At 44.4% G+C, this 288358-nt stretch overlaps 2 protein-coding genes across 4 annotated transcripts in view; both read right to left on the bottom strand.

The window, feature by feature from the left end:
• Window positions 1-12887: 12887 nt before the first annotated feature.
• Window positions 12888-213856, bottom strand: cds1 (CDP-diacylglycerol synthase (phosphatidate cytidylyltransferase) 1). Its single transcript, XM_070871063.1, has 13 exons — window positions 212790-213856; window positions 115997-116139; window positions 109521-109617; window positions 107462-107559; window positions 75852-75991; window positions 72654-72712; window positions 61937-62019; window positions 61394-61481; window positions 44070-44138; window positions 39572-39724; window positions 37680-37799; window positions 35583-35686; window positions 12888-17043 (listed from the first exon to the last, which is right to left on the bottom strand). The coding sequence occupies exons 1-13, from the start codon at window positions 212844-212846 to the stop codon at window positions 16911-16913; spliced, it is 1344 nt and encodes a 447-aa protein (XP_070727164.1). The 5' UTR covers window positions 212847-213856; the 3' UTR covers window positions 12888-16910.
• A 48991-nt stretch (window positions 213857-262847) lies between these two features.
• The window catches only part of tmem175 (transmembrane protein 175), a 70969-nt gene continuing 45458 nt past the window's right edge, over window positions 262848-288358 (bottom strand). For all 3 annotated transcript variants that reach the window (XM_070871064.1, XM_070871065.1, XM_070871066.1), the window contains 5 exons: window positions 286231-286314; window positions 281223-281387; window positions 277477-277555; window positions 275323-275452; window positions 262848-264545 (listed from right to left, as the gene is read on the bottom strand). In XM_070871064.1, coding sequence (XP_070727165.1) covers window positions 263849-264545; window positions 275323-275452; window positions 277477-277555; window positions 281223-281387; window positions 286231-286314 — 1155 coding nt within the window. In that variant the 3' untranslated portion in view covers window positions 262848-263848. The remainder of the gene's footprint in view (window positions 264546-275322; window positions 275453-277476; window positions 277556-281222; window positions 281388-286230; window positions 286315-288358) is intronic.

Consider the following 288358-nt stretch of genomic DNA (forward strand, 5'->3'; position numbering starts at 1 on the left):
CAGTTTTCCGAGAGTAAAGGGATAAATACCAACGCATCGGCCCGCATCCAGAGATGGGCGCTCACGTTGTCTGCATATAACTATGCCATCCGCCACAGGCCAGGCACAGAAAACTGCGCCGATGCTCTCAGTAGGCTGCCATTGCCCACCACGGGGGTGGAAATGGCGCAGCCCACAGATCTAACCATGGTTATGGAAGCATTTGAGAGTGAGCAATCACCTGTCACTGCCCGGCAGATCAAAACCTGGACAAGCCAGGACTCCTTATTATCTCTAGTCAAAAATTGTGTGCTTCACGGGAGCTGGTCCAGTGTCCCAGTGGAAATGCAGGAAGAGATAAAGCCGTTCCAACGGCGCAAAGATGAAATGTCTATACAGGCAGACTGCCTTCTGTGGGGCAATCGAGTAGTGGTCCCCAAGAAGGGCAGAGACACCTTCATCAATGACCTCCACAGTACCCACCCAGGCATCGTAATGATGAAAGCGATAGCCAGATCCCACATGTGGTGGCCCGGTATTGATGCGGACTTAGAGTACTGCGTTCACAGATGTAATACATGCTCGCAGTTAAGCAATGTACCCAGGGAGGCGCCGCTAAGTTTATGGTCTTGGCCCTCCAAACCATGGTCTAGGGTACACGTCGACTATGCAGGCCCGTTCTTAGGTAAAATGTTTCTTGTGGTTGTAGACGCGTACTCCAAGCGGATTGAATGTGAGATAATGTCGGCTAGCACCTCCGCTGCCACCACTGAAAGCCTGCGGGCCATGTTTGCCACATACGGCTTACCCGATGTCCTGGAGAGCGACAACGGGCCATGTTTTACCAGTGCTGAGTTCAAAGAATTCATGACCCGTAACGGGATCAAACATGTCACATCTGCCCCATTTAAACCAGCGTCCAATGCTCAGGCAGAGAGACAGTGCAAACCATCAAGCAAGGCTTGAAGAGAGTAACTGAAGGCTCACTGCAGACTTGCCTATCCCGAGTCCTGCTTAGCTACCGCACGAGACCACACTCACTCGGTGGGATCCTACCTGCTGAACTGCTCATGAAAAGAGCACTTAAGACAAGGCTCTCGTTAGTTCACCCTGATCTACATGAACAGGTAGAGAGCAGGAGGCTTCAACAAAGTCATACTATGATAGCGCAAATGTGTCACATGAGATTGAAATCAATGATCTTGTATTTGTATTAAATTATGGACAACGTCCCAAGTGGTTTCCCGGCACTGTCGTGGCCAAAGAGGGAAGCAGGGTGTTTCGGGTCAAACTTTCAAAAGGACTCATTCACCGGAAACACTTGGACCAAATCAAACTCAGATTCACGGACTACCCTGAGCAACCCACCTTGGACTCTACCTTTTTTGATCCCCCAACACACATACCAGTGGCAACCAATACCACGGTTGACGACGAAGCAGAACCCATCATCCACAGCAGCCCAGCAGGGCCCAACACACCAGGCAGCCCAGCAAGGCCAGCTGCACAGCAGCCCAGCGAGGGCCCAACAACACCAGCTTTCACACCGAGATGATCAAGAAGGACCCCAGATCGACTCACATTGTAAATAGTTACACTATTGACTTTGGGGGGGGGGGGGGGGAGAGGAATGTTATATATGTGGACTTGTATTTACTCTGAACAGCTACCAGAGGGCTCATTCCCCGGAGTCCCAAGGGATTCCATAATCCCTTGGGAGCACAGGTATTTAAGAAGGTTTCACAGGTTGGAGAGGCACTCTGGAGACCTGCAATAAAAGACTAAGGTCACACTTTACTTTGAGCTCACAGTGTTCAGTCTGACTCTTTCTCCACACACAACAACCCCATTTCCACAATCATTTCCAGCAGCCAGCAGACATTTCTTGGTGGTGGTATGGGGGTGGGGTGGGGGGGGAAGAGGGGGGTTGTGGGATGGGGGGGTAAGAGGGGTGTTGTGGGATGGGGGGGCGGTGGGGTGGGGGGGGAAAAGGGTGGTGGGTGGGTGAGGTTGGGGGATGGACGGTGAGGTGGTGGGGGAGAGGGGGCGCTTGGCAAGAACTTTACTGCAGCGAGGAGAGTTTCTGACTTGATCATTTTCTTAAAAATATCATCTATATTACAAAACCGTATCTTAAAAAAACATGTTCTGTAATTATAATGCAGTATATTCAGGACATACATTTTACATTAGCAGCAAACTTTGACCAAGAAAAAATGGTTTCATATTCTTGAAGTTTATTCTAATATTTTTTTAAAAGTAGAATGATCAAGTTTATGGTATGTACTGAGTTACTATTTTCTCTCAATTTTTGATCATTTAAAAATGTACAACATACATCAATAATAGACAATAAAAAGTGTGGTGGCAATTTTATAGTCAAAGCTTTCTTACTGCATAATTGAAGTGTATTTAACACTACCAAGCTTACAAGAGCAGATAACTAACGCTAAACATAGATAGGATAAAACTTTAAACATCAGACATCCTAATTCCTGGATAATATTGATGTAATCCTTCTGACATTTGGTTAGTCCCTGGCGATCTCATTCAGTTCTAATATTGCTTATTGTTGCTGCTTTCAATGATTTACAATCATTCCTAGCTAACAGGACAGTCTTAAAGTGAAACACATTCTTTCAAAATATACATTAAATGGTCCATGCTATCAAGAGTTTGATTTTCAGATGCACATGCTCCCAGGTTCTATTACATTCAAATGTCGTTATATCACATCATTACATAAGTTACTCAGAGAGCAGCCAGCCCTGGGAAGTTCAGTTAAATCAAACCAAACAAGAGCACAAGTTTCCTATAGAATTTTGCAAGAAAGCCTCTCGCAAGAATTTGATTCAAGCAGAGTAGTCATCTAATCATAAAAACATTAATGTGGTAAAACAGTAAAATTCAAACAAATAGATCTTCATGCTGAACAAAATCCTGAGACTGTCCCTCCCTTGCCATAAACAAAGATGGCTCATGTCAAACCTTTCCCCTTCACAAACAAAATTCTCACTCATTGATTCAATTCAGTGTCTGCTGTTGTGTGCAGTTGTTCTGCGCGCCCCCCCCCCCGACCACCATTTGCTGAATTCCCAACTGATTACAAATATTTCCTTTACTTTTAACCTGATCATCCATATATTTTCAAGCTTCTTTGACCTAAACTCAAGAAAAATATTAGACCCAGAAATCAGAAAGCCTGTGTATCTACGATATTCTACAAATCAGAAAATAGCAGCCTGGGCTTGCTGCTCAGTGGAAATGAGCTAAATGGGTAGGCCCTCTGATGACTGATTTTCTTTCTAGTGCTGAATGTTTACTTGATCATAAAATAAATTAAAATGTAAGCTCTGAAGACCATTTTGTGTTCCTTACAATCATTTGCACGAGATATTACTTGAAATGTCAATTTAACAAAGGTTTCCTGTGAAGTCACTTCTCAAGACTGTGCTGCAGTCTTTAAAATTACTTGGACAAGATCCAATTTCCCAACTGATTATTGCAAATGTTTTTCAGCTGCCATTACTGAATATTGCTAAAAGTACAACTCTGTCAATTTGTGATCAAATTTCAAAATCTGATCGAACATATTTGAATGCAGAGAGAAAGGCACTATTTATATAACGCCTTTCACAACCTTGGGACAACCCAAAGTGCTGTGCATGCCAATTAAGTAGTCACTGTTGTAATATAGAATATATTACAACCAATATGCACACAAGGTCCCACAAATAGTAATGAGATAATGGCCACATAATCTGTTTTAGTGATGTTGTTTGAAGAATAAATATTGGCCAAAACATCAGGGGGAACTCCCATGTTCATCTGCGAATACTGCCAATGGGATCTTTTATATTCACCCAAGAGGGCAGATGGGAAATCAGTTTAACGTCTCATCCGAAAGTCAGCACTTGTAATAGTGTAACACTCCCTCAATACTGCACTGAAATGTCAGCCTAGATTATGTGCTCATGGGCTAGATTTTCCACTTTTGTGCAGATCACCCAAAACTGGGCGTTATTTCCAGCTTTGGCGGTAAATATGGGTTTTGAGATCGCCGGATTATCGCCCATTTTCAAAACCCCAACTTTACATTTTATAAAATGGGCGTTACCACGAGCTATATGAAATGGGCGTTAGTGTTAAATTTTTTTACCTTCTGCCGTAAAGTGTCGGCGTCTAGAGCAACGGCATGGCAACGGTCATTTCCTGCATTTCAGGAGGTCAGGGGTCACCAATACATGCGCAGAAGAGGAGAGAGAGAGGGAGCAGAGAGGAACTGAAAGCGTGTGTGGGTGTGTTGTGTGCTTGTTTGGCTGTTGTGAGAGGTAGGAGGGAGACGCAGCAGCAAAAAGATGGCTGAGCACAAAGAACATTGTTCCCACCGAGTTTTTGGCAAAAAAAACATTTAAATGGAAGGGATGGAGGAGGCAACACAGCACGCTGCGGAGACTGAGGACACTGGCAAAAGCAGTGAGGTGGGAGAGGAACAATTGGGAGGACACAAATGAGTGAAGAAATTCTCCGACGAGGCAAATGCCTCCCTCCTGCAGGAGGTTGAGTCACGCTGGGGTCAATTGACGCAGGGTGGGCGTCCCAGTCTACCAGAAGATATGGGCTAACATAGCCGAGGTGGTCTCATCAGCGACCAACGAGGTGCGTGAGGGCAACCAGTGCCGCAAGCGCTGGAATGACCTTGTTGGATCCGCCAGAGTAAGTATTACATTTATTTACATCTACTTATATATTTATATAATTTGAATTGTAAGTGTAATGATTGATTAAAATCAGATGTGATGTCTTATACAGGGAATGTTTCATCTGCGTTTACGATGTACGTCTTTAGGTTAAAAAATGATAATGATCATAATAATCATGATTACATCTGTCGATTATGTGTTGTATCAGTCTCTGTTGACAGTACCTAGCAATGATCTCACGCAATGATCTCATGCCATGTCGTGCTGGTGTTCCCTTTTGTAGAAGAAGCTTTCAAAGAATAGTGCTCGAGCAGAGGCGGGTCACCAGTCATCATTGAGCTCACCGACATCGAGGAGCCGGTGCTGGCACTAGTGGGGAACCACCCCTGGTCGGCCACGCATGCAGCTGCAGAACCTGATGTGATGCCCCATAAGTAAAGTATTCACCATTGCGTGATGTAAAGTCAATAGATGCTACACCCACTCATATCCGACCAATAATATATGATAGATGATTGATAAAAGTGTTCTCTAAATAATGATGGCCTCATGAGAATCATTGCAATGCAGAATTTGGTGATGGTCATGAAATGTGATGTATGTGATGATTTTGATAGCGGTAGTGCTTTTGTCGTGCATATGCTGTGTGTAGCGCTGGAATCACCTTGTGACCCTAGCACCCTCTTCTCCTCTAACAACCTCATTTATGTTTTGTAGCTCAGCCAGCAGCGCGGCCCCATGCAACACCACTGAAGCCAGAAGCTGGGGGTGCAGGGCTGGACTCGCCGAACGATCATGCATCTTATGCTGCGGAGCCCCAATTCTCGCCCGTGGAGCTGCAGGGTGGGTGCCTTCTTCAGGGATGAGAGTGCGGACTTCAAGGAGCCTGCCTCGCCAAGCTCCATAATGCAGTCGACACCCATGACATCTAGTGCTCCCGTGGCCATTCCCTCCTCCACTATGGAGGTACCGGGCCCAAGCACTTGGCCGCAGGGCACCCAAGGTGTCTCCAGGACGGCGCCGCGATGAAGGTTCGAAGCAGCAGGTCTATTCTACGATTGGCAGATCTGAGCAGGGACATGGTACACTTGTCCAGGAGGAGTATTGACATAGGTCAGCAAATCCTATAGACAACGGGGGACATATCCTACCAGCTGGCCAGCATGTCCGCCACCACGACAAGTATGTGCCGCGGATGGCAGAGGCCCTGGAGGTGATAGCCAGGAACACTGGTGGCAGAGGCCTCCCAGTGGTCCCAGAGCACGGCATTGGACTCCAAGGTGCCGCACCCACATTGCCAACAACATGAGCGCCAGGAGGAAGATTTTGCTTCTGGCTCGGAGCATGTTCCCACCTTGGGACCATCCTCTCCCGTATCCATCCAACCAGCGGTTTTGCTGTCATCCCCCCCAATGAAGCAGCACCTGAGGAGCTCCTCGGCCAGGCGGCTTGGAGTCAGGAGGGGAAGGGGACAGGGTATATGGGGGGATGAGAAGCGGAGGGGGGAAAGGAAAGTGAGGTGCATGGCCTCAGGTGTTGTCTGGTCACAGTATTTTATGTTGCTGCTATTTTGTTGGGAGGTTTGGGGGAAGCGGGGGGGGGGGGGGGTACCTTGTTTTTTTGCATTTGTGTTCTATGAAGTGTTGTTGGAAATGTTAAACATTTAATGAATTATATGAATTTGTTGTGGGGTGGGGTGTGTTTTACAGTTATAATTATGATTTTATACAAATGTTCTCATTAAATGTTTTTTATTTAACATAATTGCATTGTCTCATAGCTGCACCGTTACACATTGGTGATTCCTTAACATGAAAGGGGATAATTCAACATCACTTGAATCAACTTAAACTTTAACCGTCACCAAGGTAATGCACACCATTCATGTATGAGCTGCAGACACAGCAGTCTTGCAGCTTTGTAAATACGACCAACATTATTTCAAGCTAAGTGCTCATTTATGAGCTGCTGACGCAAGAGTCTTGCAGCTATGTAGCCACCACGGGCCCTTTCCTGCAGTCTAGAGGGGAGCGGGGGTATGGTTTCATCAGCCTGATTGTCTGGCGCGAAGTCAGCGTCCACTTCCTCGTCCTCCTCTTCCTCTCTCTCCTGAGGTGGACCGGCAGTCCCTTCTGACAATTCTTGTCCCCTCCTGATAGCCAAGTTGTGCAGCATGGAGCACACTACCACGAATTGAGCTACTTGCTCAGGGTGGTATTGTAGCTCGCCTCCGGAGTGGTCCAGGCATCTGAAGCGCTGCTTAAGCACTCCAATAGTATTCTCGACGATATTGCATGTGGCACTGTGGCTCTCGTATCGCTTCTCGGCTTGTGTGTGGGTGTTACGCAGAGGGGTCATCAGCCAGGTGGTGAGGCCATATCCTTTGTCACCAAGCATCCAGCATTGACCTTGTGGATGACTGGTAAACATGTCAGATACAGCACTCTGACGCAGGATGTGAGCATCATGGATGCTGCCCGGAAATGTTGCATTTAGTGCCATTATAATTTGCTGGTGGTCGACAACGAGTTGTACATTCAGGGAGTGGAATTCCTTTTGGTTCCGAAAATCCTCTGCATCCTGAAAAGGTGCGCGCATGGCGATGTGCGTACTGTCTATTGCTACCTGCACCTTGGGGAAGTTTCCAATTCTGGAGAATCCTAGAGCCCTCTCAGTCTATGCCTCCCTGGTCATAAGGAAGCTGATAAAGTCCATCCTGCATGCGTAAAGGGTTTGTGACCTGTTGAATGCAGCAATGTATGGCATGCTGAGATATAGCGCAAATGTCACCAGCTGAGGCCTGAAAGGAACCTGATGCGTAGAAGGCAAGTGCCACAGTGACCTTGACCTCAACGGACAATGCGGTCCTGATGTGCTGGCAGGCTGTACATCGCCCCTGATGAGCTAGCATATCTCACTGATAACCTCTTTCCGGAAGCGCAGTCTCCTAAGGCAAGTTATCGGACAAGTTCAGATAAGATCACTTCTCTCTAAGTGCGTGGGATGTAAGGTCTCCTCCTCCTCAGCAGTCTGCCACCTCTTTGATTGGGCACATACTGCTGTTGAATATACCTTCTGCCATCTCTAGTCTGCAGCATGTACGTAGTCATCAAGACAGGCTGAGAAATTACAGGCCCCATTACAATCACACTCATTATTATACCTATTGTTTACAAACAATAAATTTACCTACTAAAACACCCAAAATAAATTCAAATTGGCCACACTATAAGATGTTTGTTCAGATGTTCAAATCACCTTAAAAGAACTCCAGAGTACATCAAAACTCCCCAGAAGTTGAAGCAGCTTTTTATATGAACCGACTTCAGATTTACAAAATGGTGTCCATACCGCTGGGTTTAGTTCAGGTGAGAGCAACTTTTTCTCAGCGGGTTTCTCGGTGAGCGATATTTTCGGCGATATGTGGGCGAGGTGCCGAAAGTAACGCTCAGCGATATTATAGGCATTAATTTCACCCATTCTGATTTTTACCCCCCAAAAAGTGGGCAGGCGGTATTATTTCTCAGCATTAACTACATGCCGAAAGTAATGCTCGGCAATAAGTGAGCGATACATGGGCGTTAGTTTCCATTTTGTTGCTAAACGAGCGCTATCTGGGTGTTATACCTCATTTCAGCATTAAAATGGACGTTAAGTGCGCGGTATCGATGCAAAAAAAGTGGAAAGTCTAGCCCCATGTCTCTGGAGTGGGATTTGAACCCACAACCTTCTGACTCAGATGTGAGGATGCTAATAGTGAGTTAAGGCTGACAGCTAAAGCCTTGTGTATCTCAAACAATTTTATTATCGTTCAATTTAACATCTCAAAAACATGATATTGCATGATTAAAAACACATACTCATGCATAATATATATATTTTAATTCTTCTCTAACTGGTGGTGTTCATCTACCCTGCAAGATCATCGTGGATTATGGATTATTTGTTTCTAGAATACTTGTTTTATAATCTTATTAGAGTCTTATAATAATCAGTAATGGATTTATAATCGTGAGTACAAATTACATGTTGAAGTCTGTAATCATCAATTGCATGCAATGATAACCTGAATTATATATGACATGTAATCCTTTTGCTTATAGTTAAAAGTCTAAGTGTAACCCAGATAGTGCAGAGTGAAAAAGAGGACTGTAGTTGAATAGTGAAGCTATTAGATGAATTGATGAAAAATGGATATTAGCCAACAGTAAGGATGAGGCATAGAGTGGAGAATTTCTAGGGGAACCAAGGTCAGTTGTGGTTGTATCCGTCTTGGATATCTGGCAGTGAGCTAAAAACATGGGCTTCTCACAGGACCATCAAGGGCGCTATATCTTTACAGTATGAAGACATGTTCTTTTGTGATGCCATAACTACCCCAGATGAGAGTTTTGATGCTCAAAAACAGATTATGTAAGGGGGTCATAAGACTACAGCCTGAGTAAGTGTTGGATTTTGGGGAATTGGGTGTCAGCCAGTGATATGTTCAGGAAGGCTCCATAGGTTTTGAATGAGAGTAAGGGTATACAAAGGAGGTTTTAACATCCACAAAGTGTAGAAGATTTCAAAAAGGGTAGAAGATTTCAGGAAGAATCAGAGACACCCGAGAGACAAAGAGACAAGAGATACCGGTGCAGCCTACTCAGTCGCGACTTCTACCCAGAGCGTATACAAGACTCAATTATACGCTCTAAACTGCTGCTTAAATATTGCAATGTATTAAGTCTTGCTTGTGCTGAATAAAGTTTAATCACAGTCAACTTTTGGAATCAGGGTCCCTCTGGGATCTTACAAGCCCCTCTATTTATTTCCAATTCTATTTGCCTTTCACTCTTTCTCTCCCTTCATGCAAGTCCCTCCTTGCCTTTTCTCGATCTTCCTCGTTGCAATGCTCCACCTCACACTAAACAAACTTCCCGCTGGAGTGGAACTAAACTATAGAACCAGTGGGAACCTGTTCAACCTTTGTCACCTCCAGGCCAGATCCAAGACTGTCCCATCCTCTGTCGTCGAACTACAGTACACGGACGACGCTTACTTTTGCGCACATTCAGAGGCTGAACTCCAAGTCATCGTCAACATCTTCACCAAGGTGTACGAAAGCATGGGTCTTACGCTAAATATCCATAAGACAAAGGTCCTCCACTAACCTGACCCCCAGTCATCAAGATCCACGATATGGACCACTTTCCATACCCCGGGAGCCTATTATCAGCAAGGGCAGACATCGATGACGAAGTTCAACACCACCTCCAGTGTGCCAGCACAGCCTTTGGCTACCTGATGAGTGTTCAAAGATCAGGCCCTCAAATCTGGCACCAAGCTTATGGTCTACAGGGCTGTAGTGATACCTGCCCTCCTGTATGGCTCAGAGACATGGACCATATACAATAGACATCTCAAATCGTTGGAGAAATACTACCAACGATGCCTCTGCAAGATCCTGCAAATCCCCTGGGAGGACAGATGCACCAATGTCAGTGTCCTCGATCAGGCCAACATCCACAGCATCGAAGCACTGACCACACTCGACCAGCTCCGTTGGGCGGGCCACATTGTCCGCATGCCAGACATAAGACTCCCAAAGCAAGCGCTCTACTCGGAACCCCTACAAAGCAAGCGAACCCAGGTGGGCAGAGGAAACATTTCAAGGACACCCTCGAAGCCTCTTTGATAAAGTGCAACATCTCCACCGACACCTGGGAGTCCCTGGTCAAAGACCGCCTTAAATGGTGGAAGAGCATCCGGGAGGGCGCTGAGCACCTCGATTCTCGTCACCAAGAGCATGCACAAAACAAGCACATGCAGCGGAAGGAGCGTGCGGCAAACCAGATTCCCCACCCACCCTTTCCTCCAACTGCGACAGAGACTGTAATTCCGGTATTGGACTGTTCAGTCACCTGAGAACTCACTTTTGGAGTGGCAGCAAGTCTTCCTCGATTTTGAGGGACTGCCTATTGATGATGATTATAGTTTCTCTTCTGACATCTTCTGCTCTATTTGCATACCTTCTCACAGATTTGGTCTTTCGCTCTGCATCGCCTTCTGTACACTTAATACTCTATATGTGTTCCACACAATTTCTTTTGTCACTGCTACGTACCTGTTTTTCTGTATTCTTCATAAACTCTTCTTTCATTGACCAGAGATCTGGAGACAGACCCGGAGCTCCAAACCAACAAAAATTACCTTGTCTGGTATTGATGATGGTGTTGTCTGTTGCTTTTGCAAGAGGGAGCTCATGATCAGGGTCGAGGTTGGGAGAGTGTAGCAATAGGTTAGATAGGTGGCTGAAGGAAGTGGGGAATAAAAGGATATGGGAACAGGGCAGGCTCATGGATTGGGACTACTGGTTATGTGGAGAATAAACTTGAACACTGATTGGTTGGCCCAAATGGGCTATTTTAATGTTGCAACATCTATGTCATTCCACATAAGGCCCCAGAAACAGAGACTGAAAGTAGAAATGCACGGGATTCAGCTCTGGATGTATTATCATTGCTGCGTTGTATTTATTGTACAGCAGTTTTATTTATTATATATTACTGTGCTTAGTTTCACAATTCTATTTCATCAGTAGTAGAATGGACTGCATTTATTACGGTGTGAATTGTCTGTAAAATAATTCCATTATTATTGCTGTTCGGGAAGTGCTGGGGCATGGGTCAAATCAGCCTGTTCCCGTGGGCTAGGAATTGAAGAGGCAGCGAGGTCAAGTTGTAGCTGAGAACCAGTGAGATTGGGGACTGTGAGTCAACAATAAAATCAAGAGTTTATTCACTGCAGATTCACTCCTGTGTATGCACATACCAAGGCTGACATTGGTTATTTGAAGAAAACATCCTCTGCTGTTGTGTATGAATTAGAACTCAGGACAATTGACTCCGGGGAATGTAGTGTTTAATATTGAAGACAGACAGGCATATTTTGAGTCTCTGAGCATTGGCAATCAGTTGCCCAAGTTGAGATCGTGAAGTGGGAGGGATGCATTGGGGGAGGTGGGTTCCAGAGTCCAGGATGCTAAGACACCTGGTGGAGGGGGTTGTGCTGTATGGAAATAGGGTGGAATTGATGGAGTCAAGATTATAGGTTATACATTTTATTTTTTAGAGGTATATATGAGGGCAGAAGAGGAATGGTCCCTGCAAGCCTTTAAAAAATATATAGGTAGAGTTGTTTAATGCAGTTGATTTAGTCACAAAGATAATCAAATAGAAATGACGTAAGAGATGAATCAGAGGTCTGACTGGTCCCTAGTTACATTGCGTTGATATCAGATTAGTTGAAAAGACCAATATCTCTCAACTAGAGCAGCTTGAACAGTAAATATTTTTTTAAGAATCTTCATAGTTCTTTTAAGAAATTGAAATTTTGAGGAATGGAATTGAAAAACAGAAGTTACATTAAAATTAAACAGAACCTTGGTTAGACTACATGGATTAGTGTACACAGTACTAGTCTCCATATTACAAAAAGGACATAGAGGCACTGGAGAAAGTGCAAAAAAGATTTACAAGGATGATACCAAAACTGGCAAATTATAACGATCAGGAAAGTCTGAACAGACTGGGCTCTTTTCTGTAGAAGAGAGGTTGAGGGAAGACCTAATAGAGGTCTTTAAAATTATGAAGAGATTTGATAGGGTAGTCATAGAAAGACATTTCCACTTGTGGGGAGTTCAAAACTAGGGGTCACAAATACAAGATAGACCCTAATAAATCCAATAAGGAATTCAGGAGAAACATCTTTACCCAGAAAAATGGTCAGAATGTGGAACTTGCTACAAGGTGAATAGCATTTAAGGGGAAACTAGATTAAGTACATGGAGGGAGAACGGAACAGAGGTTATGCTGAAAGGGTTAGATGAAGTAGGGTGGGAATAGCCTGTTTTTGTGCTTTAATTTCTATATAATCCTATGTACTTTTCAACAGCTCTTTAATGAGTTTTCACAGCTAAGCCTGATCCTGTTCAAACACACTTTCCAACTGGATAGCCAGTGTCTCAATATATGTGCAAATTCCTTCAAAAAGTCTAGAAACAAGATTTTGTTACAGCAGAATAGAAGTCTTATGTAGGGCACAAAAGTTATAATAGAATTTAAACATGGTGCACTGAAACAATCCTCACCCAAAAGAAACAAGCAAAATGCATCAAAATAATAATTTCCATAAAGTTTTAAATAGAATTTTTTTTTTTACTGAATTTATAAACATGCATACAGAAATACTTAAAATCAAATGCAGGTTCACCAATCTGGACAACACAAATAGACAATTGTAATAGATTTGACTGAGAATAGCTGAGCTACAGATATGGGTTTTAATAGGTGCAAGAATCAATTTTTAAATGTTGCACTAGGAATGCATTATATTTTTCTTTGGTAAATTAAGATTGTGCTATTTAGTCACTGTGCAAAATTTATATTTTACACAAAAAGTGAAATATTTGCCGTTTTGGTGCAATGTTTAAACCTTTAAACAGCTAATTGGCTACTATAGTACGGGTACGTGGTCATTCTTTTTACTGGTGTTTGTACACAGTGGTGGTATTCACAACACAATCCAACAAACATTCATAGCTTGTTTGTCTGTAGTCCTCAGCAAACATGCTGCTATAGGCCTCAATTCACAAGCCCCTGCACTGAGATATTGCTGGAACTAGAACTTTTTCTAAGCAATTAGATGGAGTTGCTTTATGCTAGGTCTGAAATGATGGTCCTCGAACAAGTCACTTCAGATTCGGCCGCTTGTGCATATGTGTATATCAGGGGGCTAATTTTCCAACTTTGCTGGGGAACCTCACCCACTGGCAGTATATATTGAAAAAGTATGCATTGTGAACACTCAAATTTCCAATATGTGCTCCCACCAGGTAAGGTTGCCTGTCAGGATGAAGTCAGAAAGTTCCTCTGATGTACTTACTAATATTTTGTCAAGACTCACCGGAAATGACTCCACAAAAATTAACATGGTTCTACAAAACTCAACTGCAAAAATTTGTATCACAACAGCTATCTCATCTATTGCATTGAAGACATTCATATAGCACCGTTTCATCCTCAAGATGTTCCAAAGCTCTTCACAGCCATTACACGCAGCAAAGTACCACAAACAACGCTGAGATAAATGACCAAATAATTTGTTTTAGCAGGCTTAGCTGAGCAATTAATGTTGGTCAGTACACCAGGAAAAGTCCCCTGCTCTTCTTTTACATTCACCTGAGGAGGAAGACTTGGTTAACATCTCAACCAAAAGATTGTGAACTTCCCTATAAACCAACATAGTGGCACATGGAAAAGGTGATTTCAAGAACCGTGCATGTCCAACATCTCCCTAAAAGGTGGATGACATCCCAACTTAGCAATTACACATACACAAAGAGCTTCTACACATTAACTAGCTTTTTAGCTAAATATTCTTATCCTGTTCTCCTGAGGTAGTTACGCAGGCACCGAGCCTCCTGTTACCCCCATTCAAATGACTATTCTTCACCCGTGAGCCAGTGAAACCAATGCCAACTTTAGGATTCTTATTGCCTTCATGATACCTTTAACAAATGAGCCAACAAGTTAACTTGGCCTTCCATTGGTGTCTTTACACAGAGTCTCATCAGTGTCCAATTTTGTTTACAATCGACAATACTGATGAATGTTCTCTAACCAAAATGTTTATATTTTCTCTTTTCAGTGATGTGTATTTCTAGCAACTCCTGTTTTTACTTCAGAATTCCATTTGTTGCTTTTTTCACCTCAAAAAGTCACAATCATTGTTAGCTGACTTCATTAAAGTAATATAGAAGCTGCCTTGATAAGTGTATATAAAATAAACCATGAATTTGCTGCATCTCTTTCGGTGCTTAAAAGGATCAAAAATTAAATATAAACTGATTGATTTGCTAGCGTTCTCACAAGATCCCATTTTTTAAAAAGTGAAGAAATACTTAATCCCCAGAAGAAAAAAAGTGTTTACATTGCCATAAAAGTTCCAGAAGTAGATAAACTGTCCAGAAGCTGTTGCAGTGCGAGAAAAACAGGTCTTTTTAAAAATGTGTTAGATTTCCCTTGAATATAGAAGATTAAGAGGTGATCTAATTGAGGTGTTTAAGCTGATCAAAGGAGTCGATAGAAAAGATAGAGAGAAACTATTTCCTCTGGTGGGAGAAGCCAGAACAAGGGTGCATAACCTTAAATTGAGAGCTAGGTTATTCAGGGGGATGTCAGGAAGCATCTCTTTACACAAAGGATAATGGAAATCTTGAATTCCCGCAAAAAGCTATTGAGGCTAGATTTTTGTTACGCATGGATATTAAGGGTTACGGAACCAAGGTGTGTAGGTGGAGTTAAGATTCAGATCAGCCACAATCTAATTGAACGGCGGAACAGGCTCAAGGGGCCGAGTGGTCTACGTTCCTAAAAGTGTAATGGACGCCTGTTAATCCACCCTGATGGAAATACTCACCTCATTTGTTAGATTATCGCCATTAAGCAAAGTTTCTCAACCCTGATTTAAAGTAGCTCAACTTTTTTAGACAACTTGCAAAAGTTCTTAAATTATTTTAGACAATTACATACACTATTTATACAAGAATAACTGATCTCTACTTTATTTTTTAAATCGAGATCTTAAAAACATGCAATTTGCATCAGTGCTTTCGAGCCTCATGTAGTGGGGTTCAAGCTAAATGCCTTCTGAATGACAGCAATTTATATTTCTGTTGCCGCAGCACATCATCTTTTACTGTGCAAAGATTTAAAACCTGCATAATGTGAACAGACTTCATAGAAAAACAAACAATTGAGAAACTCTGCAATGATATAACACTATCAATAAAACTAAGGAAAGAAACTTTCAAAAATAACTGAGCCACCAGAGTTTCCTTCATAATTCAATGAGGATTAATAATTAATAGAGTTTAACAGAGTTGCATTATACAGTAAACACATTCTGCATACTTTTATATTGCAGCCTAGGTAGATCAATGAAAGGTATACTGCCTTGCTGAAGTACTATAAACTAAATAAACAAACAGTCAATGGTGGTCCAAATATACATTTCACAGATTATTCTGCAATATATTTTAGTAGAGTCAGCACAAAAATGCTTGGTTTTCAAAAGGCACACTACTTCAGTAGTTCACTATAGGGTGACTCGGTGGTTCCATTCTATCAGCGGGGAGTCGCGGGTCAGAGAATCAGGGCTATAATGTTGTAGCCATATCTGCAACTCATGCACCCCATGTGCACGGTTTCTCCCCTGGAAGCACTGGATCACAGAAACATTCCTTATTTTGTACATTCCAGTTTCACATTGTGAATATTCACCTGCATCTATTACTTGGCAAATTTATACATGCGATATAAAATTAAAAATCTTCTCAACTTTACAGCACAATCCAAATTTAAATTGTTCTTCAATTTCTTAAATACATTCAAGTTTATAAATGATTACAAATTGTTACATACTTGCAACTACATTTATATATATATATATATATATATATATATACTTAGATTATATACACTTAGTGCCATGTTGCAAAAACATTCAAGCTTTTTTTTTTAAATATAAAAGTTGTACTGTAAGTCTCATTCCAAAACACATACTGCAGTTGAATTTCCTCACATCTTGCAGTAGAACCGACTAGAGTTGACCAATACTCTATTCTGCAGCCATTAAAAATAATTTACATTTTAAAGCTACCCGATATTAATACCATTGCTACAAGTATAAATTCTGATGCAGTTACATTACTAGACCATAGAAGTGTCTACAACTTTCCCAATAGAGTTGTTCATGCTCAAAAGGAGTGAAAATATCTGTATCATGTATTCCTGATACTATGGTACAGATACTGAAATTAGTATCAGTCCCTGCATAATACATTCAAGTTCAGCCCCAACAGTCAAAATTGTAAAGATTATAAATTGGTAACATGTTACATTAACAATGAAGAATTTAGTTTGGATCAAATATTTAATTTAATAGCAGGATATTTAATTTTGATTATATTACTGGGTATATTTAAATCTAAAGACTGCCAATTATATGACTCTGTACCTGCATTGTTATTGGCAGGTTAAAGCATTACAGAGTATAAGTAGTCTGAGCCACAGAGGTGCTGGGCATCGTGACTAGCATGAATAACCTTAAACTGTGTACTTCAGGAATTCCAAACGTCTTGGACTCGTGCAGTTTTCAGCACTCTGATGGAGAAAAGGTGTCAGGGTGCTACTGCTCACTTATTGCTGGCTGAAGCGTCCCTTTCTCTATTAAATGAGCTTTCAGGATGTTGTAGATATATAGCTGCTGTTCTGGTTGAAGTATTAACAGTTGCTGTAAGACTTTGCTGGGACTTGGACCTCTGCAAAAGACCAAAATGAAACAAAACATTAGCCTCATACACTACTAATATATATATGTATAAAAAATTGCATTATAATTTTGTTTTCAAAATACTAATTTGGATTACTCAGGAGAGGGAAGGGGAGGAAGGAGGATGAGATTGTGTTGTCTATTCCCTTTCTGCCTTCCTCCGCTTCGGAGTTGTGCTACAGGAGGCAGCATTGCTGAAATATAGGGCCCAAGTTTCCACAAGAAAAAAAACGGGCACCCCTCCGAGCTGGGCGCCCGTTTTTCGCGCCTAAAAAAATCCTCGGTAGTCTGCACCTACTTACAGGTCCTCTGGCCCTTGGCGCAGTCAGCACGAGCTATGGGGGGGGCGGAGCCAGGTCCCGACGCTGAAAACAGTGCCGGGACCTCTGCACATGCGTGCTACAGTCGGCACGCAAGTGCAGTAGCTCCAGGTGCCGAACTGTGTGGGAGGGGCCGAAAGAACGCAGCCACTAGCCCTGGCCCAATGGCCTCACTGGGGCTCCTCCCACGGCCAGCTCCTGCTCCCCGCCTGACCAGACCCGACACTCGCTCCCACCCCCCCCCCACCGCCACCCCCGCCCGCCGACCAGACCCGACCCGACACCCCCCCCCCCCCCGACGACCCGAGACCCGCTCCCCCCCCCCGACTGACCCGACCCGCGCTCCTGTTCCCCGACCCGACGCCCACCCCTCTCTCTCTCCCTCCCCTCCCTCTCTCTCTCTCCCCCCTCCCCCCCTCTCTCTCTCTCCCCCCTCTCTCTCTCTCCCCCCCTCCCCCTCTCTCTCTCACCCCCCCTTCCCCCCTCTCTCCCTCCTCTCCCCCCCCTCCTCTCTCCCCCCCCTCTCTCCCCCCCCCTCTCTCTCTCCTCTCTTCCCCTCCCCCACTCTCTTCCCCCCCTCTCTCCCCCCCCCCTCTCTCTCTCCTCTCTTCCCCTCCCCCACTCTCTTCCCCCCCCCACTCTTTCTCCCCCCCCTCTCCTCCCCCTCTCTCTCTCCCCCTCTCTCTCTCCCCCTCTCTCTCTCCCCCTCTCTCTCTCCCCCTCCCCCCCCTCCCCCCTCCCCCCCTCTCTCCCCCCACTCTCTCCCTCCCTCTCCCTCTCTCTCTCCCTCCCGCTCCGCGGCACGAACGGCTGCAGAATTCTCCCTGGCTGAAGCACTTTCACACAGGTATGAAGATGGTTTATTTAATCTTTTCGTGGCTTATAAATGTTTATTCAGGTTGGATTTATTTGTATAATATTTGTAGAAGTATAAATAAGGATTTATTGTCGAATTTAATGAGTTCCCTTCCCCTCCCCTCCCCCCCACCTCGTTCTGGACGCCTAATTTGTAACCTGCGCCTGATTTTTTAATGTGTAGAACAGGTTTTTTCAGTTCTACAAAAATCTTCACTGGCTCCATTCTACTTTAGTTTGGAGTACATTTTCACTGTGGAAACTTTCAAATCAGGCGTCAGTGGCCGGACACGCCCCCTTTTGAAGAAAAAATTCTGTTCTAAACTAGAACTGTTCTACCTGACTAGAACTGCAGAAAAAAAAATGTGGAGAATTGCCATTTCTAAAATAGTCCGTTCTCCACCAGTTGCTCCTAAAAATCAGGCGCGAATCATGTGGAAACTTGGGCCTTACAGCTTGACTTTTTCTTTCAGCAGCAGGGAATTCAGAAATAAACTTAGGCTGCAAGAATTCCTGATTTTTAAAAATTATTTCCCTTGCTGGATGTATTATTACAGTCTCCTAATTGTATTAAGCTGCAAACTACAAAATAAAGTTAAGCATGCCTATGACTGGGAGACAGTAGGAAATCCAAGGTAAAGAACACAAGCTCTGGAAATGGAGTAGAACATAAGCTGCAGTATATGGGAAAGAAAGTTGCAATAAAATAGGCAATTTTGAGCTTGTTTAATTATTTCCTCAAGAATAATGTGTGATGCGTATAATTTTTTTATGCCTATATTGTCAAATGGTTCAAAAAATGAAAAGTTCGAAAATGCTTGAATCATTTGATTGGTTGTTTTTGTGATTGTTGCTGGTAGTTTATTAGCAGCTATTTAAATCTAGCTAGTTTTCACTTTATTTTAGAGAGGGTTGGGAGTTGTTTATGCATATTTAAAGCAATCAGCTTTAAATATGCCTGAGTTAAATGGTTTTTGATATTTTCTGAGCATGATATCCTATTGAACAATTTTTAGTCAATGGACACATGCAATCGTGATGGACAGTTTAAAAAAAATTTGTTCTCGGGATGTGGGCGAAGTGACAAGACCACATTTATTGCCCATCCCCATTTACACTGAGGAGGAAGGAAGGAATGAAAGAAGGGAGGGAGGAAAGAGCAGACTTGCATTTATGTAGCACCTTGAACAATCTCAGGATGTCCCACAGTGCTTCACAATCAATGAATTTGTTATATATGTAAACTTGTATATACCTTGGGAGCACAGGTACTTAAGGAGGCCTCATAGGCTGGAGAGGCACTCTGGAGACCTGCAATAAAAGACTAAAGGTCACACTTTACTTTGAACTCACAGTATCCAGTTAGACTTTTTATTCATATATAACTGGCGACGAGATACAGATGACGAACCTAACGATGTAGAGAACAGTGGGCATTCTGGAGAAATTCTCGGAGGGAGATGATTGGGAAACCTTCCTGGAGCGATCTCCGCGGCTAACGAGCTGGGAGGAGAAGCGAACGCTACCAAACGAAGGCCGATTCTCCTCACCGTCTGCGGGGCACCAATGTATGGCCTCATGAAAAATCTGCTAATTCCAGCGAAACCCACGGAGAAATCGTACGATGATTTGTGCACACTGGTCCGGGAGCATCTGAACCCGAAGGAAATCGTTCTGATGGCGAGGTACCGGTTCTACACCTACAAAAGGTCTGAAGGCCAGGAAGTGGCGAGTTATGTCGCCGAGCTAAGACGCCTCGCAGGACATTGCGAATTTGAAGGACATTTGGAGCACATGCTCAGAGACATTTTCGTACTTGGCATTGGCCACGAAACGATACTTCGCAAACTTTTGACTGTAGAGACTCCAACCTTGAGTAAGGTCATAGCGAAAGCCCAGGCGTTCATTGCCAATACTAAGCAAATCTCTCAGCACACGAGTGCTGCTACAAGTACTGTGAACAAAGTGATGTTGTTTTCAAATCGCATCGCAGCTGCACGTCTGCAAATGTCTCAGAGTCCACATCAAGGGTGATGAATGCAAAGCCATTAACACCTTGTTGGCGCTGCGGGGGTGATCATCGTTTCCATTCATGCCACTTCAAAGGGTACGTTTGCAAGTGCTGTGGAACAATGGGACACCTCCAACATATGTGGAGGCGAGCTGCAAACTCTGTTAATCCTGAAAACCACCATGTTGCAGAGGAGGACAGATCCACGGCGGATCATGACGAACCAGAGCCTCAGACCGAGGAGGCAGAGGTATATGGGGTGCACACATTTACCACAAAGTGTCCCCCGATAATGCTGAAGGTTGAATTAAATGGACTCCTGGTGTCAATGGAGCTGGACACGGGCGCGAGCCAGTCCATTATGAGCAAAAAGACTTTCGATAAATTGTGGTGCAGCAAGGCCTTAACCAGTCTTGACTCTCATTCGCACTAAACTGAGAACTTACACAAAGGAACTGATTCCCGTAATCGACAGTGCTACTGTAAAGGTCTCCTACGATGGAGCGATGCACAAGCTACCGCTCTGGATGGTACCAAGCGATGGTCCCACGCTGCTCGGCAGGAGCTGGCTGGGAAAGATACGCTGGAACTGGGACGACGTCTGAGCGCTCTCGTCCGCTAACGACACTTCGTGTGCCCAGGACTTAAACAAGTTCCCTTCTCTGTTTGAACCAGGCATCGGGAAGTTCCAAGGAGCAAAAGTGCAGATCCACCTAATTCCGGGGGCGCGACCCATCCATCACAAGACGAGAGAAGTACCATACATAATGAGAGAAAGGGTAGAGATCTAGCTGGACCGGCTGCAACGAGAGGGCATCATTTCGCCGATCGAATTCAACGAGTGGGCCAGTCCGATTGTTCCAGTCCTCAAGCGAGATGGCACCGTCAGAATCTGTGGTGATTACAAAGTAACTATCAATCGTTTCTCCCTGCAGGATCAATACCCACTGGCTGACGACCTTTTTGCTACGCTGGCGGGAGGAAAGACGTTCACGAAGCTGGACTTGACATCGGCCTACATGACGCAGGAGCTGGAGGAATCATCGAAGGGCCTCACCTGCATCAACACGCACAAAGCTCTCTTCATTTATAACAGATGCCCGAGTTTGGAACTCGGTCAGCTGCGGCGATATGGAAAGCTTACTGAAGTCGGTCCCGCGCACGGTGGTCTTCCAGGGCGACATCTTGGTTACAGGTCGGGACACAGTCGAGCATCTGCAGAACCTGGAGAAGGTTCTTAATCGACTCAACCACGTGGGGCTCAGGTTAAAACGCTCGAAGTGCGTTTTCCTGGCGCCTGAAGTGGAGTTCCTAGGGAGAAGAATCGCGGCGGACGGCATCAGGCCCACCGATTCGAAGACGAGGCAATCGAGAACGTACCGAGGCCACAGAACGTGACGGAGCTGCGGTCGTTTCTAGGACTCCTGAACTATTTTGGTAACTTCTTACCGGGTCTCAGCACACTGTTAGAACCACTGCACACCTTACTGCGTAAAGGAGACAAATGTGTATGGGGCAAAAGCCAAGAAAATGCCTTTGTAAAAGCTAGAAAATTGTTATGCTTGTGTTGTACGATCCATGTAATGCGTCGTCGTATGGCGTCGGATGTGTATTGCAACAAGTTCATGAATCTGGGAAATTGCAACCGGCTGCTTATGCATCCAGAAGTATGTCTATGGCTGAGAGAACCTACAGCATGATTGAAAAAGAAGTGATAGTGTGTGTCTATGGGGTAAAGAAAATGCATCAATATCTGTTTGGGCTAAAATTTGAATTGGAAACTAACCATAAGCCACTAATATCCCTGTTTTCCGAGAGTAAGGGGATAAATACAAATGCATCGGCTCGCATCCAGAGATGGGCGCTCACGTTGTCCGTATACAACTACGCCATCCGCCACATGCCAGGCACAGAAAACTGTGCCGATGCTCTCAGTAGGCTGCCATTGCCTACCACAGGGGTGGAAATGGCGCAGCCCGCAGATTTAGTCACGGTTATGGAAGCTTTTGAGAGTGAGCAATTATCCGTCACAGCCTAACAGATTAGAACCTGGACGAGCCAAGACCTCTTACTGTCCCTAGTAAAAAATTGTGTGCTTCACAGGAGCTGGTCCAGTGTCCCAGTGGATGTGCAGGAAGAGATAAAGCTGTACCAGCGGTGCAAAGATGAAATGTCTATACAGGCAGACTGTCTTCTGTGGGGTAATTGGGTAGTGGTCCCCAATAAGGGCAGGGACACTTTCATCAGTGACCTCCACAGTACCCACCCAGGCATCGTAATGATGAAATCGATAGCCATATCCCACATGTGGTGGCCTGGTATCGATGCGGACTTAAGAGTCCTGCATGCACAGATGTAACACATGCTCGCAGTTAAGCAATGCACCCAGGGAGACGCCACTAAGTTTATGGTCTTGGCCCTGCAAACCGTGGTCCAGGGTCCATGTCGACTATCCCGTTTTTGGGTAAAATATTCCTTGTGGTTGTAGATGCGTACTCCAAATGGATTGATTGTGAGATAATGTCGGCAAGCATGTCCGCTGCCACCACTGAAAGCCTGCGGGCCATGTTTGCCACGCACGGACTACCTGATGTCCTTGTGAGTGACAACGGACTATGTTTTACCAGTGCCGAGATCAAAGAGTTCATGACCCGTAACGGGATCAAACATGTCATATCTACCCCGTTCAAACCAGCATCCAATGGTCAGGCAGAGAGAGCAGTGCAAACTATCAAGCAGACCTTGAAGAGGGTAACTGAAGGCTCACTGCAGACTCGCCTATCCCGAGTTCTGCTTAGCTACCGCACAAGACCCCACTCGCTCACTGGGATTCCACCTCATGAACTGCTCATGAAAAGGGCACTTAAGGCAAGGTTCTCGTTAGTTCACCCTGATCTACATGAACAGGTAGAGAGCAGGCGGCTTCAACAAAGTACATATCAGGATAGTGCAAATGTGTCATGCGAAATTGAAATCAAGATCCTGTATTTGTATTGAATTATGGACAAGATCCCAAGTGGCTTCCCGGCACTATTGTGGCCAAAGAGGGGAGCAGGGTGTTTCGGGTCAAACTTTCAAATGGACTCATTCACCGGAAACACTTGGACCAAATCAAACTCAGATTCACGGACTATCCTGAGCAACCCTCTTTGGACCCTACCTCTTTGACCCCCCCCAACATACACACCAGTGGCAACCGACACCGCGGTTGGCCACGAAGCAGAACCCATCACCCGCAGCAGCCCAGCAGGATTCACCACACCAGGCAGCCCAGTAAGGCTAGCTGCACAGCAGCCCAGCGAGGGCCCAACAAACAATTCACCGAAACCAGCATTTACACCGAGACGATCAACCAGGGAAAGAAAGGCCCCAGATCGACTCATCTTGTAAATAGTTACACTGTTGCCTTTGGGGGTGGGGGGGCGGAGTGTTGTTATGTATGTCAACTTGTATATACCTTGTACAGCCACCAGAAGGCTCATCCCCTGGAGTCCCAAGGGATCCCACAATTCCTTGGGAGCACAGGTACTTAGGGAGGCCTCACAGGCTGGAGAGGCACTGTGGAGACCTGCAATAAAAGACTAAGGTCACACTTTACTTTGAGCTCACAGTATCCAGTCAGACTCTTTATTCATACACCACAGAATTATTTTAGGAATGTAGTCACTGTTGTAATGTAAGGAAACATGGCAGCAAGGTCTCAAAAATAGCAATGAGATAATTGACCAGATATCTGTTTTAGTAATCTTGGTTGAAGGATAAATCTTGGCCAGAACTCCCCTGTGTTTTGTGCCATGGGATTATTTATATCGAGGGGCCGTATGGCCTACTCCTGCTCCTAATTCTTATGTTATGAGGAGATAGCCTTCATCGCGGACTACCCAGCCTCTGTCCTGTTCTTGCAGCACGGTGTTGATATGACTATTCCAGTTAAGCTTTTTTAAAAAATTCATTTGCAGGATGTGGGCATCACTGGCAAGGTCGGCATTTATTGCCCATCCCTAGTTACACTTGAGAAGGTACTGGTGAGCCTCCTTCTTGAACCCGTTGCTGTTCATGAGGTCAATGTACTCCCACAGTGCTGTTAGGTAGAGAGTTCTAGGATTTTTGACCTCGCGATAATGAAGGAACGGCAATATATTTCCAAGTCAGGATGGTGCATGACTTGAAGGGGAACTTAGAGATGATGGTGTTCCCATGCGCCTGCTGCCCTTATCCCTCTAGGTGGTAGAGGTCGCAGGAGTAAGACAAAACAGATAAATTTGACACCAAGCCACATAAGAAGAAATTACGGCAGATGGCCAAAAGCTTGGTCAAAGAGGTAGGATTTTAAGGAGCGTCAGAGAGGTGGAGAGGTTTAGGGAGGGAGTTCCAGAGCTTAGGGCCCACACTGCAGACACGGTGCGCCGGTGGTGGAGGGAGCGAATGTTTAAGGCGGTGAATGGGGTTCTGACCAAGCGGGCTGCTTTGTCTTGAATGGTGTGGAGTTTCGAGTGTTGTTGGAGCTGCTCTCACCCAAGAAAGTGATCAGTGGTGAACCTCACGATGTTGCTGGTGCAAGACTTGGCAATGGTGGTGCTTAAGGTCAATGGAAGGTGGTTAGGCTTTTTCTTGTTCAAGATGGTCATTACCAGCAATTGCATTGAATTGCATGGAATGTACAGCATAGGAACAGACCATATGACCCAACTGGTCCATGCAGGTGTTTATGCTCCACACGAACCTCCTCCCACCCCTCTAATCTAACCCCATCAGCATAACTTTCTATTTATATTTATGGCCCCAAGTTTTGGTCTCCCCAGAGTAGAAACACCTTCTCTATGTCTACCCTATCAAACTCCTACAGAATCTTAAAGACATCTTTAAGGTCACCCCTCAGTCTTCTCTTTTCTCGAGAAAAGAGCCCCAGCCTGTTCAGTTTTTTCCCCAATAGGTCTAACCTCTCAGTTCTGGTATCATCCTTGCAAATCTTTTTTGGACCCTTCTCTCGCACCTCTATATCCTTTTGATAATATGGAGACCAGAACTGTGCACAGTACTGTAAGTGTGGTCTAACCAAGATTCTATACATGTTTAACATAACTTATTTACTCAACACATCCTTTATTATCTCATAACTCAACTCACACTCTGTCTAAGCACAGGCATTAACACTTTCCTTTCCATGGCTGTAATCGTGTCATTAAGAAGGCTATTCTCTTTTTCCTTCCTCATCTCTCTCAAAAATGTATAGCTATTTAGTTATTTAGTTGCTAATCTCGTCCCAGCTAAAGCCAATTTTCCTTTAAAGCTACAACATCATGTCACTCCATTCTAATTAGTGCCTCTAAAAAGACTTGCATTTATATAATGCCTTTCATGACCTCAGGATGTTCCAAAGCACTTTACAGCCAATGAAGTACTTCTGAAGTGCAGCTACTGTTGTGTAGGAATATAAATAGCAGCCAATTTGCACAAAACAAAGTTCCATAAATAGCAATGAGATAAATGACCAGATAATCTGTTTTAGGAATGTTGGTTGAGGGATAAATGTTGGCCAGGAGACTAGGTAAAACACTGCTGCTATTCTTCGAAATAGTGCCATGGGATCTTTATTGTCGGCCAGTGAGGGATGACGGGGCCTCAATTTAGTGTCTCATCTGAAAGACAGCACCTCCAACAGTGCAGCATTTCCTCAGTACTGTACTGAATTGTAAGTCTAGATTATGTACTTAGGTGGCGTGAATGTTACCTGCCAGTTGTCAGCTCATACTTAGACGTTATACAGGTCCTGCTGTAAAGTGATATGGGCTGCTTCATTATTGGAACAGCTGTAAATGGAGCTGAGTGCAGCAGAATCGTCAGCAAACAGCCCCACTTATAATGGAAGGAAGGTCAATGATGAAGGAGCTGAATTTGGTTGAACCATGACATTTCCCCGAGGAACTCCTGCAGTATCGTCCAGGGCACACAATGCTTAGCCTCTGACAGCCACAACCATCTTTCTTTGTGTCGGATATGCCTCCAGTCACTGGAAGGTTTTCTCTCTGATCTTTGGTGAGCTTAGTTTTGCTAGGGCTCCTTTCAAGTCCCACACTTTAAAAATGCGATGGGCAGTTTTGGTTTTGTGCTATACTTCCCCACACCCAATGAATATGCAATGGACACGAGAGATATAAGACTGCTAAACACAGATAGGTAGATTATTGTTTCGTTTTAACCACTGCAAATGATAATGCTCTCAACAGGTCATTCCTGGAAGCTAGTCTTATAGCTTTTCGGCAGGGTCCTTCCCCATCTAAATTGTACTACTCTTGTTTACTCCTACATTGGTTGCAGAATGCTTAGATGAAGGTAGATAGATCACATATATTGTAGGGTATATTTCATTCAAATGATATGCATTTCCACACACTACCACCATCCGTCTGTTCCATCAGTCTCTGCAGGCAACTATGCTTTTGAGTTAGGAGAGTAGTCATATGTCAGGTTTAATTTCAAGTCAAAACAAACTGGCAGGACTATAATTGTATAATTAAACAGAAGAGTGGTGAAGTGATAGTTATATATTCGTTCCATTTATAAATCTTTAAAACACGTGATTACTGTTATGTCTGTAAACATTGTAACTGTAAGATTTGCCACCAGAGGGCGCAACTGTTGGAGGCCCAAGGGTCACCTGCACATCTCGTGCAAGGGAGTATAAAAGGTTGACTGCCATGCTGCTCAGGCACTCTGGAGTTGTATTAAAGAGACTAAGGTCACATCAGTTTTGGCTCACAGTACTCAATCATGTGGAGTTCTTCCACACTTAACAATTGGAGACGAGCAACAGATTACGAACTTTCACGCGGTCATGGCTGCCGTTGGTATTTGAGATTTGTAGAACATGCTGGATTGGGACGATACAGTGATCAAGCACAGAGTGAGTCTCTTCACTGTGTGTGGGTCCACAATATATGACCTCATCAAGAATCTACTAGCACCGGAGAAACCAACGGAGAAGACATATACAGAGTTGTGTACGCTGGTTCGGGAACACCTCAAGACAAAGGAGAGCATCTTAATGGCCAGGTATAGTTTCTACACGCACCACCGCTCCGAGGGCAGGACGTGGCGAGTTATGTCGCCGACCTGAGACGCCTTGCGGGAACTTGCGAATTTGCTGGATTTTGGGGGGAAATGCTGCGGGACTTTTTTGTGCTTGGTATTGGCCATAAGGTCATTCTTCGCAAGCTGCTGTCCGCCGAATCCCTAGACCTGAGCAAGGCCATCACGATAGCCCAGGCATTCATATCCACGAGCGATAATACCAGATATCTTCCCAGCATCGAAGCTCACCGGCAAGCAGTGTGCATAAAATAACGTCGCTAGCAGGCAGAACTGCATATGGCAGGGTCTACACATCTGCAGCTGCAAGACCTAGGATGACTCTGTCCGTCAATGGGCGTGAATGCAAATCCATTAGCACCATGTTGGTGCTGCGGAGGTAATCATCGAGCCCATCAGTGTCGATTCAAGTACTACGTGTGTAAAGGCTGCGAAACAATGGGACACCTCCAGCGAATGTGCAAGAGTGCTGCGACTCACCACATAGAGTCGGCAGAGGATGATCGATCTGGCGCGGATCAAGCAGAACAAACAAGAGAGGCAACTCAACCCGAGGAAGAAGTATATGGGGTACACACCTTCACCACCAAGAGCCCTCCTATTATGCTGAAAGTCAAATTGAACGGTATTCCGGTATCAATGGAGTTGGACACAGGAGCGAGTCAGTCAATTATGAGCCAGAAGGTTTTTGAGAAACTGTGGAGCAACAAGGCACAAAGGCCCAAATTGAGCCCGAATCAGACAAAGCTGCGCATCTACACCAAAGAGCTCATACCAGTCATTGGCAGTGTGGCAGTTAAGGTATCGTACGATGGAGCTGGGCATGATTTATCACTGTGGATTGTACAAGGCGATGGCCCAACGCTATTCATCAGAAGCTGGCTGGGAAAGATTCGATGGAACTGGGACGACATCAAAGCACTATCTTCAGTGGATGATGCCTCATGCGCCCAAGTGCTGAGCAAGTTGCCGTTGCTATTTGAACCAGGCATCGGCAACTTCACAGGCGCCAAGGTGCAGATCCATCTAAGTCCCCGATGCAAGGCCCGTTCATCACAAGGCTCAAGCGGTTCCATATACGATGAGGGAGAAAGTCGAGATCGAACTGGTTAGACTTCAACGAGAGGGAATCATATCACCAGTCGAGTTCAATGAGTGGGCCAGTCCAATTGTTCCGATGTTGAAAAGCGATGGCACGGTCAGAATCTGCAGAGACTACAGGGTAACGATCAACAGTCTCGTTACAGGACCAGGACCCGCACCCAAGGCAGATGACCTGTTCGCAATGTTATCAGGGGGGAAGTCGTTCACCGAGTTGGACCTAACCTCCGCCTACATGACACAGGAGCTGGCTGAATCCTCGAAAAGATTGATGTGCATCAACACTCACAAAGGACTGTTTATATACCACAGGTGCCCTTTTGGGATTCGCTCAGCTACTGCCATCTTCCAGAGGAACATGGAGCGTCTGCTGAAATTGGTTCTGCGCACCGTTGTGTTTCAAGACGACATCCTGATCACCGGTTGTGGCACCACCGAACACCTGCACAACTGGAAGAGGTTCTAAGTCGACTAGACAGAGTGGGACTCAGGCTGAAACGCTTCAAGTGTGTTTTCCTGGCACCAGAGGTCGAATTTTTGGGGAGAAAGATTGCAGCAGACGGCATCAGACCCACGGACTCAAAGACAGAGGCCATCAAGAATGCACCCACACCACAGAATGTGACGGAGCTGCGTTCGTTCCTGGGACTCCTCAACGATATTGGTAGCTTTCTACCCGGGTTAAGCACTTTACTGGAACCGTTGCACATGTTGCTACGTAAAGGTGATGACTGGGTTTGGGGTAAATCTCAAGAGACAGCCTTTGAGAAGGCCAGAAACCTACTTTATTCTAATAAGTTGTTTGTACTGTATGACCCGTGTAAACGATTAGTGCTAGCTTGTGATGCATCATCGTACAGGGTCGACTGTGTGTTACAGCAAACCAATGTATCGGGTAAACTTCAACACGTTGCATACGCATCTAGAGGTCTGTCTAAGGCTGAAAGAGCCTACAGTATGGTCGAGAAAGAGGCATTAGCATGTGTATATGAGGTTAAGAAAATGCACCAATACCTATTTAGACTTCGGTTTGAGCTTGAAACCGACCACAAACTGCTCATTTTGCTGTTTTCAGAAAGCAAAGGTATAAACACAAATGCTTCGTCCCGCATCCAAAGATGGGCACAAACATTGTCCGCCTATGACTATGCTATCCGCCACAGAACAGGCAAGGAGAACTGTGCTGATGCCATCAGTCGGCTACCATTGCCCACTACCGGGGTGGAAATGGCGCAGTCCGCAGACTTGCTTCTGGTCATGGATGCTTTTGAGAGCGAGGGGTCACCCATCACTGCTCGCCAGATCAGGACCTGGACCAGCCAGGATCATGTGCTATCACTTGTAAAAAGTTGCGTCCTCAATGGGAGCTGGTCGGCTGTTTCCGGGGAAATGCAAGATGAAATTAAGCCGTTTCATCGATGCAAAGATGAAATGTCCATCCAGTCGGATTGTCTCTTATGGGGTAATCGCATGGTTTTGACAAAAAAAGGCAGGGAAATGTTTCCACGCGACCTACACATACCCACCATAGCATAGTCATGATGAAGGCTATAGCCAGGTCGCATGTTTGGTGGCCCGGCATTGACTCGGACTTAGAGTCACGTGTACAACACGTGCTCATGACTGAGCAATGCATCAAGGGAGGCTCCATTGAGTCTGTGGTCATGGCCCTCCAAACCGTAGATTTTGCTGGCCCCTTTCTCGGAAAGATGTTTTTAGTTGTAGTGGATGCTTACTCTAAATGAATTGAATGCGTAATCATGTCATCCAGCACATTCACTGCCACCATTGAAAGCCTCCGGGCTATGTTCGCCACCCATGGCTTGCTCGACGTCCTTGTCAGTGACAATGGACCGTATTTCATCAGTTCGGAATTCAATGAGTTTATGACCCGCAATGGCATTAAACATGTCAGGGCTGCCGTGTTTAAGCCCGCATCCAATGGTCAAGTGGAATGGACAGTCCAAACTATCAAGCAGAGCTTGAAACGCGTGAAGGAAAGTTCCTTGCAGACCCTCTTATCTCGAGTTTTGCTCAGCTACCGGACGCAACCCCACTCGCTCACTAGCGTTCCCCCTGCAGAATTAATGAAGAGAGCACTCAAAACCAGGCTCTCCCTAGTCCACCCGGATCTAAATGATCATGTGGAAACCCGGCGCCACCGGCAAAACATGTATCACGATCGCGCGGCTGTATCGCGTGACATTGATGTTAACGACTCTGTGTTTGTCCTTAATTACGGTCATGGTCCTAAATGGGTTGCTGGCACTGTCTTGGCCAAGGAGGGGAATAGAGTGTTTATAGTCAAACTACTGAATGGACAAACATGCAGAAAACATTTGGATCAGACCAAACTGCGGTTCACTGACAACCAGGAACAACCTGAAGAGGACATCACCATCATCGATCCACCAACACACACCCAACCAGCAATCGACCTCGCTGTCAATCAAGAGGATAAACCCACCATTCCCAACAGTCCTGTCAGACCAGCCACGCCGCAGTGCAGCAATGGTCCGACCAACTCACCCATGCCAGAGTTTGAACTCAGACGATCAACCAGGGTGTGTAGGGCCCCGGATCGTCTCAACTTGTAAATATTTTGTATCAAAGACTTTGGGTGGGGAGTGATATTATGTATGTAAACATTGTAACTGTGTAAGGCTTGCCACCAGAGGGCGCAACTGTTGGAGGCCCAAGGGTCACCTGCACACTTCGTGCAAGGGAGTATAAAAGGTTGTCTGCCTTGCTGCTTAGGTACTCTGGAGTTGTATTAATGAGACTAAGGTCACATCAGTTTTGGCTCACAGTACTCAATCATGTGGAGTTCTTCCACACTTAACAATTGGAGACGAGCAACAGATTACGAACTTTCACGCGGTCATGGCTGCCGTTGGTATTTGAGATTTGTAGAACATGCTGGATTGGGACGATACAGTGATCAAGCACAGAGTGAGTCTCTTCACTGTGTGTGGGTCCACAATATATGACCTCATCAAGAATCTACTAGCACCGGAGAAACCAACGGAGAAGACATATACAGAGTTGTGTACGCTGGTTCGGGAACACCTCAAGACAAAGGAGAGCATCTTAATGGCCAGGTATAGTTTCTACACGCACCACCGCTCCGAGGGCAGGACGTGGCGAGTTATGTCGCCGACCTGAGACGCCTTGCGGGAACTTGCGAATTTGCTGGATTTTGGGGGGAAATGCTGCGGGACTTTTTTGTGCTTGGTATTGGCCATAAGGTCATTCTTCGCAAGCTGCTGTCCGCCGAATCCCTAGACCTGAGCAAGGCCATCACGAAAACCCAGGCATTCATATCCACGAGCGATAATACCAGATATCTTCCCAGCATCGAAGCTCACCGGCAAGCAGTGTGCATAAAATAACGTCGCTAGCAGGCAGAACTGCATATGGCAGGGTCTACACATCTGCAGCTGCAAGACCTAGGATGACTCTGTCCGTCAATGGGCGTGAATGCAAATCCATTAGCACCATGTTGGTGCTGCGGAGGTAATCATCGAGCCCATCAGTGTCGATTCAAGTACTACGTGTGTAAAGGCTGCGAAACAATGGGACACCTCCAGCGAATGTGCAAGAGTGCTGCGACTCACCACATAGAGTCGGCAGAGGATGATCGATCTGGCGCGGATCAAGCAGAACAAACAAGAGAGGCAACTCAACCCGAGGAAGAAGTATATGGGGTACACACCTTCACCACCAAGAGCCCTCCTATTATGCTGAAAGTCAAATTGAACGGTATTCCGGTATCAATGGAGTTGGACACAGGAGCGAGTCAGTCAATTATGAGCCAGAAGGTTTTTGAGAAACTGTGGAGCAACAAGGCACAAAGGCCCAAATTGAGCCCGAATCAGACAAAGCTGCGCATCTACACCAAAGAGCTCATACCAGTCATTGGCAGTGTGGCAGTTAAGGTATCGTACGATGGAGCTGGGCATGATTTATCACTGTGGATTGTACAAGGCGATGGCCCAACGCTATTCATCAGAAGCTGGCTGGGAAAGATTCGATGGAACTGGGACGACATCAAAGCACTATCTTCAGTGGATGATGCCTCATGCGCCCAAGTGCTGAGCAAGTTGCCGTTGCTATTTGAACCAGGCATCGGCAACTTCACAGGCGCCAAGGTGCAGATCCATCTAAGTCCCCGATGCAAGGCCCGTTCATCACAAGGCTCAAGCGGTTCCATATACGATGAGGGAGAAAGTCGAGATCGAACTGGTTAGACTTCAACGAGAGGGAATCATATCACCAGTCGAGTTCAATGAGTGGGCCAGTCCAATTGTTCCGATGTTGAAAAGCGATGGCACGGTCAGAATCTGCAGAGACTACAGGGTAACGATCAACAGTCTCGTTACAGGACCAGGACCCGCACCCAAGGCAGATGACCTGTTCGCAATGTTATCAGGGGGGAAGTCGTTCACCGAGTTGGACCTAACCTCCGCCTACATGACACAGGAGCTGGCTGAATCCTCGAAAAGATTGATGTGCATCAACACTCACAAAGGACTGTTTATATACCACAGGTGCCCTTTTGGGATTCGCTCAGCTACTGCCATCTTCCAGAGGAACATGGAGCGTCTGCTGAAATTGGTTCTGCGCACCGTTGTGTTTCAAGACGACATCCTGATCACCGGTTGTGGCACCACCGAACACCTGCACAACTGGAAGAGGTTCTAAGTCGACTAGACAGAGTGGGACTCAGGCTGAAACGCTTCAAGTGTGTTTTCCTGGCACCAGAGGTCGAATTTTTGGGGAGAAAGATTGCAGCAGACGGCATCAGACCCACGGACTCAAAGACAGAGGCCATCAAGAATGCACCCACACCACAGAATGTGACGGAGCTGCGTTCGTTCCTGGGACTCCTCAACGATATTGGTAGCTTTCTACCCGGGTTAAGCACTTTACTGGAACCGTTGCACATGTTGCTACGTAAAGGTGATGACTGGGTTTGGGGTAAATCTCAAGAGACAGCCTTTGAGAAGGCCAGAAACCTACTTTATTCTAATAAGTTGTTTGTACTGTATGACCCGTGTAAACGATTAGTGCTAGCTTGTGATGCATCATCGTACAGGGTCGACTGTGTGTTACAGCAAACCAATGTATCGGGTAAACTTCAACACGTTGCATACGCATCTAGAGGTCTGTCTAAGGCTGAAAGAGCCTACAGTATGGTCGAGAAAGAGGCATTAGCATGTGTATATGAGGTTAAGAAAATGCACCAATACCTATTTAGACTTCGGTTTGAGCTTGAAACCGACCACAAACTGCTCATTTTGCTGTTTTCAGAAAGCAAAGGTATAAACACAAATGCTTCGTCCCGCATCCAAAGATGGGCACAAACATTGTCCGCCTATGACTATGCTATCCGCCACAGAACAGGCAAGGAGAACTGTGCTGATGCCATCAGTCGGCTACCATTGCCCACTACCGGGGTGGAAATGGCGCAGTCCGCAGACTTGCTTCTGGTCATGGATGCTTTTGAGAGCGAGGGGTCACCCATCACTGCTCGCCAGATCAGGACCTGGACCAGCCAGGATCATGTGCTATCACTTGTAAAAAGTTGCGTCCTCAATGGGAGCTGGTCGGCTGTTTCCGGGGAAATGCAAGATGAAATTAAGCCGTTTCATCGATGCAAAGATGAAATGTCCATCCAGTCGGATTGTCTCTTATGGGGTAATCGCATGGTTTTGACAAAAAAAGGCAGGGAAATGTTTCCACGCGACCTACACATACCCACCATAGCATAGTCATGATGAAGGCTATAGCCAGGTCGCATGTTTGGTGGCCCGGCATTGACTCGGACTTAGAGTCACGTGTACAACACGTGCTCATGACTGAGCAATGCATCAAGGGAGGCTCCATTGAGTCTGTGGTCATGGCCCTCCAAACCGTAGATTTTGCTGGCCCCTTTCTCGGAAAGATGTTTTTAGTTGTAGTGGATGCTTACTCTAAATGAATTGAATGCGTAATCATGTCATCCAGCACATTCACTGCCACCATTGAAAGCCTCCGGGCTATGTTCGCCACCCATGGCTTGCTCGACGTCCTTGTCAGTGACAATGGACCGTATTTCATCAGTTCGGAATTCAATGAGTTTATGACCCGCAATGGCATTAAACATGTCAGGGCTGCCGTGTTTAAGCCCGCATCCAATGGTCAAGTGGAATGGACAGTCCAAACTATCAAGCAGAGCTTGAAACGCGTGAAGGAAAGTTCCTTGCAGACCCTCTTATCTCGAGTTTTGCTCAGCTACCGGACGCAACCCCACTCGCTCACTAGCGTTCCCCCTGCAGAATTAATGAAGAGAGCACTCAAAACCAGGCTCTCCCTAGTCCACCCGGATCTAAATGATCATGTGGAAACCCGGCGCCACCGGCAAAACATGTATCACGATCGCGCGGCTGTATCGCGTGACATTGATGTTAACGACTCTGTGTTTGTCCTTAATTACGGTCATGGTCCTAAATGGGTTGCTGGCACTGTCTTGGCCAAGGAGGGGAATAGAGTGTTTATAGTCAAACTACTGAATGGACAAACATGCAGAAAACATTTGGATCAGACCAAACTGCGGTTCACTGACAACCAGGAACAACCTGAAGAGGACATCACCATCATCGATCCACCAACACACACCCAACCAGCAATCGACCTCGCTGTCAATCAAGAGGATAAACCCACCATTCCCAACAGTCCTGTCAGACCAGCCACGCCGCAGTGCAGCAATGGTCCGACCAACTCACCCATGCCAGAGTTTGAACTCAGACGATCAACCAGGGTGTGTAGGGCCCCGGATCGTCTCAACTTGTAAATATTTTGTATCAAAGACTTTGGGTGGGGAGTGATATTATGTATGTAAACATTGTAACTGTGTAAGGCTTGCCACCAGAGGGCGCAACTGTTGGAGGCCCAAGGGTCACCTGCACACTTCGTGCAAGGGAGTATAAAAGGTTGTCTGCCTTGCTGCTTAGGTACTCTGGAGTTGTATTAATGAGACTAAGGTCACATCAGTTTTGGTTCACAATACTCAGTCTTGTGGAGTTCTTCCATATTTAACAATTACCTTTAACACATTATGTAAGTGTAGAAAACTGTACATACGACAGAGTGGAAAGAAAGCAGATTTACCTGATAAAACTAGTAATGTAAACATGAACAAAGGTAGCCATCAGATATTGACAATCAAAGCGGTCCATAATCCCACCATGTCCTGGAATAGTGTCAGCAAAATCCTAATGAAAATACAACAGTCACACTTACCCGACAGAAAATAATAAATATTCCACACATGTTAATATTTCATTCTAACAAGTTGTTAAATTTGTCACAACAGTCCAAATCTTCCTCACTACATTTTTTTCATAGGATAGACGGCACAGAAATAGGCCATTCGGCCCAACCAGTCCATGCCAGCTTTTATGCTCCATTCGAGCCTCCTCCTGTCTTTCCTCATCTAAATCCATCAGCGTAACCCTCTATTCCCTTCTCCCTTATATGCTTATCTAGCCTCCCCTTAAATGCATCTGTACCATTTGCTTTAACCACTCCCTGTGGTAGCGAGTTTCACATTCTCACCATTCTTTGGGTAAAGAATTTTCTTCTCAATGCCCTACTGGATTTCTTGATGTCTATCTTATATTGATGGCCTCTACTTATTCTCTGCCCCACAAGTGGAAACATTCTCTTTGTATCCACTTTATCAAAAACTTTCATAATTTTCAAGACCTCAATTAGGTCACTCCTCGGCTTTCTTTTTTCCAAGAGAAAAGAGACCTACCTTGTTCATCCTTTCCTGATATGTATGCCCTCGCATTTCTGGTACCATCCTTGTAAATCTTCTCTGCACCCTCTCCAGTGCCCTCTTTGTCCTTTTAATAATATGGGGACCACTGTAGTACTCTTAAGTGTGGACTAACCAAGGTTTAATACTGGTTTAGCATAACTTCTCGACTTTTCAAATCTATACCTCTAGAAATAAACCCTAGTGCTTGGTTTGCTTTCTTAGGGCCTTGTGGCGCAACTTTGTGATTTGTGTGTTTGTACTCCGAGATCCCTTTGTTCCTCTACCCCATCTAGACTCGCACCCTCCAAGTAATAAGTGATCTTCCTATTCTTGTGTTGAACTTCATTTGCCAATTATTTGCCCATTCTGCAAGTTTATTAATGTCTTCCTGTAATTTGTTAGTCCTCCTCAGTATTGACTATCCTCCCCAATTTGGTGTCATCTGCAAATTTAGAAATTGTGTTTTTCATTCCAAAGTCTAAATCGTTAATGTAAATTGTGGACAACAGTGGTCCCAGCACTGATCCTTGTGGAACAACACTACCCACTACTGTGAATAACTACTCTTTACTCCCGACTTCTTTCTATATAGTCATTTACTAAGATTCTATGCAAACTTTTTAAACATCTCTTTAAATGTACCCATCAGGTTCCTCTTCTCTTTAATCGCTCCCAACTCTCTCCAACGCCACCCCCATCCCCATGCCATGCAACATGCTGAGATCAAGACAGAAGGAAGCTGCATAGCTGCTCAAGATTCTTTCAATACTGCTTAAAAACTAACCTCAAAGTTTCTTTTGCTTTCCTTTCAGGGAAACATTGTGCTTTAACTCAGCTTCTTCTATCATGGCAACCAGCTTACTGGAAATTCATGAGAAACTGGTTCATAGTTTTAATTCAGCACTTCATTGGTACATTAACACACCCCACGACCAAGGCACTGTCATTATTTAATATATAAACCTAACTTTGAGAGTATATAGACTTCCAAAAAAAATTTTAAACATGAGTCAATCACAAACTTAAAAATCATAGAGAAAACTAAAAAATCTTACATAGCTCAAATACAAATATGGCTTAATTCTACTTTAGACACCCACCACACAAACAGAATTTTGATTAGGAAAGGTTTTACTGCTGACAGCCACATAACCTTATAAAGTCTGGTGCTGCACTAAGAATTGCTGAAATGAGACAAAAGTATCTTTTAGACAATAGCACTTTGTAGATATCTTCTCAATGTTGGAAAATATGCACAAATGCTTAACTGAACTACTGTGATCTTCAAAGCAGAATGATCATTTGTAATGCTTTGAATGCATGTACACATAACTTAGAACAGTTGATCCTTTAATCGGCTCCTCCTTTAAAATTATTAGTCTTAAAATAATGTGCATTATAGCAGAGCTACAATATACAACTAATCCAATTGCGATACTTACTTTGATTTTGAACGCTCGTTTGAATCCACTAGCGAAAAAGCCCCCAAAAGGCCCAATTAAGGACGCAAATGTGGAAAGAGCGATGCTGTGTATCTGGAATGGGTATAGGTGCACTGTTTTCTGTGTGGGGAAAAAAATCAGGACAAGCAATTAGAAAAACAAAATGTGAACTTGTTGGTCTCAGATTTAAAATGATCAAACAGGCAGGTTGCCTTTGCTGGATTTATCAAGGTCACACTGGAGTGTACGGGGTCTGCCATAGTGCACTTTTGCCGATAGGCTTGGATTTCTGGGTATGCTTAGCAGGATTCTGCTGTATCTCCAGGGTCACTTTAATTCCATTTATACAGGCAGATGGCACAGGTAGTAAAACTATTCACCTAAATAATAGGAATTAAGGCTCCATGGAACGTGTTAAGAATAGGGTTTTCCATGAGGTTAAACTTTATTAAAAAAAATTCCCCCCAAAGATCTGGTTTCTATTACTAGCTTTTTGCCAGCAACAGACATTAGTGTCAATATCATCCTTAATTAACTGTGTACTAAAAATTAACTGATTGGCCCGAATGTCTATTGCTAGAACTAGCTTGATCACCTCAAATAATATCAACACTTACCCTCTGCAGTCAAATCTTCTTATTTCTCTGGGGTCATTCCTCAAGAGCATTGAACAACCTCAAACTCTCTTTCACAAACTGCCTCCTTCTGACCGTCCTTCCGTGCGCCCTCCATTTTTAGCTCCAATATTAAATACAGACTACTTTGTTTCTAAAATCCCAACATCAATCCTAGTACTCCCTACTCAGCTCCCACTCCCATACTCTGAAGCTCATCTCCTCAACTCCCTACTTACTTAGCTCCCAATTCCCAGCCATGTTTGCCAATGCCGTCGACCTTTCCCTCTTCAGGCACTGTTCCCACCCAATTGAAATCCAGCATCCATCTCATTAAAAAGCCCACACTTGCATCATTTATTTTCTAAAACTGCCGTCTCATGTCTAACCTACTCATCCTCTCCAAAGTCCATAAATATATCACTGCCATCCCTGATAAAGTTCATCCAATGTGATTTCTGATCCATCCAAAACACCGTGATTCAATGATTATTAGTTAGTTTTCACTGTGACCATCAGCACACCATCTCTCCTCATCTGGTTTACCTCCTTTGACATTAACGACTATTCCATTCTTCTCCATAGTCCATCTCTGCACACTATTCCTTAATTGTTTCACACCTATCTGTTCCAATATAAGACTACATATCCTCAAATATCTCTTCCTCCTGTGCCCATACAGTTACTTTCAGTGCACTCCAGAGCATCATCCTTTATCCCTTCTTATTCATCATTGACATGGTACCTCTTAGCATATATGTGGAAGCTGACTGTGTGCTGACAACATGCAACTTTGTCTCTCAGCAGTAAAAGAATGCAAAGCTATTGCTGTGATAGTCGACTGGCTTTTCAACATCAAACCTTGGATAAGTCAAAATTTCTTCCAGCTCAAGGTCAACAAAACAAAATTATCCTGTTTGGTTCCTGCATACTACGTGCCTCTGGGCTCCATGCCATCAAACTCACAGACTGCATGGTCAGGATAAATTCAATAGTAGCAAAAGCTTGATGATCTGTTTCACCCTGAGATTAGCTTTTTATCCACATATGATTTGTAGCTAAGATCAGCTTTGACCATCTTTCAAATATTGCGCACTTACAACCTTGCTCACTGCTGTTTTAATTGTGCCCTTGATTTCCTCTTCAATTCTTTCTTTAATGCGCAGTATTCACATCTCCTCCTTACAAAACACTTAGGCATTATTTTTTTATGAAGAGCACTACATAAATTTAAGTTGTTGCTAGAAACATTTGTAAACTTAAAAAAACACTCCTCACCCATCCAAGGACAGATTGCAGTAGAGATGGAAGTGTATATTCCTGCAGATGGAACAGGAGTGAAGGTTCACAGTCAACAATAAAGCTGTTGGTTTCACTGCTGTAATCCACTGGACAAACAAAGTAATTGTAGCTTGACAATGCATAGGCAAACTAGAAAAAGATAAATGAGAATCAATTAAAAAAAAACGGATCCAAATATTTTTCATAAAAATAATTACTCTTTAAAAAGTCCATTAAAATTGCTTTTCTTCTCAAAATCATGTGCACATAATTCAAATATAGACTCATGATTGTTTTAATACACAGATTTGTGAAAGTTTTCCCTTTAGAATTATCTTTAAAGATTCAACATGGGAAAATCAAACTATCCCTGAAATAATCATGATATAGAAACATAGAAAATAGGTGCAGTAGTAGGCCATTCGGCCCTTCGAGCCTGCACCGCCATTCAATAAGATCATGGCTGATCATTCCTTCAGTACCCCGTTCCTGCTTTCTCTCCATACCCCTTGATCCCTTTAGCCGCAAGGGCCATATCTAACTCCCTCTTGAATATATCCAATGAACTGGCATCAACAACTCTCTGCGGTAGGGAATTCCATAGGTTAACAACTCTCTGAGTGAAGAAGTTCCTCCTCATCTCAGTCGTAAATGGCTTACCCCTTATCCTAAGACTATGTCCCCTGGTTCTGGACTTCCCCAACATCGGGAACATTCTTCCTGCATCTAACCTGTCCAGTTCCGTCAGAATTTTATATGTTTCTATGAGATCCCCTCTCATCCTTCTAAACTCCAGTGAATACAAGCCCAGTCAATCCAGTCTCTCCTCATATGTCAGTCCTGCCATCCCAGGAATCAGTCTGGTGAACCTCCGCTGCACTCCCTCAATAGCAAGAACGTCCTTCCTCAGATTAGGAGACCAAAACTGAACACAATATTCCAGGTAGGGCCTCACCAAGGCCCTGTACAACTGCAGTAAGACTTCCCTGCTCCTATAATCAAATCCCCTTGCTATGAAGGCCAACATACCATTTGCCTTCTTCACCGCCTGCTGTACCTGCAAGCCAACCTTCAATGACTGATGAATCATGACACCCGGGTCTCGCTGCACCTCCCCTTTTCCTAATCTGCCGCCATTCAGATAATATTCTGCCTTCGTGTTTTTGCCCCCAAAGTGGATAACCTCACATTTATCCACATTATACTGCATCTGCCATGTATTTGCCCACTCGCCCAACCTGTCCAAATCACCCTGCAGCCTCTTAGCGTCCTCCTCACAGATCACACCGCCACCCAGTTTAGTGTCATCTGCAAACTTGGAGATATTACACTCAATTTCATCATCCAAATCATTAATGTCAAGAGCTGGGGCCCCATCACAGAACCTTGCGGTACCCCACTAGTCACTGCCTGCCATTCTCAAAAGTACCCATTTATTCCTACTCTTTGCTTCCTGTCTGCCAACCAGTTCTCAATCCACATCAGTACACTACCCCCAATTCCATGTGCTTTAACTTTGCACATTAATCTCTTGTGTGGGACCTTGTCAAAGGCCTTCTGAAAGTCCAAATATACCACATCAACTGGTTCTCCCTTGTCCACTCTACTGGAAACATCCTCAAAAAATTCCAGAAGTTTTATCAAGCATGATTTCCCTTTCACAAATCCATGCTGACTTGGACCTATCATGTCATCTCTTTCCAAATGCGCTGCTATGACATCCTTAATAATTGATTCCATCATTTTACCTAGTACTGATGTCAGGCTGACCGGTCTATAATTCCTTGTTTTCTCTTTCCCTCCTTTTTTAAAAAGTGGGGTTGCATTGGCTACCCTCCACTTCATAGGAACTGATAAAGAGTCTATGGAATGTTGGAAAATGACTGTTAATGCATCTGCTATTTCCAAGGCCACCTCCTTAAGTACTCTGGGATGCAGACCATCAGGCCCATGGGATTTATCGGCCTTCATTCCCATCAATTTCCCCAACACAATTTCCCGACTAATAAGGATTTCCCTCAGTTCATTCTTCTTACTAGACCCCCCGACCCCTTTTATATCTGGAAGGTTGTTTGTGTCCTCCTTCGTGAATACCGAACCAAAGTACTTGTTCAATTGGTCTGCCATTTCTTTGTTCCCCGTTATGACTTCCCCTGATTCTGACTGCAGGGGACCTATGTTTGTCTTTACTAACCTTTTTCTCTTTACATATCTATAGAAGCTTTTGCAGTCCGTCTTAATGTTCCTTGCAAGCTTCCTCTCGTACTCTATTTTTCCTGCCCTAATCAAACCATTTGTCCTCCTCTGCTGAGTTCTAAATTTCTCCCAGTCCACGGGTTCGCTGCTATTTCTGGCCAATTTGTATGCCACTTCCTTGGCTTTAATACTATCCCTGATTTTCCTTGATAGCCACCTTCTCTTTTTTATTTTTACGCCAGGGATGTACAATTATTGTAGTTCATCCATGCGGTCTCTAAATGTCTGCCATTGCCCATCCACAGTCAACCCCTGAAGTATCATTCGCCAATCTATCCTAGCCAATTCACGCCTCATACCTTCAAAGTTACCCTTCTTTAAGTTCTGGATCATGGTCTCTGAATTAACTGTTTCATTCTCCATCCTAATGTAGAATTCTATCATATTATGGTCACTGTTCCCCAAAGAGCCTTGCACAACGAGATTGCTAATTAATCCTCTCTCATTACACAACACCCAGTCTAAGATGGCCTCCCCCCTAGTTGGTTCCTCGATATATTGGTCGAGAAAACCATCCTATGATCACATAGCCAATGGAAAAAAGAAAATATTATTTAATGGGACCAAGGCTTGGATCATATAGATTGAGGAAATCACTGAACTTCAAAGGTGGCTGCATAAATACAAATTCCTCTAATCTAGTACAGCCATCTCAATATCCAGTTGTAGTATGTTAATGCACGTTTGAGTCAGCATTAATTCCATTTAAATGGTCAAAATCCTGGAACTCCCTCTCTAACAGCACTGTGGGAATGCCTTCACCACACAGACCGCAGCGGTTCAAAGTAGCGGCTCACCACCACCTTCTCAAGGGCGATTAGGGATGGGCAATAAATGCTGGCCTTGCCAGCGACATCCTCATCCCAGAACGAATTTTAAAAAAGAAACTACCAAAGAACAATTGGGATTCCTCTACAATTTTGTTTTTAAACCATGCAGCCTACAGTTGTTTGAAATCAGGGGTACAAAATGTATAAAATTGACATGAAGGATACTGTATTTAAATCGTTGTTTTGAACTGGAGATGAAGTGTCTCCTCAGAATGGTATTAGATGCTTAGAAATGCTAATGTTTTGGTACCCTGCTGAGATATTATAGCATTCTGCACAATGACAACCATTATCTGTTGTTATCAAGTTAAGACTTCAGCTTTGTTTATGTATCTTTAAGCCAATATGTATAGAAAGACTGAGAATGGATGGAAGTGGAGAGAGCTAACATACACATTTGCTACGTCGTAAAGAAGATAACGACTCTGAAGGAGCAGTTTTCTGGTTTGGCCTCATGGGATCAAAGAAGAGATTAGGGACAAAAGAGATAAACTCTGGAAGCACAAACAGGAAAGATATGTGGCCAAGGTAATTTAGGGTGGGCTTTGTTTCGAGAATCAAGACAGAGAACTTGAAGTCTTATTGGATATTGAGTTTTTTGGGGAACCTCTATAGGTCAAAAGGTCTTGTCAATATCCTAGGTCAGGCCCAGCCCTAAAAAGAGAGAATAAAAGTAACACTTAGAGATCTTTTCAACACAAACGGTGTGAGGGGAGAGAGAAATAGAAGTTGGGCTGGTCGAACACTCTTCGAGTGATCCCATGTTTTACCAAAGGAAGCTCTAGACAAAGAGACGACTGCAAGCCATAGAACTGCTCACATGCGCCAGCGGTTTGTCCGATCGGGATCGGTATCAACTATCTGTTACGGCCGTATGTTTTTGCTATATAACTAATGTGCTATATTCCATCTTAAACTCTGATTAAACACAATATACCTACCAGATTGGTATACAGTCGATTCTGAGTATTAAAGTGACCAGAGATAGCCTCAAACTTGGCTATTTCTAACACAGTTAAGGAAAAACAAGTATCGAGAGTGATCCACACTATTGCTCAGCTGAAAAGATGGATAAAAATTTGGCGATCAAGCCTCTGCCAAAGCAGCTATGCAAAGCTGCCAGGTGGTGCACTTGAGTAACCTGGCTGGGCTTTTCCTCATGGTTCCTGATAAACTAGGCAAGATCAAAAATTGACCACGTGGGGATTCACACACGCACCTCAATGGTCTTCCCACTTAGTGATCAAGCATGTGACAGAATGCTGGTATGTCACATATCCATCAATAAAGAATTTTTAGATTTAGTGAGGTAACAAGCCAGTGTTCATGGACAGACTAGCTGATAGTAATAAGGTGTATCGCCCATCTCTCACTTGTTACAAGAAATTAAATAAATGCAATCAACATACCAGAAAACCAAACACAACAGTTGCAAAGAAGCCACCAATGAAACCTTCCCAGGTCTTCTTTGGAGACAACTGTAAAAGAGTACAAGTTAAACATGTTAGGCCACCTGCTACAAATGTATCATTTCATTTAAAGTGCCTACATAGCATTCAATTTCTGCTCTCGCTTCCAGCATTTCTTGTTTACCATTCACTGTTCCTTTCAGTTCAGTAACACCCAACTGAGTATTAATGAAAATTACAACAGTATGCAAATTTTTAATAATCCCCAATATTTCATGTATGCTGTCATTGCCCATTTGTAATTGGCTGTCATCTTGAGAAATCGGAGACTGGGAATGGAGTTTTAAATTCCTGAACCTATCTTAATCGCAAATGATAATTTATTCATCATCAAATCATGTGAGTAGTATGAATGTTTTGTTCTGCGATCAAGATTTTTTTAAATGCTCCCAATTGGCTACTGTGATTATTAAATTTCATGCAATAAACTGCTAGTAATATGATTTTTGTTCCTCACCAAATTTCTACCGCAAAGTGATTATCTGAATGAACATTTTCGTGTCCTTCCAGACCCACCCGTTTTCGCGCATGCGCACCCCATCCCCTTCTGCCCATGCATGCTGGCACCGAGGTCTGGCCGCGCATGCGCAGTACCCCAGTCGCGGCTGCAGTGCAGCATGGGGCTGGGCTTTGTTCAGCTCCGTGGGACAAGGCCTATGAGAAGTTTGGATTGGTAGGGAGGGAGGCTCAGAGAGAGAGAGAGAGAGAGAGGGAGAGAGGGGGGGGGAGAGAAATCGGAGGGAGAGAGGGGGGATCGGAGGGAGAGAGGGGGGGGATCGGAGGGAGGGATCGAAGGAGAGAGAGGGAGGGATCGAGGGGAAGGGATCGAGGGGGAAGGGATCGAGGGAGAGAGGGGGAAGGGATCGAGGGAGAGAGGGGGGATTGGAAAAGGGGGGGTAGGTGAGAAGAGACGAGGTCTGGAACTCAGTGGGGCGGTAAAGAGTACAGAGAGAACAGTGGGGATGGCGGAAGAACATGATCCAGGTCTAAAGGAGGGCGGGGGGGGGAGGGGTGTTGAGAGCGAGAACGTGATCCAGATGGTAAAGCTGGACGAAATCCAGAAGTCATGACATTATACCCAATAAACCTGTTAATAATCTGTGACCCACACACAATGCCCTATCTATGGCCAGGGGGTGGGGGTTATGTGGAAGGGTCAGGAACTTGTTTAGGAGGGGTAAGGAGGTGGTCATGAATCCATGGGAAGGAGGGGCGATGGGGGTAGGAGGTCAGGATCTTGGGTGTGGGGGGTGGTGGTGAGGGGAAGGTCAGGAACTTGAGGGGGGTTGGGGGAGGGGAGGTCAGGAACTTGGGCGGGGGAGTGGGGAAGGAGGTCAGGAACTTGGGCGGGGGGACAATGTCAGGCACTTGGGCTGGGACGGAGGGGGAATGTCAGAACTTGGGGCGGGGGGGGAGGAGGAAGGGGGTCAGAAACTTGGGTTAGGGGGAGGTGGTCATGAACTTGGGAGTGGGGGTAGGAACTTCTTTGGCAGGGTGGGAGAAGGTCTTAACTCGTGAAAATGAGCCCTGTCTGTTCCAAGTGAGCTCTGTTCTGTCTAGAGTCAGCAGTCAGAATGACTCGAAATACACTTTGCTTGGGTGTGTCCTATCCTCCAAGGCGACCAATCAGCAAACAGGATTTGTCATCAAGGGGGCCCAATCAGAGCTTTAGGTGTTGCCAATTAATGCGTGCAATTTCTCTCCATGCTCCTGAAGACATCAATGGTTCCACCAACACATTTCAGTACCTCCAGTGACTATTATTCCCGCGTCAGGCTTGGTAATGAGTATCAGCAAATTATTTGACAATGAGAGACATGAACCTACCTTGTCCACATAAAAACTCTTCTAACATACATCATTGTATATTTCCGTTCTCAAAACGTGACTATGGAGGTGAAATGTAGCAATGACACTACTACCCTGGCCAAAATCAGCCAACTCAACACCAATAAGGGATCAAACCTAGGATGTTCTTGATCTGCACGGTTCAGCTACTCACTGAATAAATTCACTGAGAGGAGCATTTCTTAGAAGGTTTACTCATGGCTCATAGAGAGCCTCAACATAGCAAAACTTGGAGAAGAGTTAAACCTCTATATAACATTATTACAAATTTGGGTATGGTATACTTTTTTGGGTTCAACAGCATCAGGCGTGCCTATAAATGCCTTACATTTATGGGAGTTGACTCATATCTACTTGAACAACGCATAACCTGGGTGAAAGTTAAAACTAGTATTCTGTTGTGAGCTAAACCGGATACTCATAGGAACAGGAGTAGGCCATTTAGCCCCTTGAGCCTGTTCCGCCATTCAATGCGATCTGCAACCCAACTCCACATACCCGCCTATGCCCCATATCCCTTAATACCATTGGTTAATAAAAAGCTATCAATCTTAGATTTAAGATTAACAATTGACCTAGCATCAATTGCTGTTTGCAGAACAGAATTCCAAACTTCTACCACCCTTTGCGTGTAGACGGGTTTCCTAATTTCACTCCTGAAAGGTCTGGCTCTAATTTTTAGACTGTGCCCCTCTAGTCCTAGACTGTCCAACCAGCAGAAAGTTTCTCTCCATCTATCCTATCTGTTCCCCTTAATATCTTGAAAACTTCGATCAAATCACCCCTTAACCTTCTAAATTCCAGGAATACAACCCTAATTTGTGTAATCTCTCCTTGTAATTTAACCGCTGGAGTCCAGGTATCATTCTGGTCCCTCCAAGGCCAATATATCCTTCTTAAGGTGTGTGCCCAGAACTGCTCACAGTACTCCAGGTGTGGTCTAACCAGGGTTTTGTATAGCTGCTGCATAACTTCTACCCCCTTGTATTCTAGATATGAAGGCCAGCATTTCATTAGCCTTTTTGATTATTTTGTGTACCTGTTCATATGACATTTTAATGATCTATGTACCTGGACCCCCAAGTCTCTTTAGCTTTTAACCATTTAGAAAGTACCATGTTCCATCCTTTTTAGGTTCAAAGTTGATGACCTCACATTTGCCTACACGGATATCCATTTTCTACAGTTTTTCCCATTCATTTAATCTATCAACGTCACTTTGTAATTTTATGCTTTCATCTACACTACCTACAATGCTGCCTAACTTTGCTTCATTGGCAAATTTGGATATGTGACGTTCTATCCCATCATCCAAGTTGTTAATAAATATGGTGAATAGTTCAAGCCCCAACACAGATCCATGCGGGACATCAATAGTCGCATCCTGCCAATTAGAGTACCTGACCATTATCCCTACTCTCTCTGCCTCTCTCCTGCCGGTCAGCCAATTTCCTAACCAGGTCAATAATTTTCCTTCAATTCCATGGACTTTATCAAATGCCTTCTGGAAGTCCATATAAATAACATCCATACACTACTGTCCACCACTTAGTCATCTCTTCAAAAAATATAATATGGTTCGTCAGGCAATAACCTACCTTTTACTAATCCATGCTGGCTCCCTCTGATCAGCTGAAAATTTTCAAGGTGTTCACCTATCCTGAATTATAGACTCTAGTAATTTGCTTACAACAGCTCTTAGGCCAATTGGTCTATAATTCCCTGGTTTCCCTCTCTCACCACTCTTAAATAGCCGAGTGACATGCACAATTTTTCCAATCTAAAGGAGTGGCTCCTGGATTGAGATAACTTTGGAAAATTATAGTTAAGGCACCTGAAATGTGCTCATCTACTTGCTTTAAAACCCTGTGATGGAAACTATCTAGTCCTGGGGATTTATCACTCTTTAGTGTCATATTTTCTTCATTACTGTTATTTTGTTTATGTTAATGTTGTTGAGTCCCTGTCCCTGATTCAATGTTAGTTTTCTTGGGATTTCCGGCATGCTCTTCTCTACTGTAAATACTGACGCAAAGTAATTACTCAACATGCCCGCCATTTCCTTATCAGACAATATCACTGTTATCAGTTTTCAAGGACTAACATTGCACCTGACCACCCTCTTTTTCCCAATAAAATTGTAAAAAATGTGTTGATTTTGATATCCATTGCAAGTTTCTTTTCATACTCCCTTTTGTAACTCTTACTATCTGTTTTGTCACCCTTTGCTGTTCTTTGTATCTTTCCCATTCACCAGGATGTGTGCTATTATTTGCATTTCTGTATGCTTTTTCTTTTAATTTTATGTTGTCTTTTACCTCTTTAGTTGTCCATGGCTGCTTTTTCTTTGGCAAGTTGAGCTCTTGCTCCTTAGGGATATAAACTCTGTTCTGTATCACATTACATTATTTGTTGAACACCTCCCGCTGGTGATCTACTGTTTTGCCCATTAATAGATTTGCCCAGTTTACTGGGGACAGTCTCTGTTTCATCGCATTGAAGTCAGCCTTGCCTAAATCTAGAATCTTAGTAACTGTTTCGCATTTCTCCCTTGCAAACACTATATTGAACTCTAGCATGTTATGATTACTATTAGATAAATGTTCATGCACCATTAGCCTGTTAACTAAATCTGGCTCATTACGAAATCTAATAAGACACGTCCCCTTGTTGGTGCTGGGATATATTGTTGCAGAAAACTATTCCAGACACACTCAAGAAGTTCACTACTTTTCTGACATGTGCTAATCTGCTTATCCCAATCTATATGAAAGTTAAAATCCCCCACGAAAACCACTCTGCCTTTGCTACATGCTTGACTAATCTCTGCATTTATATAATCTAGCACTACACAGCTGCTACCAGTGGCCCTATACACAACTCCCACTACAGTCTTAAATCCTTTCCTATGTCTTAATTCTACCCATAAAGTCTTTATTGCCTGATAACCTCTTATCATATCCTCTCTCATCATTGGAGTGATTTCATCTTAATCACCAAGGCTACTCCTACCCCACTATCATATTCCCTATCCTTCCTGTAGACATAACCTGGCATATTTAGTTCCCAGTCCTGGCCATCTTGCAGCCATGTCTCAGTAACAGCTACCATGTCATACCCTCCAAATTGAATTTGTGCCTGCAGTTCATTCAATTTATTCCTTATTCTCTGCGTGTTTGTATAATGAACACTTATTTGGGCCACATACCCTAACCTGTCTTTCAGCTCCAATGTTTTTTATTTCCCTCTCCTGGTTTAATCACTTTACATCTTTTAGTTTTCCCTTTATGTGTAGTGCCTAAAGCACAATTTCTGACTGTTATTCTACTCTCTTCCTTTTCGTTTGTTTTTGAACTATTTATACTACATTTCCCACCTGAGCCGTCCCTCCAGCATTTACTAGAAGTCCTTGTGACCGCCCTATTTTTCCGTTCAGGTGGAGCCTGTCCCAATACTGGCGCCAGTGCCCCATGAAATGGAACCCCTCTTTCCCACATCACTCCTTCAGCTACGTGTTCACCTCCCTAATCTGCTTATCCCTACACCAATTTGCACGTGGCTCAGGTAATAATCCAGAGATTATAACCTTTGAGGTCCTGTTCTTTAACTTAGCTCCTCGTTCCTGGTACTCCCCAAAAGGAGCTCTTTGCCTACTCTTCCCTGTTGTTCGTCCCAACATTGACCACAACCACTGGACCCTCCTCCTCCCCTTCAAACCAGTTCGAGATGTGCCTCACCCTGGCACCAGGTAGGCAACATACCATGTGGGAATCTCGACCTTGCTCATAAAAGATGCTATCTGTCCTCCTAATTATTGAATCCCCTACAACCTCTTACTCTCCAACCAGCATTCAGTACTGAATACTGCTGAGGGCGAAGGTTCCTCTGAGGAATACTGCCAGAGCCAAGTCCACGGTACCATGGGTGGCTCAGCTGTAAAGAGGGGGAGGAGGAAGTTAGGGAAAGCAATAGTGGTACGGGATTTGATAGGGGAAACAGAAAGGCATTTCTGTGGTGGCAGTGTTGGTTAAGGAAAATGTTACAGTGCTTGGAGAGAGGATGTCCTGGAGGGAACAATATAGACTGGGATAATTATAGTGTAAAGGGCAGAGAGGGGGAAGAATTTCTGAAGTGTGTTCAAGAGAACTTTCTTGATCAGTATGTTTCTGGCCCAACGAAGAAGGAAGCATTGCTGGATCTGGTGGGTAAAGTGGAGCAAGTGTCAGTAGGGGAACATTTAGGGAACAGTGATCATAGTATCCGTAAGGTTTAGATTATCAATGGGAAAGGACAGGGAGCAATCTGGAGTAAAAATACTTAATTGGAGGAAGGCAAATTTCCATGGGTTGAGAACGGATCTGGCCCAGGCAAATTGGAATCAAAGATTGCCAGGCAAAACTGTAATCGAACAATGGACTGCCTTTAAAGAGATGGTTCGGGTAAAGTTGAGGTACATTCCTACGGGGGGAAACGGTAGGGCACTTAAAGCCAGAGCTCCCTGGATGATGAAAGAGGTAGAGAGTGAGGTGAAGCAGAAAGAGAGTGTCTGACAGACGTCAGGTTGAAAATACAACTGAGAATCAGGCTGAATACAGAAAGTTCAGAGAGGAGAAAGAAAATAAGAGGAGCAAAGAGAGTATGAGAATGGATTGGCAGTTAATATAAAAGGGAATTCAAAAGTCTTCCATAGGCATATAAATAGTAAACGGATAGTAAGAGGAGGGATGGGGCCCATTAGGGACCAAAAAGGAGACCAATGCATAGAGGCAGGGGGCATGGCTGATGTACTAAATGAATACTTTGTATCTGTCTTCACCAAGGAAGAAAATGCGGCTAAAGTTATAGTGAAAGAGGAGGAAGTGGAGATACTGGATGAGGTAAAAATTGATAAAGAGGAGGTACTATAAAGGCTGTCTGTACTTGAAGTTGATAAAACACCAAGACCGATGGGATGCATCCTAGGATGCTGAAACATAGAAAATAGGTGCAGGAATAGGCCATTCGGCCCTTCGAGCCTGCACCACCATTCAATATGACCATGGCTGATCATGCAACTTCAGTACCCCATTCCTGCTTTCTCTCCATACCCCTTGATCCCCTTAGCCATAAGGGCCACATCTAACTCCCTTTTGAATATATCTAACAAACTGGCCTCAACAACTTTCTGTGGTAGAGAATTCCACAGGTTCACAATTCTCTGAGTGAAGAAGTTTCTCCTCATATTGGTCCTAAATGGCTTACCCCTTATCCTAAGACTGTGACCCCTGGTTCTGGACTTCCCCAACATCGGGAACATTCTTCCTGCATCTAACCTGTCCAATCCCATCAGAATTTTATATGTTTCTATGAGATCCCCTCTCATTCTTCTAAATTCCAGTGAATATAAGCCTAGTCGATCCAGTCTTTCTTCAAATGTCAGTCCTGCCATCTCGGGAATCAGTCTTGTGAACCTTCGCTGCACCCCCTCAATAGCAAGAATGTCCTTCCTCAGATTAGGAGCCCAAAACTGTACACAATATTCAAGGTGTGGCCTCACCTGTACAACTGCAGTAAGACCTCCCTGCTCCTATACTCAAATCCTCTCGCTATGAAGGCCAACATGCCATTTGCCTTCTTCACCGCCTTATGTACCTGCATGCCAACTTTCAATGACTGATGTACCATGACACTCAGGTCTCATTGCACTTCCCCTTTTCCTAATCTGCCACCATTCAGATAATATTCTGCCTTCCTGTTTTTGCCATCAAAGTGGATAACCTCACATTTATCTACATTATACTGCATCTGCCATGCATTTGCCCACTCACCTAACCTGTCCAAGTCACCCTGCAGCCTCTTAACATCCTCTTCACAGCTCACACTGCCACCCAGCTTAGTGTAATTTGCAAACTTGGAGATATTACATTTCTTTGTTCCCCATTATACATTCACCTGATTCTGACTGCAAGGGACCTACATTTGTCTTCACTAATCTTTTTCTCTTCACATATATATATATATATATATATATATATAAAGAAGCTTTTGCAGTCTGTTTTTATGTTCCCTGCAAGTTTACTCTCATACTCTATTTTCCCCCTCCTAATTAAACCCTTTGTCCTCCTCTGCTGAATTCTAAATTTCTCCCAGTCCTCAGGTTTGCTGCTTTTTCTGGCCAATTTATATGCCTCTTCCTTGGATTTAACACTATCCCTAATTTCCCTTGTTAGCCACAGCTGAGCCACCTTCCCTGTTTTATTTTTACGCCAGACAGGGATGTACAATTGTTGAAGTTCATCCATGTGATCTTTAAATGTCTGCCATTGCCTATCCACCATCAACCCTTTAAATATCATTCACCAGTCTATTCTAGCTAATTCACGTCTCATACCATCGAAGTTACCTTTCCTTAAGTTCAGGACCCTAGTCTCTGAATTAACTGTGTCACTCTCCATCTTAATGAAGAATTCTACCATATTATGGTCACTCTTCCCCAAAGGGGAAGATTGCTAATTAATCCTCTCACATTACACAACACCCAGTCTAGGATGACCAGCTCTCTAGTTGGTTCCTCGACATGTTGGTCTAGGAAACCATCTCTTATACACTCCAGGAAATCCTCCTCCACCATATTGCTACTAGTTTGGTTAGCCCAATCTATATGTAAATTAAAGTCACCCATGATAACCTTTATTGCACGCATTTCTAATTTCCTGTTTGATGCCATCCCCAACCTCACGACTACTGTTTGGTGGTCTGTACACAACTCCTACTAGCGTTTTCTGCCCTTCTGTTGCATCCTGCATCTCAGGAGAGCGTGGTCGACTTCTCCTTCCCCTCACCCTGGGTCTGTTTCAAGGAAGTTAAGGAGGAAATCGCAGAGGTACTGGGCATAATCTTCCAACCCTCCTTCGATACTGGGCTGGTGCCAGAGGACTGGAGAATTGCAAATGTTACACCCTTGTTCAATAAAGGGTATAATGAGGATAAACCCAGCAACTACAGGCCAGTCAGTTTAACCTCGGTAGTGGGGAAAATTTTAGAAACAATAATCAGCAACAAAGTTAACAGTCACTTTGACAAGTGAAGAAAAGCCAGCACGGATTTGTTAAAGGCAAATCGTGTTTAACTAACTTGATCAAATTTTCTGATGAGGAAACAGACAGGGTTGTGGAAGGCAATGCGGTTGATGAGGTGTACATGGACTTCCAAAAGGCTTTTGATAAAGTGCCTCGTAATAATCTTGCCAGCAAAGTTGAAGCCCATGGAATAAAAGGGACAGTGGCAGCATGGATACAAAATTGGCTAAGTGACAGGAAACAGAGTAGTGGTGAACCGTTGTTTTTCCAACTGACAAAAGGTATACAGTGGTGCTCCCCAGGGGTTGCTACTAGGACCACTGCTTTTCTTGACATATTAATGACTTGGACTTGGGTGCATAGGGCACAATTTCAAAATTTGCAGATGATATAAAATTTGGAAGCATAGTGAACAGTGAGGAGGAGAGTGACAGACTTCAGTAAGAGTTTCTACAGTTACATAAAAAGGAAAAGAGTGGCGAAAGTAAATATTGATCCCCTAGAGGATGAGATTGGGGAATTAATAATGGAGAACAGGGACATGGCAGAGACGTTGAACAAATATCTTGCATCAGTCTTCACGGTAGAAGACACTAAAAACATGCCAATAGTGGATAATCAAGGGGCTATAGGGAGGGAGGAACAATACAATCACCATCGCTCATGAAGTAGTACTTGGTAAAATAATGGGACTAAAGGCGGACACAAGTCCCGTGGACCTCATGGCTTACATCCTAGGGTCTTGAGAGAGGTGGCTGCAGAGATAGTGGATGCATTTGGGGTTGTAATCTACCAAAATTTCCTGGATTCTGGGGAGACGGATTGGCGAATTGCAAATGCATCGCCCCTATTTAAAAAAGGAGGCAGACAAAAAACAGGAAACTATAGAGCAGTTAACCTAATATGTGTCATTGGGAAAATGCTGGAGTCCATTATTAAGGAAGCAGTAATATATTAGCATGGATAGAGGATTGGCTAACCAACAGAAAACAGAGAGTCGGGATAAATGGGTCATTTTCCGGTTGGCAAACAGTGACTAGTGGGGTGCCGCAGGGATCGGTGCTGGGTCCTCAACTATTTACAATCTATATTAATGACATGGATGAAGGGACCAAGTGTCATGTAGCCAAGTTTGCTGATGATACAAAGATGGGTGGGAGAGCAAATTATGAGGAGGACACACAATATCTGCAAAGGGATATAGATAGGCTAAGTGAGTGGGCAAAAATTTGGCAGATGGAGTATAGGGCTCAAATTTGCCCAGGAGTTGCCCCGCTTTTTTTGGAGCAAGTAGCTTTTTTTGGAGTAACTTAAAAATTGCAAATTTCCCCATTTAACATGCTCCAGTGTAAGTCAGTTAGTTAGGTTTTTTTTTAAGTTTAGTTTTTTTTCTCCAAAAGGGGGCGTTACCAGCCACTTATGCATCTTTTGGCCATAGAAACAAATTTGGTCAGCTCAAGGTTACTCCAAACTAATTTAGGCCAGTGTATGTGACCACTTTTGTAGGCACAGAAAAACCTTACCTACATTTAAAAAATCAGCGCACGTAGCCAGAGATAGGTGAGTTAGAGGATTCTAAAGCATTAAACACCTTCACAGCATCAGTACAAATCACAACATCTTCCGCACAACATCTTCACAACTTCATCAAAAATAAAGGAAAGATAAATCAGCTACTGAAAATAGAGCAGTCCTGCTTGCCGACTGCAGAACGCACCGGCTAGCCCTTCGGCTGGGGCAAGGGGTGGCAGGCACGCATGACTGTAGGGGTGAGGGATTTTTTATTTTATTTTATTTTTTTTAAAACAGTTGTTCCTAAATGTTGTGTGGTGATAATGGAACATGATTCAGTCTTAATGCCAAATATCTTTTATTGTAAAGTTTACAATGCACTTCAACAACAACAGCAAAGAAAGGCTGCAGCCATCCCTCACCCACATCTTGGGGAAAGTGCACTTCCTCATAGGGTCAGTGATGGTGGTGGGGGCCCGACTTGGGTCTCACCGGTGCCTGGATTGAAGTGGGAGTGGCATTTGAGTATCCAGCCTTTGTGCCCTTATTGCAGCAGTTGGCTCCCTCATGGCATCTGCCATCATTTGCACCCTCTGAAATGCCCGCCCTCAGTTCCTGTCTTCGTGCTGACATTTCTCCCGACAGTCTCGCTACCTCATCACGCATCGCCACGAGTGATCTTGTAAGGGCATTGGTCTCCTCACCCAAAGACATAACCTGATTAACATCTGATGAATCTGAGAGACTGGTCGAATTCTCCTTCCCCTCGCCATGGGTCTGCCTAGTGACACCCCTCCAGTGCGAGGTGCAGGCTGGGATGGTGGGGCATTGGGTGTTCCAACATGCAATTCACCACCGCCACTAGGACCCGCAACCTCGGATGGTGTGAAACAATGGAATGTCGCCGCGGAGCTCATGGACATTTCTGGCAGTGTGATGCCCTATACTATGGACTGATCCATATCATAATCAGCATTCTCCCGTGAGTACATTTCCATGGACCCCTCCTCCCCCCACCCGCCTTGGTCTGGAGCGCACGCATCTGGATCTTCTGGTGGATCTTCAGGATTGTCATCTTCTTCTGCAAAATACAACAGAACAGTCAAATGGTTAGCAGCACAGGAGGGGGCAGGATGGGTGGCATGAGTTGTCTCACATGTAGCAAGCCAGTCAGCAGGTTGATTTGAAGGGCGACGATGCATTTTAATGACTCACTCTCATGTGTGGGTCCAGCTTGTGCAGAGCTGATTCTTTTTCTGCAGGTGCGACTCAGCAAGGCCGCAACCCTCTATTTCAGGGGTGATAGTTGGTGCAGATTTGGCGGCCCTCCTCCTGTTCTAAGTCTTTCCCTTTTGTTGTGGGCCAATTTCTTCTGCAAAGATGAAAATATAACTTTTCACACATGGTGCGCTTCTGATGGGAGGGACATATACAGATGGTCACATTTACAATTCCATTTAAAGATGAAGATATTACTTACATTCTCTACTTGACCAACATCCTGCCATTTCTTTTTGCACTGGCTTCCAGATCTTGCGGTATTCACCCCTGCGGAGTATTCTTCTGCAACTAGGTTCCATCGTCTCATTTCTTTGGGTGGAATTTTTGTGGGATCACTCTTACTGATATCCAGCTCCAGCCATTTGTCCTCAATGACTGTGACTAGTTTCTCCACTTCCTCATGGAAAGAAATTCTTTGTTCTTATTGCACGCTCTTGTGTCATTGGTGTATTGGACTTACACTCAGGTTATCTTGAAAAATCACAGTTCTCACTTTTCTTCCACCTTTGCAGTACTCCTTTCCACTCGCTCAACCACCCAAAAATCACTATTCACACCTTACCTTTATATATGATCCATTGCCAATGCTGCTGAGGCACTGAGGACGCTCTCCCTTTAATTGGCCAATTTCCAAGCTTCCTGCTCCAGCACGCTGAAACGTGCATTGCGCACACGCTGAAACGGACATGTGTCCCCCCTGCTGGCACTCGAGGAGACACAGAGCCCAAGCCCTGCATCCCCGCAGGCTCTGCAGCGGCATACCACGGGACCAAAACGATGAAGGAGCGCCCAAATTAAAAGGTAAATTTTCGTCACGTTGGGGGGCCGAGTGCGACCGGAGTGAGGGGCCGAGTGCGGCTGGAGTGAGGGGCCGAGTGCGGCTGGAGTGGAGGGCCAATATTGAGAGAAAGAGGCTGGCGGGGTGGGGGGAGAGAGAGAGAGAGAGAGAGAGCGAGAGAGAGAGCGAGAGAGAGAGAGAGAGAGAGACTGGGGTGGGGACAGAGAGAGACTGGGGGGGGGGGGGGGAAGAGAGAGAGACTGGGGGGGGGGGGAAAGAGAGAGAGACTGGGGGGAGAGTGAGAGGCTGGGGGGGGGAGAAAGAGAGAGTGAGGGAGAGAGAAAGAGAGAGGGGGTGGGGAGAGAAGCGCTGGGGAGAGAGAAGCTGGGGGGAGGGGGTGGGGAGAGAGAGGCTGGCGGGAGGGGGGGGGGGAAAGAGAGAGAGGCTGGAGGGGGGCGGGGGGGAAGAAACATAGAAAATAGGTGCAGGAGTAGTAGGCCATTCGGCCCTTCTAGCCTGCACCGCCATTCAATGAGCTCATGGCTGAACATGCAACTTCAGTACCCCATTCCTGCTTTCTCGCCATACCCCTTGATCCCCCTAGTAGTAAGGACTTCATCTAACTCCCTTTTGAATATATTTAGTGAATTGGCTTCAACAACTTTCTTTGGTAGAGAATTCCACAGGTTCACCACTCTCTGGGTGAAGAAGTTTCTCCTCATCTCGGTCCTAAATGGCTTACCCTTTATCCTTAGACTGTGACCCCTGGTTCTGGACTTCCCCAACATTGGGAACATTCTTCCTGCATCTAACCTGTCTAAACATGTCAGAATTTTAAACGTTTCTATGAGATCCCCTCTCATTCTTCTGAACTACAGTGAATACAAGCACAGTTGATCCAGTCTTTCTTAATATGTCAGTCTCGCCATCCCGGGAATCAGTCTGGTGAATCTTCGCTACACTCCCTCAATAGCAAGAATGTCCTTCCTCAAGTTCTGTACACAATACTCCAGGTGTGGCCTCACCAAGGCCCTGTACAACTGTAGTAACACCTCCCTGCCCCTGTACTCAAATCCCCTTGCTATGAAGGCCAACATGCCATTTGCTTTCTTAACCACCTGCTGTACCTGCATGCCAACCTTCAATGACTTATGTACCATGACACCCAGGTCTCGTTGCACCTCCCCTTTTCCTAATCTGTCACCATTCAGATAATAGTCTGTCTCTCTGTTTTTACCATCAAAGTGGATAACCTCATATTTATCCACATTATACTTCGTCTGCCATGTATTTGCCCACTCACCTGGTGGTTGGGGTGGGGGGGGGGGGGGGGTCGGGAATCGGAGGGGAGAGATGGAACTGAGGGAAGATGATCACGTTCTTCCAACCTCCTACAAGGGACATCGTTGGAATGGATGATATCCTGAAGTCACAACACTGTCACTATTCACTTCATACCCAATAAGCCTGTTAACAATCCGTACACAATGCCTGCCCCATCTATGGTGGGTTGGGGGGCGCGGGGGAGGAAAGAGAGAGAGAGGATGCACGTACGCTGGGGTAAGGCACACACTTGGACTGGGGTAAGGCATTTTGGCTGGGGGAGGGATGTACTTGCACTGGGGTGCAGGACTTTGGCTGGCCCTTGCTGTCTTCTGGGGAGCTCTGTCCGCTGTCGCTTCAGGAAGTCAAAGTGGATCGAGTTACAATTTCCAAAAATTTCAGGGTGTGGCTTATCTTCTAAGGGGACCAATGAGAAACAAAGGGTGGAGCATGTTGGCCATTTTGGCAGTACAAATAAACGCGTCCATAAACTAAAGGGTACAATCCTAAAGGGGATGCATGAACAGAGAGACCTCGGGGTGTATATGCACAAATCGTTGAAGGTGGCAGAGCAGGTTGAGAACACAGTTTAAAAAAGCATATGGGATCCTGTGCTTCATAAATAGAGGCCTAGAGTACAAAAGCAAGGAAGTTATGATGAACCTTTATAAAACAGTGGTTCGGCCTCAACTGGAGTAGTGTGTCCATTCTGGGCATCGCATTTTAGGAAGGATATAAATGTCTTAGAGAAGGTGCAGAAAACATTTACAAGAATGGTTCCAGGGATGAGAGACTTCAGTTATGTGGATAGACTAGAGAAACAGGGCTTGTTCTCCTTGGAGCAGAGAAGGTTGAGAATCATAAGGGGTCTAGACAGAGTAGATCGAAACTGTTCCCATTGGCAGAAGGGTCGAGAACCAGAGGACACAAATTTAAGGTGATTGGCAAAAGAACCAAAGGCAACATGAGGAAAAACTTTTTAACGCAGCGAGTGGTTAGGATCTGGAATGCACTGCCAGAAAGGATGGTGGAGGCAGACTCAATCATGGCTTTCAAAGGGAATTGGATAAGTACTTGCAGGAAAAAAAAATGCAGGGCTATGGGGAAAGGGCAGGAGAGTGGGATTGGCTGGAGTGCTCTTGCCGAGATCCAGCATGGGCCGAATGGCTTCCTCCTGTGCGGTAACCATTCTATGATTCTAACTACCACATTACGCTTCCCCTCCTTCTCTTCCTCTTCCTCTTCCTCTTCCTCTCCCCCACCCCCCACCCCCCCCCCCCCCCCCAAACTTTGGACAGCCTCCTGCTCCAAGATCCGCATTCTGGCTGTCCTTCCGACAGTCTTTATCCTTATCCTCACAGGTAGCAAGTACATTGTACCTGTTGAATAGGATCAGCTTCTGCGGATCCTCGTTTTCCATCTCATCTGGGTTCCCCTTACTCTGCACACTATCGGTCACACCAAGCCCGTTCTGAACCTGCATCTTTCCACGAGGTGTGACCAAAGCCTGGATACTGCTCTCCCTCCCTAATGTTTCAGAGGTCTCCAACTTATACTCCAGCTCAAATGACTCTGAGCCAGAGACATCTACTGCAGATGTGTTCGTTCAGGACAGTCTCACTGTCCACAAACTCCCACATACTACAGTCCAGACACACAACCTCCTCTGCCTTATTTTAGTCTAGATTAGTTATAGCTACTCGTGTTTTTCGTATGTATCTTCAATCTCTCTGAAGGTAGACCGAGCAAACACTTGATCCCAAGGCCAGATGCAAATGATTAGGTTGTTTTATTTCATGGTACAGGTTGGACCTCTCTGGTCCAACACCCTTGGAACCTGACCGGTGCCGGACCAGAGAATTTTCCGAACCACGGGAGGTCAACTGGTGACAACGTTGCTGACAACGACCCGGACGTGTTCTGTGCATGTGCTGCGCAGAAGCCTACTGCGCAGCAGTTAGTCGTCCAGAATCACTCCAGTTTTTAAAAATCCACAGGCCCAGCTTCGGCACCTCAGTCAGCCACCTGTCCTTCCCTTTCCTTGTTCGGCCCGCTTACCTCAATGAACACCAACACCTCAAAAAACCACATACACACAAAAAAAGCTAGAGATCAGAGATAATGTGGAGGATAAAGTCAAGGAGAGACGCCGACCCTTACCCACGATCCTACTCCCGGTGCCAGGCCATGTGTAAGCCGCGAGCAGAGCCTGACTGGTGGAAGTGGTAGCTTCCTCGCACCGAGACACACACACGCAAACAACACCCCCCCCCACCCCCCGAGACCAGGGGGAGGGGAAAATGATGGCTCAGCCCTGCAGCCTTCAGAGCATGCACGTCCATGTCAAACCACAGCACCAGCCAGTGTGTAAAACGTCCAGCTGGCCAGGGCAAGGCTATCAAGATTTGTCATACGAAATGCATCACGCGTACATTTAACATGTGGAGCCACAATTTTTGTTTTTCAATGGATGCCACCCACGCTGGGATGTTTCTGGACTAAAGAGTCCCGGACTTGAGAGGTACAACCTGTATATGAACATACCAAGTACCAGTAGTAATCATAATTCACATTTCACTCAGCTTCATGTCACTGCCTATATATATATATATATATATATATATAAAAAACACAATGAATTCACCACATTATTCTATACTGGTGAAGCGTCTTGCTTGTATTTTCCGAGTTATTTTACCTTCTGTTGATACTGAAACGCTGCATTTTGGCTTCCAGCCCAGGAAAGAACCTAACTCTTCCTGCAGTCTCTTGTTTTCTTTCACCAGTCAACCCAATTCTAGTATCAGTTACCCCCATCGCCCCCTATCCACCAGTCTAACTTGGCAATGACTCCACTGAGTTTGAATGAAGAGAGTTATTACAGGAGCAATAACTGTGCACGATCACAAGAATGTTAAACTATACTGTCCATAGCATGTTGTCTCAAACACCCTGTCTGAATATCCAAGAATTGCTGTCCTATGAAGTGAACACCAAGATCTAAATTTAGCTCAATAGTAACATTAAAATAATTACACTAAGGTTTCTCAGTGGTGGCATAGTCATAAATCTCAAAACAAAACAGTCAACCTATTGTGCAATACATTTTGATTTAAACTGAAGTGTGACATATTACTGTTATCAAAATAGATGTTCCATAGAAACAAAGAAATTACAAAAGTTTAATCTCATACTATCTTAACTGCAAATGAAATCGCAAAGTGCTCTCATAGTATTTGCATTCAAGATCAAACCCCAATTTTAAAAAGTCTATTTCAAAGAAGCATAGATGTTTGATTTTTTTTTAAACAATAGGGATATCCTCCCCCAACCCCATCCCAAGTAAAATAGGACTTTAAGTTGTTTGAACCATATAGATTTGTATAAGGTTTGCTATTACTCTTTACTGTAAGATGCAGGTTAAATTGCAACATTGACAAGCCATTTTCCACAGGATGACTTACCTTAATTAATGGAGTTCTCCCAAAGAAGAAACCAAACAGGTATGCCATTATATCATTGCAAATTACAATTGAGATTGGAACAATAAACCTGAAATAAAATGTTAAAGAAAATGGGTTCATTCGTTGAATGCAAAGCAACTCAAAGTCTTCACAACATTTTTTTTCTCATTCATTTTCTGCTGAATAGAGTGACATCTACCATAAACAAGGAGGTTGCACAATTTAGTTTATGACTATATGATATGGGAGAGCAATGTCCATGTGCCAGATTTTCACATTTACATAGCTAAAACTATGCTTCCGAAACTGATCAACTATAAAGTAGTAATCAGAGACACTGATCATGAGTTGGGAAAACATAGTAAAAGTGGAAGAGTCTGCCCTGCCATAGGACAGTGTTAATTCATGATACTATCTTGAAGAGGGGCGGGGGGAGGGGGGCGAAGAGAGGAGAAGTTGAAGACAGAAACCAAGATAAAAATTAATGCACACTTACTTTAGGGAAACAAAAAAATGCAAGGAGACTGATCACAATTCACTTACCAGATCATGCCTTCAAATAAATTTTGGATCACCAGATGAGACTGAGTAACAATGATTAGCAGTGTTACATGAGTCCAGCCAAACTGTAAATACAATCAAACCAAAATTATTTGTTTTGTAAAATATAACTGATTAAAACATAATCTTTCACATTTCACATTAGCATCCTACTAGATTGATTAAGCAGATTCATGCACAAGGCAATAAAACCCTGGTCATAATTATGTTACTATACAATTTGATATGTTTTAGTTCCTAGTTCAGGAAGCTATTTAGCTCTATTGAAGTACACTTGCATTTACTTTCTCATTTTTGATTCTGTAAGTCCTATGATATGAGCGCTCATTCTCCACATACATATTTGATATGGACATAAGCATCAGGGAATATCACCAAAATTGTTGATAAATTAAAGGGGGCATGGAAAAATGAAGAATTCAGGAGACTGCTGGAGAATATAGACAGGTTAGGAGAGTGGGCAGCTATGTGACAAATGCAGTTAGATGCAGATAAATATAAAAATGTGTATTTTAGGAAAAAGAACAGAGAATGGAGATAGACTTGAAACTTTCCCCAGCTAAAACTTGGGAAGATCAAAGCCAGCATCTTTGACCTCCCCCCACCCCCCACAAACTCCAATCTCTTGCCACTAATTCCATCTCATAAGAACAGAAGAAATAGAAGCAGGAGTAGGCCATACAGCCCCTCGAGCTTGCTCCGCCATTCAACAAGATAATGGCTGATTATCGACCTCAACTCCACTTTCCCGCCCGATCTCCATATCCCTTGATTCCCCGAGACTCCAAAAATCTATCTATCTCAGCCTTGAATATATTCACAACCCTCTGAGTGAAGATATTTCTCCTCATCTCTCTCTTAAATGGCCTACCCCATATCCTGAGACTGTTCCCCCTAGTTCTAGAGCCTCCAGTCAGGGGAAACAACCTCTCAGCATTTACCCTGTTAATCCCCTAAAGAATCTTGTATGTTTCTATTAGATTACCTCTCATCCTTCTAAATTCCAGAGAGTATAGGCCCATTCTACACAATCTCTCATCATAAGACAGCCCTGTCATCCCAGGAATCAATCTAGTGAACCTCCGTTGCACCATCTCCAAGACAAGTATATCCTTCCTTAAATAAGGAGACCAAAACAGTGCACAGTACTCCAGGTGTGATCTCACGAAGGCCCTGTACAATTGTAGCAAGACTTCCTTACTCTTAGACTCCAACCCCCTTGCAATAAAGGCCAACATGCCATTTGCCTTTCCTGTTGCTTGCTGTATCTGTATGCTAGCTTTCTGTGTTTCTTGCAAAAGGACACCCAAATCTCTCTGAACATCAACATTTAAAAGTTTCTCACCATTTAAAAAATATTCTGTTTTTATATTCTTCCTACCAAAATGAATAACCTCACATTTCCCTACATTATACTCCATCTGCCACCTTACTGCCCACTCACTTAGTCTATCGATATCCCTTTGCAGACACTTTGTGTTCTCCTCACAGCTTACTGTCCCACCTAATCGTCAGCAAAATTGGAAACATTACTCTCAGTCCCTTCATCTAGATCATTAATATAGGTTGTAAATAGCTGAGGCCCCAGCACTGATCCTTGCGGCACCCCACTAGTTACAGCCTGCCAACCTGATAAAGACCCGTTTATTCCTAGTCTCTGTCCGTTAACCAATCCTCTATCCATGCCTCCAACCCCATGAGCCCATAGCTTGTGCAATAATCTTTTATGTGGCATCTTAACAAATGCCTTTTGGAAATCCACTGGTTCCCCTTTATCTACTCTGCTAGTCACATCCTCAAAAAACTCAAATAAATGTGTCAAAGACAATTTCCCTTTCATAAAATCGTATTGACTCTGCCTAATCATGTTATGTATTTCTAAGTGTCCTGATACCACTTCCTTAACAATGGATTCCAGCATTTTCCGACGACTGATGTCAGGCTAACTGGCCTGTAGTTCCTTATTTTCTCTCTCCCTCCTTTCTTGAATAGCAGTGTTGCATTTGCTACCTTCCTATTCACTGGGACCGTTCTAGCATCTAGGGTATTTTTAAAGATTAAAACCAATGCATCCACTATCTCTGCAGCCATCTCTTTTAGAACCCTAGGATGTAGGCGTCAGGTCCAGGGGATTTGTCAGCTTTTAGTCCCATTAGTTTCTCTAGTACTTTTTCTCTACTTATATGAATTACATTAATTTCCTCACCCTCATTAGTCCCTTGGTTCGCTACCATTTTAGGTATGCATTTTGCATCTTTTACTGTGACGACAGATACAAAATATTTGTTTAACATTTCTGCCATTTCCTTATTCCCCATAATAATTTCTCCTGCCTCATCCTTGAAGGAACCAATGTTTACTTTTGTAGAAGCTCTTACAATCTGCTTTTATATTTCTTGCTAGTTTACTCTTTGACTATTTTTTCCCTTATAATCAATGTTTTGGTCATCCTTTGCTGGTTTCTGAAACTCTCCCAATCCTCAGGCTTATTACTATTCTTCGCAACATTATAAGCTTCTTTCAATCTAATGCTATCCTTAACTTCTTTATTTGGCCACGGATGGATCACTTTTCTTGTGGAGTTTTTGTTTCTCAATGGAATGTATTTTTGTTGAGAATTATGAAATATTTCTTTAAATGCTAGCCACAGCTTACCTTTTAATCTGTTTTTCCAATCTACCTTAGCCAACTTGCCCTTCATACCTATGTAATTGGCTTTATTTAAGTTTAAGACTCTAGTTTCGGGCTTAGCCAAGTCACTCGTCATGTGAGATTCTATCGTATTATGATCACTCTGCTCCAGAGGATCCTTTACTATGAGATTGCTAATTAATCCTGTCTCATTACACAATACAAAATCTAAAATAGCCTGTTCCCTGGCTGGTTCCATGACGTCTTGTTCTAGGATCTCCCTCCCCAGCCACCGTCTCAAGCTGAACCGAAATGTTTGCAACCTCAACATTCAGTTTGACTCTGAGCGGAGTTCCCAACTCAATATCCTCTCTGTCATGAAGACCACCAACTTCCATCTCCAGCATTACACAGATCACCCTTACTTTGATGATGAACCCTTATACATGCATTTGTCACCTCCAAACACATTTGCTCCAATATTCTCTGTGCTAGTCTTTCCATTCATCACCCTCCATGAACACTTTGCTGGTCATTTCCAAACCTGTACCCATCACTATTCCACTCCTGTCCTTACTGACCTACATTGGTAACTGGTCTTTGAATACCTCAAATTTAAAGTTCTTATCCTTCAGTTTAAATCGGTCCTTGACCTCACTCCTTTCTATCTTTCTCCAGCCCTGCAACCCCATCCCAAAAAAATCTCTCCATTCACCAGACCCCAGCCTCTTGTGCAAGCCCTTTATCTTTCACCCTGGGTAGCTGTGTCTTCAGCTGCCTAGATCTCATTCTCTGAAAATATCTCTCTAAACCCCGATGACAATATCTTCCTTAGCTGGTCATCCTTACACTTCCATGAAGCAACTAGGGATATTTTTCTACAGTAAAGGCACAAAATAAATACAAGTGGTTGTTTTCTCATCCTATACATTCCTGTGTTCCTAAGGAGGTAATTCGGCACAGCATGCCTCTGCTGGCTCTCCAAAAGAGGTTTCCATTTAATCCCATTCCACAGCCCTTTCCCATATACTTTTGAGTATCACTTCAAATTAATGTGAACATTGAATTAAACTTTACATGTTACCCATTAGGCGTCTAAGTAAAGGCTAGTAGAGTACTGGGATGTATTGCTAGGATGTTCCAATATAAAACAAAAAGCATTATAATATCTGTGCAGATTACCTCATCTAGAATACAGTATCCAGTTTTGGTCTCCTCATGGTGAGAGGTATAAAAGTCCTGGAAAAGGTTCAGAGGAGGCTCACTATATTAATATCTAGTTTAAAAGCCCTTAGTTATCACAATAATCTTCGAAAGCTGGGTCTATTGACTCTAGAAAAGAATCACTTTGGTGAGACTTGAGATATTTAAAATACTTAAGGGGAGGGATTAGACTGTGGATAAACTATTTGAATTAAATAGGTCAGGAAAAAACAGGGAAGAGGGGTAAAAGATATGTAAGCACAGAACTAGGTTGGATGTCAGAAGGTTTTTCTTTTCATAGAGGGTCACTGACCTCTGGAACAAGTTGCCAGCCTGTGCAATGAGTGCAGATTTGCAGCAAACCTTCAAAAGGGAGCTGGATAAGTTTCTGACTAACACGTATATCACTGTGTACAAAAGATACGTGCGTAGAAACATAGGAGCAGTAGTAGGCCATTCAGCCCTTCGAGTCTGCACCGCCATTCAATATGATCATGGCTGATCCTCTATCTCAACACCATATTCCTGCTTTCCCCCCCATATCCCTTGATGCCTTTTGTTTCTAGAAATCTATCTATCTCCCTCTTAAATATATTCAGTGACTTGGTCTCCACAGCCTTTTGTGGTAGAGAATTCCACAGGTTCTCCACCCTCAGTGAAAAAATTTCTCCTCATCTCAGTCCTAAATTTCCTATCCCGTATCCTGAGACTGTGACCCCTTGTTCTAGACTTCCAAGCCAGGGGAAATATTCTCCCTGCATCCAGTCTACCCAACCCAGTCAGAATTTTATAGGTTTCAATGAGATCCCCTCTCATTCTTTTAAACTCTAGTGAATACAGGCCTAGTCAACCCAATCTCTCCTCATAATGACAGTCTTGCCATCCCAGGAATCAGTCTGATGAACCTTTGCTGCACTCCCTCTATGGCAAGCATATCCTTTCTTAGGTAAGGAGACCAAAACTGCACACAATACTCCAGGTGCGGTTTCACCAAGGCCCTGTATAACTGTAGTAAGACATCCTTGCTCCTATACTCAAATCCTCTTGCAATGAAGGCCAACATACCATTTGCCTTCCTAACTGCATAGTTAGGTGATATGCCTAGTGGTCACTGTAGCTCCTGAACTCATTTTGATCACCTTGCGGGTTAGAAAGTAATTTCCCAAGTATTTTTTTCCCTGAAAAGCCTAGGGCTAGAAATTGATCAGTCTACCGCCGTGTTTCTTGGCGGTATTTCCTTGTTTTTGGCTGGTCTTTCATTCGTTGGGAATTTCATCAGGACCTCATGTCGGCGGTTTTGAAATACCACTGGGGAACAGACCGCCAGCGTGCAATGCTGGGAAAACCGTTCCCGCCCGAGTTTGGTGGGAGTGGTGATCCGTACTTCTGCAAAAAAAAATGCGCAGTTGGAGCAGCCTTTCGATGGACAGTAGGTATGAAACCGTGCAAAAAAAGTAAGTGAATGTTTTAAAAAAATTATTTTGCAGCGATTCAGTTAAAAAAGCTTCTTTAAATGTTTTCCGATGTTTTATTTTTTGAAAAAATATTTTTCGTGTTGTCCCCCCTCCCTAGGCCGACTCTAGCCTCGGACTTAATTTGACCAGGACTGCCGAGAATCCATGTGCAACGCTCATTTTTCCCGCCAGGCATTTTTTTCTTCTATTTTTTGATAAATTTTCCGTCGGCGTTAATTGCAGAATCGTTCTTTTGGCCAGTAAATGGGCAGTAGTGGCCTTTGATCAATTTCTAGCCCCTAGAGTTTTTCTTTCACCCCTAATAGGCCATTACATGGCTGCTGATGGTTGAGAGTATTGGGAGTCATGACGCTTAACTGCAACATGAATGTATGGGAAAGGCTCAATAGATCAGATGGTCTTTTCTTGTTCATAATTTTCATATGTTTGTAAACAACTACACAACCCATAAAGACAAAATGTTTGGGCATGCCTGTCCTAAATAATCAAATTCTCAGTAAAGGAACAGAGAGATATAGGGGTGAAGACTGTCAGTTTTCTAAAAGCAGCGTTGGATGTGTAAAAAGCAGGACATTGCATACAAATCCAGGAGTGATGATGAACCTGCACAAGACATTGGTCAGGCAACAGTTGGAAGGAAGGATATTGAAGCCATGAAAAAAGTGCAATTATAGAATCAGGAGGATGATGGAACTATATTTACTCAACCTTTCTAACAAGAGACTTGAAAAACCAGGGCTATTTTACTGAAGCAGAGAATCCAATAGAAGTGTCCAAAATTATGAAAGGTTTGACAGGGTAAATAATGAATGATTATCTGTAGATGATCAATGGATCAGTAACAAGGGGTATACATTTTGGATTAGTATTAGAAAAATATAAGAGAAAGCTAGAATACTTTTTCCCCCTCTTGGAAGCGTTATTCAAATATGAAATACATTACCACAAGTGGCTACTGAAGTTAAATCAATTACATTAAAGAAAATTGGAAAAATATGAAGAAATAAATGTAAAGGGTAGGGGGAAAACTGGAAATGAAGTTAGAGTAAATAGCTTTGTTACAGCACCAGCACAGGTACAATGGGTCTCACAGCCTCTTTCTGTGCTGGAATTTCTGATTTTATTTTCTGACCTATTTGTTTACATTCTTTTTTTCTCAAAGAAGCAACCACTGTATATACTGCAGGTCAATTAATGCAAACATTTAAAAATATACAAATAGGGCTTAATTAATATAAAAACGAAGAAAACATAACTAAAATATAAAAACTACAAATTTCTCAAACATTATTTAACTAAAAATCTGAAATATACATTGTGAATAATGGCACAACCACTTTTGCTAAATGAACTTACATGCAAGCTCATTTGTCTATTTTGATCTACTTGATAAAAGCACTCCAGCATGATAGTCTCTTTTAATATTTACTGCCAGGTACACCAACCTACCAGCCAAAGGGGTCAGTGTATGTTTGCTGATTAGCTTCAATGCATGTCATAATGTGATAGAAACATAGGAATTGCTTGATGAAAAAAAGACCACGGTCCAATTAGTTCGCCTTCAACCACCCTTGTAGTTGCGTGATACAATAATGAAGTTGTTAACTAATCTGGGTGATCAATGATCAATTAGTCTACAACAGACCCAGATACGAGATGAGCAAACCCCCAGTGGTGAAAAGCTGTGGGAACCATAGGTTCAAAGCCACCTGTTCCTCCTAAGCATGCTACACATACATATATCATGCCTCAAATTACTCATAACTGTATCACAAAATATTATTTTCTAATTTACATTTAAATGAATTAATACTATCTGCTTCCACCGTCTCCCTAGGGAGCCTATTCCATAGATTTACCACTCGCTCACTGAAATAATATTTCCGCAGATTAGTTTTGAATTTACCCCTCCCTTCAAGAGCAGGCCAACCTCTCTGGTTCTACTGCCCCGGACAAGGTTAAACAGCTGGTCATGGTCTACATTATCTAGTCTCTTTAGATTCTAAAAACAGCTATTGTATCGTCTCTCGAACTCTTTTCCAGTGAGAACATAATCACTCCTCATAATACCATCTCTTGATCATTCTGGTTGCTCTCTTCTGTATCTTTTCAATAGCTGCAATATCCTTTCTGCACTACAGTGACCAGAACTGTACACAGTATTCAAAGTGCAGTCACACCAATGATTTGGAAAGTGGCAGGAATACCTCACTATTTTGGCTCAATAATAATCTTTCAATACATTCTAACATCTGTTTTGCTTTACTCATTGCCAACGGGCCCTGTTGTGATAACTTCAATTTATTGTGCACATTCGATTTCACTGCAGCCAACTGTTAGAAATCAGGGTGTCCAAAATATATATGGTTATGTGAACAAAACTGTGACGCGAATAATACTGTGTTTAAATGAGTGTATGTTTCTAGCTCAACACAAGTAAAGGGTTAAAAATAAGTTATGTTTTACCTGAGACTGCTTAAGTTTTGTTTTCCTAGGAAGATTTGCATTAGAATCGAGACAAATTTTAATGAGTTAGATTAGAGGATGCATAACATTCCACGAGGGGGCCCACAGCATGATTTGGCCTTGTCTGTCATCTGTAAATTTAGGATTTTGGCTTAGTCTTTAATTTGGCCAACTAAGGCCAACCTATAACCATATTATAATGCTAAGGTAGAACTTGGAGTTCGTTTAACAGAACTGCCTGTGAAGATAATTAAAAGTTAATTAATATAAAAGACATAGAATGCACCGACTGGACCAGGGAGGACAAGACAGGATGAGATAAGAGACAATGGACTGGATTTTACGGCCCTTTGTGCTCCGGGTTTCCCCCCAGAGCGGCGTGAAAAAAGGCGGTGAGGTCCCCAGCGCCCAGCTGCGATCTTCCGGTCGGGTTTTGGGGTGGTGCTGAGCAGCACCGCCAGGAAATGCTGCGCCGAGTGTGCAACACCCATGGTTGCGACACTAGCGTGTGTTTGAGCTCCTGCCCGACCTGTCTGCCCGGAAGTGCGCCCGCAATGACCGCCTGGGAAATCAGAGCTGGTGGCGGAGAGGAAAGTAAAGTACTGCAAAAATAAGTGCGAGTGTTTCTTGCTTTAACTTTTTGTGTGATTTGTGTTGCGGTGTTTTAGGAATGTTTTTGTGGGGTTTTTCTTTTAGGTCTCCCCCCCACAGGCCTCTCCCAGAGCGCGCACGGCTGGCACTTTAGCTTAGAAATTTCCCATCCTTGCGCCAAGAGAGGTGTACAACGCCTCCCTTAGTGTTGCGCCCCCTGACGCAAGGCCCAGATGCCCAAAATTAAATAATAAAGCGTAAACTATTCCCGGCCGCTAACTTTCCCGCCCCGCCGCCATTATCGCCTTGAAAACAGAAAAGTCGAAAATCCAGCCCTATAGCTTTTGGGGGAAAAACAGAACTGGATTATTTGGGGGACTTTGATAATTCAACTATGAGTAATGGTGATACAACTACCATAGGGTCACTATCCATGAGTTTAGGGTTAGAACAAATGAAATTGTTTAGATGCTCAATCTTGATCATATCCAATAGAGGTACACATGTATAGACAGAGGATGAGAACAGGGTCAACTCCGTTGTAATGGGTGAACAGGCTGAAAACATATGCAATCCAAGCTTACATATTGTGAATTGCTGACTGGATGACATACCAGGCTGACTGTTGGTACCATTAAATTGTACCACAGCATCAATCATTACCTTCAGAAGAGTGAGATTAGAGAAAAAAATTGCAACAAAAATGCATGCATGAACGCCAGATGAGGATGATAATCCTCAGCCTCTGCTGTGATGCCTCACGAGCAAATAATATGCCAGCAATTGTCATTAACCTCACACATGAAAGAAGTCACTTCAGTTTGGTAACAGAGTGTTGCTGGCACAGTGGAATAAAGTACAGTACCAACATGAGTTACCACCTTTAAGAGAAGGGATTGAAGAAAAAAAACTGAATAGAGAACCTAGAAGAGACATAAAATGTTCTCAAAAGAGCTTGAAGCATCAATGCAACATATTTATAATATTCAAATATTGATGCATGCCCGATCCACATATCTATCTCCTATTGTGTACAAATCAAAATCTAGCACATTTAAACTCGTTTGGTTTGTGCTTCTCAGCATATGAAATCAGACCCTGCAGGATCAAATTTAAAGAACACATGCATTTGATACAAAATTCAAATGAGTTGTGATCCGTATTGCCAAACTATAATATTCTTTCAAGATTCAACCACGATATGCATAAAGGACCTGATAATTTACTGAAACATACAAGATCAAAAAATATCTTTTGTCAACTGTAAATTGGGTCATAAACCGGCTGGACAGGTTCTCAATGTTAGAACAGGCAACACAATGGAAATCAAGCATGTAGTTGGTGATTTTTAGTGATCTAGTTGCTTGGCTGCAGTGTTCAAATCAACCTTTTACCTGCACAATAGAAGATAGATATATAAGGACTGAACTCCCCCCACCACCTTAAATCAAACAAGGTGATCTGACTCTAATTTCTGAAAAGGTACGTTATAACATAGGGAACTAATTTTAAAAATTATTTTGCTATATTCTGTGCTCATTGGAATCAAGGATGTCAGTACTGTGAAATGGAATACTTTTCAAATCTGATCCAAGTGTCAGAATGATGCGTTCCCACAGGGCACTTGGAGAATCACCACCTTTTGCCAAGTTGACAACTGAGCAGAGACAGGATACAAGTGGGTCAGGAGCTAGGATCATGGTTTGAATTCTCATGCATTCTTTGTTGTGAAATTTAATTGAAAACCTGAATAACTAATGCTTCCATGTTATAAGTCACAAAAGGGGAGAAAATAGACTTCTTTTTAATAATAAACTTTTGGTGTCGGATTTATGTTTTAGAAATTTACAATTAACCTGGTCTAAAATGGGACGGCTGGCAGCTGCAGCCAATATAACACAATCAAATTGTCTCTGTCTTCTTCAACAATGTGCTTTAGCTTCAACCTCATTAACAGCATCCTGATAGCACTGCACCAATGTGAACTCTTCCACTTTCCACAGGATCCATCCTTACGGCCTCTGAATTAGACTCCCAACTTAGAACTAACTTTGTCCAAATCAGCAATAATGTTGCGCTGTGAGCCTCAATTTGTCAGGAACTGGGATCAGATTGTTCAAACTTATTTCACTTAGGATTCTTAATGTTGGCATAAAGAGACTTTTCTGTTCCAGTCTTAAACCGTGTAGGTGCTAGAATTGCTCTGTGCCACTAGTCACTATTTAAATCATCTAAACCTGGTTGGTCATTTACTGCAGAAAACATTTTTAAAACTTGTAGCAATATGTTTCCACACTTATGTTAATAACCACAAAGAAATATTGGATACACACCATGTAAAACTGCAGTCGGTAATGTTTCTTCACTAAACTCAGTACAAACATGCAGAAGCCTGAAAAGTGACAGCAGGAAGTATATTAGCCTTCTCAATACGCAACAAAAATACATACACGAGTTATGGTGAAAGCTATTCTAATGCACCACCTCATGCAACCCTCTCGGGTACATGCAAATTCCATAACTTTACTACTAGTTATTATTGGTCACCCTTAAACTAAAACCTAGCTGTAATAAGGCCTGGAAAGTTTTCATAATAGAAGTTAAATCATTTAGGAATTAAAATTTTAATAATACTATTTAATTTGTAGAACATATAGCAGTATAATATATACGGATTCTCTTAGAATATCTAGGAGGAAGAAAGCAATTTCTGTTCATCTATGATCATAGCTAACAATGGAAATCTCTCTTTCTCGCTCCTCGGTCCCCCTGGAAATTCTACAGTCAAATTCTATTATTTCTTAATTATTTACAACAATTACATCACAAATTGATAATCCAGCATTGTGAACACCATAGGCAAAAATGGAACCAAAACTGAATTTTCTAAACCCATTTAAACACCAATATTCTGTGGAATGAAATTTTAGCACAGGAGTTCATGCTTGTAATTCTCCACATAGCAAATTTACAATCTCAGTTGTGAAAATGCTCATCAGGGGCTTGGTGCTTTCTCTACAGGGAAGCAGGAAAGGAACTGGAAAAGAAACAAACTGTAAAGTGAAAAGGAGTCACCCGGGTCTGCTTTCACACACATCCAAAGCACCACTGGAAGCTGCTCAACCATCTGCCCAGTTGTGCATGGCACCAGTTTCAGAGAAGTATGGTAGATGCACAGGTGCAGCTTATTTGTCTATCCTTCAACTGTCCACAATACAAGCAGACCAAAGAAAATGGAAGTGGAGAAATCATTTAACACCTGTAAAATTAACTGATTACACTGAAAGATTCTGGAGTGCACTTTTGAGCCCTGGAGTGAATACTGGAGTTCAGAGAAAGGTTATAAACCCATTAAATTTCAGTCTCAGAATTTAGGACAATTGCATACTACTTTCGAATTAAACTGCAGCTCTGCAATCACTATCTGGTGTTCATTTTTATATAGTTTTCATAAGAGATGTTTAAGTATTTTGAAGAGTCTAATTTTAAAATAAAACCTTATTTGAAAAAGTCTATTTAAAAAAAAATGGAATAGCCAATAATGATAAACAGACAAGAGAAAACCTGATCCCAAATAAACTGAGATGCGTTGGTATTCTGGAAGGATGAGATCAAATTGGCTGATGGCTCCCTGTCATCCTCATGATCTTGTGAACCTATACTGTTTGCAAACAATACTCTGTCGCATTTACTCCAATATCTGCCCTCTGAAAAATGTATATGCTGTATAAATTACAATAGCAATTGTGTTCTAGAGTTTTAAATGTTTTCTGTATTACATAAAAAGTCAACTAATGTACAATAAATCAGAGTCTAAGAGGGTTAATGTAACTGCAACTCAAAATTTTGACACCTCAGTGTTGAAATTCAAACAAACTTTCCAATCACAATGCATGTGCAAACTAGCTCCAATCAAAATGAAAATTCTGGCTCAGATTTGTTTATAACCCCATTTATCAGATTACTAAATTTCAGAGTACTAATGTATAATACTGAACATTTCAATGCATTACCTTCATTTACAGCTGTTTGCACACACATTAGAGGCTTGGAGGTTAGATGAGTTTCAATTTCTGCTTATTGGTTCTACTCAAGATTGAACAAATGGCTGAATTGGTCCAGAAATAAATAAACATAAAGTCTGAAATATTAGTTCATGGAAAGTGCCAATTATGTACTCCTAATTCCAGGTCAATGTTGGTGACAACTACTTTCTTTAGCAAGAACGTTTTATTCCTGCGAATTGTTATCAGCAGTAAGATTGTTTCAGGGTCACATCTTCAAACCATATATATGCTTTGCGAAAGTCTTGGCAAAACAGCTAAGCTGCCTGGAATTGGAGAAATGCCCTATCCTAAAATACAAATCTAAGATTTTCTTTGAATCTCATGAAAGACAGGTTCAAAAATCAAAAAAATGGATACAAGCTATCCTGTTTACTAATCTGTCATTTGTTTTCAGTAACCAGTTTTCACCTTCTAAGATCGTTAGAATGGTCAAATAGCAAGTGGCGATGCAAGACTTTTACTGCTCATCTGGACCATATTTCATTTTTCACAAAATAGTGATGTAAAAATTAAAGATCATAATTAAAATATTCTGAGCATGTAGGAATATGCTATTCTTCCAACACATTCCTAAAGAGAGGGGTTAGGAGAATTAAAAAAAAAAGTTTTGCAGCATCGAAAACTTAGTGATAGGGTGTGGTTGAGACCATTGCATCTTTTAAGGGTTAAGTGGATAACTATTTGAAGGAGGGAGAAGATACAGGGATAGGTGTTTGGGGGGGGGGGGGTGCGGGGTGGAGACAGTAGTGCAGTGAAATTAGTTCTGCACTGCTGTGGCAAAGATCCGTCAGACACAATAGGCCTTGTGGCCTTCTTCTGTGTGGTAAACCTCTATGGTTCTATGTATAAGTAATTATTTTCAAAAGACCAAAAATCCTGACCCATTTTCCCTTTTTTAACCCAGGGCTCTCCTGTTGCCATTGCTGCAAAGATCAGCTCACTAACCTTGTTAATTTCTGGTCTGTATGGCTGAACTACTCCAAGGATAAACTCTGGGTTTGAGGGGAAGGGAGCAAAGTCCATGGCAGAATGATCTTTAAAAGATAAGCTTGAAGACCTCTTGTGTTTTGATAAAGGCTACACTCTCAAAAAAAATCATAACCTACCTTTTCTCTTTATATATGCTGACTGACCTGCCATGTATTCAAGCATTCCCTGATTTATTGCAGACCACTATTGATATCATCCAATATTAATATAAATCAAAATAAAATACTAAGAATTGCTAAACAATGTCTATGTACTTATCCATACTTTGGCTGCCGTACATACTACTGCAAGTGGAAACAGATAAAGGCAAGCATGTTGGATCAAAGATAAATGAACTATGATAACTGGAGGAAGTGGTTTACCCAAGTCTTGTTTCACAAGAAACAAATTCAGATTTATTACTTACAGTAAAAAGATTTGAAGTAATTCAAAGACCTACAACACTTTATGAATATATACTAAACTTTTACTCACCTGTTAGGTACATAGCAAAGGAGATAAAGCGATGATAACGGACGAGGAACTGAAGTGGCACGTCCCTTCGCACCAGACCACCAAAGTAATCAGCAACTGTTTCTCCATAAAAGAAATAATTTACACACAGAAGAATGTACCTACCAGAAAGAATTTAAATTAGGCAATAAATTTACAAAAATGCTTTTATCTAAAAATCAAAATGATGTTTGGTTATTTTAAGTTGGGCAATATTTTCAACTTGAATTTTGTATAATTTCATGCATTGTGTGTAAAAATTAAGCTACATGTATTGTATTGCACCCACAGATTGACAGTGATTTGTATTTTAGGTTGAAAACCTCATATCCAATATGACATTACATAAAAAAAGATTGAAAATGTCTCCTTTTCTCCTCTTCTAGTCTCAGCATAATTAACTGAATAGGTGGGGTTGGAACAATGGCACTCTACAGAGGGTTGTCCTCCAATTTTCTCTATATCCCCGTGAGAAAAGAGATGATCTCCCACCAAAATGCAATAGCAAATTACAGTGGGGAATTATGACCAGAAAACAGAATCCTGCCACTTTGTGGTATAGTCCATGGGAGCATCACTGAAAGATAATAGGACATACATACCTTATGATCCAGCAAAAGGGAAGTCAAAGTTTAACATCCAGCCTTTGGATATTTTATACATTAGAATCAAATTTACACATTCCTATCAAGTTGTGCCCTGTTCATAGTTGGGCAGTTTCATCAGATAGTAAGAAGGGGGAAGAAATCATATTTAAAAATTTAAAAGTAAAAAAATTAAGACAATTAGACAATGTACGCATTATATTTCTTCCTTCTTCAAGAAAGGTAGATGGGTGAAAATGTGTGTAAGGCACCAATTAACTTTATAAAAAAGACAAAAATAGACTCCGGTGTAGAGCCAATTAATTTCATTTCTACTCAGAGCTTTAAATTACCCGAGTTTATACCAAGGCCCGAGCTAGCTCAGGGCCAATTATGATCAAGACAGGTTAGGTGTGAATTCATTTATACGCTATTTGCATCCTGAACAAGGCAGGTTTCGGCTCAGTTCTTCAAGGACATTTTTTTTTTAAATGGAAGGTGGTGATGTGTCAAGGTCCATGTTGCAGGATACCAAGGTTGATAAAAAACTACATGGGGTAAATTAGAAATCGGTGTTGCCAAGTTTGGGTTTTAAGGCTCTGAGGATTGTAGCAGAAAGGAAACATTCAGAGGAGTAAAAGAATAAGTTAGCAACCATGCAAGAAGTCTTGAATTCGATAGTGAGGATCTGGGGGGGGGGCGGGGGAAGGAAAAGCATATTGGATTACATATCTGCGGCTTAGAAGGAACAAGTGAGGACATGTTAAAGCAGTACTGAAGAGACAAAAAATGTATAATGTAAAGACAAAGGACAGGAAGGTTAGAAAGCACAGGTAAGATATTAGAAGAATCTTGTGGAAATATCAGAAAGAATTCACGATTAATAAGAATTTAATTCATGCTTGAGGGTTAAACCAGTAGACTCAGCGTCTCTTGAACTGAAAACAACAAGCACTTCAAAGGAGACGAGGATAAAAGCTGCCGAATAGTAAAGTCAAATTCAAAGGAGTCACCATGTGTAAGATAATGTGTGTGAATAAGGAATGTCAGTTAACAGGGCCCCTACAAACACTAGTGAACGAACAAAAGGTCAGTTGCAGGAATAATAGATGTAGGCCAAATGGCAGGGGAAGTTACCTTAGCAGAAACATGCTGTAGGAAACAGCAGGGGGTGGGAAGAGATGAAAAGACCAAACTGATCAAGATATGGACACACACAATAATGAAGACAACAATTTGGTAATAACTCATGGAGGCAAGACAGGGTTACGATAACAGAAGGATGTATATGTACAAAGATGAAATGTCAGCTGAATCTGTCGAAACCAACACGTGTTTAGCTGAGGGAAGAAAGGGTATAACTAGACACAAGGTTTTGAAGGAAGTTAGCAAGAACCTAGGAACAACACGCGACAGCAGGAGCAGGAACCTGGGGTAGAATCCCTAAACTGAAGTCAGACGGAGACTGATCACCTCGGACCGAATCGGGTAATATCTTATATAGGTTGTGAGTCCTATATTCTGTAATCCATATAGGTTAATCCATATTCTGTCGTAACTAATGAGCAGTGTTTGTTAAAGCATTTATTAAAGATAAATTGGCTTGTGAATCTAGTGTCAGTCTTTTGTTCAGGTTAAACTTACTGTGGGAACCTTAAAAGGAAAATTGCGAACCTACTTGTTCGATCTTTCGAACATCTAACGAATTCGGCGCAACAGTCTCCTCAGATTTTGGAGCAATATTCAAGTCTTGGACAGACATGGAAGATTTAAGAGTTACTGAGGGGTAAAGTCTTTGACACAAAAAAACAAGCTTCGTGGAGGCAGCTTTAGCAATGGAGTGAAAGATTATACTACTCTAGACAGAAGTTAGTGAGAACAAGAATGTTGACAGATGATGGAGACTATCAATGAAATCAAAGGCTGGAGGTGATGGTTGTTAGGTATACAAAACAAGAAAATTTTTGATACGTGAAAGCAACATTATTTTCATAGTCCGTCACAGGAAAGAAATCAAGAAGTAGTGATCGAGTTATTGCAGTAAGTGAAGTCATGTGCACTAAATGCATGTAATTTCAAGTAAAGTGGAATCATCAGGTTGAATGGATAGGGCTAGATGAGGATTCAGCCTTTGGGAAACACGGGACAGGGTGAGGCAATGATAACCATGAATAAAGGTTTACAAGACAACTACATAATGACAACTTGTTTAGAAGTGCACAGTACCAGAGCTTTTCATAGGAATTGGAAATGTCCAATGAAATCACAAATGATTCACCAATTTGTTCAAGATCAGAGCTCCAGAGGTGCATAACATAGGCAACCGGATCACTAGCAGAAGATCACAGATAAGACCAGACCTTCCAAAATGATGGATAATTTGAGTGTTAACACCTGCTTTCATAATTTAGAAAGTTTCAATGCAAGTGCAATAAGGTATAGTTTGACAATATCAGCCAGTTTGAGACTGCTGCAGGACTATGCTTTGATGTCAATAATGCATACTAACATATATGCAAAAATTGTGTTAATTTTCAGCTACAACACTGTACTATAACCTCTGAATATTTCATTGTGCCATACACCTATTCTTGCTGTACTCCTTGGATTGCTGCATTTTCAGCTCATTACTAATTTACCGCATTTTTATGGTTTGTATATTCTCAACTAACCTTTTTTACAATTATCAAACATTACCATCATCTACTTCAGCTTTTAACAGTTATTCAGACTTTTGTGAAGCTTTTCTGATTTATTATCTAATGTGGTATTTTGTGATGTAATTGAATGGAGTGCTTAAAAATTAATCTATTTATTTAGCATATAATAGCAGCTGCATTTCAGTGCAGCGCACCCACAATCTTGCACTATCACAGATGCCATGTTGCGGATGAGACATTAAATCAAGACCCCAGTATGCCTACTCAGGTGACACGATTCAAAGAGCAGAGGAGTTCTCCCAATATCCTGGCCAACATTTATCTGCTCCTTTACCTTACTGCTGTTTGTGGACTGGTGTTGCATAACTTCAAACTTTAACTAAACTTCCAATATTTCTATTACTTAATCTTCTTCTACCAACACAAGATGATGTTTAGAGATATGCTAGTTGATCTCCTGTAGCATTTTTCTGTCAAAATTGTGTACATTTCTCCTTGTAACAACATCTCTGCTCATCTCCCACTCTTTTCTGTATGTGTCTCATTTTATTTTGCTCTCTAAGACTCTCACACGTCTGGTGGTCACTGTACCTTTATATTATCTCTTTCTACATGTTTCTCTCTCTCTCTCTACATCTCTATGTGACTTTCTTTCTTTCTGTACATGTCACTCTCAGTTATGGGACAAGGCAAGGAATAGGAAACAGAAGGGAGCAAGAAGTCTGGGAAGAAGTGCAAGGTCAGGATGCATCTGTGGATTGTTTTTCTTTTATGGCTCACTGGATTTAGTGCAATGAACCGTTCAGTACGAGTACATTCAGATGCTACTACAACATATGCAGGCAAGAGAGAGAAACTGGGGTCCTGGAGTTTTGGATATAAAAGTCAAGAGGCAGCAGGGAAGCCCAGGATCTGCACACAGTTGGGAGGCTGGCCAGGGAACAGTGAGCAGGGCACTCACATCCAACTGATCCTTGGCTGACACATGCTTATTGTGTATTTCCCCATCATTCATTGTAAAACCTAATCTGGTAATACCGCACATGCAAAATAATAAAATTGATATTCCACTCAGAATCAGAAATAAACGTACACAATTCTGATTTTTCAGCTTTGTTGGCTTCCAGCGAACAGCTGCTGTTTCACTTGCTGTCCAGTGACTCGTTCTACTGGTTTTCAGCTTTGCTGGTCATGGCTTGTGGCTTTACATTTTCTCCGCCGCTTTGATCTACGGTGACCTCCAACTTGCATCAATTTCACCATCATCTGTCTGCATCGCAACCAACACTCATTCCTATGGCAAAAACCTCCATCCTCGAACTTTCTTCCCTTCAAATAGCTTCTGGACTTCACTCGCTTGCTTTGGACAGCAGTTTGTCGATGCTCCGTGCTGGCTTAGTCCTTCTATGGGACCTTTGACTTTGACCATGGTGTCTCTACTATTGTCTCCAATCTATTCCCTGCTGCCAGGAAATATGTATCCCATTATTACATAACCAGGCCTATGTAACCTGAGCTTTTCCCGGTGTCCATTTGTGTGCGCACTTTGGCTGCCGCTCCGGACATGGGTCGTTCATTTCTTTTTCCACTTTTTCTCCCCCTTTTCCTTTTCTCTCTATCCTTCCCTGGTTGCTCCCTCCTGTCGTTAGCCTCCTTTCATCTCTCCTCTCTCAGACACTCTGCCCTCCCAAATACTTACGCCAATCCTTCATTACTCTTCGACCTTCCGACTCTCCTGCCGCTGTCCCAGGCTTGACTTCCTATTAGATAAGCCTACAGCTTCCCTCTGTGCCTCTCTTGGCATCCTACGAAGGGCCCATTGAGGCACTTGTCACTGCCTCCTTACGAGTAGCAATCCCAACTGCCCCATCCTACTCTCCCGTCAACCTTCCTGCCCAAGGTGCCCATCGGGGACTAATCTTGCCAATCTCCTCCCCGTTCAACTCACCCCTCCCAGTGCTGAGCCTGTGGATGCTGGCAGTGGATCTGCCATCACCTACCATCTCCACATCTCCCTCCAGAATGTCCGTTCACTTGCGAACAAGGCCATTGCCATCCATGAGCTTATCATCGTGGATGATTGCAGCAACATTATGTCCCTGGTTGAGGGGTGATGATACCTTACCTATAAATGAAGCCTCCCCACCTGGCTATACCTTCCACCACTCAGAATGATGTGGCGGCTCTTCTCACTAAATCACACCTTGGTCTGTCCCTCTACTCCTCCAGCACTTTCTCCTCCTTTGAGCATCTCAACTTATTCCACCCCCTCACCTTTCACTTAAAATTCCCATTCACTACCGCCCACCCAAGTACCATAAAATTTTTATTACCGACATTATCTTTACAGCTTTCCTCCCTCAGCACCAAGCGACTTCTCATCATCAGTGATTTCAATCTCCATCGCAATTCATCATGCTCTCTCCTCTGAGTTCACTAGCCTCCTATCCTTCCTTAATCTCTCCCTCCACGTAAACTCCCCAACCCATATTCACAGCCACCTGCTCGACCTTGCCATCTCTCGTGGCCTCGCTACGCCCACCTTGTCAATCACAGATCAAGCCATCTTTGACCACTTCCTCGTATCTACTCACATCCCCCTTCCCCCAACCACCACCCCTGCCCCTCCCCAAATCCTACTTCCTTCTGTGTCCACCAATGGAAAAAACTCTCTCCCAACTGCACTTACGAAATTCGAACTATTCAGCCTTTGGCCTTCCATTCACCACGGCATTTCTGCAGCTACCGATCTGCTCAACCATACCCTCACCACTATCTTTGATGCCATAGTCCTTATTAAAACAATTACTCTCTCTCACCCTGTCTGTTCCCCCTGGTACGGCCCTCACCTTCGCTCCCTCAAGTTCAAGGAACGCAGACTTAAATGGATATGGCTGAAAACTGGTTTAGGCATTCACCACCAGATCTGGTTGGACTACATAAAGCATTATCGGGTCCTGCTCTCGTCTGCCAAAATTACTCACTTTTCTAGAATCATTCTGGAATGCAAAGATAAACTTTCACCCTCACCTATGACAACAACTGTGAGGAGCTTATGGAATATTTGTCTCTAAGATTGAGACCATCCATTCAGCTGCCTTTGCCACTTCCCTTCCTTCCCGAAGCCTACCGGGCCAAACTTGCTCTAAGGTTCCCCCCCTGCCCTAGCCCTGAACTCGCATCTTTCTCCAGTTTCTCTCCGATCTCCCCTCATGACCTCTCCGCGCTCAGCTTGTCCACGAGACCCGACTAAATTGCTGACCACCCAACCTCCTTTTCTGGCTCCCATATTAGCCGACATTGATAATGGTTCTCTCATCAAGCACTGTCCCGATCTCCCTCAAATCTGCCATCACCCCCTCCTCAAAAATTCAACCCTTGATCCCTCTGTCCTTGCAAACTACCGCCCCATCTCCAACCTTTCTTTCCTCTCGAAAGTCCTTGAACGTGTTTTCGCCTCCCAAATCCGTCCCATCTTTCCCTCAACTACCTATTGCACCACTCCAATCAGGTTTCCGCCCCTGCCACAGCACCAAAATGGCTCTCTCATCAAAGTCACAAATGACATCTTTTGTGACTGTGACGAAGGTAAACTATTCCTCCTCATCATTCTTGACTTGTCGGCAGCCTTTAACATGATTGATCACTCCATCATTCTCCTACACCTCTCCACTGTCGTTCAGCTCGGTGAGACTGCACTCGCCTGTTTCCATTCTTATCTATCTAATCGTAGCCAGAGAATCACCTGCAATAGCTTCTCTTCCTGTTCCTGCATAATTATCTCTGGTGTCCCCTAAGGGTCTATCCTTGACCCCCTCCTATTTCTCATCTACATGCTGCCCCCAAGCAACATCATCCAAAAACACAGCATCTGTTTCCATATGTACGCTGATGACACCAGTCCTACCTCACCACTTCTCTGAACCCCTCCACAATCTGTACATTGTCAGACTGCTTTTCCGACATCCAGTTCTGGATGAGCAAAAATTTTCATAATTAAATATTGGGAAGATCGAAGCCATTCTCCACAAACTCTATTCCCTAGCCACTGACTCCATCCCTCTCCCTAACACCTGTCTGTGGCTGAACCACACCGTTCGCAACCTTGGTGTCATATTTGACCCGGAAATGAGCTTCCGATCACATATCTGCAACATAACTAAGACCGCCTATTTCCACGTATTTAACATCGCCTGTCTCCGCCTTTGCCTCAGTTCATCCACTGCTGAAACCCTCATCCATGCCTTTATTACCTCTTTACTTGACTATTCCAATGCACTCCTGGCTGGCCTCCCACTTTCTACCCAATGGAAACTTGAAGTCATCCAAAACTCAGCTGCCGTGGCCCAACTCGCACCAAGTCCCATTCACTCATCACCCCTGTACTCGCTCCCGGTTAAGCAATGTGTCAATTTCAAAATTCTCATCCTTGTTTTCAAATTCCTCCATGGCCTGGCCCCTCCCTATCTGTAATCTCCTCCAGTCCCACAGCCACCGCCCCCCCACCCCCCCAAAGATATTTGCGCTCCTCTAATTCTGCCCTCTTGAGCATCCCTGATCATAAGTGCTCAACCACTGGTGGGAGTGCCTTCCATTGCCTCGGCCCAAAGCTCTGGAATTTCTTGCCTAAATCTCCCCACCTCTTTGACCAAGCTTTTGGTCACCTGCCTTAATTTCGCCTTATGTGGCTCGGTGTCAAATTTTTTGTCTTATATTACTCCTGTGAAGCACCTTGGGAAATTTTACTACTTTAAAGGTGCCATGCAAATACAAGTTGTTGTTGCTTGATATGAAAAATTATTAAAAAGAAAAATCTTAATGGGCTAGAATTTACCATAAAAATAATGGTGAGGTTAACAGTACACACCGTTATTTATGCACAAATAAGCCCAAAAAGCGGCGCTCCTCTGTAAGCTGCATGAAAACAGCATCTTGCTGTCTGGCTCCCCATTTAAATGTATTGAACAGTATGAAGTTCCTGTACTTACATCATAGATACTGACTAAACTCATCACAGAAAGTCCGGACTTGTCCTTTTCAGTCTAAGTACCCTTTTTAATGGCGTGATGAGTCTAAAGCCCCGAATTTCCACATTCACGCTTTCTGGCGCCCATGTACGATAACATACGTTTTTTCCCCACCCCCGTTTGTGCAAAAAAACTCATCACTTTTCACATAGCAGAAGTTATTTTTAGCGCCGAGCTACCCAAAGATAATTCTGGGGGCGGAGCTTGTAGTGTGTGTCGAAAAATCACTGCGCATGCGCTGGAAAAAAAACTCACTGCACAAGCGCTGGAAAAAGAAAATCACTCACTAACTGAAAATACTATGGACTGAAATAGTATGAAATTGACACAAAGTTGCATTCAATTTTGTATTACGGCTACTGGATTGATAAGGCTCTTCTGCAAGTTTAACAACACCTCAATGTATGCTGTGAATGACATTTCCTTATAATAGTGCAAATTATTTTTCAATGTGCCTGGAGTATGATTGTTGTTCAGTCTGGCACAGAAGCTCTAGAACGAGCGTGGAGGACCTTCGGCCAAGGATTGCAGCGGACTAGGTGCGTGGAGAGGACCTTCAGTCAAAGATTACAGCGGGCCAGGTGCGAGGAGTACCTTCGGCCATGGATTGCAGCGGACCAGGTGCGTGGAGTACCTTCGGCCATGGATTGCAGCAGACCAGGTGCGTGGAGTACCTTCGGCCATGGATTGCAGCGGACCAGGTGCGTGGAGTACCTTCGGCCATGGATTGCAGCGGACCAGGTGCGTGGAGTACCTTCGGCCATGGATTGCAGCGGACCAGGTGCGTGGAGAGGACCTTCGACCAAGGATTACAACGGGCCAGGTGTGTGAAGAGGACCTTCGGCCAGGAATTGCAGTGCGCCAGCACTGATTTCCTTAACTTAAAGTAGGCTTTTTTTACAACGGTGTCTAAGGTGTCTCTCTGCCGGTTTGAAAAAAATCATTGCTGGGGAAACTAGCATAAATAGCCAAAAACAGCACAAAATCCCTTTTCAATGCAGACCAGTGCCAAAAATCTGGCGCTGACAGTCGGCGCCGGCACCAAAACTTTGGGGAAAATTTCAACCGACCGATTATGCCCACCCCCCACAAAAATCGGCGGCCGCCAAAGAAACGGCGCCCAATGATGCTGAAAACTGCCCCCTTAATTACTGCCAAACAACCTCTCTGACACTGAAAATTAACTTTTACAAGTCTTAAGGCTCATTCCTTCAGATTTTAATTGTTGCTCGAGATTAAAAAATGTTAGTGGGAGTTGTGTACAAACCTCCAAACAGTAGTAGTGATGTTGGGGAGGGCATCAAACAGGAAATTAGCGGTGCATGCAATAAAGGTGCAGCAGTTATCATGGGTGACTTTAATATGCATATAGATTGGGCTAACCAAACTGGAAGCAATACGGTGGAGGAGGATTTCCTGGAGTGCATAAGGGATGGTTTTCCAGACCAATATGTTGAGGAACCAACTTGGCGGGAGGCCATCTTAGACTGGGTGTTGTGTAATGAGAGAGGATTAATTAGCAATCTCATTGTGCGAGGCCCCTTGGGGAAGAGTGACCATAATATGGTGGAATTCTACATTAGGATGGAGAATGAAACAGTTAATTCAGAGACCATGGTCCAGAACTTAAAGAAGGGTAACTTTGAAGGTATGAGGCGTGAATTGGCCGGGATAGATTGGCGAATGATACTTAAGGGGCTGACTGTGGATGGGCAATGGCAGACAATTAGAGACCGCATGGATGAACTACAACAATTGTACATTCCTGTCTGGCGTAAAAATAAAAAAGGGAAGGTGGCTCAACCGTGGCCATCAAGGGAAATCAGGGATAGTATTAAAGCCAAGGAAGTGGCATACAAATTGGCCAGAAATAGCAGTGAACCTGGGGACTGGGAGAAATTTAGAACTCAGCAGAGGACGACAAAGGGTTTGATTAGGGCAGGGAAAAAAAGAGTATGAGAGGAAGCTTGCAGGGAACATTAAGACGGACTGCAAAAGTTTCTATAGATATGTAAAGAGAAAAAGGTTAGTAAAGACAAACGTAGGTCCCCTGCAGTCAGAATCAGGGGAAGTCATAACGGGGAACAAAGAAATGGCAGACCAATTGAACAAGTACTTTGGTTCGGTATTCACTAAGGAGGACACAAACAACCTTCCGGATATAAAAGGGGTCAGAGGGCAAGAAGGAGGAACTGAGGGAAATCCTTATTAGTCGGGAAATTGTGTTGGGGAAATTGATGGGATTGAAGGCCGATAAATCCCCAGGGCCTGATGGACTCCATCCCAGAGTACTTAAGGAGGTGGCCTTGGAAATAGCGGATGCATTGACAGTCATTTTCCAACATTCCATTGACTCTGGATCAGTTCCTATCGAATGGAGGGTAGCCAATGTAACCACACTTTTTAAAAAAGGAGGGAGAGAGAAAACAGGGAATTATAGACCGGTCAGCCTGACATCAGTAGTGGGTAAAATGATGGAATTAATTATTAAGGATGTCATAGCAGCGCATTTGGAAAATGGTGACATGATAGGTCCAAGTTAGCATGGATTTGTGAAAGGGAAATCATGCTTGACAAATCTTCTGGAATTTTTTGAGGATGTTTCCAGTAGAGTGGACAAGGGAGAACCAGTTGATGTGGTATATTTGGACTTTCAGAAGGCTTTCGACAAGGTCCCACACCAGAGATTAATGTGCAAAGTTAAAGCACATGGGATTGGGGGTAGTGTGCTGACATGGATTGAGAACTGGTTGTCAGACAGGAAGCAAAGAGTAGGAGTAAATGGGTACTTTTCAGAATGGCAGGCAGTGACTAGTGGGGTACCGCAAGGTTCTGTGCTGGGGCCCCAGCTGTTTACATTGTACATTAATGATTTGGACGAGGGGATTAAATGTAGTATCTCCAAATTTGCGGATGACACTAAGTTGGGTGGCAGTGTGAGCTGCGAGGAGGATGCTATGAGGCTGCAGAGTGACTTGGATCGGTTAGGTGAGTGGGCAAATGCATGGCAGATGAAGTATAATGTGGATAAATGTGAGGTTATCCACTTTGGTGGTAAAAACAGAGAGACAGACTATTATCTGAATGGTGACAGATTAGGAAAAGGGGAGGTGCAACGAGACCTGGATGTCATGGTACATCAGTCATTGAAGGTTGGCATGCAGGTACAGCAGGCGGTTAAGAAAGCAAATGGCATGTTGGCCTTCATAGCGAGGGGATTTGAGTACAGGGGCAGAGAGGTGTTGCTACAGTTGTACAGGGCCTTGGTGAGGCCACACCTGGAGTATTGTGTACAGTTTTGGTCTCCTAACTTGAGGAAGGATATTCTTGCTATTGAGGGAGTGCAGCAAACGTTCACCAGACTGATTCCCGGGATGGCGGGACTGACATATCAAGAAAGACTGGATCAACTGGGCTTGTATTCACTGGAGTTCAGAAGAATGAGAGGGGATCTCATCGAAACGTTTAAAATTCTGACGGGTTTAGACAGGTTAGATGCAGGAAGAATGTTCCCAATGTTGGGAAAGTCCAGAACCAGGGGTCACAGTCTAAGGATAAGGGGCAAGCCATTTAGGACCGAGATGAGGAGAAACTTCTTTACCCAGAGAGTGGTGAACCTGTGGAATTCTCTACCACAGAAAGTTGTTGAGGCCAATTCACTAAATATATTCAAAAAGGAGTTAGATGAAGTCCTTACTACTCGGGGGATCAAGGGGTATGGCGAGAAAGCAGGAATGGGGCACTGAAGTTGCATGTTCAGCCATGAACTCATTGAATGGCGGTGCAGGCTCGAAGGGCCAAATGGCCTACTCCTTTCTATGTTTCTATGTAATTTTTTTTTTTACTTTTGTCACTTTTCTCTCTCCCTCTTAATCCAATCTTTCTTTCTCTCTGTACCTAATTTGATATTGAATTCTCTATTCTAACTTATACTTCCTGGTTCAGACTCTGTGCTGTGCATCAATAGTACTTCAATCTGATTGGTTAAGGAGGCACACAGTTTGCTTGTCCTGTTCACAGGTCCCAGATGCCCTGTAGAGGGTGCCGCGCAGTTTGGATCACTAACTTACAGCAACTTGCCGTGCAAAAGGTCATAGAAATTAAATAACAAATGGCATGCGTCGTTCTTTCACTGGCTACAGTAAATTCTGTCCCAATAAGTCTGGTACTTTGTGGGTAACACTGGCATGCATGTCTCGCACTGCCACAAGAAACCCTATAATAATTTGCCTGATTTGCAAAGACTGGCCACCAGAAAGCTGCATTTTTACTGAATCTTCTCACTCACTAGCCTTAGCAAATTCAACAATTTTAGTCTAGCATTTCCTGTTGGCTATGTGAGACTTATGCAACAAAGCTGGAAGCCCGAGCATCCCACTAAACTTAATATAGAAGCAGATTATGTCAGATGTTTATTAACATAGAAACATAGAAAATAAGTGCAGGAGTAGGCCATTCGGCCCTTCGAGCCTGCACCGCCATTCAATGAGTTCATGGCTGAACATGCAACCTCAGTACCCCATTCCTGCTTTCTTGATACCTTAGGATTAAGGATACCTTATGGCCCCAGAACTTTTTAAAATCCTGGAGTGGTGGTTGAATCCATAACTTACTGCCTGAGGCAACTTGAGTTATGCAAAATTGATACCAATCAAGTCAAACGACAAACCTCAAAGATGAAGGGACCTGTTCTTCATCAGTTTTTACTAAAGAGTATAAAAAAGTCAACACTTCCTTAGAGAGTAAAAAGAGTAACACAGATACAGTAGAAAGGGAGAAAATAATTGATAAACTAGCAAAACTAAAAGAGTACAAGAGTCCAGGTCCAGATGGTATGCACCTACGCATACTCAAGGGGCTGGATTTTCGTCATTTGTTCGATCATTTACCACAGAAATACCACCGGTGGTAAATTCATCAGTGATTTACCACCAGTGGTAAAAAAATACCATCGATCTTATTTTTTTCCTGTTTTTATGACATTAAGTTTGCAACACCGAAATACCACCGAAAATTGCCACCAGAGGTGAACTCATCAATACCACCATTTTTACCACTAGCCCAAATTACCACCGAGAAAAGTGCAGTTTTATCTGATCTTATCTGATTGAATCCAGTGCTACGGATGCCATTTTAAAAAATGGAGCTGCAGTCCATTCCACATGAGAGAAGGCAGAGTTTTACAGACACCTTTATGTGAGTTCAGAGTTAGATTTTAAGATTATTTGACGCTTTTAGTGAATTATTTGAGTAAATTGGAGGACAATTTAAGAATATCTAAGAAATTTGGAGGATATTTGAGGAAATTTTGAGAACATTGCAGGACATTTAAAGGAATGGGGCCTAAAATATCTCTGCCAATATTGCTGACTACTTATATGATGCAGATTATAGCTGGAAGGTTTATTCAAGAGTATGTCCCTACTGTGCCCCATGGCCCTACAGTGTCCCCATCCCCCAAGGGATGCCATGGCTGGGCCGGACCAGCTGACCGAAGGGACCGAGTCAGCAAGGGTGCAGGGGAGCAACGCCCTTGGCGGGTGGGCTTCATAAGCACCTATTGTAGGTGGTGGGGAGGGGCGGGTGGGGAAGATTGGGAGAACTTGGGGGAGAGCACGTTGCCTTGGCCTCAGAGAGAGAACCGGAGATGGTGGGGAGAGGAGGAGCGGCCGGCCCAAGGTGAAGCCATGTCGGGGAGAGGAGGAGCGCACGGGTACTGATGAAGCATGCAGAAAAATACCCCCCATTTTACTTTGTGTTACACATTGAAAAATATGAAATACAGTTAGCCCTACCGCCGGTTATATTTGATGAAAATAGCGTCTTTTGAGTGAGTGGTACTAGGACCACTGCTTTTCTGGATATATATTAATGATGTGGACTTGGGTGTACAGGACACGATTTTAAAATTTGCAGATAACACAAAACTTGGAAGTATGGTGAACAGTGAGGCGAATAGGGATAGACTTCAAGAGGACATAGACAGGTGGTGGAATGGCTGGACACCTGGCAGATGAAATTTAACACAGAAAAGTGCAAAGTGATACATTTTGGTAGAAAGAACGAGGAGAGGCAATATAAACTAAAGGGTACAATTCTTAAAGCAGTGCAGGAACAGAGAGACCTGGGGGTATTTGTGCACAAATCGTTGAAGGTGGCAGGGCAGGTTGAGAAAACGGTTTAAAAAGCATACGGAATCCTGGGCTTTATAAATAGAGGCATATAGAGTACAAATGCAAGGAAGTTACGATGAACCTTCATAAAACACTGGTTCGGCCTCAACTGGAGTAGTGTGTCCAATTCTGGGCACCGCACTTTAGGAAGGATGTGAAGACATTAGAGAGGGTACAGAAAGGATTTATAAGAATGATTCCAGGGATGAGGAGTTGCAGTTACGTGGATAGACTGGAGAAGCTGGGGTTGTTCTCTTTAGAGCAGAGAAGATTTGACAGAGGTTTTCAAAATCATGAGGGGTCTAGTCAGAGTAGATAGAGAGAAACTGTTCCCATTGGCAGAAGGGTTGAGAACCAGAGGGCACAGATTTAAGGTGATTGGCAAAAGATCCAAGGCGACATGAGGAAAACCTTTTTTACGCAGTGAGTGGTTAGGAACTGGAATGCACCGCCAGAAAGGGTGGTGGAAGCAGATTCAATAGCGGTTTTCAAAAAGGAATTGGATAATTACCTGAAGGAGAAAAAATTTCAGGGCTAAGGGGAAAGGCCAGGGGAGTGGGACTAGCTGAATTACACTTGCAGAGAGCCGGCACGGGCTGAACAGGCCTAATAGCCTTCTATTGTGCTGTAACGATTCTATGATTTGTACTTCAGAACAAATAACACAATATCAGAATTTGCAGATGATACCACTCTGATGCTTAGCTAACACTGAGGAAGAATGCAATATAATACAAGAAGACCAAGAGGACATTAAAAAAACTTGTAGACAAACTTTAACAGATAAATGTGAGGTGATGCACTTTGGTAGGAAAAATAGCAACATCAACTACACCTTATACAAGAAGAAACTGAATGGGGTAGAAGAACAAAGTGATATAGGGAGATAGGTGAACAAATTATTAAAAGCAGCATCTCAGGTTAGCAAAGCAATTAAAAATGCTAAAAACACTGGGATTTATTTCTAGGGGTATTGAATTCAAAAGTACTGAAGTTATGTTAAAACTTGTACAGGATTCTGGTCAGCTTGCAATTAGAGTACTGTGCATAGTTTTAGTCTCCAAACTATAAAAAGGACATAGAAGCACTGGAGAAAGTGTGGAAAACATTTGCAAGGATCGTTCCAGAACTGAGAGATTACAGCTATTGGGAAAATTGAACAGATTGGTGCTTTTTTCTTTAGAAAAGAGAAGACTTGGATAAGATAAGACCTCCTGATAGAGGTCATTAAAATTATCAATGGGTTGGACAGGGTAGATGTTGAGCGAATGTTTTCACTTGTAGGAGAATCCAAACTAGGGTCCATAAATACAAGGTGGTTACTAATAAATCCAATAGGGAAATAAGGAGAAATATCTTTACTCAGAGTGGTTAGAGTATGGTACTCGCTACCACAGGAAGTGGTTAAGGCAAACAGCTTAGTTGCTTTCAAAAGGAAATTGAGGGAAAAGGGAACAGAAAGATATGCTGAAAGGCTGAGATGAGGCAGATGGAATGGGAGGAGACCCATGTGGAGTATATAAACACTAGCAGAGACTAGTTGGGCCGATTGACCTGTTGTGGGCTGTATATTCTATGTAATTCTAGTTGGGAAAAACTAATACTAAAGACAATGAAGATAAAAGAATATAACCCAAACTTAAGGTGTTTTAAAACAGATCTACTCCCTTGATGCTTATTAAATGTCAGTTTTTGAGCTTTCTGTTTTGCTTATAAAGAAGCAGATCCTTTTGTAGGAAGCAATTCAATTAGCCAGTGTACCAATTTAACAGCTGCAGTAATTTTCAAATTATGGGCTCAATTTTCCCCTGGAGTTTTTCTGTTTTTTTTGGGAATAGGCTGCTTTTTCTGGCCTAACTTAAAAATCCCCAGTTTCCCCAATCAATTTGCACCAGTGTAACTGACTTAGTTACGTTTTTTTTTTAGGTATTTTTTTTCTCAAAAGGGGGCGTTACATAAGAACATAAGAAATAAGAGCAGGAGAAGGCCATACAGCCCCTCGAGCCTGCTCCGCCATTTAATACGATCATGGCTGATCCGATCATGGACGATCCGATCATGGACTCAGGTCCACTTCCTTGCCTGTTCTCCATAACCCCTTATTCCATTATCATTTAAGAAACTGTCTATTTCTGTCTTAAATTTATTCAATGTCCCAGCTTCCACAGCTCTCTGAGGCAGCGAATTCCACAGATCCACAACCCTCCGAGAAGAAATTTTCTCTTCATGTCTGTTTTGAATGGGCGGTCCCTTATTCTAAGATTATGCCCCATAGTTCTAGTCTCCCCTATCAGTGGAAACATCCTCTCTGCATCCACCTGGTCAAGCCCCCTCATAATTTTATACGTTTCAATAAGCTCATCTCTCATTTTTCTGAATTCCAACCTACTCAACCTTTCCTCATAAGTGAACTCCCTCATCTCTGGAATCAACCTTGTGAACCTTCTCTGAAATGCCTCCAAAGCAAGTATATCCTTTCGTAAATATGGAAACCAAAACCGCACGCAGTATTCCAGGTGTGGCCTCACCAATAACCTGTACAACTGTAGCAAGACTTCCCTGCTTTTACCATCCACCTACGCCAGTTCTGGCCATTTAGGCAACTTTGGCCAGCTAAAAGTTACTCCCTTTCTACTTAGGCCAGCATATGTGGCCACTTGAAAAAACCCTTGCGGAGAGTTAAAGAAATCGGCGCAGCTAAGTACATCGGAGGCCTTTCGGCCTGGGATGGGGGGTGGGGGCGGGGTGGAGCAGAGAGGACCTGGACCTGAACCAACCAAGCCTTAGCAATGTTAAAAAAATCAATGCGGAGTGCATCAATTCACCTTTATTCACTTGGCCTGGGAAGGCAGCGGGCCGGTGCGGGAAGCCACTCGGCCTGGGCTAGGGGCGGGAACGAGCAAACTGACTGGCACGGGGCCCACAGAGAGGCTGCAATTGAACGGAGAGACTGGGAGGGGTGGGGTGGGGGAGAGAACAAAAGACCTTTGGGTGTGGCCCATCCATACAGAACCTCGAGGGAGGAGGAGGGGGAAGAGGAGGGGGGGGGGAGGAGAGGAGGAGGAGGAGGGGGGGGGGGGGGGGAGGAGGAGGAGGAGACGAGAGAACTGCGAACCTGTGCTGCCTGCTTTTCTGCCGTTTTGAGCTTCTTTGAAAGTTTAACTTTAAGTATGGAGGCAATACTGATTGTGAGCGTTCTGCATCGTTGTGCTACGTAGGAGACTATTGATTAGAGCTCATCACATCAGGAACATCAGAGCCTGTAGGCTGCTGGGCAGGAGGCCTTACCCACCTCAGGAATATCGAGACAGGCGTTCGTACCTGCACCTGAGTGATGCAGACTGTGTCAGAAGGCGGTGTTTCCGCAGAGAAGTTGTCCGTGAGATCTGTGAGTTGCTGAGACCAGACCTGCAGCCGAGAAGCGTCAGGTGGACTGCTTTGTCAGCTGAAGTGAAGGTTACAGCTGCACTTTCAGTCTATGTCTCCGGATCATTTCAAGCTACAACTGGAGACATGTGCGCCATCTCTCAACATGCAATACATGACTCCATTCGCTGCAATGTATGCGCGGAGGAATGACTTCAAGTTCCCAATGACCTCCCAAGCAATCCAGGACAGGGCTGTGGGGTTCTCAAGGATTGCTGGTTTCCCAGAGGTTCAGGGGTGCATTGATTGTACCCATATCACCTTGCGAGCACCTTTGGAGGATTCGGAAATGTGCAGGAATAGAAAAGGCTTCCACTCTATTAATGTGCAGCCCATGTGTGACAACACAGTGCATTGCATCATGTCAATCGATGCAAGATACCCTGGCAGCACCATGATACATTCATCCTACGTGACACCGTTATATCTGCCATGTTTCAGCAGCAGCCAGAAGGGCAGAGCTGGCTGCTGAGAGACAAAGGGTACGGCCTCACCACCTGGCTCATGAGGCCCCTACGCATAAACCGGACAGAAGCTGACCGCGCAGCATCATAGAGAGGACCATTGGCATCTTGAAACAGCGTTTCCGATGCCTGGACCATTCCGGAGGCTACTTGCAATACTCCCCTGAGATTGTCGGTCAGTTCACTGTTGCGTGCTGCATGCTGCATAACTTAGCCATCATGAGGCAGCAGCAGCTGATAGTGGAAGACGACCCACCTGCGGTGAGAGTAGCTGATAATAATGATGTGGAAGATGCAGGTGACGAGCAGGAGGAGGATGATGATGATGATGATGACGTGGATGAGGAAACCATGCAAGTGCCTGAGGCCGGAGCACGACGGCGGAAAAGGGCGATCCTTTAACGATTGCTCGAGCCTTGCGCCAGCAGCTCATCAGTGAACGCTTTAGTGATGCCTGAGGGGTCAGCGACAACTATTCCGCATGGACATGTTTATTTTTTGGAGCTGTTCCGTAATGTTGTGTTGTGTTAATGGAACATGATTCAGTTTTAATGTAAAATATATTTTATTCAAAAGTTTACAATGTACTTAACTTTACTGTAATAAAATTCTTGTATCAAACTTTAATATGACTCTAAGATCACTTAAGAACTTTAAGATCACATAAACTTGTAAATTTACTAACTTTCAAAAAACTTTTAATTTGAGCAGTTACAACAGTAACAACATCAACAACAGCAGCAGCAAAAAAAGGCTGCACCCGTCTCTCATCCCCCTTAGTCTAACACCGCCCGCTGTGCTTGGTCTTAGACTCTCCACCACCCTTGCCTGCAGGCGGTGGCGCAGTGATTTTGGGCTTGGTACCAAGCTTATTCCATCTAACATCTCTGGTAATGCACACTTCTTCATGGGGAGGGGGGATGGGGGTCAGGTGATAATGTGGAGGGCCCGGCTTGGGGTTCTTCAGAGGCTGGTGTGGGGATTAGTGGGAGTGGCAGTTGATTCGGTCAATGGGCGCGTGATCTGGGCGTGTTCCCTTATTGCAGCATGCCGTTCCTCATGCATTCCGACAGTGTCTCAGCGGACTGAAACATTCCCTCCCTGATGGCCTGTACTACCCCTGACGGCCTGTACTACCCCTGACATTCCTTCACTCGTTGCCAGTGTAGTCCTTTGCACTACCTCGGACGTTCCCGCCCTCACGGCCAGTGCCGTGCTTTGCACTACCTCTGACATAACCTCCCCCATGGCCACTGCTGGGCTTTGCACTACCTGACATACCCTCCCTCATGGCCACTGCTGTGCTTTGCACTACCTGACATACCCTCCCTCATGGCCACTGCTGTGCTTTGCACGACCACCGACACTCCCTCCCTCATGGCCATTAACGTGGTTTGCACTACCTGTGAAATTTCCTCCCTCATGGACACTATTCCCTCACTGATGGTCCCAAACATCGTTCCCATTTAATTGCTGTTACTTCGCCCAACAGTTCTGCTACCTCATCACTCACCCTATTGATGGTGTGCAGGAGTGAACCGGTTAGATCAATGCTCTCTGTACTCAATGACATCATCTGAACCACACTTGGTGAGGCCTCACCTGGAATATTGTGTTCAGTTTTGGTCTCCTAATCTGAGGAAGGACATTCTTGCAATTGAGGGAGTGCAGCGAAGGTTCACCAGACTGATTCCCGGGATGGCAGGACTGACATATGAAGAAAGACTGGATCGACTAGGCTTATATTCACTGGAATTTAGAAGAGTGAGAGGGAGAGTTGTTGATGCCAGTTCATTGGATATATTCAAGAGGGAGTTAGATATGGCCCTTACGGCTAAAGAGATCAAGGGGTATGGAGAGAAAGCAGGAAAGGGATACTGAGGTGGATGATCAGCCATGATCTTATTGAATGGTGGTGTAGACTCGAAGGGCCGAATGGCCTACTCCTGCACCTATTTTCTATGTTTCTACGAAACTTTCTGTGGTAGAGAATTCCACAGGTTCACGGTTCTCCGAGTGAAGAAGTTTCTCCTCATCTCGGTCCTAAATGGCTTACCCCTTATCCTTAGATTGTGATCCCTGGTTCTGGACTTTCCCAACATCGGGAACATCTTCCTGCATCTAACCTGTCCAATCCCGTCAGAATTTTGTATGTTTCTATGAGATCCCCTCTCACTCTTCTAAATCCCAGTGAATATAAGCCGAGTCGATCCAATCTTTCTTCATATGTCAGTCCTGCCATCCCGGGAATCAGTCTGGTGAATCTTTGCTGCACTCCCTCAATTGTAAGAATGTCCTTCCTCAGATTAGGAGACCAAAACTGTATACAATATTCAAGGTGTGGCCTCACCAAGGCCCTGTACAACTGCAATAAGACCTACCTGTTCCTTTACTCAAATCCTCTCGCTATGAAGGCCAACATGCCATTTGCCTTCTTCACCGCCTGCTGTACCTGCATGCCAACTTTCAATGACTGATGTACCATGACACCCAGGTCTCGTTGCACCTCCCCTTTTCCTAATCTGTCACCATTCAGATAATATTGTGCCTTCCTGTTTTTGCCACAAAGTGGATAACCTCACATTTATCTACATTATACTGCATCTGCCATGCAGTTGCCCACTCCCCTAACCTATCCAAGTCACCCTGCAGTCTCTTAGCATCCTCCTCATAGCTCACACTGGCACCCAACTTAGTGTCATCTGCAAACTTGGAGATATTACATTCAATTCCTTTGTCTAAATCATTCATGTATATTGTAAATAGCTGGGGTCCCAGCACTGAACCTTGCAGTACCCCACTAGTCACTGCCTGCCATTTTGAAAAGGACCCGTTTATTCCTACACTTTGCTTCCTGTCTGCCAACCAATTCTCTATCCATATCAATACATTACCCCCAATACCATGTGCTTTAATTTTGCACACTAATCTCTTATGTGGGACCTTGTCAAAAGCCTTTTGAAAGTCCAAGTACATCAGATCCACTGGTTCGTCCTTGTCCACTCTACTAGTTACATCCTCAAAAAATTCTAGAAGATTTGTCAAGTATGATTTTCCTTTCATAAATCCATGCTGACTTGGACTGATCCTGTCACTGCTTTCCAAATGCGTTGCTGTTACATCTTTAATAATTGATTCCAACATTTTCCCCACTACCGACGTCAGGCTAACTGGTCTATAATTCTGTTTTCTCTCTCCCTCCTTTTTTTAAAAAAAAAGTGCGGTTACATTAGCTACCCTCCAATCCAAAGGAACTGATCCAGTCGATAGAATGTTGGAAAATGACCACCAATGCATCCACTATTTCTAGGGCCACTTCCTTAAGTACTCTGGGATGCAGACGATCAGGCCATGGGGATTTATCGGCCTTCAATCCCATCCATTTCCCTAACACAATTTCCTGACTAATAAGGATTTCCTTTAGTTCCTCCTTCTCGCTAGACCCTTGGTCCCCTAGTATTTCCAGATGGTTAAGTGTGTCTTCCTTAGTGAAGACAGAACTAAAGTATTTGTTCAATTGGTCTGCCATTTTTGTTCACCATTATAAATTCTGACTGCAAGGAACCTACATTTGTCTTCACTAATCTTTTTCTCTTCACATAGCTATAGAAGCTTTTGCAGTCAGTTTTTATGTTCCCTGTAAGCTTACTCTCATAACTATTTTCCCCCTCCTAATTAAACCCTTTGTCCTCCTCTGCTGAATTCTAAATTTCTTCCAGTCCTCAGGTTTGACGCTTTTTCTGACCAATTTATATGCCTCTTCCTTGGATTTAACACTAACCCCAATTTCCGGTTGAGCCACCTTCCCAGTTTTATTTTTACGCCAGACAGGGATGTACAATTGTTGAAGTTCATCCATGTAATCTTTAAATGTCTGCCATTGCCTATCCACCGTCAACCCTTTAAGTATAATTTGCCAGTCTATCTTAGCCAATTCACGTCTCATGCCATCGAAGTTACCTTTCTTTAAGTTCAGGACCCTAGTCTCTGAATTAGCTGTGTCACTCTCCATCTTAATGAAGAATTCTACCATATTATTCACTGGAGTTCAGAAGTATGAGAGGGGATCTCATCGAAACGTTTAAAATTCTGACGGGTTTAGACAGGTTAGATGCGGGAAGAATGTTCCCAATGTTGGGGAAGTCCAGAACCAGGGGTCACAGTCTAAGGATAAGGGGTAAGCCATTTAGGACCGAGATGAGGAGAAACTTCTTCACCCAGAGAGTGGTGAACCTGTGGAATTTTCTGCCACAGAAAGTTGTTGAGGTCAGTTCACTAAATATATTCAAAAAGGAGTTAGATATAGTCCTTACTACTAGGAGGATCAAGGGGTATGGCGAGAAAGCAGGAATGGGGTACTGAGGTTGCATGTTCAGCAATGAACTCATTGAATGGCGGTGCAGGCTCGAAGGGCCGAATGGCCTACTCCTGCACCTATTTTCTATGTTTCTATTATGGTCACTCTTCCCCAAGAGGCCTCGCATAACAAGATTGCTAATTAATCCTCTCTCATTACACAACACCCAGTCCAGGATGACCAGCTCTCTAGTTGGTTCCTCAACATATTAGTTTAGAAAACCAACCCTTTTGCACTGCAGGAAATCCTCCTCCACCGTATTGCTACCAGTTTAGTTAGCCCGATCTATATGTAAATCAAAGTCACCCATGATAACTGCTGTAGCTTTATTGCACGCATTTCTAATTTCCTGTTTGATGCCATCCCCAACCTCACTACTACTGTTTGGTGGTCTGTACACAACTCCCACTGGCATTTTCTGCCCTTCTGTTGCATCCTGCATCTCAGGAGAGCGTGGTCGATTTCTCCTTCCCCTCACTCTGGGTCTGCCTTGCTGCAGGTCCCAGTGGGACCTGCAACCTCGGGTCATGGGGCCCTGGGTGTGCCTAGCTGCATCCCACTGGGACCCGCAGCCTGGGATGTTGGGGCCCTGGGTGTGACTTGCTGCACCCCACTACTGGGGACCTGCAACCTCGGAAGGTGGGAAACGATGGAATGTCCCACCAGCACTCAAACCATTAGTCACGGGAGGTGGGAAACCATGGAATGTCCCACCAGCACTCAAACCACGAGTCACGGAAGGCGGGAAAACTATGGAACGTCCCACCAGCACTCAAACCACTAGTCACGGAAGGGGCTGCCACTTCCATGAGCTGCACCTGCTCCATATTCAGTACAAAAGTGGCAGCTTCATTCAGCTCAGGCCACTCCCCCTCCCCCCCTCCATGTTCATCATCTGGAGGGTTGGATTGTAAGATGTTCTCCTCTTCAGGCTCGTCCACGTCTCAAACTTCTTCTGCATCTTCAGGATTGGCCTCAAGTTCTGCAAAATATAACAGAACAGTCAAATGGTTAGCAGCAGAGTAGGTTCACACATAGGCCAGGCAGTAGGTTGATTTGAAGGGCCATGATAAATTTTCAGGACTTATCCTCTCCCTCGAGTGTGGGCCCAGCTTGTGCAGTACTGATTGTTTTTCTCCAGGCAGGACCCATCAAAGCAACGACGCGCTCTTCCAAGGGTGACAGTGCGTGCACATTTGCCGGGCCTCCTCCTGTTTGAGTTCTTTCCCTTTTGTTGTGGGCCAATTTCTTCTGCAAAGGTGAAAATACAACTTTTTAGAGAGGGTGCCTTTCTGCTGGGTGGGACATATACAGCAAGTCACATTTACAATTGCAATTGCATTGAATAAATGAAAATATTACTTACACTAACTACTTGACCAAGGTCCTGCCATTTCTTTTTACATGGCTTCCAGATCTCTTGATGTTCACCAATGCACAGAAATCTTCTGCAACTTGGTTCCAGCGTTTCTTCATTTCTTTTGGTGGCACTCTTATGTGACCTCTGCTGGTATCCAGCTCCTGCCATCTGTTCTCAATGACAGTAACTAGTGTCTCCACTTCTGCCAGCAAGAAATTCTTTGTCCTTGGTCCACATTGCTGCAGCTGCTCTGAGACACTCACAGCACTTTTCCAATGCTCTAAGACACACAGTACTGATTTTGCATGCAGCAGTGATTTTTCCAAACACAGCACTCCTTCTGATACGCAGCAGCGATTTTTCCAAACACAGCACTCTTTCTGGCATGCAGACACAAGTAGCTCTTTAAAAATGGCCGACTGCCAACTCAGAGCGCTACTGCTCATGCGCGGCCATCACTTTTCTCCACTGTGCATGTGCAGACGTCCCGGCACATTTTCCAGCGCAGAAGAATGTAGGCTCCACCCCCCCGAGAAGACTGGCCACGCTGCATGGCTGCAGTGAAGAGGCTAAACAGCTGCAAAAGTAGGAAGATTTTTTTCTGGAGCATCTCCTGCCATAATGAAGCAGCGCAACTCGGGTAAGTATGCTAGAAAACGGGCTCAGGGAAAATTGAGCCCAATATAACTAGACATTTTACAGAATGTCTCTTTTGCTGTTTATAACAATTTTGTTCCATTTAAAAAAAAAAATTATCCCCCAACTTTTTATCAATTTTCTCAGGTTAAACACCATTCCTCTTGGTCATTAAAATTGTGGAATTCCAAGTAGTAAATCCAGTCAGCTGGCAACATGATTGGCACCCAGAGATATAAATTTGACAGCATACAAAACTGCTTTTGTCATTACTATATGAAAATATTGAATTGGGTCCCCTCAAAGACATAGATGTTGCCCATAAACTTTTTTTTTAAAAAATACCGTTACTATCTGCAGGTTCTGTACATTTAAATAGCCTATTAAGAGGTTTCAGAAACCTATTTTACAGAATGCAAATCTGATCATTTTACAACCTGCCCAGCTAAGAAAAATCAGATTACATACCTTGTAGGATTTCTTCATTCTTCTATAAAAAGGCATTCTCCACACATCATGGGAGTAAAGCCTAGCTTGATTCTAAGGAAATCATGTACTCAGTACACAAAAATATGACATAGATACGTGATTCTATGAGAATTTCTACTCCCAGGTACTATAAAACCTACAATCGACATCACTAAGCTAGTTTGTTTTGATCTAAAGATGAACTGAAACTTAACTAACACTCCTAAACCCCCAAAAACTCTACACGCACGCAGGGCCTAAGGGGATGAATAGATGGGATCACAATGTTTGAAGGATGCACGTAATTTGAAGAATGATCACTAGTTAATTACAGATGTGGAAGTCCATTTGACCCATTTTATTTCATCTATCCAGAATGACCTTCAAGTCCTCTTGCTGCAATATCAAATTGGTTCTGAAATGATTCCAAGTTTTCATCTCCACTGCTCCGTCTGGCATTCCATTCCAGGTACTGATCACTTTGCGTGAAGAGCTTCCTAAATTCAGCCCTAATTTATCTTTAACCTATTGTCACTTGTCCTACTCTCAAATTAAAGCAATTTTCCAGATTTACAATCTTATACACTTCTCAGACGCCTCCTTTGAAAGCTGAAAAGCCCATGTTTCAGCAATCATTCCTCATATTTCAGACTCGCCAGGGGGCAAGGGGCGAGGAAGAGGGCGAGGAATCAAAACAATCGGTCTTCTGTACGGGCTGTCCATGACCGACCCATCAGACTCCAATTCACATGAATGATACCCCAGATCCCCGTCGCTCACCACATCCCCATACAATCCCTGTCTCATGGCGTATCACAGCGTCCTCCTGGGTAAAAAAAGTGAAATGAGACGACAAAATATTCCAATCACACTTAATAAATTTATCTATAAACATATCACATATATGACGTGAATTATAATAAGTAATGACCCTTGTGCCTGCCATAATTGAATAGCTGTCATTGTGTGTAAGGTGTGAGATGTGGTGTGAGTATTGCTAGGTAAAGATTGTTGGTGGGTGAGTGCTGGAGGTGTGGTGCATTGAGTAGTGTGTGAAGCTTGTGGTACAGATGGTGGTATGTAGCATTTGTTGAAACCTTCTCCCACCCTGACCACCCGCGTGAGCTCATTCTGGGGTGTCATTCATGTGACTTGGAGTCTGATGAGCTCTTCCTGCACTGGGTGTGGGTCCTGGGGATCACAATGCTGCCATGACGTGGTGTGCCGCCTCTCTCCACATAGTCTAGCAGACTTGTGGCGGGGTCCACCTCCCAGTTGGGGGGGGTACAGGACCACCTGCCTTCTCTCCACCACTAAAACCAGTAATTCCAAAGCTTCATCCGAAAACCTCTGGGCTTTCTCCCTGGGGCAACGATCTGCCATCAGGATTTGTAAATAAGTACTTCTTCCCCTTCTTATGGTTGTTGAGGCAGCTGCACACCCAACAATGCTGAAAATGTGGTGCTGCAGCATCAATGAACGTCCCATTTTAGTGGTGAAAAAAGCCGGGGCAATTTTTTCTCGAGGTTAGACGACACCCAATATTGGTCCATCATTTCAGTGTAATGCCAATGAGCTCGGGTTTTTAGATGAGAATCATGACTGCAATCTTTTACTGAGGAATGACGATGAATTTTGCGGCAGTCTAGACGATTTTCACCTGGCACTACTTAACCATTTTAGTCTAAACACAGCCCTTTTCTTGGCTATAAATGAATTTTTAGCCCTATGTTTTGGCTAAGTTATTGATTACTGCTCTGCACTGGTTGGACATTTTATGCATCAAGTCTATTGAAGGCTTCTAGATTTTGTTTCCTATTTTGTTTTAAGCTATGAATCATTAGCCAAAATGATCTTACACGGTATGCCATTTATCTTTCTTCTTCATTTAAACATCCACTACATATTGTAGAATATTAAGTAGCACAATTCAGAAGGGAGATGGGGAGGTTTTTGCAGAAGAGCCTAACACTAGCTGCCAGATGGATGCCAAAGACATTGCGTGCAGCAGTCAAACTAATGTTACTCCACGTGGCAGCTTTGTAAATAGTACCAATCAAAATCCATTTAAGACATGGAATAATCTCCAACCATCCCCCCAGCCACCTTCCATGTAAGGTGACAGCAGTTCAGAATGCATTTAATCATCCATTAAACTATTTGTTGCTTGGTCACCAGTTGTCTTGAATTTTTGCACAAGAAACAAATAATTGTTGAAACTTCAGAAACTACTTTGTATGGGAGATATACTTAAGGTTCCACAAGCACTCATTTAATGAAAATGGCAATTTTCAATTAAAATTGGGGACAATAATTTCTTCTCCAAAACAAATGAAACTGGTGCCAGTTTTTGGAAACTCCTAAGGTATGTGTGCTGCTTCTAGGTGTTAACCAAGTGGCAGGATTCCATGAGGCTGGGTGTTGTGTTCCTATATGAGTTTCTTGCAACTGAAATGACCCTCATTTCACAGCAGCTAAAATCACTAGATAGACTTGCTGCAGGCTGCATCTCTTATGCATCTGCATAGACAGCCGATTCCTACACCCTTTCAACCACCTGTACAGGCATTGGAGAAGGGTGGTTAGAAGGCCAATAGATACTGCAATCCTGAGAGTGTGCAACATCTGTACCCATTCTTGCCATGTCAGTAGCACAGACTTTGTATGGCTACTGATCTGCAGGAAAACAGACCCAATGGTACCAATGAGATCAGTGAAACTGAAAAATACTCTCAATCATTTGGAGGCCAGAAGTACCATCCCACTCCTGGCGCCGCAGATCAGTATGGCAGCAGGACAAAATCACTGACAAAGCAGAGACTGCCCTTAAAAACCCTATAATCAGGGTCACTGCTGCCTATCAGTCTGGAGTTGTCACATGCTCCAGACTGCAAAGATATCCATCACAGTACTGCACATATGGTTAATGGACTCTTCCACTTATTTTGCCATTTGTAGAACAATGACATGCCTCCCAGCACCTGCACATATATCCGATGTCCTTCTCAAGGGAAATTAGGGATGGGCAATAAATGCTGGCCTTGCCAGCGATGCCCACATCCCATGAACGAATTTTTAAAAAAAGCTTCTTTCTTCTAAAAGCAGGCACATCAGCTGAGAGGGGTGATCTCGCCTGACTTTTCAAACAGTAATGTCTTCCTCCTCATCTTCGATCCCCAGTTGTTCATCTTTCACCCAGTGCAGTCTTTAGTTCAGTCAGAACTTGTGTCTCTTGGGCTAGTGTTTGTAGAGGGAAAGAGTGAGCGACAGCATCCGCTCTGATGCACTTGTAAGAGTGCTTCAAAAGTCACTCTCAGTATGGGTGACATGAGGGTATCATGATATAGTTTGCTGACAAAGGAGATGCGAGTAGGTAAGTCCCCTGCTCCATTGTAACTGCTCCCCACACCCACCCGACACCCCTCCCCGCCTGGCTGGGGATTTGAAATCAACCTCAAGGAGTCTGATGAGCTAGTTGTTCAAATGTAGAAAGACATAATGTCGAGATGCCTGTAACCACAGACAGACATTTGTTAAACACTCAAGGTACTAAGAAAAGGCACCTAACCGGCCCTTTTTAAAATGTAGCAGAGAAACCTTTGATGATATTCCTGTACAAGGATATGGAAGTATGCATCTTTTAGTTCTTGGCTTCAAACCAGAACTTTTGCCGTACTACCTGAATGATCTGAGATAATTTGAATTTTTCCTGTTTCAGGGACTCATTTTATACTCTTGTCTAGTATTGGGCAGCACTTTCGGTGTCATTTTAGGAACAATAAATACCCAGGGTAGAAGTCTGTCCTCTCCTGCTCAGAGCAAATCTGTTGAAATCTAATGCCAGATATTTGTCAATCTCAGCTAGAATTCTGTAAATGATTTGACTGAATTAGCCAACAAAACTTTGGAAAAGTGCTTGTGAAACAGAAAATATGTATCTCTGACGGTCTTCAAGACCTATGCATCTGGAATGATATTTCCTCACTTTCCTTAAGCTGTTCAAAGAAGTTAGACAGGAGACAGCAGAGGCTCTGACCAAAATCATTCAATAGATATGCAAATTACACCATGGGACTGGTGATTAGCCAAATCCGCAAATGGGGGACTATTCAAGGGTTCCACTAATGTCGGTTCAATCTTGCACACTCAGTCTCATGTACAGGACCAGGTCATTTTACATGTCCACTGAGATCTGTGATCACAGCCCATGGGGAAGCGTGTACAAAGACCACCACAAAATCTGTTGGTTACAGTCAAAGGGCTCAATTTTCCACATGGGTGATTTTTGGCGCAATTGAAGAGGTACTTATGATTTTTTAGTGACCCAAGTGCGGCAAACAAAACCCCAAGTTTCGCCGGAATTAACTGAATTTGGAGCAGCGCAGATTGGCCTTAAGCTTTGTGGGTGGAGCTTAAGGCCTGCGCCAAAAACTGATGTTGCTAGGGTAACAAGGGATGCTCAGAAAGGCTGAGGTTAGAAACTGAAAAAGGGCTGAGGCTGGGCAGGAAACTGAAGCCATTGCCATCCCGGGCCGAAAGACAGCGGGCCGGTGCGGGGTCATTTTGGCCCGGGAAGGCAGCGGGCCGGTGCATGCGGGGTCCTATCGGCCCGGGAAGACAGGGGCTGGCCTGCACCTATCCCAGGCCGAAATGACCCATCCCCCACCTACCTAACCTGTCTTCAGCTTCGGCCGAAGGGCTTGCCGGTGCGTTCTCCCGCCCCTAGCCCAGACCAAGTGGTCTCCTCCCTCTCGGTCAAAGGCTTCCCCCCACCCCCTCTCTCTTACCTTTCCTGCTGCTGCTGTCCGGGCATCTGCTGCACTTACCTGCACCGAATTCTTTAACTCTCCGCAAGGGTTTTCTCAAGTGGCCATATACGCTGGCCTAAGTAGAACTGGAGTAACTATTAGCTGGCCAAAGTTGCCTAAATGGCCAGAATTGGCGTAAGTAGCTGTTAACGCCTCCTTTTGAGAAAAAAAACTTACCTAAAAAATACGTAACTAAGTGAGTTACGCTGATGCGAATTGATTGGGGAAACTGGGGATTTTTAAAGTTAGGCCAGAAAAAGCAGCCCGAGCAAATACTGGGGAAAATTGAGCCCAAAGAGCTGAAATATGGGTTCTACACTCGGGCTGGGATCCCTGGAACAAGTAGGTTAAGGCTTTGAAAAAACTGCATGTTGAAAGCCTCTATAAATTTGGAAGGGCAAACTACTTTTAAGCAGTTCATGTCATCCTCCTCCTCTCTCTCTCTCTCTCTCTCTGAAAAAGGAATCTTTTTCCAGTTTACCTGCAAATTGTTAGGGAGGGTTTTAGATGAGCTCAAGGGGAGTTCCAGCCATCCTCTGCTGCACAGAACATAGCTCCCACTGAATCAAAAGTATGAATGGATTTATTAAGACAATCAAAACCTTTATCCAAAACACACTGCCATTCTATACTAGAAATTTGACAACCCTTCATATAGGAATCCAACAATAGCTGGATTGCTCAGAGATCTGTGTTAGAAACCAATGCATATAACCCCGAGAAATATATTAAGTGGGCACTGCCATCCTCAAATCTATTGATGTTTTTAAGGGAGACACTGACAGTTAGCAGTGACAATGGGGTCCATTCCTATGTAGCCGATCGTGCATTATCCATTCCCCATTGCAGACATTTGGAGTACTGAATTGTTATCTATTTCATTTTTTTTTAAAGAAGTACTTTCTATAACAGTTGTGGTTTTGGCAGCCTGTTCAATCGCTTCCTTGGAGGGATATTTGTACTTGGCATTGCACCTTATGTAGAATATCTGTGTGTAGGCTTGAAAGGCCAAAGTGCTGACTGGTATCGGTATTTTTCCTACCCATGGCTTTGTTTGATGGTCAACTGGAGAGTATGCGATGGTTTATAGCTGCTATATGATCTGGCAATAGCATGAGCCAGTTTTTTTAATTTTTATGCATGTCTTAATACAGACAGCACCATTTTTCTGATGCAGGTTCTGGAAATTCACCAACAAAGGCTCCAAATCTTAGAATGAAACTTGAAAGGCGAGAATACAGACTGGACAGTTTTGGAAACAGAAAACGCTTACTGTGAAAATTACCATATCTTTCTAATCTAACCTGTGGATACACTGAGAATTTATTCCAATTCAACAAGAGCTATGATACAAGAAGCGGAGAGCACAATCTCTTTAGTAGAAAGAAAATATGAGCTGTGCAATGGTGTAAGGAACATAGAAGAATCCGTAAGTGGCACTGCTAATCTATGATGTTATGATGATATCTTCATATGGATGCTAAGTTCATAGCTTCCTTAGAATCAATCATGCTAGGCTTTCTCCTATGGTTTATGGAGACTGTTTAAATAATGATGCTCCCTTTCACCTCTCTCTTACTCTTCCCCATTTAATAAAAAAGCACTTTATCTGTTTTGACCCACACTCACCAGCTCAAGGTTCTGAACCAAGGCAGTTCATAAGAACGATACACTCTGTAACCGATAGTGATGATCTCATGAAAACACTTGATTTGAACATAGAGAACCTAGAAAAAGATATGAGAAATTAGTTTACTGCCCAAAATAGAACATAAAACTAAGAGTTCCAAAAAGAAATTTACAACACAGAAAATAGACTTAAAATCCTTGCCTTCAATTAGAAGATCTTAAACTTCAACTGGGGAGGGGGGAAATAAAGGAAAGAAAATCGATCTGTTGATACTAGAAACACTTGTCGCTGTTATTACACTGGCAGTTTGGTGTGAAAATCATATCAACATCAATTCGGCATCAGATTGACTATAACAAAGGAAACTATTCTATTTGGAAGCAACACCCAGTGGAGCTACAAAACAGAACCCTAAAAAGCAGGGGGGCTGAGGGTACACTGACATTGGGTCAGCTCCATTACAACAGGCAGAGTCAACATAATGACCCAGAAAGTGATATGTCACAAAGTCATTACATAAATAGACTTTCATCAATCTGTCAACTTCAGGCCGCAGACTTGCACGAGTAAATAAGATCTTGCTACAGGCAGCCAAATGTAATATTATTAAGAAGAATACTAGTAAGCCTGAGAATTGGGAAAGATTTAGAAACCAGCAAAGGATGATCAAAAAATTGCTAAAAGGCAAGAAAATAGAATGGGAGTAAAGTAGCAAAACTATTTAAACAGATTATAAGAGCTTCTACAAGTATGTAAAAAGAGAGTAGCAAAAGTAGAGGTTGAGACAAGAACAATTATAATGGGGAATTAGGAAATGGCAGAGACTTTAAACAAATATTTTCTATCTGTCTGTCTTCACAGTAGAAGACACAAAAATCATGCCAAAAATAGTGGGGAACCAAGGGACTAATAAGAGTGAGGAACTTAAATTAATTAGTATTAGTCGAGAAAAAGTACTTGAGAAACTAATGGGACTAAAAGCTGGTTGGCAAGCTGTAACTAGTGGGGTGCTGGAAGGATCAGTGCTTGGGCCTCAGCCATTTACAATCTATATTAATGACTTAGATAAAGGGACCGAGTGTAATGTATCCAAGTTTGCTGACGATACAAAGCTAGGTGGGAAAGTAAGCTGTGAGGAGGATACAAAGGGATATATAGACAGATTAAGTGAGTGGGCAATAAAGTGGCAGATGGAGTTTAATGTGGGGAAATGTGAGAATAATCACTTTGGTAAGAAGAATAGAAAAACAGAATACTTCTTTAAATGGTGAGAAACTAATTAGGTACAGCAAGCAATTAGGAAGGCAAATGGCATGTTGGCCTTTCTTGCAAGGGGGTTGGAGTACAAGAGTAAGGAAGTCTTGCTATAATTGTACAGGGCTTTGGTGAGATCACACCTGGAGTACTGTGCACAGTTTTGATCTCCTTGGTCACGGTGTCAGCTGTGGCTCAGTAGGTAGCACTCTCGCCTCTGAGCCAGAGAAGTGGGAAAGTGTGATTGAAGTTTTGTGAGGAAACTGGGAAACAGATTCCAACACTTCCCCCCCGCCCACACCAGGAGTGGATGGAAAGGGTCAATCATGGGATTACGGGAAGGCAGTGGAATGTAACAATAGGATAAACGTGAGCATTGTCCCCCCCACCACCATTTGCAACTGATATTCAATTGTAGAAAATAAAATAATTTATTTATAATTTTATTGCGCATTATCTTGTTCACTTCTCACCCTCCCTCACCAATTTTTAATTTCCACTACAATCTTGATTGCCACATTAAGCCTTTCAAAGAGCCTTACCAGATACAATTTACTATGGCTCCTCTTGGTTGGGTATAATTGTTTACGGATTACAACTTATATTGGCTGAGAACTGCAAAAATTAACCTACTGATAGCAGTTGAGTTGGGGTTAAATGACAATCAATACTAGAATTCAAATTTAGGCCTTCAATACAGGAGCCCAATGCTTTGCCCCAAGTAAAGATTAAAATTTTTTAATTAAAATGCATTTTTATTGCGCTGGAAAAATAACATTTTTCCACTAATGTTAGTTTACTAACCACAAGCATGAGTACTATGGGTCCCAGGTAGATTATTAGAAAGAAAAATGAAATCATGGCGAGTGACAAGATCCCACGAATCCACCAGTTCTTCCATCTGCAAAACAAAGCATGATTAAAAGTCCACGTTTCACTAATTAAATTGAAAAAGAAAGCTGAGTTTTAACACAAGTAAAAAAAAACGTAGAATATTTTTTACGAGTTCCCACTTTACAGTACTGTCTCTGTCCAAAATCTGTAAAGCATAAAGTCATTAACTATTCAAGCTTAATCGGCATTGGTCTAATGAAAAAGAGCCAATTTTGAAAGCCTTTCTTCATATTTGTATTTCCTCAAGCCGACCTGCATAAAAACACCATCGGTGGCAAGTGGGGTATAAGTAAGAGAGCAGCCCCAGGACCCAGTGCGGCGCCCCCTGACCTGCGTGAAAATACCATCGGCGGCAGGCGGGGTATAAGAAAGAGAGCTAGCCACTACAGCGAGCAGTGCGAGCTGGTCCCGGAGAGCGACCACTTCTACAAGGGCGACTGGACTGACGTCACTGGAGTTCAGGCAGCCAATTGGAGTGGCGTCCGAGCCCAGCGGGGGGCCGAGAGTCGGGCCCAGCCCGGGGGGGGGGGGGGGGAAGGCCGAGATCTGGGCCCAGCTTGGGGGGGGGGGGGGACCTGAGATCCGGGCCCAGCAGGTGCGATGACCGAGCCCAGCAAGGGGCGGCGTTCGTGCCCAGCAGGGGGTGGGTGGGGGGCACGGTCAAGTCCAGCGCAGGGAGACGGAGTTTGAATCCAATGGTGGGGGTGGGGGGCCTAGCTCTTTCAAGCCCATGTGGTGGTTGGTGTTCAACAGTCACCACACGTTAAAAAAATCCACGCACAGGCATCTTCCACCCTTTAAGATGTAACTCATTGTAACACCTGTGAGCTCATCTTTTTTGATGTGAAGAGCGTCATCCTCATCACGAGGGACTGCCTAGTAGTAGTAGTATTTCCTCTTACCAAGCAGTATCCTAACAAATCTTGGTTGTTTTCTCTCTAAAGCCTAAACATCCTTCCTATACTATACAGCCTAATACTGCACACAATACTCTAATTGAGATCTTAGGATTCATAACTTCCGTTGGCCTTTCTATGTATTTCTATAGTTTTACCTCTTATGATGATAAACTTAAAATTCCATTAGTTTTTTATTTTAAACAGCCTCGTCAATTTAAAGTGATGCCTTTAATGACCCGTACCCGCAAATCGCTCTGCTCTTCCACAACAACGAACCTATTTCCATTCAAAGTATAATTAATGTTTTTTTTACTAAAACGTATTACCTCACAATTTCTCAAACTGAATTAAATCTGCCACTTTTTAGCCTGTTCTCCCATCTCATCAATATTGTTTTGCAGATTATTTTGGTCTTCTAAAGAATTAACTATACCTCAAAGAATTCTAAGGTTTGTCAAGCATGATCACTGCTTTTGAAATGTGTGCAGGCATTCTATTTTTTCTTTATCTAGATATGTGGTAATTTCATCCTTAAGACTCTAATATTTCCCCTACCGCAGATGTTAAGCTAACTGGCCTGTAACTACCTGGTTTGCCTCAGTCTCCGTTTTTAAAAATGGGTACTACTTTGGGCACTCTCCAATACAACCATACACCAAAACTTTCCTATCAAATCATAAACATTACCAGAAGAGTAACAGTGGAGGAATTTGCATCCGCAAAACTGGTTTTGTAACTCTTACATATTTAACAGGTTTCACTCTGGGTAACCAATAATAGGTGTGTTTTCTGAAGATGGCAGGCATGAAGAGCAAGTAAAATTGTCTTCCTCACTCACGCCCCTCTCACTATCATACAAAAGCCAAACGTGGCCCGAGAGCCAAGCACAATGTAGGTACCTCTGAAACTCGCCACCGTTCAAAAGCCAAATGCGGCCCGTGAGCACTGCATGTTATCACCTCCAATATCAGAACTCAGAAGGTCAGCGCTGTGCATCACCTGAACCCAGAGAGGGTCGGCGCTGTACCTTGCCTGAACTCTATAGCTTGACTGACAATGACTGGATCAAATTATACATTGAACCTAGCTATGTAGAGAACTTCAATGAAGTGCTGAGGATCTACAGTTTGACTGGATCAAATGACACATTCCAGGCAAAGTGTCATTTCCTGGCGGTGCCAATACAAAATCTTGTTAATTACACTGGGCGGTGCCACTAAACACTGCCAATAATTTTAGCCGGTATGCAGCCTAGTGGAGTGGTATTTATCTGTCTTCTGAGGTGATGGGAGAATGTGGTGGGCATCCCAGATATTCTCCATTAAGCAATTTATTAAGATTCTTTACTAATTATACCTGGGCTTTGCTAACCCATAAACAGAAAAAGATTAAAGGCATGGATTTCAGTTAATAAGAAACTGCATATAGAAACTTGTTAAGTCATAAACGTGAGAACAGGTTTTTGGGGAGAGGCACGGGAAAAGCCTGAACTTTAGCAGAGTGTCTATTGATACTTCTGTGTCAGCCAAGTATCAGAAAAATGGTCAGAAAAATCATATGCACTTGGATTTTCAGTAAGTGCTCCCGGCAGGCGAGGCTTTCTACTGGAATTGGGAAAAGGAAAAATTAAACCGCCATTGCCAGCATTAAACATACCCAGAAAAGGTATAGCAATACCTTGTTGATCAAGGGCCCCCTCTACCTTGTCTCAGCAGCATCCATTAACTAACTTCAGAAGCGCATCTCCTATTGCATCAGTATGAAACTTCTCCATTTCCCCACACCAACCATACTTACCACTTCCCCAAGTAAGACTTGGTATTTATTAATTTAAAACCAGTTTATTTTTTTGCTGTTAGTAGTATCAGAATGTAGGTTGTAGTTGCACTATACTATTTTTTTTTAAGGAGAGAAAATTAAGATGAAGGGCAAATGGCCAAGGCCATATTGTTGGACACTACAGAGGGTAAATCAGGAAGCAGAGATTAGGTTATGCCAAGCTTTAGCTTTAAAAACCTGGTGATTATGGGCCCAAAGTTCCCCAGCCGCCTAGAGCGGCGCAGTTAGGGGTGGCATGCTGACTTTCTAAGCTAAGAAAAGCGCCAAAAACTTACCTTCTACTTTGGACGCTCCCTTGTCGTCCGGATCCATTGGCGTGGCGCTGCAGAGCCTGCGGGGGGAGGAGCTTTGGCCGCGCTTGCTCATCGCGGCTGGCGGGGGGGGGGGGGGCGGGGCTTTGGCCCAGCATCTTGTGGAGTGCCGGCAGGGGGACGCATGTCTGTTTGAGTGTGCGCGCATGCGCAATGGGCGTTTCAGCGTGCGCGCATGCGCAGTGCAGCAGGAAGCTTGGCAATCGGCCAATTAAAGGGAGAGCGTCCTCAGCATCATTGGTAATGAACCATATATAAAGGCAAGGTTTAAATATTGATTTGTGTGTGGTTGAGGGAGTGGAAAGGAATGCTGGATAGGTGGAAGAAAGGTGAGAAGTGTGATTTTTGCACATTACCTGAGTGTAAGTCCAATACACGAATGGCGCAAGAGCGTGCAACAAGAAGAATTTTCTCCATGAGGAAGTGGAGAAACTAGTTACCTGTCATTGAGGAGAAATGGCTGGAGCTGGATATCAGCAAGAGTGGTCCGTCACAAAAGTTTCACCCAAGGAAATGAGATGATGATGGAACCTAGTTGCAGAAGAATACTCCGCAGGGGTCAATAGCGCAAGATCTGGAAGCCAGTGCAAGAAGAAATGGCAGGACGTTGGTCAAGTAGTGAGTGTAAGTAATACCTTCATCTTTAAATTGAATTGCAATTGAAAATGTGACCATCTGTATGTGGCCCACCCATCAGAAGCGCACCATGTGTGAAGATTAATATTTTCATCTTTGCAGAAGAAATTGGCCCATAACAAAAGGGAAAGACTTAGAACAGGAGGAGGTCCGCCAAATCTGCAACAACTGTCACCCCGGAACAGAGGGTTGCTGCCTTGCTGAGTCGCACCGGCAGAAATACAATCAGCTCTGCACAAGCTGGACCCACACATAAGGGTGAGGGTGAGTCATTAAAATGCATTGTCACCCTTCAAATCAACCTGCCTACTGGCCTGCTACGCATCAGACTACTCATGCCATCCATCCTGCAACCTCCTGTGCTGCTAACCATTTGACTGTTCTGTTGTATTTTGCAGAAGACGACAACACTCCTCAACATCCTGAAGATCCACCAGAAGATCCAAATGCGTGCGCTCTAGACCAAGGCGGGTGGAGGGAGGAGGGGTCCATGGAAATGTGTTCACAGGAGAATGCTGACCGCGATCAGTCCATAGTACAGGGCGTCACACCGCCAGAAACCTCCAAGAGCTAATCGAAGACATTCCATGGTTTCACACCTTCCGAGGTCGGGGGTTCCAGTGGCGGTCGTGAAATGCATGTTGGGACACCCAGTGCCCCACTATCCCAGCCTGCGCCTCACACTGGAGGGGTGCCACTAGACAGACCCACGGCGAGGGGGAAGGAGAAGCCGACCAATCTCTCCTGTGATGCAGCCCTCAGCAGAGGTTAATCAGGTTCTGTCATTGGGTGAAGAGACCAATGCCCTCACAAGATCACTCGTGGCGGCCGTCAGTGGGGTACATGATGAGGTAGCGACACTCTCGAGTGAAATCTCAGCATTGAGACAGGAAGTGAGGGCGGGCATTTCAGAGGGTGTGCAAACGATGGCAGATGCCATGAGGGAGCTAGCTTCTGCAATAAGGGCACAAAGGCCGGATACTTAAATGCCACTCCCACTTCAATCCACGAACCAGCCACTGGTAAGACCCAAGCCGGGCCCCCGACACACTTTCCCTGAGATGTGGGTGAGGGATAGGTGCAGCCTTTCTTTGCTGTTGTTGTTGTCGTTGTTGTTGAAGTGCACTGTAAAATATCCAATAAAAGATATTTTGCATTAAAACTATTTTCCATTAGGACCACATAACATTTAGGGACAACTGTAAAAAGTAAAAGTCCCTCACCGCTAGTCATGTGTGCCTGCCGCCCCTAGTCCTGGCGGGAGTGCTAGCCGGTGTGTTCTGCAGTCGGCAAGGTAGGGCTGCTCTATTTTAGTAGCTGATTTATCTTTCATTTATTTTTGATGATGTTGTGCAGCTGTTGTGCTGAAGATGGTGTGCTGATGTTGTGAAGGTCTTTAGTGCTTTAGAATCCTCTAATTCACCTTCGCCCCAACCACCCATGCCTGGCTACCTGCGCTGAGTTCTTAAATGTAGGTAAGGTTTTTCTGTGCCTACAAAAGTGGCCACATAAACTGGCCTAGTTAGTTTGGAGTAACTTTCAGCTTCTATGGCCAAAAGAGGCGTAAGTAACTTGTCACGCCTCTTTTTGGAGAGAACAAACTAGAAAAAAATCTAACTAACTGCCTTACTGCAGCAAGTTAAATGAGGAAATTTGTGATTTTTAACTAACTCCAAAAAAAGCTACTTACTCCAAAAAAAATGGGGCAACTCCTGGGGAAATTTGAGCCCTATAAAAGGAAGTAAAGATTAAAGGAAGTGAAGAGTCTAGTAAAGAATGAGTTCGAGGGGGATACTGTGAAATCCATGTTGGTTTCTACACACTTGGTTGGAGAGAGGAAGAATATAACAGCAACATTTGCATCTTTCAAGGGGAAAAATGGTCAAGTTCAGAGAAGCACTGATCATAGCAGTATCAAGAAAGAAAAGTTAGGTTGGATGGAGAAACAGAGGTTTGGAGACTAGAGGTAAAAGAGGAATTGCCTGTCAGTTGACAAGCTTTATCTTGTTTCATGATACAAAGCAGATGTTAGAAGAGCTTTCCAAAATATGGAAACAGTATTCAAATCCTGGATAGTCTTTGACTTTAGGGAGAGTTGGGAGATACTTGGGGAATAGTAGAAATGTTTGTCACAAACATTTGGAGGTAACTTTAATAATGGAGGTTAGAGGAGATAGTAAGGTCAAAAATATCAACGGATGAAAAATGATTACAGTTGGTGCCCAAAGAGTTTTACTTACAATCAACATAAAAAACTTTCATCACAATAGTTGGTGAAAGAATATTATGCAAAATCACTGAGCGATGAAATCGACTTTTATTCATCACATTTTATTCCCTCTTTTATGTTCCTTATATCATACCCTAAATCTCTAATTCGAAGGGGGGGTTGGGGGGCAGGGTGACAGGCCAACTGCTCCTGCTACTAGGATGTGCACAAGCCAGCTCAGAGAGACCCATTCAATTTTCCCTCCATTGATATATGGAATAGCCTAGTCATAATAATTCCAATGGAGATGATTACAAACTTAACGCATGGAATAGTTTTGAGGTTATGTGTTCAATTCCCTCCCCCCCACTCTTTGAATTCCTGATTTCTGCCACATTGTTAAGAGGAGCCAATTAAGTTTGGTGGCTCTCCACAGAGGGAGGGGGTTAAATAAATATTAATACATTTCATACACTACAATGTAAATGATACCTTGAAGATAACCCTGATAGAGCCTTATTGAATACTTCTGGAGTGCTGTCATTTGAGGGTGGAACATCGGGAATATCTGAATCAGGTTTCAAGTCTGGATCGCCATCAACTTCCATCCCTGCTCTATCATCGATATCAATCTCCTAGATCACAAAAGCAAATAAATTAACTGACAATGTATTGTACAAGGAATCAAAAGTAAAAAAAAAATAGCATGTAAATCAATTCAAAATTGTTCAAATCTTGGAGACCACATGGAGATTACTCTGTCCGGCACGATTTGTGTTTCTTTCGTGGTACAGCCAACAGACCATTTGGAAAAGAAAAACAGCCAGAGACTATAATGATCTGAGAGCAAAGCACAAGGTAAAGGAGAGGATGACTTGGAAAGTTAATGCATGGGTGCAGGGCTGGTGCAGAAGGGAAGGGGTCACATTCTTGGAGTGGCTTTCACCTGCAGCAATGTCCTTGTGAAGAGGGTAAACAGAGCAGTGAAGGAACATTTAAAGTAACATGGCAGGGGATGGTAAAAGTCTTGTTTTGAGACTCGAAAGGAAGAGCTAAATTAATAATGTTATCGGACTAGAAGCAGAAGGCTTAGCAGAAAGAGAGAAAAAAATACAAGAAATAGAAAGGAAGATACCATGAGGTAACAAATGATAAAAATGCCACTATAGAAGGGACAAAGGATAATGGGAATGGCAGCATAGTGGTTATGTTACTGGACTAGTACAGGTGGAGCATTCGAAATCTGGAAACCTTGGGACCGAGGCCGTTCCAGATTATGGGTATTTCTGAACGTCTTTCCAACATCCCGAGTCCGGAAACGCTTGGGCTGAGGTAAGGGGGCGGGGCCTGGTGAGTCCAGCGGCGGGGCCTGGGGAGGGGGCCAGGGAAGTCCGGCGGCGGAGCCTGAGGAGGGGGCCGGGGGAGTCCAGCGGTGAGTCCGGGGGAGGGGGCCGGGGGAGTCCAGCGGTGAGTCCGGGGGAGTCCAGCGGTGGGGCCGGGGGAGTCCAGCAGTGAGTCTGGGGGTGTCGACGGTTCCGGGATCCGCAGCTTTGGCTGCGGGTCAGGGGCTGCGACCAGGAAAAACCTGCGTTGAAGACCTGCAAAAAAGGTAAGTTAACGTTTTTATTTTTTAAATTCTTTCTCAGCGATTTAGTAGATAAGGGTTTTGTGAATTTTTATTTTTTGTTTTTTGGAAAAATAAAGTGCGTTTTTCCCCCTCCCTTGGCCCAACTCGATGATCGGTTTAAAAAAATGTCAGGATTTCTGAACATTTTCCGGATTCCGGACGGCCCCACCATGGATCAGCCCAGTATCTGGATTCTGAAACATTCTGAATTTCGGAACTCCGCATTTCGGACGCTCAACCTGTAATCCAGAGGCCTGGACTAATGATTCAGAGATGTGAGTTCAAATCCCACCACAGCAGCTGGGGAATTCAGTTAATTAAATAAATCTGGAATAAAAAGCTAGTATCAGTAATGGTGACGATGAAACTATCGGATTGTCGTAAAAATCCATCTGATTCACTAATGTTCTTTAGGGAAGGAAATCTATGTGACTCCAGACCCACCGCAATGCGGTTAACTCTTAACTGCCTCATGAAACAGCCAAGCAAGCCACTCAGTTGTAACAAACGACTACAGAAAACAATAATAAAAAAACTGGACGCACCACCCGGCATCAACCTTGGCACCGGCTTCGGACACGACAAAGCACATGCAGCTCAGTCGACCCTGCAAAGTCCTCCTCACTAACATGTGGGTACTTGTGCCAAAATTAGGAGACCAGTCCTACAGACTAGTCATGCAAAAGCCTGACATAGTCATACTCGCAGAATCATACCTTTCAGCCAACATCCCAGACTACTCCATCACCATTCCAGGGTATGTCCTGTCCCACTGGCAGTGGTATACATTGAGTAGGGAGTGGCCCTGGAAATTCTCAACATTGACCCTGGACCCCACAAAGTCTCATGGCTTCAGGTCATGGTCAAGGAAACCTCCTGCTGATTAGGATCTACCGCCCTCCCTCAGTTGATGAATCAGTGCTCCTCCATGTTGAACAACACTTGGAAGAATCACTGAGGGTAAGCAAGGGAACAGAAGTACTCTGGGTGGGCGACTTCAATGTCCCACACCAAGAGTAGCTCGGTAGCACCACTACTGGCCGAGCCCTGAAGGACATAGCTGCCAGTCAGAGCCTGCAGCAGATTGAGAGAGAATCAACTTGTGGTAAAAACCTACTTGACCTCTTCTACACCAATCTACCTGTCGCAGATGTATCTGTCCATGACAGTACTGGTAGTAGTGACCACCGCATAGTCCTTGTGGAGACGAAGACCTGTCTTCACACTGAGGGAACCCTCCATCCTGTTGTGTGGCACTACCACTGTGCTAAATGGGATAGATTCAGAACAGATCTAGCAGCTCAAAACTGAACATCCATGAGGCGCTCTGGGCCATCAGCAGCAGGAGAAATGTATTCCACCATAATCTGTACCTCATGGCCCAGCATATCCCTCCTTGTCATTACCATCAAAACTCTCCCACTGGCTGGAGTCAAACCTAACACAAAGGAGGATGGCTGTGGTTGTTGGAGGCCAATCATCACAGCCCCAGGACATCGCTGCAGGAGTTCCTCAGGGCAGTGTCCTCAGCCCAACCATCTCCAGCTGCTTAATCAATGACCATTCCTCCATCATAAGGTCAGATGTGGGGATATTCGCTGATGATTGCAGAGTGTTCAGTTCCATTCACAACTCCTCAGATAATGATAGCATGCAGCAAGACCTGGAGGACATTCAGGCTTGGGCTGATAAGTGGCAAGTAACATTTGCACCACACGTGACAGGCAATAACTATCTGCAACAAGAGAGTCTCACCACCGCCCCTCGACAAGCAACGGCAATACCATCGTCGAATCCCCACCATCAGCATACTGGGGGGGGGTCACCATTGACCAGAAACTTAACTGGATCAGCTATATAAATACGGTGGCTACAAGAGCAGGTCAGCGGCTCAGTATTCTGTGGCAAGTGTCCACCTCCTGATTCCCCAAAGCCTTTCCACCATTTACAAGATACAAGTCAGGAATGTGATAGAATACTTTCCGTTTGCCTGGATGAGTGCAGCACCAACACTCAAGAAGCTCAACACCATCCAGGACAAAAGCAAAATACTGCAGATGCTAGAATCTGAAAACAAAAACAGAAAATGCTAGAAATCTCAGCAGGTTAAGCAGCATCTGTGGAGATGTAATAGATTCTTAAGGACGTGCAGGGGCAGTGAAAGGAGGGGGGGGGGGGCGGAGGACGGACAAAAGGGAAGGTCTGTGATAGAGTGGAAGGCAGAAGAGATTAAGAGACAAAAGGGATGATCGGCAAAAATGAGATGATAGTGGAATATATAAAAGACCAAAGATGAGTCTAGATGGGGTGTGGGGGGGGGGGGGGGGGGGAAATCATCACCACCTGCCATGGGAAAGAAGAAAAAAAGGAGCGGGATGGGGGTGGGGTTTAAAAAAAAGGGAAAAAAATATGGGCAGAGGTTATGGTCTGAAATTGTTGAATTTGAAGTGGAGTCCAGAAGGCTGTAAAGTGCCTAAATGAAAGATGAGGTGCTGTTCTTCGAACTTGCGTTGAGCTTCATTGGAACAGTGTAGGAGGCCGAGGACAGAGAGGTCAGAGGGAGAGTGGAATGGAGAATTAAAGTGACAGGCGACTGGAAGCTCGGGGTCACGCTTACTAACTGAACAGAGACATTCTGCAAAGCAATTACCCAATCTACGTTTGGTCTCCCCAATGTAGAGGAGACCACATCGTGAGCAGTGAATACAGTATTTGAATCTCTTATCTGGAACCCTCAGGACCTGGCCTGTTCTGGATAAGGGATTTTTCTGGAGGGATGGTCACGTTAAATTGGATGGTACAGGTTTGGAGAAAGGAGATATCGGGTCTGGCTGGCTTAAGGCTGGGAGTGCGGCAGAGAGATCATAGGTGGGGGGGCAGTGGATCGCGGGGTCAGGCCAGCGATTGCAGGAGTCGGCAGCGAGGAAAGACTTCAATTTGTTCATGTCGGAATTCTGCGCACGTGCCACCTGGTGGCCGGGAATGGTTCCGCACGAGGGGTGGTTCCGAATAAGGGAGGTTCAACCTGTATACTAAATTGAAATTACAAGTAAATCGCTGTTTCACCTGGAAGGAATGTTTGGGCTCCTGGACAGTGGGAAGGGAAGAGTCGGAGATGGACCAACCCCATCAGCCTCCACGTTCAACGGATCATCCTCTGCCATTTCCTTAATCACCCCCAGCAGCCCCTCCCCTTACCACAGCACTTTCCCGTTCAAGCAAAGGAGATGCAATACCTGCCCTTTTACCTCCTCCCTTCCCACTGTCCAGGGCCCCAAACATTCCTTCCAGGTGAAACAGCGATTTACTTGTACTTCTTTCAATTTAGTATACTGTATTCGCTGTTCACGATGTGGTCTCCTCTACATTGGGGAGATCAAACGCAGTTTGGGTGACCACTTTACAGAACATCTCCATTCAGCCTGTAAGCGCAACCCCGATCTTCCGGTCACCTGTTACTTGAATTCTCTGCTTCACTCCCACGAATCTCTTCGTCCTCGGCCTCCTACACTATTCTAATGAAGCTCAACGCAAGCTTGAGGAATAGTACCTCATCTTTTGTTTAGGCACTTTACAGCATTCTGGACTCAACATCAAGTTCAACAATTTCAGACCATAATCTCTGTCCATATTTCTTTCAACAAGCACCCCCCCTTTTTTTGTTCTCTTTCACATGACAGCTGGTGGTGATCCCGTCTTTCACACCCCATCTAGACTCATCTTTTATCTCTTAACTTCTTCCATTACCAACTCATTTTTGCCCATCATTCCTTTTGTTTCTTAATCTCTTCTGCTGTTACATCTCAAACTTTTCCAGTTCTGACAAAAGGTCACAGACTTGAAATGTTAACTCTGTTTCTCTCCATAGATGCCGCTTGACCTGCTGAGATTTCCAGCATTTTCTGTTTTTATTCCAGGACAAAGCAGCCCGCTTGATTGGCATTCCATCCACCACCTTAAACATTCACTCCCTCCACCACCGGCGCACCATGGCTGCAGTGTGTACCATCAACAAGATGCAGTGCAGCAACTCTCAAAGACTTCTTTGACAGCACATCCTAAACCCGCGACCCCTACCAGCTAGAAGGACAAGGACAGGAGGCGCATGGGAGCACCATCACCTCATCCCAAAGATGGCATCTCAAACAGTGCAGCGCTCCCTCAGTACTGCACTGGAGTGTCAGCCTAGATTTTGTGCTTAAGTCTCTGGAGTGGGACTTGTATCCACAACCTTGTGACTCAAAAGGCCAACTGGGCCACGACTGAAAAGGATAATGGGACAGTAGTGTTAGTAAAGGACTTCATCACAGCACTAGAGTATGGGGGGAGGGTGCATTAAGACAGAGTCCAATTGCATACAGCTAAGAAAGAGGAAGGGAAAGGGTACAATATCTTGGTATGCATTACAAGTCACCCAACAGTTGCGATTAGATGGAGATGGAATTTGCAGACAATGTAGTCTTTACGCAAAGACTAGAGAAAGTGTTTTATAAGTATTGCCCAACTTACTCAAACTGAAGAGATCATGAATTCTAACATAAAATTCTTTTAGAAAGGAAAATATTGGGACAGAAATTCCGGCCTCCCGGGTCCATACGGAGTGTGTACGGACCCGGGAAAGCATCACAAAAGCCGTTTTTCAGCGCACAATGTGCATGCACTGAAAACCGGCTTTTCAGTTCTGTCAAGCTGGAGCCAGGACATTCGCATGGGCAAGACTGCGGCATTTATCCATATCTTGCCCAGAAAATGTCCTGAAAACTCTTGCACCAGATAAAAGCAGGCGCATAGCCTACTTTTACAGGCGTAAGGGTTTTAAAACACTTGAAACATAAAAAATAAAATTTTAAAAACACATTTTATTTTTAAAAACCCTGCCCACCACATTAAATGTATTTTAAAGCATAATTTAAAAAAAAATATATATTTTTAATAATACATAAATAACAAATTTAAATTAATGTTAAATATGTTGTGTATTTTTTCTATTTTTAATTAAAATGTTGTGTGTGTTTGCAGGGGGGGGGGGGGGGGGAAGGGTCTCATTATTATGAATGAGAACATACTTTACCCGATTGGCTGCCCAGAGGCATGTGACTCAGATCCAGCCCTGCGCATGTCCTAATGTACACATGCTGCGACGTGCGGTCAGTGGAGGCCTCAGGACCGGAAACTTGCGTGGGCGCAGCAACTTCAGGTAAGTGCGCTTCTTTAAGTTTTTTACCCTATCGCCCATGGGAAGCAGCCAACCGGGATTTCTGGGCCATTGTACCAAATCAATAATATCCACAATAAAGGTTCAGTCTCTTCTCTTCACCTTAGTAATGCTCAAAATAATGTGACTGAACAAACATACCTTTTCTTTCTCGCCCAGATTGGGCAAATTTTACTTCAGCTTTTATTGCAATTGGAACTTCTTAGCTGCACTGTTAAAGTGCATACAAAGCAAAGATTATGCACAATAAAAATGTGAACCTGTGCCAATGAAAGTGTTGTTACATCCATCATGATAAAGGAAGAAATCAGAATGGATATATTTTGGACTTTATTATGTAGTGCAACCCAAAGCTTCCTTAACCATTACCATGTAAGTTTGTGTTTTTGAGATTACTTATATTCCAAATTTTTATTCCCTGTCACCCTCCCTTTATTCCGGTTTTCCCAGGCAATGTACCACCTCTGGTAATCTGCTCCCTGGCCTCAACCACCATTCAAACTGGCTGTCAGGAAGTGCACAAAAGCACTTTGATGAAACTCCAGTTTTCACCACTTGGGCTCCCCACAGGAGGGCAATGGAAATGGGGAATTCAGAATCGGGAATTCCTGAATCTTTCCACTCCATGATGCTGCACGAGTATTCCAACATACTGCACTGTCACACATTGCAATTAACTAGTGACTTGTTTCTCGAATTAAAATTGTAGATTTTTGTCTTTGCATTCAATGAAATAACAAATGCAATATTCCCGATTGAGTCAACAGCTTTTATCTTCATCTAAAACCAGGGGCTCTGCTAATGCTCATCATGGAGCTCCAGGTCTTTTGATTTTAACATCAGACTCCTGACATTTCTACAGGTTACTCAGTAAATTGGGTCATGTGCAAACTGAGTGCACTCAAATACCCAGATATGGAATAAGATAATAGTCCGTGCAATTGGATCCTTCCACACAGCGTGCTGTAAAAACCAGTGGAACCATTTGATATATGTGCACAGTTAAATTACTTATTATACACCAAGTACTTTACAGATGCAAAGCAGTTATTGAAAGTATTATTTGTTGCAGGATAAACTGCTGGAAGAAAATATTGCTGCAGAAAGCTGTTTTTTTAAACAAAGCTATTTTAGTACAAGCCTTTTGCAAAATAAAAAATAATTAATCATTCCTAAATGACGTATTTACAACGAGCTGCATGTAGTATGATACTTGCTCAACTTTTGAACAGATATTGAAGGGCAACCATGAATAGCAATGGTATTTTGTGACAATGACTGGTACAATAATTCACAACAGAAAATGCAGACATGACACCAAATGTGTACATTAAAATATCAAAGAATACCACCATCAGCAAAAACGAATTGAGACACTGGCAAAAATTGCAAATGTGTACAGTTCTGGTTCGGTCCTGTTCTTTTCTTCATTTCAAGATGATCAGTAAGTAGAAACAAGGTGATTCTCCTTGATCCTGGGATTAATGAAGTCCATTTGGTTCATTCGGAAGCGGTAGCATACTGGTTATGTTACTAAACTAACAATCCAGTGGCCTGGACTAATAATCCAGAGGCGCGAGTTCAAATTCCACCACGGCAGTTGTGGAATTTAAATTAAGTTAATTAAATAAATCTGGAATGAAAAGATAGTGGGTCAAAAATTGCGGCCTTGCCAGGTCTGCACGAAGTGCGCATGGTCCGGCGAAGCCTTGTAAAAGCCAGTTCTCGGGCGCAATGTACATGCGCCAAAAACCGGCTTTTCCAATCTGTCAAAATTTCTTCAGACAGATCGAACGCATCCCCGCAGGAAAGACATTTCGTGTGGGAGAGATTGGGCTATTTGCCCAACTCATACCCAGCGAATGTCCTTCGAACTTTTATGCCTGGTAAAAGCAGGCGCATAACTTACTTTTACCAGTGCAATACTTTTTAAAAAAAAATAGAAAAATTAAATTTAATCACTCATTTTTATGTTTAAAAACCCTCTCCATTAAGGTAAGTTTATTTTTAACCATATTAAAACACATCAAAAAATATTTTTTTTCTAAAACATTTAATTACATTTAATTTCAATTAATTTTAAACGTGAGTTTCAAATTTTTTTTAATTGCACTGTGTCTTCAATGTTTTAAGAGGTTATTCTCATTGATAGCAATGGGAACTCGTACAAACAGAGTTTCCATTATTATCAATGAGAATACTTGATAGTGATTGGTGGTCAAAACTCACGTGATTGCAATATAGACGTCCATACGTGAAAGACAGATCGCCATACGCTGTGCAGCGAATGAAGGCCTCAGACCGGAATTGTACGTTTCTCCGGGACCAACAGGTAGTTTCGTAGATTTTTTTCGGTCGGATGCGTTCGTAGGAAGGAAGCCCCAGTATCAGTAATGGTGACCATGAAACTATCGGATTGTCGTAAAAACCCATCTCGTTGACGAATGTCCTTTAGGGAAGGAAATCTGCCACCCCTACCTGGTCTGGCAGATATGATTCCAGATCCACAGCAATGTGGTTAACTCTTAACTGCCCTCTGAAGTGGCCTAGCAAGCCACTCAGTTATAACAAACTGCCACAAGAAGCAATAAGAATTAAAAAACTGGACGCACCACCTGGCATCGACCTCGGCATTGGCTTCGGAGATGATAAAGACACAGGCTGGGGATGGGTGTTAAAATTGGGAGACCTGTCCCACAGACTAGTCAAACAACATCCTGACAGTCATACTCGCAGAATCATACCTTTGAGCCACTATCTCACACTGCTCCATCACCGTCCCACCAGCACGACAGACGCACCACAGGTGGCGGCATAATTGTATACAGTCGGCAGCGAGTGGCCCTGGGAGCCCTCAACATTGACTCCGGACCCCATGAAGTCTCATGGCATCAGGTCAAACATAGGCAAGGAAACCTCCTGCTGATTACTACCTACCGCCCTCCCTCAGCTGATGAATCAGTACTCCTCCATGTTGAACAACATTTGGAAGAAGCACTGAGTGTATCAGTCCTTGGAAATGAAGTCCTGTCTTCACATTGAGGACAACCTCCATCCTGTTGTGTGGCACTACCACCGTGCTAAATGGAATAGATTCAGAACAGATCTAGCAGCTCAAAACTGGGCATCCATGAAGTGCTATGGGCCATTGGGAGCAGCAGAATTGTATTCCACCATAATCTGTAACCTCATGGCCCAGCATATCCCTCACTCCACCATTATCAATCCAGGCGACCCACCCTGGTTCAAAGAGCATACCAGGAGCAGCACTTGCTTGGATGAGTGCAGCTCCAACAACACTCAAGAAGCTTGATACCATCCAGGACAAAGCATTCCACTTGATTGGCACCCTATCCATCACCTTAAACATTCACTCCTTCCACCACTGTCACACTGTAGTGTACCATAATTGGATAAGTACCTGAAGGAAAAAAAATTGTGGGGCTATGGGGAAAGGGTGGGGGAGTGGGACTAGCTGAAGTGCTATTGCAGAGATCTGGCCCAAGCTAGACAGGGCAAATGGCCTCCATCTGTGCTGTAATCACTCTATGATTCTATGATCTACAAGATGCACTTCAGCAACTCACCAAGGCTTCTGCGATAGCACCTACCACCTAGAAGGACAAGGGCAGCAGATGCAGGGGATCATCATCACCTCCAAATTCCCCTCAAAGTCAAACACCACCTGATTTGAAAATATATCAGCGTTCCTTCGTAATCGCTGGGTCAAATTCCTGGAACTCACTCCCCAACAGCACTACGAGAGTACCATCACCACACGGACTGCAGTAGATCAAGAAACCGGCTCACCACCACCTTCTCAAGGGCAATTAGGGATGGGCAATAAATGCTGGCCTTGCCAGCGACACTAACAATCCTAGGAACGAATGAAAAAACATGCAAATGCAAGCTGGGTACCAGCCAGAGTCTGTACAGCGTGTGTCAGCAAAATAAATGATGTCATTTATCTCATTGCTGTTTATGGAATCTTGTTGTACATACACTGGCTTCATGTTTTTCTACACTGCAACAGTGATTACACTTGAAAATTTATCAATGACCGAGAAAACTTTTGGATGTCCTATAGTACTAAACTACATAAATACATAAGAAATAGGAGCAGGAGTAGGCCATAGGCCCACTCGAGCCTGCTCCGCCATTTAATGGCTGATCCGATCATGGATTCAGGTCCACTTCCCTGCCCGCTCCCCATAACACCTTATTGCCCCATCGGTTAAGAAACTGTCTATCTCTGTCTTAAATTTATTCAACGTCCCAGCTTCCACAGCTCTCTGAGGCAGCGAATTCCACAGATTTACAACCTTCCGAGAGAAGAAATTCCTCCTCATCTCAGTTTTAAATGGGCGGCCCCTTATTCTAAGATTATGCCCTCTAGTTCAAGTCTTCCCCATCAGTGGAAGCATCCTCTCTGCATCCACCTTGTCAAACACCCTCATAATCTTATATTTTTCGATAAGATCACCTCTCATTCTCCTGAATTCCAATGAATAGAGGTCCAACCTACTCAACCTTTCCTCATAAGTCAACCCCTTCATCTCCGGAATCAACCTTGTGAACCTTCTCTGAATTGCCTCCAAAGCAAGTATATCCTTTCTTAAATATGGAAACCAAAACTGTACGTAGTTTTCGAAGTGTGGCCTCACCAATAACCTGTATAACTGTAGCTAGACTTTGTTGCTTTTATACTTCATCCCCTTTGCAATAAAGGCCAAGATTCCATTGGCCTTCCTGATCTCTTGCTGTATCTGTATGCTATCCTTTTGTGTTTCATGCACAAGTACCCCCAGGTCCCGCTGTACTGCAGCGCTTTACAATTTTTCTCCATTTAAATAATAACTTGCACTTGATTTTTTTCTGCCAAAGTGCATGGCTTCACACTTACCAACATTATACTCCATCTGCCAATTTTTTGCCCATTCACTTAGTCTGTCTGTGTCTTTTTGCAGATTTTTTGTGTCCTCCTCACACATTGCTTTTCCTCCCATCTTTGTATCGTCAGCAAACTTGGCTACACATTACACCCGGTCCCTTCTTCCAAGTTGTTAATAGAGATTGTAAATAGTTGCGGTCCCAGCACTGATCCCTGTGGTATCCTACTAATTACTGATTGCCAACCAGAAAATGAACCATTTATCCCGACTCTCTGTTTTCTGTTAGTTAGCCAATCCTCTATCCATGCTAACATCATCTGGCGATGGGTGAGAGATGCGCTCCACGATGATGACATTAAGAAAAGAACTTGTATAAATGCAAGTTTGTTATCTTTCTTTAATTAATGTCATCATTGTGGAGCATCTCTCTCATCCATACACAAATTTTGTTCACTACTGCAGGTTAATGTACCTCACGTGTATATTTATTTAATAAACTCTACCACCATTCAGTGTGAAACTTCGCAGTCTTTCTTTCACCAAAGTTTGGAATTCTGCCAGGTATTTATAAGACGTAGCACACCTTAAGGCAGCTTCTAGGTTTTTGTCAGCAGTTGCGAGTGGTACTTTGGCTTCCTCAGAGTAATTCTGAGAATGCTGACTCACACACCGAGAAGTGCCATATCCACCCCTGCTCTCTATCCGGAATACAATTGGATGTTGCTTGCCCTTTGCAATGACGTGCCCTGTTAGAACTGCTCGTTATTGGCTGAGTTTGCTTTCTTCGGCTGGCCTGGAGGAGGTTATTATGATTGGTCAAACTGACCACAATGACAGCTATGACAGCTCCTCCCTCTCCATGTAATGTTGCTTCAGTTTCCATACTTACATGTTCTGCTTAACATTTTATCAACAGATGCACAAAAAAGGTTAAAGTACACATGCATAAACTATGCGAATGTGAGTACTGAGATCATATGCCCGAACAATGGTGTCTATTACTCATTTTTTATTTAAAAATGCAATTAGCTGCATCTGGATTTCCAATTCGCTACATGTAGCTAGTGGTTCGAGGCAAATACGAGGCATCCTTGTGCAAATTCACTATTACAATCTGTAGCAACCACAAAACAAACATAAGAATTATACTGAAATACTGCAAAAGGGAATTTGAAAGTATTCCTATAGAAATACCACATGGATATTCTACTATTGTAACCTAACATGGTTGCAGGATAACACAATCATGTGTTTGGACATAATATTCACATTGACATTTACATTTGGTGATTTTCTTTGGGGGCGGTCACCAAGGCAAATGATGATGTTAGAGCTGGCGTAACTTAACACATCCCTATTTCAGTCACGCCCCCCTCCAGTCTGCCCCAATCAAGAACACTGTAATTACAAGCAGTATAGATGTGTACTGAGACATTCACAAATATTTGCCACTTTATAGGCCCAAATTTCCCTAACCTGCTTTTCTGGTGCCCTCACTCGAGCTGCGCCACTTTTGTCCGCCTCCAAGCGCACCGAAAAAAGGCCTCCGTATTCTGGCCGCTCCCCAGCCTCTCCTCCGTCGTGGCGCAGTGTGGCCCAATGGATTGGGGGCGGAGCCAGGTCCCGGCACTGAAAACAGTGTCGGGACCTCTGCACATGCGCGCTAAAGTCTGCGTGCATGTGCAGTAAGCTCCTGCCAAGCCGTTTCTGCAAACGTGTGCTGCAGGCTGTGCGGGAGGGGCCCGAAGCACGCCGTCCCTAGCCTTGGCCGAATGGGCTCCCTCATCGGCGGCCAGAGTGTGCTCTGCAGACTGTGTCATCAGATTGTTTTCTTCCCTTCATGTCAAAAGATGATTTGATTCCTTTCAGCCTTGGATTAGGGGATTTACAGATTAGAAACACTTTAAGACAATTAAGATGGAACTTTGGCCTGGGAGGGGCCCGCGGTGATGGTTCTTGAATTCACTAGCGGCGATGCCTCTGACCTGATTGTAAAACTCCTGAAAAGTTTCTGGGGGTTCTGGGGGCTCTGGGTTTGTAACTCTCGACCAGATGAACCGGGGATTCATGCGGGTGTTTGATGCCATGCCAGACATCAGTCTAGACGTGCTTTGCAATAGGGTACTTCCACCTCTCCCCTCCTCTCCCCCCTCTTCTCCTCTCCTCTCTTCCCCCTTCTCCTCCTCTCCTCTCTTCCCCCTTCTCCTCCTGTCCTCTCTCCCCCACCTCCTCTCCCTCCCCCACTCACCCCCTCCTCTCCCTCCCCCACTCACCCCCTCCTCTCCCTCCCCCACTCACCCCCTCCTCTCCCTCCCCCACTCACCCCCTTCTCGCCCTCCCCCACTCACCCCTCCTCGCCCTCCCCCACTCATCCCTCCTCGGCGGCTCGCTGCATTCCCCAAGGTAGGATTTCTATTTTTTATTTGTTATTTACTGATTGATTTTGGTACTTTAGGTGCAGGGTTCGTTCATTCTATTTTTTTATTTGTTTTTTTATTGATTGCTTATTACTTTGGTCTTGTTGCTTTAGGTGCAGGGTTGCTTCTATTTTATTTGTTAATTAATTGCTTATTACTTTTTGTGCTTTGTTTGGTGCTTGGTGGTGCTTTAAATGTAATTACTTACGCCGATTCCTTAAGTAAGGTCTTTCTGTGTGGACAAAAGTGGACACATACGCTGCCCTAAGTTAATTTAGTACAACTTTTTTCTGGCCAAATTGGCATAAATGGTGTAAGTGGCTGGGAACGCCCCCTTTTGAAAAAAAAACTGACCTAACAAAAAACCTAACTAACTCACTTACACTGGCGCAAATTAAATGGCCATATTTGGAACTAAAAAGATACACCAGAAAAATCAAGTTACACCAAAAAAAACAGTGCAAGTCATGGGGAAATTTGGGCCCATTGACTGTACTGCAGTAAGTACATATATGCCCTCAGTCTTATACTACGTTACCTGATTTTCTTTTTTTTCTGCTCAGTCTCTCAACAAATTAATTTTTATTTTGATTGGCAAGCAGTGGAAATAGTCACAATAACAATATTCAAAAATATTCACATACAGCCCAATTAGCTCCATCTATTACATGGTTCAGCTGCATTGCACACCTGTGTTCTACATAAATAAAGCTACATCAGCAGACTGCAAATCTATGTTTTAATTTGGCAAATGTAGGATTTCACATTTAAATAAAACACAACAAATTGCTGAATAGAAAACTAGGACATTATTTTCCATCCTTTGCAATGAACTGTAGTCAGTCTTAATTAAGCTGCACTGCATTAGTTCCAATTAAAGCTTTATTTAGACCTAATCCCAATTGAATAGCCTAGTGTTAACCTCAGTACCAGATGAGAGCATCCTTACAGAACTCTGAAAGCCAACAATATGCTGACGTGTATTCTGCTACTTCTCTTAAGTAAAACAAAAACAAATACATACAACTCTTGTCTGAATTAGCCATTCTGCTATCTTACGTAAGACACTTAGTGTATAACAACTGCTGTAAAAATGATGTGACAGATGAGGTTTTTGCCTAGTTATAAATGTAAAATATTATTTTGAAAATATTATTTTGAATGCCCAGTTTTTTCACTATCATCCTGTAATTAATTGACCAATCTCCAGGAATTTATATGTCTTGACTGTTAATTTTGTAAAACGTAATTCTATAAACCTTTACATAGATTTTTGGCTAAACTATGGCCCACAGATCAGATTTGGCGGTTTGTGAGTTCGGGATCAGGCTCACGAAGTCCCAGTCTGAATCCACATTGTCCGTTCCATTATATCAGCTGCGGTCAGCTTTGTCTTTTTGAACTTGGGGGCTAAAAGGTTGCTACCTCACTAGCGGAAAGCTGGTGTTCTTTTTCTAATTTACCAGGCTTGGAAATTTCAAAAATAAACTGAACAGGATGAAGACAGATTTTTAAAGCATGTAGTCATGAAGGATATCATAATCCAGCTCAGAGACAAGAGTGAGAAGTACCAGTAACATAGAAATGTGTGGAGGTTACAGCATGGAAACAAGCCATTCGGTCCAACCAGTCCATGTTGGCATTTACCCTCCACGCAAACATATCGTTCAACATACAACCAGGAAGACCGACGATGCAACCAGCAAGGAGGGTGAACTGAAAAGCAGTAGTGAAAAGAAGAAATCCAAGAGCGCCAGCAGGCAAAATGTGAATAGACAGCAGGGGAAAGAGGAGGAAAGTTAATCCAGTCTTTATTGAAAGCACTCTGGGAAGTTTTAATTACGATTTGGAAAGTGTTAGATATATACTGTATCCATTTGTTCAACTGCAAAACAAACAGAAAAGTTCCTAATACAACAGAAAGTGTTCCCCAAATCTGATATTTAGTATTGCAATAGTTGATCTTGCCTTCACCGAACCGCCACCAACTCTCCAATACAGGTCAATGGATAGCAAGCAAGAGTCCCGATATCAATACCAATCACAATGTCAATTAACTCTGGATAACCAAGACATCAACCCTGAAAAGAAAGAAAAAAGTCTTGCATTTATATAACCCCTTTCACAGCCTCAGGACATCGCAAAGCACTTCACAGCCAAAAAAGTGTATTTGAAGTGTAGTCACTGTTGTACAAACATGCAGCCAATTTGCACACAGCAAGCTCCCACAAACAGCAATGTGATAATGACCAGATAATCTGTTTTAGTGATGTTGATTGAGGGATAAAAATTGGCTAGGACACTGAGGATAACTCCCCTGCTCTTCTTCGAAATAGTGCCATGGGATATTTTACATACATCTGAGAGAACAGACGGGGCCTCGGTTTAACGTTTCATCCGAAAGACAGCACTTCCGACAGAGTCAACATAAATGTGTGTGTTCAAGTTTCCAGACTGGTACTTGAATCTACAATTGTCTGCCTCAGAAGCGAGCGCTATCAACTGAGCCATGGCATGGTATCTTCCTGGTCTGTAAAACTCAGTACAATTACCACTAAACCTAGGGAGCCAGGTCGCACACATTTTAATATAAACTACAATAGTTGAAATCCAAGGTAACAAAAACTACAACAGCAGCATTAAATTCTGATACTTCTAATATTATTTATATAGAGCTTTGTTGTCTGATGAAATAGTTCTGCCATAGTACCATCAGCAATTAACTGCTACACATAGGTCCATATATTAGGTAGATAAACACTTTGAAGCTTTAGTTTATATTGCCCATTTGTGCTGGTAGAAAACTGGCAATTCCTAAGCAGTGCTATGTTCCATACTATATAGACCCACACTTTAGAATATTTAAATACTGAACATAGCAGCTCCAACAGTACAACTTTGGATTTTCATACCAGGGGCAAATGATTGCATATCAACCTCACGCAGTCACTTGTTCAGTCATGGTTGTGAGAGTATTCAGCCAGGCTGCTATGTGGTACAAGGCCCAATGAAGAGGAGTCCTCCATTTCATAGGCATGGTGTCTTGCACAGACTTTTAACATGATAAATGGCAATTTGGGCAAGATACTGGAGGAATGCTGGCACCGGTGGAAATGCACCTCGGATGCCTTCAGAAAAGAGAAGGGAGGAAAGTGGTTTAAAAAAGATGCCCCAGTATTTCCAGTTTATTCCTACCAACTGAATAAAGTTGGCAGGTGAATGAACTTAGTTTAAAAAAAACTGCACAACTGGAGGCCAGCAATCAGTACCCAAGCACACGTTTGAGGGGACATGTAGAGATCTGCCAGATCAGATGATGAAACCTGTGCAGTATTAACTCTTGAAACCCAATGTACATGCCTCTTTGTTTTCTTCTCTTTCCTCTCTCATCCACCTCTCTTCAACCTCTGACTCCTTGATGCAGCACAGCCCTTCAGGCGTGGATGGTTGTTAGCCAGATTTACCCAACTTGTGGTTAAGAAAAAAAAAGAAAGAACTTGCATTTATATAGTGCCTTTCATGACCACCAGACATCCCAAAGCGCTTTACAGCCAATGAAGTATTTTTTTTTTTGAAGTGTAGTCACTGTTGTAATGTAGGAAACACGGCAGCCAATTTGCACACAGCAAACTCCCCACAAACAGCAATGTGATAATGACCAGATAATCCGTTTCCGCTATGTTGATTGAGGGATAAGTGTTGGCCAGGACACTGGGGATAACTCCCCTGCTCTTGTGATATCAAATGGTAAATATTTTCAAGTCCCTCTTACAAATGTCTTTCAACTTGAGCCCAAGTCAGCCCACTGGTTTTGAAGCATCTGCAAACCACACAGGACATCCTTTGGAATATGCCATTTTCCTTTCAATATAGATGACCAAGCCATCATCTGGAGGCAACTATGTTTGAAAAGAGTTTAGACATTGCAACTTAGTTTCCTCAGGTACTGTGGTGTCAGGAACTTTATCTGCCCACTTGATGGGGCCAAGTTTCGGCCTGAGTTGCTCCTGTTTTTTTGGAGCAACTGGTTTAGAATGGAGTATCTTAGAAATTGCAATTCTCGGCATTTAGTTTGCTCCAGTTCTAGTTAGTTAGAACAGTTTCAGTTTGGAACAGATTTTTTTTTTCCGGCCGCTTAGACCCGTTTTGAAAGTTTAGGCAGTGAAAACTTACTCCAAACTAACTTAGAATGGAGTAAGTGGAGATTTTTGTATGCTCAGAAGAACCTTGCCTACACTTAGAAAATCAGGTGTAGGTTACAAATCAGGCGTAGGGAATGGGGGAAAGGCGGGAGTTTAAAGGGACGTTTACAAACATTAAACACTCCAGTTTTACAAATAAAGAGCCATCATCAATAATAAATGATAAATACATCAATAAATCAAAAAAGATTAATAATAAAAAAAAAATTTTTTTAAATCAATAAAACAAAACATTTTCTACTCACCGACTGCAGCACCGGGACCCCTCCAACAGCGTGCTGGGATGCCCCCCCTCCCCCCAGTGTGTGTCTGTCAGTGTCTCTATCTCTGTGTGTGTCTCTCTAACTCTCTGTCAGTGTCTGTGTTTCTGACAGCGAGGGGAGGGGGAGGAGGGGGTGGAGGGGGGGGTGGAGGAGAGGAGGGAGGAGGGAGGAGGGAGGGAGGGTGGTGGAGAAGGGAGGGAGGGGGAGGAGGGAGGGAGGGGGAGAAACATAGAAAATAGGTGCAGGAGTAGGCCATTCGGCCCTTCGAGCCTGCACCGCCATTCAATGAGTTCATGGCTGAACATGCAACTTCAGTACCCTATTCCTGCTTTCTCGCCATACCCCTTGATCCCTCTAGTAGTAAGGACTACATCTAACTCCTTTTTGAATATATTTAGTGAACTGGCCTCAACAACTTTCTGTGGTAGAGAATTCCACAGGTTCACCACTCTCTGGGTGAAGAAGTTTCTCCTCATCTCGGTCCTAAATGGCTTACCCCTTATCCTTAGACTGTGACCCCTTTTTCTGGACTTCCCCAACATTGGGAACATTCTTCCTGCATCTAACCTGTCTAAACCCGTCAGAATTTTAAACGTTTCTATGAGATCCCCTCTCATTCTTCTGAACTCCAGTGAATACAAGCCCAGTTGATTCAGTCTTTCTTGATATGTCAGTCCCGCCATCCCGGGAATCAGTCTGGTGAACGTTTGCTGCACTCCCTCAATAGCAAGAATGTCCTTCCTCAAGTTAGGAGACCAAAACTGTACACAATACTCCAGATGTGGCCTCACCAAGGCCCTGTACAACTGTAGCAACACCTCCCTGCCCCTGTACTCAAATCCCCTTGCTATGAAGGCCAACATGCCATTTGCTTTCTTAACCGCCTGCTATACCTGCATGCCACCCTTCAATGACTGATGTACCATGACACCCAGTGGAGGGCATTGCCCTCCATCCAGTATAAATAGCCAGGTGGACTTCAGTGGTGCAACAATATGGCACTGACCTTCGAGTGTGTTCCCCCCTCTGCAATTTACCCAGTTTGCCAGTCCTTCTCGCAATGCACTGAATTGAAAGCACAAATAATTGATGGATGCACCTGTACGCAGTACACCTGAGCAGGTTGTTTGTGAAAGGTTATTTCCTCAGGGTCACCAACAGGTTTGTCTGCTTATGATAACAGCCACGTGGATTGACGGAACTTGCTGTGCCTTTACATTTTTGAACCCAAACAGGCACACAAGCATTCAAGACATAGACACACGGTCACTTCACTGAAACAGACACAAAAAAGCAGCAATATTCAAACAAAACCTCTCTGCCATACTCACTTAAAATGTTCAAAAACGTAACCTTGTTATTTGATTTTAAACTAACCCACACCTTCCCTCCATGAGCGGGCAAGAACATTAAATTGCCTTATGCTTGCCTGCAGCCCCCCTCTATATCGCCGAGAACATGCAGAAATCAAGCGCAGGCAGCGGAAAGAGCATGCGGCAAACCTATCCCATCCTCCCTTACCCTCACCTGTGACAGGGACTGTGGTTCTCATATTGGACTGTTCAGCCACCTAAGGACTCATTTTTAGAATGGAAGCAAGTCTTCCTCGATTCCAAGAGACTGCCTATGATGATGATGATGACTATATCCTCCAACGCCCCGAGTCTGTGGCAAGGTTAAACTGACCCACAAGGTTCTGTGCTGGGGCCCCAGCTGTTTACATTGTACATTAATGATTTAGACGAGGGGATTAAATGCAGTATCTCCAAATTTGCGGATGACACTAAGTTGGGTGGCAGTGTGAGCTGCGAGGAGGATGCTATTAGGCTGCAGAGTGACTTGGATAGGTTAGGTGAGTGGGCAAATGCATGGCAGATGAAGTATAATGTGGATAAATGTGAGGTTATCCACTTTGGTGGTAAAAACAGAGAGACAGACTATTATCTGAATGGTGACAGATTAGGAAAAGGGAAGGTGCAACGAGACCTGGGTGTCATGGTACATCAGTCATTGAAGGTTGGCATGCAGGTACAGCAGGCGGTTAAGAAAGCAAATGGCATGTTGGCCTTCATAGCGAGGGGATTTGAATACAGGGGCAGGGAGGTGTTGCTACAGTTGTACAGGGCCTTGGTGAGGCCACACCTGGAGTACTGTGTACAGTTTTGGTCTCCTAACTTGAGGAAGGACATTCTTGCTATTGAGGGAGTGCAGCGAAGATTCACCAGACTGATTCCCGGGATGGCGGGACTGACCTATCAAGAAAGACTGGATCAACTGGGCTTGTATTCACTGGAGTTCAGAAGAATGAGAGGGGACCTCATAGAAACATTTAAAATTCTGACGGGTTTAGACAGGTTAGATGCAGGAAGAATGTTCCCAATGTTGGGGAAGTCCAGAACCAGGGGTCACAGTCTGAGGATAAGGGGTAAGCCATTTAGGACCGAGATGAGGAGAAACTTCTTCACCCAGAGTGTGGTGAACCTGTGGAATTCTCTACCACAGAAAGTAGTTGAGGCCAATTCACTAAATATATTCAAAAGGGAGTTAGATGAAGTCCTTACTACTCGGGGGATCAAGGGTTATGGCGAGAAAGCAGGAAGGGGGTACTGAAGTTTCATGTTCAGCCATGAACTCATTGAATGGCGGTGCAGGCTAGAAGGGCTGAATGGCCTGCTCCTGCACCTATTTTCTATGTTTCTATGTTTCTATGTTTCACCTTCCTGACTCTGTGACAAAGTTGAATGTCACCAGTTTTGCATCATTTCAGTTCAAAAAATGCACAATGAAAAGTGATTTGTTTATCGTCTTTTCTGTACTCAATGTCAAACTGTCCTTTTTCATATAACACAATTTATCTCAATTTCAGTTAGAATTATAGAGCCTGATTTCCAATCGGTCCCGGTCGCTGCACCGCGAACAGCGGTGATTTAATTGAAGTGAGCAGACACATTTGGTCTTGGTGGGAAGCCGCCTGTCACTGGCCCCTCGTCAACACCAGCACTCAAGTGGGAGTTAATCGCTTCATCCTCGCACACTTTTACGTGAAACATTGATACAACTCTCATATTCATTTTAATCTTTTAAAGTAAATCAGCTTGCCATTTTCTTTCATTTCTTTCTAACTTGCCAAAACAAAGAACTTGCTTGATCAAGGATTCCCTTTCTGTGGTTAATAATGGATTCCACAAGTGCTGCAGCATGATTTCTAAATCACGCACTTGTAGGAGAAAGCTACAAAGCACAACTTTCTGAAAGCTGCAGCTACGTTGCGATAGTTAGCAGCTGTACATCTCTCTGCTCCTAGTTATGCTATTTTAATCCGAAAGTTAAATTGAGGGGTGGGAGGCACAAGTAACAAACTTACTATCCACAGGCAGTTGTCTCAATTCCCGGAATGGAAACTTCTCTATCCCACCGGAAGCCAGACCAGGTCACCAGAATAGAGGGAGGGAGGGGGAGAAGGGGAGAAGGGAAGGAGGGGGAGATGGGAGGGAGGGGGCGAAGGGATGAAGGGAGGGAGGGGGAGAAGGGGAGAAGGGAGGGAGAGGGGGGGGGATGAGGGAGAGGGGGGGGGATAAGGGAGGGGGGAGAGAAGGGAGGCTGAACGGGCCAGGCCCAAAGACTTCGGGCGGGGCCCGCCCCCAGCACCGAATTTAAAGGTAGGTGGCCGGGGGTCGGGTCCGGGGGGGGAGCGGCGGAAGAGAGAGAGTGGGAGCAGGAGTCGAGTCGAGTCGGGTACAGGGGCGGGGGGGGCGGGGAGTCGGTGCAGGAGCTGCGGAGGGTGGGGGGGGGGATGTGGGGTGTGTTTGAGAGAGCCAGCTGAAGGGAGGAAGCAGGAGCTGGGCATGGGAGGTGCAGCCTGATCCACGCAGCCCCAGTGAGACCATTCGGCCAGGGCTCAGAGCTGCGTGCTTCGGGCCCCTCCCACACAGTTTTGGGCGCCTGGAGCTACTGCACATGTGCACCCACTGTAGCGCGCCTGTGCAAAGGTCCCGGCACTGTTTTCAGCGCAGGGACCTGGCTCCGCCCCCCACAGCTCGTGCTGTGCCGCGCCCAGCTCGAGAGGACAGGCAAGAAGCTGGAGAATCTGTAAGTATTTTTTAGGCACACTTTCTGCCGCGGAAAACGGGCGTCCAGGTCGGGGCTGCGCCGTTCTAGGCGTGGCCCGAAACTTGTGCCCGACAAGTTCCTGATGCTCAGTTTGAGTTCTGCCAGGACCACTTGGCTTCCGACCTCATTACAGCCTTGGTCCAAACATGAACAAAAGAGCTGAATTTCAGAAGTGAAGTGAGAGTGACTGCCCTTGACATCAAGGCAACATTTTACCGAGTGTGGCATCAAGAATCCCTAGTAAATTTAAAGTCAATGGGAATCAGGGAGAAAACTCTCCACTGGCTGGGGTCATACCTCAGTAGTGGGTAAAATGATGGAATCAATTATTAAGGATATCATAGCAGCGCATTTGGAAAGAGGTGACATGATAGGTCCAAGTCAGCATGGATTTGTGAAAGGGAAATCATGCTTGACAAATCTTCTGGAATTTTTTGAGGATGTTTCCTGTAGAGTGGACAAGGGAGAACCAGTTGATGTGGTATATTTGGACTTTCAGAAGGCTTTCGACAAGGTCACACACAAGAGATTAATGTGCAAAGTTAAAGCACATGGGATTGGGGGTAGTGTTCTGACGTGGATTGAGAACAGGTTGTCAGACAGGAAGCAAAGAGTAGGAGTAAATGGGTACTTTTCAGAATGGCAGGTCGTGACTAGTTGGGTACCGCAAGGTTCTATGCTGGGGCCCCAGCTGTTTACACTGTACATTAATGATTTAGACGAGGGGATTAAATGTAGTATCTCCAAATTTGCGGATGACACGAAGTTGGGTGGCAGTGTGAGCTGCGAGGAGGATGCTATGAGGCTGCAGAGTGACTTGGATAGGTTAGGTGAGTGGGCAAATGCATGGCAGATGAAGTATAATGTGGATAAATGTGAGGTTATCCACTTTGGTGGTAAAAACAGAGAGACAGACTATTATCTGAATGGTGACAGATTAGGAAAAGGGGAGGTGCAACGAGACCTGGGTGTCATGGTACATCAGTCATTGAAGGTTGGCATGCAGGTACAGCAGGCGGTTAAGAAAGCAAATGGCATGTTGGCCTTCATAGCGAGGGGATTTGAGTACAGGGGCAGGGAGGTGTTACTACTGTTGTACAGGGCCTTGGTGAGGCCACACCTGGAGTATTGTGTACAGTTTTGGTCTCCTAACTTGAGGAAGGACATTCTTGCTATTGAGGGAGTGCAGCGAAGGTTCACCAGACTGATTCCCGGGATGGTGGGACTGACCTATCAAGAAAGACTGGATCAACTGGGCTTGTATTCACTGGAGTTCAGAAGAATGAGAGGGGACCTCATAGAAACGTTTAAAATTCTGACGGGTTTAGACAGGTTAGATGCAGGAAGAATGTTCCCAATTTTTTGGGGGAAGTCCAGAACCAGGAGTCACAGTCTAAGGATAAAGAGTAAGCCATTTAGGACCGAGATGAGGAGAAACTTCTTCACCCAGAGAATGGTGAACCTGTGGAATTCTCTACCACAGAAAGTTGTTGAGGCCAATTCACTAAATATATTCAAAAGGGAGTTAGATGAAGTCCTTACTACTAGGGGGATCAAGGGGTATGGCGAGAAAGCAGGAAGGGGGTACTGAAGTTGCATGTTCAGCCATGAACTCATTGAATGGTGGTGCAGGCTCGAAGGGCCGAATGGCCTACTCCTGCACCTATTTTATATGTTTCTATGTTTCTATAACTAGCACAAAGGAATATGGTTGTGGTTGTTGGAGGCCAATCATCACAGCCCCACGATATCGCTGCAGGAGTTCCTCAGGGCAGTGTCCTCAGCACAACTATCTTCAGTTGCTTTAGAAAAGATCATCCCTCCATCATAAGGTCAGAAGTGGAGATGTTCACTGATGACATTCAGTTCCATTCGAAACTCATTAGATAATGAAGCAGCCCGTGCAAGCATGCAGCAAGGCCTGGACGACATTCAGGCTTTGGCTGATAAGTGGCAAGGAACATTCGTACCACTCAAGTGCCAGGCAATGACTATCTCCAACACGAGAGAGAGAGTCTAACCACAGCCCCTTAATATTGAACAGCATCGTCATCTCAGAATCCCCCACCATCAACATCCTGGGGGTCACCATTGACCAGAAACCTAACTGGACCAACCACATAAATACGGTGGCTACAAAAGCAGGTCAGAGGCTAGGTATTCTGTGGTGAGTGTCTCACATCCTGACTGCCCAAAGTCTTTCCCCCATCTACAAGGCATAAGTCAGGAGTGTGATGGAATACTTTCCACTTGCCTGGATGAGTGCAGTTCCAACAACACTCAAGAAGCTCGATACCATCCAGGACAAAGCAGCCCGCTTGACCCATCCACCACCTTAAACATTCACTCCCTCCAACACCCGTGCACCGTGGCTGTAATGTGTACCAATATAAGATGCACTGCAGTAACTCGCCAAGGCTTCTTTGACAGCACCTCCCAACCCGCAACCTCTACCACCAAGAAGGACAAGGGCAGGATTCGCATGGGAACACCATTACCTCCAAGTTTCTCTCCAAATCAGACACCATCTGACTTGGAAATATATCACCATTATTCATCATCACTGGGTCACAATCCTGGAATTCTCTCCCAAACAGAACTATGGGAGTACATCCACCACAAGGACTTATGTTTTTAAGAATTAGGGGCAGGAGTAGGCCATTCGGCCGCTCAGGCCTGCTCCGCCATTCAATGAGATCATGGCTGATGATCTACCTCAACTCCACTTCCCTGCACAATATCCCCATATCCCTAGATTCCCATAATATCCAAAAATCTATCGATCTCTGACTTGAATATATTCAAAGACTACGGGCTGGATTTTCCGGTCCTTTGTGCTCCGGGTTTTTCCCCGGAGCGGCGTGAAAGGCGGAGTTTAGATATCCTGTGCCACGTCGTGATCCTCCGGCCCGGTTTTGCGGTGGCACTGAGCAGCACCGCCGGGAAGAGCTGCGCCGTGTGTAGAACGCCTCTCGTTGCGGCACCGGCAGTAGTTTGGACTTTTGCCCGATCCGTTCGCCCGGAATGACCACCTGGGAAATCAGTACGGTCCAGCATAGGAAGGTAAAGTACTCCAAAGGCAAGTGCGAGTGTTTGATCTTTTAATTTTTTTAATGATTTGCGTTGTCGTGGTGTGGACAATGTTTTTGTGCTTCTTTTTTAAAGGTAGCCCCCCCCCCTCCCACTTCTCTCTCGGAGCGCACATGGCCCGGCGCTTTAATTTGCGAGTTTCCCATCCTTGCGCCACCAAAAAAGTGTACAACGCCTCCCTTAGCACTGCGCCCCCTGACGCAGGGCCCAGATGCCAAAACTTCCTCACCAAAGCGCAAACTATTCCCGGCCGGTAACTTTCCCGCCCCGCCTCCATTTTCGCCCCGAAAACAGAAAAGCCAAAAATCCAGCCCTGAGCCTCCACAGCCCTCTGGGGTAGAGAATTCCAAAGATTCACCACCCTCTGAGTGAAGAAGTTTCTCCTCATCTCAATCCTAAATGGCTGACCCCTTATTCTGAGACTGTGACCCTTGGTTCTACACTCCCCAACCTGCATCTACTGTCAAGCCCTGTACGAATTTTGTATGTTTCAATGAGATCACCTCTCATTCTTCTGAGCGCCAGAGAATCATCAACACAGGCAGTCCCTCGGAATCAAGGAAGACTTGCTTCCACTTAGAATAAGTCCTTGGGCCCAAGTTTCCGATGCTGTTGAAAACGGTGCACCTCCGTGATTTACGTAACCTGTCTGGAAAAAAAAGTGCGCCGAAATCTTACCGGGTAATTCTCCGGTCGTCCTGGAGCGTGGCTTGGCGCAGCGTTGTCTCCCTGGGGCGGAGCAAGTCGATCGCAGCCAACAAGGGGGGCGGGGCTAGGGATCAGCATTCTTCTGAGTGCCAGCAGTGTTGCGCAGGTGCGTTGGAGCGTGTGCGCACGCGCAATTGCTCAGCAGGGCGTTTTTCCCCAGTCTGTCTTTGAATGGTGTGGGTACCGGGGAGGTGATCGGTCATGGAGAAGCATGGGAAGGGATGGAGGAGTGTGGGTTGGGGAGCACTGGGGAGGTGATCGATGGGGGAGAAGCATGGGAAGGGATGGAGGAGCGTGGGTTGGGGGGCACTCAAAAAGATCAGAGGGCCGGAGGAGAGAGCAGGGGTGACTCCATCCAGCTCTTCTCCTCCCCCCACGTTCAGCCCCTACCCCCTCCACCCTCTTCCCTTCGTCCCCACCACCCTCACCCCCTCGACCCACCCTCTCTTCCCCCCCACCTCACCCACTCTTCTCCCCCCCCATCCCTCACTGTCAGAGACAGAGAGAGACACTGACAGAGACACTGACAAGAGGCACCTTCCCTTCACATAAAGAACTTCTGTTTTTTATTTTTTATTGATTGGTTGCTTATTACTTTGGTCTTGGTGCTTTAGGTGCAGGGTTCCTTCTATTTTTTTAATTAATTAATTGCTTATTACTTTTTGTGCTTCATTTAGTGGTTGGTGCTTTAAATGTACTGCTTTGTTTAGTGCTTACTGCTTTAAATGTACTTTGCTTCTTTAATGTTGCTGTGAAAATCCTCTAACTTCCCTTCCCCCTCCCACCGCCCTGTTGTGATGTTGATATGTCCTTGTGTTTAATGCTTCCCACCACCTCCCCTCCCCATCTCTGCTGTGCCTGCACTAAACTTAACGCTAGGTAAGGTTTTTCAGAGCTTACAAAAGTGGACACTTACTCCACTCTAAGTTAGTTTGGAGTAAGTTTTCGCTACCGAAACTCACAAAACAGGCCTAAGTGGCTGGACACACCCACTTTTGAAAAAAAAATACCTGAATTAAAATGAACCTAAACTAACTCACTAGAACTGGAGCAAACTAAGTGCCGAGAATTGCGATTTCTAAGATACTCCAAAATAAACTAGTTGCTCTAAGAAAATTGTAGCAACTCCACCCGAAACTTGGGTCCCTTAGGTGACTGAACAGTCCAATACGAGAGCCTCAGTCCCTGTCACAGGTGGGACAGATAGTCGTTGAGAGTAAGGGAGGGTGGGACAGATTTGCCACACGCTCTTTCCGCTGTCTGCACTTGATTTCTGCATGCTCTCGGCGATGAGACTCGAGGTGCTCAGCGCCCTCCCGGATGCACTTCCTCCACTTCGGGCAGGGCGGGGGGGGGGGTCTTTGGCCAGGGACTCCCAGGTGTCCGAGGGGATGTTGCATTTTATCAGGGAGGCTTTGAGGGTGTCTTTCTAACGGTTCCTCTGCCCACCTTTGGCTCGTTTGCCGTGAAGGAGTTCAGAGTAGAGCGCTTGCTTTGGGAGTCTCGTGTCTGGCATGCGGACAATGTGGCCTTCCCAGCGGAGCTGATCAAGTGTGATCATTCTTCTGAACTCCAGTGAACATAGGCCTGGTTTACTCAATCTCTCCTCATAGAACAAACCCCCCCATCCCAGGAATCAGTCTGGTGAATCTTTGTTGCACTCCCTCAATGGCAAGTATATCCTTCCTTAAGTAAGGAGACCAAAACTGTACACAATACTCCAGGTGCGGTTTCACCAGAACCCTATATAATTGCAGTACTGTAATAATACGTCTTTATTCTTATACTCAAATCCTCTGATAATAAAGGCCAACATACCATTTGCTTTCTTAATTGCTTGCTGTACCTACATGTTAACTTTCAGTGACTCGTGTACAAGGACACCCAGGTCCCTCTGAACAGCAACATTTCCCAATCTCTCACCATTTAAAAAATACTCTGCTTTTCTATTTTTTTCTACTAAAGTGGATAACTTCACATTTCTCCACATTATATTCCATTTGCCATGTTCTTGCCTGCTCACTTAGCCTGTCTATATCCCCTTGAAGTCTCTTTGCATACTCCTCACAAGTTACATTCCCACCTAGCTTTGTATCATTAGCATGTTGTGTATCTGTAAAGTATGCACTCCCATGTTCCGCCACAGGGTGGGAAGCCTATGTCGAACGGCTTGGCCAGTACTTTGTAGCCAACGAACTGGACGGAGAAGGAAGCGCTGCAAAAAGGAGAGCGGGCCTCCTCACAGTCTGCGGGACACCGAACTACAGCCTCATGAAGAATCTTCTGGCTCCGGTGAAACCCACAGGTAAGTCGTATGAGGAGCTGTGTACACTGGTTCGGGAGAGCATGCTGATGGCGAGGTATCGGTTCTACACGTGCCAGCGATCTGAAGGTCAGGAAGTGGCGAGCTATGTCGCCGTGCTAAGGCGACTTGCAGGACAATGAGTGTTTGATGGCTACCTGGACCAAATGCTCAGAGACGTTTTTGTACTGGGCATTGGCCACGAAACCATCCTACGAAAACTTTTGACTGTAGAGACACCGACCCTCAGTAAGGCCATTGCGATGGCACAGGCATTTATGTCCACCAGTGATAATACCAAACAAATCTCTCAGCACACATGTGCTAGCAATGTTCATAAATTAACTGGAACTGTGTTTGCAAGCAGGAATGTACAGGGCAGTACCCACGAGTCTGCAACTGCCAGCAGGCCTCAGGTGACCCAGATGACTGAGTCAACAAAGGATGAATGCAAGGCAATTCACACCTTGTTGGCGTTGTGGAGGCTTCCATTCAGCCTATTCATGCCGCTTCAAAAGGTATGTTTGCAAGAGCTGTGAAACAATGGGACACCGCCAACGAGCCTGCAAACGAGTTGCAAGCTCTGCAAAACCTGCTAACCACCACGTGGCAGAGGAAGATCGGTCCATGTTGATTCAAAGCAATTTCGAGCCTCAGAGAGAGGAGGCAGATGGTGAAGCACACGGGGTGCACACATTTTCAACGAAATGTCCACCTATAATGCTAAACGTAAAATTGAATGGCTTACCCGTAGCCATGGAACTGGACACTGGCGCTAGCCATTCCATCATGAGTAAAAAGATGTTTGAGAGACCGTGGTGCAACAAAGCATTCAGACCAGCCCTGAGCCCCATCCACACGAAACTGAGAACGTACACCAAAGAGCTTATCACTGTCCTGGGCAGCGCCATGGTCAAGGTCACCTACGAGGGCACAGTGCACGAACCATCACTCTGGATTGTCCCGGGCGATGGCCCCACACTGCTTGGAAGGAGCTGGCTGGGCAAAATCCGCTGGAACTGGGATGACATCCGAGCGCTATCACATGTCGATGAGGCCTCATGTACCCAGGTCCTTAACAAATTTCCTTCCCTTTTTGAGCCAGGAATTGGAAACTTTTCCGGGGCGAAGGTGCAGATCCACTTGGTCCCAGAGGCACGACCCATTCACCACAAGGCGCGAGCGGTACCTCACATGATGAGGGAGAGAGTGGAAATCGAGCTGGACAGGCTGCAACGTGAGGGCATCATTTCCCCAGTGGAATTCAGCGAGTGGGCCAGCCCGATTGTTCCAGTACTCAAAAGTGGTGGCACGGTCAGGATTTGCAGCGATTATAAAGTAACTATTAATCGTTTCTCGCTACAGGACCAATACCCGCTACCTAAGGCAGACGACCTATTTGCGACGCTGGCAGGAGGCAGGACGTTCACCAAGCGCGACCTGACTTCGGCCTACATGACGCAGGAGCTGGAGTCGTCTTCGAAGGGCCTCACCTGCATCAACACGCACAAGGGACTGTTCATCTACAACAGATGCCCGTTTGGAAGATCGCTGCAGCCGACCGAATTCCAGAGAAACATGGAGAGCCTACTCAAGTCGGTACCACACACGGTGGTCGTTCAGGATGACATATTGGTCACAGGTCGGGACACCGCCGAGCACCTACAAAACCTGGAGGAGGTCCTCCAGCGACTGGATCGCGTAGGGCTGCAGCTGAAGAGGTCGAAATGCGCCTTCATGGCAACAGAAGTGGAATTTTTGGGGAGAAAGATCGTGGCGGACGGCATTCGGCCCACAGACGCCAAGACAGAGGCTATCAGGAACGCACCCAGGCCACAGAACGTCACGGAGCTGTGGTCGTTCCTGGGACTCCTCAAATATTTTGGTAACTTCCTATCGGGGTTAAGCAGCCTTTTAGAGCCCCTACATGTGTTATTGCGCAAAGGTGAGAACTGGGTATGGGGAAAAAAAAAACAAGTAATTGCTTTTGAGAAAGCCAGAAACATTTTATGCTCCAACAAGCTGCTTGTATTGTATAACCCATATAAAAGACTTGCGCTAGCATGTGACGCGTCGTTGTACAGAGTCGGGTGTGTATTACAACAAGCTAACGTTGCGGGGAAGTTGCAACCTGTCGCCTATGCTTTCAGGAGCTTGTCTAAGGCCGAGAGGGCCTACATAAAGATTAAGAGGCATTAGCGTGTGTGTTCGGGTTAAAGAAAATGCATCAGTACCTGTTTGGCCTCAAATTTGAACTGGAAACCGATCACAAGCCCCTCACATCCCTGTTCGCTGAAAACAAGGGGATAAATACTCGTGCCTCAGCCCGCATACAAAGGTGGGCACTCGCGCTATCAACGTATAACTATACCATTTGCCACAGGCAGATGCTCTCAGTCTGCTACCACTGCCCACCACGGGGGTGGAAATGGCGCAGCCTACAAACTTGTCGATGGTGGCGCAGCCCGCAAACTTGTTGATGGTCATGGAAGCGTTTGAAAATGATAAATCACCTGTCACGGCCCGGCAGATTAGGACTTGGACCAGCCAAGATCCTCTGCTGTCCCGAGTAAAAAAAACTGTGTACTGCATGGGAGCTGGGCCAGCATCCCCGTTGAAATGCAAGAGCCAATCAAGCCGTTCCAGCGGCGAAAGAACGAGCTGTCCATTCAGGCAGACTGCCTGTTGTGGGGTAACCACGTAGTGCTACCAAAAAAGGGCAGGGAGACGTTCATCTCGGATCTCCACAGCACACACCCGGGTATAGTAATAATGAAAGCGATAGCCAGATCCCACGTGTGGTGGCCCGGTATCGACTCTGACTTAGAGACCTGTGCACGGCAATGCATTGTATGTGCTCAGTTGAGCAACGTGCCCAGAGAGGCACCACTAAGTTTGTGGTCCTGGCCCTCCAGACCATGGTCGAGGATCCATGTCAATTATGCGGGCCCGTTTCTCTTTAAAATGTTCCTGGTAGTGGTGATTGCTTTTTCAAAATGGATTGAATGTGAAATAATGTCGGGAAGCACCGCCACCACCACCATTGAAAGCCTGAGGGCCATGTTTGCCACCCATGGCCTGCCTGACATACTGGTCAGTGATAACTGGCCATGTTTCACCAGTGCCGAATTTAAAGAATTCATGACCCGCAATGGGATCAAACATGTCACCTCAGCCCCGTTTAAACCAGCCTCCAATGGACAGGCAGAGCGGGCAGTACAAACCATCAAATAGAGCCTTAAACGAGTCACAGAAGGCTCACTCCAAACCTGCTTGTCCCGAGTACTGCTCAGCTACCGCACGGGACCCCACTCGCTCACAGGGGTGCCCCCGGCTGAGCTACTCATGAAAAGGACACTTAAAAACCAGACTGTCACTGGTTCACCCCAACCTGCATGATCAGATAGAGAGCAGGCGGCAGCAACAAAATGTAAGCGATGGTCACGCCACTGTGTCACGGGAAATTGATCTGAATGACCCTGTGTATGTGCTAAACTATGGACATGGTCCCAAGTGGATCTTGGGCACGGTGATAGCTAAAGAAGGGAGTCGGGTGTTTGTTGTCAAACTAGACAATGGACAAATTTGCAGAAAGCACCTGGACCAAACGAGGCTGCGGTTCACAGACTGCCTTGAACAACCCACAGCAGACACGACCTTTTTCGAGCTTACAACACACACCCAAAGGATCAACGACACCGCGCCGGACCAGGAAATCGAACCCATCATGCCCAACAGGGCCAGGCTCACCCAGCTGCCCTGCAGGGCCAACAACACGCCAGCCCAGCGAGGGCACAGCCAACACACCAGAACAGACATTTGTACCGAGGCGGTCCACCAGGGAAAGAAAGGTTCCCGACTGCCTCACCTTGTAAATAGTTTTCACTTTGACTTTGGTGGGGGGAGTGATGTTGTGTATCTGTAAAGCACGCACTCCCATGTTCCACCACCAGGGAGCTCATCCTCTGAAGTCCCAAGGGATCCCAACATCCCTTGGGAGCACTGTATATAAGCCGGCCCCCCCAAGGCCTGTTCCTCACTCTGGAGTGTCTTATTAAAGACTGAGGTCACTGTTACTTTAATCTCCCATTGTGCAGCCTCATCTGTGTTAGGAACACAATCCAGCACACTTGGATATATTACATTTGGTCCTCTCATCCAAATCATAGATATAGGTTATGAATAGCTGGGGCCTCAAGTACCGATCCTTGCGGCACCCCACTCGTTATAAGCCTGCCAACCCGAAAATGAGCCGTTTATTCCTACTCTCTGTTTTCTTTATGTTAACCAATGCTCAGTCCATGCTAGAATATTACCCCCAATCCCATGAGCCCTAATTTTATTCAATAACCTTGTGTGACACCTTATTCAATGCCTTCTGAAAATCCAAATACACCACATCCACTGGTCCACCCTTATCTATTGTGCTAGTTACAACCTCAAAAAACTCTAACAGATTTGTCAAACATGATTTCTCTTTCATAAATCCATGTTGACTCTGCCCAATCTTATTATTTTCTAAGTGTCCTGTTACCACGTCCTTAATAATAGATTCTAGCATTTTCCATGCTACTGATGTCAGGCTAACTAGTCTGTAGTTCGCCGCTTTCTCTCTCCTTCCTTTCTTAAATAGCGGGGTTGCATTAGCTGCCTTCCAATCTGCAGGAACCGTTCTAGAATCTATGGAATTTTGGAAGATGACAACCAATGCATCCACTTTCTCTATAGCCACCTCTTTCAAAACCTTAGGATGTAGGCCATCAGGTCCAGGGGATTTATCAGATTTCAGTCCCATTAATTCTCCAGTACTATTTTTTTTTTACTAATACTAATTTCTTTCAGTTCCTTATCTCACTCGACCCTTTGTACTCCATTATTTCTGGGAGGTTATTCGTGTCTTCTTCCACAAAGACACAAAGGGCTCAAGTTTCGGACTCCCGCTAGAACGGTGCTCATCGGAGAGGCCCGCCTAATTTGTAGAATAAAAATTGCGCCGAATACTTACATCGCGATTCTCTGATAGCTGTAGGCCCGTTTCTAGCTCGGCGCGGCGCAGCAGGAGCTGCTGGGGGCGGAGCTACAGCCATGCACCAAAAACAGTGCCGGCAGCTGTGCAGTTGCTCCCGGCCCTCCCAGCGCTTCCCATCTCCCGGGCGACGACCCTATCCCAGGCCGACGGGATGTTGCCCCTAACCCGGGCCGAGTGGCCTGACGCATCTTACCTCGCCCCGCCCGCCTGGCATCTCGCGGGGGGCGGGTCCTGTCCGAAGAGTTGTCATCGTCTTCTGCGTGCGGACCCCACCCAACGTCATCGGCGGGGCCAGGCTTCGTTGGCGGCGGCGGGGCCCGCCCACCCCGCATCTCGCTGGGGCGGGCACCACCCGAAGAGACATCTGCATCGGCTGCGTGCGGGCCCCACCCGAAGTTCTCGGCGGGGCCCAGCTTCGTTGTCTTCTGCCCCCCCTCTTCTCCCCCCTCCCCATTCTTCTTCTGCCGCCACCCCCCCTTCTCCCCCCTCCCCGTTCTTCTGCCCCCCCTTCCTCTCCCCCCCTCTCTCTCTCTTCTCCCCGGTGCTGCAGTAGGTGAGTAGAAATAATTTTTTATTTATTGAGTGGTTTGTTGTAATTATTTTTTTTTGATTGATTTATTTATCATTTATTATTGATGATGGCTCTTTATTTCTAAAAATGGTGTGTTTAATGTTTGTAAACTCCCCCCACCCTCCCACAATCTCTCGTTCCCTATGCCTGATTTCTAAGTGTAGGCAAGGTTTTTCTGAGCGTACAAAAATCTACCCTTACTCCATTCTAAGTTAGTTTGGAGTAAGTTTTTACTGCCTAAACTTGCAAAACAGGTGTAAGTGGCTGGGCACGCCCTCTTTTGAAAAAAAAATCTGATCTAAAATGAAACTATTCTAACTCACTAGAACTGGAGCAAACTAGATGCCGAGAATTGCAATTTCTAAGATACTCCATTCTAAACTAGTTGCTCCAAAAAAAGAGGAACTCAGGCCGAAACTTGACCCCAAAGTATTTGTTTAATTTCTCTGCCATTTCCTTATTCCCCATTATAATTTCTCCTGTCTCAGCCTGTAGGGGACCCACATTTACTTTTGCTAATCTTTTCCTTCTTACCTATAGAAGTTTTTACAGTCTGTTTTTATGTCTCTCACTCATTTACTCTCATATTCTATTTTCCCTTTCTTTATCAATTTCTTGGTCCTCCTTTGCTGAATTCTAAAATCCTCCCAGTCCTCAGGCTTACTGCTCTTTTTGGCAACATTATAAGCCTCTTCCTTTGATCTAATAATTTCTTTAACTTCTCTGTTAGCCATGGTTGGACTACTTTTTGTGCCTTAAAGGAATGTATGTTCGTTGTAAATTATGTATTAATTCTTTAAATGCTAGCCATTGCTTGTCTACGGTCATACCTTTTAATGTAGTTTCCCAATCCACCTTAGCCAACTCTCCCCTCATACCTACGTAGTTCCCTTTGTTTAGATTTAAGACCCGAGTTTCAGATTTCACTAAATCACTTTCAAACTTAATGTAAAATTCTATCACATTATGGTCACTCTTCCCTAAGGGCCTCTTTACTACAAGGTTATTAATTAACCCTTTCTCATTGCACAAGACTAGATCTAAAATAACCTGTTCTCTAGTTGGTTCCTCAGCATACTGATCTAGAAAAGCATCTTGTATACATTCCATGAATTTATCCTCCACACTATTATTGCAAATTTAGTTTGCCCAGTCTATATGTAGATTAAAGTCCCCCGTGATTATTATATTACCTTTATTGCATTACCTTGCATACACCACTAATTTCCTGATTTATACTGTGCCTTACATTAACACTACTGTTTGGGGGCCTGAAATAGCACCCACCAATGTTTTCTGCCCCTTGCTGTTTCTTAGCTCCACCCAAACTGATTCTACTTCTTGATTTTCCGAGTTAAGATCCGTTCTCGCTACTGTCTTTTTCCCATCCTTTATCAAAGCTACTCCTCCTCCTTCTCCATTTTGCCTATCTCTTTTAAAAGTTAAGTATCATGGAATATTTAGTTCCCAACCTTGATCACTTTGCAACCACATCTCCGTAATGGCTATTAGATCAAATCTATTAATTTCTATCTGCACTATTAATTCATCTATTTTGTTGCGAATGCTTCACGCATTCAGATATAGTGCCTTTAGCTTTAACTTTTTTCCATTTTTCCCTGATGTCACCTAAGTCAGTAAAGCCCTATTACCTTTGTTACTCTCTCTGTCCCTTCCTGACCCACTTTGCTTATTTTTACCTAAAACTCTGCTCTGCTCTAGAGCCTTGACATTTCTCGTACTGCTTTTAATTTGCTCTTTCCTGAATCCTCCTCCCACCGCCCCCCTTTCATTAGTTTAAAGCCCTGTCTACAGCCCTAGTTATTCAATTCGCTAAGACACTGGTTCTAGCCCAGTTCAAGTGGAGCTTGGAAGGTTGTGTTGCTTGCCTGGTGCCAGGGTTAAAGACATCCTCTCGCGGCTGGAGAAGAACTTGGAGTGGGATGGGGAGGATTCAGTTGTCGTGGTCCATGTAGGAACCAAAGACATAGGTAGAACTCGGAATGAGATTCTGCTGAGAGAATTTGAGGAGTTAGGGTCCAAATTAAAAAGCAGAACCTTAAAGGTAATAATCTCTGGATTGTTACCTGAGCCACGTGCCTATAAGGATAGGCAGATTTGAAAGTTAAATACGTGGCTCAAAGAGTGGCGTGGGAGGCAGAAGTTTTGCTACATGGGGCACTGGCACTAGTACTGGGGAAAGAGGGAGCTGTCTCCAAGTGGGTGGTCCTGGTCTCCACACAGCATCATGCACAGAATGTGAGTTTGGTAGACCCGTATCTTGGTGTTCAGTTGTAATTTCCTAATTATTCCACACATGCTTAGGCAATTGGCCGAATGTGGTTGTTGTCTTTCCAATGCAAGAATATAGGTCATCATCTTAAAATAAATCATCATCATAGGCAGTGCCTCGGAATCGTGGAAGACTTGCTTCCACTCGAAAAATAGGAGTCCTCAGGTGGCTGAACAGTCCAATACGGGAACCACAGTCCCTGTCACAGGTGGGACAGATAGACAGATGAAGGAAAGGGTGGGTGGGACAGGTTTGCCGCACGATCTTTCTGTTACCTGCGCTTGGTTTCTGCATGCTCTCGGCTATGAGACTCGAGGTGCTCAGCACTCAGAAGTTATACAATTCCATTGATCCTAGGTAGCAAAACTTGTATACAACCTCCAGCATAGCGTTGGTTATTGAAACTTCTTGTGCAGTTAATATACCTTCTGCTTATTATCACGGTCTTCTTTTGATTGATGATTAGTACAAATTCATTGCAAGGTAGCGAAAAGCTATTGCAAAGTTGTTTAAATCCACTTCACTGTGTGCAACAAACTATCGTCTAAGAAAAACAGTTTGCTTATGCACAAGCATTTGATTTTGCTTTTTGCTCTTTGGCATGCAATATTAAAGAGTTTTCCATCTGATCTTGTATGGAGTAACCTCACCTTCCACATTAGATGAGGAAGCACAACGAATCAGCAGGGACAAGAATATACCTCACTCCCACAAAACTTTCAATTTGGACACTTCATTTGCAGTAGAACATTTTTTAGTGACAATTGTAGAAGTAGATATACCGTAAAATGCACCCAGTTTTGCACTGCTTAAAGACGAGACAGAAAACTTGCTTGCAGAGATGTGAAATAAACCGAACATCATTAGAACCTGCATGGTCCATAAAGTTGCTGTACACAGGCACCAAGAGTGACAAGCCCTCCTCCCAATTTCGATGTCAGCGATCCCAAGAAGCATACATGCGGCAACTACAGAGGAATCTCCCTGCTATCAACCACTGGGAAAATCGTCGCTAGAGTCCTCCTCAACCGTCTTCTCCCCGTGGCCGAGGAGCTCCTCCCGGAGTCGCAGTGCAGATTTCGTCCCCTCCGGGGCACAACGGACGTGATTTTTGCAGCGCGACAGCTGCAGGAAAAATGCAGGGAACAGCGCCAGCCCTTATACATGGCCTTCTTCGACTTTACAAAGGCCTTTGACACTGTCAACCGCGAGGGTCTATAGAGCGTCCTCCTCCGTTTCGGATGCCCCCAAAAGTATGCCACCATCCTCCGCCTGCTCCATGACGACATGCAGGCCGTGATCCTTACCAACGGATCCATCACCGACCCAATTCACGTCCGGACCGGGGTCAAGCAGGGCTGTGTCATCGCCCCAACCCTCTTCTCAGTCTTCCTCGCTGCCATGCTCCACCTCATAGTTGATAAGCTCCCCGCTGGAGTGGAACTAAACTACAGAACCAGTGGGAAGCTGTTCAACCTTCGCCGTCTTCAAGCTAGGTCCAAGACCACGCCAACCTCTGTCGTCGAACTACAGTACGCGGACAACGCCTGCGTCTGTGCACACACAGATGCTGAACTCCAGGACATAGTCGACATATTTACCGAGGCGTATGAAAGCATGGGTCTTACGCTAAACATTAGTAAGACAAAGGTCCTCCACCAGCTTGTCCTCGCCGCACAGCACTGCCCCTCCAGACATCAAGATCCACGGCATGGCCCTGGACAACATGGACCACTTCCCCTATCTCGGGAGCCTCCTATCAACAAGAGCAGGCATTGACAACGAGATCCAACACCGCCTCCAGTGCGCCAGTGCAGCCTTCAGCTGCCTGAGGAAGAGTGTTTGAAGACCAGTCCCTCAAGACTGTCACCAAGCTCATGGTCTACAGGGCCGTAGTAATACCCGCCCTCCTGTATGGCTCAGAGACGTGGACACCTCAAGTCGCTGGAGAAATACCACCAGCGATGTCTCCGCAAGATCCTAAAAAAACCCCTGGGAGGACAGACGCACAAACATTAGCGTCCTCGTCCAGGCCAACATCCCCAGCATTGAAGCACTGAACACACTTGATCAGCTCCGCTGGGCAGGCCACATAGTTCACATGCCACATAGTTCGCATGCCAGACACGAGATTCCCAAAGCAAGCGCTCTACTCGGAACTCGTCCATGGCAAACGAGCCAAAGGTGGGCAGAGGAAACGTTACAAGGACACCCTCAAAGCCTCCCTGATAAAGTGCGACATCCCCACTGACACCTGGGAGTCCCTGGCCATAGACCGCCCTAAGTGGAGGAAGTGCATTCGGGAGGGCGCTGAGCTCCTCGAGTATTGTCGCCGAGAGCATGCAGAAATCAAGCGCAGGCAGCGGAAGGAGCGTGCGGCAAACCAGGCTCCCTGCCCACCCTTCCCCTCAACGACTATCTGTCCCATCTGTGACAGAGACTGCGGTTCTCGTATTGGACTGTACAGCCACCAAAGAATTCATGCTAAGAGTGGAAGCAAGTCTTCCTCGATTTCGAGGGACTGCCTATGATGATGATGACATGCCAATCTGGAAATCAAGGAAAAACTGATCAGCGACTTCAAAATAGTTGACTGAAGAGCACTTCTGACACGTGAAAACAAGTAGTTACACGTACTTGCAGATATACCCAACATTACTTGTATAGGATAGAAAAAATACATGAAAACCTGAAGATGGAAATGCAAATGCTGTAAGCACAAAATTGGGTGATACATTTCTATGGAGAGCTAGGGAAATGCTGTCTCCAAAAATTTTGAATTTTTAAATTTAAAATGATGCATTCTGGTTCATTCTAAACACTTTTATACTGTTGCTAGATTTTGTTTTTCCTGTTTTGAAAATGTGATATTTTTTTTTTAAAATAAAACAGCCCAACAAGAGCATTACTTCCCCAAAAGTTACCTCAAGTCACTTTCCCACTCTACTCACTCCCAAGTTGAGAAACACCGTTCTTCATCCAACTCTCCACCCTCTCCTCCTCCAACCCCCCCAGTTTATAAACTAGCTTTCTCCAACCACTCTCCCCTTCTTTCAAACTAGCATAATTCTCCATCACCACCCACCCCCGCAATGTAGTACTCTTCTCAACCCACATTTCCCCCCCCACCGACCCTTTCAAGTTGCGACACTCTTTATAACCCCCTCAGTTCATGCTCCCACTATTCTTCCATCCCTCCTACTCCATCCTCACCCACCCAGCCACCATCTCCTTCCCTCTCTCCTTCTTGGACATTCATTTCACCCTTTACTGGATCATTCCCACTTTATGCAACTTCAAACTTATTTCTGCCACAAATCGACCAGACCACACTCCCCTCCAGTTCCTGAGAGGCAGAGAGCCCTTCCATTAAAAGCAGCAATCAGGGACAGACACTAAGGAAATTTAGGGTGAATACCAGGAAGACCTTTTTCACACAAAGAATGATTAATATATTGAATGGACTTCTTGGATAGAGCAGAGCATCGCAGGAAAGGCCCAGTGAGAGCATTTAAAAAGAGCGCACTGTAATGTCTGTAAGCTTGCAATTGTTTGTAACTCCACACTGTGGATGCAGACGTATTGTGTACTGCAACTGCAGGGTTAATAATAAACAGAACCAGGCAGATTCCGGAGGCTTCCGAGAGAGCTGCCTGCCATGTAGGAAGCTGTGTGTGCTTGTGCTCTGTGAATATATCACATTTGACGGCGAGATGGGATTTTTCGGATGATTTAAAGCTTTAATTTTGTTGGGGAAGGATTCAGCCAGCTGACAGAGACTTTGGAAGTTTCTGTCTTTGCAAAAATCGGAGATAAAATACACCACACGGTGTGAACAGCTAGAGATTAAAATGGCAGGTGTAATCCGACATTTGGGGGAATATAGACACGACCGGGAATGTTTCCAGGCGTATGTGGATCGGCTATTTCACTGCAAATAACATAATCGAAGTTCCAGACAATGCAGTCCAGAACCGGGCTGTGTTGGAACGTAAGAAAGCGATCATCTTATCGGAGGCGGGTCCGACATTGTACGAAACCCTTGTAAATCTGCTTGTGCCTGCCGAGCCAAACGACACAACGCTTAGAGATTTTAACAAAGCTGGAGCAGCACTATAACCCCAAACCGTTAGAAATTGCTGAAAGCTATCGTTTCTGGATTCGGAATCAAAAGGCTGATGAAAGTATCAGTGATTACATCGTAGCATTAAAAAAAGCTATCGATGCACTGTAATTTTGGAAACTTTCAAAACCGAGCATTGCGGGATCGTTTTGTTTGTGGGGTGAAAAATGATGCGATCAGAAGGAAGTTATTGACGATGGATGACTTGACTTTTGAGATTGCTTGTCAGGCAGCGAGGTCGATGGGCATGGCCGAACAATATTCTCGGGAATTAAATAATAATTACGGTCGTCAGTCAACCGAGGTAAATCACCTGCAGGTTCAAAGTAAAAGACGGTGGGGGCCCAAAGTCTCAGAAACTGGAAATTCTAACAGAGCGTCGAAGTCGCGCTATAGGTGCCTGGGACAACACATTGCTCAAAGTTGTCCATACGTGAAGGCAGAGTGTTTCTCCTGCAGAAAGACTGGGCATCTTGCGAAGGCATGCCGACTGAAGGGTAAACCAGCTTCCAAAGTTATGAGTCCAGCGTTCAAAGCTATGAGCAGAAATCCCAAGAGACTACATAGCATGGAAGAACAACATCAGGACGAGATGATGTTACAGTTACACGTCATCAGGAGCACGAGGTTAACGGACAGCGACTCGGAAAGCATCAAAATCCACATAGATGTTGCGGGATTCAAGATACCAATGGAAATTGACACGGGTGCATCCGTGAGTGTAGTACCGGAGTCACTGTACCTCGACAAATTGCATGATTCCCAACTGGAGAAATCCAAGATAGAGCTGTGAGGCTACTCGGGAGAGAAAATTCCTATGGTAGGTCGTATCACCGTACCGGTGAAATATAAAGATTAATTTCAGAACTTGCCTCTAATAGTAGTGAAAGGAGACAAGTCTGCCTTACTAGGAAGAAATTGGTTGAGCTCACTGAAGCTGGATTGGAGTAAGATTTTCTGTGTGGAAGCGAGATTTTCATCAACGGATGAGGTTATCAAGAAGTATCCGAAGGTGTTCTGCGAAATGGGTAGTCCGATCCAAGGCTTCAAGGCGGGTGTCAGGGTACAGAAGGATGCTAGATCGGTTTACTACAAGCCACGTTCCGTACCATATACACTCAAGGAGAAAGTTGAGCATGAACTCAAAAAACTAGAGACTGAGAACATTATTTGTAAGATACATCGATGTAATTGGGCTAGAACATTGTTGTTCTACCCAAGTCCGATGGTAAGATAAGTTTGTGTGGTGATTATAAAGTAACCGTAAACCAGGTTCTAGAGGGTAATGTCCTCAATACATTGCTGAATATAGAAGATTTGTTCACAACACTGACAGGTGGTCAGATCTTCTCAAAACTAGATCTTACGAATGCCTACTTACAGCTTGAACTAGATGAGGAGTCCAAGTCATGTTTGACTATAAATACTCATCTAGGCTAATATCAATTGAATAGGCTACTATTTGGAGTGTCTTTCGCCCCTGCCATATTCCAAGGGGTGATGAAACAAATTTTGCAAGGTACTGAAAGGGTAGTATGTTACTTGGATGACATACTAATTTCAGCACCAAATAGGCAAATTCATAATAACATATTGAATGAAGTCCTTAAACGGCTAGGGAAGCACAGACTGCGAGTGTCTGCTCGTAAGTGTGAGTTATTTAAAAACTCAGTGGAGTACTTAGGGTACAGAGTAGACAAAGATGGTTTACATCCAACCATGGAAAAATTGGATGCAATTAGAAATGCACCCACTCCCAGGAATGTCAATGAACTTTGTTCATTCTTGGGTCTTTTGAACTATTATGGGAAGTTCCTACCAAATTTGGCTACAGTATTACATCCACTGAATGAACTTTTGAAAAAACAGGTCCATTGGAAGTGGTCAAAAGAATGCGATACAGCTTTCAAGGAGTGTAAAAGCAAATTAGTAGAGAGCACCATGTTAGTTCACTATGACATATCTAAGGAGATTAAGCTAGCATGTGATGCCTCTCCGTATGGAGTTGGGGCAGTGATCTCTCATGTATCACGTAGTGGGGAGGAGAGACCAATTGCTTTTGCTTTGCGCACTCTCAGTGCCAGTGAGAGAAATTATGCGCAAATTGAAAGGGAAGCTTTGGCATTAATTTTTGGGGTCAAGAAGTTTCACAAATATTTGTATGGTCGTAAGTTTACCATAAGCCCCCAACAGCAATCCTCCATCCAAAGTCCCCAGTTCCAACATTAGCTGCAGCCCGAATGCAGAGATGGGCTTTGATTTTGTCAGTATATACATGTGATATTGAATACAGGCGATCAGCTGATCACAGTAATGCTGATGCAATGTCTAGATTGCCTTCCCCATCACAAGTTACACCCGATAGGGAAGAAGTGTTTTATTTTTCATACATTGATGAACTGCCAGTCACAGCTGAAGAGATTGGCAGAGCAACCAAACGTGACCCAGTGGTGTCAAAGGTGTATGAGTATATTGCAAATGGATGGCCAAACCAGGTAACAGACAAAAGACCATTCTTCATTCGTAGGAATGAATTATCAGTCGATAAAGATTGTATCATGTGGGGTGCAAGAGTGCTTATACCAAATAAATTCAAGTCCAAATTATTAGGAGACCTCCATGACCAGCACCTGGGAATGTGCTTGACCAAGAGTTTTGCATGCAGTTATTTATGGTGGCCAGGTCTTGATAAAGATATAGAGTACATCATGAGTCAGTGTACGATATATGTCGATCGGTAAGCAAGCAACCACCACCAGTATCATTACAGCCATAGAAATAGCCTCCCAGGGTGTGGCAAAGGCTACATATTGATTTTGCTGAGTTAGAAGGACAACAATTGTTCATTGTGATTGATAGCCATTCGAAGTGGGTTGAGGTGTTTCCAATGTGGAAAATAACAAGTAAAACATTGGACATTTTACGAAAATTATTTTCTTCATTTAGCCTCCCTGAAGAAATTGTTTCGGATAATGGACCACAATTTAATTCAGAAGAATTTGCACAATTCACGAGCAAAAATGGTGTGAAACATACCAAGGTTCCACCATACCATCTTGCTTCGAATGGTGCAGCAGAGCACATGGTACAAATTGTAAAACATGCCCTCATAAAACAAATGTTAGATCCAAATCCAAGGAAACGACAGTTGTTATTGGATCACAAATTGGCTAATTTTTTGATTACATATCAAAATATTCCTCATACAACTACTGGTAGAACACCAGCAGAGTTGTTTCTCAAATGACAGCCACGAACCAGATTCTCGTTGTTAAAGCCAAATTTGGCACCGTCCGTAGAAGAGACACAATTAAGGCAGAAAGAGAATCATGATAGAGGTAGAGTAAAAGAGCGAAGTGTGAAATTAAACCAGAAGGTGAGAGTGAAGAACCATCACCATAAATGGTTAAAGTGGTTACCAGGAAGAGTGGTGAAGATATGTGGTCCTCGCATATATTTGGTAAAGATGTTTGATAATGGACAGGGTTAGGTTTGTTCATATTAATCATATTTTACCTACAGACATGGAAGGAGTTGAAGGTCGGAATGATTCAATTATTTCTGACTCATCAGATAGTTTTGATACACCAGTAGCAGATCCTAAATCCAATGTACTAGAAACAAATCCAGGAGAGAATCAGAATGAAAGTCTGAGTCCGAGTCAGGAAAACAAAGAGCCTGAAGTTAGAGTGAGTTCAAATGAAAATCAAGGAAATTCCGTGGAGGAAAAAGTTCCTCAGGATGAGCCTCGAATGAGTGTGAAATCGACACCAGGTTTGGAAGGTTCTGTTCGAGCGCGAAGGTATGCTCTTCGAAATAGAAAACAAATGGTAAAGTTAAATTTGTAAATATGGGGAAAAAAATAAGTTTATATCCTGTGTTATGTATAAACATGAAAGTTATGTATGATGTTTGTGATAATAACTTCTTCATTAAGGAGGGAGAAGTGTAATGTCTGTAAGCTTGTAATTGCTTGTAGCTCCACACTGTGGATGTGGACATATTGTGTACTGCAACTGCAGGGTTAATAATAAACAGAACCAGGCAGATTCCGGAGGCTTCCGAGAGAGTTTTCTGCCATGTCGGAAGCTGTGTGTGCTTGTGCTCTGTGAATATATCACACACACAAGAAAAGGAGTACTGAAACAAATGGAGTGAAGAATCTGAAAAGTGGCATAGCTAACATGGAGGAAGCAGCAGCGGCGCCCATGGAATAAAAGCTAAGCTTTCAATTATTTATTCATACTTTGATATTTAACTATATAGTAAATTAAGGGGTTACTTAACTTAATAATACACAAGAGGCAAGGACAAAAACCATTCTTTCACCTTTAATAAATAGATGCAAGACTAAATATACTAAACTGAATAATAGAAGTAACAAATCAAAACCAAATTAAATCCATCTGATAATCATAATTAATAAAAGTGAATCAGCACTGTTGTAAAATAATTAAACATACATGGATAGATAATGGCAGCACAGGCAGTATGTTGGGACTTCAGAATGTGGGAACTTGTGGATGGAAAGACTGTTTCAGATGACCAGACCTGTGGGAAATGTCTACGACCTGAGTCACTCCAGCTCAGTCGATGAATTGGAGCATGAATTAGGGACACTCCAACATCATAACAACAACTTGTATTTAGTACAATGTCCCAAGGCGCTTCACATTTTAAAATGAAGACATTGCTTGACTGGGAGCCAATGTAGGTTAGCGAGCACAGGGTGATAGGTGTACGGGACTTGGTGCGAGTTAAGACACGGGCAGCAGAGCTTTGGATGGCCTCAAATTTACGGAGCGTAGAACGTGGAAGGCCAGCCAGGAGTGTGTTGGAATAGTCAAGTCTAGAGGTAAAACAAAGTCTGACAACTTAAAGAAAGTGGAGGGGTTGAGAGAGGTGGTGGTGAGATAGAGCTGGGTGCCATCAGCATACACGTGTTGTAAGAATAAAAGTGTTGGTTCATTGATTCTGTGTATGTATAAATGTTAAACGTGTAGATTATATGGAATTGTCTGTGTTGAAACAAAAGGAATAAAAATGAAAGCCCCCACAGATGCTTTTGTCCTTTGTCTTAATTGGAAAGACATTTTAGCATAATCTAATCAAGAGGTGGGTGGCTAGTCCAAACAGCCACATATGTGAGGAGAGCCAGAGCCTTACCCTGGAACCAAGGTGCAATCGTGAGACTTTCTGAGGAACAATGAACTTTAGGAGTATAAAGGACCCTTCAGCAACTTTTCGCTCTCTCTCTTGGACGCACGGCATGAGACATCCCTGAAGAACAGCTAAAACAGCAAGCCGTGTCCAGACCAGCCAGCAAAAGGGAAGTAATCGCTTGTTATTATAACCTCATTGTAGCTCTGTTATAACATAATTGACAACTGTTGATAACGTGCATGTGTGTGTCTTTTTAAGATAACTGATCACTGCTGCTAATGTGCATGTGTGTATATTTTTAATCAAGCCTTCCAATTGTTTTGAATGAATCGTCTCACTGTCAAATATAAGCCCAGAGAGATTTTGAAATCTTATAGTGGAAACTGATGCTGCTTTCTGACGATGTCGCCGAGGGGCAGCATGTAGATGAGAAATAGGAGGGGGACAAGGATAAATCCTTTGGGAGGACACTAGAGGTAACTGTGCGGGAGTGGGGAAAATAACCCATTGCATGTGATTCTTTGGATACAACTAGATAGATAAGAATGGAACCAGGCGAGTGCAGTCCCAACCAGCTAGATGACCGTGGAGGAGAGGCACTGGACGAGGATGGTGTGATCAACCGTGTCAAAGGCTACAGAAAGGTTGAGAAGTACAAGGAAGGTTAAGTTTACTTTTGTCACAGTTGCATAGGATGTCATTTGTGACTTTGATGAGAGCCGCTTCGGTACTGTGGCAGGGGCGGAAACCTAATTGGAGGGATTCAAACATGGAGTTCTGGAAAAGATGCGCACGGATTTGGGAGGCAACAGCAAGTTCAAGGACTCATTAGGAAAGGGAGGTTGGAGATAGGGCTTTAGTTTGCAAGGACGGAGAGGTCAAGGGTTGTTTTATTGAGGAAGGAGTGATGATGGCAGATTTGAAGGCGAGGAAGATAGTACCTGAGGAGAGAGAACCGTTAACAATATCAGCTAACATAGGAGCCAGAAAAGGAAGTTGGGTGGTCAGCAATTTAGTCAGAGTAGGGTCAAGGGAGCTGGAAGTGGGTCTCATGGACAAGATCAGCACGGAGCGATCAGAAGGGGAGATCGGCGAGAAACTGGAGAAATATGCACGTTTAGGGCTACGGCGGGGGAAACCTTTAAGAAAGTTTGGCCTGGTGGGCTTGGGGAAAGAAAGTGGCAGAGGCACCTGATTGGATGGTCTCAATGTTAGAGACAAAGACGTCCATGAGCTCCTCTCACTTGTTGTTGGAGGGGAGGGTGGAGGAGACAAAGGAGAGGGGTTTTAAATAGACGGTTAGCAGTAGACAATAGAAGCTGGGGTGGGGTGGTTGGGGGGGGGCGGGGTTCTACATAGGATATATGACACAGAAACAGGCCATTCAGCCCAGCCAGTCCATGCCGGCATTTATGCTCCACTTCAGTCTTTCCTCATCTAAATCTATCAGCATAACCCTCTATTTCCTTCTCCCTGATATGCTTGTCCAGACTCCCCTTAAATGCATCTATAGTATTTGCTTCAACCACTCCCTGCGGTAGCAAGTTCCACATTCTCACCACTCTTTGGGTAAAGCACTTTCTTCTGCATTCCCTATTGGATTTCTTGGTGACTATTTTATATTGATGGCCTCTAGTTATGCTCTTGCCCACATGAAAACATTCTCTCTGTATCCCATCTATCAAAACCTTTCATAATTTTAAAGACCTCTATTAGGTCAGCCCTCAGCCTTTTTTTTTTCAAGAGAAAAAAAAGAGACCCAGCCTACTCATCCTTTCCTCATATGTATACCCTTGCATTTCTGATTTCATCCTTGCAAATCTTCTCTTCACTCTCTCCAGTGCCTCTATATCCTTTTTATAATATGGCAACCAGAACTGTACGCAGTACTCCAAGTGTGGTCCAACCAAGGCTCGATACAGGTTTAACATAACTTCCGTACTTTTCAATTCTATACCTCTCTAAATAAACCCTAGTACTTTGGTTGCTATTTTTATGGGCTTGCTAACATAAGAACATAAGAAATAGGAACAGGAGTTTCTCCTCATCTCAGTTTTAAATGGGTGGCCCCTTATTCTAAGATTATGCCCCCTAGTTCTAGTCTCTCCCATCAGTGGAAACATTCTCTCTGCATCCACCTTGTCAAGCCCCCTCATAATCTTGTACGTTTCGATAAGATCACCTCTCAATCTTATGAATTCCAATGAGTAGAGGCCCAACCTACTCAACCTTTCCTCATAAGTCAATCCCCTCATCCCCGGAATCAACCTAGTGAACCTTCTCTGAACTGCCTCCAAAGCAAGTATATCCTTTTGTAAATATGGAAACCAAAATTGCACGCAGTATTCGAGGTGTGGCCTCACCAATACTTTATATAGCTATAGCAAGACTTCCCTGCTTTTATACTCCATTCCCTTTGCAATAAAGGCCAAGATACCATTGGCCTTTCTGATCACTTGCTGTACCTGCATACTATCCTTTTGTGTTTCATGTAAAAGTACCCCCAGGTCCCGCTGTACTGCGGCACTCTGCAATCTTTCTCCACTTAAATAATAACTTGCACTTTGATTTTTTTCTGCCAAAGTGCATGACCTCACACTTTCCTACATTATACTCCATCTGCCAAATCTTTGCACACTCACTTAGCCTGTCACGACTTTTAGTGATTTGTGTATTTGTACTCTGTGATCCCTTTGTTCCTCTACTCCACCTAGACTCGCACCCTCCAAGTAACAAGTGATCTTCCTACCAAAATGTAATACCTCATATTTATCTGTGTTGGAACTTCATTTGCCAATTATATGCCCATTCTGCAAGTTTATTAATGTCCTCCTGCAATTTGTTGCAGTCCTCATCAGTTATCTTTGCATTCCATAATGATCCTGGAATAGTGATCAGTTTTGGCAGGAGAGAAGCTAGAGAACGAGGCAAGTTCAGGGTTTGGGCAGAGATACAAGGAAGGGGGAGGAATATGGATAATATACTCTTGAACAAATCACACCACTTAAGAGATACCAGGAAGAGGACTGTGCGACTAACAGTCAGTAGGTTAGGAGGAACCACAGTAACTGCTCCTGCCAACAGGTACAATGTAGTTACCAACTGTGGGGATAAGTAAAAAGGCAGCGAGGAGGATGGCCAGAATGCCAAACAAGGAACTGTGAAAAGGCTGCCTATGGGGAGGGGGGTAGGGAAACAGCAGAACAGAAAGGTTGTAGTTATAGGGGATTCGATAATTAGGGGGATAGAGGGTATCCTCTACATGGTTCCAGACCAAGGGGAAGAACAATTACTGGGAACCGTGCCATAGAATCATAGAATGGTTACAACAACAACTTGTATTTATATAGTGCCTTTAACGTGGTGAAATGTCGCAAGGTGCTTCACAGGAGTATTGAGATAAAAATAATTTGACACCGAGCCGCATTAGTACAAATTAGCGCATGTGACCAAAAGCTTGGTCAAAGAGGTAGGTTTTAATAAGAGCATAAGAAATAGGAGCAGGAGTAGGCCATGTGGCCCCTCGAGCCTGCTCCACCATTCAATAAGATAATGGCTGATCATCGACCTCAACTCCACTTTCCCGCCCGATCACCCTATCCCAATTCCCCTAGACTCTAAGGGCTCAATTTTGGCCCACCCCTTTTTTCGGCGCACTTACCGGAGATGCGTCACTTTTCTCCGTTCATAAGTGCGCAGAAAAAAAAAGCACTCCCCACTTTGGCTGCTGTCCGGCCTCTTCTCGGTCGGCGCGCAGCGTGGCCAGTCGGGGGCGGAGCCGTCGTCCTGCGCTGAAAACAGTGCCGAGATGTCTGCACATGCGCATTGGAGTCGGGTCACGATGTCCGTGCATGCGCAGTAGCGCCGAAATTTGGCAATCGCCCATTTTTTTTAAAAGGAATCATAGCTGCTTGTGTTTTACTGTCCAGTGAGTTTACTTCCTGCAGCCTGTGTGCGCTTCGATGTCGGCAGTTCCCTCTCCTATCCCTGGCCGAGTAGTCTCCCGGTCGTCCCGCCCCTATCCCTGGCTGAGTGGGCTCCCGGTCGTCCCGCCCCGGCCGGCCTGCTGTTGAAGTAGCTGCTTGTGTTTTGCCCTTGCTACCTGTCCGGTGAGTTTGCTTCCTGCAGCCTGTGTGTGCTCCGATGTCGGCAGTTCAATTGCTCTCGCCCCATCCCTGGCCGAGCGGTCTCCAGGTGCATTGTCATCCCACACCTATCCCTGGCCGAGCGGTCTCCCGGTGCGTTGTCGTCCTGCACCTATCCCAGGCCAAGTGGCCTCCTGCACCGACCGGCCCGCTGCCTTCCCGGATCAAGTTTTCAGATGAAGGGAGGACTTTGTTCTATTTTTTTAATTTGTTCTTGAATGCTTATTACTTTTTATGTTTTGTTTAGTACTTTGTAAGACTTGGTCCTTTAGGTGCAGGTCCACTCCGCTTCCCTTCCTGCCCCTATCCCAGGCTGAATGGCCTCTGATGTACCTACCTGCGCTGATTTCTTAACTCTCCGCACGGGTTTTCTGAAATGGCCACATATGCTGGCCTAAGTAGATTTGGAGTAACTATTAGCTGGCCTAAGTGGCCTAAATGGCCAAACCTGGTGTAGGTGGCTGGTACCACCCACTTTTGAGAAAAACTAAACTAAACTAAAAAAATCGTAACTCACTCACTTACACTGGCACAAATTGAATGTGCAAAATGGGGATTTTTAAGATACGCCAGAAAAATCAAGTTACTCCAAAAAAAACGGAGCAATTCCTGGCCAAAATTGAGCCCCAAAAATCTATCTATCTCAGCCTTGAATATATTCAGAGACTCAGCATCTACAGCACTCTGGGGCAGAGCATTCCAAAAGTTCACAACCCTCCAAGTAAAGAAATTCCTCCTCATCTCCATCATAAATGGCCTTCCTTTTATCCTGAGACTGTGTCTCCTAATTCTAGACACTCCAGCTAGGGGAAACAACCGCTCAACATCTAACCTGTCAATCCCGTTCAGAATCTTGTATGTTTCTATTAGATCACTCTCATTCTTCTAAACTCCAGAGAGTATAGACCCATTCTACACAATTTCCCATCATAAGATAGCCCTCTCATTCCAGGAATCAACCTAGTGAACCTTTGTTGCACTGTCTCCAAGGCAAGTATATCCTTCCTTCGATAAAAAGACCAGAACTGTGTACAGTACTCCAGGTGTGGTCTCACCAAGGCCCTATGCAATTGCAGCAAGACTTCTTTACTCTTATACTCCAAACCCCTTGCAATAAAGGACAACATGCTATTTGCTTTCCTTATTGCTTGCTGTACCTGCATGCTAGCTTTGTATTTCTTGCACAAGGACACCAAAATCTCTCTGAACATCAACATTTAAAAGCTTCTCACCATTTAAAAAATATTCTGTTTTTCTATTCTTCCTATCAAAGTGAATTACCTCACATTTCCCTACATTATACTCCATCTGCCACCTTACTGCCCACTCAGTCTATCTATATCCTTTTGCAAATGCTTTGTGCTTGCCTCACAGCTTACTGTCCCACCTAGGCTTGCATCATCATCAAACTTGAATACATTACATTCGGTCCCCTCATTTAGGTCTTTAATATAAATTGCAAATAGCGGAGGTCCCAGCACTAATCATTGCGGCACTCCACTGGTTACAGCCTGCCAACCTGAAAAAGACCCGTTTATCCCTACTCTCTGTCCTTTAACTTATCCTCTATCCATGCTATTACATTACCTCCAACCCCATGATCCCTTATCTTGTGTAATAACCTTTTATGTCATCATCATCATAGGCAGTCCCTCCGAATCGAGGAAGACTTGCTTCCACTTTTAGAATGAATCCTTAGGTGGCTGAATAGTCCAATACGGGAGCCACAATCCCTGCCACAGATGAGACAGATAGTCGTTGAGGATAACGGAGGCTGGGACAGGTTTGTCGCATTTTCTTTCCGCTGCCTGCCTTTCATGTGGCACCTTATCGAATGCCTTTTGGAAATCCAAATATACTACATCCACTGGTTCCCCTTTATCTATCCTGTTAGATTCACCTTCAAAAAATTTGTCAAGCACGATTTCCCTTTCATAAAACCATGGTGACTCTGCCGAATCAGGTTATGATTTTCTAAATGCACTGATACCACTTCCTTAACAATGGATTCCAGCATTTTCCTGACGATTGATGTCAGGATAACTTTTTTTTTCTCTCTCCCTCTTTTCTTGAATAGCGGTGTTACATTTGCTACCTTCCAACCTGCTGGGACCGTTCTAGAATCTAGGGAATTTTGAAAGATCAAAACCAATGCATCCACTATCTCTGTAGCCACCTCTTTTAGAATCCAAGGATGTAGGCTAGGTCCAGGGGATTTGTCGGCTTTTAGTCCCATTAGTTTCTCTACTTATATTAATTACATTAAGTTCCTCACTCTCATTAGACCCTTGGTTCATGACCATTTTAGGTATGCTTTTTGCAACTTTACTGTGAAGACAGATACAAAATATTTGTTTAACATTTCTGCCATTTCCTTTTTCCCAATAATAATTCCTCCTGCCTCATCCTCTTAGGGACCAAGGTTTACTTTTGCTACCCTCTTCATTTTTACATATTTTGTGGCAGCTCATACAATCTGTTTTTATATTTTGTACTAGTTTTCTCTCAGTTTATTTTTTTCCTTTTTATCAAGGAGTCTTGAAGGAGGAAAGACAAGTAGAGAGGTGGAGATGTTTAGGCAGGGAGTTCCAGAGCTTGGAGCCGAGGCAACAGAAGGCACGGTCACCAATGGTTGAGCGATTATAATCAGGGATGCTCAAGAGCCAGAATTAGAGGAGCGCAGACATCTCAGGGGGTTATGGGGCTGGAGATTAGAGAGATAGGGAGGGGCGAGGCCTTGGAGGGATTTGAAAATAAGGATGAGAATTTTGAAATTGAGGCGTTGTTTAATCAATGTAGGTCAGCGAGCACAGGGGTGAAGGGTGAGTGGGACTTGGTGCGAGTTAGGACACGAGCAGCGGAGTTTTGGATCACCTCTAGTTTACGTTAAGTAGAATGTGGGAGGCCAGCCAGAAGTGCGTTGGAATAATCAAGTCTAGAGGTAACATAGAAACATAGAAAATAGGTGCAGGAGTAGTCCATTCGGCCCTTCGAGCCTGCACCGCCATTCAATAAGATCATGGCTGATCATTCCCTCAGTACCCCTTTCCTGCTTTCTCTCCATACCCGTTGATCTCTTTAGCCGTAAGGGCCATATCAAACTCCCTCTTGAATATATCCAATGAACTGGCATCAACAACTCTCTGCGGTAGGGAATTCCACAGGTTAACAACTCTCCTGAGTTTAGAAGTTTTTCTTTATCTCCATCCTAAATGGCCTACCCCTTATCCTAAGACTATGTCCCCTGGTTCTGGACTTCCCCAACATCGGGAAAATTCTTCCCGCATCTAACCTGTCCAGTCCCGTCAGAATCTTATACGTTTCTATGAAATCCCCTCTCATCATTCTAAACTCCAGTGAATAAAGGCCCAGTTGATCCAGTCTCTCCTCATACGTCAGTCCAGCCATCCCTGGAATTAGTCTGGTGAACCTTTGCTGCACTCCTTCAATAGCAAGAATGTCCTTCCTCAGATTGGGAGACTAAAACTGAACACAATATTCCAGGTGAGGCCTCACCAAGGCCCTGTGCAACTGCAGTAAGACCTCCCTGCTCCTATACTCAAATCCCCTAGCTATGAAGGCCAACATACCATTTGCCTTCTTCACCACCTGCTGTACCTGCATGCCAACTTTCAATGACTGATGAACCATGACACCCAGGTCTCGTTGCACCTCCCCTTTTCCGAATCTGCCGCCATTCAGATAATATTCTACCTTCGTGTTTTTGCCCCCAAAATGGATAACCTCACATTTATCCACATTATACTGCATCTGCCATGTATTTGCCCACTCACCCAACCTGTCCAAGTCACCCTGCAGCCTCTTAGCATCCTCCTCACAGCTCACACTGTCACCCAGCTTAGTGTCATCTGCAAACTTGGAGATATTACACTCAATTCTTTCATCTAAATCATTGATGTATATTGTAAATAGCTGGGGTCCCTGCGGCACTCCACTCGTCACTGCCTGCCATCCTGAAAAGGACCCGTTTATCCCGACTCTCTGCTTCCTATCTGCCAACCAGTTCTCTATCCACATCAGCACATTACCTCCAATACCATGTGCTTTGATTTTGCACAGCAATCTCTTGTGCAGGACCTTGTCAAAAGCCTTTTGAAAGTCCAAATACACCACATCCACTGGTTCTCCCTTGTCCATGCTGCCAGTTACATCCTCAAAAAATTCCAGAAGATTCGTCAAGCATGATTTCCCTTTCATAAATCCATGCTGACTTGGACCGATCCCGTCACTGCTTTCCAAATGCGCTGCTATTTCATCCTTAATGATTGATTCCAACATTTTCCCCACTACTGATGTCAGGCTAACCGGTCTATAATTACCCGTTTTCTCTCCCCCTCCTTTTTTAAAAAGTGGTGTTACATTAGCTACCCTCCAGTCCATAGAAACTGATTCAGAGTCGATAGACTGTTGGAAAATGATCACCAATGCATCCACTATTTCTAGGGCCACTTCCTTAAGTACTCTGGGATGCAGACTATCCCCGGGGATTTATCGGGCATGGATGAGGGCTTCAGCAGCAGATGAGCGGAGGCAAGGGCGGAAATGGGCGATGTTACGGAGGTGGATATAGTTGGTCTTAGTTATGCTGCAAATATGTGGTCGAAAGCTAATTTCAGGGTCAAATGTGACACGAAGGTTGCGAACAGTCTGCTTCAGCCTCAGACAGAAGTTGGGGAGAGGGATGGAGTCAGTCGCTAGGAAATGGAGTTTGTGGCAAAACTGAAAACAATGGCTTCGGTCTTCTCAATATTTAATTGGAGAAAATTTCTGCTCATCCAGAACTGGAGGTCAGACAAGCAGTCTGACAATTTAGAGACAGTGGAGGGGTCGAGAGAAGTGGTGTTGAGGTAGAAACATAGAAACATAGAAAATAGCTGCAGGAGTAGACCATTCGGCCCTTGGAGCCTGCACCGCCATTCAATAAGATCGTGGCTGATCATTCCTTCAGTACCCCTTTCCTGCTTTCTCTCCATACCCCTTGATCCCCTTAACCGTAAGGGCCACATCTAACTCCCTCTTGAATATATCTAATGAACTGGCATCAACAACTCTCTGCAGCAGGGAACTCCACAGGTTAACAACTCTGAGTGAAGAAGTTTCTCCTCATCTCAGTCCGAAACGGCCTGCCCCTTATCCTAAGACTGTGTCCCCTGGTTCTGGACTTCCCCAACATCGGGAACATTCTTCCTGCATCTAGCCTGTCTAGTCCAGTCAGAATCTTATATGTTTCTATGAGATCCCCTCTCATCCTTCTAAACTCCAGTGAATAAAGGCCCAGTTGATCCAGTCTCTCCTCATATGACAGCCCAGCCATCCCTGGAATCAATCTGGTGAACCTTCGCTGCACTCCCTCAATAGCCAGAACGTCCTTCCTCAGATTAGGAGACCAAAACTGAACACAATAGGTAGAGCTGGGTGTCATCAGTGTATATGTGGAAACTGACGCTGTTTTTTCGGATGATGTCGTCAAGAGGCAACACGTAGATGTGAAATAGGAGAGGGCCAAGGATAGATCCTTGGGGGACACCAGAGGTTACAATGCAGGGGCGGAAAGGGAAGCTGTTGCAGGTGATTCTCTGCCTATGATTAGGTAGGTAAAAATGGAAGCAGGCAAGTGCAGTCCCACCCACCTGGACAATGGTGGAGAGGCGTTGGAGAATTGAGCCAAAGGCCGCAGACAAGTCGAGAAGGACGAGGAGAGATAGTTTGCCTTTGTCACAGTCATAAAAGGTATAATTTGTGACTCTGATGAGAGCCGTTTCGGTACTGTGCCAGGCACGGAAACCGGATTGGAGGGATTCAAACATGGAATTGCAGGAAAGATGGGCACGATTTTGGGAGGCAACAACACATTCAAGGACTTTGGAGAGGAAAGGGAGGTTGGAGATGGAGCGATAGTATGCAAGGGGTTGAGGCTTGGTTTTTTGAGGAGAGGGGTGATGACAGCAGATTTGAGGGAGAGTGGGACAATACCTGAGGAGAGAGAACTCAGAAGGAGGCCATTCAGCTAGTCCCACTCCCCCACCCTTCCCCTATAGCCCTGCAATTTTTTTCCCTTCAGGTACTTATCCAATTCCCTTTTAAAGGGAAAGAACAGGGAGGAGGAACCGCTAAGGGAGTATTGGGAGCTAGGGGCTAAACGGTGGTAATCTCCAGATTACTGTCTGAGCCACGTGCTAATTGGCATAGGGATAAATAGATCAGAAAAGTAAATGTGTGGTTGAAAGACTGGTGTTGGAAGGAGGGGTTCTTTTTCATGGGACACGAGCACTAGTAATGGGACAGGATGCATTTGAATCAGGCTAGGACCAAGGTCCCAGAGAAAAGGATAAATACGACTGTAGAAAAAATCCTTTCAACCAATAAGGGAGGAGGGGAGGTCCAGGTGGAAAAAAATAACCTAAAGATTAAAAAAAGAGGGGATAAGAACAAAGGTCAGAGTACAAAAGGAGTCAAAAAGATAATGGGCTCAATTTTCCCCAGTATTTGCTCTGTTTTTTTTGGAATAGGCTGCTTTTTCTGGCCTAACTTAAAAATCCCCAGTTTCCCCAATCAATTTGCACCAACGTAACTGACTTAGTTACGTGTTTTTTTAGGTAAGTTTTTTTTTGCTCAAAAGGGGGCGTTACCTACGCCAATTCTGCCCATTTAGGCAACTTTGGCCAGCTAATAGTTACTCCAGTTCTACTTAGGCCAGCGTATATGACCACTCGAGAAAACCCTTGCGGACAGTTAAAGAAATCGGCGCAGGTAAGTGCAGCAGATGCCCTATCAGCAGCAGCAGGAAAGGTAAGAGAGTGGGAGAGAGGGGTGGAGGAGGAGAGAGGTGGGGGGAGGGAGAGGGGGTGGGGGGAAGCCTTTGACCAGCTGGAAGGAGACCACTCGGCCTGGGCTAGGGGCGGGAGAACGTACCAGCAAGACCTTTGGCCAGGGCTGACTGGGGAGGCTGAAGACAGAAGGCTACAACATAACTACAAAAAGAATGAGATTGAACAGTCCACCACATAAAGGGAAACCATGGGATTATGCATCAAGCAAAACGTGTAGGGAAAAACATATGCAGCTTAACAAGAGACCCCTTCAAAAAGTCGGGATTCCAGTTCAAACAAGACATCGGGGCCCAGTTGGAAAAAACAGCAACTCTGAAACTACGTAGCACTCTACAAACTAAATCAACATGCATTATATAAACCAACCAAGCCTCAGCAATGTTAAATAAATCAATGGGGAGTGCATTTACAAACAAAAACTAACGAGACATTGAAAAATAAAATCCATTCAATAGAAACAGCACTTCTCAGAGGGAACAGACTTGCAAAACCATCCTTCGCACAATAATAATCATTACCGCAATTCTATAAGAAATAAAAAATTGAAGTCGTACCTTCAGCATCAAACTGCAATTCACCTTTCTGCACTCGGCCCGGGAAGGCAGCGGGCCGGTGTGGAAGGCCACTCGGCCTGGGCTAGGGGCAGGATAACGCACTGGGAGGCCATTCGGCCTGGGCTAGGGGCAGGAGGGAGCGAACTAGTCGGCATCGGGGGCCACAGAGCGGCTGCAATTCAACCAGAAGAAGCCCAAACAGGTAAGTTTTTTAAACTTTGTGTTTTACTTTCCTTGTGGAGCCAGAATGAACTGGGTCCTCCCAAAATCGCTTCTCCATGACTAACCTTGTTGCCAGCGACCGTTCTTTTGATGCCGGCCCACAATCTTACTCTGTCCGCCAACAGAAACACAGCATTCCTTCTGGCACACTACTGCGCATGCGCCGCCATTTCAGAGATGTCAGAAACTTCACTTTTTTCCATCGTACATGCGCAGATGTCCTGGCACATTTTTCCAGCGCAGAACGCAGGTTCCATCCCCCGAGGTGATTGGCCTCTTCTCTGCAGCCACGCAGCGTGGCCAAGCAGCGGCGAAAGTAAGAAGATTTTTTTCTGGAGCATCTCCTGACGTAATGAAGCAGCGCAACTCGGGTAAGTACGCTAGAAAACGGGCTCGGGGAAAATTGAGCCCAATATAACTACTTTAGGAACAAAAAATGTTATGGGAAGTAATAATAAAATATCTGCAAAAAATAAAGCAGGAGGGATAAAAAAAAAAGAAAGATATTAAAATGCCTGTATAAGCAGTGTACATAGCCAACCGAAAGTGTGATAGTATATTTCCCATACTTTTTAACCTATCGACGCATAGGATCAAGGTGGGACATTACTCAAAAGAAATGTTATGTTCATGAATGCACGTAGCACAAGATATTAAATAAATGAGTTAGAAGCATAAATTCAGTTTAAAGAATATGACCTAGTAGCCATTCCAGAGATCTGACTATAAACATAATTGGGAGCTAAATATTCTTAGCTAAAAGATCTTCAGAAAAGACAGGGAAATTGGGAAAGGAGCAGTAGGTAACAGCAATATTGATAAAGGACACAATTACAGCTGTGGAAAGGTATGGGAAATATATGAACAGGTAGTGGAAACCAAGTAGAATTAAGAACAGCAAAGGATGCAAGACTCTGGTGGGAATTGTCCACAGACCTCCCAACAGTCGTGATGTAGTGGGGATGTATAAATACTAAGATCAGGGAAGCATGTAGAATAAACAACATGGTTATAATTGGAGACGTCAATTTTTATATAGATTGGGAAAAGAAGCATAGCTCAAATAGCAAAGGCAATGAATTTCTATAATGTATTCGGGTCAGGTTTCTGGAATATGTCTTAGAACTAACAAGGGATGCACGCATATCAGAAATAGGGATGAGTAACAAACCAGAATTGGTCATCAATCTGATTGCAAGGGAACATCGTGCGAATAGTGTCCATAATATGATTGAATTTGACAAGAGATTTGAGAGAAGCAAGAGCCACAAATCAAGATTTGAGACAGTAATTTGCAGTCAGGGGCGAAACAAAGCTGTTCGCCGTTGGCCCCAAAGTAAGCTTCCTAAAAAGATCTTGCGATCTCTGTGGTGAGAAGTTCGGTTTTTCTGACGCACAGTTTAAATCAGCGTAGTATAGTGGGAATCCCATAGTGCGATCTGCTCTGACGTCAACAAGCTGTCTAAGCAGCCAATCACATTGCAGAATTCTCACAGACAGGAAACAGAAAGCACTAATAATCAATTACTTTAAAAAAAAATTTAGAGAACAAAATAAAGATTGTAACAGACACATTGGGTTAAGCTAGTTGAAATATGAACTAAGTTTAAAACATTTTTTAAATTAATTTTAAAATCAAATAATTTATTAACTTAATGGAGAAATTTGACATTCCACCAATATAAAATTAGTTTTCAGGACCAGAACGGTTCTTTATCAATAGTTATTACTCAGATCACTATTAAAAACCCAGTTACACCTCATTTGAATAGGTCTAACTGACAGCGATATTTGTTTGGTAAAGGGGAAGCTTTTGTCAGATCAGTGATTTCACTGATTGCTGGCACTTTAGGCGGGCGGGCAGGGGTTGGGGGGGATTCACAACGCAGCCCGTGGAGGAACAGTGAATGACATACCGCAACTTCAGGATTTCCGCGTGCACATGTGCTAAATCCTGAAGCTGCGATCAGTTTCAAAAGCGAAATGATGGTGAACGCTGCTAGCTCGCCATCATCAGGACCACAATTTCCGGGCCATAATATTTAATTAAGACAAACTTCGAAGGGATGAGAAATAAATTGACCACAGTAAACTGGGCTGAGCTGTTAATGAGTAAATATAGTGGGAAGTTTTCATGGAATTTTGTGGTACAATACAAAACCAGTACACACCCCTAAAAGACACGCCACTGCTCCCCCCTCCCCCAATTGACTTAATTATTTTAAGTATTTCAAAGGATCGGGGGCTAAATTAGGCCATATAGTGTCCATTTTTTTATGACCCATGCAGCCACATAAGGATCGAAAATGGGGTCCAAGATGTGAGGGCAGACTGATTTAATGCCAGCGCCACCATTTTTGACACCACACTCCAACCAACCTATCTTAACCTCGCACAGCTGATCACAACATTAAATGGAAAGACTTCCCATGAGCACTATTTGTAGGGATCATAAACTACTTACAGGTTAGTTGCTGAATTATTTCTTCTGGCTGTTGGTGCAATTGTACATGTTTTTGGAGCTTTCTTATACTAGTCTAAAGTTTGACTATCTGCAGGGAGTGGTCTCGCTGGTCTTGAAGTCATTTTTTTAATCATGTAAAATCTGTGCTGAAACAAGTAGCTTCCAGATGTGGAAATGTATTTTTATCTAAGCTGATACCATACGGTATTTGTGTGCCCTTTGCAATATATATATATCAAAATGGAGTCCTGGTCCTTCCAGAACTTTCTGCATTTGAGCAGTCAGCTTGCATAAACAGCTAAACCTGGTTTGAGATGGCTGATGGCCATCAGACAGCTAGGAGACAAGTCATGCTGAGACAAGTAACCCCCCCCATGGTGCTCTCCTATTGTCTACACTACAGGAGTTCCATGTCACCCCACCCTTATCTTCTAGCCATTATCTTCTTTCCGAGACCTCATCCATTTGATGCAAACAGATAAACTGACCAGGAAATTGGAACAATCCTGACACAATACAAGACAGGTGATAGCCCATTACCTATGACTCATGGAGTAATGGCCGGCTGGCCAACTGATAACCCTGACAAAAGGAAATATCTGGATACCATGTCAGGACCAGGATATAGTAATTAACTCTTTATCTGTATTCACTGACTGTGAGACAGAGCAATACACAGGGAGAGGCCATAACTTTGGTTTTACTGTATAAATATCTTGTTAAACTGAACCATTTGGGAGGTGTTCACTTAGCCCTTGACTGAGTGTAACCTGCCCCTTGCGAGCAAGTAAATTAAAGAAACTTCTACCGGAGCTGTAAGTGTCGGAGTCATTCTTTTCGGAGGTCGAGATTTCGACACAGGCATGGGTGGTCTGATGGGGCTTTCGCTGGGAATTGAACATGACAGGGAGAAAGAGAGGCAGAGAAGGACAAGTTGCTAGAAGAGGGAGGAACAGGAGGCCATATCCGCCAAAGGTCTTCAGGGAGAAATTCTCTTACCTTAACTTCAGCGAGGACCAATACACCAGATGTCTTCGCTTCATAAAAGCGGTCGTGACTGAAATCTGCCAATTGCTGCAGCCAAAGCAGGGCAAGGACAGCATTGCCTGTGTCTGTTAAGACTGAATAGATGCCAGTGTGTGCTAGCTGTGAGTTGCGAGCGTGAGGTTTACAACAGTGCTAAGTGTGTGCGAGTGAGGTAATGCATGTGAATTTAAGGGTTGAATACTTATTGATGAGAGATTGTTAGTAGGTGGGTGATAGGGGTGCAGCGAATTCAACAGTGGATAAAGCTAGTGGCGCAGTTGGTAGGATATGCCATCACCTTGACAACTTGTGTCAGTTCGTCAAACTTCTCCTGCACTGCATCCATGTTCTTGGAGCTACACTCCTGGCACTGACCTCCGTTGCTACTTCTTCCCACTGTCTCGTGAGCATATGCCCCCATGCAGAAGTCTCTCCTTTTCTCCCCATCTTGCACCAAGACCTCCAGTGCATCTTCAGAAAACCTTGGTGTAGGCTCTCTCGCATGTTCAGCCATTCCTCCAAATATCACAGCACATTCACTTTTCAAAGGACTCCGACCACTGCTTGCAGGTACAGTGTAATGTAATACAGTAGTGTATAAATTTTGGTTATGTTACCGAGTGTAATGTAGCCAAGTTTGCTGATGATACAAAGATGGGTGGGAAAGCAAATTGTGAGGACACAAAAAATCTGCAAAAGGATATAGACAGGCTAAGTGAGTGGGCAAAAATTTGGCAGATGGAGTATAATGTGGGAAAATTAGGTTATCTACTTTAGCAGAAAAAATAGAAAAGCAAATTATAATTTAAATGGAGAAAAATTGTAAAGTGCTGCAGTACAGAGGGACCTCGGGGTCCTTGTGCATGAAAATGGACAGAGAGAACCAGTGGATGTGGTGTATTTGGACTTTCAAAAGGCTTTTGACAAGGTCCCACACGAGATTGGTGTGCAAAATTAAAGCACATGGTATTGGGGGTAATGCATTGATGTGGATAGAGAACTGGTTGGCAGGCAGGAAGCAGAGAGTCGGGATAAACGGGTCCTTTTCAGAATGGCAGGCAGTGACTAGTGGGGTGCCGCAGGGCTCAGTGCTGGGACCCCAGCTATTTACAATATACATCAATGATTTAGATGAAGGAACTGAGTGTAATATCTCCAAATTTGCAGATGACACTAAGCTGGGTGGCAGTGTGAGCTGCGAGGGGGATGCTAAGAGGCTGCAGGGTGACTTGGACAGGTTGGGTGAGTGGGCAAATGCATAGCAGGTGCAGTATAATGTGGACAAATGTGAGGTTATCCACTTTGGTGGCAAAAAAACAAAGGCAGAATATTATCTGAATGGCGGCAGATTAGGAAAAGGGGAGGTGCAACGAGACCTGGGTGTCATGGTACATCAGTCGTTGAAAGTTGGCATGCTGGTACTGCAGGAGGTGAAGAAGGCAAATGGCACGTTGGCCTTCAAAGCTAGGAGATTTGAGTATAGGAGCAGGGAGGTCTTACTGCAGTTGTACAGGGCCTTGGTGGGGCCTCACCTGGAATATTGTGTACAGTTTTAGTCTCCTAATCTGAGGAAGGACGTTCTTGCTATTGAGGGAGTGCAGCGAAGGTTCACCAGACTGATTCCCGGGATGGCAGGACTGACATATGAAGAGAGACTGGATCGACTGGGCCTGTATTCACTGGAGTTTAGAAGAATGAAAGGGGATCTCATAGAAACATATAAAATACTGACGGGACTGGACAGGTTAGATGCGGGAAGAATGTTCCCAATATTGGGGAAGTCCAGAACCAGGGGACACAGTCTAAGGATAAGGGGTAAGCCATTTAGAACCGAGATGAGGAGAAACTTCTTCACTCAGGGAGTTGTTAACCTGTGGAATTCTCTGCCGCAGAGAGTTGTTGATGCCAGTTCGTTGGATATATTCAAGAGGGAGTTAGATATGGCCCTTACAGCTAAAGGGATCAAGGCGTATGAAGAGAAAGCAGGGAAGGGGTACTGAGGTGAGGATCAGCCATGATCTTATTGAATGGTGGTACAGGCTCGAAGGGCCGAATGGCCTACTCCTGCACCTATTTTCTATGTTTCTATGAAACACAAAATGTTAGTGTTATGCATGTAAACCTGTAAATACCATGTCTAACCACCAGAGGGCTTATCTCCTGGAGTTCCAAAGGATCCCACAATCCCTTGCGAGCTCCTGTATATAAGGAGGCCTCACAGGCTGGAGAGGCACTCCGAGATCTGTAATAAAGGACTACGGTCACACCTTACTTTGAGCTTGCAGTATCTAGTCTGACTCTTTATTCAAGACATAACAGTTAGTATGGAGGTACAGCAAGTAATCAGGAAGGCAAATGGAATGTTGGCCTTTATTGCAAGGGGGATGGAGTATAAAAGCAGAAAAGTCCTGCTACAACTGTACAGGGTATTGGTGAGGTCACACCTAGAGTACTGCGCACAGTTTTGGTCTCCGTATTTAAGGAAGGACATACTTGCATTGGAGGCTGTTCAGAGAAGGTTCACTAGGTTGATTCCGGAGATGAGGGGGTTTGAATTATGAAGATAGGTTGAGTAGGTTGGGTCTATACACATTGGGAGTTCAGAAGAATGAGAGGTGATCTTATCGAAACATATAAGATAATGAGGGAGCTTGACAAGGTGGATGCAGAGAGGATCTTTCGACTCATAGGGGACATAGTCTCAGAATAAGGGACCACCCATTTAAAACTGAGATGAGGAGGAATTTCTTCTCTCAGAGGGTTGTAAATTTGTGAAATTCTCTGCCCCAGAGAGTTGTGGAGGCTGGGTCACAGAATATATTTAAAGCAGTGATAGACAAATTTTTAAGCGATAAGGGAATAAAGGGTTATGGGAAGCGGGCAGGGAAGTGGAGCTGAGTCCATGATCAGATCAGCCATGATCTTATTAAATGGCGGAGCAGGCTCAAGGGCCCAAATGGTCTGCTCCTGTTCCTAATTCTTATGTTCTTACAATCTTCTTCTTCATCTTCATCATCATCATAGGTAATCCCTTGAAATCAAGGAAGACTTGCTTCCACTCTAAAAGTAAGTTGTCAAGTGGCTGTACAGTCCAATGCGGGAATTACAGTCTCTGTAACAGGTGGGGCAGATAGTGGTTGAAGGAAAGTGCTCCTTTAAGGAGGTGCAGGCTGCCTTTAAGTTGCGCTAGTCACTCGCGATATCGGGCCCTCTGCTGATGCAAGCAGCCAATGAATAAAACGGGTAGCACTGGCTGCAAGCAGCAATCATTTAAAACAGCAGGCTGTATGAATTTAACATGCTGCCTGCATTGCAATAAACGGATACGAGTTAATTGTGTACAGAGATTCCCACGCTTGATTTTAGAGTTTATCCAATTTAACCTCCATCATCTCTTAACCTTATCTTTAGATAACCTAAGTTACACACTATTACAGCCAAGTATTTTCATCTCAGATCATCATCACCCTGTTGAAATGTTACTGGACTTTTTCCAAGGTCAGCACATCCATCCAAAGATGGACACCCAAAACTGAGCACAATATTTCAAGGGAAGTTTTCCAGCACATTCTATGGGGCCCGAAATTCATCAAGATGCAAGGTCCGGCCATTTCTCGGCAGTATTCCAGCGGTGCATGATTTCAAATCGCTGGAATACCGTCGAGACCAAAGTCCGCTAGTTTCATCAAAATCTTTTCGGCGGTATGCGAGCTGTGTGCAGCGGGCAGCATGCAGCATTCTAATCGATCAAGATCGACTTTCTTCTCGATGGACGTGCGTCGCTGCACTGCACGAGGGAATTTTTTTGCCGTTGTTTTACAGATGCTTTTTCCCCGCGATTTCGGGGGTCAGGGGTCAGCTGCACATGCGCAGAGTTGGAGTTGAGAGAAAGGAGCAGCAACGTATTAGAGGGTTGGTTGTTTTCATCAGAAATTCCAGTCAAATAATATCAATAATAATACATATTTTCTAAATAAAAAAATCATAATAAATAGAAATATAATGGAAATGCTTAAAAAGAAGTCTAATCACAGGAATATTGAGAAGGACGGGAGGTTGAGGGTGCCCGCCTTTGACGAAACAGTGCTACCTGCCCTGCTGGCGAATATCACGGAGAGATACTCTGACTTAACCAAGGGTGGTCGTGGAAAGCCCCCACCCCCGCCAAAAGCTGTACAACAAAATATGGGACGAGATTGGGGAGGCTGTCTCCTCCACAAGTACAATGGTATACACTGGAGAAAGGTGTCGTACGAAGTGGAACTACTTGGTTAGGATAGCAAGAGTAAGTAATGATTTTATTTATGCCCCCCCCCCATGTGCCGTTTAAATGTAGGTTCAGTGTCACACGGATTATGTTATTTATCCCAAGGTTACGGTGATGAAGTTGTGCTTTCAGGCAATGACAAGAGGATCAACCCAGTGTTTTGATGTGTGCGTGTGCGTGTGAGAGAGAATGATATTAAATGGATGGAAGACTATTACTTTAATTTACTTTACTTTCTGCAGAAGACAGGTGCAATAGCAGCGGATCAGCGACTCATGGGGGGAGGACCCCCAACGCAAGAACCCTGAACGGAAATTGAGATCTGTGTCCTATCGCTGGTCAGGGATAGCAACTGTGCCACCACCGGCGTTGGAGCTGACCCACCCACACAGGATGGCCAGTTCAATACAATCCCCAGTCTGTGTGTTGCGGTCGTGTAATGTCATGTAATGTAACTGCAACGTTGGCCTTATGTAATGTAATGTAATGTAAGTTTATTGCACTGTAACATTGGGCTCATGTGATGTACTGCAATGTTGGGGGCATGTAACGCAATGTATATGTATATGTATATGTATATATGTATTGTCTGTCTGCGATATGTAATGCAGCAGTGGTGGACATTTAAATAAGATTGCGCTACGTGACTTTACTCATGTAATCCTGACACCTCCCCTGGTGCCAAGCACTTTTAAATGTTGTTTTGTACTTCCAGACTCTGAGCATTCAGACCACACCTCCGCAGAGAGACCAGACAACAGACCCACTGTCTCCAACTCTGGCATCACCCAGCCCTCTTCCAAGTTCACCCCTGCCAGAGAAGAGGAAGAGGAAGAGCAGCTCATCCTGGAGCCAATGAAGGTGGAGGTGGGAGTGGAGATGGAGGAGGAGATAATAGTTACATCTGGGCTAGATGGAACATCCTCCAACGGTGACTCTATATTCAGTGGATTCCCCCATGCCTCCTCGGATTCTGTGGGACCAAGCGGTGCGCAGCAAGGCACCCCCAGCGCAACAGCACCTTTGCCGCAGCGACAGAGGTTGGTGTAGCAAAGGTCCGTTGCTGCAAAACAGATAGACACGTACCAGGACATGGTGTGTCTGTCACAGGCCAGCGTCGACGTAGGTCGAGGTCTGCTCAAGGCCATGGCTACAATAGCCGGGAACATCGTGGCGCTATCAGAAAGACAGTCGGAGGATATGTCACGTCTGATCACCGCGATGGAGCAAACCGCCGACGCCATGCGCCAATCAACAGGATTAGGATATGGCGTGGAATCCCCCCAGGCCATTGTAGTCGGGTCGACAGCACCTGAGGGTGGGGAGCTGCCAGCAGCTTCCAGCCCTGAAGCCGTGTCTTCCGCATCATGAGCTTCTCCTGAGGCCCCATTCATTGCGCCTGCAATGTCTCACCCCCAACGACAGCAACTCTGGGTGCACTGTTGCACGCCATCTTGGTACCACCATGGGGAGGTTCGAGCTCAGGAGCAGTGGGAAAGGGAAGGGCGGGAGTAAGAAAGGCGGGTACGAGTCCGAATGGTGGGGGAGTAATCGGTTGAGGTCGAGGACAGTAAAAGGTGTTTTGTTGTATAGTCATAAAAATATAGAAAATAGGTGCAGGAGTAGGTCATTCGGCCCTTCGAGCCTGAACCACCATTTAATAAGATCATGACTGATCATTCACCTCAGTACCCCATTCCTGCTTTCTCTCCATACCCCTTGATCCTTTTAGCCGTTGGGGCCATATCTAACTCCCTCTTGAATATATCAAACGAACTGGCATCAACAACTCTGCGGAAGAGAATTCCACAGGCTAACAACTCCCTGAGTGAAGAGGTTTCTCCTCATTTGGGTCCTAAATGGCTTACCCCTTATCCTTAGACTGTGACCCCTGGTTCTGGACTCCCCCAACATCGGGAACATTCTTCCTGCATCTAACTTGTCCCGTCCCTTCAGAATTTTATATGTTTCTAGGAGATCCTCCCTCATCCTTCTAAACTCCAGTGAATACAGGCCCAATCGATCCAGTCTCTCCTCAAATGTCAGTCCTGCCACCCTGGGAATCAGTCTGGTGAACCTTCGTTGCATTCCCTCAATAGCAAGAACATCCTTCCTCAGATTAGGAGACCAAAACTGTACACAATATTCCAGGTGAGGCCTCACCAAGGCCCTATATAGCTGCAGCAAGACCTCCCTGCTCCTATACTCAAATCCCCTAGCTATGAAGGCCAACATGCCATTTGCCTTCTTCACCACCTGCTGCACCTGCATGCCAACCTTCAACGACTGATGTATCATGACACCCAGGTCTCGTTGCACCTCCCCTTTTCCTAATCTGCCGCCATTCAGATGATATTCTGCCTTCCTATTTTGGCCACCAAAGTGGATAACCTCACATTTATCCACATTATACTGCATCTGTCATGCATTTGCCCACTCACCTAACCTGTCCAAGTCATCCTGCAGCCTCTTAGCATCCTCCTCACAGCTCACACCGCCTCCCAGCTTAATGTCATCTGCAAACTTGGAGATATTACACTCAATTCCTTCATCTAAATCATTGATGTATATTGTAAATAGCTGGGGTCCCAGCACTGAGCCCTGCGGCACCCCACTAGTCACTGCCTGCCATTCTGAAAAGGACCCGTTTATCCCGACTCTCTGCTTCCTGCCTGCCAACCAGTTCTCTACCCACGTCAATACATTACCCCCAATACCATGCGCTTTAATGTTGCACACCAGTCTCTTGTGTGGGATCTTGTCAAAAGTCTTTTGAAAGTCCAAATACACCACATCCACTGGTTCTCCCTTGTTCACTCTACTAGTTACACCCTCAAAAAATTCTAGAAGATTTGTCAAGCATGATTTCCTTTTCATAAATCCATGCTGACTTAGACCGATCCTGTCACTGCTTTCCAAATGCGCTGCTATTTCATCTTTAATAATTGATTCCAACATTTTCCCCACTACTGATGTCAGGCCAACCGGTCTATAATTACCCGTTTTCTCTCTCCCTCCTTTTTTAAAAAGTGGTGTTACATTAGCTACCCTCCAGTCCATAGGAACTGATCCAGAGTCGATAGACTGTTGGAAAATGAACACCAATGCATCCACTATTTCTAGGATCACTTCCTTAAGTACTCTGGGATGCAGACTATTTGGCCCTGGGGATTTATTGGCCATCAATCCCATCAATTTTCCTACTACAATTTCTTGACTAATAAGGATTTTCTTCAGTTCCTCCTTCTCGCTAGACCCTCGGTCCCCTAGTATTTCCGGAACGTTATTTATGTCTTCCTTCATGAAGACAGAACCAAAGTATTGGTTCAATTGGTCTGCCATTTCTTTGTTCCCCTAAATTCACCTGATTCTGACTGCAAGGGACCTACGTTTGTCTTCACTAATCTTTTTCTCTTCACATATCTATAGAAGCTTTTGCAGTCAGTTTGTATGTTCCCTGCAAACTGCCTCTCATACTCTATTTCCCCCTCCTAATTAAACCCTTTGTCCTCCTCTGAATTCTAAATTTCTCCCAGTCCACAGGTTTGCTGCTTTTTCTGGCCAATTTATATGCCTCTTCCTTGGATTTAACACAATCCTTAATTTCCCTTGTTAGCCACGGTTGAGCCATCTTCCCCGTTTTATTTTTACTCCAGACAGGGAAGAACAATTGTTGAAGTTCATCCATGTGCTCTTTAAATGTTTGCCATTGCCTATCCACCGTCAACCGTTTAAGTATCATTCGCCAGTCTATTCTAGCCAATTCACGTCTCATATCATCGAAGTTACCTTTCCTCAAGTTCAGGACCCTCGTCTCTGAATTAACTATGTCACTCTCCATCTTAATAAAGAATTCTACCATATTATGGTCATTCTTTCCCAAGAGGCCTCGCACAACAAGATTGCTAATTAGTCCTTTCTCATTACACATCACCCAGTCTAGGATGGCCAGCCCTCTAGTTGATTCCTCGACATATTAGTCTCGAAAACCATCCCTAATACACTCCAGGAAATCCTCCTCCACCGTATTGCTACCAGTTTGGTGAGCCCAATCTATATGTAGATTAAAGCCGCCCATGATAACTGCTGTATCTTTATTGCACGCATCCCTAATTTCTTGTTTGATGCTGTCCCCAACCTCACTACTACTGATTGGTGGTCTGTACACAACACCCACTAGCGTTTTCTGCCCTTTGGTATTCTGCAGCTCTACCCATAAAGATTCCACATCATCCAAGCTAATGTCCTTCCTTACTACTGCGTTAATTTCTTCTCTAACCAGCAACGCTACCCCATCTCCTTTTCCTTCTATCCTTCCTGAATGTTGAATAGCCCTGGATGTTGAGTTCCCAGCCTTGGTCACCTGGAGCCATGTCTCCGTAATCCCAATTCTATCATATTCGTCAATAGCTGCCTGCGCAGTTAATTCGTCCACCTTATTACGAATACTCCTTGCATTGAGGCACAGAGCCTTCAGGCTTGTCTTTTTAAACACACTTTGTCCCTTTAGACTTTTGCTGTAATGTGGCCCGTTTTGATTTTTGCCTCGAGTTTCTCTGCCCTCCACATTTACTTTACTTCTTTCTATCTTTTGCTCTGACCCCATTCTACTTCCCTCTGTCTTCCTGCATAGGTTCCCATCCCCCTGCCATATTAGTTTAACCCCTCCCCAACAGCACTAGCAAACACTCCCCCTACGACATTGGTTCCGGTCCTGCCCAGGTGCAGACCGTCCGGTTTGTATTGGTCCCACCTCCCCCAGAACCGGTTCCAATGTCCCAGGAATTTGAATCCCTCCCTCCTGCACCACTCCTCAAGCCACGTATTCATCTTAGCTATCCTGCAATTCCTACTCTGACTAGCACATGGCACTGGTGGCAATCCTGAGATTACTAGCTTTGAGGTCCTGCTTTTTAATTTAACTCCTAGTGCTCTAAATTCAGTTTGTAGGACCTCATCCTGTTTTTTACCTATATCGTTGGTGCCTATATGCACCACGACAACTGGCTTTTCACCCTCCCCCTCCAAAATGTCCTGCAGCCGCTCCGAGACATCCTTGACCCTTGCACCAGGGAGGCAACATACCATCCTGGAATCTCGATTGCGGCCGTAGAAACGCCAATCTATTGCCCTTACTATAGAATCCCCTACCACTATAGCTCTCCCACTCTTCTTCCTGCCCTCCTGTGCAGCAGAGCCACCCATGGTGTCATGGACTTGGCTGCTGCTGCCTTCCCCTGATGAGTCTTCCCCCCAACAATACCCAAAACGATGTATCTGTTTTGGAGGGGGATGACTGCAGTTGTTCATTGTTGTCAGCTGTTTATTGTTCATGGTTAATTTTAAATAGTTTAAGTTTGATTTTTAAAAGTTACAGTTGTTAGTTTTTCAAAGTTATAAGTTTTACAAAGTTTTACAATTGTTCTATATTTTTTTACATTTTTACATAAACGTTTTATTTGAATTTAAGCTTGTACAGTGTCAAACTTTTGGGGTAACAGTCATCAGAGTCCCACACACTGCAGGAAAAGATGAAACGCAGCTCTCCACATTCAAGCAAAGCATTCATTTATGAGCTGCTGACTTAACAATTTTCCAGTGGCATGCCCTCCGCTGTGGTATTGGGGCAGGGGGGGGACGTGGTGCCATGGGTTCATCACGAAGTTCCTCCTCATCCGCCTCATTTTCCTCTTCTTCCTCTTTTGTCTCCTGCACTCTCTCCTCAGGTGGTCCAGCAGTCCCCGTGACAAGTCCTGTCCCCGCATGATTGCTAAATTATGCAACATGCAGCACACCACTGTAAACTGAGCAACCTGCTCAGGGTGGTATTGCAGCCTGCCTCCTGAGTGGTCCAAGCATTCAAAGTGCTGCTTCAGCACTCAATATTATCGAAAAGACAATTGATATGTGGCTATATGGCACTTATATCGGTGCTCGGCTCGGGGGGGTCAAGAGCCAGGTGGCGAGGCCATTCCCTTTGTCCCCCAGCATCCAGCATTTACCTTGTGGCTCAGACTTCAACAGGTCAGACACAGTGCTCTCACGCAAGATGTGCGCATCATGGATGCTCCCTGAAAAGTAGGCATTCACTGCCATTATGCGTTGCGTATGGTCGCAGACGAGCTGCACAAATCCCTTACGGTTTCGGTACACCTCTGCCTCCTGTAATGGTGCTCGCAGGGCAATATGGGTACAGTCAACAGCACCTTGCACCTTGGGGAAGCTGGAAATGCGTGCAAAACCCAAAGCCCTTTCACTCTGTGCCTCCCTGGTCATTGGGAAGTTAATAAATTCCATCCGGCATATATAGTGCTTCGGTTACCTGTCGAATGCAGCAATGAGTAGCGTGCTGAGAAATGCAGCATATGTCCCCAGCTGGTGCCTGAAAAGAGCCGCATGCATAAAAGGAAAGTGCCACAGTCACTTTCACCTCGACAGAGTGCAGTAAAGTTGGTGGTATTGGGCTTCAGGTCTGCCATAATGAGCTGGTAAATCTCATTGATCACCTCTTTTTGGAAGCGCAGCCTTCGAGCGCACTATCGATTGGTCAGGTCCAAGTATGAGCGCTTCTCTTTAGAAATCTTTTGGGGGTAAGGCCTCTTCCTTTTCCTCCTCATAATAATCAGTCTGCGATCTCCTACATTACCCTGATAATTCTGCTCAATAAACCTTCTCCCATCTGCATGCTGCATTAGACAAGTAGTCAGCAATACAGGCTGAGATAGTACAGGCCCCATTCTTTTTAAATCTCCTCAAATATCCCGAGATAAACTCAAATGATTTTTCAATGAAAAAAATATCAATTCAAATTCCTTCCATCTTAATAATGTACTCAGTACCAATATAAATACCTTTCCCACTGTAAAATAACTGTTCACCTCTGAATACCGTGGTGCTGCTTTTGCTGACTGTTCCCGATTTCCAAAATGGCGGCACCGAACACTACCGCCCATTCCCGCCCACTTAAGATCGAGTAAAACCATCTTGTCCAGAACAGTATGCAGCTCCAGTGGTATGTCGGCGGTATGTCATCAAACTTGCACTTTTTGGGCGGTATGTGGGTGGTTCTACATGGCGGACGGTATGCATACCGCTCGGCGGTATGTCAATGATGAATCTTCCACCGAGCGGTATTTTAACGAAACTTGTATTTTTCAGTGCTAAGCGGGCCGTAGTGGGCGATATGTCGATGAATTTCGGGCCCTATAACTGCAACAGTATTTCCTTGATTTGACTTCCTATACCTGTTGTGCTGAAGCCCATCATTCTATTGGCCTTTTGATCACCTTTTAGGCCCTAAATCCTTCTATTGAACTAAATTCTCTCTTCCACACTATTTTGTAAACCACTAACTATCTTCTTACAAAGATTCCATTGCTGGCCTGTAGATTTACAAACAATTTCTGCCATTCTGTTAATCAATTCCTTCATCACCCTTTCAAAGTTAACCTTGTTTAAATCTAGAGCCTTAATTGTGGCTTTCATTTCTCACTGTAAAGCCCAATCGTGAATTGAAGAATTCAATAAGGTTCTCCGATGCAGCACTTGAGTCCTTGGTTCAGGAGGTCGACACTAGAAGAGAGGTCCTGTTTCCACAGGGGGCCAGGAGGACCTCCACGCAAATGCGTAAAATCCAATGGAAGCAGATAGCCGCTGTGACAAATGCCAATAGTATAGTCCCGAGGACCTAGATGCAGTGCAGGAAGAAGCTTAATAACCTCATACGAGTAGTCAAGGTAAGTGAATTCATCTTCAAATGCCATATCCTATCATCTGCATCACTAGCCACTCTCACTGCTCAGTTCACCACACACACCCTATCCCTCAACTACCAACAATCTCTAACAAACACAACTCATACCTCACATTCATAGCTTCATCTCACCCTCACACACTTACTGCTGCTGCAGGCCTCTCACTCACATCTCACAGCTTGTACAGTCAGCTATTCAACTATGTCAGGCTTTGCACAAAACACACTGCACCACACTCACTGACATACTTCTCTCTCTCTTGCAGAAAAAAGTAGCCAACAACCAGTGCCAGCAGGAACTAACCGGCAGGGGACAGGCACATCTGCATAACCGGACCCCCATGGAGGAGACGGTGCTGGCCATTATTGGGAGGGGCATTGCTGAGCCCCTGGCCAGCAGCAGGGCTGAAAGAATACAAGATGCCAGTATCCTCCTTCTCACTTCCCCCTCATCCCACAGTACCTTCTGATTTATAAGCTGCACATGGTGTAATCATGCACCACTTCCTTTCCCGCTCTCTCTCCCCCCTTACCATAAGACTACCTTTCTGCCTTTCATATAGCCAAGAACTGACACCTGTCTAGGCGCTGGTGGAGGAGCACGAAATAGAAGAACACCAAGGCACTGATAAAGACACAGTACCGTCATTCGATTTCACACCCGCAGCCACCAGCTCAGATACTGACACTGTGTGTAGTTTAGAGGGTAGGTTAAAGGCAGGATGTCTGCATGTGGTGAGACACCAGGCATGAGTGGCCTGCAGCCAGAGTAATGGGAAAGGGTAGCATAGGTGCCAGCTCCCCAGAGGGCGAGGTCACACACGAGTTCTGCTACAGAGGACTCAGATGAGGACTTCGATGGTGCAGCCTACAGAAGAGCACTGATGTGTATGCACAACAAAATGCTTGGTGCACTGACAGCCCTGCCAGAGAGCCTGAGTGCAATCTCAAAGAGCATGGAGGAGTCTGGCACCAACCTTGCACAGGGATTTGCACAGAGCTTGGAGCGCATGATTTCCAGCATGGAAGTGACAGGCCATTAGTGCACTTGTGGATCCAACCAGGATGCAGCGTCTGATGGCTGATGTCTCAGCTTCCATTGCAGCACAAGCAGAAGCCACCCAATGTCAGAGTGCTGCAGTGGAAGTTCAAACTTGTCATGCAAGCTCAGATTGCTGCCATCTTGGCTCCATTTACCAGTGTGGAAAGGAGCTTGCAGGGCATCACAGCAGTCCAGCAATTTTCCCTCCAACAGATTACTAGCAATACTAAGGCACCACCCCGGGGCAGTGGCAGTAACTCTGTGGAGGATGAACCTGCTGTCCTCTGAGGATTACAGCATTCGTACTCTCACCTCTGCCACTCCGCCAGTCCCCTTGCCAGCCCAGACTGCTGCTACCCATGCTGAAGTGCTGCAGTCCGCTGCTGGGCCTTCTAGGTCGTTCTGCAAGGCCATGCTACAGCCACTGGGGTAGCACTTCGTAGGAACACTAGGACAGGCAAAGGCACACTGAAGACAGGCACTAAGGGAATGTACAAGGGTGATGAGTTAATTTTGTTGCGTAATATTGGATGGATTGGAATGGTTCTTTTGTGGTGACTTTTATTTCAGCATTGAGGCCAAGAGGACACTGTGATGGTCAGCAACAGAGGGAAGGTAAAGTGTGGGACTATCGTTGAATGGGGAATTGGAGTTGCGTTCAATGGTACTGCAGTCGGATGAGTTGATCATAGACAGCCCGGGCAGGAAGGGGCTATCTGGGTTGCTTCCTCCCTTCTGCTTCCTCCTCAGCTGATTTCTGTAGCCTGGTGGCAAGGACTGTACCCTCATGATGGCGAGGTTGAGGAGCATGCAGCTGACCGCGACGAATCTTGAGACATGCTCTGGTGACTACTGCAGACCTCTTCTAGTGCGGTCCAGGTAGCGGAAACATTGCTTAAGGACGCCAATGGTCTACTCCATCATATACCGTGTGATAGCATGGCTTTTGTTATTTACTTGCTGCCCACAGGCGAGTGGGTTGCACAGCGGAGTCATGAGCTAGGTGATCAGCCCTCTGGCTTGTCGTGGTGGCTCAAACATTGAGGAAACATTGGACTAGGGCAAAATAAAAGCATCATGACTGCTGCCAGGATACTGAGCATTCACCATCATGATGTGTCGCAAATTCAGCGAGTGGTAACCTTTGCAGTTGTAATACATCCCAGTATTTAGATGCGGCGCCCGCAAAGCCACGTGCGTGCAGTCAATAGTGCCCTGCACCATGGAGAAGCCTGCTATCCTGGCATAGCCATATGTATGCTCTGCCTGCTTTTTCTCTGGTCAGAGAGAAGACAATGAAGTCTCCTCTCCTGCTATAAAGAGCATCCACCTCTCTTGTGCAGCAGTGGATGGCGAACTAGGAGATGTTACAGATGTCACCTGCTCAAGCCTAGAAGGATCCGGACACGAGGAAATTCATAGGCACTGGCAGCTCTGTCCTTGCCTTGGTGTAATGCTGCAGGTCTGGTTGCAAGAGGTGATAGAATTCTATGAGCACCTCCTTCGTAAAGCGCAGACATCTCACACACTGTTCATGGCTCAGGCTGAGGCAAGAGAATTGTTCTCGAAAGGTGCTCCTATTAAGAGCCCTCCTCCATCTCTTCTCTCTCTCTGAGAACAGCTTGTCCTCTTTGCTATTTTGCTCTATCTCCCTGTCATGCAGCAGACCAAGGAGGATGACAACTACATCATCCATGACTAGGAATAAGAGGTTTGAACAGAACAGTACCACTCCCCACCACCTCACCAGCTTTAAGCAACTCTAGGAAGCTCCAAACACTTACACAGAGCCAGTAGAAACTAATCAGCAACTAACCAGAGAGCGGTTGCTGATCCCTTTAAATATCGCTGGTGATGATGGGGGGTCCTTGTTGCTGCTGAATGCAAGTTCATCTGTGCGAGGTTGAGACAGGGCATTAGCTCCAGTTTTGAGGATGAAAATGGTAGTGCTGGCGTTGCTTACTGATTGACATCACGATCTGCCCACTCAACATATTTCTGGCACATGCTCATAACGCCAGCCCCACAGCCCTCACAAAGCGGGGGTGGGGTGCATCAGAAGTGTGCGTGCGTGCGCGGATGCTATTTGTCACAAAACGGCACCGAAAAATTGCTATGGAGCCGAATTTCTAGCCTATGTATTTAATAAATACATTTAATTTTCTACTTACTCTGCTACTTCTCTCCAAATCTATAGTTAAAATATCCCTTCAGCAAATTTTTCTTCTTATTGCCTTCCTGATCTACATATACATACATTTATCTGCCGAGTTATCAGTCAGATGGTCTATAAAATACACCCATAAATATTTTTATCCTTTCCTGTTTCTTAGCTAGTCAGCCAATCATTTAAACCCATTCTTTCTATTGACCTTTGAACGCATATGCAGTAAATATAAAGCAGCAGCACACCATGCTATGGAATTATTTATCTAATTTTAAGTGTTTGCAATACTATATTAGTGTATCAATGCTTGGAACATAATTTTCCTTTTTCTAGAAAACTAGACTTTAATAAAAATATAAAGGCAGTCCTAATGAAAGGAAATGGTGCATTACCTAGCAGAGAAATCACACTTTTATTATTTATGTCTAGTTGCACATTTCCCCGGTGCTTCAATATCTTAAGTGATATGATCAATGATTTGGGAGATTTGCTTTTGTGTCAAGGTCTAGTACTATGTGCCTTGTTCCATCTATAAATAAGTCTGCATTACAGTGGGGAAAAAACATCAGGGAAAGATTATTTTCCAAATTTCTAATTGTTACCAAGTATAACCATGTTCCAAGTATTGTTACCAAGATTCTTACAGAATTAGAAATTGCTTAAGGCTGGAGGGTGGCAAATGTTGCACCTTGTTCAAAAATGGTAGGAAAGAGATAAGCTTGGTAATTATTGACCAGTAAGCCCAACAGCAATAGTAGGAAAAACTGCTAGAATATGGGATAACATTAGTTAACACTTGGAGAGATATGAGCTAATCAGGGTCAGTCAATACGGATTTGTGAAGGGCAGGTCATGCTTAACTAATTTAATTGAACTCTGAGGAAATTGCCAAGCTTATAGATAAAGAGAATGCAGATGTAGTATATTTGGAATTAAAAAAATGTTTAATACACTGTCCACTATTTTTACAAACAGTAAGGCTGGCATGGATAGTGCATTAGCTGAAAGGATAGAAAGCAGAGAGCAAGAGCAAATAGAATGTTTCTCCCCCTTGCCCCTTTCCCTGCACTTGCTTAAAAATCTGTTACATCTCTAACTTTTTCCAGTTCTGACGAAAGATCATCGATCTGAAACATTAACTCTGTTTCTCTCTCCACAGATGCTGCCTGACTGGTCATGCTGAGTATTTCCAGCATTTTCTGATTTTATTTCATATTTCCAGCATCCACAGTATTTTGCTTTTGTAAGGATGTTTCTCATATTGGTAAGACATAACTAGTGATGTAACCTAGGAATCTGTATTGGGATCTATTTTGGGTTCACCATATACATAAATAAATTGAGCATGGAAATATAGAGATTATCAAAATTTGCTGGTCACACCAAAGCTCCTTTTATATTGTGCTAGTGGCACATGTACAGGTCTTGTACAGCAGGCTGCAACTCAAAAGCAAAATTACTAGGATTCTCTTATGTCAGCAAGACCTGTTTTTACACATTTAAAGTTGAGGATTGTGTTATAATAATGCAGGTAAGAATTTAAGAAATGAATCAGTGCATTAAAAATGCAGAAGAAACTGAACGTGGCGTTCATAAGTAGTTTAGGGACTGGGGCACAGATTCTGCTGTTTACTGTAATCCCTTGCACGCGCCGCCCTTTTCAGTTTGCGCTGAATTAGAACGCCTTCGTTCTCCCTTCCTAATGTATGTGATTCTTCACCTTGTTCTAAAATGTAAACGACTGTAACCCCTTTCTTTCCGCATAACTCCGTTCTCAAGAACTACCACATAGGCTTCCTTTGGAATTCCTCTAATAAACATCTGTCCTGGAGGCCAAAACTGGCTGTACTCCAGATCCAGCCTTACCAAGGCCAAATACAACTTTACATTACTTCTTTGTAAGTCCAAGTCTCTCCAAATGATGATACATCCCAACATGTTATTTGCTTTCTGCCTGCAAACACTGAATCAACTATTTTAGTGAACTAGCCACCAAAATTCCTGGATCACTCTTGCACATTACAACAGTGACTACACTTCAAAAGTACTTCATTGGCTGTAAAGCGCTTTGGATGTCCCGTGGTCATGAAAGGCATTATATAAATGCAAGTTAAACTCCACATTCTTACTTCTACCCAATCTCATGACTTTACTAATCGCCACCCACCCCAAACCTCACCCAGAGCTTCGCACTGAGATATCCTCCTTCCTTTTCTCTATCAGTCTTTGCACTGAGTGATTTCAATCTCCATCTCAATCTACCTTGCCCTCTCCTCAGAGTTCACTGCCCTCGTCCTCCTTAAACTCCTTTCATACAAACTTTCCTACCCATATTTACGGCCAGCTTCTTGACCAAGCCAACTTACATGACCTCCCCATTCCCAATGTCTCAACCACAGGCAAGGGCATCTCTGACCAATTCTTTGCATCCCTCACCACCTACATCGCCCTACCCTCTGCCAACCTCACTTCCTCTGTACCTGTCCCTAGAAAAATATCTCCCCCAAAGTGTTTACAACTGCAATTTTAAATTACTAACTGTCTCGCCTTTGGCCGTCCATTCATCACGATACATCTGGAGCAGTTCTTCTCAATCGCTCCCTCACCCTGGATGCCCTTGTCCCGAGTAAAAGCCTTACTCTCTTCCATCCTGATCTCCAACTTCACTCCCACAAGTCCAAGATGTGCAGACTTGACTACATCTGGCAAAAAACTGGTTTAGGAAGAATAGAAAGAATAATTTTTTTTAAATGGTGAGAAACTATTAAATGTTGGTGTTCAGAGATATTTAGGTGTCCTTGTGCAAGTAACACAGAAAGCTAGCATGCAGGAAAAGCAAGCAATAAGGAAGCCAAATGGCATTTATTGCAAGGAGGTTGGAGTACAAGAGTAAGGAAGTCTTGCTACAATTGTACAGGGTTTTGGCGAGACCACATCTTGAGTACTGTGCACAGTTTTGGTCTCCTTGGATATACTTCCCTTGGAGGCAGTGCAACGAAGGTTCACTAGATTGATTCCTGGGATGACAGGGTTGTCCTATGATGAGAGATTGAGTAGAATGGGCCTATACTCTCTGGAGTTTGGAAGAATGAGAGATGATCTCATTGAAACATAAGATTCTGAAAGATTTTTTTCCCCTGGCTGGAGACTCTAGAACTCGGCAGTATAGTCTCAGGATAAAGGGTCGGCCATTTAAGACTGGGATGAGGAGGAATTTATTCACTCAGAGTTGTGGATCTTTGGAAGTCTCTACCCCAAAGAACTCAGTCATTGAGTATATTCAAGGCTGCAATATATAGATTTTTGGACTCTAGGAGAATCAAGGGAATCGGGCGGGTAAGTGGAGTTGAGGTCGAAGATCAGCCATGATCTTATTGAATAGCGGAGCAGGCTTGAGGGGCCGTATGGCCTACTCCTATTTATGCTTTCCCCAACCTCCAACAAATGCAAGCAGCTTATGGACTTCTTTAAGACCAAGATTGGACCATCCGTTCAGCTGCCTCTGCTGCATTTCCCTAACTCACTACCCACTCCACCCCACCCAACCCTCGTCCACCAAGCCAAACCACTCCTCCCGCGTTCCCTCCTGCAATAGCCCTGAAACCACATCTTTCGTTAGTTTTTCTCATGTCCCCTCATGCCTTCTCTGAGCTCATCTTGTCCACAAGACCCACCACCTGCTCACTTGACCACATTCCCACTAAACTGCTGACCACACAACTTCCCTTCCTGGTCCCCATTCCAGCTGACATTGTAAATAGTTCCCTATCCGCAGGTACTGTCCACCTCCCTTTCAAAACTACCGTTATCACTTCCCTGCTCAAAACCTCCACCCTTAACCCTGCTGCTCTCACAGACTTCCATCCTGCCACAGCACTGAAATGGCCCTAATCAAAATCACAAATGATATTCACAGTGACTGCGACCATGGTGCTCTATCCCTTCTCGCCCTCCTCAACCTCCCTGCTGTCTTTGATCACACCATCCTCTACGAACACCTCTCCTCCGCTGTCCAGCTCAGTGGGACTGCCCTCACTCAATTCTATTCTTACCTATCCAATCGTAGCCTCAGCATCTCCAAAACCTCTCGCCCTCATACTCTTATCTCTGGAGTTTCTTAAGCATGTTTCCTTGGCCTCCTCCTCGGCCTCCTCCTCATCTACATGCTGCTCCTTGGTGACATCATCCAAAGAGATGGGTCAGCTTCCACATTTATGCTGACAATTCCCAGATTTACACCTCTCTTGGGGCTCAATTTTGGCCGAGCCTGTTTTTCAGCGCACTTACCGGAGTTGCGTCGCTTATTTACGTTCCCAGATACGTCGGAAAAAAAATGTTGGAACTTTGGCCGCTGTCTGGCCTCTTCACTGCAGTCGCGCAGCGTGGCCAGTCGTTCTGCGCTGGAAAATGTTTTGTTTGCAAACATTGCTAAGGGTAAGGCTTGGTTGGTTTAGGTGCAGGTCCTCTCCGCTTCCCGCCCCTATCCCAGGCTGAATGGTCTCCGATGTACCTACCTGCGCCGATTTCTTTAACTCTCCGCAAGGGTTTTCTGAAGTGGCCACATACGCTGGCCTAAGTAGAAATGGAGTAACTTTAGCTGGCCAAGTTGCCTAAATGGGCAGAACTGGCGTAGGTGGGTGGTAACACGCCTTTTGAGAAAAAAAACTAACCTAAAAAAAACATAACTAAGTGAGTTATGCTGGTGCAAATTGATTGGGGAAACTGGGGATTTTTAAGTTACGCCAGAAAAATCAGGTTACTCCAGGAGTAACTCCTGGCCAAAATTGAGTCCTTGATCCCTCCACTGCCTGTATTAAACTGTTTGTCTGACATCCAATCTTGGATCAGCCACAATTTCCTTCAATTAAACATTAGAAAGACCGAAGCCATTATAAACTCTGTAGCCTCTCCACTGATTCCACCCCCCTCTCCGGCCATTGTCTCAAGTTGAACCAGACTGTTCACAGCCTTAGCATCCTGTTTGACCCCAAGCTGAGCTTCTGATCCTGTATCCTCTTCTACATCTACTAACAGTGCTCGTCTCCACCCCTGCCTCAGCCCATCTGCTGCTGAACCCCTCACCCATGCCTTTGTCACTGCCGGATCTAACTATTCCAATGCTTACCTAGCCAGTCTCCCATCCTCTTCCTTCCATAAAATTCAGCTTATCCAAAACTTTGCTCTGCATATCCTAGTCCCACTTACCTATTGCACCTGAGCTCGCTGACCTACATTGGCTTCCAGTCCCTTAGTGCCTCACATTTAAATTCTCATCCTTGTGTTCAAATCCCTTCACTGCCTAGCATTTCCCTATCTCTATAACTGTCGCCAGCCCTTCAATCCTCCTGGAACTTTGCGTCCCTTCAACTCTGGCCTTTTGTGTATCCTTCACTTCCTTTGCTCCACCACTGGCAGTCGTGCTTTCAGCCAGTGAGGTCTTAAACTCTGGAATTCCCTCCCTAAACCTCTCCGCCTCCCTCTCCTCCTTTAAGACCTCCCTTAAAAACTACTTTTTGACCAAGTTTTTAGTCACCTTCTGACCTCATCCTTTGTCTCAGTGTCAATTTTTGTCAGATTACACTTCTGTGAAGTACCTTGGAACATTTTTCTACGTTAAAAGGTGTGCTATAAATGCAAGTTTTTGTTCTTACAGTAGCATAGTAGTTATGGTTTTGGACCATCAACTCAGAGGTTATTCAAAATGAATTCAATTCAATTGGTAATTTGTGGGCTAGCACCAGAAAAATGACCATGAAATCTGATGGATTATTGTAAAAAGCTAACTGGTTCACTAATGTCCCTTAGGGAGGTACGTGCCACCCCTTACCCAATCTGGCCTACATGTGACTTCAGTCCCATTCTACATGGTTTGACTCTTAATGCAACAGGAGATGGACAATAAATACTGCCTAATCAGTGTTGCTCACATTCCAAGAACAAATTAAATTGTACATGTGGATTGTCCAACTCCCAGGCTAGATTGGACAATTAAAATTTCCCATGATTGCAACTGAAGTTTACATCACCCTGCACATGGGTGTATCATAGAACAATTGAGTATAAGAGGCATTCTATTTTGTCCTTGTACAAGACCTTAGTCAGGCCGCATTTGGAATACTGTGTCTAGTTTTGGTTACCTCATATGGTGGGTGATGTTGAGGCTTTACAAGCGAGGTCACAGTCTCATAATAAGGGGTCGGCTATTTAGGACTGAGATGAATAGAATGTTTTCATTCAGAGGGTGGTGAATCTTTGGAATTCTCTATCCCAGAGGGCTGTGGAGGCTAAGTTGCTGAGTATATTCAAGACAGAAATGGATATTAAGGGAATCAAGGGATATGGGGATAGTGCAGGAAAGTGGAGTTGAGGTAGATCAGCCATTATCTTATTGAATGGCAGAGCAGGCTCAATGGGCTGAATGGCCTACTCCTGCTCCTATTTCTTATGTTCTTATGCTTTGGAGGGGGTGCAGAGGAAGACCACTAGACTAATTCTAAAGCATTTTAGTTATTAAGATAGGCTAAGAGTTGGGACTCTAGACTTTAGAGGTGATCTGTTTAAAAGATAATGATGGGAATAAATTGTGTTCCAGTTGACAGTTTGTTTCAATTAAATAGATTAGGGAGGACCAGGGGTCACAAATTTAAGTTGGACAAGGCTAGATCTAGGTTAGATGTTAGGAGGTGGTTCTTTTCCCAGAGAATAGTGGACCTCTTGAACAGGCCGTCTTGTGCAGTGGATGCTGCTTCCCTGAATTCTTTCAAGTGTTTCTGGCTGGGGCGGGATCACCTCTTACAAAAAGTAAGTACTTCAGAGAATTCAGGGCCAGAGAGATCTCCTGGACTAGTTTTGATTATCTAGATGGGTCGGAGATGAATTTCCCAGATTTCATTCCCCAAATTGGCATGGGGTTTTTATCTGTTTTTCTCCTCCCCCAGGAGATCACATGGTTTCGGATGGAGTATATATATTGTGATACACAAGGTATTGCAATTGTGTAAGACAGGCTCAATGGACCAGAGGGTCTTTACCTGTCCGTCACTGTTTGTATGTTCGTATATTTGTTTCCCACTCATCCTATTCCTTTATCCAGGTCTCTGCATCTCCAATATTAATTACCTACTAATTACCAGCAATTCTAACTTGCCCAATTTATTTATTTGTTCTGACAAAAAGTCATCGACCTGAAATGTTAACTTGGTTTCTCTTTCCACAGATGCTCCCTGACTTGCTTAGTTTTTCCAGCATTTTCTGTTTTTATTTCTTATGGTCCTAGCAGTCATCTAAATATATCTTAGTTCATTCATTGCCCTTTTTGCTGTATTCACACAATTACATCCTACTGGGCCACACTGTTATCCCCTCTTTTAAAATCATAGATTATAACCATTCGGCCTATTATGCCTGTGCCAGCTCTTTGAAAGAACTGTTCAATTTAGACTCCCGCAGCCCCCACCCATGCACAACTCTTTAATTTAAATCCTTCATTGCCGTTTTTTGCTACTTTTGATTCACATGCACGTAGTCAATTGAATATTTGATTGGGATCTTAACAGAAAAATGGTTATTTGAGTCAATCACATTTTGTTTGTACCACAGAACAGGTGCATGGCACTTTGGAAGTACATCATCTCTGAGGGAAAACTTTCAAAGGTGTGACACTATGGATGTGCTAGAGAGAAGGCTATATTATGGTTATTGCCATTTTACGATGTGATTATTTGACAATTTTTCCACAAATTGTATATTAAGATATGACATGTATATAATTATACAGATGTTTTGTAACTACTTTAATATTGGATTATGCTCAAGACAGTGTGATGGCATGAAACTTTGGAGCACAAGTACTGCATTTTGAGGGGATTCAATTTCCTATACTCCCAAGTTCCCCATCTCAGCTGTATCACTGTGGAAATGAAGGCACCAGTCACAATTCTCCTGGTAGCTGATTTACAGCATCACTAGTTCAGGCCTGGGAATAGGCTGCTTACCCTGCCAGCAAATTTGTGGGACCCAGAAAGAAAAATTGTGTAAAATTATCTTTAAACGTTAAAAAGCAAGTATCCTAACCTAATAGCAGCGCAGGTAAACTTTTTTTTTTAAGGACCCGGGGGGGGGGGGGGGGGTGGGAAAGAGGAGGAGTTTTTACTTTGAACATCAAAACACAAAACAAGAAGGGGATTTAAAGTGATATTAACAAAATAAAAACGTATCTAGGGCTCACCAGACTCTCACAAAACCCTTAGAGTTTAAAAAAAGGTAAAACTAAAACTCTAGCCACTATATGATAGTGGGATAATAAAGTGGTTGCCGATTATGCAGAGAGCAACAGTTTCATTTCTGCTCTTAGTAAACAATGCCCTTGTGTGTGACCCAAGTCAGCCTTTGATTAATGACCTTAGTCTTTAAGAGACCGTCATCATCATCATCATCATCATAGGCAGTCCCTCGAACGAGGATGACTGGCTTCCACACCAATGATGTTTCAATGAAGGACCCAATATTCCAGTCCTGAACTCGAGGGGTGGAAGATGCCGGTGTGTGGATTTTTAAAAAAACGTGTGATGACCGTTGCACATCAGCCACCACACGGGCTTGGTAGTGGCAAGGGTTAACCAGGACGACTGGAGACCTGCTCTGCTGCACGGATCTAGTGCGCACACATATTGCAGTGTGAGCTGGCCCGTGTTGCCCCTGGGCCCTCGGCTCTTCTGGGCTCCGTACCCGATTTGCTGCACCTCCGCCACAATCTCTCACCGCTCTTCCGCCATGATCTCTCGCTGCTCCTCCGCCACAAAACATTCGCCGCACCTCCACACCAAACATTTGATGTACCTCCACCGCGATCACGCGCCGAATCTCAACCACGATCCCTCACCGCTCCTCCGCCCCGATCATCCGCCGCATTTCTGCCTCCATCTCTTGCCGCTTCTCCACCTCAATCATTCATCACAACTCCGCCACGATCTCTCGTCGCTCATCCGTCCTGATCTTCCCACTCCTCTGCTGTACTTGGGCCCCGCCGATGCTCTTGCCCACGCTCCAAACGGCGACCTGGATTTTGATGACGTCACCCAGTCGCCCACCTTGAAGCCATTGCACACTTGAAGCAGCTCGTGCTGGAAGTTGTAGTGATATGCTCTGGTGTTCTGCGGTGGTGTTCGCTTGTAGGTTGGGGTGGCCCAGTATATAGAACCTTGGTTCGACCCCATCCAATTTTGGACACCGCAACTCAGGAAGGATATATTGCCCTTGGAGAGGGCGTCTTGTATTCCCTTGAGTTTCGAAGGTTGAGGATGATCTAAATGGAGGTGTTTAAAATGATAAAATAATTCGATAGATTAAGCAATTCAGGGATGAAATCAGAAGCACTTTTTCACACTGTGCTCTCCCCCAAAAGGCTGTGGAAGCTGGGTCATCTGAAATTTGTAAGAATAACATTGATATAATTTTATTAGATAAGGGTATCGAGGAATATCATCATCATCATAGGCAGTCCCTCGAAATCGAGGAAGACTTGCTTCCACTCAAAGTGAGTTCTTAGGGTGACTGAACAGTCCAATACAGGAATTACAGTCTCTGTCACAGGTGGGACAGACAGTCGTTGAAGAAAGGGGAGAGTGGGACTGGTTTGCTGCACGCTCCTTCCGCTGCCTGCGCTTGGTTTCTACATGATTTCGGCGACGAGACTAGAGGTGCTCAACACCCTCCCGGATGCTCTTCCTCCACTTAGGGCGGTCATTGGCCAGGGATTCCCAGGTGCCTTTTCAAGGAGGCTTTGAGGGTGTCCTTGTAACATTTCCTCTGCCCACCTGGGCCTCACTTGCCATGTAGGAGTTCCGAGTAGAGCGCTTGCTTTGGGAGACGTGTCAGACATGCGAACAATGTGGCCTGCCCAACGGAGCTGGTCGAGTGTGGTCAGTGCTTCGATGCTGGGGATGTTGGCCTGATTGAGAATACTAACGCTGGTGCGTCTGTCCTCCCAGGGGATTTGCAGGATCTTCGGAGAATATAGATCAAAGGATGAGGTATGGATCAGCCATGATCTAATTGAACAGTAGTCTAGGCTCGAGGGGCTGAATGGCCCACACTAATTCTTATGTTCAAAATTAGCTTTAATTTTTTATTAAAACTCCAGACCTCAAGCAGATTCTGTCTCAGTCTGGTTCTCATTATCATACTGCAATTTTACGCAACTACACAAGCACGCCGATTCACTGAACCAGTTTAGCATGTTTAGAGTCTTAGAAATGTCAGCATTGTGCCAGTGCTTGCACCGTGGTGTAACTATCTACTCTGATCCCATTTTCCTGCACTTACTCTATAATCTTTCATATTTTTCTTCTGCTTCTTCCAGTATGTGCCTAATCTCTTATTCAAGAGTGTAATGTCTTGGCTTTAATAGCCATTTGTCGTATTTCATTTCATATGTTAATAGCCCTTCTAATTTTAAACTCCTAGCGCTAATCTTGGATGTATGTCCTCTCTGTTACTGTCTCACTGTGTGGCGGGGTCAGGTTGGTGGAGGACCTTTGTCTTACGGATGTTTAGCGTAAGGCTCAAGCTTTCGTACGCCTCGGTGAAGATGTTGACGATGACTTGGGAGTTCAGTGTCTGAATGTGCGCAAACGCAAGCGTCGTCCGCTTACTGTAGCTCGATGAGAGAATGGGATGGTCTTGGATCTGGCCTGGAGGCGACGAAGGTTGAACAGGCACGGCCCTGGACAACATAGACCACGTTCATACCTCGGGAGCCTATTATCAGCAAGGGCAGACATCGACGACGAGGTTCAACACCGCCTCCATTGCGCCAGTGCAACCTTCGGCTGCCTGAGGAAGAGTGTGTTCGAAGATCAGGCCCTCAAATCTGGCACGAAGCTTATGGTCTACAGGGCTGTAGTGACACCCGCCCTCCTGTATGGTTCAGAGATGTGGACCATATACAGTAGACACCTCAAATCGCTGGAGAAATACCACCAATGATGTCTCCGCAAGATCCTGCAAATCCCCTGGGAGGACAGACGCACCAACGTTAGTGTTCTCGATCTGGGCAACATCCCCAGCATCGAAGCACTGACCACAATCAACCAGCTCCATTGGACGAGCCACATTGTTTGCATGCCCGACACAAGACTCCCAAAGCAAGTGCTCTACTCGGAACTCCTACACAGCAAGCGAGGCCTAGTTGGGCAAAGGAAACGTTTCAAGAACACCTCAAAGCCTCCTTTTGATAAAGTGCAACATCCCCACCAACGATGTCTCTGGCCAAATACCACCCTAAGTGGAGGAAGAGCATCCAGGAGGGTGCTGAGCATCTCGTGCCGAGAGCATGCAGAAAACAAGCGCAGGTAGCATAAGGAGCATGCGGCAAACCAGACTCCCCACCCACTCTTTCCTCCAACGACTGTCTGTCCCACCTGCAACAGTAATTCCCGTATTGGACTGTTCAGTCACTTGAGAACTCACTTTTGGAGTGGAAACAAGTCTTCCTCGATTTCGAGGGACTGCCTATGATGATGATGAAAGTCTCACTGATCAGTGGATATGATCTTTCATTATTTACACTTTAGAAACATAGAAATTTACAGCGCAGAAGGAGGCCATTTTGGCCCATCATGTCCACGCCAGCCGATAAAGAGCCACATGGCCCTTGGTCAGCAGCCCTAAAGGTTACGTATAAACCTATGAACAATAACGGAAAGGCAAAGAGCACCCAGCCCAATCAGTCCGCCTCACACAACTGCGACACCCCTTATAATGAAACATTCTACACTCCACCCCAACTGGAGCCATGTGATCTTCTGAGAGAGGCAAAAACCAGATAAAAACCCAGGTCAATTTTGGGAGAAAAAAATCTGGGAAACTTCCTCTCCGACCCATCCAGGCGATCATCACCCTGGCCATATTCAATTCCCTGCAGTACTTACCATTATATCAGCGCCGTCCAACAAAAGATCATCCAGTCTAATCCCAATTACCAGCTCTGGGTCCGTAACTCCTGCAGGTTATGGCACTTTAAGTGCGCATCCAACCATCTCTTAAAAGTGGTGAGGGTTTCTGCATCCACCACTCTTCCAGGCAGCGAGTTCCAGACCCCACAACCCTCTGCGTAAAGAAGCCCCCCTCAAATGCCCTCTAAACTTTCCACCAACCACCTTAAAACTATGCCCCCTCGTAATAGACCCTTCCACCAATGGAAATAGGCCCTTACTATCCACTATGTCCAGGCCCCTCAATATTTTGTACACCTCAATGAGGTCTCCTCTCAACTTCCTCTGTTCCAATGAGAACAAAGCCAGCCTATCCAATCTGTCCTCATAACTAAGATTCTCCATTCCAGGCAGCATCCTAGTAAATCTCCTCTGCACCCTCTCGAGTGCAATCACGTCCTTCCTATAATACGGCGACCAGAACTGCACGCAGTACTCCAGCTGTGGCCTAACCAAAGTATTATACAATTTAAGCATAACCTCCCTGCTCTTATATTCTATGCCTCGGCCAATAAAGGCAAGCATTCCGTATGCCTTCTTAACCACCTGGCCTGTTACTTTCAGGGATCTGTGGACAAGCACTCCAAGGTCCCTCTGTTCATCTACAATATTAAGTGGCCGATCGCTTAATGTATATACCCTTTCCTTATTAGCCCTCCCAAAGTGCATCACCTCACACTTCTCTGAATTAAATTCCATTTGCCACTGCTCTGTCCACCTGACCAGTAGATTGATATCCTCCTGCAGCCCATGACTTTCCTCTTCAATTTTAGTGTCGTCTGCAAACTTCTTAATCATACTCCCTATATTCAAATCTAAATCGTTGATATATCCCACAAAAAGCAAGGGACCAAGTACTGAGCCTTGCAGAACCCCACTGGAAACATCCTTCCAGTCACAAAAACAGCCATCAATTATTACCCTTTGCTTCCTACCTCCAAGCTAATTTTGGATCCAACTTGCCACTTTGCCCTGGATCCCATAGGTTTTAACCTTCATGACCAGTCTACCATATGGGACCTTATTAAAAGCCTTAATAAAGTCCATATATACTACATCGTACGCACTACCCTCATCGACCCTCTTGGTTACCTCCTCAAAAAATTCAATCAGGTTAGTCAAACACGATCTTCCCTTAACAAATCTGTGCTGACTGTCCCTAATTAATCCTTGCCTTTCCAAATGCAGATTTAACCTGTCTTTCAGGATTTTTTCCAATAATTTTCCCACCACTGAGGTTAGGTTGACAGGCCTGGAATTACTCAGCCTATCCCTTTCTCCCTTCTTAAACAAGGGTACTACATTAGCAGTCCTCCAATCCTCCAGCACCATGCCCAGATCCAAAAAGGACTGGAAAATGATGGTCAAGGCCTCTGCTATTTCCTCTTTTACTTCGCTGAACAGCCGATGCATTTCATCTGGGCCTGAGGACTTATCTACTTTCAAAGCTGCTAAACCTCTTAATACTTCCTCTCTCACTATATTTATTTCATCCAAAATATCACACTCCTCCTCGGGGGCAGTATCTGCATTGCCCCTTTCCTTTGTGAAAACAGATACAAAGTATTCGTTAAGAATCTTACCAACATCTTCCGCCTCCACACAAAAATTACCCTCATGGTTTCTAATAGGCCCTATCCTTTCTTTAGTTACCCTCTTACTCTTAATATATTTATAGAACATCTTAGGAGTTTCCTTAATTTTACTGGCCAATAATTTCTCGTGCTTTCTCTTAGCATTCCTAATATCCTTTTTAATTCTGCCTCTGAACTTTCTATATTCCTCTAAAGATTCTATAGTATTTAGCAGTTGATAGATGACATAAACATCTCTTTTTTTCTTAATCCTCCCCTGCAAGTCCCTAGACATTCGGGGGCTCTAGAATTATTTTTCCCAGCCTTTTTCTTTAAGGGCACATGTTTAGTCTGAGCCTTCCGGATCTCCTCCTTAAATGCCTTCCATTGTTCCGACACTGATTTACCCACAAGTAGCTGTTTCCAATCCACCGTGGCCAAATCACTCCTTACCTTAGCAAAATTAACTTTTCCCCAATTCAGAACTTTTATTCCAGGCCTATCCTTGTCCTTATCCATAACCAACTTGAATCTGACTGAATTATTGTCACTGGCACCCAAGTGCTCTCCCACTAATACCCCTTTAACCTGCCCAGCTTCATTCCCCAAAATTAAATCCAAGACCGCCCCCTCTCGTGTTAGGCTTGCTACATACTGATTTTAAAAGTTCTTTTGAATGCATTTCAAGAATTCCGCACCCTCTATATCCTTCACACTAAATTTGTCCCAATCAATATTTGGACAGTTAAAATCCCCTACTATTACTACCCTATGGGTTTTGGACCACAGCAATTTGCCTACATATTTGCTCCTCTATCTCCCTCCCACTGTTTGGGGGTCTATAATACACGCCCAGCGACCCATACGGCCTTATTCAATGATCCCTCTAACATATCATCCCTCCTTACCGCTGTAATAGTTTCTTTAATCAGTACTTTAAAATGCAATACATTTCTATTAGATTCCTTCTCCTAACCTTATCTGCTACAATTAATACAACCCTAGTTTTCCAAATATCTCAACATAATTATACCCTGGTATCATCTTTACAAATTTATGTTGCGCTTTTTCCAAATGCAGCTTTTAACTAAACATAATTTTAACCACAAATTCGGCAGAGACCAGTTGGGCCGAATTGCTGGTTTCTATGCTGTAATTCTATGTAATCTGGTTCAGTTGTCACAGCCTAGCCCAGTGAGCTGTGGCACATTAGATCAGATACATGCACCACACAATTACCTCCGTAGGGCTCTGTGGTATATTCACAGAGCACAGCACACACAGCTTCCTAACATGGCAGGCAGCTCTCTCGGAAGTCTCAGGAAATCTGCCTGGTTCTGTTTATTATTAACCCTGCACTTGCAGTACACAATACGTCCACATCCACAGTGTGGAGCTACAAACATTACAAGCTTACAGGCATTACAGGCTCGGATCAAGCATTGTCAGGTCACTGCCTGGAACTTTCCAGAGCATATAGTCCAATCTCTTCACAAAAAGAATATGGATTTACAGATTAGATTTATAGACTACAAGTCCCTGCTAACAGCACTGTATGATTAATATATTTACAGGTCAGGCTGTCTAGATAAGCAACAGAGGAGTGAGGAGGCCACAAGGGCTTGTTATTTTGAAAGCATGTTTCAATTGAAAAATTTACACTTTAGTGTCAGCAAAGATTAGTCAGTTGGGTAAGAGGAGTGAGGATGAGATAGGCAACAAGAGTAGAGAAAACATTAAAATCTAGTTTTATTTTAGGGATTCTTGCTGAAATCTATTTTGAATTTTATTTTCCTTCTCACCTGCAAAACTTCATGAGTGGGGTTGCCAAATTCCCAGATCCCTTTTTCAGATTGGGACACCTCCCAACATTCCCACATTTTACCTGCCCAACCCAGGGCTGTATTCCAGTAAAATATAGGCTAAAATTTTCCTGCAACAGCAAGATTGGCAACATAGTGCACAAACCTGGCCGTCTGACGCTTCGATCTCGCCGTCACTAACTTGCTGGCAAATTCAATTTTGCGACCACATATTAACATGTCTTTTTTAAAAAAAGCTTCTGCATGCACTCCCTTGAACAGCTTTAAATGTTATTAAAGGCGTGCTTTAATATCTGTAACGTAGACCATTCCCACTCCTGCCTCAGTTCTGCTGCGGAAACCCTCATCCATGTCTTTTTTACCTTTAAACTCTGACTATTTCAATGATTTCCTGGTCGACCTTACATCTTCCACCCTCCATAAACTTCAGCTCATCCAAAACTCCGCTGCCTGTATCCTAACTCACACCAAGTCCTGTTCACCCATCACCTCTGTGCTCGCAAACCTACATTGGCTCCTGGTCTGGCAATACTGCGATTTTAAAATTCTTATCCTCGTGTTCAAATCCCTACGTAGCCCTCACTCCTCCTTATCTTTTTACTTCCTCCAGCCTCTTACAACCCTCCGCGATCTCTGTGCTCCTCCAAAGATGCTATATAAATGCAAGTTTAAGTTGTTGCAGAAGCTGATTTTTTGAAATTACCTTTCCATGAAATGTAAGATTTTAAACAGTTGAGTAACTAATGCCAAGGGCTGCATTGAGAATTATGTCATTATGATAGCATTGGGGGAGGGGGGTGGGGGGGGGGGAGGAGAGGGGGGCAGGGTGGAAGTGAAAAATATACCAACGAAGAAATGCAAGAGATGATCAATTTCAAGAGCAGCTGGATTGCAGCATTTGACTGATTAATGAACGGTAGTGGAGGACAGACACGAGAGGTTTCAGAAACATCAGAATAAAACGCACGTGGGGAAAATGAATGAATCTGTTCTTCACTACAACAACAACTTGCATGTATCTAGTTCCATTAACATAGTAAAACTTCCCAGGATGCTTCACAGGAGCAGTTATCAGACAAAAATATGGCACTGAGAAGAGAGAGGTTTCGGGAGGGAATTCCAGAGCTTAGGGCAGCTGAAGGCACGGCTGCCAATGGAGGATCGATAATAATTGGGGATGCGCAAGAGGCCAGAATTGGAGGAGGCGGGGGGGGGGGGGGGGGAATGGTAGGGCTGGAGGAAGTTACAGAAAAAGAATTGGCACGGAGGATTTAAAAATCTGCACTCAGAGGGTGATTAGAATGTAGAATTCTCCGTCACAATCCACTCATGAAGTAAAGTCCATTAAAGTTCTTTAGACATGCTTGAAAAGTAATGAAAGGTACAGAGCACAGGCAGGAAAGTGGGATTAGATTTGTTGGTTCATGTGTAGAAAAACACTGGTGCAAACTTTAAGGGCCAAATGACCTGCTTCTGTGCTGCGACATTCTATAGTTCTATATATTGCAGAATGTCACACAGAGAAAATAATTTGGCTTCGCGAACAACTCATTGGTGTTAATGGTTCCAGACATTACTGATAGAATCCTTCAAGAAACAGAGTGCAAGTGAAAGTGATTAAATATATTACCTATATTTAAGAAGGGGGATCGAACATATCCAAGGAATTATGGACCAGTCAGCTTAACATCGGTGGTAAGAAAAATAATGGAATCCCTACTAAAAGGAGAAAATAGAAGAACATCTAGAAACCAAAAATATAATAAATAGTCAGCATGGATTTCAAAAGGAAAAGTCTTGCATGACCAACCTCATTGAGTTTTTTTGAAGAGGTAAGAGAGTAGACAATGCAGTACATGTCAAGAGACCATCAGTGTGGTACTGCACTACTGTCCTTGCTTCATACATAAACTAGGAATGAAAGACTGACATTTTCTGCTGTATAAAAAATATAGTCCTCACAGCAGTACCCAAAGATAATCCAGGTCTCCTTTAAAAAAAATCAAATTATATAGGTTTACAATTTTTTCACTGCAGAAAATCAAGTCCATGGGGCTTGCCCATCGCATCAGTGACATCAGCATGGCACTCACAGCATGCAATGTACACGCCAACATCAAAAATGTGATGTATGCACATGTCCAAACCAAATTTTGGTAAGAAATCAATGAGAAAGTTTGAGGATTTTCCCTTTCAAATTCAGGAGGAAATTGTTTTTCTACCAATTCGTCACCTGAAAAAGAATTCCAGAAGTTTCCAATAATTGGCAAAAATCAATTTTAATAATCCTGAATTATAATTATTAAATTCAGATATTTTTGCTGTCTGGACTTGAAATGTATAATTACCACTTAACTTCCATAAAACGGCTAAATTTAGTATTTAAGTATTTTGCTTTAAAAAAATAATTTGCAAGGAGCTGAACTTTCACTCGAGCTCTGTGACTCGTGTAATTCACTGTTCTATAAAGCTAATAATATTTTCAAGGTGAAGATCAGTCATTTCTAAAGAAAAGGTGAGCAGCAATTTACATGACCCAATGAGAAGTATTAAAGTGTCTTCCATGCTTATATAAATACAGTACCCTAATTATAAGCAGATAATTTTGTTAACTTTATTGGAGGAAGAACAGCATATAATTGGAGTAAACGTTCTCAGCGGGACACTGGAATACAAAACTTTTTCAATTACTGAGGAAGACCTTAATGATTCACTCCTGATTGTGGTCATTTCTGTAATAAATGTTATACTCCATATCTTATAGCTTTTTATTTATTATAGTTCTTTATAAACTCACGATTATCCTTCTGAATAGAACTGCTGATATGATTTTGTAACTTAATGTTTTCATTTAGATTCTCTCCCTATATAAACATGCTTACTAGCATTGCTAAAATTGTCCTAAGTCCTAACCTTAATCACAGGTTATAATCTCACTGCACATTTGGATATCACTAATGCTTTTATCGCTCATTTCTTCTCTTACATACAGCATTAATACATACATTGCTCCTCTTTCTTGACACTTTTTTCTCTGCAGTTACTGACATTAATATTTAAGTCCTCAGCTTATCATTCTTTTTTCCCCATCCATGTAGTTATTGAAGTTACCAATGCCATCCTTACGTTAACATTTCTGTTTTTATGTTCATTATAAGGGCAATGTGTTGGTTTACTTTTAAAAAAAATGATTTTATATTAAAAATACAAATGGAATTGAAGTTTTAAAAGTAAGTACAGATATATTTAAATACTTTATGAAACACAATGGCTCCGTTGCTGCTAGGACCCAAGTAAATGTCACTTGTGGAAAGTAAATGTCCATAGTTGAATAGTGAAGATGTGTGAATGAGTAGACATTCAGTAGTTTTACTCAATTGCTTTTCAGAGTCAGGTTAAAAAAAGTGAAGAATTTATGTATAGCAGAACTGTTGCAAATATAAATCAACATAGTCTGTTACTTTCCTGTAATAAGCAGTGAAATAAAAACCAGCAAAGCAGTTCAAATAATGCAGTTTTCCATCCACTTGCTGTCCCCCAACAAAACAGTACTGATCCAACATGGAAGAGAACTTCCACTCTGAAAGCCTCATGTACAGATAAAAAAAATACTTACATTTATTTAATATATAATGTGCCATGACATTACAGAGTTCAATGTTAGATCCAAACAGGAGGAGGAGACGAACTTAGGGGAGGTGATCAAAGAAGCAGGATTTAGGAGGGTTTTGAAGGCAGAGAGAGATGTAGCAAGGTGGAGGATTTAGGGAGAGAGTTCTAGAGGGAGGGTATCGATGACAGGGTAGTGAGCAGGGGTCGCTCAGCATATCAAATTTGGAATGTGATGCTGAATTGGAATTATGAAGGGTGAAGCTCAGGAGATCAGTGTGAAGGGCACTAGAAAAATTGAGTCTGGAGGTGCCAAAAATACAAATCATGGTTATAGTGGCAGGATTTGAGGTAGGGATGGAGACAAATGATATCAGAGAGGTGAAAGTAGGCAGTTTTAGTGAAGGATCAGAACTGGAGTTTAAAGCTTGGCTCAGAGTTGAGCACGACTCCTCAGTTTAAACATGAACAGAGAACCAGGCAGGAATGAAATAAGGGGATAAAGCTCAGAGCTTCTGGGAGGAACCAGACAGCTTCAGTTTGCCAATGTTGAGCTGCAGAAAGTTCTAGCTTCTCCACAATATGATATCAATTAGACAGCACAACAGTTGTGAGACCACAAACCCAAGTAAAAGTGGGGCCAGCCAGGTGAATCAAAATAGTGTTTCAAGGACTCAACACACCTTGAGGTCAAATGACATTAAGGAATCACACAAGTTTTGTGATCACATTTGATCATCTAACATGTTATTGTTTTAAAATACACTCTAACGCGATCACTCAGCCCGTAATATAGTTACACACATCACTAATCACAATAACTGCAATACTGGTAAAGAGTACGGATTATCCAGTTACAAGGCAGTAACTTTTGTAATCGAATGATATCCAAAACCATAAGAATGAAATGAGAGTAGCTTTTAATTGTTATTCAGAGCTAGCAATAATATTACTGCCCAAATCACACTCCAGTGCAACCATTATTAGTTTGTGTTTACTCAAGGGATTGGCGACAAACTTAAAAGCTGACATTAACAGCAAGGATGCTCCAGGCTGACTAAGTGTGACGATCACATTCACACGAGAAGATTTGAACACTGCAACATAATCACTGCAAGTTTACTGCAGATGATCAGAATAGTTTTTTTGAAGGGATTACTTATTATAATATAAATGTAATTATAATTACTTGCACTAATATTCTATAACTTACCTTCTCGCATTAAACTTTTATATTTAAAATTATAGGATGCAGTTGACAGTAAGTGTAATGAGTACAGATGTCTCATGAATGTGACCCTGGTGGCTGCTGGGTGCATACAACTGTAATACACTGTACATACAGTACTTCATTATTAATTACATGTAGATCCCAGTAATTGCTGAAATGTACAACGTAGCCAGCGTTATTTTATTTGGATTGTTGTAATAGTTTAGATACAGGTAGTGATTTATAGGTCAATTAATTTTTACTACTGGTTTTCTCATTTTTTTTAAGACAGTACTGGCATAATTGACTGAATTGCAGTTTAATTACCATGTGCAGTAGGTTAAGCACTATAGTTTTAGACATTTTCTCAGCATTTAATATATACAGCACAACGTGTAGTCAGTTTCCTTTTTTTAAACATTACATTTTGTTAATATGTTTATTCTCCTCTCAGTAAACGCATTTTCTCAGTAACTCCTTATGTACAGACAGCACTGAAGGTTTAACCCTAGCACTGCATCAGGTTTCGTATCTGGCTGCACGCAGTAATTCCTATCTACTTTAAGAGATGATTCCTTACCTTGTCGCTCAAGTTCTCCGGCTCCTTCTCTGCCTTTCTCCTCCTGGGTTCCGTCATTTCTCGGTCTCTCCTCCTGTAGCCGGTTTATCCCTCGCTCGGTCTCTCTCTCTCTCCCACTGTAGCCGGTTTATCCCTCACCCGGTCGCTCCCCGCCCCGCCTGTAGCCGGTTTTATCCCTCACTCGGTCTCTCTCTCTCTCCCACTGTAGCTGGTTTATCGGTCACTCGGTCTCTCTCTCTCTCTCTCTCTCTCTCTCCCCCTGTAGCCGGTTTATCTCTCACCCGGACCTTCCTCGATGTCAACTGCGAACTCACAGTAAGTCCCGAAATAAAAAAAAACACGCTCGGCTCGGGGCGGGGCCTTGGTCTGGGCTAGATCAGGATCAGAGCCAGGGTGAGAGTGAGAGTGGGTGTGGGAGTGGGCGGCTGGGCCGGGTTGTGGTTGTGGAGTCGGGCGGCAGAGGCCGCGCTGGGACTGATCGCCGCTCCCGCTCTGACGCAGCTTCCCGGGAGATCGCCTGGTAACCGCGGCCGGGCCGCGCTCGAGCCGCAGAGCTTTCCTGGCGGGACTATGACACGCACGCGTTCGCCGAGCCCCGGCAGCAAACTATTAAAGCTGTACAGCAATCAGTATTCATTGATTATCAAACTTTGTAAATGGCACTTTAGAGATATGCTGCAGCAAGAAAGGGAGTTAATTCGATGCGTAGCGTAGTTGAATTAATGGTCTCCTATCCGAAATGTTACTTTTGTTATTAAATACAACAAATCTGTTTCACATTTATCAATCAGCGCCAGCAGGTTTTTTGCTACACGAACTCTTTCCTTGTTTAAGTTTTTAAACAATGCAGATATAGAAAATTTTGGTTTAAAAATAAACATTTTTTAAATCAGTAAAAGTGCACTTTTCTCATTTGCTAGAAACCAGATCGTTTCAGAGCATATTCAAATGTCTTCTTCCATTGTTGTGACCCATTTGACATTGTAAAAATACGATTACAGTATATCATAATCTGCATTGCAAATGGCAGCTTCTATTCCTGGGCAGCCCATGAATCACAAGGTTGTGAAGTATAAGAAGCCCTACGCTACAGATTTGAGCGCATAATCTAGGCTAGTCCAATACTGAGGGTGTGTTGCACTGTTGGGGGTGCTATTTTTCGGGTGAGATATTAAGCAGGTCCCATGGCACTATTCAAAGAGCAGAGAAACAGTAACCTAGCCAATAATTATACCTTAATCAACACCACTAAAACAGATAATATGTTTATATATCTTATTGCTGTTTGTGGGACTTTGCTGTATTTGCCTACCTAAGTGTCAGCTGTGGCTCAGTGGGCAGCACTCTTGCCCCTGGGTCAGAAGGTTGTGGGTTCAAGTCCCACTCTCAGAAACTTGAGCACAAAAATCTAAGCTGACACTCCAGTGCAGTGCTGAGGGAGTATGACCTACTGACTCAGAGATGAGCGTGCTACCCAATGAACCACGGCTGACAGTAACTTTAATAAATTCAAAAATACATTATTGGTTGTGAAGCGCTTTGGGACGTCTTGTGGTTGTGAAAGATGCTATAGAAATGTTGCTGGTTGGGTTTAAATATTTAATGTTTAACAGGCGTCAATCTTTACCCCTGTGAGCGGGCGCGGGGTCTGCTGCTGTGATTGGCAGGTGGTCAATAAATGAGGAATATGAGGTGCGGAGAATGCTTGTGGCGGAGGAGCGACAAAAGATCGTGACGGAGATGCGACGAGTGAAGGTACAGGGCCCAGAAGAGCCAAGGACCCAGGAGCAGCATGTGCCAGCCCACACTGCGATATGTGCGCACACTAGGTCCGTGCAGCAGAGCAGGTCTCCAGTCGTCCTGGTTAACCCTTGCCACTGGATAAAGACCTAGCTCTGTCAAGCCCGTGTGGTGGCTGGTGTGCAATGGTCACCACACGTTAAAAAAATCCACGCACAGGCATCTTCCACACCTGGAGTTCAGGACTGGAATATCGGGTCCTTCATTGAAACATCTGCGAACTCGTGGAAGCAAGTCATCCTCTTTCGAGGGACGTCCTTTGATGATGACTGTTACAGGTGTCGTCTTTTGGATGCAACGTTCATTTCAGATGGATATAAAAGATCCCATGGCATTATTTTGAAGAAGAGATAGGGAGTTATCCTGTGTCCTGGCCAATATTTATCCCTCAATCAATATAACAAAAACATATTATCTGGTCATGATCACATTGCTGTTTGTGGGAGCTGTGCACAAATTGTCTGCCGCATTTCCTACATTACAACAGTGACTCCACTTCAAAAAATACTTCGTTGGCTGTGAAGCGTTTTGGGACGCCTGGTGGTCATGAAAGGTGCTATATAAATGCAAGTCTTTCTAACAGTAATGACTGGACTTCAAAAGTGTTTTATTCTCTGTGAAGTACCGTGGGACATCTTGAGGTTGTGAAAGATGTTACATAAATGCACGTTCAGTCTGAAAGATTGAGCAGGATGGGGCACTTCTGTGTGGAAAAGAAACGACTAAAAGGAGAACCGATAACGGTCCTTAAAATTATGAAGGAGTTTGATAGAGAAACTTGTGGGTGAGTCTAGATCTCTTACTCTTCTCCTGGAGATTCTTGGTTGCAGGCAGACAGCAGTAGCAGCAGTTCCTTCCTCCACAGGTTCACAGCTCCAAGTGGCTAAGCCACTCCCACAACAGCTCTACAACTATTTTGGTCCGACAATTTAAACAAATTAACTTTTTTCTGTAAACTTAAATCAAATTAAAATTTGGTTGTCGGGGATGATGATGCACTCCAGTCCCTCCAGTGCCCACCTCTTGTGGAAGGCCGCGAGCGTACCGGTGGACACCTGGGTGAGTCTAGAACAAGGGAGCATAAATATAACTGATCAAATAAAGAATTTAGGTGAAATTTCTTTACACATAGAGTGGTGAGAATATGGAACTTGCTGCCACATGGAGTGATTGATATACATAGCATTAACACAATTAAGAGGAGGCTTGATACATACATGAGGGAGGATACTGAAGCAGGATGAGAAAAAGTAATTAGAGTGGGATGAGGCTCGTGTGGAGTATAAACACCAGCAAAGACCAGTTGTTTCTGTGATGTAGAATCAATGTAATTCTGTGGAAATGCATTTGTTATTGCTACAAATATTAACTGATGTAGGGATACTTGCCTCGATTTTAAACACCATCGTCCAGCGAGAATGGCGCTTGGGACTGGGAGGAGTTAAGATTAGGTTAAGTCCACTTTCTAGCTTGCCTTCACTGTGTTCCTGCCTGGCGCCATTTCATTTTCGCTGACTTTAAAATCAAAAGTCACTGCCCAATGACGTTATCGGTGCCGTAATATGATTTTCACATTGAGTCAGGGGTAGCCTGCAAGGTGGAAGAGCTGACAGCCGAACCATGGTGAGGCACCGACCACCCAGAAGTGGCCATGGTAAGTTCTGTAGAATTACTCTTGTAAGAACTCCTTGTGGAACAGGGGGAGTAGGATTGATCCAGCAAGGAGTCCTTGGACCTCCCCAGCCCTGACCAAGCCTCATTCTTAGCCCATGCCCAGCACTGAGGCTATGCCAAGGACCATTCCTTTGGGTCCACAGGTTCCTAAGGCTCCAGACCCGATTTCCGGCTCCCGCAAGTCAGCCCTGACATCAGTCCTGCCGGTTTTGGAATGTGTTGGAATATTTAAATGAGGCCTGGAAGTTAAAATGGCCTGGGCCTCATGCTGAGATCTTTGTGGGGGATTCCCTCCCACCTCTGCCGAACATATCCCTCTGTAAAAATAGAGTCCATTGTTTTTTTAAATCACTAATTTTCCCTTCAACATTATCCCCTTCTGAAAGGGGTGATTCCACTACACCTGGCTGCTCACTAATACATCACGCTTGTGACAAATTTTCATAGTCTAGACAGTGAGTGCCAGTGGCTTATTGAACAGGAATCTTATCCACACCCATATGTTTTCCAGCAAGAATTGCTGGATAATGAAGAGTGGGAGTTCTGGATGATATTTCCTCTCCTTAGCCCAAGGGAGCTAAAACAAACTAAAGAAGGACCCGCTTATTTGTACTGCCAAAATGGCCAGCTTGTCTCTCATTGGCTCTCCATTATCACATGACCAATTACTGATTGGTCCCCTTGGAGCATAAGCCACACCCTGAAGTTTCTCTGGAATGTGTAACTGGAACCGCCCATCCCAAGTTCCAACTGACTTTGCAAATTGTAATTCGATCCATTTTGACTTCAGTAGCCAGAGAGGACAGATCTCAAACAACCCAGCCGAAGTCCCTTACCCCAGCACAATTGCATCCCTACCCCAGCCGAAGTCCCTTACTCAAGTCCATTATGCCAGCGGAAGTGCATGACCTTACCCACCACCTTCCTGCCATAGATGGGGCACTGTGTGTGGGCCACGGATTGTTAACAGGTTTATTGGGTATGAAAGTGAATAGTGAAAGTATCGTGACTTCTGGATTTCATCCACTCCAACGATATCCCTTGTAACACACGCACTGAGTTTTCTGAGAAATTGTTTGTGGGTGTAAAGGGGGTTGGAAGAACGTGATGCATCTTCCCTGAGTTTCCTCTCATCCACCCCCCCCCCCCCGCCCGCCGTGTCTCTCTCCTTTTCCTCCCCTCCCCACCCCCCCGTGTCTCTCTCTTTCCCGCCACCGCCCCCCCCCCCCCCACCGTGTCTCTCTCCTTCCCCCCCCCCCACGGCCCTGGTGTGTGTCCCTTCCCCCCCCCCCTCGTGTGTCTCTCCCTTCCCCGCCCCCCCCCCCCGTGTCTCTCTCCCTCCATCCCCCGTGTCTCTCTCCCTCCACCCACCAGGTCTCTCTCTCCCCCCCCCCCCCCCCCCCCAGTGTCTCTCTCCTTCCCCCCCCCCCCCCACGGCCCCGGTGTGTGTCCCTTCCCCCCCCCTCGTGTGTCTCTCCCTTCCCCCCCCCCGGGTCTCTCTCCCTCCATCCCCCGTGTCTCTCTCCCTCCATCCCCCGTGTCTCTCTCCCTCCATCCCCCGTGTCTCTCTCCCTCCACTCACCGGGTCTCTCTCTTCCCCCCCCCCCCCCCCCAGTGTCTCTCTCCTTCCCTCCCCCCCCCCCCCCCCACGGCCCCGGTGTGTGTCTCTCGCCCCCCTCGACCCCCCTCGTGTGTCTCTCTCCCTCCATCCCCTGTGTCTCTCTCCCTCCACCCACCGTGTCTCTCTCCCTCCATCCCCCGGGTCTCTCTCTCTCTTCATCCCCCGGGTCTCTCTCTCCCCCTTCCCACTTGTGTCTCTCTCCCTCCTTCCTCCCAGTGTCTCTCTCTCTCTCTCTCTCCTTCCCCCCTGTGTCTCTCTACCTCCTCCCTCCCTCCCACCCGTGTCTCTCTCTCTCCTGCCCCCCTGTGTGTGTCTCTCTCTCTCTCTCTCCATCCCCCCCCCATTTCTCTCTCCCTCACCCCCAGATATCTCCCCCGCCCCCCGTGTCTCTCGCCCTCCACCCGTGTCTTTCTCTCTCCCCGCCGCCTGTCTCCGCCACCTGCTGCTTCTCTCCACCGCCTACCAGAACTGGGACAGGAAGGAGCTGTAACGTTGGGACGGGCTTCACTTGAACCAAGCTGGGACCAAGATCCTAGCGGAAAGGATAACTGGGGCTGTAAATAAGATTTTAAATTAATAACACGGGGTGGGGGGAGGGTGCAGAAAACTGCTCGAAATTACAGAAACCTAACAATATAAGAATCAAGAAAAAAAAGCAAAAGACAAACTTAAAAGAGGGACTAAGAATAACACGAATGGCCAGAGACCGGATGAAGTTGTAGAGCATAAAGATAAAATAACTACGAAAAACAAATGGAGAGAGGAATAATAAATAAAAACAATCTAAACTGTTGGTACAGTAATGTACGCAGTGTTCAAAACAAAATGGAGTAACTGTAATAGTTAAAGATAACATTATCGTAGTCGAAAAAAGGATATAACATGTAGTAAGATAGATAAAGAATCCATATGCATCCACCTTGTCAAGCCCCCTCATAATCTTATACATTTCGATAAGATCGCCTCTCATTCTTCTGAATTCCAATGAGTAGAGGCCTAACCTACTCAACCTTTCCTCATAAGTCAACCCCCTCATCCCCGGAATCAACCTAGTGAACCTTCTCTGAACTGCCTCTAAAACAAATATATCCTTTCATAAATATGGAAACCAAAACTGCACACAGTATTCCAGGTGTGGTCTCACCAATATCTTATATAGCTGTAGCAAGACTTCCCCTTTGCAATAAAGGCCTGATCACTTGCTGTACCTGCATACTATCCTTTTGTGTTTCATGCACAAGTATCCCCAGGTCCCGCTGTACTGCGGCACTTTGCAATCTTTCTCCATTCAAATAATAACTTGTTCTTTGATTTTTTTTTCTGCCAAAGTGCATGACCTCACACTTTCCAACATTATACTCCATCTGCCAAATTTTTGCCCACTCACTTAGTCTGTCTATGTCCATTGCTTTTCCTCCCATCTTTGTATCGTCAGCAAACTTGGCTATGTTACACTCAGTCCCTTCTTCCAAGTCGTTAATATAGATTGTAAATAGTTGGGGTCCCAGCACTGATCCCTGCGGCACCCCACTAGTTATTGATTGCCAACCAGAGAATGAACCATTTATCCCAACTCTCTGTTCTCGGATCGAGAATGACATAAGTAGAACAAAGATTAAGGTAATAGATTGGAATAGAGCAAATTATGAGGAAATGAGGGTGGAACTAAAGATGGTAAACTCGAAGAAAATCTTGAAAAACAAAGAGAAAGTAAAATAGTGGCAAATCTTTAAACGGGTTATCAGTAGAGCTCAAGAGAAATGCATTCCACTAAAAGCCAAAAACATGCAAGCTAATTATGGTGCACCATGAATGACTAAAGAACTAAAGGGAAAATTTCGCCGTCAAAAATGAACTGGTCGGCCGCCTCAAAGACTTCCCCTGCGGGTTTAACGAACGCCTGATGATCCTTCACCTTACCCTATCCCGGAACCAATGCGCCACACTCATCAGTGCATATGCCCCAACACTCGATGCAACAGATGAGGCTAAAGAGGGTTTTTATTCCAACCTGAAGACATCCCTGTCCTGCGTCCCCAAGGACGACAAATTGATCCTCCTAGGAGACTTTAATGTCAGGGTCGGCAAAGACACAGCCCTCTGGGGAGGCGTGATTGGCAGAGAGGGGGTAGGGAAATCCAACTCCAGCGGTATCCTACTCCTGACAAAATGTCTAGAACACAAACTCCTCATCACCAACACCCTATTCTGCCAGAGGGACAAATACAAGGCATCGTGGCAACACCCTAGCTCCAAACACTGACACCTGCTGGACTATGTCATCGTCCGAGCCAAGGATCGCAAGGATGTACGCATCACCTGCGCCATGACAGGCGCTGACAACTGCTGGACGGATCATCGCCTAATCCGATCCATCATCAATATTAACATTGCCCCAAAGTAGAGGGGACAGCAGAAGCAGTGCCGCATAAAAATTAATGCCAGGGCACTTAAAGACCCAGCTAAGAGAGCCCTATAAAGCCAGCCCCTCACAGCCAATCTGGCGTGCCTTGATGACTCTGATGCTCAATGCCCACAGCGCTTGGTCTGCCCTCCAGGCCTCCATAACCAGTGCCTGTGAAAAGACACTTGGTCACTCAACCAGAAAACACCAGGACTGGTTTGATGAAAACAATCAGGAGCTCCAAGAACTAACAGATCGTAAGCGCAGAGCATTTTTGAGCCTCAAGCAACAACCAAACTCGGGAGCTACAAAGCAACGTTACAGACTGCTGAAGGCTGTGGTCCAACAAAAAACCCAGGACCTAAAGAACAGGTGGTGGATGGAGAAAGCGCAGGTGATACAACAACTAGCCGACAGCCACAACATACGAGGATTCTTCATTTCAGTCAAGGCCACCTACGGTCCAAACTGCCAAGGCCTCTCCTGGCCAAGAACGGGGAAACACTCATCAAGGACACAGAGGCTGTCGGGGCCCGCTGTAAGGAGCACTTTGAACATCTCCTCAATCGAGACTCTGCCTTTGACTTGAGTGTTCTCAACTCCATCCCGCAGCATGCAATCCGCCACCACCTCAGTGAAACTCCAACGCTGCAAGAGGTAGGCAAAGCCATAAAACAGCTCAAAAATAACAAGGCTACAGGTGCGGATGGAATTCCTGCTGAGGTGCTAAAATATGGCGGAGAGACGCTGTTGTCGCGGATACATGATCTCATCTCTCATTTGGAGGGAGGAGAGCATGCCGGGAGATCTCAGAGATGCAGTGATCGTGTCCAGTTTTAAAAAGGGGAACAAATCCGACTGTGGCAACTACAGGGGAATCTCCCTGCTATCAACCACTGGGAAGGTTGTCGCTAGAGTCCTACTGTGGCAACTACAGGGGAAACTCCCTGCTATCAACCACTGGGAAGGTTGTCGCTAGAGTCCTACTCAACCGTTTTCTCCCTGTGGCCGAGGAGCTCCTCCCGGAGTCACAGTGCGGATTTCGTCCCCTACGGAGAACAACGGACATGATCTTTGCAGCACGACAACTGCAGGAAAAATGCAGGGAGCAGCGCCAGCATTTATACCTTGCCTTTTTCGATCTTACAAAGGCTTTTGACATTGTCGACGGTGAGGGCTTATGGAGCGTCCTCCTCCATTTTGGGTACCCCCAAAAGTTTGTCAACATTCTTCGCCTGCTCCATGATGACATGCAGGCTGTAATCCTTACCAATGGATCCGTTACAGACCCATTCAACGTTTGAACCAGGGTCAAACAGGACTGCGTCATCGCTCCAACCCTCTTCTCAATCTTCCTCGCTGCCATACTCCACCTCACAGTCAACAAGCTCTCTGCCGGAGTGGAACTAAACTACAGAACCAGTGGGAAGCTGTTTAACTTACACCGCCTCCAGATCAGGTCCAAAGCTACCCAAACCTCTGTCATTGAACTGCAGTACGCGGACGACGCCTGCGTCTGTGCACATTCGGAGACTGAACACCAGGATACAGTTGATGTATTCACCAAGGCATATGAAAATATGGGTCTTACACTTAACATCCGTAAGACAAAAGTCCTACACCAGCCTGTCCTCGCCGCACAGCACTGCCCCCCAGTCACGGTGCGGCTCTCGACAAAGTGGACCATTTCCCATACCTCAGGAGCCTCTTGTCAACAAAGGCAGACATTGATGCGGAGATTCAACATCGTCTCCAGTGCGCCAGTGCATCCTTCGGCCGCCTGAGGAAAAGAGTGTTCAAAGACCAAGCCCTCAAACCTACCACCAAGCTCATGGTCTATAGGGCTGTAGTAATTCCCGCCCTCCTGTATGGATCAGAGGCATGGAACATGTACAGAAGACACCTCAAGTCGCTGGAGATATATCACCAACGATGTCTCCGCAAGATCCTGCAAATCCCCTGGGAGGACAGGCGCACCAACATAGGTGTCCTCGTCCAGGTTAACAACCCCAGCATTGAAGCACTAACCACACTAGATCAGCTTCGCTGGGCAGGCCACTTAGTTCGCATGCCAGACACGAGACTCCCTAAGCAACTGCTATATGCGGAGCTCCTTCATGGCAAATGAGCCAAAGGTGGGCAGTGGAAACGTTACATGGACACCCTCAAAGCCTCCCTGGTGAAGTGCGACATCGCCACGGACGCCTGGGAGACCCTAGCCGAAGACCGCCCTAGGTGGAGAAAGTGCATCCGGGAGGGCTTGAGCTCTTCGAATCTCAATGCTGCGAGTATGAAGAGGTCAGGTGGAGGCAGTGGAAGGTGCATGTGGTAAATCAGTGCCACCCTCCCCTTCCCCCGATGAATATCTGTCCCACCTGTGACAGGGTCTGTGGCTCTCGTGTTGGACTATTCAGCCACCAAAGTCTTCCTCGATTCTGAGGGACTGCCTATGATATGAAAGGGAAAATTGAATCGAAAGAAAAAGACATACAAGAAATAATTAAACTGCGATCTCGCCAAACGTGGTGAGTCTGGGGCGGCCAGGGTCAGTGGCGGGCTGCAACCCCACTCCTGGCTCCAGCCCGCACTGTGTGAAGAATCTTCCATTGATGGGGCTTGTTAAGCCCACCCTGCGAGGTTCTCGGCCAATTAAAAGGAAGCGGATCTGATAACTTAATTTGATGACGCATCATTAGCCGGTTTCCTTGGAGCATGTCCACATTGATTTTGACAGTTGTTCGGTCAGTGTTCTGCAGCATTGAGCTGCTGCAAACACTGACAAGCACTACACAAAGTTGCACGGCTGCACCCAGGCTCTCCCATGACTCCCTCCAGATGTTTATCGTGGGAGTCGCAGCACGCAGGGAGGTTCTCTTCTCTTCCATTGGGCGGAATAGACCTCCCCAGGAGATCAACACAGCCTGGTTGCACATTACAGAGGAGAGCACAAGCAGGGATGTCGTCAAGAGGAGCTGGCTGCAGTGGTGCAAACCTTTCAATGATCACGAAACGTTACTGCAAAGCCACATTCAACGTCATCCTGCTGTGCCACTCATCGCATCCCCATCAATCTGCCTTCCCTACCCTACTCCTGCACATCTTTACTCACACCAAATTACCTTGCACCTCCGCTCATCCCTCTCTATCTACCTTATCACTTCCCCATCTCACTAGCCACCCGCATCCTTGTCCAATAATACCAACTAACAGCACACAAGGGTAGGCACTTGGGTCTTTTAGTCAATGTCCATATAGAGTTTCTGCTATTGTATTGTCAAACATTGAAATCTTTATTTTGAACACTTTGTGTTCTTGGACAGATTTGTGTGCACCTTTGGAAGTGGCTTAGTGAGTTGTAGTGAATGATGAGACATAAGGGTACCCCCACAATGGTGATGAGTGTGAAAGGAATGGCTTGGGCATTGCAGGGATGCTTTATGGTGCTGATATGGGGTGGTACCTGTTGTGTATGGAGAAAGAGTCAGACTGAATACTGTGAGCTCAAAGTAAAGTGTGACCTTAGTCTTTTATTGCAGGTCTCCAGAGTGCCTCTCCAACCTGTGAAGCCTCCTTAAATACCTGTGCTCCCAAGAGATTATGGAATCCCTTGGGACTCCAGGGGATGAGCCCTCTGGTAACTGTACAGAGTAAATACAAGTCCACATATATAACAGTTCCAACCTGGCGCATCATGTGGCAGCCAGGGTGTACAGCGTCAAGTGAAGTAAATCTGGCCATGGTGAGGCCATCCATGCCGTCCCGGGCAGTCATGTAGTCGGGTGCTGATGCCATATATCCTATGCAGTATCAGGTGATTGTGGAGAAGGTTGGTGTTGTTGTTGATGATATTCGTGTGCTTAGTGATGTTGGTGTTGTGGCTGATTGTGGTGGGATTCTGAGGACTAAGTTGAGATTTTTTCACGGGCGCCGATGCTGATAGAATAGATGGCAGCTGAAGCTGAGATGACAGAAGCGATCTATCAATGGCGAAAGTTTCATAAGAACATAAGAAATAGGAACAGGAGTAGGCCATACGGCCCCTCGAGCCTGCTCTGCCATTCAATAAGATCATGGCTGATCTGATCATGAACTCAGCTCCACTTCCCCGCCCGCTCCCCATAACCCCTTATCCCCTTCTCATTTAAGAAACCGTCGATTTCTTCTTAAATTTATTCAGTGTCCCAGCTTCCACAGCTCTCTGAGGCAGCGAATTCCACAGATTTACAACCCTCTGAGAGAAGAAATTTCTCCTCATCCCAGTTTTAAATGGGCGGCCCCTTATTCTAAGATCATACCCTCTAATTCTGGTCTGCCCCATCAGTGGAAACATCCTCTCTGCATCCACCTTGTCAAGCCTCCTCATAACCTTATACGTTTCGATAAGATCACCTCTCATTCTTCTGAATTCCAATGAGTAGAGGCCCAACCTACTCAACCTTTCCTCAAAAGTCAACCCCCTCATCCCCGGAATCAACCTAGTGAACCTTCTCTGAACTGCCTCCAAAACAAGTATATCCTTTCGTAAATATGGAAACCAAAACTGCCGCAGTATACCAGGTGTGGCCTCACCAATACCTTATATAGCTGTAGCAAGACTTCCCTGCTTTTATATTCCACCCCCTTTGCAATAAAAGCCAAGATATCATTGGCCTTCCTGATCACTTGCTGTACCTGCATACTATCCTTTTGTGTTTCATGCACAAGTACCCGCAGGTCCCACTGTACTGCGGCACTCTTCAATCTTTCTCCATTTAAATAATAACTTGCTCTTTGATTTTTTCTGCCAAAGTGCATGACCTCACACTTTCCTACCTTATACTCCATCTGCCAAATTTTTGCCCACTCACTTAGCCTGCCTATGTCCTTTTGCAGATTTTTTGTGTCCTCCTCACACATTGCATTTCCTCCCATCTTTGTATCGTCAGCAAACTTGGCTACTTTACACTCGGTCCCTTCTTCCAAGTCGTTAATATAGATTGTAAATAGTTGGGGTTCCAGCGGCACTAGTTACTGGTTGCCAACCAGAGAATGAACCATTTATCCCAACTCTCTGTTTTCTGTTAGCATGGATAGAGGATTGGCTAACTAATATATCACCCCCAACCCTGTGAACTTTTATCTTGTGCAGTAACCTTTTATGTGGCACCTTGTCAAATGCCTTCTGGAAGTCCAAATACACCACATCCACTGGATCCCCTTTATCCGCCCTGTTTGTTACATCCTCAAAGAACTCCAGCAAATTTGTCAAACATGACTTCCCCTTCACAAATCCATGCTGACTCTGCCTGACCGAATTTTGCTTTTCCAGATGTCCTGCTATTCCAGATGTCCTGCTATTCCAGATGTCCTGCTACTGCTTCTTTAATAATGGACTCCAACATTTTCCCATCCATAGATGTTAGGCTAACTGGTCTATAGTTTCCTGCTTTTTGACTGCCTCCTTTTTTAAATAGGGGCATTATATTTGCAGTTTTCCAATCTGCTGGGACCTCCCCAGAATCCAGGGAATCCAGAACTAATCAAAGCAATGGAGAGTAATTGAGAACCCAACACACTTACCTGACGGGTTTCCTTGAGGGCCGCGAAACTTGTAAAAACTTGTAACAATGGTAAGAACCTGGTAAAATTCTTTTTAAATACCTTTAAATACCTCCTAATTATGTTAAATGGCTGTCCCACCGCTTGATGTCAGGTCTGTGAACCACAGCCAGACCCGGCATTTTGGAAACTGACACAGAGGCGGGTTCAGAGCGGACTTCTGGCCTGCTGTCAATCATTTTGACAGCGGGCCCACCTCCAAACCCGCACGCGCAGGGCTGGTAAGATTTCAGCCTTAGATACAAAAGGGAATATATATAGTGTAATATATATAGCTCCACCCAGTAGACTACTGGGGCATTGGCAGCCATTGCTGTTTACAACAATAAACAGTTCAGGTCACCTGACAGGGCTCCTGAAGTTATCAGCCAGCTTAAAGCCTGTGTGTTTGTGATGTCATACTGAAAATATAATAGCGATGAGATTGGATAACCACAAAACAAAGTTGCAATTTTTGTTGGTGGATAATTCAACCAACTGACAGAGACTTGAGAGCTTCTCTGTTTTGATTAACAGCTACAAATTCAAGGTAATTACAAGCACACTTGGCTGAACTGCCAGAGTCCAGATGGCTGCGCCTATGGGAATAATAGGGGGCTTGGGGGAGTTTCAACACGACCGTGAAAGTTTCGGAACGTATGTGGAGTGGCTAGGAATTATTTTCACCGCAAATAGTCCGCGATGATGAAAACCATAACCGGGTGGTGTTGGAAAGACAACGGGCTATTTTCTTAACTGAAGCAGGGCCCGAGGTGTTTGCAACCCTGAAAATTTGCTTGTGCCTGTTAAGCCAAAGCACACATCACTTAAGCAGATTCTGGCACTTCAATCCTGAGCACCTGGAAATTGCTGAAAGTTATTGTTTTGGAATATGAGATCAGTTGACCGATGAAAATATCAGTGAGTACATTGTAGCATTAAAAAAGCTATCTATTCACTGTAATTTCAGAAACTTTCAGGACCGAGCATTGCGTGACCACTTTGTTTGTGGGATGAAAAGTGATGCAATCAGAAGAAAATTATTGACAATTCCTAACTTGACTTTTGATTTAGCTTGTCAGACAGCTATGTCAATGGACATGACCGACCAATATTCCCGAGAATTTTGTACCATTTCCAGTCATCAGGCAACCGAGGTGAATCGCCTGCAGGTTAAAAGTAAAAGGCAGTTGAGCCCCAAGGTCTCAGCAACTGGCAATGGTAACAGAGCATTGAAGTCATGCTATCGGTGCCTGGGACACCCATTGCTCAAAGTTGTCCATATGTGAAGGCAGAGTGTTTCTTCTGCAGGAAAACTGGGCATCTTGCGAAGGCATGCCGACTGAAGAGTAAACCAACTTTCAAAGCTATAAGTAGAAATCCCCAGAGACGACATAGCCTGGAAGAAAAACAACAGGATTAGGAGGTTTTAGAGCTACACATCATCAGGAGCACAAGGGTAACTAACAGCGATTCGAAAAGTATCATCATTCACGTAGAGGTTGCAGGCACCAAGATACCCTTGGAAATCAACACTGGTGCATCCGTGAGTGTAGTACTGGAATCGCTATACCTCAACAAATTGGGTGATTTCTCATTGGAGAAATCCAACATAGAGCTGCGAGGCTACTCGGGAGAGAACATTCCTGTAGTAGGTCGTATCACCGTACCGGTGAAATACAAGGATCAATTTCAGAGCTTGCCTCTCTTAGTAATGGCAGGAGACAAGCCTGCCTTACTAGGAAGCAATTGGTTGGGATCACTGAAGCTGGATTGGAGTGAGATTTTTCGTGTTGAACCGAGATTTGCATCTAAGGATGATGTCATCAAGAAGTATCCAAAGGTGTTCTGCGAAACAGGCAGTACGATCCAAGGCTTCAAGGTGAGTGTCAGGGTACAGAAGGATGCTAGACTAGTTTACTGCAAGCCACGTCCCATACCATATGCACTTAAGGAGAAAGAACTCAAAAGACTAGAGACTGAGAGAGAACATTATCTCTAAGATAGATCTATGTAATTGGGCTACATCCATTATTGTTGTACCTAAGTTCGATAGTAAGGTAAGGTTGTGTGGTGATTATAAAGTAACCGTAAACCAGGTTCTAGAGGGTAATTTCCCCAATACATTGCCTAATATAGGAGATTTGTTCACAACACTGACAGATGGTCAGATCTTCTCAAAGTTAGATCTTACAAATGCGTACTTACAGCTTGAACTAGATGAGGAGTCCACGTCATCCTTGACTATAAATACTCACCTAGGCCTATATCAATTTAATAGGCTACCATTTGGAGTGTCCTCCGCCCCAGCCATATTCCAAGGGGTGATGAACCAGATTTTGCAAGGTATTGAAGGGGAAGTATGTTATTTAGATGACATACTAATTTCAGCACCAAACAGACAAATTCATAAAAACATATATTGAATGAAGTCATCAAATGGCTAGAGAAGCACAGAGTATGAGTGACTGCTCGCAAGAGTGAGTTATTTCAAAACTCAGTACGTAGGGTACAGAGTAGACAAAGATGGTTTACATCCAAACAAGGGAAAGCTGGATGCAATCAGAAATGCACCCACTCCCAAGAATGCCACTGAACTTCGATCATTCTTGGGTCTTTTGAACTATTATGGGAAGTTCCTACCAAATTTAGCTACAGTGTTACATCCACTGAATGAACTATTGAAAAAACAGGTCCATTGGAAGTGGTCAGAAGAATGCGACACAACAGTCAAGGAGTGTAAAAGCAAATTGGTAGAGAGCACCATGTTAGTTCACTATGACATATCTAAGGAGATTAAGCTAGCATGTGATGCCTCTCCGTATGGAGTTGGGGCAGTGATCTCTCATGTACTACGTAGTGGGGCGGAGAAACCAATTGCTTTTGCTTCACGCACTCTCAGTGCCAGTGATGCGTAATTATGCGCAAATCGAAAGGGAAGCTTTGGCATTAATTTTTGGGGTCAAGAAGTTCCACAAATACTTGTATGGTCATAAGTTTACCATCATTACGGACCCTAAGCCCCTGACAGCAATCCTCCATCCAAAGTTCCCAGTTCCAACATTAGCTGCAGCCCGATTGCAGAGATGGACTTTGATTTTGTCAGCATATACATATGATATTGAATACAGACGATCAGCTGATCACAGTAATGCTGATGCACTGTCTAGATTGTCTTCCCCATCACAAGTTACACCCAATAGGGAAGAAGTGTTCTATTTTTCATACATTGATGAACTGCCAGTCACAGCTTAAGAGATTGGTAGAGCAACCACATGTGATCCAGTTATGTCAAAGGTGTATGATTAAATCGCAAATGGTTGGCCAAACCAAGTAACAAAGATATTCGTCCCTTCTTCCTCTGTAGGAATGAATTATCAGTCGATAAAGATTGTATTCTGTGGTGCAAGAGTGGTTATACCAAATACATTCAGGTCCAAATTGTTAGGAGATCTTCATGACCAGCACCTGAGAATGTGCTTGACCAAGAGTTTTGTACACAGTTACTTATGGTGGCCAGGTCTAGATAAAGATATAGAGTACATCATTAGTCAGTGTACGACATGCCAATCGGTAAGCAAGAAACCACCATCAGTACCATTACAGCCATGGAAATGGCCTCCCAGGGTGTGGCACAGGCTACATATCGATTTTGCTGAGCTAGAATGACAACAGTTGTTCATTGTGATTGATAGCCATTCGAAGTGGATCGAGGTGTTTCCAATGCGGAAAATAACAAGTTAAACATTAGACATTTTGCGAAGATTATTTTCTTCATTTGACCTCCCAGAAAAAATTGTTGCTGATAATGGACCACAATTTTGTTCAGAAGAATTTGCACAGTTCACGAGTAAAAATGGTGTGAAACATACCAAGGTTCCACCGTACCACCCTGCTTCAAATGGTGCAGCAGAGCACACAAATTGTAAAACGTGCCCTCATCAAACAGATGTTGGATCCAAATCCAAACGACAGTTGTCATTGGACCACAAATTGGCTAATTTTCTAATTGCGTATTGTAATACTCCTCATACAGCTACTGGTAGAACACCAGCAGAGTTGTTTGTCAAACAACAGCCACGAACCTGATTCTCATTGTTAAAACCAAACTTGGCACAATTCGTAGAAGAGAAACAATTAAGACAGGAAGAGAATCATGATAGAGGTAGAGTAAAAGAGAGAAGTGTGAAATTAAATCAGAAAGTAAGAGTGAAGAACCATCACCATAAATGGTTAAAGTAGTTTACCAGGAAGAGTGGTGAAGATATGTGGTCCTCACACATATTTGGTCAAGATGTTTGATCATGGACAGGTTAGGTTGGTTCACATTGATCATATTCAGTGGATGTAGTTGAAGGTGGGAATGATTCGATTATTTCTGACTCATCAGATAGTTTTGATACAAGTAAAGTACCAGTAGCATATCCTACATCAAATATACTGCAAACAAGTCCAAGAGAAAGTCAGAATTTAAGTCTGAGTCCGAGTCAGGCAGACAAACAGACTGAAGTTCTAGAGAGTTTAAATGTAAATCAAGGGCATCCCTTGGAGGAAAACTTTCCTCAGGATCAGCGTAGAATGAGTCTAAGTTCGACACCATGTTTGGAAGGTTCTGTTTGAGAGCAGAGGTATCCTCTTCAAAACAGAAAATAAGTGGTTAAGCTTGATTTGTAAATATGGCAAAATAAGTTCATATCTTTTGTTATGTATAACCATGCAAGTTATGCATGGTGATTGTTATAATTACTTCTTTGTTGAGGAGGGAGAAGTGTACTATATATAGCTCCATCCAGTAGACTACTGGGGCAATGCAGCCATTGCTGTTTACAACAATAAACAGTTCAGGGCTCCTGAAGTTAACAGCCATCTTAAAGCCTGTGTGTTTGTGATGCCGTACTGAAAACATAACAACGAGGAAATTAGAAGAGAAGTTTAAAAAAAAACTAGCAGGAAAGCAAAGAGAAATTATGAAATCAATTATCAAGGAATATAAAAATAAATAATAAAGTGTTCTATAGACACATAAATAACAAAAGGAATATTCAAGTAGGGATAGAGCCACTAAAGGCTAAGCAAGATAAACTAATATTGAATAACAACTTCGCCTCAGTTTTTAATAAAGAAGATAGCAAAATAGACACTTCACTAGAGGATGCATTGAAAAAGAATATTAATACAGTTGTGATAGAAAGGGAGAAAATAATTGACAAACTAGCAAAACTAAAAGGATAAAACCCCAGGTCTGGATTGTATGGACCCATTCAATGAAACTAGGGAGGAAATAGCAGAGGCACTAGTTTATATATATATATATAAAAGTTCCATAGAAGAGGGAATAGTGCTAGACGACTGACAGACAGCTAACATTGTTCCAATACACAAAACCTGGGAACTATAGACCAGTCAGCTTAATGTAAGTGATAGATTCCAGTATCTTCCCTATTAAAAGAAATGTTAAAAGAGCAGCTAGAGACAGAAAATATAATAAAAATACTCAGCATGGATTCCAAAAGACTAAGTGATGCTTATCTAACCTGATAGCATTCTTTGATGAGGTAATGTAAAGAGTAGACAAGGGGAATGCAGTACATGTCATAAACTTAGATTTTCAAAAGGTCTTTGATAAGATACCACATGAGAGGCTCATGGATGGGGCATGTGGAGTCGGGACAAAGAGTTCAATGGATAAAAAATTGGTTAAAATAGAAAGCAGAGACTAAATAGAAAGCAGAGATTGGAGAAAGATAGAAAGTGGTGTTCCACAAGGGTCACTGCTGGGACCACTGTTATTCAGAATTTACATTAATGATTTGGGAATAAGTAAGGCAATCTCAAAATTTGCAGATCATACCAAGCTGGGGGCTAAAGCTAACACTGAGGAAGAATGTAACATAATACAAGAAGATATTATAAAACTTGCAGACCGGTTAGTTAAGTGGAAAACAAACATTAACATGGGTAAATGTGAAGTGATGCACTTTGGTAGGAAAATAGAACCATCATGTACATGTTAGAAAATAAAAACTGAATGGGTTAGAATGGGAGAGGGATGTAGAGATACAGATGAACAAATCATTAAGAGCAGCATCACAGGTCAGCAAAGCAATTAAAAATGCTAGCAAAGCACTGAGATTTATTTCTGGGGGTAAAGAATTCAAAAGTAGTGAAGTTATGTTAAACTTGTACAGGACCCTGGTCAGACTGTGTGTATAGTTCTGGTTTCCATACTATAAAAATGACATGGAAGCACTGGAGAAAGTGTAGAAAAGATTTACAAAGATGGCACCAGAATTGAGAGATTATAACTATTGGGAAAGTTTGAACAGGTTCAGGTTTTTTTTCTTTAAAAGAGAAGGCTTAGAGGAGACCTGATAGAGGTCTTTAAAATTATGAATTGGTTGGACAGAGTATATATGGAGAGAATGTTACCACTTTTGGGAGAATCTCAAACTAGGGACCATAAATATGATAGTTACTAATAAATCCAATTGGGAAATAAAGATAAATTTCTTTACTCAGAGAGTGGTTAGGATGTGGAACTTGGTACCACAAGAAGTGGTTGAGACAAATAGCTTAGCTACTTTCAAAAGCAAATTAGATGAGTACATGAGAGAAAAGGGAATAGAAAGATATGCTGAAAGGCTGAGATGAGGCAGATGGAATGGGAGGAAACTCGTGTGGAGTATAAACACCAGCACAGACTAGTTGGGATGAATGGCCTGTTTCTGTGCTGTATATTCTATGTAATTCTATGTATTATTTATTGTCACGGCAGCTGAGATCATCCGTCTAAACACAGTTCTCCTGTGTATAGCTTCTTTCCACAGTAGACCCTTAAGCACAAAGGCCCCAAGTTTCCACACGCGGCGAAAAAGGCGCACCTCAGAGCTGGGCGCCTGTTTTTCGCACCGGAAAAAAAGTGCGGTATTCTCGAGCTCCTTGGAGCTCGATGTCTGCTTGGCGCGGCGCACAGGGGGCAGAGCCTACCACTCGCGGCAATTTTGTAAGTAGGAGGGGGCGAGTACAATTGAAATGAGGCTTCTTGGTGCCGGCAACTCTGCGCGTGCGCATTGGAGCGTTCGCGCACGCGCAGTCTGAAGTAAACATTGGCACTCAGCCATTTTTTAAAGTACTGCAGAAAAAGTGAAGATTTGTTTCTTGGACCCCTGCAAAGGCTTGTATTTTAATTTTCGTGATATTTCTGTGTGTGAGGGAGTGCTTTTAGCAGCACTGCTGAATAAATCACCTGCTGAAATCAGTGAGTTCAGCTTTTCACTGCTAAACTTGCAGAACCGTGCTGCATTGGTACATGCAAATTAAGGACTTGTGTTTGGAGAAATAAGAGTGCCAATTCAACTTTGCAATGGATCAACGTCCACCAAGAACAAAGAATTTCTTGCATGAGGAAGTGGAGATATTAATCAACGTAATTGAGCAGAGATGGCAGGAGCTAGATACCAGCAACAGAGGTCGCATAAAAGTGCCACCAAAAGAAATGAAGAAACGCTGGAACCAAGTTGCAGAAGATAACTGCGCAGTGGTGCATACCAGGAGATCTGGAAGTCAGTGTAAAAAGAAATGGCACGACCTTGGTCAAGTAGTTAGTGTAAGTAATATTTCCCATTTTTAATTTAATCGTAATTGTAACCTGGCTATCTGTATGTCCCACCTTGCAGACTGACACACTCTGTAAAAAGTTATATTTTACTCTTTGCAGAAGAAATTGGCCCACAACAAAAGGGTGGCAACTCGGACAGGAGGAGGCGTGCCCAATCTGCATCCACTGACACCCTTGGAACAAAGGGTAGCTGCTATGATGAGTCGGACATGGAGTAAAGCAATCGGGACAGCACAAGCTGGGCCCGAACGCGAGGAAGAGGGTAAGTCCTGAAAATGCATCATGACCCTTTAAATCAACCTGCTGCCTGGCCTGCTATGTGTGAGAGTACTCATGCCACCCATCCGGCCCCTCCCTTGCTGTTAAGCATTTGACTGTTTATTTTGCAGAACATGATGATGATGATGATGATGATGACGATGCTGCTGCTGCCAACCCTGAGGATCCTGAGGGTACAGAACAAGAACCAGTACAACCAGCTGCGGACGATCCAGACTGGATGATGGTAGCGATGACTGAAATGTCTGCAGGGGAGAGCTTCCAATTTAATGTTTATGAGCCCCCATCAAGGGACATCAGAGTTTCAACCCCTAGCATAGGTCTTGGTTCCACCTTCCATGGTTTCGCTTCCAGTGTTGCGGGTCCCAGTGGTGCTGCTGGTATAATGCAGCATTCTACAGTCAGTGCACTACCGTCCAAGCCTGCACCTCCCTCTCGCATAGGTTCTGGTTCCACCTACTATGGTTTTGATTCCGACGCTTCGGGTCCCAGTGTTGCTGCTGATATCATGGAGCAGTTTACACCCATTCGTCCAACATCCCAGCCCACGGCTCGCACTCAAGTGCTGTCGTCTGGAACACCGAGCGTCCTACTGTTCCAGCCCGAGCCTCTCCCTCTAGTTCTGCCGTCTGCAACACAGAGCATCCCACCATTCCAGCCCGAGCCTCTCCCTCCAGTTCAGCCATCTGCAACACAGAGCATCCCACCATCCGTGCCCGCGCCTCCCAGTGTAGTGGTACCACGAGGCAGACCCAGGCAGAGGAGAAGGAGATTGGAGACACGCTCTCCTGAGATGCAGTGTGCAACAGATGCGGCTCAGGTTGTGGCATTGGATATGGAGACCAATGAGCTTACCCGATCACTCATCGGTGGCGTCAATGCTGTAGGTGAAGAGTTGACGGTCCTGACGGGAGAAATAGCAGTAATGACACGGGAACTTAGGGAGGGAATGTCCGAGGGAGTGCAATCGACGGCACAGGCCGTCAGGGAGGGCATGCAAGTGTTGGCACAGGCCGTCAGGGAGGGCATGCAAGTGTTGGCACAGGCCGTCAGGGAGGGCCTGGTTGAGGTAGGTGCTGCAATAAGGGCACACAGCCCAGCCAATCAAATGACACCCCCATGAGGAAGTGAACATTCACTGAGATATGGATGAGACATGGTTGCAGCCTTTCTTTGCTGCTTTTGTTCTTGTTTTTGATGTAGCTGTAGTAGCGTTTTTCAAATTGAAATTGTTTTGTAAGTTTTGTAACTTTACAACTTATAAGGGATCTTATGGTTTTTAAGTGATCTTATAGTGTAAATGCTCTCACATTTTTTTGTATCTTATTTAATTTTGCACCTAAAAAGTGATCCTGAAGTTTAAGTGTTCTTCAGAGTGTAAGATTTTTCACAATGAAACTGTTTTGTAAGTTTTGTAACTTTACAACATATAAGTGATCTCAGGGTTTTCAAGTGATCTTATAGTGTTTATGCTCTCACATTCTGTAAATTATTTAATTTTGCATCTAAAAAGTGATCTTGAAGTGTAAGTGATCTTAGAGTTTAAAATTTTTCACATAGAAAGTGTTTTGTAACTTTTGTAACTTTACAAGTTTATAAGTGATCTTAAAGTTTTTAAGTGATCTTCAAGAGTCATATTAAAAAGTATAGTTTGATACAACAAATATTTTATTAGAGTGACGTTAACTTTTCAATAAAATATTTTTTCATTAAAACTGTTTCATGTTCCATTAACACAACACAACGTAGGAACAACTGCAAAGAATAAACATGTCCATACGCAAAAGTGGTCGCAGAGCCCTCAGGCATCAGTAGTTGAAGCATTCACGGATGAGCTGCTGGCAAGTCTCGAGCAATCGTTAAAGGGGCACAATGGACGGCCCTCCTCCGACCTCGTGCTCCGGCATCAGGCACTTGCATGCTTTCCTGATTGTCGTTATCATCCACATCCTGGTCTTCCGTAATACTATCATCATGCACTGGACCCTCACGTCGGTCTTCGGGTTCCACTACCAGCTCCTGCTGCCTCATGATGGCTAAGTTATGAAGCATGCAGCACACAACAGTGAAGTGACCGACAATCTGAGGAGAGTATTGCAACTGTCCTCCGGAATGGTCCAGGCATCGGAATCGCTGTTTCAATATGCCAATGGTCCTCTCAATGATGCTGCACGTCGCAATGTGCGCCATGTTGTATTGACGGTCAGCTTCTGTCCGTGTCACGCGTATGGGCGTCATGAGCCAGGTGGTCAGGCCGTACCCTTTGTCACCCAGTAGCCAGCTCTGCCCTTCTGGCTGCTGCTCAAACAAGTCAGATAGAACGCTGTCGCGTAGGATGAACGCATCGTGGGTGCTGCCAGGGTATCTCGCATCAACTGACATGATGCGCTGCTTGTCGTCACACACGAGCTGCACATTGATAGAGTGGAAACCTTTCCTATTTCGGTACTGCTCAGATTCCTCCACGGGTGCTCGCAAGGCTATGTGGGTACAATCAATGCAGCCCTGTACCTTTAGGAAGCCGGCAATCCTGAAGAAGCCCACAGCCCTCTCATGGATCGCTTGTGCGGTCATTGGGAAATTGATGAAGTCATTCCTTCGCGCATAAAGTGCAGCCGTGACCTGGTAAACGCAGGCGTGTATTGCACGTTGAGAGATGGCACACACATCTCCAGTTGTAGCCTGAAACGATCCCGAGGCATAGAAAGAAAGTGCAGCTGTTACCTTCACTTCAACAGACAAGGCAGTTGTCCTTCTGCTTCTGGGCTGCAAATCTGCTCTCACCATATCACAGATCTCAGTGACAACTTCTCTGCGAAAACGCAGCCTTTTCACACAATCAGCCTCGCTCATGTCCAGGTATGAGCGCCTGTTCGATATTGTCGACGTGGGTAAGGTCTCCTGCCCATCAACCTACGGGCTACGACGTTCCTGGTGCAGTGAGCTCTAATCAATTCTCTCCTATGCAGTGAATTGATGGCAAACCATTGCATAATACGTGGTGTTGACAATGCAGCACCCATTCTGCAAATTTAAATATAAAACTGTCTATGTGGCTGCCTCTCCCTGTCCACATGGCCTCAGTCCCCCTCACAGCTCGAAGGCTGCTGCTGTATCTGGCTGCCGGCCAGTCACTGACGCCGCCCCTAAAGCGTGGCCGAATGGCCTCAAGAACCTTAATGAGCTGCGTGTGTCCTGCGTTGATTGTTCGGCTGCCGGCCAGCCACTGACGCCGCTGCTATCTCATGGCCGAATGGCCTCACGTCGGTCCGCTGCTGATTCTTTGGCTGCCGGCCAGCCACTGACGCCGCTGATATCTCATGGCCGAATGGCTTCGGGTCCGTCCGGTGCTGCTTCTTCGCGGCCAGCCACGAAGAGAATGAAGGCCTGCCTCAAGCACTGCAGCTCAGCTCGAAGCTTGCTGCCGCTGCCATCGAGACACTGACGCCACACCGTTGCCTGAAAGGCCTGCCTGAAGCACTTTCACACAGGTAGGAACATGGTTTATTTAATCTTTTCTTTGCTTATAAATTTTTATTCAGGTTGGATTTATTTGTATAATATTTGTATAAGTATAACTAAGGATTGATTGTAGAATTTAATGACTTCCCTTCCCCCCTTCCCCTCACCCCCCCCCACCTCGTTCCCTACGCCTAATTTGTAACCTGCGCCTGATTTTTTAAAGTGTAGACAAGGTTTTTTCAAGCGTACAAAAATCTTCACTTACTCCATTCTAAGTTAGTTTGGAGTACGTTTTCACTGTGGAAACTTTGAAATCAGGCGTCAGTGGCCGGACACACCCCCTTTTGAAAAGAAAATTCTGTTCCAAAGTGAAACTGTTCTACCTGACTAGAACTGGAGGAAACTAAATGTTGAGAATTCCGATTTCTAAGATACTCCGTTCTACACCAGTTACTCCTAAAAAATCAGGAGCAAATCATGTGGAAACTTGGGGTCAAAGAATCTAGGCTGGCACTCCAGTGCAGTACTGAGAGAGTACACAAGGGGAATATAATGTGGAGAAATTGGAGTTGCTGATTCCTTGAACTGAGAATTTCTCAAACACCCATTATCTCCCACACAGGTTCCTGTTGCTTTCTGTCTAGCGCATGCACTCTCACTACTGGGTGAGCACTGCACTGTTGGAGGTGGTGTCTTTTGGATGAGACGTTAATCTGTGGCCCCATCTGCTGTCTAAGTTGGCCGTAAAAGATCGCATGCCACTATTTCAAAGAAGATCAGGGGAGCTAGCCCCAGTGTCCTCGCCAATATTTATCCCTCAATCAACTTAATTAAAACAGATTATCTGGTCATTATCACATTGGTTTGTGGTAACTTGCTGTGCGCAAATTCGGCTGCCACTTTTCCTGCATTACAACAATGACTGTACTTCAAAAGTACTTAATTGGCTGTAAAGCGTTTTGGGATGTCCTAAGGGCATGAAAGGCGCTATATAAATGCATGTCGTTCTTTTTAGACCGTACATTTGCCAACTGAGCCATCAGGGAAGCCCATCATACTATTGTTTAAAGTAGTTTGCAAGATATGTTACAAAACAGAAAAATGTGCAACAATGGTCCCTGTAAATAAAAGTATTTCAATAATTATAAAAATATACACAAAAGTATATAGCAAAGGTTTACACTGCAACAGATATAATATCCAAACTGAATATTCAGAGTATTCAAAAAACTTTAGGGCGATCAGAATAAATTGTAAGTCAACTATGTTTAAAGCTACAATGGGCCTTAAATTGCGGTTGGAGGCTTCCCGCAAGCGGTTGCCCCCGACCTGCCAAAAATCTACGCACCTACCTGATGGTCCCGCAAGTTCAGAGACTTGCGGTCCTGGGACTCTATGCATAGGCCTGCGTAGAGGCCCACGTATCCCAAGGGTGCATGTGGTTCGCAAGCACCCCTGGGATCATGTGGGCCAGCCCAACCAATGAAAGAAAGGGGATCCCCATTCATGCTCATGGGGATTCCGTATGTACGGAACTCCCATAAGTATGAATGGGAATACGTTCAAAAATACATGTACATTGAAAATACATATTTTTTAAATCACATTTAAAAATAATCAAAGTGGCATTTAATTAAATACTTAAATCAAAAATGTAATTTTTTGAAAAGTAAACTTACTTTAAAGGGTCTAAAAATATATGTATCTTATTTCATAGGTTTTTAAGTGTATAAATTATTGAAAACATATTTTTTTCTGTCCTTTAGAAGTCTTACGCTGGTAAAAGCAGGCCTTATGCCTGCTTTTACCAGGCGTAAGAATTTCATCGGCATTCGCTGGGCAGAAGTTGGGCAACTCGCCACCCGCAGAGGCCTTTTTCCCAGTAATACGTGCGATCTGTCAAGAAAATTGTTGACAGATTGCAAGTTCCGTGTTGCAGCGCATGCACTTCGCATGCCTAAACCCGGAATTTGCATGGCTCCTACGGGCACGTTCACACCTCATACGCACCTGTAGGGGCCGCAAATTACGGCCAAACAAGTTACATAGGATTACGTAGGATATACCACACAGAAACAGGCCATTATGCCCAACAATCATATTTATATAAAGTACTGCAATTGCCAGAAAATACTGTTATTTTTTAGCAAATTCTCTATTCTTTAAAGAAAGACGTAACAGGTGTCACAGAATTCAATAAAAAATTAAGGCCTGTGGAACAGATATCATAGCACAGCTTCAATTGACCTTCCTGGGTCATCTAGATATAGTAGGGATCTGTGGCTGGTGAGGGATACAAGGAGTATTTTTTTAGATAGCCTTGTCTGTGATTGAGACCAAGTATAGAGGTCACATGAGATGACAAGGTCAAGGGGATTGCTGTATGAGAGGTTATAAGGAGGGAGAGGTTTAGAGAGGACAAGAGGTCATAAAAATCATATGAGAAAGGGCAAGTGAGGCTGAGATGGAGATTGAAATCACAGAGGATGAGTAGTTACTCAGGCTGAATGAGGAAAGGAAGGAGGATAACTTGGTGAGAAACTGAGTGGGCTTTTGGGGGATGGTAAAGGAAGAGGATTTTAAAGGAGAGACAAGAAGGGTTGAACATGGTAAGATGGTCGTGAGATGTATGGAACCAGAATAGACCTATTATCATTATAAGCTAAGAAAACCATGAGTTAAACAAAATGAGAGATATTGTCACGATATTTGGGGAGAAAAAAAGCCCCCAAAAATGTGCATCATTTTACATCACATGCAAATGACAGAAATACTTTCTGATGCAAATCATGTAATCCCAGCATACATTTATAAAACAGTAGAAAAAGATTGGTGAATAACTTGGTTTAGTACCCTAGTATTTAAGGTACTACACTAGCAAACTAGAAGTTATGAGTCCAAATCCCACACTGGCAAGTTATGAAATTCAATTCAATACATCTGCGACTTTGTGGGCTAGCATTAGATACATGACAATGAAAGCTGCTGGATTATTGTAAAAACCCAACTGGTTCACTAATGTCCTATAGGAAGGAACCTGTCCTCACCACCTGATCTGGTCTTCGTGTGGTTCTTGTCCCACACTACATGGTTGACTTTTAATGCCCTCCTGGCAATAGAGATAGGCAGTAAATATTGCCATGTCAGTATTGCGTACATCCCAAGGATAAATTAAAAAAATACTTTTTCGGAATAATGGGGCCAACAGTCCTCTGGTTGATCCACCCAGTGCCACTTTCGTCGTGGCCTGGAACAGGTGGGATGGGAGAGCCGCCGGGAAGCGCCCGCCGACGTTAGTGGACGGCTGTTGTGCGTACGTACACTCCCGCCCACCGAGATGCCATATTCATGCGGGCTGGAGTCGGCGGCAGGTGGATCGCTGAGTGCAGGCAGCTCTGTCCTCAAGGTAAGTGTGAAGATGCTGTAAAAAAGGTTAGTGAAGTTTATTTAAATTATTTCTTTACAGGTTCTTTACCTGCATGGGGTCCCCGGAAGGTCGTCAGATGTTTTTTTTTGTTTTTGATGCTTTTTATTTTTAGTTCTTCGACCCTCCCTGAGCCTTTGCTGCCGAGAATGAGAGTTCCTGCCCGCTGCCGCCCAGATTGGCAGCATATGTCTCTGATTTGCCGCCTGCTGACCTTCGAGGAACCGAGGTGATGAAAATCCCGCCCAAAGACTGTCGGGGACCTCGGCGGCCATCAGCGGTCCTTTGGGCGACACTTGGGCGGGCAGAGGCCTTCATCAATTTCGGCCCCAATTGCTTCCAGTTTAGAGCTATTAACTTATGATAAAGAGTGCCACCTAGTGAGGGTGGACTCAATTAAAGTATTTGAAAGGACATTGGACAGATTCCTGATACAGTAGAATTGAGAGACAGAGGGCTCAATTTTTCCAAGCCCGTTTTTTAGTGTATTGCCAGAGTTATGTCCGTTTTTCTAGGCCAGAAATGCGCCAGAAATATTTTACCAAAGTTTCCCCGATGTATAATTTGAATTTGGCGCCGCGCAGTATGTCCAGTCACCTCGGGGGGTGGAGCCTGCTGTCTGCACCAAAAAAAGATGCCACACCTTCTGCGCATGCGCGGGAAAAAAGTTACTTTTTTGACATTCCAATGGACGCGTATGCTCAGTACAGCTCAGATTTGGCAATCGGCCATTTTTAAAGAGCCAGTTGTGTGTATTACAAGTGCTGCGTGAGCATTGGAAAAATCGCAGCTGCAGCAATACAAGATGCAACGCGGTGCAAGGACCAAGAATTTCTTGCAGGATCTAACAGATGTGGTTCAGATGATATCATTGAGTGCGGAGAGCACTGACCTTACCCGATCACTCCTGGACGCCATCAGTGGGGTGAGTGATGAGGTAGCGGGACTGTCGGGAGAAGTAACAACACTCTCACAAGAAATGGGAACGATATCCGGGACCATCAGTGAGGGAATAGTGGCCATGAGGGAGGGAATGTCAGAGGTAGTGCAAACCATGTCACTGGCCATGAGGGAGCGAATGTTGCAGGTCATTGAGACACTGTCAGGGCGCATGAGGGACGGCATGTTGGAGTTAGCTGCTGCAATAAGGGAACACGCCCAGACCCCGCGCCCATTGACAGAATCAACTGTCACTCCCACTCCAATCCCCACACCAGTCTCTGAAGAGCCCAAAGCTGGGCCCTCCAAACTGCTGCCTTGGATCTCCAACTTGCCGCCTGACGCTGACGCCCCCCCACCCTCAAGAGGTGCGCAGTACCCAAGATGTTAACAAGAATAAGCTTGGTATCAAGCCCAGAAACACTGCACCACCGCAGTGGAGTGTCCAAGACCAAGCACAGCAGGCATTCTTAGAATAAGGGGAATGAGAGGTGGGTGCAGCCTTTGCTGCTGTTGTTGTTGTTATTATTATTGTTACTGTTGTAACTGTTCTCAAATGAAAAGTTTTTTGTAAGTTATGTAAATTTACAAGTTTATAAGTGATAAAGCTTTTAAGTGATCTTAAAGAATGATCTTAAAGTAAAGTTTGATACAAGAATAATTTTATTAAAGTTAAGTTATTGTAAACATTGGAATAAAATATATTTTACATTAAAACTGAACCATGTTCCATTAACACAACACAACATTACAGAACAGTTCCAAACAGTAAACATGTCCATCTGGAATAGTTGTTGCTGACTTAAATTTAACCTTTGAAAGAAGCTCAAAACGGCAGGAAAGCAGGCAGCACAGGTTCGCAGTTGTATTTCTCCAGGTCTGTATGGATGGACCACACCCAAAGGTCATGACTTCTCCTCTCTTCTCCCCACCCCCCTTGAGTCTTATGACTTCTCTCTCTCCCTCCCCCTTCCTGGGCTCCAAGCCTTCTGATCGGCATCTCTCTCTCTCTCTCTCTCTCTCCTCCCCCTCTCCCTCCATGGCTTGTTTTGTAGCCGAACCCCGAGTCGCTGTGTACGGACGCGAGGCTGATTCTGCCGGCCAAACCTACGACCCTCTAGCCGTGCTTCAAGATGTTCGCTGGTGGCGTGTGAGTGAGTAAAAAATGAGAAAACTTCTGAAATCCAACAAATTTACACTTCTACGTTGACAGGTAAAAAAAAGTTGAACTTTATTATTGATTTTGACAGTGTTCTTGACTCCCTCCAAAATCTTCGATTTAAAAATAATGGCGTCTTTCAGCGCAGATTTGTGAATGTGCACTGGTTTTCTTAACTCACCAGAAGGTTTTTCTGGAGTGGTCAGATATGCCAACCTAAGAGAAAAAAATGTTGGCCAAACTAACTCACCAGAAGGTTTTTCTGGAGTGGTCAGATACGCCAACCTAAGAGAAAAAAATGTTGGCCAAACTGCGAACAATTGAAAAAACTGGTGCAGACATGAGGGAACTATGACATAAAAAAAAAACTGGCCTAGAAAAATCGCAACCAAATCAGTTACGCCGGCGCAGATCGCAGGGGGAAATTTTTGAAAAAATAAATACGCACCGCCCAAAAAATGGCGCAAATGACTGGCGCAAATTGAGCCCTTAGGCTTGGTCCCAAAATCATGAAGAAAAAGAAAATTTTGTCTGTTCCTCCAATACACAGGGATATCAATACCAATGATAACTGAAAGGGCCAAATTTCCTTTTTTTGAATTTTTATGATCATAAAGTAATGTTTGAACCAAATCATGCTCATTATCTCCAAACCTCCAACATAACTCAACTGCACTGTGTTGCTACAAGATGTTCATTTACTATTGTGAAACATTGTCATTTCTGTTAATTTCACACTTATTCCTTAATACAAAATGGGGGTGAAATTCGCTAACAACAAAAAAGGGCACAGGCACCGTAATATGAGAAATACCCGCGCCCGTTCAGAAAGCACAGGAAGCACGTCAATTTGTTGTTGCCTGCTAATTAACATTTAGGAGCAACTAGGAGTACACAGCCTAGTGATGAACGAACGTGCTGCTGACAGCTGTGTGCTCAGCAGGAGGTTGAAGTTCACGTCACTGGTGTGAGGCTAGCTTACTTAAAGCCAGCCTGTTCCTTTTTAAGGCAGGGTTCAGCTCTTAAAGCTGAGCTACATTCTGCACATAAATTTTTTTTAAATCCTTCAGAACTAGGAAGTCTGCAGCTCATAATGCTGAATTGCCTTCTGCACATAAAAAATGCTAAAAGTGCTTTAGCGCTAGCAAAATGGCTGAGATATCCGGTGGTCGTGAAAGGTGCTATCTCAATGCTAGTCTTTCTTTCTTTCAACATACTAGGGAAAGGCATCCAGGGTCTCGGATACAGCACTTCAGCTTTGTGCAGGAGGTCAACACTGGAAGAGGGGACCTCTACCCACAGGGAGCCAGGGGGACCTCCAGAAAGAAGGACCATGGGACCAGATTGTCAAGTAGTCAATGTCACCCCCAGGACCTGGCTCCAGTACCCAAAGATGTTTCATGACCTCAAACGAGTGGTCAAGGTCAGTGAATGCATCTTCAAAAGTCATCTCCTACCAACTGCACCACTAGCCTCTCAAACTGCTTAATGCTCAACTTCCCTCCTTCCCTCCCCCCTCATCTCCCCGGCCATCATTCACCCACCAACAATCTGCATCAAACATGAGGCACACCTCACATTCCTAGCTTCACCTCACCCCCTTGGAGGAGACAGTGCTAGCCATTCTTGGCAGGGGCTTGGCTGAGCCAGTGGCCACCGGCAGGGCTTAAGGAATACAAGATGTCGGTATCCTCATACGTTATGCACCTTCTCATATCCCACTTCCCCCTCATCCCACAATCTCTTCTGATTTACAAGCTACACATGGTGTAAGCATGCACCTCTTGAGTTACCCATCAACCTCACCCCTATTCTTGTGCCTTCATTTTAGACACCCAAGAAATCCAGTCTGCCCAGCCAGTGGTTGAACAATAGAGGGAGAGGAGAGTGAAGAAGAAACATGGTCACTTGATTTCATACTCCCTGCCATCAGCTCCTGGAGGTTGTCCTGCAAGGACATTGGTCCCTTAGAGGCTGGGTCAGGGAAAATTATAATGGAAAATAAGGAAATGGCAGAGACTTTAAACAAATATTTTGTATTTATCTTCACAGTAGAAGACACAAATAGTGAGGAGCTAAGGGGCTAATGAAAGTGAGGATCTTAAAGTAATTTAGACCAGTAGAGAAAAAGTACTTGAGAAACTAACGGAACTAAAAGCCGACAAATCCCCTGGACTTGATGGTCTAGATTCCAGGGTTTTAAAAGAGGTGTCTGCAGAGATAGTGGATACATTGGTTGTGATCTTCCAAAATTCCCTAGATTCTAGAATGAACCCCACTTTTCAAGAAAGGAGGGAGGGAGAAAACAGGGAACTATAGGCCAGTTAGCCTGACATCAGTCATCGGGAAATGCTGGAATGCACTATCAAGGAAGTGGTAATAGGGCACTTAGAAAATTATAATATGATTAGGCAGAGCCAACATGGCTTTATGAAAGGATAATCGTTTTTAGCAAATTTATTCGAGTTTTTTGAAGAAGTAACTAGTAGGTAGATAAAGGGAAGCCAGTAGATGTAGTGTACAATATTTGGATTTCCAAAAGGCATTCGATAAGGTGCCATATAAATGTTTTTTTACACAGGTAAGGGCTCATGGGTTGGGGGTAATAAGCATGGATAGAGGACTAATTAACAGATACCAACAGAGAGTAGGGATAAATGAGTCATTTTCATGTTGGAAGGCTGTAAGGATCAGTGTTCAGAGTGCGGTGGACGGGTTGACTGCAGATGGCGGTTGGTGGATGTGGTGTGGTTGGCGTTGCGGGGGCGTGGCTCCGGGGTGGCTGGGGCTGGGGGGCATTTGGGAAGGATTCTGACGGAACGGGGCGGGTTGGGTGCGGGGGGAGTGTTCCCGGTGTTGGGTGGGTCCGGAGCCGGGGGCGGCCACGCTCTTTGGATGGGGGGGTGGGCTGTTTGGGGCTGGGATTGGGAGAGACTTCTTCACTCGGGGAGTTGTTGGCCTGTGGGGTTCCCTGCTGCGGAGAGTTGTTGATGCCAGTTCATTGGATGTGTTCAGGAGGGAGTTGGATGTGGTCCTTGCGGCTGGGGGAGGTCGGAGGGTATGGAGGGGGCGTGGGGAGGAGGTGCTGGGGTGGGTGATCAGTCATGAATTTGTTGAATGGCGGTGCAGGCTTGAAGGGCTGAATGGCCTACTCCTGCACCTATTTTCTATGTTTCTATCAGTGCTTGGGCTTGATAGGCTCGATGCTGAGAGGTTGTTTTCCCTGGCTGGAGAGTCTTGAACTGGGGGCATAGTCTCAGGAGAAGGGGCCAGCCATTTAAGACTGAGATGAGGCAGAATTTCTTCACTCAGAGGATTGTGAATCTTTGGAATTTTCTACCCCAAAGTGCTGAAAATGCTGAATCATTGAGTATATTCAAGGATGAGACAGATAGATTTTTGGACTTTAGGGGAATGAAGGGATATGGGGATCAGGTGGGAAAGTGGAATTGAGGCCGAAGATCAGCCATGATCTTATTGAATGGTGGAGCAGGCTCGAGGGGCCATATGGCCTACTCCTGCTCCTAGTTCCTTTCTTATGTTCTTATTAGGGCATCTGTAGTGTCACCCACTGAAAGTCAACAGCCTTCTACCAGCCATGCTAAAGGCACCGGGGTAGCACTGCGTCACATCACTAGGAAAGGACAAAGGCACACACAAGACAGTCACTGAAGGAATTCACAAGGGTGATTAGTTGACTTTTTGATGTAATATTGGATGTATATATTATTAAAGTTGGATTGGAAAGTTTGCTTTCTGGTGGCTTTTACTTCAACATTTTGGCCAAAAGTCGCTGTGATGGCCAGTATCGGAGGGAAGGTAACGTGTGGGACAAGTGTTGAAAGGGGAATTGGTGTTCACCAGTACTGCAGACAGATGATTTGATCCTAGATATCCTGGCCAGAAAGGGGCTGTCTGGGTTGCTTCCTTCTTTGCTAGGAGTATTGCCCAATTTGGGCACTTCAGAGTACCCTCCCCAGAGGACACCATCATTCATGGCAGTAGATGGTAAATAGACTGAATGCTGTGCACACTACCTAGGAACAGATGCAGAAGAAGATGTCAGACTTAAAGTAAACTGACAAGGATAGAATACCCAACCGTGCTATGTATCCTCTGGGCGGCCCAAAGTTTCACCTGTTCCACCTGTACTCCTGTTAGAAATCAGGGGTTCAAAATGTATAAAACTGATATGAAGAATGCTGTGTTTAAATCGTTTTGAACTGGAGACAAAATGTCTCCTCAGGCTGATATTAGATGCTTAGAAATGCTAATTTTTGGTGCCCTGCTGAGATGTTATAACATTCTGCACTATTATCTGTTGTTTTCAAGTTAAAACTTCACTGTTTATGTATCTTTAAGTCCATTTGTTATAGAAAAACTTAGAATGGATGGAAGTTGTGAGAGTTAATGTAAACATTTGCTATGTCATAAAGGAGGCAACACTCTGAAGTGAATAGTTTTCTGATTTGGTTTCACAGCAAGATAGGGACAAAAGAGATATGACACAAATTTCAAAGGAAGAAACCCTGGGAAAGTATAACCAAAGAAAGACATGTGGCCAAGAACATGAGACATCTTTAGGGTGGGCTTTGACACAAGAATCGAGACAAAGAATTAGAAGCCTCATTGGGTATTAAGGTTTTAGGGAAACCTCTATAGGTCAAAAAGTCTTGTCAATATCCCACCCCTAAAAAGAGAATAAAAATAGCCTCCTCAAGCCTGTCCTCACAAACGGTGTGCGGGAAGAGTGAAACGGGAGTTACACTGGTCGAATGCTCTTTGAGCGATCAGACGCTTTACCAAAGGAAGCTCTAGATGAAAAGAAAGAGGCTGAAAGCCAGAGAACTGCTCACATGCGCCAGCTGTTTGTCCGATCAGAGCGGTATCAACTACTTGTCACGGTCGTATGTTTTTGCTGTATAACTAATGCGTTACATTCCATCTTAAACACAATATACCCACCAGATTGGTTTACAGTCGATCCTGATTATTAAACTGACCAGAGATAGCCTTAACTTGGCTATTTCTAACGCTCCTAACTCGTGCTAACCTCTCACGATATACAGCTCATTTTTTGCATTTCATGCATCAGGAGAGGACACCTTCAAGATGGAATGGAAAATTGAAAACCAGGCCACATTCATATCTTCTAAGGTTGTAAAAGTTATAATTTTACAATAATCTAGCTGCACGATGCACAGTCACTTAATGACACCCAGCTTGTTGTGCAGGTTGTACACATGTCTGTCACTGTGCATGTGCTCCTTCAACTTTCAGATGACTTTTCTGCTAGTGGAACTGGATGTCACCCTGAGAACACAATCCCAGTCTACAAAAAGACATCCCTGGACAAATACAGGTGCCAAAGACACATCTTCAATTATATTTCTAAGGTGCTCTATGGATCCAGCTACAGGGATAATGATGGGTCTTACCAACCTAGCTCATATACAGGCAGTGCATCCAATGAGGAATCCTCAGTGTCGTTTAGCTTCTTGAGGACAAAAGGAATTCCAAAAGGAGTTCCCATACTTCCAGCAAGAACTGTTGAATATCACAGTGAAGCTCCACGGACTGGTAGGTGGTGAAGACAGCAAAAGTAAAACAAAGTCTAAACTAAAGTGCAATGCAACAAAACAAAACTATTCACTTTAACAAATGCAACAAAGGAAAGTTAAAAAGGCCACCACTCCACCTCCTCGTGCCCTTCAAAAAAAACTGTACTAATTTACTGCACAGACAACTTTAAGAAAAGCAAGTAGTGTCTGTCTGTATGCTGCTGCAGACTTCTGCATTCTTGCTTTTAAGGTGGTTTCCCCATGACGTGTACTACCAACGCAAACTCGATGAAACGCTGGGCCTGGATGGCAATTCCCTTATTCGCATACTTTTCAGAGCTGTAATCAGGCTTGTGCCATGCAGCAGTGTGAGTCTCCTGCTTTCCCAGCGTTGTCCAGGTAGAATGCCCCAGTGCAGTTTGCACTGCAAGTCCCATTTCCCCGAATTTCTGTCCCTTCTGCGCCTGGAATGCACCTGCAACACCAGCACAAAGGAGTGGAATTGTTAGCTCATTATATGTTTTTGAAAAAATTACCACACACATCATTGCAACGCAGGCAAAAAAATCGGCCCAGTAGCAGTGGGTCTTTTTCAGTCAAATTTAAAAAGCACCCCCAGCTTTCTTTTTGAACATTTGGAACAGTTGAATTTCCATGCCTGCCAAACAGAAAACTGCTGAATTGAAAAAACCTTAAATGAACAGCATTAAATGTCAGCATTCCAGACAAAAATAAATCACATTGTAATGCAAACATTTTATGCTGTTACAGCAGCATACATGCCAACTTAGAAAACTAGTAAAAGCTGTCGCAACAGCTCCAAAAAAGCTGACAACTTGAGACTGACCTTGACCCTGACATGTGAAACCATGTAGTTGCATTGGCTTTGTAATGTAAAACTGTGGGTATACCCAAATTGCATCTCTTATATTGGAGGAAAAATATAACTTATATAAATGCCTCACAGAGAAATCTTAATAATAAATAGATTTTTAATTATTTTAAAAATGAAAAGCAAAGTGATACTTGGATTTTCAATAGACCAACCAGAGCATCAATGATCCAAAAGTCACATCCAAAACCCAGTGCTCCAGTTCACTATATTCCTCCCAAAGTTCATCTAAACACTGGACCTTATCCAACTCTCCACCTTTTCACAGAGACATCCTCCCTTCCTACCCACCCAGTTCATATTGGGACTTCTCCTTCCCCCTCATCAATTCAAACTGTCACTCTTCTCAGTGTCAGTTGTGGCTCAGTGGGTAGCACACTCGCCTTTGAGTCAGAAAGAATGGTGCCAGGGGATTGGAGAACTGCTAATATTGTACCATTGTTTAAAAAGGGAGGAAAGGATAAACTGAGTAATTACAGGCCAGTTAGTTTAACGTCGGTGGTGGGTAAATTATTGGAATCAATTCTGAAGGACAGGATAAACCTTTATTATAAAGACACAGATTAACCAAGGACAGTCAGCATGGATTTGTTATGGGAAGGTCATGTCTGACTAACTTGATTGAATTTTTTGAGGAGGTAACAAGGAGGGTCGATGAGGGCATTGCATTTGATGTAGTTTACGTGGATTTTAGCAAGGCTTTTGACAAGGTCCCACATGGCAGGCTGATCAAAAATGTAAAAGTCCATGTGATCCAAGAGAGAGTGGCAAATTGGATCCAAATTGGTTCAATGGCAGGAAGCAAAGGGTAATAGTTGACGGGTGTTTTTGCAACTGGAAGGCTGTTTCCAGTGGGGTTCCACAGGGCTCAGTACTCGGTCCCTTGCTTTTTGTAGTATATATTAATGATTTCAACTTAAATGTAGGGGTCATGGTAAAGAAATTTGCAGATGATACAAAAATTGTCTGTGTGGTTGACAGTGAGGAGGAAGGCTCTAGACAGCAGGAAGATATCGATGAACTGGTCAGTTAGGCAGAAAAGTAGAAAATGGAATTCAATCTGGAAAAGTGTGAGGTAATGCATTTGGGGAGGGGCAACAAGGCAAAGGAAAACACAATAAATGGGAGGATACTGAGAGGTATGGAGGAACAGAGTGACTTTGGAGTGTATGTCCACAGATCCTTAAAGGTAGCAGGACAGGTCGCTAAGGTAGTTAAAAAGGCATATGGAATGCTTTCCTTTATTAGCCGAGGCATAGAATATAAGAGCAAGGAAATTATGTTTGAAATGTATACAACACTAGTTAAGCCACAGCTTGAGTACTGCGTACAGTTCTGGTCACCACATTACAGGAAAAATGTGATTGCACTAGAGAAGGTGCAGAGGAGATTTACGAGGATATTGCCAGAACTGGAACATTTTAGCTATGAGGAAAGATTGGATAGGCTGGACTTATTTTCTTTGGAACAGAGGAGTTTGAGGGGAGATTTAATTGCGGTTATTAAAATTAAGAGGGGCCTAGATAGAGTGGATAGGAAGGACATGTTTCCCTTAGCAGAGTCAGGGGGCATAGATTTAAAGTAATTGGTAGAAGGATTAGAGGGGAGATGAGGACATTATTTTTCACCCAGAGGGTGGTGGGGGTCTGGAACTCACTGCCTGAAAGAGGCAGAAACCCTAATCACATTTAAAAAGTACTTGGATGTGCATTTATTGAGCGGAGACCCAGAGGCTACGGACCTAGTGCTGGAAGGTGGGATTAAGCTGGGTAGCTTTTTTTCAATCGACACGAACACGATGAGCCAAATGGCCTCCTTCTGTGTTGTAATTTTCTATAATTCTATGAAAGGCGCTATGTAAATGCAAGTCTTTCTTTTTTCCTCCTCCCACCCAATTAAACTAGTACTCTTTATCCACTCATCCTTGTTCATGTTGGTACTTTTTCTTCTCCCTCCCCTCAAGAATTCATGCTGACAGTCATTGCTCCAGCACCATGGCACTCTCATTCCATTCCACTCCCTCTCAGTTAATGTTGACACTCTTCTTCCTATATCTACCCCAAAGAGCCATTCCCAGCTTCGCTACTCTTACTCCTAACGCACTGCCCTTGCTTCTACCCCTTTCCCTCTCTGCTTTATTACCAGCACTTCCCAATTCCTTCTATTACCATCCATTTACTTACTCTTAGTCATCGATTCTCTTTTGCCTCTCCCCTTTAATGCCATCCACTCCACTCTGCTGCATCATTCATTGCTATTCACATCCCGTCTCCTTGCCATCCCTTTCCCCCCTTGCCATGCATTTTGCCCTTTCGCCTTGTCATACATTCTGCCCCCTCCCTGACCCTCCTCTTGCCATGCATTCTGCTCCTCTCTTCCCCTCACTTGCATTCTCTCTCCATCGCTAGTATCCATTCTCCCTGCTAGCTCCCACCAGAGCCCATTAGCTAATGCACCAGACATGTCTTGCTAAGCCTCTTTGTGCACTCAAAATATTTCTGGCCCAGATTGCCGTCCTTGTACATTGTAGGCAGGGAGCAGAAGGGGTCCATTTGTGCTGATTTGGGTCAAATTGATCAGACCCCTAAAATGTTGAGTGTCAGGATAAAATGCTGATGGTTGGCAAGCTCCCCACTGGAGTGGAACTAAACTACAGAACCAGTGGGAAGCTGTTTAACCTTCGCCGACTCCAGGCCATGTCCAAGATCACCCCAACCCCTGTTGTTGAGCTACAGTACACAGACGACACCTGCATCTGCGCACATTCTGAGGCTGAACTCCAGGATATAGTTGATGTATTCACCGAGGCATATGAAAGCATAGGCTTTACGCTTAACATCCGTAAGACAAAGGTCCTCCACCAGCCTGTCCTCACCGCACAGCACTGCCCCCCAGTCATCAAGATTCATGGCGCGGCCCTCGACAACATGGACTATTTTCCATACCTCGGGAGCCTCTCATCAACAAAAGCAGACATTGATGCGGAGATTCAACATCGCCTCCAGTGCGCCAATGCAACCTTCGGCCGCCTGAGGAAAAGAGTGTTCGAAGAACAAGCCCTCAAATCTACAACCAAGCTCATGTTCTACAGGGCTGTAGTAATACCCGCCCTCCTGCATGGATCAGAGGCATGGAACATGTACAGAAGACACCTCAAGTCGCTGGAGATATATCACCAATGATGTCTCCGCAAGATCCTGCAAATCCCCTGGGAGGACAGGCGCACCAACATCAGTGTCCTCGTCCAGGCTAATATCGCCAGCATTGAAGCACTGACCACACTCGATCAGTTTCGTTGGGCAGGCCACATAGTTCGCATGCCAGGCACGAGATTCCCTAAACAAATACTCTATGCGGAGCTCCTTCATGGCAAATGAGCCAAAGGTGGGCAGCGGAAACGTTACAGGGACACCCTCAAAGCCTCCCTGATAAAGTGCGACATCACCACTGGGAGTCCCTGGCTGAAGACTGCCCGAGGTGGAGAAAGTGCATCCGGGAGGAGGTTGAGCTCTTCGAATCTCAACACTGAGAGCGTGAAGAGGTCAAGCGCAGGCAGCGGAAGGAGCATGTGGCAAACCAGTCCAACCCACCCTTTCCCTCGACGAACGTCTGTCACACCTTTGACAGGGTCTGTGGCTCTCGTATTGGACTGTTCAGCCACCAAAGAACTCACTTTAGGAGTGGAAGCATTCCTCGATTCCGAGGAACTGCCTATGATGATCAGTTATTCTGAGACATTTATAGCAGGTCTTTGCGACAGTTCTAGACTATAAAGGGCCTGATCACTGAAAATAGTTGTTAGTTACCAATTTACTTGGTAAGAATTATAAATAGTTATATTTTTATCAAATTAGTCTGGTCTCAGCTATTTTTCTTGTATTGCTTGCATGTTCTCACTGTCCTTTGAACCCTGTTTTAATATTGCATGGAAATGTGTCAACAGTACATGAATTTTGTACCATTAATAACAAATGGTTTGTATTTATAAACATTTAAAGCAAAAAGAGGGAAATGTAATCTTCTTCAGGATCAAAAATAATTAATCTGCATTGTTTAAATGCCTTTTCTATTGGAGATAAAATAAATTATAAAATATTGTGAACCTTCAGCGTAATTACTCATCTGTGTTAATAACACTACTGTAAAACAAACAGCTTCTTGGAGACCAATCTATTGAAACAGCTAACTCATGGTATTTGTTACATAACACAAACAGCAGACATTTATTGAGATTGGGGAAATAAAAAGGCTGAAGTATTAAACCAGCAGAGATACCATATGACAGATAGAACAGGGATATCAAATTGAGTGGATGTAGTTCATGTTGTAATAATTAGCAATAAGGAGTAGTTAATTTAGTTGCAAGCAACTCAAAGGTTCAATTTAGGTTTGCTGAAACTGCATAGAAAAGAGATGAAACAGAAAAAAATCTGAAGGCTGAAAATCTACAGCCCTTTCATGGCATTCCTGCTGTCAGTCTGGTAGGAGTGCATGGGAATGGCTGTGAAATGCTGACTCTTGGCCTTCTGTGGAAACAATATTTGAGTGAGCTACTGGACAATCTATGGAACAGATTCCCGAGAGAGACATTGAAAGCAGTTAGTATTGATTCAGTTTAGATCTCTTTCAGAAAATAAAATTTTGGGCTATATGAGTAATTTGAGATATCGCATGTGGTAAGTGTAGTATGCTTGGGAGGAAAAAGGTGACTTTTGACTAATGGGGATAGATCTTGACTTTGTGTGATAGTATAAAACAAGTGATAGCGAGTCAGCAGCCCAGCAGAAATCAATGGAAATAAAAAGGTGAACTAGATGGACCTTGGGCTAGCAATTCCTATTTTCCTATAATAGGCTCTGCTTGGAACATAAGAATTGATAAACAAATGGAGCCTCTGCTTAATCCAAAAATGGTCCCCCATGTTAGAAGGGGGTGGGAAGGGGAAGAAGGGTAGTGAGGGAGGGGAATCCTAGACCTGGAATTTCCTCATCCATGAGCTGGTGGAACAGTGACAACTGGTATGATAAGGGCAGACCTAATGGCCTGCCATAAAGTGGAAATGGGGCCCACCTGTGGAAAGATCTGGGTTGTGGCCTGAAACCCCCCAAAATTAAAAATATTTGTTCAATATTTTTGGCCCCTTTATAAAGCGCGGTGATAGGCAGACTTCAAGCCTCTTTCTAGAGATTACCGCAGCAGATAATCACCAATGCATTTTGTGGTTTTCCCCCTTTTGGAGGTGCCTGGAGATGCACCCCTAGTGATGCAGGGACCCGCACTGATTATGTAAATAGGGTTACCCCCTTTGTCCCTGCATATTTTGGCAGCCACCAACACCAGAGGTCACTGGTAGGTGCATACTGGCCCATATACCGGGAAGTACGATCCCTGGATTTTTGGGTCCCCTATTGTCTTGATGAGCTACATTTAATTTCTAACGCACCAATTATTGTCCAGTCAATATATATTTTTAATTTAATTTTCCTTGTTTTCCAGTCTCAAAAAATACATTACAAAGCGAGTAAAATTACTCTATATTACAGCTAGCATAGATGGCAAGCTGTAGTAATTTTGTACATTTGCAGTAACATATGATGTGTGCATACTACCCCCCTCCCTCCGCCCATGCCCCAACACACACCTGAACTTGAGCTGCTCTTGTGTGTAGAGCAGTTGTTGGGCACAACATAAGGCCTTGTGTTATCACTTTTTGTTAATGGAATTAACAAAAATTAACTGTTGAGCATTAATTAATGACATTTGTGCAGAATTACACAGGCTTCACTTCACAGGCCCATCACATTATTGATGCCTAATAAAAGATAGCATTTAAACAGTAGAGAAAGGAAATCTAAAATGTAGCAGAGAAGGAAACATTGTACAGCTATTGGTTAGTGCTAAAGAGCATGCAGCAGCATTGGTGTAACAACAAATACTACGTTGGCCAACATGTTGGAAGGGGAGGATCAGTCAGGAGGGCCAGAGGTTGTATTCCACAGGAAGACCAACAGAACTATCGTCTACTCCAAGCAGTGTATCCAGCAGAGGCAAGTGAACAGCCTCAACCTCACTGGAAAGCATATGTGAGTAGGGTACGCTTTACCAGGGACACCATTCAGGGGTTGTTTTATTTCTCCACTGATGTTTCAATATGCTCATGACACAATTACATTCAGCACTGGGATGCAGCAGCAGCTGGAGAGGCAAGCACAGTTCTATTAAAAGAATGGCATTCCCAGGTTACAGGGCATTGTCAATTACACTCATGTGCTTTCAAGCACCAGTGAGAAATCCCATGGAGTTCATTTGCAGAAATGGTTAATACTCCCTGAATTTTGGAATGATGTGCTCACAGGCACCAGATTATACATATTTTCCAAGCAGCGCCACAAACACACACATCCTAAGGGAATCAAAGCTTCCCCAACTCTTCTAGGGTGACAGCTGTTTGAATGGTTGGCTCCTTAGAGATATATGCTACCCACTCGAAATAAGACATGTGACATGATTACACAACTCCAATATGCCACACCCAGCAGCTTGCAATGAGGCACATTTGAAACAGGGGCCTGGAAATTGGATATGGCCCAAAAACGGGCGGTATCATGGCCAAGCGCTATTTAGCTGTGCCGTGTCAAAGTGGTCTAGGTAGCATGCAAAATTCGTGCTGAGTACTTATTTACATGATTATAGTGCTCTCAGCACTAAACACGCTGTTCATTGGCTTACCGTTCAACAGGTGGAACAATATAGGATGCACTCTAATTGCAAATAATGTTTGGCCGAAGCTTTCTCCACTACTTAAAGGGGAGGTTCTTTAATGCAGCAGCACCTCCTTGTCATTGGAGCACCACTTGGATTCAGTACTGAACTTGCAAGAGATGACTTGCAGTAGCAGATGGAAAAAGCCTGACGTTTCTCAGATGCAGCTCAGGAGGCACTGGTGGTGGCCGGGGAGAAGAGACAGGCTGTCCTTTTCCTGCAGACTGGCAGGAAACTATCTGCTCATACATCTAGAAGGCTCTGGCAGGAGATATCTGGATACGTGACGGCCAACGGTGTGGTCCCAAGATCATGGATACAGTGCCCACAAGAAGTTTAATGACCTCTCACGGCAGGGCAAGGTGAGTGAAGGCTTTGGAAAATGCCATATCCCACCATCTGCACCACAAGCCTCACATACTGCTCAATGCACCACACCCCCATCACTCGCCTACCAACAATCTCTACCTATCACCATTCAGACCTCACAATCATAGTTTCACTTCACTCTCATAACCTTACCACTTCTGCAACACTCACATCCACATCTCACACCTCGCACACACTGAAAGTTATTCAACTATAGCAGGCGCATCACCCAAACATATTGCACCACACACACTGACACATTTCCCTTTATCATGCAGGCTAAGGTCGCTCACAATTGCCAAGAGCAGCAGCAGTCAGGCAGGGGGTAAGCGGCAATACAGGCCTTGAGCCAACTGGAGGAAAGTGTGCTCAATATCATTGGAGGGGAAGTCACCAAGGCCGTGGCAATGGGTGAAGTTGAAGCCCTTGGGGATAACGGTATGCTCATTCATAACCCTTCTTCCCCATCCCACATTCCCCTCATCCCACAATCCCTTCTCACTTACAAACTGCTGATGCTGTATGCATGGCTATCTTGCTTCCTGCCACCCCCCCAACCCCGCTCACCACAACCTGACTCTTGTACCTTTATGTTTTCAGATAACCAAGAACTGCCAGCCGCAGAGCCTGTCCCTGAAGCCATGGAGGAGAGTGAGGGAGAAGACACACTGCCACTGCATCTGACACTTGCAGAAACTAGCTAAGAAATTGGCATTGCATGGAATTTGGAGAGAAGTATAGATGCGAGATCTGAACATGCTGAGACACTGGGCACGGATGGGCTGCAGCAAGGCGAGGGGGAAAGGGTAGCTCAGGGGCTTGCTCCCTAGAGGTCGGGTTCGCGTGCGAATTCTGCTGCACACAACTCCAATGAGGACTTCGATGTGGCGGCTTTCAAAAGGGCACCTAGCATACCGAATTGCTAGGTGCAATGGCAAATCTGCCAGCCTCTTGGCAATGTCAAAGAGCATGGAGGAATTTAGCTCCAATATTGGCTGGGGCTTTGCGCAGAGCTGGTAGCTCATGATTTCCAGGCTGGAAATGATGGACAATTCCAGGAATACTGTGTTGACCCTGACATGATGCTGTGAGTGATGGGCAATGTCAGGGCTGCCATTGAAGCATAGGCAGAAGTGACCCAACAGTGTCAAAAGGGGAATAAAAACAGGAAATGCTGGAAATACTCAGCAAGTCAGGCAGCATCTGTGGAAAAACAGGGTTAACATTTCAGGTCAATGACCCTTTGTCATAACTGGTGTCGAAAGGGACTTGCAGGGTGTCACAGCAGGCCATCTGCAGTCTTCCCCACAGAAACTCAGCAGCCTTTCACCAGCTATGCTGCAGTCACTGGGAGAGCACTGCGTAGGAGCACCAGGGCAGGAAAGGGCACCCAAATGACAGGGAATAAGGGATTGCACTGAGGTAATTAGTTGACATTGTATTTATGAATTGAATAGTGATGTATTTATTAATTGTTTGGAATCTGTTTTGTGGTGGCTCTCATTTCAGCTTTGCACCCAGGAGGACACTGTGATATTCCATGACAGAGCGATGATATGATGGGGATGCAGTTGATGAGGATGTGGTGAGCAACGGGGATCTGGGGTTTCATTCACTGGAATCGGAGTCTGATGAGGCATTAAAGGGATAACCCATGTCGAAGGGGAATTTGCTGTGTCCCTCCTCCCCATCGTCGTTTTTCTGAGGTGGTCCTGCAATCCCTGGTGGCAAGGGCTGCACCTTCATGATGGCCACATTGTGAAGCGTGCAGAAGACCACCACAAAATGGCACACCCACTCTGCCGAGTATTGGAGGGCTCCTCCAGAGCTTCACAGGAGCCAACCACAAGTCAAGCCCCATAAGGAGAAATTAGGGCAGATGACCAAAAGCTTGGTCAAAGAGATAGGTTTTAAGGAGCCTCTTAAAGGAGGATAGAGGCAGAGGTTTATGGAGGGAATTCCAGAGCTTAGGTCCTAGGCAACTGAAGGCACGGTCACCAATGGTTCAACGATTAAAACCAAGGGTGCTCAAGAGGCCAGAAAGAGCGTAGATATCTCGAGGGGGTTGTGGTGCTGGAGGACATTACAGAGATAGGGAGGGGGTGAGGCTATTGAAAACAAGGATGAGAACTTTATAATCGAGATGTTGTTTAACTGGGAGCGAAGATAGATCAGTGAGCACTGGGGTGATGAGCGAATGGGACTTGGTGCGGGTTCAGTCACGGGCAGCTGAGCTTTGGATCACAAGTTTACGTAGGGTAGAATGTGGGACACCAGCCAGGAGTGCATTAGAATATTCAAGTCTAGAGATAACAAAGGCATGGATGAGTGTTTCAGCAACAGATGAGCTGAGGCAGGGGCGGAGATGGGCGATGTTACAGAGGGGAAAATAGGTGGTCTTAGTTATGTCGTAGATAGAAGCACATTTCAGGGTCATATAGAACAGCAAGATTGCGAACAGTGTAGTTAGCCATGACAGATGCTAGGGAGAGGGATGGAGTCAGTGGCTAGGGAATGGAGTTCGTGGCAGGGACTGAAAATGATGGCTTCAGTCTTCCCAATATTTAATTGGAGAAAATTTCTGCTCATCCAGTACTGGAGCAGTCTGACAATTTAGAGACAGTGGTGGAGGCGAGAGAAGTGGTGATGGGGAAGCGCTGAGTGCTGTCAGCGTACGTGTGGAAACTGACTGTGTTTTCGGATGATGTCGTCAAGGGGCAGCATGCAGATGAGAAATAGAAGGGGGCAGAGGATAGATCTTTGGAGGACACCAGCAGTAACTATGCAGGAACAGGAAGAAAAGCCATTGCAGGTGATTCTCTGGCTACGATTAGATAGATAAGAATGGAATCAAGCGAGTGCGGACCCACCTAGCAGGATGACGGTAGCGCTGCTTTGGAGGAGGATGGAGTGGTCAACCATGTCAAAGGCTGCAGCTTCAACCAGAAGTGCTGAGTGGAGATCGACCGGCCTCCTCCGGAGGTCCCCACCATCACAGTTTGATGCCAATATTTAGCCAATTTGATTCACTCCATGTGATATCAAGAAACGGCAGCGCGCACTGAATATGATAATGGCTATAATCCCCAACAACATCCCGGCTGTAGTGCTGAAGACTTGTGATCCAGAACTAGCCACGCCTCTAGCCAAGCTATTCCACTACAGCTACAACACTGGCATCTAGCCGACAAAGTGGAAAATTGCCCAGGTATGTCCTATCCATAAAAAGCAGGACAAATCCAATCCGGCCAATTACCACCCCATCAGTCTACTCTAAATCATCAGCAAAGTGATGGAAGGCGTCATCGACAATGTTATTTACTGTAAGTGCTGCTTAATCACTAATAACTTGCTAACTGGGCTCTGCCAGGATCACTCTGCTCCAGACCTTATTGCAGCCTTGGTCCAGATATGGACATAAAGGTGAATTCTAGAGGTGAGGTGGGAGTGACTGCTGTTGACATCAAGGCAGCATTTGACCAAGTATGGCACCAAGCGCCCTATTAAAATTGAAGTCAATGGGGATCAGGGGAAAAACTTCACTGGCTGGAGTCATACCTAGCACAAAGGAAGATGGTTGTGATTGCTGGAGCCCAATCATCCCAACCCAGGACATCACTGCAGGAGTCTGCATGGCAGAGTGCTTAAGGAAGTGGCCCTAGAAATAGTGGATGCATTGGGTGTCATTTTCCAACATTTTATAGACTCTGGATCAGTTCCTATGGATTGGAGGGTAGCTAAGGTAACCCCACTTTTTAAAAAAAGAGAGAAAACAGGGAATTATAGACTGGCTAGTCTAACATCGGTAGTGGGGAAAATGTCGGAATCAATTATTAAAGATGTAATAGCAACGCATTTGGAAAGCAGTGACAGGATCGGTCCAAGTCAGTATGGATTTATGAAAGGGAAATCATGCTTGACAAATCTTCTAGAATTTTTTGAGGATGTAACTAGTAGAGTGGACAAAGAAGAATCAGTAGATGTGGTATATTTGGACTTTCAAAAGACTTTTGACAAGGTCCCACACAAGAGATTAGTGTGCAAAATTAAAGCACATGGTATTGGGGGTAATGTATTGACGTGGATAGAGAACTGGTTGGCAGACAGTAGGAATAAATGGGTCCTTTTCAGAATGGCAGGCAGTGAGTAATGGGGTACCACAAGATTCAGTGCTGGGACCCCAGCTATTTACAATATACATTCATGATTTAGACAAAGGAATTGAATGTAATATCTTCAAGTTTGCAGGTGACACTAAGCTGGGTGGCAGTGTGAGCTATGAGGAGGATGCTAAGACTTGGACAGGTTAGGTGAGTGGGCAAATGCATGGCAGATGCAGTATAATGTAGATAAATGTGAGGTTATCCACTTTGGTGGCAAAAACAGGAAGACAGATTATCTGAATGGTGACAGATTAGGAAAAGGGAAGGTGCAACGAGATCTGGGTGTCATGGTACATCAGTCATTGAAAGTTGGCATGCTGGTACAGCAGGCGGTGAAGGCGACAAATGGCATGTTGGCCTTCATAGCAAGAGGATTTGAGTATAGGAGCAGGGAAGTCTTACTGCAGTTGTACAGGGTCTTGGTGAGGCCACACCTTGAATATTGTGTACAGTTTTGGTCTCCTAATCTGAGGAAGGACATTCTTGCTATTGAGGGAGTGCAGCAAGGGTTCACCAGACTGATGGCCAGGATGGCAGGACTGACATATGAGGAAAGACTGGATCGACTCACTGGAATTTAGAAGAATGAGAGGGGATCTCATAGAAACATTTAAAATTCTGACGGGATTGGACAGGTTCGATACAAGAAGAATGTTCCCGATGTTGGGGAAGTCCAGGACCAGGGGTCACAGTCTAAGAATAAAGGGTAAGCCATTTAGGACCGGATTGAGGAAAAACTTCAGTCAGAGAATTGTGAACCTGTGGTATTCTCTACCACAGAAAGTTATTGAGGCCAGTCCGTTAGATATATTCAAAAAAGGGAGTTAGATGTGGCCCTTACGGCTAAAGCGATCAAGGGGTATGGAGAGAAAGCAGGAATGGGGTACTGAAGTTGCATGATCAGCCATGATCATATTCAATGGTGGTGCAGGCTCGAAGAGCCAAATGGCCTACTCCTGCACCTATTTTCTATGTGTCCTCAGGGCAGTGTCCTAGGCCCAACCATCTTCAGCTGCTTATTCAATGACGCTCGCTAATGATTTAAGTGTTCAGTTCCATTTACAATTCTTCAGATAATGAAGCAGTGCGTATCCACATGAAGCAACGCGTATCCACATGAAGCAACACCTGGACAATATGCAGGCTTGGACTGATAACTGGCAAGTAACATTTGTGCCACTCAAGTGCCAGGCAATGACCATCTCCAACAAGAGAGAGAGAGTCCTCTTGACATTCAATAGCATTATCATTGTTGAATTCCACACCATCAACATCCTGGGAGGTTACCACTGACCAGAAACTTAATTGGACCAGTCACACAAATACTGTGGCTACAAGAGGTCAGAGGCTGGGTATTTTGCAGTTTGTGACCCACCTCCTTTCTCCTCGAAGCCTTTCCAGCACCTACAAGGTCCAAGTCAGGAGTGTGATGGAATACTCGCCACTTGCCTGTTGAGTGCAGCTCCAGCAATACTCAAGAAGTTCAACAACATCCAGGATGAAGCAGCCCGCTTGATCGGGACCCCATCCACCACCTTAAACATTCACTCCCTCCACCACTGGCGTAATGTGGCTGCAGTGTGTACCATCTACAAGATACACTGCGGCATCTCCCAAACCTACGAACTCTTTAAAATAGGACAAGACTAGCTGGCACATGGGAACATCTCCACATTTCCCTCCAAGTCACACACCATCCTGACTTGGAAAATATATCCCTGTTGCTTTATTGTCGCTGGGTCAAAATCCTGAAATTCATTATCTAACAGCACTGTGGGAGCACCTTCACCAAACAGTGGTTCAAGAAGGAGACTCACCACCAACATCTCGAGGGCAATTAGGGATGGGCAATAAATGCTGGCCTTGCCAGCAATGCCCACATCCCGTGAATGAATAATAAATAAAAAGGACGGTGTCTATTTAAAAAGTTTTATATCCTCAAAGTGGCTATACAAACCACATGATCTCCGCAGCCTGTGATACATTCCAAGCTGGCAGAGAAAGATTTGAAGATTAGAAGGAAGATTGAACACCACCAAAGAATGAAATAGATCATTCATCCTCATTGTCCATCTCTACATAGGTACAACTTGCACCTAAGGTGAATAATAATGGAAGTGGAAAAACCATGACATAAATTTTGGAGTCGATACATTTGTTTTGAGTATTCAGAACACGTGGTCAGTTTGATTGTTGCAAAATATGTTAGCTCTTAAACAGTATAAAATTCTTCCCTTTCACGACTGACAATCTAAATAAGAAAAACTTTTCATGCATTTCCTTTTGAAGGAAAAGAAAACAACACTATAATACAAATTGAATTTATTTAAAAATGTCACAACTGTACATTATCAATAGTATATTGTAGGTTTAAATTTTAACAGCTTTCAGAATGATCACTATCAGCAGACAAACATTTTAAAAGTTCAACATGTACAAAGAATGAGATGCCATTTTAACAACAGCTTCATTTCAAGGCTTTTAAGCTAAAGGTTATAGCATTTTACATAATTTCATTCTATAGTGCAATACTTTTTCCCAGTTTACTCAAAGAATGCTATTGAATGCATTGTTCATCCTGCAATTTATTTCCATGCCTTTTCAGATACTTAGTTTTACAGCTGCAATAATATATAATTTAAGCAATAATAAACAACACTTAAATTGTAACAGACACCGAGGTCAGGCATGTGGAATGAAGAACCAATCTGTGGTATACAGATATACTGTTTCAGATGATTAGTTTGCTCAGGAATAATTATTTGTATCAGGGTAAACAGGGCTTTCCTTTCAAGAGTGTTTAGTACTTAAAAACACGTAACAATCGGCAAGACAACTAAACTCCCGAGTAACTGACTTGTACACAATGACACTCTGGGTTAAGAGATAATGTGCACATTTTTTTTTAGAAAAAAAACTTTAAAAAAACTTCTTGATAATTTTTTTTTTAAAAGTAAAGCAAAGAGGTAAAATTGAAACTTTACATAACGTAGAAATCACTTTTGAAAATTATACTGAACAGTTACAGTATAACTTAACAGTAAAACTGAAATTACAACATTGCAAAATTATTCAACCTTTAAAAACACCAAATAGAAATATGTCAAACATTAAGACAAAAAATTAGGAATAAAATATGTATTGTTACTTTGATAACCAAGAAAAGTCACTTTCCACTATCTCCTTTTTGGACAGTGTTGGCAAATAACAGGATTATACAATAACATACTTTATTTCTCTCCAAAAATTACTTTTGATGGGCTTTGATGTGTTAAGATGCCACATAAAAATAGTAAGAATGAAAATGGGGCTAATGAGTACAAACAGACTTCAAAGATGCATGTATATGAACGTATTAAATGATGTGTTCTGAATCTGGATGCTCGACAACAATAGCCTCACTTACAGAGATGACAGATTCTTCTTCCTCTTTTAATATTGATGTCCTTGGTTTTAATCGTCCGAATAACCATGTCAGAATAGCCAGAGCAATTCGGACAATGATTCGTAAAAGAACAAATGCAAAAGGAACAATAATTTGCATCAAATGAAAAATTTCTGTGCTAAACTTACTTAAAACATATGTCAGACAGAACGTAACAAAGGCCACAGAAGGGTAAAGTGAAAGCTTGGCAAACATAAATGCATGTTCTTTGCCCCCGTACCGAATATGGCGATGCAGGGTTTCCTTTTCGTTGTAAAGTGCTGCAGTCCATATTGCAAATTGAAAGAGACTTGCAAGAAAAATTATAACACAACTGATTTGAATGGCCTCAAGTTCATTACGCGACTTGGCAGCAAATTCGTGGGTGAGCCGAAAGGCCAATGGAAGTCCACCAATGAAAGCCAGTGAGAATGTGTTCAGGAGGCCCATCAATCTTGTTGGCTTAGTGATGTAGAGGAAGAGTGAGTGGTGAACAAACCAGAGAAGGCCAACAGTCACAAATGAACCAAAATAAGCCAGAAATTCTGGACCGTACTCACTAAGTGCTTCAATAAGTTTGCCATGGAACTTCTCTTTAACTTCTTTAGGTTCAGGGACATTGTCCTCACTGTAACAAGAATATGCCACTAAAGTTATAATAACACAATAAAGCATTGATTCACTTCATGACTAATTTTATACAACCATTGGCATTTACATCTTGCATTTACAACAACATCCCAAGCGTCTCACAAATAAACATAACTAAAGTAAAATGATGCTGAGCCAGGAAGTGACAGATTAGAAAGGTTACCAGACGGCTTGGTCAACAAAATAGGTTTTGAGATGGTTTTTAAAGGTGGAGTGAGAAGTGGCAAGGTAGAGGAATTTAGGGAGTGAGCTTAAGGAGAGAAAGCTGAGGCAGCCAAAAGCCCTACCACCAACGGAGGAGGGGGAAAACACAGAAGGCTGGAGTTAAAGGAATAGAGTATTCGGGAGAGGATATAGGGTTAAAGGAGAGTGCAGAGGTCATGGAGGAATTTGTAGATGACGAGGGTTTTAAATTTAATGGATTGAGAATTAGGGAGCAAATGTAGCTCTGTAAAGAGAAGAGATGAGTGAGAAGCAATGCATGACATGATATGGTTAGCAGAGTTGGAGAAGTTGGAATATAAAGAGGGTGGAGAATAAATCACATGGGTGCTCAAGACAATGTAATTTTTAAAGAGTTGTCCACCTGCATAATTTAACTATATTTTCTCAAAAAATTTATTACAGTCAAAAAGATACTTGTAATGGGACACATGCAAAGTCAACTGTGGAATACTGAAAGTATTCCAAGAGCAAGGAAGACTTGATTAATATATGACTGCCACAATAACAAATTATAAAGATTTTCTTTACTCAAATAAATTAATAAGAGTATCTAAGTATTATCTATCTCGGTGCGTTTTAAGGCTTTATTTTACCAGATAGTTTTTTGAACGAAGATGCATATAAAGTGATTATAAAAAAACATTACAATGTTTAAACATAAAACTATTAACATTGCACTCATATTAAAGCAATTTTCCTTGTTTTTAAATGAAAAAGTTTGAAATGTTATTGCTTATTTTACAAACACAATGGGGACTAAATTGGATAACCCCGAAAATGGGTGCAGGGATTGCGATGCACGATTAGCCTTTGCCCGTTGATTAAAATGTAGGCAGCATTTAAATGATCTCTGTGTCCAGCGAGGGCTAACCACATTGTTCATTGGCTGGATGCATCAACAGCAGGCCAATATCATTAGAGGATAGCACCAGATAAAGCTAGCCTGCATCTCTTAAAAGGGAGGTGCATTGTGACTGGAGCAGGTGTTGGGAGTCATGGTTAAAAAGATTCTGACCTGGGAAAGAATGAGGAATGGCACAACAGGGGAGGGAGTAGGCTCCAAGATCTTCGGACGCTGCACTGGAGGGCTTGGTGAAGGAGGTGGAAAAGCGAAGAGATGTCCTGTATCCGCAGGGAGGGAGGAGGCCCTCCAGACACATGATCAAAGGGCAGTGGGAGCAGATAGCCGTGGAGGCCTATACAAGAAGTCAAGCCCCGAGGGCCTGGATGCAGTGTCGCAAGAAATTCAATGACCTCACACAAGTGGTCAAGGTCAGTGAATGCATCTTCAAATGCCATATCCTACTAACTGCACCAGTAGCCTCAGCCACTGCTCAAATCACCAGCCCCCACCCTTCAATCACTCACCTACCAACAATGTCTATCAATCAGGCTTCATATCTAACATTCATATGCTTCACCTCACCGTCACATACTTAGGGGCCTAAATTGGTGAAGGGCAAGGGCCGCCCAAGGACCTCGGAGATACCCAACGGTACTCGGGGCATGCTTTTCGGCAAAAAGGTCCTTGAAAGGGCGGCCAGCGGCAAAAGAGGGATTTACGTTGTCAATCTGGGCGGCAGCTCTCATTCTCGGCGGCAAAGGCGCTTGCCGTCCAAGTGCCGCCAAGGATGGAGTCGGGCCCACGGAGAGTCGAAGAGCTGCAAATAAAAAGCATAAAAAATGTTTTTTAAAACATCGGAAGACCTTCAGGGGATCCTATCAAGGTAAGTCGCTGTAAAAAAAAATGTAAAATTGTTTACTAACATTTTTTTTCAGCTCTTCATACCTACAGTCGGGGACAGACCAGCCTCCTTGCAGCGGTCCACCCCCGTTCTGGTGCCGACTCCCGCCCGCACCAATCTGGCATCTAGGCAGGCGGGAATCCACTTATGTCACTCGACCGTCTGCTGACGTCAGCGGGCGGTTCTACCCTCCCGCCCGCTCCAGCCCAAATCGAAACTGGCACTGGGTGCAACTTGAGGAGGAATGTCGGCGGTAAGGCCATCAATTTCGGACCCTTAGTACTGCTGTAAGCCTCACACCCACATCTCACAGCTTGTACACACTGCCAGCTATTCAACCATGACAGCCATATCAGCCAAACAGATTGCACAACACTCACCGATAAAGTATCCTCCCTCTTGCAGGATAAGGTGGCACACAAGCAGAGGAAACAGGAGCTGTGCGAGCTTAAGGGCATTGGCTGGAGCTCCAAAATAGCATCGCTGGCGTCAAATCAGCATTGCTCGCTGATTGATGTCATGATCTGCCTGCTCTGCATACCTCCGGTGGATGTACTAACGCCCTCACCAATATGGCGCCTGGTGCGATTCGCCCCACAAGCGTGAGCACGTGTGCATCGGGTGCCATTTTGGAACCCAAACAGCATCCAGAGACCAAACGAGAGCTACCGATCCCAATTTCACGACGAAGATATCTTGCGTTGAAAATGATCATTCCATGATTTGTGTGCAATGCCATTGTGATAAAAATGATTGATAGCTCTTCTCTCTCTCTAAAATGAGTTAGCCAAATACTTTCTCAAAGATAGTGACTTTTTAAATTGGATAATTTCTTTTTCCCCATGAGTTATAACTCTTGAAAAATACTCCTCCTGACCCCGAATTAAAGTAGCTTGGGGGAGAAATTAGGTCACGCCTCAGTTGTGACGGTAACCCAGATGGAGCGGTAATTTTAATCGCCTTGAAAAAGTCTGTGCCCCCTGCCGAGAAATTTGTCGGAATTGGGCGAAGAGCTGAAGGTGGCACAAAATCAGCTGTTACACATTTGACTTTGGGGGTGGGGGGTGGGCACTAACGAAAGTTCCGGTGTTAAATTTTGCGGAGCCATTGCTCATGCGCCAAACTCTGATTCAGATCGTGGAAAATCCGAGTTTTAATGGCGCAAGGTAAGTTAGCGCATGAGCAGCTCCAGCTCCCCAGTGTCTTCAGAGTGCAAAAATGGAGGAGCAAGGAGGACGCCAGCTATCTCCCCGCTTCTCGCCCACCACCCTCATTCCTTGCTGGAGACAGTGGAGAGTCATTGGAATGTTCTCCAGCCTGCAGGGGGACGAAGGCCACCGCCTAGGGTTTTGACAAGGCTGTGGAGGGAGGTGGCACAGCAACGTTGCAGCCCGATGGCCACAACAGCGATGTAATGTCACAATAAATTCAAAGACCTTACTAGGGTAGTCAGGATGAGTACCCTTTTCATTCACCTACCAATACCTTCACGTGAACCTCACTGTCTCATAATGTGAAGACTTTGCAGTACCTTCTCTATGTCTACCAGATGATGCTTCTCCTTGCTGAAGCCAGCTGTAAGACCTCTCTATCGCCTCACCAGACAAGCACTGTCCATCCAAGCGTCTCTCACCTTCTAGCTCCTTACTCAGCCTGAGCCCACCTAGCAGCACCTTTCAACTCTTCATATGTGGTCACAGGCCTATGCTTCATACTTACTGGTAGTTTCTTGTGCCCTAGACCCACCATTCACACACTGTGCGATGCCACGCAGGATGAAATGCAGATATGCACATTTCGTCATGTAACTCGCGAGTATCCTGCTGCAGACACATGTGGCACACCAGCACCTACACAGGCACGAACTACTTTTTGCTTTTGTCATTGCTGTCAAACTCCCGCACAATATGTGAGGCTACGACGTAGGGGTGGAGGTGAGCTATACCTCCAGGACCTCACCGAGGTGGAGGAGCGAGCATCCGCCTTCATGGGTGCTGAAGTCTGCAGTTGTGGTGGTGGAGGGCGGGACAATGACAGTACGTGAATGAGATGGGCATTTTGTGCGAGTCCCCTTAGCCTTGAGGCATGTTGCAACCAAAATAACAAAGACCCCCTCCGTCTTGCCTTCCTGCCCCTTCCCCAGCTGATATCTGCACTTCTGTTGCTTTGTGCTTACAGATGATGAGCCAGAACAGCGGCAGCCTGTCCGTGAGCAGACATCTTCACATGACTGGGAAGATGAGGAGGAGGTGGAGAGCAGTGTGCAGGCACAACGCGACACGTCTTCATTGCGAGCGAATGGCAGGACAACCTCGGTGGAAGAGGCCATCTTCCCGGGATTGAATGAAGCTGAGGCTCCTGGCCCCAGCGGCCTGCAGCAATGCCCAGCATGAGTGGAAGCTCGGAGGCCTGCACTCCGGAGGGTAGGTAGGCCCATGAGTCCTGCTCACAGACAGGCAGATGAGGAGTTTGACTTGGAGGCTATGTCCAAGGAGTCAATGCAAATGCACCGCGAGTTAATGGGTGCATTGGTGAGGATCCCGCAGAGCGTGGATGCACTGGCTTTGAGTGTGGTAGAGGCCGCCTCAACCTTTGCATTTGCGTCTCAGGAGCACATCGAGCCCATCCTTGGTAGATACCAACAGATGATGGACACCACAAGTGATCATGGGGTCCCAGACATTATGGCATGGGCCACGGCTGATGTGGCAGTGGCCATTGAACGGCAGGCCGAGACCATGCTACACCTGCATTCTGCCATGTCGTCAGTGTGTGGTGGCATCAATGCGCTGTGTGCTCTGATGCAGGCTCAAATTGATCCCACGCAAGCACTGACTGCTGCCATTGTGTCTGGGTCCCCAGCAGTCCAACGGGGAGCTACCGTGCCGAAGCAGGCCAATAGTCTGCACTCCACCAGATTACTCCGAATGCTGAGGCTCTGCCCCGGGGGAGTGGCAGCCAGACGAGATGGAACCTAATTCCAGCTCCCACCACTGCCTTTCGGCCTTTGCATCTGCCGCGGTCTGCACCCCAGCCATCCAAGACTGGTGCTGCCCATTATCGGGCGGTGCTGTCAACAGCCAGGCCTTCCAGGCCCAGAGCTGGTTCAGGACGTCATGCTAAGCCATCTGTCCTGTCGCCCTCAGACACACAGCAGCCCTTAAATGGCCTTGCTGCAGGCGCTGAGGACCCATTGAGGAGGAGCAGTAGGCGAGGGAGGGGGGGTGAGGCAAAGGTGTGGGAAATGCCAGCGGAAGACCCACTGAGTAAATGTGCCCCATGGGACCTATGCACATATGTTGGGAAGTTTCAGCATCTGTTGTGTTTTTTGAAGGGGCAGTGCTCCATTTTCTTTTATTGGAGGGTGTGGGGGTTTTGAGGTTGTTTGAGGCATGTTTGCCAAATAAAATGTTACATTGAACCATCTCCTTCAGCCTCTGGTGTATGACTGTTCAGTTGTGACAGAGATGTGGCATTATCGTGCCACAACGTGCGGTCATTATTAGCTGCATCCCTCAGCTACCTCCATTTAAGCAAAACGCTCCCTTATGAGCCGCCGCTGAATAGTCCTGGCGCCGCTAAACATTGGCACGCTGCCTCCTCCGTGGCTGCTGCTGGTCCTCGTCGTGCTGCTGGACATTCAGGGCTTCATCAGGCACCTGTTCCTGTTCCTCCTCCTCCCCCTCGTCCTCCTGCGATCCTCATGATGGCCAAGTTGTGCAGCATGCAGCACACCACAATGAATAGAGAGACCTGTTGAGGGGAGTATTGAAGGTTGCCTCCAGAGCTTCGGAATTGCTGCTTCAGCAGCCCAATTATTTGCTCTATGATGTTGCAGGTGGCGGCATGGCTCTCATTGCAGCCGTGGTGGCTGAAACAGTCCCCTCCCGGAGGAAACCAGCTGTCCTTGCCCAGTCTGGCCAAAGAATAAGTATAAAAAACAGGACAGATCACTTGGCTGCAACAGGTCATCTCCAACAAGAGAACCCCCCCCCCCCCCAAACACTTTCCCTTGACATTCAATGGCATTACCATCACTGAATCCCCCCCTGCCCCCTCCACAATCCTGTGGATGACTACTGACCAGAAATTCAACTGGACCAGCTACTACAGCAGGGCAGAGGCTGGGTATTCTGACCCCTCAAAGCCTCTCAATCACCTACAAGGTGTATGATGGAATACTCTCCACTTGCCTGAATGGGTGCAGCTGCAGCAATACGCAAGAAGCTCATCACCATCCACTGCTTGATCAGCACTCCATCCACTAATTTAAACATGCACTACCTCTACCACCAGTATCTCCTGGCTGCAGTCTATACTATCTACAGAATGCACTGTAGCAAATCACCAACGCTTCTTTGGCATACCTCCCAAATCCGTGACCTTCACCACCTAGAATGACAAGGGCAGCAGGTGCATGGGAACACCATCCCAACTTGGACATGTATTGCCATTCCTCCATTATCACTGGGTCAAAAATCCTGGAACTCCAAATCTAATCGCATTGTGGGAGTACCTTCACCACACAGACTGCAGCAGGTCAAGGAAATGACCGACCACCAGCTTCCAATTGGCAACTAGGAACTGGGCAATAAATGCCAAACTTGCCAGTGATGCCAGTATCTCGAGAACGAGTAAAATAAAATTGATTATGGCTTTCAATTTTAGCATTCAATTTTTTTTTATTGCTCTGCCCTCTTTTGCAGATTACTCACCACCATACATCCTTTTTCCAGCCATTGAGAGGGGCTAAAGAGGTTCTAAAAACCATATTAATCAGCTTTATTAAAAGATGCCCTCCATTAATGGCATGTGTGAAGTAGCACAGGAAAAGTTAGTTGAAACTCATGTCTGCACAGTTCTGTGTCGTCACATAGCCCTGTTGAAGTAACTGCAGGCACCACTTCTGAAAACAATAAGCCCACAGCAACTCTAGTAAAGGAAACTTCCTGCACTGACGCAGGTGCCTCATGATTAATCGCAGATATAGGGTATAGGTCATCTGTATCCCATCAGCTCCAGTTGTTTATGTAATCACCCAGTGATGCTACTCCTTCAAATAAACACAGATGCACATGAAGTAAGATCACCAGCAAAGCATAGAGCAAAACCATTCCGTAACTCAATAAAATTTAGTTCGAATAGCAGAAAGTCAGAAAAGGATATATAGTCAAACAAAGCTCATCCCTCTTCCATTACAGCATCTGCCTCTATTTTGATCTTGTCTCATGTTTTTTGCCTGCAGCATCCAGTGTGGCAGATTATTCCAGACATTTTAACACTCCAAGTTTTAAATTTACTATTCACTAATTTAAATTCATGTTTTTTTTGGTTCTACTGTCCTGGTTACTTTAAAGTAAAGCCCAGTCGAAGCTGCAAAATCCTTCTCACCAACATCTGGGGACTTGTGCCAAAATTGGGAGAGCTGTCCCACAGACTAGTCAAGCAACAGCCTGACATAGTCATACTCACAGAATCCTACCTTTCAGCCAATGCACAGACTCCTCCATCACCATCCCTGGATGTGTCCTGTCCTACCGGCAGGACAGACCCACTAGGGGTGGAGGCACAGTGGTAGAGAGTCTGGAGGCAGTGGTCTTGTGAGTCCTCAACATTGACCCCAGACCCCTTGAAGTCTCATGTTTTTAAGTCAAGCATGGACAAGGAAACCTCCCGCTGATTACCACCTACCATCCTCCCTCAGCTGATGAATCCATACTCCTCGATGTTGAACACCACTTGGAAGAAGCACAGAGTGTAACAAGGACACAGAATGTACTCTGGGTGGGGGTCTTCAATGTCTATCACCAACGTGGCATGGTAGCACCTTTACTGACCGAGCTGCTCGAGTTCTGAACGACAGAGCTGCAAGACTGGGTCTGCAGCAGGTGGTGAGAGAACGGTCACAGGGAAAAAACCTACTTGATCTTGTCCTCACCAATCTACCTGTCGCAAATGCATCTGTCCATGACAGCAGTGGTAGCAGCGACCACCGCACAGTTATTGTGGAGACGAAGTCCCGTCTTCACACCGAGGGCACCATCTATCGTGTTGTGTGGCACTACCACCATTCTAAATTGGATAGATTCAGAACAGATCTCGCAGCTCAAAACTGGGCATCCATGAGGCGCTGTGGGCCATTAGCAGCAGCAGAATTGTATTCCATTACAATTAGTAACCTTATGGCCCGGCATATCCCTCATTCTACCATTACCATCAAGCCAAGGATCCGGCCCTGATTTAAAGAAGAGTATAGAAGAGCATGCCAGGAGGAACACCAGGCATTACTAAAAATGAGGCGCCAACCCTGGGGAAGCTGCAACACAGGACAACATGCATGCTAAAAAGCAGAAGCAGCATGCTATAGACAAGGCTATGCGATCCCACAACTAACGGATCAGATTGAAGCTCTGCAGTCCTGCCACATCCAGTCGTGAATGGTGGTGGACAATTAAACAACTAACGGGAGCAAGAGGCTCCATGAATATCCCCATCCTCAATGATGATGGAGCCCAGCACGTGAGTGCAAAGGACAAGGCTGAAGGATTTGCAACCATCTTCAGCCAGAAGTGCCAAATGGATGATCCATATTGGCCTCCTCCTGAGGTCCCCACCATCACAGAAGCCAGTCTTCAGTCAATTCGATTCACTCCATGTGATATCAAAAAACAGCTGAGCGCACTGGATACAGCAAAGGTTACGGGCCCTGGCAACATTCCGGCTGTTGTGCTGAAGACTTGTGCTCCAGAACTAGCCGCGCCTCTAGCCAAGCTGTTCCAGCACAGCTACAATACTGGTATCTATTCGACAATGTGGAAAACTGCCCAGGTATGTCCTGTCCACAAAAAGCAGAACATATCCAATCTGGCCAATTACCACCCCACAGTCTACTCTCAAGCATCAGCAAAGTGATGGAAGGTGTCGTCAACAGTGCGATCAAGCAGCACTTACTCACCAATAACCTGCTCACCGATGCCCCGTTTGGGTTGCGCCAGAACCACTCGGCTCCGGACCTTATACAGCCTTAAACATGGACAAAAGAACTGAATTCCAGGTGAGGCGAGAGTGACTGCCCTTGACATCAAGGAGCTCTAGTAAAACTGAAGTTAATGGGAATCAGGAGGAAAACTCTCCACTGGCTGGAGTCATACCCAACACAAAGGAGGATGGCTGTGGTTGTTGGAGGTCAATCATCACCGCCCCATGACATTCAACGGCAATACCATCACCAAAACCCCCATCAACATCCTGAGGGGGGTGTCACCATTGCCCAGAAACTTAACTGGATCAGCCACATAATTACTGTGGCAACAAGAGCAGGTATTCTGTGGCTGGGTATTCTGTGGCCCAAAGCCTTTCCACCATCTACAAGGTACAAGTCAGGAGTGTGATAGAATACTCTCCATTTGCCTGGATGAGTGCAGCTCCAAAAACACTTAGGCTCGACACCATCCAAGACATATCAGCCCGCTTGATTGGCACCCCATCCACCACCTTAAACATTCAATCCCTCCATCACTGACGTACCGTGGCTGCAGTGTATACCATCTACAAGATGCACTGCAGCAACTCGCCAAGGCTTCTTCGGCAGCACCTCCTAAACCCATGACCTCTACCACCTAGAAGGACAAGAGCAGCAAGCACTTGAGAACAGTTCCACCTCCATGTTCTCCTCCAAGTCACACACCATCCTGACTTGGAAGTATATTGCTGTTCCTTCATCGTTGCTGGGTCAATATTCTGGAATTCCCTCCCTAACAGCACTGTGGGAGTACCTTCACCACTCGGACTTCAGCGGTTCAAGGCAGCGGCTCATCATCACCTTCTCAAAGGCAATTAGGGATGGGGAATAAATGCTGGCCTTGCCAGTGACAGCCACATCGCATGAATGAATTAAAAAAAAATATATATATATTTTCGGTTTACTTTGTCTACACCATTTAATATTTTATGTACCTCAATGAAGTTTACCCTTCACTTCCTTCTTTCTAGACTTGAGCTTTGTTCCTCTCCTTTACATGTGGGATCAGACTTTTTAAGCAGTCTAACGATCTTCCATTATGCAGAAAGGAAATCATTGGTTGTCCAAAAATTGTGTAAACAAGGTGGCTGATTCCCAACATGTCCCTTGCTCATGGTTAGAAGGACCCTGTGATGTGCTTTGTCAATAGTTGACTGTCCCTCCTTGTCTTCATGGACCAGGTTGGACACACAGCCTCCTTGGTCAGCCGTGTCTCGTTAACACTGTTACTCTACCCATATCCAGATAGACTGGCTGCCTGAGGTAGTACCGCTTGCAAGTCATGCACTTCTTATGTCCTCTGTCCTCTGAGCCTTCCCCTAAGCTCTACTATAAACACACTGCCAATGATGTGTAATCTGCCATGACCCTTGACCAAAGAAAAATTGTCTGTATTGTTTATTTCTGTGAAGGTAGTTAAAAATCTTACCACTTATTAAGTTAATTCCAGATCTAAAAATGACTAAATTACTCACTTTTCAAATTTGACGGAACAGATCAGAATGCTGCATGAGTAAATCATTAAAGATGTTAACAAACAGAAAACTGTATTCTCTTTGTTAGTTCTAATTAAGCCAATATTGGTGAGGTTAGGAATCCACAGATCAGTGCTAAGTATGGGTGAATAGTCCATTGGTGGTTTCTACCAATGTTCTACCACATTACTTTTATCAATTAAAAAAAATTAAAACTAGTTAACAGAGTAAAACATGGTAAGTGGTTGAAAGGCCTAATGACGCAACTGATATAGATAGATAACTTACCATATGTCTAAAATAAGAAGCGTTGCTACAATAGCAAACACCCCATCACTGAAAGCTTCCACACGCTCTTTGCTCAGTGGCTCGTTTGGATGAAATGTGTAAAATGGCTTTCTCTGCAGTTCTTTTGGACCTTGCATAAAATAGAAAATATGTTAATAAACTTTTGTTTTTTCTCTTCCTCCACTCAACTTGTATATATTTCAATTTAAAGCAAGAAAATCACTGATTTTTCACTAAAACAGGTGTAAAATTTGTACTCCTATAGTTATTGTTTGAATTATCCCTATTATCACTTCATACCACTGCTCCTCATTCCTCAAGGGAATGATAGGATAGTTTAGTTGTAAACTTCTCCACAATTACTGTCTCACTCCACTATAACAATGGTGGGAGGTTGGGGCAAGGAAAGACATCTTGCTTTTCCAAATAGCAGTTGCCACTCCCTAGGATTGAAGTTTCGAAGTGGAATAATATAGGGCAGATGCCTTTGACCAAAATTTTATTTTTTTTTAAAAAAAAAGAGGAATGAACACTTTCAGTCTGAGGCCTAGATGCTCAGCCCAACAGAGGTCCACGCATCCCAGGAACGTAAGCGCAACCTGGGATCACGTGGGCCTGGACCGCCAATGAAATGGAGTATTCTCATTTATAGTAACGGTGAGTTCCGTTTGTATGAGCTCCAATTACTATCAATGAGAATACCCCCATAAATACAATTTAAAAAAAAACATAACAAGAAATAGTAGGAGTAGGCCATTTGATCCCTCGAGCCTGCTCCATCATTCAATAAGATCATGGCTGATCTGATCACTGACTCAGCTCCACTTCCCCGCCCGCTCCCCATAACCCATTATCCCTTTATCGTTTAAGAAACTGTCTATTTCTGTCTTAAATTTATTCAATGTCCCAGCTGCCACAGCTCTCCGAGGCAGCGAATTCCACAGATTTACAACCCTCAAAGGAATTTCTCCTCATCTCTGTTTTAAATGGGTGGCCCCTTATTTTAAGATCATGCCCCCGAGTTCTAGTCTCCCCCATCAGTGGAAACATCCTCTCTGCATCCACCTTGTCAAGCCCCCTCATAATCTTATATGATTTGATAAGATCACCTCTCATTCTTCTGAACTCCAATGAGTAGAGGCCCAACTCAACCTTTCCTCATAAGTCAACCCCCTCATCCCCACAATCAACCTAGTGAACCTTCTCTGAACTGCCTCCAAAGCAAGTATATCCTTTCATAAATATGGAAACCAAAACTGCAGGCAGTATTCCAGGTGTGGCCTCCCCAATACCTTATATAGCTATAGCAAGATTTCCCTGCTTTTATACTCCATCCCCTTTGCAATAAAGGCCAAGATATCATTGGCCTTCCTGATCACTTGCTGTACCTGTATACTATCCTTTTGCGTTTCATGCACAAGTAACCCCAGGCCCCGCTGTACTGCGGCACTTTGCAATCTTTCTCCATTTAAATAATAACCTGCTCTTTGATTTTTTCTGGCAAAGTGCATGACCTCACACTTTCCTACATTATACTCCATCTGCCAAATTTTTGCCCACTCACTTAGCCTGTCTATGTCCTTTTGCTCTCTGGGGTAGAGAATTCCAAAAATTCACACCCTTCAGAGAAGAAATTCCTCATCTCCGTTTTAAATGTATGACCCTTTATTCTGAAATTATGCCCCTTAGTTCCAGATTCCCCAACATTTTTTTGAAAATGTTTTAAAAATGTTTTAATAGGGTTAAAAATAAACTTACCTTAATGGACAGGATTTTTAATATAATAATTAGTGATAAAAGATAGAAAAATTAAATGTTAAAACTCTTACGCTGGTCAAAGCAGGCCTTATCAGGTGCAAGAGTTTTAAGGCTATTCGCTGGGCAAGAGTGGGGCAAATAGCCCAAATCTCCGCCCGCAAATGCCCTTCTCCCTGGGATGTGTTGGAACTGTCAAAAGAAATTTTGACAGTTCGCAAGTGCCGGATTTGGGCGCATGCGCTTTGCTTGCCTACACCCGGAACTGGCGAGGCCTCTTCAGGCGAGTGCGGCAATCCTAGATACCCGGAGAGGCCGTAATTTCAGGGTCATAGCTATAAACATTCAGGAGATGTTTGAAAGTGGCTTTGCACTATAAGTAACATTTCATATACTCACCCTTTATCTTGTTTCTACACCACTGTGTACACTGAGTAATATACGGGAGAAAGATGACAAGTGCAAGCACTACATACGCCTGTGGGAAAAAAGTGCCAATAATAAAAAGCAACTCACTGAAATCATACCATAATAAAGCATAAAATATGATGCTGTTGGCAATCTCATTTTACATGAAAGTACAAAATAACCAAAAGCATACAACACAAAAGGCGGCCCATACGATACTACCTTTGATCCACACGTTATATGATAAAGATAAAGGGGCCGAAATTGGTAGAAATACCGCTGCACATCACCCACGGACCGCTGACATACCACCCAAAATCGCAAAATTGATCAAAAAATACCTACATACCACCCAGCGGGAAATTCATCAGTGACATACCGCCGGGCGGAATGCATACTGTCCGCCCACACGGAGCACCTTACAGACCGCCCAAAAGTCCAACATTGGTAGCATACCACCGGAGCTGCACACCGTCTGAAAAAAGGTGCTTTTATGCCGATGGTATGTAAACTACAATGTTCCTCAACCCACCCCTCCCCCCACCAGCAATCTTTTTCTCTCCACCTTCCCCAGAGATCTAGGTCCCCCCAGCGATCCACCATAGATCTAATCCCCCGCCCAGTGAGATCTCACCCCGCCTCCCCCCCCCCCCCCAAGAGAGATCTAATCCTCCCCCCCAGAGAGATCTAATCCTCCCCCCCAGAGAGATCTAATCCTCCCCCCCAGAGAGATCTAATCCTCCCCCCCAAGAGAGATCTAATCCTCCCCCCCAAGAGAGATCTAATCCTCCCCCCCAAGAGAGATCTAATCCTCCCCCCCAAGAGAGATCTAATCCTCCCCCCCAAGAGAGATCTAATCCTCCCCCCCAAGAGAGATCTAATCCTCCCCCCCAAGAGAGATCTAATCCTCCCCCCCAAGAGAGATCTAATCCTCCCCCCCAAGAGAGATCTAATCCTCCCCCCCAAGAGAGATCTAATCCTCCCCCCCAAGAGAGATCTAATCCTCCCCCCCCCAAGAGAGATCTAATCCTCCCCCCCAAGAGAGATCTAATCCTCCCCCCCAAGAGAGATCTAATCCTCCCCCCCAAGAGAGATCTAATCCTCCCCCCCAAGAGAGATCTAATCCTCCCCCCCAAGAGAGATCTAATCCTCCCCTCCGCTTGCCCCAGAAAAACGCGAAAATAAATAAATATAAATATTAAAAAATCAAAAACACTGCACAAAACAAATAAAAATCCAAACCTACGTGGAGACACTTACCTGCGATTTGGTGTCAGCAGTCTCTGGCCTCCGGACTGCTCTTCTCGGGGGGGGGGGGGGGTCGATGGAAGAGCGCGTGTTCGCAGAGCACGTGACCCGAAGAGTCCCGAGTCCCAGACAAATTACCCTGCACCACCGGAGTAGACTGTTCGTCGCACTCTGCTGATGCATCGCTCAGGACCGCCCGGACCGATGTTGCCAGCAATTTGCCCCAGCAGTACCGCGCGGTGAAGACTGACCGACCACCGCGAGACAGCCCAGAATTGGGTGCTCCACCTAAGTTGGGCCCATACTCTGTCACTGTGCTGATGTATAAAGGAACAGGAGAAAATGTATCCCCAGAAGTGCTACACCCCAGTGGTGTGTAGAATCAGCCCTATTATTTAAAACACTGCATCAGTTGAACACAAAGCATAGTCCATACCTGCAAGTGAATGCAAAGATAGTCAATCCATATTTTAAACTCATGAGGGTATTGCTAAGAGTGAATCCATAAACTACAAACCTCATGAACTTCATGAATATCACTGGAAGATAGAGGGCTTTGAGCCTTTTTTCCTTCCAAGATCATGCTGAATCACTTGTAGACTATTTCATTGATCTGTGTCTAAAACATCAATACCCACTTTTTAAAAATGTCCAGAAGCTATCTAGAACTTCGTATGTTGTGGGAGTCACAAAAATTAAATTAACATACTTTTATGGCCTCTTCGTGGTTGGAATTAACTTATAAAGCATGGAAATGGGAGGAGAATATCATCTTCCATCCAGTTTGTTCAACAACAGTTAACAGTATGCTTTACACAGCCACATTTCCATGATGTTCCCTGAATAGGGACAATCAACAGACCACAGGTTGAGGCATACATCTGCTCCAGGTTTTTTGGTTCATTAGGAGGCATAAAAATACAGTGCAACTGGAGAAAACAGTAATAAAAACAGGTATCACATGAACTTGACCCCAATAGTAACAAAAACTTGGACAAAGTGACCATTTCCTGTGGAGATTTAATTGGTAAGTTACACCAAAATGGCACACAAAATTTACATCTATTTTATGTCAAAATTTCCTGCCAATCTTATTGCATACGCTGGAACACATAAATGAGCATAAACAATCAGGTCTAAGGATAGCGTGGAACTCACACCATATATTCTTTCTTTCAGTATGTAAATTAATGTTTGAAGCCATGTTACCACAATTTTTGCGCATTAGGCAAATTTACGAAAATGCAATCATGGAAGTTTATCCAATTTCAATGTGACTTATTCTGACATAAAAGAGCATTCACTGAAAGTATAGTGCAGGTCTCAGAAGAGAAATATATTAAAAAAGAACTGTAAAAATTACTATAAAACATCAGAAATATGACATCTAAAATGTTGGGCTTAAATTTACACCCATTTTGAAACAGCGTGATTGAAGGAGATTCCCTTCTTTAGCATGAGGCGGAGCTATGATAATGAGCAAAGGGCAGAGGTTTTGAAAAACTGACGCAAAAGATAAGGAAATTTGGGCATAGTGTGAGAACGGGTGTATGTCACTTACGTCTGAATTTTCTCGACCTCCTGTATGGGACATCAGCATCACGCCGATTCCGCATTTATTTGGATGCAAATTTACAGAAAATTTCGGGTCATTGTAGTAAGCTACCAACAGGCAATACAGACTTTTCATAGCCTAATGTAAACTCCAGTAATCGTAGTTCTGCCAATGATGGTTAACAATGTATTAGAACTTTTGTGTAAAAGAGATAGTTTGTCAGGTGATTATGCTTTCTGGGAGAGTTCCCTAAGCAGAGGGAATCATACACAAAGACAGGAGACAGTTCCAGCATACTTATTTGAGAGATCCACTGCATTTGGAATAGCAGTAAGATGATGAATACCTATTTATCATTACACTGCATTTTAGTCTTCTGTGGAAGATATGTACTTAGTACAGCAGGTCACTCGATATGCCACAAGAGACTAGCTTCTCAATGAGACCTGAATATTATACTCTATTAAAGGCTCTTGAAATTGTGTGGGCTGATGTTCCAACTCATACTAAAATTATTCAATTTCTAGACGACAAGATGGAGAGCATCATAAGTTGATTAATTTATTTTAAAACTAAATTAGTGACAAGACAGTAGACCACCTTATAGAGACTCTGATGTTGCAAAAGCTTTTCATTCACTTTGTTTTCTATTATTTTGCCATAATTAGCAGTTCGATACTGGTCTATAGCATTCAAAATCTGATTCTCATTGTTTTTTTGGTCAGCACAATTGTTTCAGCTTTCTACTCACATGGGACAATGGCAGTTGGCAGGCAAAGTTAAAATAGATGAGGCAGAGAAATGGTTCATTCCTCAGATTGAATCAGAGCATTTGTACTATCAGAACTATCAGCTTTTATGAGATCATTCTTTTGCGTGGCTGATCTTAATTTAACCAATTGAATTGCTACACGTTCAAGGGAAAAAAACTTACCACTGGACAATAGATGAAAGACAAGATCCCTGCTATAAGGAAGAGAGCTGGAGCTCGTAAAGTCATCTTTAAAATTTGGTACTTGTAAGAAATTTGATCGTCTGATGCACATATATGGGCATTCAATAAGTAAGGTCGGCGGAATCCATAAATCACAATTACAGCCTGTTTTGGAATTAGAAGGAGAAATTAGCTCTATGAAGTTTCTTCTTTAACAGTTACAGAGCATACCATTATCATCTGAGTGTGCTAATTATATGACATCCAAAAGTACACATTTTCCTCCTTTCTCAATTTCTCAGTGTCTCATGGATGGCAGCAGCACTAGTGAGTGTGTCTAGACAGTTGGATTCAGCAGGCCTCTTACCTCTGGGGAGAACAGTAGAACATGAACCTTTCTTTTCCCAATGTCCACATATGCATATCTTACAGCAGCAGTCAATGAATAGAGATCAGGAATAAGAACTGTGATTTATTTTTCCCCCTTCCTCATCCAAGGACATTGAGGACAACTTTAGTTCGCCCATTCAAGCTGAAGCTAAAAATCAAGCAGTTCAGCACAAACTGTGGATCGAACCTCAAGAGCTTTTTATTCTATGCACAACATGGTGAATTTACCCATTGAGCCATCATGTAGCTGTCAAAGTTTGAAGCACAAATGCAATTATCCTCTTGACCAATGTAAACAAAATGTTTTGTAATTTTGTAATCAGTAATATGACTGTCTGTCATGAGATGCTGTTTAACAGAAAACTGCAGACAATAAAACATGACAAAAGAGGTAAACTGGGTGGTGCACTGAGTCAACACTCTGGACTCTCACCTGCGTGATCTACCGAATCCAATTTAAACAGATGTGATTAAATTTTCCCCTTTCTGTTGGCTACAAGAGCCAATGGGTTTGCACAGTCTCAACTTAGTTCCTGGTGAACATAGGGCTACAGCCCAAACTGCCATAGGCCATCTCACATAGAGGCCACAATTTAAATAAAATGTATTCTACTGATGTACAAATTTATTATAATGCATTTAATCAATAATATCCACTATTTCTCACAATGGCTAAGTTCAAAATGAAACAATAGAGTACGCTTTTATTTTGCTTTTAAGAAGGCTAGTCACACATCTTTTTGGTGAATGAAACTACAAAAGAAGTGTTGTTACACAGATGTTTGTGTGCAAAATAAAGTTTTTGTACAGTACAATTTATAAGCAAAAATGCAGCTTTAAAGATAAACATTTAACATAACATTCTCTATTGGGAATAAAATGAAAAATACTACTAAAAGTAGTAAAGTCCACTATTGCATGTCATTCCGAATGTTCATCCTGGAATTAATACTTTATAGAGCCACCAATACAAGTATAAAGTGAAGATATTATAATGTATGGCTCATTTTGAGGCAACTTACTAATAAATAAGTTGCATGGCCTAAGGAGCCCAAAGGGTTAGTGCAAGCTGACTTGTGCAGATTACATTTCAGTAAACCATGAAGCCAAGGATTTAGGACTTATATTTGGCCTAAACACTTTCTTAAATTTGAATCTTAAGATAATTTTTGCAAAGAGACAGAAGTCTGAGAAAGTAGGAATGGGGTACTGAAGCTGCATGATCAGCCATGATCATATTGAATGGTGGTGTAGGCTCGAAGGGCCGAATGGCCTACTCTTGCCACTATTTTCTATGTTTCTATGTCTCAAGTTGAATAATGCAATCCAAAAGCAGTGACTTAGATCAGTGGTAGTTTTCAAAACATGGCCAGAGTGATTGGAAGGAGGGACTGTGGGTCAGAAAGCGATAGCGTAATATAGTATTGCAATATGCAAATATAGTCATGGTGAAATGGAGAGACTTTGGTCTCGATATTGGCCCGAAAATTGCAGTCGGAGACTGCCTGTGGGCAGATGCCTCCAACCTAAATTTTTTTCCTGAAAGTACCTGGTTGTCCTGGAGGAACGTATACTTAAAAAGGTCCAAAGGCATAGATGCGCAGCCCAGCGTATGGGCACACGCATCCCAGGAACATAAACTCAACCTGGGACCACCAATGAACATGGAGTATTCTCATTGATAATAATGGGAGCTCCATTTGTATGAGCTCCCATTACTATCAATGAGAATACCCTCTAAAACACCAGAAACACAACACACATATTTAAAATTAATTGAAATTGAATTTAATTAAATGTTTTTGGAAAAAAAGATTTAAAAAAAAAAAAGAAGTTTTAATAGGGTTAAAAATAAACTTACCTTTATGGACGGGGTTTTTAATATAAAAATTAGTGATGAAGTTAAATTTTTCTATGTTTTAAAACTCTTACGCTGGTAAAAGTACCTACTTTTACCAGGTGTAAGAGTTTGAAGGACATTCGCTGGGCAAGAGTTGGGCAAATAGCCCAAATCTCCGCCCGAAGGCCCTTCTCCCGGGGATGCATGTTGCACATCGTACGCACCCGGAGAGGCCGCAATTTACGGCCCATTAACTCGGAGGTGGGGAGGGCAGTTTAACAGCTGAAAAACGCAGAAAATCAGGTTTCCCTCAGGTCCTGCCAAATAACAGCAGGACCAAATCAGCATTTTTGGAATAAAAACAGAAAATACTCAACAGGTCAGGCAGCATCTGTGGAGAGAAACAGAGTTAACGTTTCAGGTCAATGATCCTTGGTCAGAACTGGGGATTATATATTTAAAAAAACATTTTTTTTTAATACAGTTGAGAGCCCTGTCAACCATGGTGCAAGGGAATCCTTGGTTGAGGAAAAAGAAAGACATATCGAAAGCACTGGTATGGAAGGTGGCATCATCGGAACAGATGTGACGGAGACGGAAAATCTAGGAGAATGGAATAAGGTCCTTACAGGAAGCGGGGTGGGAGGTAGTGTCGTCAAGATAGCTGTGAATGCCAGCAAGCCGGGGCCATTAGAGGGAGCAGCGTGCGGTGGCTCGATCTAGCCCAGAAATCAGCACGGTCCCGGCCTGCAAGACCATCAGCAGGCCGGGATCATTAGTGGGAGCAGTATGCTGCGGCATGCCACTTCAGAGCAGCGCGTGCTGCTGCAAGAGGGCGACGGCTGATTGCAGTGCAGACAGGTACAGCAGGAGCAGCAAGGTCGTGGCGAAGGAGTGGCAAGAGTTCATAGAGGGATGTGATCGGGGCCCAGGAGAGACAAAAGTTCAGAGCTCAGAAGAGGCGAAGGCCCAGGGGCAGCACGGGCCAGCCCACACTGCGATTGCGTGTGCACTCGGTCTGTGCAGCAGAGCTGGTCTCCAGTCGTCTTGGTTAATCCTTGCCATTGGACCAAGACCTAGCTCTGTCAAGCCCGTGTGGTGACTGGGGTGCAACGGCCACCACATATTTTAAAAATCCAAGCACAGGCATCTTCCACCCTTCAGGATATAGTTCGGGATCCGGAATATCATTAAAACACCTGTGAATTCATCCGTTCTCGGCGTGGAAGCAAGTCATCCTTATTTTGAGGGACTGCCTATGATGATGGGTGTCAGTGAGCTTATTGTGGATGTTGGTCAATAGCATATCCCCAGAAATGGAGACAGGGAAGTTGAGGAAGGAAAGAGTCAGTGATGGACCATATGAAGGCGAGGGAAAGGTGGAAATTAGAAACAAAGTTGATGAAATTTTTCAGTTCAGGGCAAAACATCAATGTACCGGAAAAAGAGATGAGGGAAGGGCCGGAGTAGGACTGGAACAAAGAATGTTCCACATATTCCACGAAAAGGCAGGCATAGCTAGGACCCATATGGATTCCCATTGCAACATCTTTTATTTGGAACATTTGAGTGGAGTCAAAGGAGAAGTTGATCAATGTGAGAACAAGTTCAGTCAGGCGGAGGACGGAGTAGGTGGATGGGGACTGGTTGCGCCTCTGCTCAAGCAATCCTGGTGGGAGATGATGGTGTAGAGGGATTGGATTTCGATGGTGAAAAGGAGACCGTTAGGGCCAGGAAACTGAAAACTGCTAAAGTGGCGGAGGGCGTTGGAAGACTCGCGGATGTGGGTACGAAGAGACTGGACAAGGGGAGAAAAGATATAATTGAGATAGGAAGAAATCAGTTCTGTGGGGCAAGAGCAGACTGAAACGATGTGTCTACCAGTGCAGTCCTGTTGTGGATTTTGGGAAGGAGTTAGAAGCGGGCTGTGCGTTGTTGAGGTCTATGATGTTGGAGGCAGTGGAGGGAAGATCTCCAGAGATGAGATGAGGTTAGTGATAGTCTTGAAGATGATAGCTTGATGTACGATGATGGGGTCATGGTCCAGGGGGAGGGAGGAGGTCTGGACAAGGGGAGAAATAATAATCACGATAGGAAGAAATCAGTTCCATGGTGCAAGTTCTGTGGCATTCAGTCTCTGCAAGGTTGAGGTCCAGTTCTAACGAAAGGACATCAACCTAAAACGTTAACTCTGTTTCTCCGCAGATACTGCCTGACCTGCGGAGTATTTCCAGCATTTTCTGTTTTTATTTCAGATTTCCAGCATCCGCAATGTTTTGCTTTGGTATCCCATTACTGGCATTCTGTTGTATAGTTTTGATTATTATGCCAACAGAAACATACATTTTCATGTTAGAAAAATAAAAATTCAGTCTACTGGTGCAAACTTGCTTCTCCTGTATCAGAGGGCCACTTTAGAAATCAGGAAAAAAATATCATCAGCGGTCCAGGTCCCAATCCAGGAACCCTTTGACCCCACCTGTGCTGAGTGTCCTTGAGGTATGTCTGGTGGGACCACACATAACTATGTTGGGTCCTGCCTGAGGGAGCTCCAGTACCATACACTTATGGTCCAGTAGGGGCAGGAGCTGGCTCCATCCCCACAAGATTATCCTGGAAACTCTAACAAAATGCCAGTACCTGGTGTATCTGTGTTCCAGCAGATTTTGTGGCCATTCAATGGATTCCGATGGAATGGCCAAGGAACTTCAGCCCCATAATGTTAGTTCCTTTCTGCCAGATTGCTACAAGACACATCAATATGCATTGAATTCATACCTGAATTAATCCAATGATAATGGCACAAACACAAAATGACAGAATTCCAAGTGGGTCATCTGGAAATGAGGCCATCAGAGAAAACTAAGGGAAAAATGTTTTAATAACAAGTTTCAGTGGATTGTAGATATAATATTTATTGAAGCCTAACCAAAAAAATTGTAATTCAACATGGATATGACTAAAATTTTCTAAAATTCTAACTACCACTAAATCAAAGTATAACATGCCTTAACAGGGTGTGTATTTTATGAACTTATAAAAAGTTTTACTGGGGAAAATTATCCATTTGAAAATTAAAGATATCAAAGCAATGTGTATTTTCTCAAAAACAATATATTTAAAAAGTTACTGCTTTAAAACGTAGTGGCATGTCCTATTTATATATATTGTAGATCGAATCATAGAATGGTTACAGCACAGAAGGAGGCCATTCTGCCTTTTGATCCCCTGCCGGCTCTCTGCAAGAACACTTCAGCTAGTCGCATTCCTCTGCTCATTGCCTGTAACCCTGCATTTTTTTTTCCTTTCAGGTGCTTATCCAATTCCCTTTTGAAAGCCACAATTGAGTCTGCCTCCACTACCCTTTCAGGCAGTGCATTCCAGATCCTAACCACTCGCTGTGTAAAAAGCTTTTTCCTCATGTTACTTTTGGTTCTTCTGCCAATCACTTTAAATCTGTGTCCTCTGCTTCTCGACCCTTCAGCCAATGGAACCAGTTTCTCTCTATCTACTCTGTCTAAACCCCCTCAGGATTTTGAACACCTCGATCAAATCTCCTTTCAACCTTCTCTGCTCCAAGGAGAACAACCCCAGCTTCTCCAGTCTATCCACATAACTGAAGTTCTTCATCCCTGGAACCGTTCTTGTAAATCTTTTCTGCACCCTCTCTAAGGCCTTCACATCCTTCCGAGAGTGCGGTGCCCAGAATTGGACGCCCTATTCCAGTTGAGGCCGAACCAGTGTTTTATAAAGGTTCATCATAACTTATTTTCTTTTGTACTCTGTACCTTTTTTAATGAAGCCCAGGATCCAATTTGCTTTTTTAATCTGCCCTCCCATCTTCAACAATTTGTGCACATACACCCGCAGGTGTCTCTGCTCCTGTACCACTTTTAGAATTATACGCTTTAGTTTATATTGCCTCTCCTCGTTTTTCCTGCCAACATGTATCACTTTACACTTTTCTGTGTTAAACTTCATCTGTCACGTGTCTGCCCATTCCACCAGCCTGTCTATGTCCTCTTGAAGTCTATCACTACCCTGAATTGTGCACTGTATACCCAAGTCCAAGTCACTAATATATATTAAGAAAAGCAGTAGTCCTAGTACCGACCCCTGCGAACACCGCTGAATACCTTGGAAGTCCATGTGCACTACATCAACCGTAATGCCCTTCATCAACCCTCTCTGTTACCTCATCAAAAAACTCAATCAAGTTAGTTAAACACGATTTGCCTTTAACAAATCCGTGCTGGCTTTCCTTAATTAATCCACACTTGTCCAAGTGATTGTTAATTTTGTCCCGGATTATAGTTTCTAAAAGCTTCCCCGCGACCGAGGTTAAACTCACTGGCCTGTAGGTGCTAGGGTTATTCTTACACCCTTTTTAAACAAGGGTGTAATATTTGCAATTCTCCAGTTCTCTGGCACCTCCCCCGAATCTAAGGAGGATTGGAAGATTATGACCAGTATGTCCGCAATTTCCAGTTTTACTTCCCTCAGCATCCTAGGATGCATCCCATCTGGTCCTGCTGACTTATGTACTTTTAAGTAAAGCCAGCTTTTCTAGTACCGCTATTAATTTTTATCCCATCCAGTATCTCAACTATCTCCTCTTTCACTTTGGCAGCATCCTTGGTAAAGACAGATGCAAAGTACTCATTTAGTACCTCAGCCATGCCCTCTACCTCCATGTGTAGGTCTCCATTTTGGTTCCTAATCGGCCCCACCCCTCCTCTTACTACTTGTTTATTATTTTTATGCCTATAGAAGATTTTTGGATTCCCTTCTCTGTTCGCTGCCAATCTATTCTCATGCTCTCTCTTTGCCCCACTTACTTCCTTTTGCATTTGCCTCTGAATTTTCTATATTTGACCTGGTTCTCACTTGTATTCTCAACCTGACA

Source organism: Pristiophorus japonicus, chromosome 2, assembly GCF_044704955.1.
Source record: "Pristiophorus japonicus isolate sPriJap1 chromosome 2, sPriJap1.hap1, whole genome shotgun sequence".
NCBI lineage: Eukaryota > Metazoa > Chordata > Chondrichthyes > Pristiophoridae > Pristiophorus > Pristiophorus japonicus.

Excerpts from the sequence above, each read along its gene's own strand:
- cds1 (XM_070871063.1), bottom strand. The coding sequence starts at position 212,846 with ATGACGGAACCCAGGAGGAGAAAGGCAGAGAAGGAGCCGGAGAACTTG. Across the intron at positions 75,992-107,461 it reads TGGTTCAGAACCTTGAGCTG|GTACATTCTTCTGTGTGTAA; the intron begins GTGAGTGTGGGT and ends TCTTTCTGGTAG. Across the intron at positions 17,044-35,582 it reads TACATTACTAGTTTTATCAG|AGGTCCAAGTCCCAGCAAAG; the intron begins GTAAATCTGCTT and ends GGTCTTTTGCAG.